Consider the following 288358-nt stretch of genomic DNA (forward strand, 5'->3'; position numbering starts at 1 on the left):
CGTAAGCTCTTTTTAATAAATACTATCAATTAAATATTGCCCATAAAGCAATTTATAATAATTGTTGGCATAATTAAATATAATTAAAATGCAGGCGACTTAAATAATTGTTCTGGCCTGAAAATGATTGAACAAGTTGCAGCTGCCACATGAGTTTGGTGCAATAGGCGCAACTCTCACTTGACAGCCCCAGCCCCCCACACACAGACACACACACGCACACTCACACACTGACAAGACACACGCACATTGCATAACTGTTCCAATGCTCCAATGCTCCACTCTTTGAGTCCAAGTCACGACTTGGGCAACGCATAAAGTGCGCATAAATTGTGCGACCCACAAAATCGAAAGCCAGCTACAATTTAACCAGCTCGCGACAAATACAAAAAAAAAAATACAAAAATCACAAATCAAACCACTTGCAAAAAGGCCTCAACCCAACCCAACCCTCTCTGCCTGCCTCCCCCCTCCCTCCACACACCTTTCTCATTGCCTCACCCTCCATTGTTGCACAGACATTTGAAAGCGAAAAGCGAAGGCTGCCTTGCCACAGACTTGGGGCAACGCATGGATACGCCAAATGGCCCTGGTTTGCTGCCCAATTTCCGCGCCCGGTTGACGGCTGCTGCGTGAGAACCAAAGACAGAAAACAAAGAAAAAAAAAACAGACTTAATCCCCAACTGGGACAAAAATGTCGGTGCACTTTTGGCAACATTTGCAAGCAGCAAACTGAGAAAAGACTGAGCCCCAAATGATACGAGTGCCCATTACAATAAAAAAATTTATAAACTAAAAAGCGACACACATTAAAAATAATATACAATAATAAATACAAATTTGTAAAGGGAAATACTTGCAATTAACAACAAATATAAATAAATTTGAATATTAATAATTATAATTGTTGGACTTATATGTATAATACTAGTTATATGTCCTCATTATTAGCATAAGTTTATCAACTTGTATAATAGATCTCACTGAACACTGTGACTAGCGCGATAATATAAAATTAGCAATACTATAGCGTTGGGAATTTCTGAAATAAATAAAAAAAAGTACGAGTGAATAGCGAATGTGGTGCGAATAATTTCCAAGTGAACCGAATTGCAACACAAATAATAATTGAAATTTATTTATTATTTTGCAATTTTAAAATAAAACTACTATAAGTATTAATTTAAGGGCCTTATAATAAAACTTTAAAATAATTGTAATGTCGAAATTTTAATTTTAAAACTTGTAACAGTTACGGGTGCTGCTTTAAAGCATTCTGTAAAGACGATTGGCAATTGACGAACTTTGACATTAAAGCTTGTACGCTGTTGGGTTGAAGGTTGATTCAAAAAAATAAAATAAAATGAAATAAAAATGTTTGGAAAATAAAATAAAATATAGCAAATGCATTCAGTGAAGCGAGTACTCGCATGCTGACCTTCTGCTGCAATGAGTATGTGAATTAAAGTGTGGATGAGAGGATGCCGTGTGCTACTAAAGAATGACGCCATATTGCGTGGCATGGATATCGCCTGTGGCGCCTCAATGAGCTACTCGTGCTGCTGTTGAAGTTGCCATGGCAAATGGCAATTGCACAGTTTCATCTTCGCGTGCACTTCTCATGCTTTCTCCATGATGATACACTGCTCGATATTGTTGCCAATATGTTTATCAGTGCCTCTCTTTCTTCCTCCCTCTCTCCCTCTCTCTCACTCTCTTATTGTCTTATTGACTGTCAGTTTGATATTTCATTTCGGCTTCGTTGAAGAACAATTGTTTGTCAGGCCTGTGAAAAACAATCTGCACTCTTTTGTCTCGAAATTAATTTGTATAATTGCAGCGTCAATACCATAATATACACAATACACAACAGCAACAACAACAACAACAGAGACAACAACAACAAACATCAGTCAAATGTGCAAGCAAGCATGTCGACGTCGATGTAAATGTCCCTTTGCCATCCATTGAACCACCCTCCTGTCAATGGCGTCCAGTCAGGCGCTACAATACGCGTCTATGTGGGTCAAAAAGCCATGGACAATGCCAAAAACAAACTAATACGAAGTGCGTATACCCTGAATAATGTTATAAGATTTTTCAAAAATTTACTTTAATTACATATCAATCTTACCTTAACAGAATTACAGCACTTCAAACCAAAAAATTAATAAGTTCAACTTTAATGAGCCTTCAAATAATTATTTTAAGCTGATTAAAATAACATGGAAGTGTTTTAATAACTCTTTTGAAACTTTAAAGAACTTTTAACACTTTATTTTATAGTAAGATGATTCAAATATTCAATCATATTTGTAAAAATGCTTATACATAACTACATGTATGTTTCTACTGAAAATTGAAGATTATTCACATTTTTTGGAAATCAAAATGATTTAATTATATTTTGCATTAAAAAAATACCTTGACTTGATTAATTTTATTATAAATTATAAAAACCAATAATAATGAGATTCATAGTGTAACTATTAAAAAACTAGTGGGCCGGTGCTACAGTCGAGCATACTCGACTGTCGGAGACCCCGTACTTACTATGGCAAAAACTAATAATGGAAAAAATTTAAAAATATTTTGTTAACTTAAATGCATGTTCTATCATATTGGTTACAATGTCTCATAAAACATAAAAGATTTTCATACTAAGACTTGATTTTCGACCGATATAGTGGACCGATTTGAACCAACTTCTGTAAGAATGTTCAAGACTAACTTAAATGCATATTCTATAAGTTTGGTTACGATATCTCATAAAACTAAAAAGTGGTTCATACTAAGACTTGAATTTCCCCCGATCGGTCCTATGACAGCTATATGATATAGTGGTCCGACTTGAACCAACTTTGAACAGGATATATAAAACCAAGTTTATTGTATATTCTATCCGTTTGGTTACGATATCTCAAAAAACAAAAGTTGCTCATACTAAGACTTGATTTTCGACCGATCGGTCCTATGACAGCTATGTGATATAGTGGTCCGATTTGAACCAACTTTGGACAGGATAAAACCAAGTCATATGCCTATTGTATCAGTTTTCTTAAGATATCTCATTAAACAAAAAGTTTTTCATACTAAAACTTGATTTTCGACCGATTGTTCCTATGGGCGCTATATGATATAGTTGTCCGGCTCAAAAAAAAAACAAACAAAACAAAACCTGCCTGCAAGATAGAGGAATCTACATACCAAATTTGGTGTATCTAGCTTTTAAATTGTTCTTATAATTTGGATATGAATTTTTTTTTTTCGATTTGTGGGCGATAAAGGGGGCGTGGCCGAATTTTGAAACAAACTTGATCTGCTTGTAATATAGAGGAACCTACATACCAAGTTTGGTGTCTCAATCTCTTTTAGTCTCTGAGATCTAGGCGCTCATACAGACGGACAGACAGACGGACATTGCTATATCGACTCGGCTATTGATGCTGATCAAGAATATATTTACTTTATATAGGGTCTGCCACGTCTCCTTCTGCCTGTTACGCACATATTCGTTAAAACAAACCCAATAGACCCCTGTACTTTTTTTAAGTACGGGGTCTAAAAATAAATTTTTATTTTGTAAAAACAATTAATTGAATAACTGTTTGTATGTTACTATTACGATTCAATTACGATTCTAAGTTCAATTTTAACAGAATCTTGGTAAGCTTTTACCAATATTTAGGGTATCAAAAAGGACAATGCCTTCCACCGACCGCTGCTTGTCAGCCATTAGGCCAGGACGATAGCGTCGCAGTTGACGTCGCTGTTAGCGTCAGCGGCGCGACAACACTTGTTTCAATTGCGCCTATTGATGTCATTGTTGTTGCTGCTCCCGCTGTTCGTTTTGTTGTAGTTGTTGTTGGCGCCCATTGTTCTGGTCTATCTGTTCTGGTTCTGTCTATCATTGTGGTTATTGTTGTTGGCTGTTGGCTGTTGCCTGTTGGCTGGAACCACATTTGCCTAAATACTTGCCACTCGTCGAGAAGAGTGTGCGGGCATTTTTCTTTCTTTTTATATCCGGAGCCCATTGAAAATTGGCAAAAAAAGGGTTAGAGCTAGAGACTTCAAACTTGGTAAGTATATTCCTGGATACCGTACGCAGATCAATTTGGTATGTAGATTCCTCTATATTGCAGGCAGGTTAAGTTTGTTTCTTTTTTGGATCGGACCTCTAAATCATATAGCTGCCATAGGTACGATAGAACAAAAATGAAGTTTTAGTATGAAAAACTTCTTGGTTTTTTTAAATATCTTTACTAATCTGACACAATATACATCTGGACTGGTATTATACATCCTGCCCAAATTTGATTCAATTCGGATCACTATATCATATAGCTGCCATAGAGACGCTCAGTAAAAATAAAGTTTTAGTATGAAAAAGCATTTTGTTATTTGAGATATCTTGACCAAACTTATAGAATACATCCTGGCCTAATTTGGTTCAGATCGGTTTCCTATTGCATATAGCTACCATAAGAACAATCGGTCGAGAATCAACTTTCAGTACAGACTACCTGGGCACAGGGTATCCTACTGTCGAGCGTGCTCGACTGTAACCGCCCACTTGTTTTTTTTTTTGTTGCTATTTTACATGAAATTTCTACGTCATTGAAGATTAATGGCCGACGTTTGTCATTTTGTTTCAGCTCTCTCCTACTCGTAGCACCCCCGAATTAGGGCTCATAGAAAATGTGCATTGTGAGTTCCCTGCATGTCCAACATGACGTTCCTTGTCAGCTTTCTTGTGTGCAGGCACAAATTACACTTAATTTCTAACTCAGCCATGTCATTTTATAATTTTCTAATAAAATAAAAATTACATACAAGAGCTATACTTTGGCAATTAATTCAAAATGGAAATTTCTTTATCATATCATAAATTTACTTAGATACAAAATAAAATTTAAAAATATTTCTATGTAAAAAAAAATTAAAATATCAGTTTAATCTGCATCCAAAATATCGAATTATAAAAGAAGTATATCTGAAATTTTCATATTCATCCAGAGTCATTTTTCAAGTTTGACTTTTCTTAGGCTCATATCTCTCATTTACGGTCTCTGGTAGAATCTCTTCATCTAGCTCATAATTTTGTACAACGTACAATAACTATTTTATTTCCTTTAGTTTATCTAGTACATTATATTTATTAATATGTTATTATATTTATATATTTTATTTTCCTTTTCTCTTTCCCTTTCTTTATTTACTTTCTTTTCATTCTTCCTATTTGTGTATCAGTTCTTATATCAAATTTAAACAAGCTTTTCGTAATTTTTCCGTCATTTAATTACATCGACTCTTAACTTAACTTTTTAAATTAAGTTTAGCTTGACCGTCTGACCGGCAGGTGGCGCCACAGCACAACACAATTATAAGTTAAACAATTGAGTTTAGTTTGGCAAGGACTTTCAATTGTGAGTCGCTCTGAGTGTCACAATCTGAGACGATGCTGCACACGTAACGCGCCATTAACTAGGACAGGCCATATATAGTATATACTATATATACTCGTAGGTATATTGATAAGTGCTGGCAAATATTAAGCTGGGGCACATTAAAACTCACCTTCAAATTCAAAATCAATAAGCAAAAGTGTCCACACCTCCAAGCATCAACAATGACAACAACAACAACAACAACAATGGAACACGCCTCAAAAAGACAACGTTCAGATTTTTTTGGGGCAGATTTTATTCATTTTTTTTTCTCTACTATGCTATTTTTTGCTCATTGCTTTTTATTCATACCCTATGTTATGAAATTAAAACTAGGAATGTATACGGGACGCGTTTATAGTAAGTTGTAATTTCCCTCCTGTACTTGTATTTTGTCAGTCGAAGATTCTTGTATTTTATTATATTTAAGAATAAATACATTTCGGAACTATCCTGTACACAGGGTATCTGCTAGTTGTGCCAGTATTTCCCTCATTTTATTTCTCTATTATTTCAAAGAATTTCGTGCTCGTGTTGATGCCGCAGCTGCGATAGAAACGTTTGGGCGTCGGCCACGCCCATTCTTATCGTAACGAACCAAAAGAACCTGCCTGCCTGCCTACCAACAATGCCCGCCCACATTTCTGTGTTAATTTGTTGTGAAATTTGTGCATTTATTATTGTTATTGTATTACTCTACACACACAGGTAGATTCCAAACAAGATTTTTTTATATTTCTTTTTTGTTTGACGTGGCAAAGTAGGAGGAAGCGCGGGGTGGGGGTATACACAGCTTTTATAGATAACAAGATTAACTATAGATAAACAGGCAAACGAGGGACGAATAGCTTTTTTGTTGGTTTATTGTAAATCGAGTTCACAAAAAATTCGATTAAATGGCATAAAAGTCAAACATAAAATCAAATCAGTGTGACCAGCCGAATGAAATGCAACTGGTCACACAATCCTCTTCTATTCTCACATAAATTATTTAATACAAATGCAGCTTTAATATAAATTAGACCCTAGTCTGTCTTATGTTTTTTAGAAAGTTGGCAAAGTCAATTTGACAGTGGGTTTAGCTAGAGCTTTTCCTTGTCCATCTTATCGCTTTTTCATTCAACTTTTCAATCTTAGTTCGAGTCTTATTTACAACTTTGGAATTGCAGCTCATTCAAAGTGTCGCACATCACAAACTTTTCTTTGTGTATCAACTTAAGACAACAGTCACAGATATTTTATAGAACCATTTAAATTTTGGCTTGTTTTCCTTTTTTATACATACATTCATACTAAACGAACTAGTCATTCTTGATAAATACAAAAAAAAATTCTAATAATGGCAAATAAAATAGCATAATTATAATAATTGTTCAGACATTTTGCAATCAATTTTTCTTCTGCCTCTCACTTTGAATGTCTGGTCGATTTTATAATTGAGCCTGGACTTTGAGACTTTTAAAGGGTCAAAGAACTTTTGAATATTAATCTAAGTTGATAACAAAAATTAATGATATTATTACTTTTATTAAATAGTAAGATGGGAAGCTTTTAATTGTCAAAATCTACACAAGTACTTTCAGTAAATGACACTTAAGTCTATTCCTATTAGTAGTATTAAAAAAGTCTTGATAGATGCTGAATATTTTAAATACTTTTGCAAGGGAATCAAATTTTCGACGACTTTTCTATTATGTTTTTCTTTCTTTTGGCTTTTTAAATGTTCATTAAATTTTTTAAGCTTGGGCAATGCGTCGTATACGCAATATTGCCGAAGGCGCAGCTTTGGCTCCATGAATTGCAAGTGCCTGTTTTCCAGCAAGTGCCAATGCTTATCTCTAGACTTATCGGGTCTCCGACCACGACTCAGGCTAAGAGTCGTAAGATTCCTAGCAATCAAATGGCAAATTGCAGCACACAGCTGTTGGCGGCTTATGTAAAATGCGTTGCAAATTAAGCGACAGATCAAACGACGCATAAATAATTGTGCAAACCACGCCCCCAATGCCCCCATTGCACCTTCAAACGAGACGGACTTGTCAACGTCAGATTATATTAATATGACTTCAGCGCAGCGAATATTGTATATTCTTTTTTAAAGAGAAACACACCATAAAATTTCAGGAGAATAATCATGTTAAAGTTTAAACATTGGTTTAACAAATCTTCTGTTAAATACTTCAAATGAGAGCTGTTATGAACTATGTTAATATGTTATAGTTCTATTAACAGCTTAGTTCCCCTCATCATTTGATATTTCATAGGCTATTTTCACGACAGCACATTCGGCACATTCGACGCCATTTTCATCATTCAGACCGAATGTTCAGTTCATTCCAATACAAAATCCGAATGATCATTTTTCCCAAATTTAAATAAAATGTTTACATTCGTTGCCCAGTCGAATCTCAGTATTTTTATATCGAGAACCCGTTGTTTATCGATAAACTCATGAAAAAATTCAATAAAAAAGTACGCATAAAATTTGCACCAATTATAATTTCAAAACAAATATGAAATTGTTCTTATTTTCAGCTTTTTATAGTTTTTGCAAAGAAACCGAACTGCTGATTTATTTCGGGTGAATGTCAAATATTTTAACAGTTTCACATTTAGTCGTGGAAAGCCAAAAATCTGACACATTTAAATGTGAGCGAATGTGGCAAATGTTAGTGGACGTGGAAATAGCCAATTCAACAGTTTTCCGCTAACATCTTAACAGTGACTTAACATAACAAAGACTTTTCAGAACGAGTGCCTTAAGATAGCTGACGATTATGTATTCCAGTGGAAAGAGTATGCGTAAAACCGGTGACAGGCCATTAAAACACTTTTCAATCGCAAGTGATTTCTAGTTACCTGATTTCTGATCAGGCTTTGAGCTCTTCGCTCTCTCTTTTTCTCTCTTTTCCTCTCTCTCTTTCTTTAGCAGTATTTGAGGTCTGTTTTGGGCCTTAGGCTTTTAATGTAGTAGACAATTCTCTATTTTTGCGTGGCGACTGCCTTAATTAAATTAGTTTCTTTTTATTTATTTTCGCATTTATAGTCAGTATAATTTTTTGGCCCCCACTTTCCGTCGATCCGACTGGGCAGCCATACAAATAAGGAAACAAAAAACCCCTAGAAACGATTTTGATTCGAAATATTTTTGGCCAACGGCGGCAGCTGCTTAATTGAGTTGGTTTATTAGTTTTGCCCGCCCACAAAACTGGTTCGAGGAGGCTGTCGACCAAGCGAAGCCCAGGACATGCAACCACAATGCGAGGCTCTTCAACCGACGCACAACGATTGCGAGAATCGCGATGTGTAGCTGAAGCTCCGATTTGACTTTCTGCTACAGTCGAACAGCGCTACGACGAATTTCGCAATAGAAATGTTTAAAAATTATGATTTATAATTAATTTTATATATATAATATTAACAGGTAATACAGAATAATAATAAATAATTTTCAAAATATTTATTTTATACTGTTGTAACTACGTGTAGTGTCACTAGGGAATTTCGATAGTCCTTAGGCTAAAAAACATAAAATGACAAAAGCAAGTGTGAAAACTAGTTTTCTAAGCGTCTTAAGAATGTTACAGTGTGTTACAATGTTCTATGTCCGTCTCCTTAAACCCATTTTCGTTCCTTAGTTCCATTTTCCTTAGCCTCGAATTATTAATTATTATTTTTTGTAGCATAAGAAAAATTATTATACAATAATTAAAAAATTTAAATCCATAAAACTTACAACGTTCTCCTTATTAGTAGATTAACTAATTTTATTCAGATGAATGGTTGATTTTGTTAAATCTTTTAGTGTGACCAGATTTTTCTTCTTTTTTTTTGCGACACATAAAGCAGCTATGGAGCAGCTGATCAACGATTCCAAAATCGATTCTTAATCTGTTTCGGGAATATCACCAAATTCAATTTTTAGCCTAATTATTAATAATTAAACTATCAATAATGATGTTGATAGTTTTCAGCACGTTTCTGTAACTTTTTAGAGAGGTTCGACTGTACTTAGAGAGTTTCTATCGAAATTAATGAGCCTAGGCTCTTGACTACACTATCAGAAAAATTCGTGGCATCATTAGGCTCAAGCATATTAGAAGGCAATTCTAATGCGCATATCATGGCTAATTTCAGTCAATATTTTAGAACCACACCTGAATTATTCGCAAGCATACAAGTACGTGCCACGCCCAAACACCTAATCGGCTTGCGAATATTGGCCCAAAAAAACCAAAAACAAAAACAAAGACAAAGACATTGACAACAAGAACGACAAAAACAAGTTGCACCTCCCACTGATACACAGTTACAAGATAGATACATAAACAGATAAATATACATAGGTGAGTATAGCGTCATATTGTATAATTTATGAATCGATTTTGCTGTGGATTTCCGCTCCGTGAGGCCCCAACAGGACGAAGGGACAAGGGAATAGGGAAAAGGGAAGTGGGTAAATAGGGAATGTCCCGTTGTGAATGATAGCCTTCTTAGGTATTCAATGAGTTTACCTAAACACTTGAGTGTCCCCGGCTACAGTCAAGGGTCGTCCCCCTCCACCCCGCTTACCAAGAATCGCCTATATTTCAACTCATTGATATGTATACGACGTGGTTTATGGTAGATGGTCGACACGATTGTTGCTCTAGTCTCATGGCCCAAACAGTTCCATATGTGGCTCCCAGGAGGCCATGAATGTTGTTGTTGTTGTTGTTGTTTCTATACCTAAAGCCAGCTTACTGTGATTTTTGCTTTGTTAATTAAGTATACGCACAGTGGCTCACTCATTAAAGTTACAACCAAAAAAGTACAGCGAAAAAGAAAAAAAAGGTTAACATGAATTGAAAAACCCAGCCCAGACACGGGCACATGAAATGCAATTAAAGTACGACCTGTAACAATTTTGACCAAATTCGCGGGGCCACAAGCACCAACAACAACAACAACATAAATTCCAGCAACAACAAGTGCAACTAAAGGCAACAATCAACATGGCCAACTAGTTTACGTGCGGTCTACACCCTTACATCATAAAGGTACATAAGTTTTTAAAGAGACCGATATGAGTACAAGGCTGCAAAGGTCCGAATCATAGGGTAATATTTCGTTGTGCGGGTTTCAAGAAATCATTTTGTTCTGAAAAATACAAATTATCAAGACTTTAAGTGGATTAATCAAACAATAAGTTGAAACTATGAGATATCGTTAAGAGATTACAGTTCCAATTAATTGAAATTCTTTTTCTCCATTAAAGTTAAATTAAAGAAACTCTAAAGTTCGTATTGTTGTGAAGTTTCATTTAATTCAGGGATCATAAGTTTTATGAGGAATAAGCCAAGAAAAATTGCTTTTAATGGTTATTTAAAGACTTAAATTTTATAAATCAATATTAATACATATCGAATGTACCAAGTTTTTTGTATTTTTTTTTCGATATCTCTGCAAACAGCAAATAAACTTATATTTAATGGTTATTTAAAGACTTTAACTTTATAATTCCAATTTAATAGTTACTTGTGATTAAAAAAATTAAAAATAATTATAATTATTAAGTTTTATTTTATTAGTCTTTTAAAATAAAAGACTTTATTTAAAAGACTTTTATTATTTGAAAACGTTTCGATAAAAGTATTTGTGAATATTTTCGCTAATACTTAAGATAGACAATTGATATAAGTTAGTACACTTTAATTTGAAGACTTTATTAACTTTTATTTTATTTCTCACAAAAAATAGTCTCTTGGGACTTTTAAATTTTAAAATCAAAAATGTCTTGAAAGACTTATAAAATAAAAATCAAAATAATATTTATTTTTAATTATTTTTGTTTTTAATCACAAGTGACTATGTGTTTTGTTCAATAACGATTATTTACAGTCCCTGATTTATTTACAAATTCTTTTATGTTACTTAACAAGTACACTTGAAGCATAAATGTGCTTTCAAACCTCTTTGTTGGATGTATTTAATTAATAGAGCGAAGAGGCCAATAGTGTTCACCTGTAATTAAAACTTGTAAAGCTCGCTGGTTAACTTTAATGTGATTTGAACGCTCCTTTTGCTGGGCCAATAATCATTACTCTACTTAAATCCCTTGCAACAATTCTTATTTATGATTGATTAATATGTTTTGGACCATTCAACTGCTTTGAAAGTGTATTAAAGCATTGGTAGTTTTTGCAGATTTTTTTCTTTAGTTACTACATTCATTTTTGTTGCCGGTAGCCAAAAACTTGCACTAACTAAACAGGCGACCAAGTTGGCAAGAGGGCAAGTGTTTTGGTCAGCACGTTGGTTGGCCATTGTAAATGTTGTTATTGCAGCGGTTGTTGTTGTTGTTGTTGTTGCTGCTGCTGCTGCTGCTCTTACTGCAGATGGTTGTTGATGGCGTTAGTGGCTTGCAGGTCGTTGTTAGCCGGATCGCTTCCAGACCACTTCACTTTATTTACCGTTCGCCTCAACATTAAGTGCGAAAACAGCGCCAAGAGCGGCAACAACGACAACGACAACAACTCCATAGCCGGCGCATCGAACTGCTCCCGTTTTTTATAGCCAGTTTATTGAAAAGCCCGACAACCCGACAACCCACAGAGCCAAATCCAAATCCAGCCAACAGGGCGGTTTCAGGTGATAAAACTTAAACGTTGCGTAAGGCGATGCCCGTCAAATGGCCAAATGGCCAAATGGTCATTGTCCGCGCCACTTGCACTTGCCTTTTTCTGCTTCGTATTTCCAACTTGTTTTCTTTTCCCCATTTCTTTCGCTCACAACTGGCGAATGCGTCTCTCTGTGTTTGGACCCGGACTTTATGCCTTTTATGAGCGTGGTAAGCGCAGCCAAAGGAAGTGGCCACAAGTGCAAGGAAGTGCCTCGTCAGTCGAAGCACGCGGAAATTTATCAGTTGCCTTTCTCACGCTCTTCCTCCCGGCGAGAGATGAGCGCGTGTCACGAACGTGACACTTTGCAACGCGTGCACTTGCAACAACTTGAGATGCGACACAATCAGCACACAACTTTCAAATCAAATAATACTGAAATCGTTTTTTACTTAGTAACAGATTGCTTAATTAATAACTAGCGACTTAACTTTTCACTACGTAAAATTATAAAAATTATTTAATATTTTTATTATATTTCTTCCTTTTGTTATCGACACTACACATCTCTAGTTCAGCTAAGATCATATTATATGTAGTGTGCAATTTCATTGCAAAGTTTCAGTTTAAGTGTCTCATGCACAGACTATTGGGGAAATCTTAAATGGTACTTAAAACGCCTTATGCCTAATTATTTTAACGCTTAATGGATCAGCTACATAAAGCAAGAAGAGTGCTCAAAGGACATTAATAATGAACTCGCGCTGTTTTAAGGCTCGATATAAGCTGTTGATTCTCAATTTGAGTTGAGTGTTGCAGCTCAGTACATTGTGGTAGTAAATAACAAGGCTGCAAACCTGTTCTGAACCGCAGCAGCCTAAGCCGGATCATGAACCCAACCCTTGTAAATATTTACTTTGCAAACCCAAACGTAAACCCAACAGCTTTCTAAAATAAAAGGTTCGGATCGAAAAAAAAAATAATTACATAAATTTCATGGTTTTCTAATACTACGCAATTATTTGAGACTTCGGATTAAAAAAAGTCATATTTAAATCTTCAAATAAATTTGATTTTTCATCAAAATTTGATTTCTTTTAAAAAGAAATTAAATTATTTCAAAATGTAGAGAAAAATGTATAACAATAAAAATATTTTTTTTGTATAATAGTGATCCAAGGCTCGAACCCAAACCTTGGGTTCAGGGGGTATATTAACAAATTCGCGAACCGAACCGATGTCTTGCTCTATGGTTCGATCCGCCGAACCGAACCTTTAACAAAATTTTGGAGGTTTGCAGCCTTGGTAAATAATGGATCATTGTAGTACAGCGATTATGTGATAAGGCTTTCGCGGGAAACTATACACATAAACCCTCACTATGTGCATACATTAGTCGTGCGCATTTCTTTCTTCCTTTTAACCTCTTTCTTCATAAGTAGAAGTAAAGAAGCAACAGTATAATGTAATTTTCTATTCTCTGATACATTTCTTTGATAGCCCTTAACATATTTTTTGTAAAGAGACCAACATTTTAACTTATAAAATATTGATTGTATTTAATATTTATTTTCTACCTTCGTTGAGCTTTTACCACTTTTAAATACACCAATCAAGGTCAATTGCAGCTTTTCAGCTGACTTACATATGTAATATATTATAATTCAAAATAACAATAAATAACACAAGGTAACAAGGTATTTGTTGATTAAGAATTGATAGTTGTTCTTAAGGTAATTTGGGGCGCGATGTACTGTTATTTCCAAAAATAAGGAACTGCCACTACTACTAAAACGGCTTACCATATTCAGCTTTAAAAAAATCTCCAAAAATCGTCAACAATATTATCTTTAACATGTTTCGAATAAAAGGAGCTTTATTTCAAGGCAATAGGTTCAAAAATTCAAAAGTTATTAACATTTCAATGAATTTACTAAAAGTTTCTTTTATATGATTTTCTTAAATTATCTTGTTTGGAGGGCTCAGAAATTTTAATGCAATCTCATGGTTTTGGGTTGGTGATTGAAATAAATTCAATGTACATGGAAAGCTACCATAATATGAATGAAATAAATAACAAAAGTAAAAAAAGAAAGCATGGCTTTACTCCTCATTGGTCGATTTTCAAAAATTTGATTTTTTTCAAAGGTAACAATTACATCTCTAGAAAAAAATATAATTTTGAAAATCGCCCAGTGAGGAGTAAAGCTGTGATTTTTTTAACTTTTATTAATGGAAAAAGTAAAAAATTCGATAAGTACCTGTAACTCAAAAACGCCCAAATTAGTAAAAAAAAAAAAAACTTCTATACATTTCAAAACAACACACAAAAATTTTAATTTTGTTCCTTTGTGTAAGGAATTAAGTTTAAGCTTCTTTAGCACATTCATTTTAAAGTATTTTTATCTAGCGATTCAAATTCTTGGCGCCAAAATTCTGGGAGACCGCCAAGTACGGCAACAGCACTGCCAGCCGTCTGGGAAGTTGGGCAAAGCTCTCGCTTTGTTTACAAACAAGAAAAAAGCTTGGGCCGGCATTGCAGTTGCTCTCTTGCACAGCAACTCTCTTTGGTTCTCTTTTATCGTGAAGAGCGCGTGCGCTTCAAATGTCAAAATTGCAATCCAAAATGTAAACGAAAGAAAAATTGTGAGGAGCAAGCGACGAGTTACAGGCAAACACAAAAAGTGAAAAAGCAAATAAAATATAAAACGAACATCAAGAAGAAACTGAACAGAGAAACAAGAGACACAACCGACCATATGATAAATTCGAGTCCATTGAATTTTTCGACAGACGTCACAGAAAATTTCACATACGCATTTCGTTCTGCCGCATAAACAGAAAGTTGAAAACGTTTTTGGCTTGGTTAATAGCATTTTTTGGAAATTGTTGTGTTATGAAATCGAGTTTGTCGTGTGTGCAAAACTATTAACATATACAATTTGAATTATTGAAAGACAATCGTGCAATTACGTGTATATTCGATATTCTCTACGAATTTTAACTCAGGTACATGTCCAGTTAAAACTAGTGTTCAAATAATTACAAATCATACAAATGTTCATTCAAATTCAAATGCCTAATTGAATGGTGTGAAAATTAACAGCGTCTACTCTTGATGACTCATAGATTGTCCGAGTTGTTTGTGTTGTTTCTGCTGATGTTGTTGCTATTGCTTTGCTGAGGCCTCTGGAGGCCTATTTTTAGACCCTCGTCAAATTGTACTCATCGCTTGTGTTTTGTACTTGATAGATCGATATATTACACGGTCCGTCATTTTATTTTAAAACTGGTTTTTTTTGCCATTACACGACGACGACTTTATGGGCAACAGCAACAACAATAACAAACAAAAATTACAAGCAACAACTGTTGGACATGTGATAAATTAACTGTTCATTAAGCTCTCGAGTGACAGTGAAATTTTCATAGCATACTTTTAGGTGGCGCATGTAAATCGCTTTTGCTTTCACTTGTGTTTTGTTTTATTTTACTTTTGTTACTATACCCTGTGCTTAAAAAGTAAACACGCACTGCAAAACTATTTCTCGAATAACTTCCCTAACAGAACTTTTCAGAACAGATCCGAAATATCATACATACATATATCCAAAGTGACAAAACTGGGCTCAAACGAGGGCATCACAATATTCTAAGAGAAACTTGATCAGCTTTGGATTTTTTTTAATTTGTCCGATTTTTGTAATTTGGTCATGGGTGCAACAATACTTTTTTAAAATGTAATATCATTTAATTTTAATTTCTTAAACTTTTATTTAACTATAAATTTTAATATTGTTTTTTGTTTTAATTATCAAAATATCTTGCTAAAATTGCATAAATTTTGCAGTAAGTACAGGGTCTTTCACAGTCGACATCGCGACTGTAGCTTTTCCTACTAGTTTAATTTTTCTTTTGTGTTTGTTAATAACGACTTCATAATGAAGACGTTCAGCAGGTTTTTCAATCAGTAATCGGTCCTTTACCTGTACTGGATCAGTAATCAGTATTAGGTATCACACAACATTTTGTTATAGAAATATCAAAATGCAAAAAGTAGTCATCAGTTATCATGATGTTGATTGATGATCAAAGCTACCTGCTGAATGTCTCCAATGTTTACACGTCAAGTGTGAAAGTCAACGACTTTCGTGGTGAAAATAATTCACAGAGCTTTTGGCAACAATTAAACATTTAGTTTATTATATTTATTGTATTTATTTTTGTTTTCATGTCTTGGATAAATCTCAATTGTAAATGCAATCGCAGCTAAATACACACAGACATACACATACACATACATATGTATACATATGTAGAATTGCTATAGTTTTTTCGCTTTCACATGCGTTCGATGGCTTTTGTTAACTTGTCGCAAATGTTAAAGAACTTACGCAATGGTCCAAACACTTTGCAGTTTACTCGTAGCCAAACAGCAACAAGAACAACCAATTCCAAATCCAAATCCACAACATTAACAAGAAATAGAGCAGAAACAGACAAAGCAAACTCAAGAATAACAACAACAAGAAGCCAAGCACAAATTACAAATTACGCCGCCCAGCTGCGCCAACTGAGCAACTGCAGCAGCAGCAGCAGCAGCGACAGCGGGAGAAGCAACAACAGCAACAACAACAACAAAGGCAACAGCCAAAAGCAGAAGCACAAAGGAAAAAGCTGCAGCTGCGGCAGCACCTATGCTAGCTTAGGCAAAATGACAACAATGTCTCAAGAGGCTGCGGCCAGCATGACAGAAGCTCAGGCTCAGGCTCAAGCTCAGTTCGCGAGAGAGTATGATGACATGCCCTACCAAGTAAGTACGAAAGAGAATGAGGGAGCGAGACGGACACATATACATATGTTATGCATGTACGTATGAATATATGAATGTATAAGCGTGACACATACAGACTAACAGACATACAGACATCAATCAGCTGCAGCAAAGCTCATTAGCAAGCTGTGCCAATTGTGTCACTCATGCATACGCACACACACGCACACACACACATATATATATATATATATATATACATGCATGTATGTAAGAGCGTAAAAGATTTGCTCTGCCGATGTTCTTTTATGCACTTAATTGCTTTTACTGCACCGCCTTCTACTTAGCATCCACTTACAATCCAATCTCTGTCACATGCAATTTAAAGATGCTCCTTTTTTGTACTTACATAGACTTCTGCATCTTTGCATGTGTGTATGGCAGTATCTGTGTTTTCTTTATAATACTGCAATAATTCCATTTACATCCTCTCTCTCTCTCTCTCTGTATTTCTCCATCACTCCTATACGGGATAATGCAGTGTGAAATGAGCGACTCAGCGCCCAACACTCCCGGTCCCTGTTCGGTACCCAAAAAGTATTATCGCCATGCAGCCCACAGGTAAGTGCAAGTCAAAATTAACACACACAGACCCTCAGGTGTGTGTATGTGGGTGTGTAAGCATTATAAATACATATGGATATGAGTCGACTAAAAGACTCTTTTAAATTTGTTCAGTTTCTCATAACATACTTTTCAAAATTGGGAACTGTCCCGTATATATATTATAATTATAAAAAAGTCGAAAAGGCTATAGTCGAGATCCCGACCATAGAATACCCGTTACTTATTTCAATATATATAAAAGTACTTTATAGAAATTACTATCTAATAAAAACTACTTGTACCTTTGGTTAGCTATTACTACCGTTCTACTTGTCCGATCTTGCTGCGAATGAGTGGGATAGTCAATAATATTAATAGATAACGTAAATTGCCACAAAAACCGAATTATCTTCAAAACTCTATTCGTGGCGTTCTTTCGCGATTTGCGTGGGCGGGGGGCGGAAGGGGGCGTGGCAAAGTTAAAAAAAAACGACCTGTTCCAACGCCAATTTAGTCTGCGTGCCTTCTCCTTCTTACATACATACAAACAAACACAATATACCATTTTACTATTGTTTTAAGTAACGGGTATAATAATAATTTAAAATATATATAATATATTATATTATATATGTAAAACTATAAATAATAAAATATAAAAACAAAATTAAAATGTCTATAATTATTATTTTTCCGAAACGGTAGTCAGCCTTATTGATAAATTTTTGCATCTATTTCTATTTCTGCATTTATTTCTAATTCAATTTGAACTTCTTAAGAAAATAAATCTCTAATTGAAACTAGTTCCTTAATTTTACATGTAACTACTTTTAATTATCTGCCTTCTTTAATAGAACTTAGGATTTGTAAATTATATTATAAAATTCAACTTTGATGGTATCTCAATATTCGCATTTTCCTTACTTATCGTTACCTTGTCAACAGTATTGAGAATATGTGACGTCACGCAAGTAAAGGCGCAGACATTCGGCTGTTGGGTAAAGGGAAAGGGAGACCTTAGATGAAACTACGATTACTGCAAATAAACTCGACGTGGGGCTGACATTGAGAGACTTCTACATTGCTCATTAGGCTTTCAAGATTGACCCCACCTAGTTCTTATCATTAGCATTACTTATGTAAAACCTTGTTGTTGTTGTTGCTCATGTTGTGACTGTTACTTTGATTTTCTGTAACCTTTTCATATATACATAGGTGACATAGGTTAGCTTCTTTTGTGAAAAGTTCTGAGCAAATTTAACTATTGTCAAGGTTAAATAAACTTAAACTTTTCTAAACAATTTGCTAAGATACAAAGCTAATAATAATAACAAACTGTGATTATTGAATATTGATATCTTTGAAGAAACAAATTATCAGTTGAAGATAAAGTAAACATTTCAATAGATAATGATTTTAAATTTTTTAATGGAAAATTTAAATGACATTATAATAATGATACTTACGCGTAAGCTTGTAAAGCTAAAGCTAATTGTAATGGCTATTCGAATACTAATGATAATATAATACTTATGCTAATATTATGGTTAAATCTATATAATAAACAAACTCTAATGTTTAAGACAGTTCTGATGCTGATGTTAATGCCAATGCATAATGTTGACAATGATGAGCCAATTAATAAAGCTTATCAACATTTCTTCCAATTTTCATATTTAATTAGTAAATTTTCCACACCTCGAAATTCTCTCAGTGCCGTATCACATGCTTACTTAATGCTCTAGAATTCTAGAATTCTACATAGAGTAAGAGAGTCGCTGCTTTCGGGCCGTTCACGGCCAATGTCGAATGCAAAACACTGCTGCTACCTTATCGCCTTATCTCTGAGCACAGACGCTGAGAACAACAACAGCAACTACAACTACAACTACAGCTACAACTAAGTAAGCACATATGTATACGTACGAGTACATTCATATATACCAGGGACACAACAAAATAACAACGTGCAAGTATTTCTGATATACCATAGTTAAAAAAAAGCATGTTGATTTTATCATGTGGTTTATAACGCAGATAATAATACAAATTAAATATGTATTTGTAAACTCAACTTATTGTCATTAAATTTTTTCAATATTCTTTAGTTAATATCAATATCCTCGAATTATAGATTATAATCTATACAAATAAATTATTATTATTATATGTATTTAAACATGTATCACTATTTTAATCTCAAAGTCAACAATATTTATTTAAACAGCCATAAAGCGTACCAAAGATAGATTTGATAACAATTATAACTGTAAGTAAGAGTATTTGCACGTCGACTTGACTTGAAACTTATGATTTTTGTTATTTCGTTTGTTTAATTATAAATACACGTCTGTGAGAGAGTGTATATTTGTAAGTAAGTCACATATGTAAGTATGTAAGTATGAACTTATTTTTGTTGGTTCCATATTATCAACCAGTTTTCTGGGCGGCTTGTTTGCCGATTTTTGAGTGGGCACTTTGCCGAGTGTCAACTGCATTTTCCACCGAGTGACAGGTTGTAAACACACACACACACACAGGCATATACTCAACTAATATACATAGATAGATGACTATCTGTGAGTCCATCTGTCAGACTGTCTACTCTTTTGCTTTGGCGAGTAAGGCGTCTAACATTGACACACTACAGACAATCGGTTACTCTTTGTGGATGCCCAATTGAGTTTATCCCAATATTTGTCCTTTTTTACATTTTTTTATGAAATTCTTTTCAATTTATCGACAATTATGAGAGTAAACAAACAGATGAGCAGAAAATCAGATGCTTTCAATAAAAACTCTATTGATTTTTAAAATGGTTTTCCATGAAATACTCGTTTCCATACACAAAAATAAGTACGAGTATGTAAACAAAAAACTGTATGAGTACAGTGTGGAATGCGGGCGAATTCTGAATAATGAGCTCTAATTTTAGACATGTTTGTTATAAAAGTTGTCACTTTGAGGCTTAAGTACATATAACACTCGTGATAAGTCGGCGACTATTATGATCTAAAAGATAGTGACTCATAAGTCAAAAGCTACAACAATAAAGATACTAATTTCCGATGAAATATCTTCCAAAATATGTATTGGTTTATTTCCTGAAATACTCGCATTTTACTTTACCTGCTGAAAATTTATATCACTGCTGACGGCAGCTCGCGCTAGTGACGAAAGCAGCACGAAGGGTGCGAAAGGCGACTAGCAATATATACAGCTAATTTGGAAAATTTGCTACGACTGTCCGATCAGATCAAGCTATATACCGATCGAAAGGTTAAGTCCTAACTTACAAAATGGCATACTTATTCTTACTCACCTGGGTCATGAGATACGGGGGTGAAAGTGGGAGGGGCAATATTTAAATGATTGCAGCTAATGGGGCTGTTGGGGTCTTTTGGTAAACTTTTTTATTTTTTAAAAATTAGAATTAAAAAAATACGCGTCGATATATGATACCTCGATCACACAAATCCGATAACTGGTTCAAAAGATAAAAAAATTTTAAATTTTAAGTGGACTTCTTAAAATGAAATGAAAAGTCAGTTTGCTTGTTTGTCTGTTTGTATCAAAGTGCTAAAAAAGCTTAGATGTAGTGATGGGGATTTATTCCTTTTCGAGAATCTAGAAATGTTTGTTCTACGACTTAAAAAAAAAACGCTAGTTTAGCTTGAAAACGCTATTTCCCGCTAAAATTAAAACCCAAACAGTTTTCAAACCATAGAAGCTACAGATTGTCCTATATATCGTTGGAAAGGTAGTTTTGAGGACTTTTAGGCGTACCTTTAAACTTTTAGTCTAAAGTATTCAGGAAACATTTTACAGGTGAAATAAGGTTTTTTAGCTTACATTTTGGCGACAAAATGGCTCTAACGATTTTTGTTAAATTGCAATATGTTGTAAAACGTAAAATTTCGTTAAATTGGCATTCGGCACTGCTCAAAAAGTCTTTATCATGTTCGTGATAGCGCACCCATTTTGCGCACAACTTTCGTGTTTTTTTTTTTAAATTTATATTTTTATTTAAAAATTGTATATTAAACTTTATTTTGTTCGTCACAAAATTGGATATCAGTAATTTTGAGGCTGGAATATGTTTTCGTTACTAGACTTTTACCTTTTGTCGAGTTTTTTTTGTGTGATTTATATATTGGTAGTAAAACAAATCGATAAACAGATGGCAATCCGATATGGTACGAGTATAGCATTTTCATGTTAATACCTACATAGGTTAACATATGTATATATATGTACATATGTATGTCTATATGTAGGTAGATAGATAGACAAGCTGACTAGGCTTATAGAATATTTTTTGAGTCCACGCACAAAACAAATCAATCTTATAATTGGAAGTACAGTGGTTGCAGTATGTTTGGTCATTGTCAAGATACATACTCGTATATTTAACTTATTTCGAATTCCAATACATAAAGTTATTATTTAATTTGTGAATAAAACATCATGTTTTTGTGGTATTAAACTCTAAATTATAAGATGAGGGAAAACAGTTCGAAGGCACTGTCCTATAATTAATGTGGCCCCAATAACCAAAAATCAAAGCAATTTGACAGTCAAAGGTGTCAAAGCATTCAATATGATTTGCATATTCAAATAAAAATCTGAATGAATCCATGTGAATACATATGAATACATTAACTATTGTATAATCATACTCATAGATCTGTCATAAATACGTTACACGTTTCACATTTTAAAACGATAAAAAGAAACCCAAAAATGAAATACTAATAAAAAAAAAATATGTACAATAAATTCCGTTGTCTGTTTAGCGAAGTCACAAACCCACACTTGTGCATACGCCTAAAAAAACGATCCATGTTTGAATAGTCTTCAACATGGACTTGTTTTTGTTGGAGTTGTTGGCGTTGTTGTTATGTTGTGATGTTGCTTTTGTGCTATTTATAATTTCTCATTTGCTTTCAAACGCGTCTTTCCGACTGACACACTGAAATTTCCATTGGTCGCAGCTATTTTCGAGTGTACTCGTCTGTTCACTTTATGGCGTGAAGATAAAACGGGTAAAAGCAACACTCACCAGCTCACCGAAGATTGTATGCCCTACATTAAGTGGATCGTATTTATGTGTATGTATTAATGAATAGCTACGTACATACAAATATACATATATAGATACATGTAAGAATTTAAGCGGATTAAATTTATAACCTGACCCTCACTAATGTCAAAGTCAAAATGCCCTCAAGGCAAGAAGAAGAGAGGCAAGAGAAATAAAGCCCACAACACTTAATATTTATTGCATAAAAGGCATTAAAAACAACAACGACTCGAATCGTCTACGGCAAACAAGAACAACAACAGCACGAACAACTACAACAAATAGCACACAGCTGTGCTTTGTAAGTGCGCCTACTCTTTGACACGCAAATACAGAGACGAAGAGCTTTCGAGGAGAGCATGCGCGCGTCGCTCAACTGCGTTTATTCTCTCAGTTTTGCTTATTTGCCGTTTTGTAATTGTTGTCGTTGCCTCTGCTGTTATTGCTGCTGCTGTTGCTGCTGCTGCTGCTGCTGCTGCTTCTGCTTCCTTCCCATTTCTACAACGTTGCATTCGATGAGCGTCGCCGTCGACGTCGCCGTCAGTTGAAATTCGAACGTTGACCGAAATTGTTGTTCTCGTCATAAACTCTCTACACCGCAAAAGGCAAACCAAAATCCAATTGTTATTCTTGTTGTACTACTACGTACACTTGTATTTGTTATATTTTTTTTTTCGTGTGAATGTGCGTGTTCTCTTTCTCTTTCTGTTTTTGTTTCGGTTTCTGTGATAAGCTTTCAATGCTCTCAGCATAAATTGTCAAAAAGAGAGAATTACACAACAATAACAAAAACAATAATAACAATAGTAGTAGTAGTAGTTGTAGTAATTGTAGTAAGAAGCAGCAGAACTAAGCTTTTAGCTGAAGAGAAGATCATTCCACTCTGTGAACGCTGCTGCTGCGCTGTCATCGCATAGATTCGTTACGTTTCTGCCAACAGCTGATAAGACGCCACATTGCTTGTACTTGTTTTTGTTTTGTTTGCTGCTTCGGATTCTTTCCCTTTCTTCACATTTTGCACGCGTGCGCTCACTCGCTCTCTCTCAGCCTGAGCTGTGCTTTTTTAAAGAGCTCTGAACTCTCGTTTATCGGCAGCGACGCGACGTCGCAACTTAGCTGGCATTGCTCTTTGGCGCTTTTGGCTAACCAGTCGCAGTCGCAGTTACAGTAGCAGTAGCAGAGGCAACACCAACAGCAGCAGCAGCAGCAGCCAGCAGACGAAAATGTCGCTAACACAAGCAAAACAAAAACAAAATCAACAACAACAACAACAGCAGCAGCAGCAGCAACAACAACAAGAAGTGCAACCATCACATTCCAAAACCAAGAACAACAACAACAACATAAATTCCGGTGCACGCGAACGCGAACGTTCACAAACCATTGGCGAAACGGACATTGATCAGTCGGTGCTCAATGGCCTTAACCTGGCCGTCGATGGCACAAGCAACTATCACGGCCATAAGCGTGAGTTGGGACACAGGTGAGCAACAGCAACAGCAACAGCAACAGCAACTACGCTCTCTTATCAGCTATCAGCTGAGTTTGCAATCACGATCTCTGCAAATGCAATCGTTTCCATTGTGAACAGCTGCACTGCACGACGAAAACAATAAGCTTTTGTCTACATCACTCATTAGAGTGACCATCTTTCGGGCTGTCTTTGTTTTTGTCGGTCTGGCTGGCTCACAACAGCAAATTGCGTGTAATAATTAGATTGATATATAAATATTTATATTCATCTGTCTCTTTATATTAATGTTATGCACCTGTACTTCCTGTTAAGTCTTTAAACAAGAATATTGACTGATCTTTTGTTTATAAGAACTCAATATCTGATAAATACTTGAGATAAACGATCTTAATATTTCTATTTTTTTTAATTACAACAACGATAGAAACTTAATTAAAGAAAAGCTATTCAAAAGCGATTTTTAATATTTTATTAACGACTACTATTATTATCAGTGTTGCTAAACGTCACTAGTTACAGCATTGTCATCTATCGATTTAAGTCAAATGTAACAATTGGTTTGTGGCTTATTCATTCATACTCTAATCTTTAAGTTGCTTATCAAGCACTCATCAGCTATCTATCGAGCTTTAGCTTATATATTGCTTTATCTAATCTCTTTTTCATGCTTATTATAAACGCTCTATCCCAATTTTATGCGTCTGCCATCGTGCTACACTCTATCTGGAGATAGTTATTATTTCATTTTTTAGAAACTTCTGCAACTGTAATTGTCACTTTCACTTGGTTAGACGAAAGTCGTTGCATATTTTACGGCGCGTGTGTGTGTGTGTGGGGAGGGGTGTGAGACGAAGGGGGCTGGGGAGGTTGACAGCTCAGGTAACGAAGGTTTATGCGATTATTAAGGTGCCCTTGGCCATACGCGTATCTCAGCATCTTTCCCCTTCCACCATTCCTCACCCCTCACCACCCCACCCCACACCACACCACACCCCCCTTTGCCTGTTTTTAGTCTTAATTAATAGTAAGGCGCATGCTGGCATTTTGCCTAATTGCTGTCGTCGTTTAGTTTGCCGGCAACACGCGACGTATGCGCAATTTCGATAATTTTTCTTCTTTTTTTTACGTTTCTGTTTTTATTCTTGTCTCTTCCGACTTGTTTTGAATTTAGGCAATTAATGTAATTTTGCTTTGCCAGCAGCTAACTCATCTTCTCTGCTTATCAATTTTGATTAGCAGCAACCCTACTTCCTCCATTTCTGAATGCAGCCCCACTTTTAAACCATGTAAAATTAACATTTATGTTATGTTTTCGATTGTGAATTGGATTTTCACTTGGTCTCCCTGTCGCTACTCGCTTCCCCTATAAATAGAGATATGTGTATTTAGCATTCCTCCTTTCCTGCTCTCCAAACGGGTCCATTTTGTCGTTGAGTTGAGTCTTAAGACGTGACCTGTTCACCTGTTCAGGCAGAACACACACAATTGCAAACAACGTCCGGGAAAGTTGTCTTAAATCAAAAGGCTATATGCATAACATAATTCTCCCTGCCCCTGCCACCTTTGTGCAACCCTTTCGCCTACAAATGGCCAAAACAAGCGAAGCGATGCGACGTGACATTCGCTGTGGGTCACGTAGCCGAAGCTTTGCAACTTTTCGCCACACCGGAAACGGAAGAGCCCGCAATTGGAACTGCAGCAGCAGCGGCAACTGCTACTGCAACAAAATGCGGCAAGCTGCATCAGCAGAAAAAGTTTAATACAATTTGCATTTCCCTGAAATTTACATGTGAAATGTATTTTATAGTTTTAAAATTTTAATTTCCATTTTGATTTCTTTATTTTATTTGTTTTCGGCATTGTTAATTTATTTTATGCACATATAACAAAAAAGCTCCTTTCGAGCAACGTAATTATTTATTTTGTTATTATTATTATTGTTATTGCTTTTGCGGTGCTTGATTAAAGTGTTTTTTTTCAGTTCTCCGCACATAATATTATAAAGTGGCATTTAATTTATTTTAAATGGGCATTGTATTACTGTAAAATAAATATAAATGTAAAATAAATGTGTTGTAAATCTTTAACAGAGGTTACAAAATCTTTACTTTTAGAAGATAATTCTTCAAGCATAATATGATTTGAAAAATAATATATGACAGATACTTTATAATTAAGGAGTAAGAGAATTTAAAGAACTAGACCATTTTTTATAAGCCTTCAACTATTTGACTATTTTGTTTTTTATCAATCAATAGCATTGGTATGCCCTTGCTTTTAAATTTAATTTGTAGATTCTCAACTCAGCTACTAAGGTAATTTTTAGCTTCAGTGAAAAAAAGTGCATTTTAAAAATTAATTTAATTATTAAGGTCACATATCTGTTAAATATGCCATTAGACTGCAATAATTAACGAATTATGGACACCCCATTTGTTTGCATTGTCCTTAAACTGTTTTCATTTCCACAGATACTTCAATTCAGTTATTATTCGATTTGATTGTGTTGATTAGTTACAGATAAGCTAATCGTATGATTAAAGGCAAAATTCAAATTAATGTCGCAAAAAAGAAATTTCGATTTGCATAATTTCATTCAATATTTTATTTTTCCATTTAAATTGAACAAATAACTAGAGAAAATGCAAAAACAAACTAAAACAAATATCGAAATGTCACTTGTAATTAATTGCAGTCAAATTTATATTAGACACTTATGCAAATCGACAAGCCTAACAATAATACTACTACGAAATAATATTATTACAAATCCAATTTATTAAGAGTATAAAATAGGGACAGAAAGAGAGAGAGAGCGAATTTCTGTTTTATTTTTTAATGCACAAATTACATTTGAATGTGTATGTCATTTAAATGCAAATAACATTTGATGTAGCCACTATTTGCCACGCCTCCTCCGCCCACGCTAACCGTTATCCCAATGTCACGTTTACGACTATGTAAAGGGCGGAAACGAGAGAAGTAAAAGATGGTCGTAAAATCGGGATGCCAAAAAAACACCTCCAAAAAACTTGGCATTCAAAACCTTCAGCATTTACGTGCTCGTCGCGATTTGCATCCTGAATTTATATCGACCCAAGACAGAACAATGTTAACCGTGACAATAATTAAACACTCTGTAGATTGTCTTTTGAATAGTTTAATTTACCCTTGGCAAAATTAGATTAGTTAAAGGATGTTTTCGACTTGCTTAAAATATTTGCATAAATGTGTTTTGTGAATTAGATTAACTATATTGAATTGTTCTTGTCGCATTATTATCTATTAAATTGTTATAATTTTATTTTTTTCTGAAATTCTTTTTTTAGAGTGTAACTTATCTTATCATTAAGAAATTTCTCTTTCGAGTATTATCTGTAGAAATTACAAAGTTTCTATTCTTCTTTTATTAATTGCTTTTAAATGTTGAGAAATTCTTTGTTGTTCTTGATAAAGATGTTTCGTGTTTTTATTAAATTTGATTCATTAGAATGATAGAAGTTTAGTGAGGGCTGAATCTTTGTCTAATCATTTTATTAGTAAGTCAACAAATATTTTTAAGCAAACTTGATGAGACGAACAATTGATAAGCTGAGATAAATATTGCCGAAAATTTAAAAAATTGTCTGTCTTAATAGCATTTATTATATTGGCATTGACTGTATTTGATAAAGTATATTTAAATTTTTCATCAAATTTCAATGCTAAAAAATTCTTTAATTATGTTGATTTTTTTCAATTAAAATTTCACTCTATTATACTATAATTATAGTATAGTATATAGTCATCTAATCTTTAAAATAATTTTTTTTTTTTTCAAACATATTAAGTTTGTTGTTCATAATCTGCTTTTGCGTTAAAACGAATCTCAACTGTACTTGTTAATTTGCAAAAATCCATTTCTTGGAGCATTTCCGGTGCGCTTCTTCTGAATTATAATATTAATCATATTAAATGATTCTCACGCTGTTTGGAAAGCCACAGATATACAATAAATAATGAGATAGTTTGGCGCTGCTTTCCCCCAAAAAAAAGCAACAATTTAATTTACCATTATTTATTTATTTGATTAATCAGAGCTATGTCGCTCACTTGCTTGCTTTTGTCCAAAACGCAAAATCAAACGAATCCGACAGCATCCAGTGAATACTAAAAACAACAACAACAAGAACAACAAGATGACGCTTGACCTCGCTGGGGTGCCGTACCGTTACCGTTACGTTCATTGAGGGTTGGCAGCCCTTGCTGTCTAATTAACCCCGCCATTCACATTCTATGCCGCCCTCAATCAATTGACAAGCCGCACAATGCGCCGGTTAGATATTAACCCTCCCCCTTTCGTTCCTTTTCACCACCCTCCCCCCCCCTGTGACCCAAGGTCACACGCAATGGGCCGCCATTTGAAATTTGAAAGTGCGAGTAGCTCTATTTTTTGTTTTATTTTTGTTGATACTCACTTTTTTATTCACAAAACAAATGTCACACGCACCGAAGTACGCAAACTACCCGACCATCGAACTGTGAGCACAACCCACGTAGCTCTCGACCAACTATACTGATCTCTGGACAGGGGCTAAACAAGTTCTACATAGATAGAACAGGTCGTCGTCGTCGTCGTCGTCGTCGTCATCATCTACGATTACCTCGTTGTCGCCTCTTTTTTCAACAAATTTCGACTCAGTTTGGTTTCGCTTGGACGACGAGACACGACGCGAATTTCGAAAAATCATACAACCTGCTAATAATAATAAAAATTATATCCAAAAAGGACTCTACCATTTGGTGTGTGTGTGTTTGTGTGTGTGCTTAATTGTACATTGTTGTGTATTGCTTGCATTGTGTTGTGCATTTGATAATTTGCCCTAAGGATTAAAGCACAGCTTGTAGTTGTCCCTTACTTTGTTTTGAGATTAAAACATTAAAACAATAATAAGTGCTTCAAACACTCTCATCCAAATTCATTTCAGACATTTTTCTAGACAAAAAATTACGGCATTAAGGTTTATTTACACTGGAAGCGAAACGACCGCGGAAGGAAAAATTCCTTATAAAAAAAACAGCGAAAGATTTTTATATGAAGTTTTTCATTCTGCGGTCGTTTTGCTTCCAGTCTAACTTGCCCTTTAGAAATAAAACGAATTCAATGTAAATTATTTGTTATTATAACCAAATAATTATGTATCTATAGAAGTTTTAGAGAGTATAGAAAGTCTTACAAATACGCTTATAAATATTTATGCAATAGTAAAGAAAAATAACTAAATTCAATTCAGTCTTTTACCAGCTTTCAATTTCTTTTGACCTTCTTTGAAGTATTTTAGTATTTTTAGTTTTTATTTTTATTTTCCATTCCTCGCTAAGGATTCCAATTCTTTTCAGAAAGCTTCATATTTATGAACTTTACTTTTTTCATTGTTATTTTAGTTTTCTATTCCTCTCTGAAATACTTTATCTCTTTATTCTCTCCATTTTAGATGGTCATATTGCTTCAAGTTCTCCTTTGACCATCACTTACTCTTTAATCTTATTCGTTTATCCTTCAGGGCCTTAATCCAAATTGGCTTTCTCACTTGTCGAGCACAAAATTAAACCAGTTGTATTCACTTCACAATTTTTGTTGGCCAGAGTTAATGTTTTCCTGTGGTTCTTACTACCACATGTTTCCATGTATGCATGCGACTGTGTGTGCGTGCGTGTGCATGTTAAAATGTGTGTGTGTGTGTGTGTGTGTGTGTGTGTGTGTGTGTGTGTGTGTGTGTGTGTGTGTGTGTGTGTGTGTGTGTGTGTGTGTATATGTGTGTGTGTGTGTGTATATGTGTGTGTGTTTATATTTGTTTTGCTATTTAATTTTGTGGTTATGCTTATTAAGTCAATTATCGCCCAATTGTGCCGCCACTGATGCACATGTGGCGAGTAAGTGGTCCCAGATCCCAGGTCTATTTCCCCTCCTCCCACTACCGCTCTGGTTTCCCCTTCTCTCCTCGAGACAGAGACCTTCAGCTATGTGACCACAATACGACGGTGTGTTTGTTTGTAATTTGGATTTTAATTGGAGCATATACACATTCCCTGAAAATTACCCAAACGTCAAAACTCCTGTCAGCTCCCTTTTCCCTTTTCTCTTCTCCCTCCTCCTCCCCCCGCTTAAGCTGAAGTTGCCTTTGCCCCTGACCTTGTTCGAGAATTCAATTTGCTTGAGCCTTGGGGCTTAAATGGTATTTGAATGGGGTTTCCTGGGCTCTAATTGAATGAAGCTCTTGCCTACCTTGAATAATCATACATGCCGCAAATTGCAATGTACTTCAGTTGAATGAGTTTTGCCGAATGTGCGAAGTTTGCAATAAACCAAAAAAACAACAGTTAAGTCCTTGACTAGAGTGTCATCTACTAGATGATAGATGATAAAATGGCTTAATAAAAGGTACATTAACATCTTAATTTAAAGGATCTACGCCTTCTTCAAACCATTATTAGGTTAATGGCTGATAAGATGATTAATTAAAATATTATTTAACAATATGGCCTTCCAAATAGTCAAAATTTAAGTAAAATAATCTTTCGGATTATAAAATCTTTTGAGCTCTTATGAGCTCAATGAATCCCCGTGACATATGTATAAGGTAGAAGCCTTTCTTAAGGACTGTCGATTTTTAAATACAAATATTTCTATCCTAATCGATATACTATAGGTTATTAAATAGATATTGAATGAGTATTAAAACTATACAACTGGGACTTCATTTTATATTTGTTACCTTTCTTTTGAACTTTTGGATTTTACAAAAAAATACTTTCTGCTCCTTGCAAATATTTGATTTGTTAAAAAAAAAACAGTTTTAAATACCCAAGGTCTTGAACTACATACATAGAACACTGAATAATTTAACTAAATAATTCTGAAGCTGGCTATTTAAATCAGTGTTTATTTATAGTTTCCTGTATTTCCATTTGTCTTAATCAATATATTTGTTAGTTGGAATACTTGCAGAAGTCTTTATATCCGCCACTTTCTTTCTCTCTCTTCGCTTTCTGTTTTCTATTTTCAACACAGCTCTCAAGTACTTGAGACTGAAATAGTTTCTAGAATATCACTTTGCCAAGTCCAGCATAACTTGGAATTTTGCTGAAAATTGCTTATGAATTTCACAGAATTTATATTTATCTCAAGCCATTTCCCTATAAGAGTCTACTCGATTCTCTTGGATCAATGAAAATACTTCCGCCCCGGGCAACTGGGCACTTCTGCAGATGATGCTTCCTTTGACAAGTTGCGGCTCAAATTGCTTGCTGTGTTGCGTGTTTGTGCAAGTGACAAGCACAGGTAAACGAAAGGCAGTCAACCCAAGATACGTCCAGCTCACACGTGTCCAACAACAGCAACAACAACAATTCTCCAAGGCAGCTTTGAATGTCAGAATTGAAAACTGCATTTAATGACACTGTCATTGACAAAGGGAAACATAAACTTCAAACTGAAACTCAGCGCAATTTAAGAACAATGCGATTTATGACGCATACGCAGCGTTGACCACCATATCATCCACGTGACTCTCGTTGAATAGGAATTCTCTGTTGACATACGAGAACAGAACAATTATTCGTTTCCTTGCTTTAAAACAAATGTAATGAAACGGGATAGTTTTTTTTTGTGATATCACCATATTAAGCAGACTTTAAATCTAGGCTGCAAACTGGTTCGTAACCAAGCCGGTTCGTTTCGGGTTTTTCAGCAGTCCGAACCGGATCATGAACCGAACCCTTGCAATTATTTACTCCACTAACCGATGAAATTCATCTCTTTAAAAGCAGAAAATTCAATTAATTGCATTCGATTTAACAATTTATTGATTTGCAAAAAAGATTTTCGCATCGCTAGGTTTTTTTTTTAATTTTAAAAATTGAAAGCACATGCAATGAACCAAATGATTAAATTTAAATTCTTTAAAAGCTAAAATCAACATTTAGTACTCATATTTTTATATCTTAATTGAAAACTAGATTCCTTTTTCACTTAAAGACCCATCAAAGTTTTAAAGTACATTTGCTGTAATGAAAAATGTCACTTCAATTGAAGTTTTGTATTACCCGTTTTAATTATTTTAATGCAAATGTTTTATCGCTTAGTTAACGGTGAAATGTGGCTTTCAGCTTATGTTGAAATTGTTAATGTTGGGAGGTCTGTTGTTAGGGTGACCATATTTGATGTTTTACAAGCATTTCGTCCCTGGCAGTTGGACAATTGCGCAATTGAAAGGATATGTACATATGTGAAGTGTTGTGCTATGAATATGTGCTATTGTTCTGTAGTGACCATTTCCTACCCATGTTCATGGTAAATGTAATTGGCAACTGTGGCGTAGATTGTCATTATCCTGGATCAAATCAGACACCGCTGCAGAAACAGCAACAGCATTTGAAATCGCAGGCAACAGGATATGAAGCTATGAAAATACAAGCTTATTTTTTGCCAAGCTGTCGCCATTTCATGCAGATCAATTCACAGTTCGATGCAAGGATAACAGCAAAAACAGCTACTAGACATCCTTGCTACTCGTTTATCGAACTGCCCTTCAGGCTAAATATGAATGATGGAGACGGCGACATTTTTCTAAGCGTTCAGCTTTAAATTTTTGTTTACACTCGCTTTCGACCAAAGTCAATTCAAAAACAAAAACAATAACTGCCAGGCAAAACTAGCTGATGCTAAAAGTTCAAATTGTATAAGTTTTTTTATCTGTTTTAGTATTGTTTTTAAGTATTTACAATTTTCATTTTACTGTTACTGCATAAAGAAACCTTCTTAGATCTACGCACATAAGAAAATGATCCAAAAACCCAAATTTTCTTAGATTATCAAAAATGTTTAAACGAAAATATCATGTAAGACCATTTCTTATAAAACATTTCTCTAAAAGTTGTCATATTTTCAAAATAAATTATTAATTACGATTATTCATGTTCATATCCAGAAATCTATCTATTTTTTAAAACGCTCAAACTCAGTCCCATTTTGAATAGAAACTAAAGTAAAGTTAGTTTGATATCATAAAAAAAAGAAAACCTACTTTTAGCAATCATTTCCTGCTTCAGTCGTGTCCTGCTTCAGTTGCCAAGCAATTAAGCCTAAACAACTGCCAGGATCCTTCTTAAAAACAATCAAGGCCAACAATGCACCACAACAACAACAACAACAACAACAGCAATAATAATTACAAAACAAGCATAAATTGTTACAAAGGCAATTTTAAAGAGAAATTGCATAGTCCACTAACAACGTTAGCAACAACAACAACAGCAACAAGTCAGCAATCTCAAGTGGCAGCAAATGCTGCTTTGTTGTTGCAACTGTCAAGCAACAACAGCAACAACATCAACTGTAACATCAATAATAACAACAAAGAGAGAATAAAAATGCAACAACCGCTTAATTCGTAAGTGTGAAAACTAGAAACAAAATGAGAAATAAGACTTCAATAAGTGTGCCAAACTGAATTCAGCTTATTAGTTATATTAATTGATTAAGCAAATTCTTTAGATTTTCTGTCTGTTCTTCTCATCTCGACTAAGAGATACCCTGTGATCAGATCTATTAAAAGTCCTCGTATCTAAAGCTTTTGGATGATATTCCTAATTTTAAATTTATTTATTCGTATTTTTAAAAAATTGTTTTACAAAAATCTACTTAATAATTAAATTATTGATATTCATATTGTATTATATAATTATATTTAATCGATATTTAAATCTATATGCCTGCTACACATCCAAGGTATAGAAATCATATTTGTACCTTTCATACATTTATTGAACAAATCACAATTTGTTGCTTACTAAAAAATTCTGAATATCTCTTTAAAGATCTATCAGTAGTTGAAGAGCTAAGATCTCATCCTTAAACATTATCTTGTAAGAGAGAAACAATGGCAATGCACTTGACAATGAATTCGTGTCAAAATATGTTAATCTATTGAAAAACAAGAGCAACAACATGAAAAACGAAATAAATGAAAAGAAAAGCAGCAAGAACAATTACAAATGAAAATATTCAATGCAAATGTCAACAGCCCAATTAAAATACCAATCTGCGGCAACAACAAATGGTATGAGAAACATGCAATCATAGACCTCTTCTACTACATATATAGAGAATATATAGAATGTCTATAAGTATAGACTCGTATGCTCAACATATATAAATATATGTATACACTTATATTTGTTATCTTTTTAAACAGTTGCACGCTTCGCGATTTGTTCTCTGATGCAATTGAATAATGAGTTGAGATTTCAGCCTTATCAGGCAGCATAACAATAATATAAATATGCATGTTTTCGTATATTGAACTATACATATATATTGAAATTGGAATAACAAGGTTGAAAATCGATTGCGCACTTTCTCACACGATCGCTGATCAACAATTTGAATAACAAAGTTTTGACTTTACAATTGACGCATCCATAAAACGACGCCAATTGCACTTCTTTGATGGCCTGTAACTTCCAGCACTGAGCTATAAACATTGCTCATACGCAATGTTGTTGCCAATTCAAAGTACATACATACATATAGTTAGATATATGTATCTGTGTGTATGTGCTAGTGCGTAGTTGCCACGTTTTTCACATTTCAGGCGCTTGTGAAATTTGACAATAAGTCAAGGTCCATAAAAAATCGAAATAGTCAGGAAATGTCAACAACAACATTATAAAAAATTATGGCCAAAAACAATAGAGCGTATTGTCTATATGTGGATATATGGATATACACATATATTATTGATCATTCAATTTCTGAGGGTATAACCTTGCATTGATTCAATATGCTTAATTGATTGTAGCTTATGTCAAATTTTTAGGAGTAATGATAAGCTTTAATGACATTAACCCCTGAAACTAATAATTTCAGTAACTCTTAAATTTGAAAATCGCGTTCAATTTGTATTATTCTGTATTCTAAATAAACACTAACAAATAAATAGAGCGAAACGCGTATGCAAAACCATGTAAGAATCATAAAACCAATAATTAACAAGTACTCTTGTTATTGTTTACAAATCGGTAAAATGTTTTCAAATCATGTTTTGTGCGAAACTTTTAACTCTGCATATTTGCAATCTCATTTATATATCCCTTTAACTAATTATTGCAAACGCGCAACGTGTACAAAAATAAATCCAATAATTTATGGCGTTGCAATTTGTTGAGTATATTTATAAATATATATGTATATATACATATATATATGTATGTAAATTTATACATATTTTCCTTTATTTTTATTAATTGACGCGCAGACTGTGGTAAAAAAATAATAAGCAATCAACAAAATCAGCAAAATTAAATCGTAAGATTAGCGACAATTTATTCACATTGATTGCTATTTTTAGAGGATCTTTCGACAGGGTCAACAGGCGCTATTCGATGTCAGATTAACATAAATATATGCAATATATAATTTTATATTGACGTAGTAAAAGGGGAAAATTGCAGCAAAGTGTAAGTTGAAAATTGGCAACGTCGACTGAGCGTACAATTAATAATTACCGTTTTTTTTTTTTTTTTGGGGAGATTTCGGAAATATTTCAAATTTGCAGCCGTCTCTCGTATTCGTTGACCCCCTTCACTTGGTATGGGAGTGTGTGGATGTGTGTGTGTGTGTGCATGAGATTTATGCACTTTGTTCAATTTGGGTTAAACAACAAGCTTTCTCAGCAGCAGCAACAGCAACAACAACTACAAAAATTGTTGTAGCAGCGGCAGCAGTGACAAGGATGCAACTTTTCGCTTATTTGGCAAATTTTCAAGTGAAGCAAATTGAAAAAGGGACAACAAAATAAATAAACGCACACAAACAAAAATACTAGTATGTCTGCCAGTAAAAACAACGAGATTTCGAAAATGTCCAAGCATAAAAAAGAAAACAGCAAGGGAAAACCGAAGTACAAATATCCTAGCTAGAATGACTTTAATTATATACGTAGTAGTAAAGCGCCTTGAAAGCATATGCAAGATGAAAGAAATGCTAAACAATAACTTTACGCCGAAAAGACAGCTTACACCTGTTCGAAACATATGAACGTATACTTAATTTACGTATACTTGAGCAGGCTGTTAATTTTTAAAGCTGCTTGATAAAGCTGACAAGCTCGTTACATGTGTTGTGAAAGCAACCATAGCCTCAAAACAGCAAGTGAGCCGCCGTCTCTAGCAACTCGATTGCTAATGACTTTTGCCGCAAATGGGCGACATCGCCAGTGGGCGTGTCTCCGCCACAGAGCTGTCAGTGGAGAGGGGGGCAGGGCGGGATGCACAACAAGCTTTTTTTTGAACACTAATTGCTGGTCACAGAGCAGACAGCGGGCAACCGCATCGAGTACTCGATTTAAGCATCGACCAACGGACAATTTTAAATAATATTCTCAGCTATTCATTTTTTGTGCATTAAGTTTAGTTTTCGCATCGAATGTCACTTTGATATGAATTGATTTGATTTCGTTTGCATTTTATTTAATTCCATTTAGCACTGCACTTTTAAAGCGCTTTGATAAACTTTTGACCCGCCCCTGGAGCAGTCAAAAGAGAATGAGTTGCGTATTGCAATTTGCGATTTGCGATAACAAAACTCAATCGACACGAGTCAATGGCTGTTCAATAATGCACTTACTATATGTACTTTATTTAAGAAATGGTCGTCATTGAAATCTATTTATATAATTAACACGTTTATCGAACCAGCTTTTAACTAAAGCTTTTATAGTTTCCTTAATTTGACTTCATAGAAGCTCAACGAGGACATTTACTTATTGTTTTTTTGTGTCGGTTGAATGCTAACTAGATTGACGCATTTTTATGTGAAATCGGTTAAGAAAAAACCAATCTTTTTTCTATACTCCAGTATACTGCTTGAACTAATATTGGCTTCTCAAATAAGTTTAAATGAAAGAAAGAAAAATGCAGAAAGTGATGAATTCAAAAATTAAAAACAATAAATATGTATTCAAAATCTCAGATTAAATATATTTAAAAAATGTTAGCCATAAATTATGCTTTCATGTAACACTTATTTTGAACTTTTGTATTTAAAACTTTAATGCAATTGTAATTAAAGCTAAAGTTATAGTTCTATATTCAATAAGTAATCTTCTGAGTTTCTTATCATAAATTCCATTTATAATTATCTTCCAAAAACACCTCTTTACGAGAGTGACGACAGTCATTTCATGCTTCAAAATTTCTGATATAAAATTTTGTGACGAGCAATATTCAATTTAATAAATAAATTTAAAACAAAATTAAATAAATAATAAATAATAAAAATTGCATGTATTGCAATATATTGCAATTGATCGAGGTATCAATCGACGCGTATTTTTGCATAATATTAAAATATAAAACATTTTTCCAAATGGCCCCAACGGCTCCACCACCTTATCTCATGAACCACTTGAGTTAGCAAAAGTTTTACCATTTTGTTAGTTAGGACTAAACCTTTCAATCGGTATATAACTCGATCTGATCGGACAGTCGTAGAATATTTTCCATATTAGCTGTATATACCCTGCAGTAATGGAGGTGGCGATTGGCCATGCTTGAACTACCTACCCCACTACTTCCCACATGGGTACTTACTTTACTGACCCTATGGTAAGCGAACGCCGAACCACCGAGTGCATGGGTACTTACTTTACTGACCCTATGGTAAGCGAACGCCGAACCACCGAGTGCATGGGTACTTACTTTACTGACCCTATGGTAAGCGAACGCCGAACCACCGAGTAAAAAATATGTGCGCTCGAAAGCGAAAACGAAACGTAACGGATTAGCATCACATTTGTTTTTGTTAATTTGCGAATAGGACATAGATGACCGAAAAAAACATAACTTCGATTATGCTTTCTGTCGCTGTTTGTTTATGAATTTACAAAAACAATTGTGATGCTAGTACCGTTTGTTTTCGTTTTGCTTTCTGCTCTTTTGCAATGATCGAACGCTGTTGCGTTTGCCGGTTGACCAATTTTGTGAGAGCATTGAAGTTGTTGGAGTGCAGCAGAAGTGTTGGAGTGCAGCAAATACGAATAAAGTGTAAATTTAATTAAAAAAAATAAAACAAAAGTGACTTATATAAATTAACAACAAAGGTACGACAATAAAATAACACTCTAATTAAGAACACAATATGTATAGTGAACGGCATATAAGAAGACTTAAACAGCAACAGAAAAAAAAATATATAGACAAGTTAAATAGTGTCGCAGCAGAAGAAAATGCGCTTGAAAAGGAACAACAAGGCAACAATGACGGTGAAATCGAAATGGAAGTGGTCGAGGAAATAATAAATTCAAATAATATTGACAGTGAAAAAAATAACGAAAGTGACAATAATAATAACTTAAATGACGACTTAAAAAGATGGTTCTTAAAGCATAGGCCGACCCGTGACTGTGCAATCGACTTAGTTCGTATATTGAAAAAAAATAATTTAGATGTCGCCCCATTTTACACATACACTTCGCCAAAAAAAGCAGAAATAACAAAAATCGATGGAGGTCTTTATTTACACATTGGCATTCAAAATCAAATTAATAAACTTTTGACTTCAATTATTTGTAATGACAACATAATTATTGACATTAACGTTGATGGCATTCAATCAATCAATTTGGTAGAAGGGACTGGATCAGCTGAGGACAATCTACGAAAGGCCTTGCAGCTGCAAAAAAAACGCTATTTTAAGAACTCCAGTTGCAACAAAAACAAAATTGAACATGAAAACAACAACAACGTATAAATAATAACAAGAATATATATATATTAAAATAATTAGTAGTTTTATTTATTTTAGCTATTGGATATTGAAGAAAATAAATGGAATTTTAGATAATAAAAAAATTGAATTATAAATTATTTAAATTTTTACTTTTGGGGACCTATTTCAGCACCCTTGGGTACCCATGTAAGTACCCTTCTCATGGGTTCCCATATCACCACCCCTAGCATGGGTACCCTTTTCATGGGTACCCATGTAAGTACCCTTTTCAGGGGTACCCATGTAAGTACCCTTTTCATGGGTACCCATGTAAGTACCCCTTTCATGGGTACTCATTTCACTAGTTCGTGGTAAACGATGTGGTGGCGATTGACCCTTTTTGCGGACATTTCATACAAAAAACGAAATGATGAAACGCATTGCTTAGGGTTAGCAAAGTAAGTAGAGGTGGCTCCCTAGTAAGTACTTATTTCACCAGTTTCGAACTAGTGCCCATTACTGAAGGGTATTGCTAGTCGCCTTTTGCACCCTTCGTGCTGCTTTCGTCACTAGCGTCATTGATAATTAATCTTCTGAGTTTCTTATCATGAATTCCATTTATAATTATATTATTTATAATGCTGATCAATTGTTGTTAAAGCATAAATGATACCTATTAAATAAATCTCTTTTTTTGTTACAGAGTATTTGTGAACCGCTCGCTGCATTTGGAGAACATTAAGTACTATGGCTTTGATATGGACTATACACTGGCAGGTGAGACTTATCTTTAGCCTAGAAATAGTATTTATAAAAATTAATAATCTCATTTTATTTTTAGAATACAAATCTCCGCAATATGAACAGCTGGGATTCAATTTGGTCAAGGAGCGACTGGTGTCCATGGGTTATCCAAAGGAGATCTTGCAGTTTGAGTATGATCCAACATTTCCAGTGCGTGGTCTCTGGTTCGATACTCTTTATGGCAATCTCTTGAAGGTTGATGCTTATGGCAACATTCTGGTCTGTGTGCATGGCTTTGAGTTCATCAAGCAGTAAGTTCAGTAATCTATCCCAAATTTGACTATTATGCTACAATTGCTCTCCCCTTTAGTCACCAGGTGTATGAACTGTATCCGAATAAGTTTCTCAAGCTAGACGAGTCGAGAGTTTATGTACTGAATACTCTATTCAATTTACCGGAAACCTATTTGTTGGCCTGTCTCACCGATTTCTTTACCAATAGCAGTGACTTTGTCCGGTGAGTTGATTGTCGAATCGATGCAATATTCGACGCGCTGTAATCCTTACTTTCAGTCTGTCTGATTGTATAATATTTATATATTTATAACTTTAATTATCCACCCTATCGATCGATCTCTTTCTCTATACTCTACAGCGTTGAACGCGGCATCAAAGCCGGTGATTTTTTATTTACCTATAAGTCGATTTTCCAAGACGTGCGACGCGCCGTCGACTGGGTGCATTCCGATGGCGACCTAAAGCGTCGAACCACACAGGTAAGTGTCCCAGTCTTTTCCGGGTCTGAACCGAACCTTGTAAAGCCGGTTCGGTTCGGGTACTTAAGCAGCCTGAACCGGATCATGAACCGAACCCTTCAAATTTTTTACTTTGCGAACCCGAACCTAAACCGAACCGCTTTCCAAAATTAAAGGTTCGGTTCGAAAACAAATAATTACATAAATTTTGTGGTTTTCTAATATTACGCAATTATTTGAGACTTCTGATTAAAATAAGTCATATTAAAATTTTCAAATAAATTTCAATTATCATCAACATTTTATTTCTTAAAAAAATAAAAATTAAATTGGTTCAAAATTTAGAGAAAAATGTATAGCAATACAATTTTTGTATAATAGTGAACCAAGGTTCGAATCTAAACCTTGGGTTCAGGGGGTGTATAAACCAATTCCGAACCAATGTCTTGCTCTATGGTTCGAACCGCCGAACCGAACCTTTAACAAAATATTGGAGGTTTGCAGTCGTGGTTCTTTTATGTTTAACATATTGAAATAAGTAATTGGGTTCTATAGCCTTTCTGACTAGTTTATACTAAAACTTGATTTTCGACCTATCGTTTCTATGGCAACAATATTATATAGTGGACTGATTTAAACCAAATTTGGTTGGGATGTATAGGACCAGCCCAAAGGCATGTTCTGTCAGATTTGTTGAGATATCTCAAAGAAATTTTTCATACTAAAACTTGACTTTCGACTTATCTTTCCTATAGCAGCTATGTAACAAAGCGATTCGATTAAAAAATTAAAACAAACTTGAACTGTACACGGCATCCAGGAAACTACATACCAAGTTTGAAGTCTCTTGCTCTTATACACACAGTCTTTGAGATCAATAATATATATACGTTATGGGAACTGCCACGCCTCCTTCCGCCGGTTACATATTTTTAATGGGCACAGGGTAGAAAAAATGTGCAAACTTGCAACTGGTTTACTCATCTTGATAAAGAAAATCCATTTAAAAGATAATTTCGGAAATTTATGGAAATGCTCACATACTTCTTTGGGAATTTAAAGCAGCAGGGTATCTCGTAGTCATGAACTGCGACATGGGCGTTTTATTTTCGGCTATTGTGAAAATTGCAAATAAGAGTTGATTTCAATGAACATGCAAGTAACAATTAGTGATCCTTTTGTCGTTCCATCCTCAGAATATGGCGTACTATGTTAAGAAGGACAAGCGCCTACCCACGGTCCTGTCCCGTATCCGTGAATCGGGAGCGAAGCTCTTCATGCTGACGAACAGCGATTACACGTATACGAATGAGATAATGAGCTACCTGTTTGATTTTCCGCATGGAGCTGATGCAGATGAGCCGCATCGGGATTGGAAGAGTTACTTCGACGTGATCGTAGTGGATGCCAGGAAGCCGCTGTTCTTCGATGAGGGAACCGTGCTGCGACAGGTGGACACGAAAACGGGAGGATTGAAGATTGGAACACACATTGGGCCATTGCAGCCGGGTCAGGTTTACTCCGGTGGATCGTGTGAACTGTTTACCAAGTTCATCAATGCCAAAGGCAAGGATGTGCTCTATGTGGGCGATCACATCTTTGGCGATATTCTCAAATCGAAGAAGATTCGGGGCTGGCGCACGTTCCTCATTGTGCCGGAGTTGGTGCGGGAGCTGCATGTGTGGACGGATGAGTGTCAACTGTTTGCGGAGCTGCAGAATCTGGACATTAAGCTGGGCGATCTTTATCGTGATCTGGACTCGAGTGCAAAGGTCAAGCCGGACATATCGCAGCTGCGCACCTGCATTAGAGATGTGACCCACAAGATGGACATGTCCTATGGCATGATGGGCTCCCTATTCCGTTCGGGCTCACGCCAGACCTTCTTCTCCAGCCAGGTGGTCCGATATGCCGATGTCTATGCCGCCACCTTGCTCAATCTCATCTATTACCCATTCTCCTACATGTTCCGTGCTCCGGCCATGTTGCTGCCCCACGAGTCGACAGTGGCCCACGATCAGGCCCATCAGCCTCCTCCACCGGGGGCATCTTCCTCGTCGTCGACAGTCATGGAAGAGGCCAGCTCCAGCAGCTTCAGCATCAGCAGCACCGCATTCAAGCTCAACTCAGCTGTGAAAGCGATCGAGGAGCCGCTGCCCGTCAGCAGCAATTCTGCAACGGTTACTCCCGTCAAGGATGGCAAGGATCTGCATCGTGCTGTAAGTGATTGAAAGCATCTCTCTATTTCCACAATCAGTTTCTTTAATCCTGCTTCATTAACAGAGTTCCATTGTCCACACACGGCCATCAACGCCCACAGTGGTAACTCACACACACGACGAGGATTACTCCGAGGAGGAGGAAACCGGCAGCGGTGCCGAGTCCGCAACGGAGCAACAACAGCGTGATGCCTCAGACTAAGCATCGCTCCGTCTCCGCCTCCGCCTCCGTTAGCGCCTCCTCTTCACCTCTCCACCTCATCCATCCCGTTTGGATCAACGAATTTTCAACGCTGTTTCTATCGCTCTGCCCCGCGGTGTGGCAGGTCTACCTAAAGGATCGTTGCAGTCTCCTTTTCAAACGCGCTGTAATATGTGAGAAACGTGCGATTTCTTTTTTTTTCGATTTTACACATACAAATATATAAACCTATATACATACATACATACATATATATTTGTGTAACTTATATATATACGTAAAGCTATATACACTAGCGAATTGGTTCCATTTGCTTAACAAATAAATAGAAAGTGTATTTTTTTTTTAATAAAAATATAAAAAGAACAAAGATATTATAGAACTAATTATTTCGATCTTTGGAATTTCAATGGCCAGCTTTATTGAACTTCCAACTTCAGGAATTCCAGGCATTCCATAAGCAGAAAAACAGGAAGAAAGAATCTTGGACTACTTCTAATGAAATTAAAAGGATTAACTGAAGAAACTCGGAGCTTTCCGAGCTTCAATTATCACACAGATTATTTCAGACTATTTTCCACAGGTAGGGTCATTATCCCATCTTGCCACGGACATCACAGGGTTTTCAAAAACTTACTAAGCCCTCATCCGCACACGCAAATAGTCAAAAGCTCTTTTTCGTGTTTTATGTTCTCTTTGTTTTACGATTTCAAGCAACGCAAACTCCTAAAAGTATGCACCAAATTTTTGTAACTTTGAAAAAAGACAACTAATTTTGTTAGCATATGTTAGCAATGCGACTATATGCATTTTGTAGAGTAATTAATTCTGAATTTGTACTATTAAGCTGAAGTTGCGCATTTCTGCGCATTTTTCACAATTCTACTTAATTGCAGTTAACCTTACGTTGAAAAAGGAGAAGCTCTTCGAAGTGTGGCGACAACATATAAGTAAAAAGAACGAAAAAGAATACTTTTTGAAATTCTTTATTGCGCGAATTCATAAAAATTACAACAGCTTATGTTTACTAAATGAATATATATTAATTATTTACCATTAGCAAATAATACAAATTTTCTGTTTCATATAAAATGTTAGTTAACAACCTATTTTTTCTATGTGATCAATAAAATATTGTATATTATAGTATTCCGGTCTGATATATGTTGGCCAGAATGTCAGGAGCATAATATCACTTATATACGTTTAGTTTGGTCAGATATTTTGGGAGAAAAAATAGCGTTTTTATACAAAAAGGGACTTACAACCGATAACTCCTATTCTTTCTATATGATATAGTTGTCCGATTTGGATGCAATTTCACCAACTAGTTATTGGCATAGTAACACGCTTATAATGTAAGTTTGGTACTGATAGATAGAAAAAAAAAATAGAAAAAAAAACTAGAACAAAAAACTAGAACAAAAAACCGTCATTTGTTCTCGAGTTATTAATTTATTCCAAAAAATCGTCATCCGGACCATAGTGCTTTGCAGGTTAAAATTTGTAAATTAATATAGATCTTAAGTTAGATTCTAAACTGTGCATCTCATTGTCGCGCTTTTGGCCAAAGAGCTCTCACTATTGATGTAAGGATGCATCGATAAATCGAAAACTCGATTTTCAACTACATTAACTCGATTATTTTTTTTTAGGGACAGCAAAGAATAGATATAAATTAAAAAAAATTCACAACGTAAAAATTTTTATTAAAAAAATGGAATAATAAATATTATTTTTTTTGTCAATCTATATATGGGACGCTCTTTGACAAACGGAACAAGCCTCTGCCCAAAATTGACGTAATGGATTTGAATGATCTTGGTCTTAAAATTTTCGTTATTGATCGCTCTTTCGAAAGCCGATGGGCACTTTTTAAAATTTCAAAATGGCTGCCCAAAATGGCGTCTTTTTTTCTACTTATTGCATTCAGCATGAAATTTCCACCGACAAAAAACTTCAACTTTTTTTCAAAACGTATGATAACTGATAATAATTGGTTCGTATGCACAGTGAAAAAACGTAGTAGTCTGATTTGTATAAGATGGTAACATGTCATTAAGCAGGTACTGATTACTGGTCGATCAGAAGTAAAGAAGGGATTACTGATAAAAAAAAACCTGCCGAATAAGCCCAATGTTATAAATAATGTCCATTTTCTCTTAAATGACAGAAACTGCAGTTGAAAAGCCGTCTCTTGCACATATGCACACGTTATTGTATCGGATTTCAGAGTCAACAAAGTTGTGTGGTGCCCGGGTTACAGAATATTTTATAGATAAAAATTTTTTAAATAAAAATTGAAATTAATAGATATTTTTCAACTTTTTTATAAAAATCAGCAAATAATTTGTGTTTCATCATTTTTATTTTAAAAATTAAAGCTTATACTGTCCTCGATTTTTTTGACGATCGCTCGTGTTAATTTAATTGATTTTCATGAAAAATCGACAACTCAATTTTATCCATAATTTTCCCTTAACACTTTTTCAAAAATTTTTAACAGTCATAACTTATTCAAAACTTTGCTTCTCTTGCTATCAAAAAGTAAGTGGAATAGGTATATCTCAACATTTCAATTATATTTTTTTCGATATTTACATTTCGATTCTAAACTCGATTCAAAATTGGAGGTTTGCAGCCAGGATTAGGATGTTATCTGGGAAAATGAAGTTTGTGTCAGAAAATGTTGGATATTTTGATTAACGGGCTTTGTGGTTAATTTATTTTTCGACATTTCAAAGATCAGCTGTATAGTCATAATCAGAAAAATACGCAGAAGACATTTATGAAGGTCAGGTTAGGTTAAGGCGGCTGTCAGATCGAAGATCTGACACACAAAGGCCCTTCTGGGACCATTGTGATAAAAAAAACCACAAATTGTATATAATTTTCTCGTATGTATATTCAGAAGAAAAAAAAAAATGAGTATGCATATCCATAACTATAGTTATTAGTGAGGGCGTTGCTGCCACGCCTCCTACGGCTTACTGCTTGGAAATCTTGTTGCCATCGCACTTGAGCTCGTTGTAGATGTGCTCGTTCTGGAAGTCGCTCTTCAGCTGTGTGACCAGCTCGGCGGCATCATCCTGCGCAGGGGATAAGGATGACAGAGATCAGAGATTAGCAAGGAGGTGGACAGGAATGGGCATTGTAATGGATACTTACGCTGAAGATGACATCCTTCTCGCCCTTTTGGAATTCATGGAATAGCGCAAAGACATCGACGAACTTGCCGTGGTCACCAAATCTCTCCGAGATGAGCGAGAACAGATGCTTGATGGTCTCCTGTTCGACGGAGGTGGCATCGTCGCGGGTAAAGATGGCATGTGGCAACTGCACCTCAACGTTGCAACTGGCGAAATCGGTGACCGGACGACGCTCCAAAGTGGGACAGACCAATTGCCAGTCCTTGTGCTTCTCCAGCTCATCAGCGGGCACAATCAGCAGCTGCTCCTCCTTGCTGGACACGGTGTTGCAATAGTCCAAGTTGCGGCGCTTGTTCAAGAGGGCGGCACTGAGACGAGCACGTTCACAGTTCGCCTCGTATTTGCTGTAATGGGAAGGGAAAAAAGTTAAGAGGTTGCTGACTAAGAGATTCCATGGGTGGACTTACATGGGCGCCTTTTGCAGTGCATCCTTGCTGAGGGTAGGCGGAGCAACGGCCACCAGGAGCTTCTCAGCCGGCAACTGCTCATATACCAGAGGGATCAACTTGCTCGACCGTGCATCGGCATAGTTGGCAGCTGGAACAACCGTAACATCGGCCTTGTGGCTGGCCAGGGCTTCAACGCAGTCGGTGGACTGGACGCACTCGAGTTCTGGGCGAGCATCGCGGGCGTAGGCGGCACGATGGAGAGCCTCGCACTTAGCCAGCTCTGTGTCCCGTTGGACGCAAAGACGCATCTTACGGATGGCGCTGCCGTCACGTTCAATCACATCCTTGTAGCCGGCACGTTCCAGATAGACCTTGGGATCAACGGGCTCCGGTTTGCTGTGATAGAATGCATTCGGCTGGATGAGCAAATGGGCGGCGGCATCTTTGTTCTCAGCATGGAGACCATTCGAGAAGAATCGCTCCAGACGCGCCTGCAGCTGGTGCAGCTTCTCGGCACCGTGCACAGCTTGCTCGTTGGAGATGTAGCCGATCCAGGGACGTTGGGCCCAGGAGCATGCCTGTCCAGTAACGGGACGACGCGAGCCATCCTCACACAGATACTCAAAGTCCTCGGGTTTGCCCTCTGCCGCCGGGGCCGTCGCATCGCCCGTCAAGCCGAAGTACTTCTTGATGTACTGCACCTTGGTGAAGGCCACCTCACCTTGTCCCTTGTCCAGACAGCGTATGGCGCCGTCGTAGCCACTGAACTTGTCCGGATAGTTGCACTGTGTGGGATTCTCGCAGAGTGCGCACAGATTCGGATACTTCTTCTTCAGCAGACGGTCCGTATCCGGATGCGCCGAATAGGTTCCCACCAAGCACGACTGCGAAAAGAACTCGGACAACGCCTTCAACTCACGCTCAGTGGCCGAGATCTCCGGATCAGCAGACACCTTCAGGACGTGCGTGTTCTTCAGCTTGGTAATCGGAATCCTGTAGCCGACGTTGCGGCCGAATCCAGTGTGGCACGACTTGGCGCCTCGCAGCTCCTTCAGCGACTTGATGGGGGATGTCTTCTTCACCAGGATAATGCCCTCATAACGGAAGTTGGCTGCAAAAAAACAAAACCTCCTTTAGTTATTACCGGGATGTTAAGCGATGAAAAATGCATTGGTGAATATTTTTACGAGGGTAGACTAATAAGTCAGTGGCCTAAGTAGGCAAATGCCACTTTTTTAAATTAATTATAATTTTGTTGCATAGTGTAATTCTTTAAGGAATTCTTAAAAGGAACATTATAATTAGGTAGCAATCGCTCACCTTTCAATTTATTCTGAATTCTATATTAATACGGATAGGCATATTGCATTTATGGAATCTATTGTTTTAAAACAGAAAGATATATCTCATTCTAATTTATTTACATATATTCAAATATTGGTCATCAACACTATTTTAACATATTTACTTCATTAAAATGGAACTACTAATACGAAATCATTTATTCAGGTTTATTTAAGTCTAGATAAGTAACAAAGATAACTTGTCGATACTGAAAAATATTCGTTTCAAAAACGCGAAAGTGATTAAGAACAAACAAAAGTTTTTGATTAGTTTGCTAGAAATTTAAAATAAGCACTTATTATCGGTTTGACTACTATATATGTTTAACAGTCTAAAGCATTTTTGAAATGAATTCTTCCAAAAATAAAAGCAAATCTCTCAAATCTCGAACGTAAGTAAACATTTTTTTTAACTTGTTACTATTTTATATTCTACAATTCACACATTTAATCTTCCTTTTTATTTAAGAGCCAATTTGATGATTCGAATAATTGGAAAAAAAAAAATAGTACACAGCTCTTTAATTCTATTAAAATTACTATATTACACTATACCCAAAGTTTTCGAAAGTATCTTTTCCACTTTTTTCGGATAAATATCGTAAAATAAATAGAATTATTTTTCAAAAACTCACCATCTTTACCCTCCTGAGTACGTATCTCGGAGATGACGCGATAATCCTCATTCTTGCGATGATAGGCCATGTACATGTCCTCCGGTTCGCTGGCTAGCACATCCGCTTTGCGCTGTTCGATCAGCTCGAGGCAATCGACACGATCTCGTCCAGCAACGCACTCCATGCGTATTCCCGCTTCCGAGGGATCGGCGAGCAATTTTTGGCAATCACTCAAATAGATTTGAGGCACACACAATCGATCTGTGCGATATGCAAATGAATGGAATTAAAATCGAGAAACTCCAATGTACGAGTATGTATGTATGTATGCGCATTGGCTTACAGATGGGCTCCTCGGCGGAGCTGCAGTGCAGCATGAGCAGCAGCAGTGCTGCGGGTAGAAACAAAGTCATCGTCACTGACACCATCGTTGCTTTGACTCAACTGTGGAGCTCAGCTCGCTGGCCGGCGCCTTTTATAGCCAAGCCCCCAAGGGTTGTTGTTGCGATGTGCGACGATGAGCGAACCGACGTCTTGCCTTTTTGCTCCATTTGCAATTTTTTGTTATTTGTGTGCGCGTTTTTATTTTTGTTTTTGTTTTTATTTTTGTTTTCTTCGTTTTGTTTTGCTTTGCCTTCTTCTATTCTGTTTTCTTTTTTTTACCCTCCTCTTTTTCACCGCCCGCCAACGTTTTGATTGCCGGTGATCTTTTCATTAAGCGACAAACATAAAGAAAACAAGCAAAATGAGCATGCTCGACTAGCAGATGCCATAAATAGCCAAATATTGTTTGAGTTTTGATTGACTTGTTTGTTTTAAAAATATTAACATTTTCCATAGGATATTGAATATAATGAGTTTTCCAAACTCGGAAACAGTTTGTTATTTTTAAAAAAAATATAAATTCAATCTCAAAAGTTTTTATTTTGAATTAAGCACTGTTTGCGCATTTAAGAAATCTTATGACAGGGTATGAAAGAATGATTTGAATACAAATATGTCTCGAGTACTTTTGCTCGATCGTTGGGTTCTTCCCGGCGCGACTTTGGCCTGCACTACGAGACAATCGTTGGGCGTGTATGTAGAATGTTTATGCAACTTCACCAACTTATGGCTATATTGATTATACAAAGCCATTAAATAGAAGGTACAGTAAGTTAAGTCAACTTGTAAATAAAATTTAAAAAAAAAATCAAAGTCGAAAAGATTCCTGCTTATCGCTCAAAGAGGGGAAAGAACCTATTGTGTGATCCCCAAACACAGAATATATTTAAAGAGACATTTATTCATTTTCCACTATCAAAAGACCCTCATTTAAAAGGACTATAATATTTTCTGCCAACGTACCCCGATCTCAAGTAAAAGGCGACATTGTCACATTAATTTAAAAAAACGAGAGTGATGAGCCAAATAAGTCACTGCTTTAATTAAATTATAGATATTGGGACGGAAACAATCGATTCAAAATCTTTGTAAATAAGAAAGCAATTCAAGTTAATTCGATAATCGATCTATAGATCAGCTGATCCGTTTTTAATGGAAAAATTATGAATGCAATTTGAATTTGTATATCGAATAACTGACTTAATTATTGTGCGCTTCTCCCAATTGCATATTTAATCATATTATAATATATTTCACTATAAATCGTAGTTCTATAATGCATAATTCAAAGCAACTGCTTTTTTTTAATTATTGATCGCTGTAAGTCGAGTATACAGATATATAAACTGCAGACCTATTGTAATTACAGATTATTTCTAAAAAACAGGTTATCGCTAAGCAGATTCGCTTAGACCGCATCAGCACTTTTATTATTATTTGTCTGGCTAATTCGCTTAATGCGATTCCCCCTCTGTTTGTGCCTACCTCCCGCTAGTCGATCGTCCCTACGATGACCAGTCATTATTATTTATTTTGTTAGGCGAGCAATTGATTTAGTTGCACTTTAGAGCCAGTTTCATAGACAGAAACTAACAACGAGTACTCACGACTCACCCCATGTCAGTCCCCTTTTTTTCGACCATAAATATGCGATCTATTTAAAATGCAAGTCGAGTGACGGCGATGGCGGAAGAGGGGTTCAAGGCGGGGGCGGCTACTGAACAAATTGTCAGGTTTTGTGGTGGGCGGTGAGCTTATAAACGAAGCTTAATGAAATTCACTAGAATATTCTGGTAAACAAGATCACAAAAGTTATCTACTTATATGTACGTGGGTGTATAAGTGTACTTTTTTTTTTGCTAAAGCAATAATTATGTATTTTATTTATTGCTGTTGTCGTTGCATTGCTGTTGCTGTTGTTGTTGTTGTTGCTGCTGCTGTTGGGGAGGGCCCCGACTTGAACCAATTAAGTGGCACTAGTGGCGTAAAGGCAGCTTATTTTTAATGTCCAATAGTTTTCTCTATTTGCAGCAGAGACACATGCATACATATTTAGATGCATTACATACGTAATCATAGGTCAATTTAAAGACACGGGTCGTCCCAACGTCCCATAGCGACGAGATTTGTCAAGTGACGTTCTGGGGATTTCTAAATTCCAAGTGCAGTCGCAGCAAATTACATTGTTATGCATAATATAAGTACTTATACTCAAATGGAAAGTCAGAAAAAGCGATTATTTAATTGACATGCAATAAAACCTTAAGTCGCGAACTCACTTAAATTTAGATTAGACCTAATATAATGTAAATTTGCATTGATGTATTAATAAAAATCTGTACTTTTCCCCCTCCTTATGTAACAATAAGTATTTATTGACAGTTTAGATTAATCAATAGATAACCATTTCATTTGTTACAAACAAATAAACATTATTCAAATTGTTCGCTTAGGCGCCAAATGACAGCGCCCCGTCAAGTGGCAACGCTGAAGCTGAAAGCGCTATCTGACCTGCCAGCCCGTTTTTATAAATCACCTGTGCCGTCTCGGTCTCGGCCGGTGTTAACAAAGTTGCCTAGTATTTTAGCGGTTGTGCATCGCAATTTCATCTATTTTTAAGACGCATTCCCCCCAGAAAGAGCTATTTTTTCCCTGAAAAGTTGGCAGCACTGATGCCGTGTGTCAAAATTTCGAGAACTGGTCCACTGCTGCCAACTGTTTCTGGCTGTAAAGCATTGGTAAAAAAGCTGAAATTACAATGCGAAGTAGCTAAAATACTAGCCAACTTTTTTAGCACCGGTCTCTTAGCAAATTATTGCTGGAAAAAAAAATAAATTGCGAGCGTTTGCAGAAGTGAAGTGAGGAGTTGCTGATGAGCAGTCGTTAAATTGTATTCCTCAAATATACCAGAACATCTGGTAATTAATAAATACTGAATCAGTTTTAAATAGAACGCGTTATTGGTCGCGTGCGGCCACACTTGTAAATATAAATTTATGTTAATTTAAATTTCAAAATGAAATAACTTTGCAAAAAATTAATAATTGTAGGAAAATTTAAAATTCCAAATAAGATAAAATTAAGAAAAACATTTAATGAAGGTTTGTAGTTCGTCACACCCAAGGGGAGAGAAGTTTAGAATTTAATTCTACAAAAAAAATTTTTTATCGACAAAATTCTAACAAAAATTCTGTAAAAGTTTTTAAAATCCTATCTACAATATTAAGATAAATTTAAAAAAATATCAAAAATTTTTTAATTGCAACTGTTTTAGCAATTTGACTAAAATGGTACGAGCTGCCAGATCGGAAATTTGAGGAGGGTGGCAACCTTAGGACCGTTTGGCAACCTTTAATGACACGTCAAGTGAATTGCATGTTGGTAAGGCAAAGAGAGAAATAAATTGACTGTAAATTAAACAAGTAACCAATTAATTAAACTGTTAAATCGTGGCAAGCATTGCTGGTTAGTTAATAGCCAAGATGAGTCAAGTGCCGTGTTACACGATCATCAACTCGCCGGATCTCGAGGTGCCGAACGAGATGCAACTGAAGCAAGACCTCGAGAAAGGCGACACGAATGTCAAAATTGAGACGCTCAAGAAGGTTATCAAGCTGCTGCTGAATGGTGAGCGTTATCCGGGTCTCATAATGACTATCATACGGTTCGTGCTGCCCGTGCAGAATCACACGATCAAGAAGCTGCTGCTCATCTTCTGGGAGATTGTGCCGAAGACTTCCTCCGATGGCAAGCTGCTCCAGGAGATGATTCTCGTGTGCGACGCCTATCGCAAGGTGAGTTCCATCGACTCCAATGCAATCGACTCCAATCTGAAACTGACACTTTCCCACATTTCCCATTTAGGACTTGCAACATCCCAATGAGTTCCTGCGCGGCTCCACGCTCCGTTTTCTGTGCAAGCTGAAGGAGCCGGAGCTGCTGGAGCCTTTGATGCCAGCTATACGCGCCTGCCTGGATCATCGTCACTCGTATGTGCGACGCAATGCGGTCCTGGCCATATTCACCATATACAAGAACTTTGATTGGCTGGTGCCCGATGGTCCCGAGCTGATTGCCACGTTCCTGGACACGCAGCAGGACATGTCGTGCAAGCGCAACGCCTTCCTCATGCTGCTGCATGCCGACCAGGAGCGTGCTCTCAACTATCTCGCCTCCTGCATTGATCAGGTGCAGAGCTTTGGCGACATACTGCAGCTGGTTATTGTCGAGCTGATCTACAAGGTGTGCCACGCCAATCCCGCCGAGCGTTCACGTTTCATTCGCTGCATCTACAATCTGCTTAACTCATCCTCGAATGCCGTGCGCTATGAATCCGCCGGCACTCTCATCACTCTCTCGCTGGCGCCCACGGCAATCAAGGCAGCTGCCGGATGCTACATTGAGTTGATTGTCAAGGAGAGCGACAACAATGTGAAGCTCATTGTTCTGGATCGCTTGATTGCCATGAAGGAGAACGAGAACATGGAGAAGGTTATGCAGGATCTGGTGATGGATGTGCTCCGTGTCCTTGCCGCACCCGACATTGAGGTGCGTCGCAAGACTCTTGCCCTGGCCATGGACCTGGTCTACTCGCGCAACATCAACGAGATGGTCCAGGTGCTCCAGAAGGAGGTGGCCAAGACGCACAACGTCGAGCACGAGGACACGGGCAAATACCGTCAACTGCTGGTGCGTACACTGCACACGTGCTCCATTAAGTTCCCGGATGTGGCCAGCAATGTGATCCCAGTGCTGGTCGAGTTCCTATCCGATACCAACGAACTGGCCGCTGTTGATGTCCTCATCTTTATACGCGAGGCTATTCAAAAGTTCCCAGCGTTGCGGGCGCTCATCATAAAGCATCTGATTGAGGCATTTCCACAAATCAAGTCCTCAAAGATTCATCGCGCCGCCGTTTGGATTCTGGGCGAGTACGTGGAAGGCGCACAGATTCTCGAGGTCATTGCGGCCATACAGCAAACCCTCGGCGAAATACCCATGGTGGATGCCGAGCAACGTCGCCTCGCCGGCGACCAGACAGAGGAACAACTGCAGCAACAGCAGCAACAAGGCTCTGCCGCTGGCGGCGATGCAACCACAGCCACCACCGGCAGCGGGACCGGCACTGGCATCACCAACAGCATCAGCAGCAATAAGGTCACATCAGACGGTACTTATGCCACACAAAGCGCCTACAGCTTGGCACCGTAAGTACTCCGAAATGAGAACGCGATAATCTTATGCTTAATCTCTTAATCTAATCTCTTTTGTTCTGTTCTCGTGTTCTCGCAGTGTTGCCAAGAAGGAGAAGCGTCCTCCATTGCGCCAGTATCTGATGGATGGCGATTTCTTCATTGGAGCCGCCCTCTCAGCCACATTGACCAAGTTGGCACTGCGCTATGCTGAGCTGCAGCCGGATGCACGAACACAGAATCGTTTAACCACACAGGTGATGCTCATCATGAGCTCCATCTTGCATCTGGGCAAATCGGGCTTCCCCACCAAGCCCATTACCTATGATGACTCCGATCGCATCATGATTTGCCTTCGCACGCTCAGCGAACGCACACCGGAAGCAGTTGCCGTATTCATGCATGATTGCCGTGATGCACTTGGCAAGATGTTGGATGCCCAGCATGAGGAGGATCAGCGCATGCTGAAGGAGAAGCAGCGTGCCACCGCCAAGGTGCAGCCAGATTCGCCAGTATTGTTTGCCCAGCTCTCAAACGGACGCGACAATCAGCTGGGCGAGAACGTGTTCGAGTCGAGTCTGAATCAAGCCTTGGCCGGCACAAAGAGCGCCCAGCTCAGCGACATGTCATCGCCCAACAACAAGCTCAACAAGGTCACCCAACTGACGGGCTTCTCCGATCCCGTGTACGCCGAGGCCTATGTCAATGTCAATCAATATGACATTGTCCTGGACGTGCTGATTGTGAACCAGACAAGTAAGCGATTCATTTAATTTATCCCCATCTAGACAAGCTGAGAATTGACACGTTTCCGTTTCCCTTTACAGATGACACACTGCAGAACTGCACATTGGAGCTGGCCACTTTGGGCGATCTGAAGCTGGTGGAGCGTCCACATCCCGTTGTGCTGGCGCCCCACGATTTCTGCAACATTAAGGCCAACGTGAAGGTCTCCTCCACAGAGAATGGCATCATCTTTGGCAACATAGGTGAGTTGATAACTAAATTACATTGTTTTCATCTCTAGTCTCAAATCTCTCCTGTCTCCCGTCCCCTATCTCGCCTGCAGTTTATGATACAGCGCTGAATACAAACGTTGTCGTACTCAATACCATACACATCGACATCATGGACTACATCATCCCGGCCAGCTGCACAGACACCGAATTCCGTCAAATGTGGCAGGACTTTGAGTGGGAGAACAAGGTGACGGTTAACACGAGCTTCACAGATCTGCACGAGTATCTCAAGCATCTGCTGAAGAGCACCAACATGAAGTGCCTGACGCCGGAGAAGGCGCTCTCCGGCCAATGCGGCTTTATGGCCGCCAACATGTATGCCAAGTGAGTTCATTTCATCATACCTCTGTCTGAATGAATACCCATTAATTGTGCGTTTACCTTGCAGATCCATTTTCGGAGAGAACGCATTAGCCAATCTAAGCATTGAGAAGCCCGTCGATGATCCCGACTCAAAGGTGACTGGACACATACGTATACGCGCCAAGAGTCAGGTAAGTGTTATTCATTATGTTTTGTTAATGCATTCATTTATCGTGTTGTCTATAACAGGGTATGGCACTAAGTCTTGGCGATAAGATCAGCTCCTCGCAGAAGCAATCGGTGCAGGCCGCCTAGTTGACCAACAGCAATAATTACAACAACAATAAAAACGAAAATAACAACAACAACAGCAGAAACAAATGCAAATGCAAAAGAAACTGCAGCAGCCAGCACAAGAAATTTAAGCATATTTAAAACGGTGGCCAAACGGAGCCAACGGCCTGCTCTGCATTCCGCCTGATTTTGAAAAAAAAAGCAGACCACAACAGCCTATATTACATACATATAATAATTATGAATGCAATTATATACTTATTTAATAAAGTTAACCGCCCCAATCTTAACTATTGTTTCCATTTTCTTTCACCTACATAAATATCTCATTGTGTAAAAGTACTGGCAAATCCACGTCATAACGTTTTAGAGCGAGAAACAACTATGTCGCAATATCAAATGCAACCGAAATAGAAAGAGAAAGGGACTGGAAGCATGACTAACAGCTGAAAACATTGTACACGCGTAAGAACTTATTGAATTCCAAGACAATTTTTTAATTCAATAGCTGTTCTTTATATTAGAGTTTTGTTTTGAGCCACACGCACAACATTTAATATTTAGCAGATTGCTTAAAAATCAAGTACATTTTCATCATGAAATTGCAAATTGAAAAGTATTTCATCATAATTTTTAAACGTATCGTAATAGTTTGAAATTACCGATTTTTATTGCTTAATCGCGCGCTTACGAACTATCGATATATCCCTTACATTGTGAATCGATGCTAAGGTAGATAAATAAAAGCCAGGCGCACAATAAAAAAAAATAATGTAATAATAATTTACAGTAAGATTATAAGTAATTAAACCACTTAAATTATAAATTATATAGCATAAAGATGATAATTTTTACATATATTTGTTCCCCTCGGCAAAACATAAATACGCCATCTATGGCTTGGTTTTAAAAGTAGATTTCGACTTAACGGCCAGTGCTGACAACTCTTTAGAGGAAAAAATAGCTGTTTCTAGCTGGAAAGCATCTGAAAAATAGCTCAAATGACAATGTTGCAACTGTTTAAAAACTATTAGCCAACTTTTTACATCAATTGTGTTTATTTATTTATAAAAAATAATTATTTTATCTTTTTCATCAAAATCCTCATCGATGCTCATATCTACATCTAATGTACCAACTTTGCTTAGGCTATTTTCAGGCTCATCATAATTGTGGCAGTATTTATCATGCCACGGATCCCGACATTTTTGCTAAGCTCAATTTCCATTAGCAAACGATCGACGCGTAGTGTTGACACTTTGCCGTCAATTTGCGATGGTAAAATAAAGGAGTATCCATTTTGATTATATTATCCCGAACAGAGCCGCCAAATTTTATTTTGCGTGAAAATTTTCCACCCAGCTTAAGAACAAAATGAATAGCAAGAAATAGTAGCAATTTTTACATATATTTTAGCAATCGAACTTTGAAAATAGCCAGAAGTAGCTATAAATTAGCTAAGTTGGCAACAGTGACTCTACCGCTGACGTGTTTCCAGCAACACAAAAACACGAATCAGTTTCGCTCACACAACATAATTTCGTATATTTAACTGGCGATGTATGTGAGCGAACTTAACGAATTATAAAATAATAATTACTTAAATAAAGCTAAAAACGTGAGAGGACACGAATGCGACGCTGTAATATATCGTTAATTAACGATTACAACAAAATTGCAGGTATTGAATGAAAGTTGGCAATCGCAGGAGAAGCAACGACGGAGATAGCGGTTAAACCATCACTGGGGGAGTAGCGGCAGCGGCAACGGCAACAACAAACCAAGTTGAAAGAGAGCCGCCGCATTAAACTGTAGCCGTGGCCACAGTTACAGTTGCAACAGTAACAGCAACAAACGCACACACATCGAGTCCGTCACACTTTGAAGCTGTCCAAGTGTCAGAGCCGTAAACACAGACGTAAACATGGCGTTGCTGACGATGATTGCCCGTGTTATTGATGGCCTGCCCTTGGTTGGCACAATGCAGGACGATGAACAGGTGAGAGCAACACACACACACACAAAACATTGGCAGACTTAAGAGAATTACTTATGAATACACTTTCTCTTTCGTTGGCACTTTAGAGCGGTCGCAGTATCTTGGACTATCAAAATCAGGCGAAAATGTTGTTTCGAAAGCTAGGCACACATTCGCCGGCAAGGAGCAGCATTGAGACAGGACCATATCTATTCCAGTGAGTACAAAAAGTGATGATGAAAGATATGACATAGTAGAATAATAATGAATAATATTGAACTTGAATTCGACTTCGACTTCGCACCCACACAGCTATCTAATCGAGAATGATGTTTGCTATTTGGTAATGGTTGATAAAATGTATTCAAAACGTTTGGCATTCAATTATCTGGAGGATCTGGCACAGGAGTTTCATACCAACTACGGAAGGCGTGTGAATTCGGTGACACGCCCCTATGCCTTCATTGAATTCGATGTCTACATACAAAAGGCGAAAAAGCAATTGACTGATCGCAGACGCAACATCAGCAACATCAACACACAACTGCAGGATGTGCAACGCATCATGGTACAGAATATCGATGATGTGCTGCAACGTGGCACGGTCTTAGCGGGTGCGTCAACAACTCCCCAACTCCATACTTAATTTATACATTGACTCATTAATTGACTGCTTACAGAGTTGGATACAAAAACGCAAAACCTCTCGATGATGTCCCAAAAGTATAAAAAGGATGCCAAATTACTGAATCGCAAATCGATGTATGTGAAAGCGGCGGCTGTGGGCACCATATTTCTAGTGTTAATACTATACTTTTGGGTTTTGTAATATATATACATGTACATGTGTGTATATGCATATGTATATATATCTAGATATATATGTGTGTATGTTTAGGTTGTTAATTGTAATTGGCGTTGTTGCTGGTTGAATGATGATATGCTGTGGTTGTTGTCGTTGTCGTTGTTACTGCCCCGAACGTCATAGACATTAAGTGCAGAGCAGAGACCAGAGCGGCACTAAGTCTGCCGCTCATTATAAAGGCCAAAAGACATTTAAATATTTTATAAAGTAAATTGTATAACAACAGCTACAACAACAACAAGTACAACAACAATAGCAGCAGCAACAGCTAGTTAATAACAAACACTAAATTCGGGGCAAGCAATTTTTGATGTGCGCCACGCTTGCTTTCATTTAACTTGAGTTTTGGGTTTTAATTTCATTTACACACAAGTACACACACACACACATAGACAGAGAGATATTAGATACAACGACAAAGCCAATTCCAGAAACCAGCGAGAATTTTGATAGAGCACACATACCCACAGTCCCATTGACTTTTTGTTTATGCATTTATTTTGTTGTTCTTCGATTCGATTTGATTTGATAAAATTAATTGCAGCCTTAGTTTGATACTTATGTTGTCCCAAGCGAATTGAAATTTGTAAATTATGAAAAATCCAAGCAAATGTGTGTATAAATAGATTGTATATGATATGATATGCTGATCATGATAATGACTAATGATGGATGCTATGTAACATCAATAAAATACAATTTTAGGCAATTTATTATAAATTATTAAGAAATTAAATCAATTTACATTGTTTAAATAAAATATGGCATATTATTGATTGTCTTATTAGTCCCGAGGCTTAACAATGAAATGTTTTGATTATACTTTTACACTCGTCGTATATTGTTCCCATTCCAACCCATTAAAAATGCATTAGATATGTTTTTATTTTTTTTTTAATGATTAATTTTCCTTTATATATTTCGTTTTCATTTGAGTGATGATATATTCGCCTACTCCTTGCCATATCCGTACATATATATTTTTTTATATATATAGACATGCTATATAGTTTTGTGGTTCTGCATATATAAATTTTTAATATCAAATTTTTACAATTAGGAAAAAAATGCGCCGTTACCATTTACACAGTTATATAATTTTTGTATAATTTCCATTTTGTTAAATATATATACCATATATTTATGTGTATGTGTGTATGTATGTATATACTATAATATAATATAAATGTATGTGTGTTTAAGTGGCTTCAACAAAAGTAAAAATATTCGAAAGCGAAACATTTCCAGAAAATACTCAGTAAAAATGGCCAATCGACAGGGAGCATCTATTTGTTTTATTTTGAAATATCGAAAAGTAAAAGTTAATAAGGAAAATTAGTTAAGTATGTGTGATTGTTTTTGGTAATTTTTTGTTTTGTTTTGCAGTTAGCACTTAGTTCTTGAAGAAATTGTTTGTTATTCCTATAAAGTTAAATATATATTTTTATTTTTGTTTTGTAGAAATCACAAATAAAATTGTTTGTTTCTTTTTCTATGTATATCAATTGCAATTGCTATATTCGATTAAATTTGTTATCTTTTACTAGAGGCTCTGGCTGTGTTCGGTTGGCTATTACTTTTACACACAATTATTATTATTATTATCGGTTTAAACATTTGTAAAATAAACCAAGATCTGCTATAAAATGAGAATAAACGACTTGAGACAGTTAAATATTTAAAAAAAATTATGTATAAATATATATTTATATATAATTTAAATACTTGCTTACGAAAACTTTTATCTTGATCTTGTGCTCTCTATGTGAAATTATAGAAGCAGAAACCATAATTAATCGCTCTATAACTCAATATATGCATATATTTATGTAGTACTAGTTACTCATAGAATATGTTTTGCTTTTGTCTTCTAAATATTTTAACATTACAAAAAAATGTAAAAAAAAATTCATATTGCCATGACATGAAAATTGTTGTACAAAATATGTTGTTATTCATCTCATGAGTAACCCTAATGTTATTAAGCATGTTTTTTGTTTTAGTTTGGCTTCTTGGTTTCAATTTCGTTATCTTGGTTTGTCTTCTACATTCAAAAGGCAGTTTTTGAGCATGGAGGGACAATGTGAGATTCATGACGAAGCAGTAAGTATCAAGAATATAGACAGATAGATCTATAAAAAGCTGTGATATCAGAAAGTGCAAGAAAAAGTTTGTACAAAAAAAGAACAGAGAAGATAAAATATATATATATATCTGTATATATATGTCTGTCTATATATGTATATCTATAGGAAAATACACACACACTGAGAAATTTATGTACCTAACGCGGGGGTACGTCTTAGAACTATTAAAAAAAAGTGTATACAATACAATATATGTATATCTGTTTTAGAGTACGAGTACCGTAATTAGCTTAGCTTAGGAAAGAACGTTATAGTGTTGAGTAGCGCGTAAAGTACAATCCCTAACATACTTTACGGCGATGCTTAGACTATATGCTATAAGTGCTTCATGTATATGTATGGGTCTCATCTATATATGTATTATGTGTGTATGTATCGCATGTATTCCTCCTGTACAAGACCCGCCCTCGGCTCCGGTTTCAGCTCCAGCTTCAGCTCCAGTTGCATTTACTTTTTCCAGCTCACTTGATCCGCTGATGATCGGGTGTGCTCTTGAGTATGTCTGGCTGATGTGGATGCGCCACCTGATGATGGTGATGATGATGATGGAGACCGGCATTCTGTGAATTGAGCGTACCCTGATGACTGCCACCACCGCCACCACCACCACCACCGGCACCACCGCCATGATGTGAGCTGCTCAGCGTGTGCGAGTGTGTTGAATTCAACGTGTGGGTGGCATGCGAGTTGAGTGTGTTGTGAGCCGTCGTGGTGGCATTTGTGGAGAAGCCGGTGATGCTGCTGGCAGCGCCGACAGCCGTGAGTCCCCCGACTCCACCACCAGCTGGTCGCTGCGAGGTGCGCAGCGAACGATGTGATCCATTCCGGGTGAGGGAGTTCATCTGTGGTGTACCCGGCACCGTGTGACCCAACGCATTCATGTAGTCCGCGATGAGCAGGGTTATCTCCAAGATCTTGGGCTTGCTCATGGCAAACAGAAGTTTCTGCTCGCAGCCACCGGCTAAGGTGCCATCATCATGGGAGACAACCAACATAAAGTCGTCCTGGCAGCCGCCAAAGGTCATCACCGTGCTGTAGGGATAACGAGCCACCGGCGCCATTGTGGACAGCTCGAGCACGTTGAGCGCATCCTCGGCGACGGCCAGCCAGGCGACGGGTGTGCCGGTAGCTGCATGTGGCTCACACTGGCGTGGCTTGGCCTGGAAGAGGCAGGCGCCGAAGTAGGGCCACTTGCGACAGCAGGTCAGATAGATGCGTACGCAGTCCAGCGTGGAGCGTCCCTTGAGCAGCGTCCACTTGGAGATGAGCAGCTCCTGGACGTCCTTAAGCTGCTCAGCACCCAAGGCATCCCGATAGCGATACGGATAGAACTTGTCCAACGCCTTGAGGCCCACATCTCGGGACTTCTCATGCGAATAATCGCCCATGTCGATCTGGGACATCAACGAGGCCAACTCCAGAGCCAACTCACGGGAGAGTGGGAAGCGTCCCTGGACAATCTGTGCATTCGTCTGATAGCACAGTAACAATCGCTCCTTGTCTGTCTCGCATTTGATGGTGTGCTTCCAGTAAAGACGATTCTTGTAGCTCAGCTGGATGACGCGTGAGTTCTCAAACTTTCCGGAACCCTTCTCCCGCAGTGCCGTCTCCCACTTGCTAATCACATCACAGAGCTTGGCCAATGGTTCTAAATAGTGCTCCAGATCCTTTTCAATCGGATCATCGCTAAATAGACAAAATCCATTGGTGGCATCACGTGTGCCCAGTTCCTGGGCCAGCGTAGTCTGAAATTCCTCGATGGTCGTGGAGCCGTCGAAGGAAACCACCTGAAAATTGAGTAACAAATGTGTTAAATACTTTAAATAGCTATTTAAACTTGGATTAGTTCATTCTATCAACTTAATGAAATTATTTGCTAGTACCTTCTTATTTCATAAGGTCTAAAATTAATATTTTGATCTTAAAACTAACTTTCGTCTAGAAACTGTTGAGAGTCTAAAATTCATACAACGGGGAAAATATTTTTGTTGTAAAATTATTTTATATTGTTTTTCTTTTTTCACCCAATGCTGTCTAATTAAACATAACTCTTAGGCCAATATTCTTTATTTTTTTATCAACGTAGGTTCGATCAATTCTTCTTTTCTGAAATAAGTAACATTTGAAAAAATAATCTAAGGAGTACACCACCACTATTTTAATACAAAATTTACATTATCGATAAAAGCGTAATTTTTCAGTTTTCATATAAAAAAGAGTAAAGGGAACCAATTTTGGTTTTAAGTTTTATGTACTAAAGCGACTCAAGAAATACATAATTTAACACCTTGAGTATAAATGATCCAAATTTAAATCGGCCGACACAATAATTTTAATTTATATCGGCGAAGCTGTAAAAATTTTTAGGTTTTATTTAACCCGAATAGTGCTGAACCAATTTTTTTTCTAGTCTCTTCATGAAACTGACGAATTTGAGGTCGTTGAATCCGAAAAAAAAATTATTTCTGTTCGCCCTTGTCAGGATAACCGACAGGAGCATTTTTTCGACTGTTTGCATATGGTAACGCTGGGACGTACAGGGTACAGGTTTACTTAATACTACAAAATAAAAATTTTTAAGAAAAAAAATCAAATAAACACAGCTTTATCCAACAGGGGTGCTCCTCCTTGATTTATATGACCAAATTTGGTTCAAATCGGTGCACTATATCATATAGCTGTCACAGGAACAATCGGGGTCAAATTCAACTTAAGTATGAAAAACTTTTTTGTTTTCTGAGATATCTCAACCAAACTCACAACTTCATATTGGCTAACTATATCATAAAGCTGCCATAGGAACAATCATATTTTATGAACAAAATATTACCGAAACACGATTAAAATGTATAGAAAAAACCTGTACCCTGTACGTCCCAGCGTTACCATATGTTAACACGAAAATAAAAAGCGTAAATTTACCGAAAAATGTGTTTTTTTTCCGAATTTTTTTTATAAATTAAAAGAGCACTTCTTTACCTTTCAAATGATGTGTACATTGCATATAGTTTATAAATTTAAACGATTAAAATTTACTTGCGACGAATTGCCAAATGCCGTTTTTTTGCACTGCTAAATATTGTGAGCAAATTAATTCGAATTTTTCGATCAGCTAACTTCAAGAGATCGTTTCAATCAACTTTTTATCGGCTAGAGACAACAAATTACTCTTAAGATATCGTAAAAAATATCATACCATAAAAGTTAATTTAATGTCAATATATCGTCTAAAAAAAAGTCTTAGTAAATGCCTATTGCTTGTGACCATCTGGTAGCGCGAGGACTATTCGGGTTAAACATACTATATATATTTTTATTTCAGTTTTAAAATTTATGACTCGGAGTTAAATGAACTTTTAAGTTTTATATTTAAGAGGATATACCTAAAAATTTTTTGAAATTCAATCTTTTGTCTGCCAAACATTTTTTTGTTAAGAAATCTCTATAAAAATCTCTATTATTCAAAATTGTATTTTTTTTATTCGTTTGTTTGTCTACAAAAACACTCTGCTTTAAGTTGATGTTGAATAAAATAAAAAAAATTAAATAAATGAACCAGTTGACTTACTTGGTAGGTGGTGTTCATCATGTGCACGGGTATTGCATGCGGTAGGGAGTGATGATATGGATTCTTCAGTAATATCGATAGCACCTCCATGCGCGACGGCTTCGTTTCACGTCCCCCATTCTTCAGAGTTCGCTCCAGGGCACGCTCACAGTATGCCGCGTATTTGCCAGTCTCTGTTTTAGTGTCCGCATTGCGGGACAAATGAAGCTTGAGATACCAAAGGAGTCGACTCGATTTGGGTACAAAGAGGGAGACGGCCAGGGCGAGGAGTTGCCAGCCCTGGACAAAGCTGTAAGCGGGCGGATTTGACTTGCAATCGATAATGGGCGTGGTCACAGGCGCCTGTTATCGAACAAGAGAATATATATATATATATTTTGAGAGAGAGAGAGAGAGAGAGAGAGAGAAAGAGAGGGTAAGGCAGACAGTGTTAGTTAACGAACTTCAAATGAAAGCTAGATAAAACGATTGTTTGGATTAGGCAACTCTACAATAGACTACAACAACTGAAAGCAACTGTACAAAACTCTGGACACAGGACATTGACAAAAGAGCTTATATGTATATCGGTTATGGTTATCAGTTATCAGCTATCGATTATTGAATGACAATTAAAATTTCCCCTCATACCTGTATCGATGTGGGCGAACTGCCGTTGGCTTGAGCTTGTCCAGCCTGTTGGGTATCACAGGTGAACAGGCTTTGGGTGGCGCACAATAGTAGTTGCTGTAAATTTCATGATCGTTGTTGTTGTTGTTGTTGGTTGTCGTCAAAATGGTACGGTACAGTGTTGCAAAACGGTTAACGGTTACGGTTTGCGGGATTTGGTTATCGGTTTTGGTTATCAGTAATCGGTATTGGATTTTTTTTCGATACACATACAAACGAAACGGAAAACGTTTCAAAACGGTAACGCAAAAATGTAAAGAAACAGAATAGAAGAAGAAAAGCCAAAAAACATTTGCTGATCAATTTGAGCTCTCGTTGAGTTTATATTTCTATATATTTGGGTTTCTTTTGTTACATCTATACAAAAGTTGTTTTCTTTTGTTCAAGAAGAAGCGCAAACGGCAAAGAAATCGAGTTAAATTTTAAGTATAATGCGAAACATTCAAAGCCATTGAAAAAACAAAATGAAACGTGAAAGCAGCAAACTATGCGCAAAATGAACATCAAAATTGGGCAAACCATAAACAAGTTAGAAAATTCTAGAGTTTAACAGAGACTAACGAGACATTTGACAACGTTTATGCGAAGAACACAAAACGTGATTAACAATTGTAAACTTTTATAAATTCTTAAGTACAAATTTCTGTAAAATCAGAACTAAAGTTATCGCGTTAAGTGCGCTGCGCATAAACGTAGCTCTGTTGTGTACGTGAGTGAGAAAAATAGAGAGATAGTTGTATACCTAAATATACACTGAGCGTAAAAGTATACTTTGAACTTTGCAAATGCATTTGTTATGGTTGTTTTTCTTGTTGTTGTTGTGTGAGTTGTGGATGGTTGTGAATCTGTGATTACGTTGGACCCCTAACACTCTTTCAACACATTTTATCTTACGGGTTTTTATAATAATTTCGGATACTAAAGGGTGTACCCTTTGCTTGAATTAAAATTTAACTCAAACTAGGTCGACTGTCATATAAATAATTGGCCTATAATTTAGTTTATATTTCTCTGTCTTTAAAATAAATAATACTATATACTTCTTAGTAATTAAATAATACAAATACCTGGTCCCACTAATATCAATTTATGTCTTTTCAAAGGGGACCATATTAGTTGGTTTTCAATATATTCTAGGAATAGATGCTATTCTATTTCAATTTTGACTAGTCTAGCATATTATACAGTTATCGGCTTACTGTTGTCTGTAGTAACATTGAATAGAGGAAAGGGGTCCAATAGTTTTTGTTCCTTGTGATGATCGATGAATGTGTCTAGACAAGTTTTGTACGAGAGTATGTAGAAAAGTATGTATGTGAGTTCCTTGTGATGTAGTATTGTATGTAGTACTACAGTTATGTAAGTGTTGTGTGTGAAATTTACAGCAAATACTTTATACAATGATAACGCATCAACAATAAGATCAGATCAAAAAAAAAAGGAATACATATATATGTACATATGTATGAATGTAAATTATGTACACATAGAATTACGAGTAGTTTAATTAGATTTAGCTGGTGTTTTTTTTTGTTTCATCATTGATAGCTAGTGTATGTATGTGAATACGAATATTAGGGACATATGTGAATACATAATTGTATAAATATACATATATACGATTATAGATTAAGTATGACAGTTATGGGGGAAATTCATTGTCTGTTCCAACTATTGAATTACTTTAAGGATAACTCAAAAGCAATTTACAAATATATAATCGAATAGTTAGGATTAGTAGACAACGAACACATGCAAAACTAAATGAGAACATGAATTATTACATATGGATAATATAATATATTAATAATCGTTAAATATTATTATATAAGGTATAATACATAATATCTTAGTAATTATTTTGTGATTATAAAGCGTTCGTAAGATTTTAATTTGAAGCAAAGCTTTTTTTTTAAGCTGATCGTTTTGATAATAGCACTGCACTTGATAAGCAATAAATTTAATTAGTCCAAAAATAAACAAAATACGATACCTATGTTTTTGTATTCAGATATAGAAAACATAGGGAGTTGTTTTGGTTAAAAGCTGTATTGAAGTAAGGCTCTTAAAAAGCTAACGCTTTTTTGAGCGAGCTTTTGCTTGTCATTTGAATGAATGTTAAATGATATATGAATTTTAGGTGTTTCCAAAGACTTTCCTGTTAGGAAAGAGCTTTTGGGAAAGCTTTGATCAGGATTCAGGTAGAACCCAATTGCTAGACATGTACACAACTGATTAGTTAATAACTGGGTTAGTTTTGGGAACAAAAGTTATACAAAATGATACGGAAATGAAAAGGTTTAACAACTATATTGGGATTCGATGGGTTTCTTGGGGGAACAACTAAAAGAGCTTTTAATGATAAGAAGCTTTGCAACTGAAAAACTTACGCGCGTTTGCTTGCCCAGTTTCTTGTTTACCTGGACACCGACACTTAGTTTCTGGCCCATATGTCGGGAGGTTTGCTTGATCAATATACAGATCATTTCGGTCTGTAGTTCCGGCATGTCCAGACAGTGTTGCAAAGCGTTCTGAGCGAGAACCACATGGTAATCGATTCCTGGTTGATTAACCGCAACCGACATGAACAGCTGAATGCTCTGTGGAAAGATTGGGTAATATAGTACATTCTGCGAATCGAAAATCAGGAAAAGTAATGGGAACTTTAGCGATCTTACCTTGAATAGCTTAATGGCCTCCGGCTGCATGGACTCCGTATGCATGGAGGATAAGGGCGATGCGATCGTATCTTTGGTGTGTAGTAATATGGGATGGCGCCAGAGTACACAGTCTAAAAGAATACAAATAGAGGATTGGTCAGTGGATCAGTTGGTTAGTTGATCTCCGAATGTTGATTGACTCACTTGGATCTCCGTCGGTTTCCATAAGCTTCTGCACCAGTTGCTCATACTGTGTGCCCGCACTTGGTCCCCCTCCCGACACAACAGTCAGATGATAGAGCCAATTATCGCGCTCTGGTTTACCGGATAGAATCAGATATGTGGGACCCTGATGTGCCGGATAGATGGCCACTGTTAGACGGGCTTGATCCTGAGCAGCATCTTCACGTTCCTCTGAGTCGGAATCGGAAACATGCTCCACTTCCTCCACACGAGCATCTCGCATGTTGATCTGTCCCAGTGGATTCTAAAAACGATTCTCAAGGATTTAGACATTGATTGGATTATTGTTTGATCTGTCACTTACTGTCTCGGCGGGCGCCTTGAAGTAGAGGAACATTTTTCCTAGGAGCACACACCAACACTTCTTGGCATGTCCATTTTTCACCTTGGTCACCCATCCCTGCACCGTGGGCTTCTGATCATCTCGACTGAGCAACAATTTGGTTGCATTGCGACGTTGCACGTTTTGAAGGACACGTATCCAATCATCCATGGTGGCATGCGAGTCGGCGGTTAAGTAGTAGACCTTCTTTCCGGTGTCTATCTCAAAGGTGGAGGCACCTTCCGCCCGACTAATGCGACAGGCCTCGTCCAACTGGATCTGACCCTGCGGCTTGCGTTGCACATCATGCTGACTCTTCCAATAGTTGAGGCTGCCGTTCTTCAGGACAAACCACCGCTTACGCCAGGTCTTTAGTTTGCCACCAAGCTTGGCCAGGTGACCCATCTAAGAAAAGAGAGAAGGAGGACGTTACGAAACAGTTAATATATCCATATTGATCAGGGCACGAAATGACTGTAACATTAATAATAATAAATTCGAAATAAATTTTTAATTTTAATCAAGAGTAAAAAAAAATCAACTATATTTTAAATCAAATAAAAATTTGAATATTTGGAATTCATAATATTCTTTGGTAACTTTTTGGCATATTAATTTATTTTTTTTATAACAAAAACAAAGTAATATATTTAAAAAAAAACTGTTAAAAAAATTATGAAATATTGAATATTATTTTTTAATATTTTTTAATAAGATCAAAGAGAACAAAATGCACTTTTATAATAATATATTTAAAAAAAAAAATTGATCCTGATGCATCCAAATCTAAATATTTTCAATTTCACCAAATAATTTCATTCACTACAATTTCTCACCTTTTCGAGCGACTCGAGCTTCTTGCTCGGAGAATCTACGTAGGATTGACGCATTAAAAGCGATGGCATCGAGGCGTCCATGCATGTCGATTCGGAGACTGCGTCGGGGGGCAGGGCGTAATCGTCGGAGAGGCCTGATTCAAAGGAAAGATCTGAAATTACTGTGCCACGCATGTGGGAGCTCACGCGCAGTTGCGTCAGCTGCGCGCCAGAGGGCGTTGTATGTAGGCGTGGTAGCGTGCTCTGTACGTGTTGCACGGACACCAACGGTGGCGCAAGTGCGTGTGGCAACGTATGATGATGCTGATAGTGATGTGCTTGTCGTTGTTGTTGTAAGGTTGTTGTGCGAGTTGTGTGTACTGTTATTTGAATGTGGTTAATGTTGGTGTTGGTTAAAAATGGTGATTGGAGCAGGATTCAAATGAAAGAGTTACAGAACAAAGTTGAAAGTGGACGAGACGAGACGAGACGAGGGCGTGGACGAAGGAAATGCAACCCGTTTGTATTAGAATCATTGTTAGAATAAACATTGAAATTAGTTTAGTTTTTCATCAAGTTTGGGATTCTATAGACCAAATGTCCAAGCAATTACGGTTTGCTAAGAAAGGAAGGCCAATTGTGATTGAACCAAACAAAGAACTAGAGGAGTGAAAAACGTTCGACATACACAACAGATCATGGGACAAATCTATGGGAATGATAATAGATGAATAGAATGCAACTAAGTAAAGATAATTATTGCAATATATATTTAAATAAAATACTCAGCTTATAAAGCAACTGAAAAATAGGCTAAGAATACTCTGTAAATTAAAGGGAAGTAATGTTAGATTGGGATTAGATACTTGAGGAGAAGCTATGGAAACTGGGAAAACTGATTGAAGTAGAGCTCAAGAGGGAAAAGAATAGGAAAGTTTATATTTTAATATGTACCAGAACTGGATTAGGTAAAGAGTTTCTACACTGATAAAAAGAGACCCGTTTTGAAAATCAAGAATATTCATTGTAAATATATTATTTTTAAAATATCACAATTTCAAGAGAAAATTAAAAAATTAAAAAAGATTAGTTTTAAACCAAATTTGTATAGCAATTATATAAGTTTTAATCCATTTTTTTTATCAGTGTAATATTAAACAGGAGGAATAGAAAGAGGAGAAATATCAGGCAGTCAAAGAGTTAGTTGTACTTTGGGTTTGGATGGTTTTCTAATTAGTTTCGAGTAGTAACGAGTGGTTTTCTGGTTAGTAGTTAGTAAGTGGTGGTTTAGTGATTCGTGCTGTTTGCTTTGTGGTGCTGTGGTTCTTGCAGGAGCTATCGCTACCACTACGCTTATCTGGTTTTAATTGGGCGCGGTTGGAGTTGACTAACTATATACAGATAAGAGTGAGTGAGGTGAGGGAAAAGTTTACATACCACGCGCTTTGGCATTTTTGGGGCTCTCGGAGCCACTGCGCTTGGCGGGGCTCAAACTCGATGAGGTCTTGAGACTTTTTGAGGGACTCGAGGCGCTGCCAGATGTCGAGGTCTCCGTGTTGTCCGTGCTGGATGAATTGTGCGAGTTGTGGGTCAGCATGACGGCATGATCCTCGCCATCGCTGGAATCATCACTGGAGTCGCCCGTGAAGGGCATCGAGCGTATTTGGGAGGCACGCCCCTTGACCGTGGCATAGACGGGCACGGATATATCACAGAAGCCGCCGCTGGCGGTTTGTTGCTGACGCGTCGGCGGCTGAGGAGTTCCCGGAGTACCGATGCTGCCCAGCGTGCCATTGCCATCATGCGGATGTCGTGACCTGCCATTTGACAAGGTCAAACTGTGCTCCTGCACATCCGGCGTGGGTTCATTGCTCCCAGTGCTCTCAGCGGTGCTTGTGCCGGTACCAGTTCCGGTACCAGCTCCGGTTCCAGTACCCGTTCCAGTTCCGGCGAGTCCATCATTGGCCACCTGATAGATCTTGGCCTCCCAACTGGGGAAACGATGCAGCGGCGGTGTGGGCGGTCTGGGCACTCCCAATTCACTTGTGGTGGTTGTGGTGGTGCTGGAATTTCCACCGCTGGCCATCAATGCCGGATTATTCTTCATCCAGGCGGGCAACTTCTCGCAAGACGGCGTATAGATTTCGGCATAATCATGGGCCGTATCCGTATCGGAGCTATCCGGACGTGTGACACCCGCTGACGCCGCCGACTGCGATGCCTTGCTGGAGATGCTCGAGAGTGGAGCGAGTGTTAGGCCATCGACAGCGGCAACGAGATTGCGTTCCAGCTCCTGCGGCTCCATTGAGAGATTGCGTCGATGCTGATGATGCGGATATGAACTGGTCAACGGTCGACTGATAATCTCCTGCGGATCAAGACTCTCACTACGTCGTCGTGTCTCCGGCGTACTTGCAAAATCCTGCACATCCAAGCTCAAACTGTTCCTCACCGGACCAACAATGCTGTGTCGTTGCGATTGATTGGCAATGTGATTCTTGAGCAGCTCCAGCTGCTGATTACACTTGATATTCTGTTCACGCAGCAATTGATTCTGCTCCTCGAGATCCCTGAGCTTATTATTGACCCACTCCTTGATCTTGGCCGCCTTTGCTTCGATCTGTCGAGCGTCGTGTAAGCGCAGCTGACGTTGCTCCTCCACCTGAATCTCCAACGAGGTAATTGTCTTCTCCGTTGTCTCGTTGCCTGCCCCAACGCCAGTTGCAACGCTGCTGCCGCTGCTTGTGGCAAGTACACTCTGCTGACAGGCTGCCGCCAATGCAGCTGCGGCAACTGCTTGTTGTTGTTGTTGATGTATGGGAGAACTGGTCGCAGTGCTCTGCTGCGAGTGCTGACTATGTTGTAGTTGTTGCTGTTGTTGTTGTGCTTGGGGCTTTGGCCATTCACTCAGCCGCTGCTCCATAGCACGCACCTGTAAATAGAAAACAAAGAGAGAGAGAGAGAAAAATTAGTTTACAAACTTTTACTTTTCTCTTTTGATTTTCTCAGTTGCCTCCCCAATTTACCCCGATTTTCCTCCCTCTTTATTTATCCTCCCACGTGCAACTTTCTTTGCACAACAACTTTTCTGAAATTCAATTAAATTTGCACTAAGCTGCAGTTGTAAAATGTCAGCCCTAATGGTTACACATAGCCCAGCCCTGGGGATTAAAGAGATGTCCAACCCTTCATACGCATCCGTTACCACAACTAATCTAGTTAAACACTAAGCACTTAGTTCATTTGAAATAATGGCAAAACTACAGTTTCTTAGTTACTACAAAAAGATACAAGCAACTGAAAGAGATTTTCAAAGGTCGCAGTTGAAATACTCTTGCAGACTGTTCAATTACCGGAACAGAGTATTCTCAAATTTTTGTATTAATGTTGTCTTTATATCCTTTGGAAAAAATGTTCATAAAAGTCAAAGCTTTTTATATAAACAAAACTATCTTTGACAATGGTTTTTCTCCATAAATATAATGCAATTGTAATTCTAAACCATTATACCATTTTATAGTTATATAATATAGCAAATTTTCGGAGCGATTTATTTCCAATTTCTGTTTAAATTTAACTGAGTTCACAAATTCAGTTAAACTATTGAATTTGAAGTACAACTAAAAGATATTCTATCTTTAGAAAATATAGCATTGTCTAAGCATACAGACAAAGATTTCTATAAGAAAATAATACAAAAAGGACATGTACAAAATACAAAAATAGCAAGTGGTAAGTGGCGAGTGTTGAATTATGAGGCGCAATGGCGTAAAAACTTGTGTAATTAAACGCAACCATTTGGGGCAGAGACTGTGGCGACCAATTAACACTCAGCTGTGTCGCTGCATTTGGAGGCGAAGAAGGAAGTGGGCAATGGAGAAGGACACATATAAAGATACGGATACGGATATGGGATATAGGCGAATGGCATGCGAGGAATGTCCGACGACTTGCACAGGATTCTAAGTACATATTTTTATGGGCACACAACAATTTGCAAGTAATGCAAGAAACAGACAAACAGACAAACAGACAGACAGACAGACAGAGGTAGAGATAGCTGAAAACATGAGGAAGACAATGAGGAGGGATAAAGTGGTGCAGAATATGGCACGCCAAGTTGTCAAGTTACCCTCGAGTCTGGTCACAGGAAACCAAACTGACAACTAAACCAGACCCGGAAGCATTGTGAGCGCCACTCCAATATGGTGGCATTGTGGCAACTGCAACTACCCTTGCCCCTGCCACATCTCTGACACTTTCTCTCTCTCTCTCTCTCTTTTGCTGTCTACACCTATTGAAAGATTAGTTTGCCACTCTGGATTGTCTGACAATGCAAATGGGTCAATTGTCCAATGTTCGATGTACTTTGTGTGTGTTTTAAAGATTGCAGGTCGTGGAACTCGACGCCCAACTCGACTCCAGGCTGTCATGCAACATCATGTTGCCACAACTCAGGCTCAGCTGGTGGCGCGTACACATACATGAATGTTAAAAATAAATAGACTGCCAAAAATAACAACGAGAACGTCAGGTTATTGGACGCGACGCATATGAAATGCCAAAGTTTATGCTTGCTCCTGTCACGAACTGCAGTTCGTCCTCTATAAAGACACACACACAACCTCCCATAACCACCAACAGTTATAAGCCCGAAAATAAACAGAGTTATGGACATGCAAAACAGAAAAGTTGATGGCATCGTTGTCGGTTGATGACACCACACTAAATGTGTTTAAATCAAACAAAGAAAGAATCTTGTCTCTAAAGAACCTTGTCTACTTTTCGGCTCTTAGACGATCCCTCTGAGGTACTTCCTGAAATATTGCAATTGAAGGATAACAGATAACAGGGAAAAAATACCATAACCGGTACCAGAACCGTTAACCGAAACTAACCGTAACCGAAATGAACTCTTTTTTAAGAACCGGATGCCTAAACCTTTGCACCGCTTTCGCTAAATTTTTCCAAAAATAATTCGTTGTTTTTACATCTTAAGTTACTCAACTAAATATCTTAATTTAATACCTGTTAAATGAAAAGTTTTTAGTACTTAATTCTCTCGAGTTATTGAAAGAATTTACTAGGGTTTTTCAATTAGTTATCTCTAAGCTCTCTTGCTAAAATATTCTAGCCTATAAGATTATGTAGAATACCTCGTAGAATTTCAGATAAACGCATTTATTTCTTCGGATTCTAACATTCAAACGGTTTTCTTAACTTGTTCAAGCAATACCGAATTATTAGGATTATCATTAATAAATTTGGAAATAATTCTCCTCCGACTTCAATAAAAATTCTATACGTGTATGCGTATAAATAAGTTTCAGCTCCATTCAATAACTTTTTGGATGATCTTTAAGAAAACTTTTTAAAAGATGATTACATAATTTCATGTCTAACATTTAACCTTAATCTGGACTTAAAAATGCTACGACTCAGTGTCGCAATTTCTACAAAACCATTTTTTTTGTTGGGGGTAAGAAAAGTCGGAAAAAAGTCAAAGCATTTACAGCGACACTTTGCAACGGCAAAAAGCATGCAACTTTGTGTGGCATGCGGCTGCTAAGCTGGGCAGCGTGAATCAAGGCATTAAATACACCCAAGTAGTTTTGGTTTCAAGTTTCTGGCCAAAAACTTAAGCCATAAAATTTGATGTCCTCCCAAAAGAAAAAAAAAGAAAAAATTAGATAGAGGAAAAGAAATGAAGGCAACATTTAAGTGGTAGCATTCGGTGCGCTTGGGAAACTTGTGCAACGTTTTTTCAGATGCCAACAAATAGGATATCTAATGCCTGGGAACTTTAAAGTAGAAGTTGGGTTTAATTTACGAGAAGTGTGTTTACCATATGCCAGTCTAAAATAGGGAGGGGATGAAGTTAAGCATTTGTTTGGAATCCTTTTGGATATAGAATGCATTTAGGCGTATGCGAAAAGTTGTTTGTTCTCTGTGACAAAGTACAAATAGGAATAGAAACTTGAAGGAACTTTGAGAGAAACAGGGAAAGGGAAGGTTCAAGTTGACTTTATCTACAATGGCAAAAAACAAATGTTAGATATTAGTATTAGTATAAATCTGCGACCTGCCAGCAAAGTAAATCCGGCAATTTTCGCCATTGTGATTGGATTGGATAAGTCTTGTGGAGGCTCAAACAGTGCCAAGAACTGAGCCTGGCTTTAGTTAATGGTCTCATATTTAGTGCTTCTCATGGAACTGTCAAATGCATTGGCATACAAAAGAGAAAAAAAAGTAGGGAGAGGAGGAAGGGAGGGAGGTAGGTTCGCTTTACGGCTGAACGCAGCTGCAACTGTCAAGCGAAAAAGGAAACAATTCGATTTTTATTGCAGAACGACATTTTTATTGCTGAGTGCACCAAAGGCAGCAGCAGCAGTAGCAGCAGCAGCTTGAGGAAAATTGTAAATGGTAAAATGGGAAAATTGCAAAGTGGAAAACCGAGTCCGCATCCCAGACTAGCCCCACTGTCTGCCACTTAACATAAATCTAGAATACTGCTGCATTAACTCTAAATCCAACAATCCTACACAATAATTTGCCCCAACGCACAATCCGATTATGTTCAGGAAACGGAAAAGGGATAGAAGAAGGCAAATAAACTAAAGGAAAAACTGAATTTTCAAGAATTTTGTTAAAAAGATGAATGAGTTATGTATGAATACACTCACTCAGTTGACTCCCCTGATGGCAGGAAGGCAGGGGAGGGGGAGGGAGAGGGGGAAAAGGGGCATTTAAATAAAAATTTGATTTGAATTTTTAATGCGCCGTTGCGATGGGACACAAAGTTAGACGTTCGCATTTCAAGAATGGATATAATCATTTTCTAGTCAAAAGACATAAAGCGAGGGAATCATAAAAATTGTTGAAAAACTATTCAGCTATGCACTCAGTTAGTCAGACTTTTCCTGACTTTCCACCTACTTCTATCCCACCAACACACAGCATTCCATCTTTCGGCTCGTGCTCTTGCGAAGCATGAATCCTGTTTTTATTACTAAATGAGCAGACGCAATTAAGTGGCGTTGTTTGGTGCCAGCTCTGAAGGGTTGAATGGACTTGGAGGACGGAGCGAGGGGAAAGTGGCAGCCAGAACCACACAGCACCACCCACCCACAAAACCACCCAGCAGCAGAACTCGACCAGGCAGATGACTAACGACAATGAGTTGGAATATTGCTCGGACCGAGCGCCCACCAAGTGACTTGTTATTGAAAATGTATGTAAGCTATAAGCCAGTAGAGAGTGGGAGAGAGGCATGGAGAAGAGGGGGGAAATAGGGAAGGCATATCAAGAGAGAGAGAGAGAGGGTAATAGAATGGCCATTTGTGGTGACTCAGTTGCTGTGTGGCAACTGTGTGTGTGTGTTTGTGGCTGCTACATTAAAGTTGCTGTCACAGATGATTAATAAGTCTGTAATGGCTGCTAATGCGACCGATAGATGGCGCTACGCCCAACACTTGGCAATTGAGTAAATGAATTAAAAGAAAAACTTTCAAAGAATTATGAATGAGAGCATAAATAATCTTATTACACTGATTGGGCCAAGAACTAAACGCCAGGTGGCGTTTTGTTACAATCACTAATTATATTCTTCGGCAGCAAAAGTTTCAATCTGTTACTTTTCCAATACAAAAAATATTCCACTCCAATAAATTTCAAGAGTTATTTTAAGTAATTTTGTTAATCATCGTAGCCATATAAAAAATAATCTCAAAGGGTCGGAGTGCAAAAATGTTGGCAATTTGTGTTTTGTTCCTATTGTTTGTATACAGCATTATTGTTAATATTTCTTTTTAAATAAATAAATATTATTAAAAATATCTAAAAATATCTATTGTATCTCCTTCCTTGGTTTATAATAATATTTTTGTAATTTTGAATAGTTTAATTGACTTTTGGATTAATATCAAGTTATAAAGGAAATGTTGTGGTTAAAATGTTTTCATTGTCTTGAATTATTATAAGATTATCTTGGTTGATCTTTAGAAGCTACTATATAAGAACTATGACATTCCTCTCTTAAATTTATCTGAGTTTACCATATCTCACATTGTTCTGTTCCATTCCATTCCATATACCAGAAAGTTTATTTTCGCGCTTAAAATCTATTTAAATTCTGGCAAAAGCGTTGCCATATATGTATATTATCAAGTAGCAAATCCCTTTCTTCCCCATCTTCTCCAAATCTACTCTCATTTGCTTATTTTCGCTCTATTCCCTTTCGACCACCTGGCAATTTATTGACTCTGATTGACAGCTCTTAAGTTGAAATCTTGGCTTGCTCATTTTTCTAGGCAGTCGCTTTGAGGAGTGTGGGCATAGTGAGTGGTGTGTGTGTGTGTGTGAAAGAAGGGGAAGTGTTCGCTTGCTTTTACTCTATTTGTACAAATTGATGGACCGCTTTGGCAATTTGTTAATATATATTACACAAATGTGCCGCAACATTGCAACGAGCAAACAAATGTGGATATCCAACACTTTGTGCTCCCATTTTCTCCCTTTCCCCATCTCTTTATCTCTCTTTTTCGCTTACTTGCTCTGCTTCTCCCTCTTCCTGTCACTCGACATTAACTCCGCTGCCCACATCATATTTGGCGTCATTCACATGTGCTTTTGCTTTTATTTGCGTTTCTTGTGTTCCTATGACTTCTTGAGCAAATAGCCCCCTACCTCCTTGCCACTTCTTTGCCCATTGTGTAAGCACTCACCCTACACTTTCCAGCAGCTCCAACAGCTTCTCTCCCCACTGTCATGCTACATTTTCGACGTTTAATTTCGAGTCATGATTCCATTGTTATTTATAGTCAACAAAGCGGCAGCAACAGCAGCCACTCTAGACAACACTCCATAAAATATTGTTGCCTCACCCCCCACCTCCCGCACCAACCCCCCCTTTTTCTCCATCACTCGGCCGCCCCTCAGCTGCAGCATTTCTGCCTCTTTCCACGAGCTGGCACGCGTCGCGTCGCATCGCGTCGTTTTGTGTTGTGTCGTCTCGCCTCGCATATCTTCGTGTCGTCGTTTAGTCTAGGAAAGCTGCCACTGCCACTTCGACTTATCTGGCTGCTGTTGTTGCCTCATCCTGTGGCTGAGCTTTTCGTTTGTGGCTTTAAATGTTGGCAACACTATAAGAAATTTTAATTTAATCTAAGTAGCGGAAGCTTTGTTCCCCAAACTATTGTCACATAAAGTCGCATCATCTTATTTGCCTGCCAACAGCATGCAGCATGGTGTTGCAACTTCTTGCAACTCCCCTTCTCCCTCGATCCCTCCTGTCTGCTTGATGATTTTTCCATTAGAGTCAATGTCAATATTTGCTGCATGTTTTGGCAGCTTTGAAATTGAAAATGTGCTTGTTGCAAATTATGCTCGACGTGGCTGCCACAACCTTTTCCACTCTCCATCTCCATCTCCCTTCTTCTTTTTCTTTTTCTCTCGCGCTGTCTCTGTCTTGCTTTTACCCCTCTTCTTGCCGTTGTCTTTGTCGTCAGCTCGTCTCCAGCTCAACAACAATTAAAAATCTCGCGGACATTGCCACGTTCTCTGTAATTGTGGTTGTCGCTGATGTTGTTGTTGGTTGGTGGTGGTGGTGCTGCTTCTGCTGCTGCTGCTTTTGCATTACAAGTGGCACTCGTCTGTCGAGTGCTACGCCCGCTTGCAACGTCTCGAGTCGCCACGCAACGTTGACGTGTGTCATTTTGAAGAAGAACGTGTTGCATACTTTGCGGCGTCTTTCAAGTTAAATTATGCCTTAAATGCATTTTACAACCATAACAACTTTAATTTTAAACCAAATTTAAATAATAATTAATTTGTTATTTTTCTCAAAAAATTTAAAAATATCTCCCATACTTGATCTGAATAAAAATCTATGAAATTATACACTTTATTTTATGTTGAAATTTCTATTCTAAAATTGAATGTAATAGTTACCTTTAAATTTTGTGATAAAATTTAAATGCACATGCCAAATATGTAAACCAAAAAATTTCTTTTGGAATTTTGGAACATTTATTACATTTAATCAGTTATTTTGTTGGTGTTATTACTTTTTTTTTTTTGATATTTTTAGCATGTGCATTAAATTTTTATTTTCAATGTTTTCTATTAAAATAAAATACAGCATTTATTATTATTATTCAATTAAAATGCTTTTTAAATTTCAATTTAAATGCTTTTTCAGTTAAAATTTAAATGTTTTTTTTTTTCTCATAATATCAATTAGTATAATACAAAAGTAAAATAAAATACACGACTTTCATGTGCAATTCCTGATTTTAAAGCACATTTGCTCCTTAACGGAATTTTCCTTTTTAATTCTTTTAGTGGAAAACTGAAATGTTTATGTTTTAATTCTTTTAGTGGAAAACTGAAAGGTTTACGATGGCGCGACGATGCAACTCGAGTAATTTGCCTGCAAGCTGTGGCCGACAGTTGAAAACTTAAAGGCTGCCACGCCCAACTCAGCCCCTCAACGCAAGCTTAACTTAATCAGTTTTCAGAAAGCGACATAGAGAAATGGATGGGGCTGGGCGGGAAGTTTGAAAAAAAAAAACTTTGCTGCGCCTTTTGCCAGACAATAAACTAAAACAAAAGTTTAACGTTGCTGATAAAAGTTTTTGGAAGGCGACGAACTTGGCTTTAAAGCGAAAACCAGTGTTGGGTTACGTCTTCTTGTATCGACTGGTAAGCATTCTCAGCAGATTTAGCATCTTGAAAGTCTATCCAAGGAGTCGCAGCTCAAGCATCCTTTTGGCCACATTGTCGTGCCACTCGAGAAGCAGCATCAGCATCAAAAGGCAAACAATGTGCCAGGACAATGTGTCTGGCCGAAACAGGGAGAAGTAAAAATACCGACTTTGGAGGGAGGGAGAGAGAGAGAGAGAGAGAGAGTGGGAGTGGAAAGTGGACAAAGTGGAAAATGGTTATCGCTATGGAAAAGCGCCAGCGATATTTTTCTGCGCTTTTCAATAAAAATTTTTGCGACGAGACTACAACCTTATTCCCCTCCTCATGGCTGCGCCAACAACTGTAACTGACAGCGGGGCGTATGCGCCACGCGTCATTCGTGTTCCCCCCTCCTCATTCGCTTCACCCCATCTACTTCTTCTTCTTCTCATTTGTATTTTTTGGCCGTAGTGCAAATGATGTTTTTACGCCTGAATGGAGCCAGGCAACTGCAATGAGCTGAGTTAAAGTAACTCCAACTCCACTGATCGAGACATTCCACTAGCTAACAGCAACAACAACAACAACAGCAACAACTGAGAGGGAAAAGGGGATGTTTGCCGGTTCTCTGACTACGCTGCTCCCCTTTGTTAATTATGCGGGGAAACCCCACAAGCAGCACAAAGCGTTGCGTCTGCTTGCCACCTCTGCTTCCAGTTGCACTTTGTTTTCCCTTTTTCACTTCATTCCAATCTGTTTTTTTTTTTGTTTATCTTTTTAATTTAGAAAAAGGCCTTTGTTTAAATGCTGCCTGGGCAATGACAAAAAGTGCATTCAAGTGTAAGTGCAAGAGAGCATCGGGTAGAGAGTTGGAGAAAGAGAGAGCATTTGTTTCGGTTTGTCAGTCTCATTAGCTACTAAGTCGAGGACACAGTTTAAAATAACAAATTTCAGTGTAGCCATCTATTAACTGTTTTTTATAAAATATGTTTCTAGCATTTAAGTCTATCGGCTGTGTTCTTTTATTGCAATTGTCAATATATTATTGCTTAATCAGTAAAATATATAATCGTTGTTTAGCACACAAACAACTAATCTTATATGATTTCATCTAATAGTTGTCTTTTTAAAGTCAATTTTAAACTGCAATTGCAAAGGCAGCGACAACTTTTTGATCACAACTCATAAACGTGACCTTTTTCGATGTTGCTAACCAATTAAGCGTAAAGCCCCCATAACAATTACAACAACAACAACAACAATCTCAGAAACAACAAAGACAACTTTGTCCATGTCGCCTTGGATGAAACTCAGTGATGCGTTGAAGTCGTGGAACAAATACAACACAAGAGACAAGAAAATAGACGAAACTTGTAAGCAATTAAAATCATTTTTTCTTTTATTCCCTTTCTTCCTTACTGTCACTTAACTTTTTAAATCATTGTCAATGTGGCTTACAAATATTAGAGTTTTTGCACTCCCTACAAGATAAAAAATTATATATATATATATATTCAAATATATAGTCTATACTAAGAAAATAATATATTTCTATATACTTATGTATATGGAGTATTTTAATAAAAAATTTAGTGATTTGATCCTTTTAAATTTAAATATTAAATAGAAGAGTTCTAGATGTACACTGTACCTAATACTAGCTAATAAAGCCGACACAGTCTGTATGCGTCTTTCGACTAAACAACCATGTAGTAATCTTTCTTTCAATTTAAATACTAATATTTGTTAGGAAATGATACGAACACTTTGTATGCACAACACGGGACTATAAATACCAAGAAACCAAGATATATTTTAAATTAATATAAATATATTATTAGAAAATCAAGAAGAATTTTGTTTATGATTTTAAGATTATGTTAAAAATATTTAGATACAATTTCGTGCCCACCGATGTTTTATAGAATAAATAATATTATTGAAATTGTATTGTGTGTATTTTTTAATTCAATGCAAAAATTAAGATTAATCAATAAAGTTAAAGTTTTATAAATATCTCAATAAATATATTCGATTGCTGTGCATTTGGATTTTTAGAGAGTTGTCAAGCATGCTTGTTAAATAAATTTTATAGATTCGATAATATAATTTACTGGTCCACATTTCAAAATGGATAACAAATAAATAAATCACACACTTGGATTAAACGAGAATTGAATTAATAACACATGTTAAGATATATGTACTATATACCATTTTCTTAAAAAGAAATAGATTCATATTGAATAAATTCATATTTCGAATGAATATTTGGATAGGTAATACATACATTTTGGGCATAATGTGCGGCTGCCTTTTTCCATTAATAGAGTTGCCATTTCGCATTAATTTTCAGTTTCACTTTAGTATGGTTCTAGTTACAATTTGTTTGTTCGAAAAACTCGCACACATAAGGGGAGAATGATGAACGATTCTTATAAGATCAGACGTTCATTGGCATGATGTGCCAGGGCTGTTGTCTGCTGATAAGGGTTGGGGGTTGTTTTTGAACAATCGCACACAACGTAACGTTTAATAATAATAATTTCGCGTGGCCAAACTATTTTAAGAGAATACGTATGTAAGAACCGGTTTTGCTCGCGGTGGTGGGCGGAGAAGGGTAGGCCTAGAAGTAGCGGGCGCTGATCGTGAGCACGTTCTGAGGGTTGATTTTTAGGCACCCCATTAAAGAAATAAACTCCTCCATCCTGTTATTTCCAACAAACAACAAAAAGTAAAAAAAATATCAATTAAGAAAAACCGTATAACATTTTAAGAAACGTTTCAACAACTCAGGTAAATCCCGCAGAACGATGAAGATGCTACAAATTTGAGACACCGTCAACGCGACGCGCACGAGTCGAGCAACTATGAAGCACTGAAACGGTTGCCACCAAGCGGCAAGCAGCAAGCCACAAGGCAGCTTGCGGCAAATGGCAAGTACCAAGTGCGAGGGAAATTTAATGCGCGTGTAGGAGGGAAATTTGAGTATATATGTGTGTGTGTGTGTTGTCAGCGTATGGACTGCTGAGCGAGGGAAGTTTTAGCGAAGCGAAGCGTTTGCATTGTTTGTCTTAGTTGTTGTTGGTTTTATTTTTGGGGTGGCAGGTAATTCGTCTTGCAATATATGTCATATATCACACACTCACACATACACTCTCTTAATCTTACCCACAAAATGCATATAACTAAGTACGAGCATGTAAATAAATAATAAGTATATTAAAAATCACTATCTGATATATCGCACGTACATAGGCAAATTTACAAATTTACAAAAATCACTTAGCGGTTTTATCAATTGACAAAATTCAGATGGCTCATGAATAATATGGACTCTTGGTTCTTGGATCTGTTTAGGACTATAATGAATCTGCTGAAATTGTAATGGCTTTAGTTGCCAATTCTTTTCCTCCTTGCCACATGGAAAGTCTGTTTTTAAATAGATGACTCACATGAGGATGACAAAGCTAACGGTTCTTGGGTGCAACTGGTTTTAATACTAATACATATACTCTATACTTTTGGACAATATAAGTACACTGATGAAAACGTCGGATACCAATATCAAATACATTTTCCTTTATTATTATTTTTTTAAAATAAGACAACTTTAAGAGAAAAATACAAAAACTAATTCTAGACGAAACCTCTAAGGTTTCAGACAAATATTTTTATTTTTGATCCTTTTTTAACAGTATATATAAATAGTTCTGCAGAACAATAATTTTATCTTTAAAATTATTGTAAGTAAAATGTAATTATTTTGCTAATCAAACATTAAATTTATTATAATTATTTAAGTAAATTAACCACTTAAAATTCTTAGACGATGTGCAGTTTTTATTCAAAAGTTCAAATAATATTATTTGTTCTAAAAAGCAGGTCGTTTAACAGTCAAACCATACTAAAAAAACATAACTATTTTTCTTACTATAAAAAAATGTTGAAAAAATTGGAAAACATTTCTAAAAACTAGAAATTATAACTTTAATTGAAAAACTATCACAATAACTAAAATAACTTTAATTTTTTTATAAATATGAGATATATTTCTTAAAAAGTGAATATTCCAAATAATGTCTGAAATAAACTTTATTTTATAGAATATCTAATTGTCGAGCATCTTGCTTTCGACACTAGTGTCAATGACTTTTGCTAAGTTTGTGAGCTTTAGTCAGCATAGGAGGAAGGAGAATGAGAAGAAGCAGCATCAGACCAAACATCAGTCACTTTGGACTCCTTCCGGCCAAAAGTGCGTGTCATGTGAAGAAGAGCAATAGAACAAAGTGCTGAAGGGGGGAGGCAAGGACTCGAGCAGGACTTAGATGCATGTCAGTTGTCAGATTATATGTCGGAGGAACAGTATTGAGAACAGGAGCAACATCACAGCAACGCCGCACAATTTATCTCAGCTGGAAGGGAGAACTTTTCGCCGTTAGCCAAAATATTCGACTTTAGTTGATGCAACAGCTGCCCCCAAAACATCTAAACAACCAAAACAACCGACAGACAAGCAAACTCAGGGCCCGGAGCGTATAATAAATGTACATACTATACATCGCAAAAATGGTAACATGTAACATGTTGCTTGGGATCTCGCCCCAAACTTTGAGTTGGGCTCTTTAGCTGATTGTTTGTGGTTGGTGTCAACAATTTGTCTGATTAAAAAACAACAACCAAGCGTAGAAATCGCACTTCCCATCCCACTGACATTTGGACGGCGAGATGAGTCAGTTTCATTGTCGTCCTTGTCATCTATCAGAGCGCCAGCCAGCATGAAGATTATTGGCTAGACGCAACAAACCAAAAACATCCTCATATGACTAGACTGGCTGGCAGCCAAAAAGAGAAGAAATTTCCCCTAATCGTCAGTTTTCTGTTCACCAACTACCATTTTGCAACTTAAATCTTCCATCGAACAGCTGCTAAAGTGCAGTTAGTTTCATGAGAATCGAGTAATTGAATAAAGTTCCATATGTACATACTGTATATGTAAAAGCCTGGGCAGGTCGAGTCGAAAAGTGTAAATACAACAAAGTATCTGTATTAAATATGATGGCACTTATGTGGCACACATCATTCACATGCAACAACTGCAAATGCAACTGCAACTGTTGCATGGAGTCGCCAACTTGCGACTTCTTAGTGCTTGGCTATTTATAAATGCATATTAATGTTGGAGCCAAGACACGTTGTCGAGACCGCCAAATGATGTCGTCGACTTGCTGATGACTTTAAAATATAAAGAAAGCAACAACAACAACAACAACAACGACAACAACAAAAAGACCACTTAAATCAAGAGAAAAATGCAACGCATAAAACACATTAGATTTTTCAAAAGTGCAACACACAGCGTCGAGCGTCGCCTCGTGCGTCGACAGCGACGCCAACTGCGAGTGGGCGGTCGGCATCAAGCGAAAGTGGCGCCGTCGTCATCGTCGTCGCCGTCATCAGCAGCAGCAGCAGCGCCAACGTCAACGTCAGCGTCTACGTTGCCTTCTGATGACGGATGCATGCATCATTAATTCAACTGAAGCAGCGCACAGTAACAACAACAAAAACAACAACTACAATATAAACAACAACAAAGAGAGGCAACGCCAACGCGCATTGCTTTTCTCTTTACTCTCTGATCTTTTATGCATAATCATTGTGGAAAATGTATGGAATTGGAAATAGATGGGTTGAGTTCGACCCATAGATGTGCTATACAATTGTGCTTGACTTTGGCCAATATTGATGATAACAAAAATATTAATTTAGTTGCTATCGCTAATACTAATGACAATAACATTGCAATTCTAATGCTGCTAAGCCCAGTGTTATTGCTAATGCTATTGTTAATATCATTGATAATGACAATGATAGCGCTAATGAAAATGCGAACCCTTATGCAAATGTTAATGCTTACAACATTGCATTTGCTAATGGAATTTTAATGCCAATGCTAATGCTAATGACAATTTTAATGCTAACACCATTGCTATTGCAATGATAATAACAGTCCTTAAGATTTTTTTAATGACAATGTTAAGTAAATCAGTAAAATAAAAAAGTAATTCAAATAATTGTCGTAATACAAATAATTATAGTAATACAAATAAGATGATCGAAAAAGAGGGATTTCAAAATTTTTGTATGGGAATTGCTGAGCGTATCAATATTGTACTTATTTACATTATCTACATGATTATAATTATAATTATAATCGATGAGAACTGCAATGCAATTGCTAGACTGAGAAGTGCAATAATTATATTATTCATTAATAATGTTTAACATCAATAAAATTAATATAATAATGTCTAGCGTCATTATCCTATCTTTATAAAGCTAAAACTACTTTTTATTAACTTGAAGACTTTTAATTAAATTGCACATTTCACAAGACTTAGATGTAGGGTATTATTTTTAGGCCAGGTCCAGTTGCTTGGCAAAATGCATTAAGAGTGAGCTTGACTGGCGAATGCAATCAACGTTGGCCCACATAGAAGTACGGGTCTTTACGAGTAGACGTCTAACTGTAACTATTTCCCTGTCTTTTTTTCTTTTTTTTTTTTTTGTTATCTCTGTATCAAATCATCTCTGTGCTTTGTTTACAAAGAAATAAATGGCCATAATAAATGTTGGAGGAGCGGGAGAAGAAGAGTGAATAAGGAAGTGTTTGCAGAGATGGGAAATATGTAGAAGACGGGGGTCTTTCATGACGATGCATTTCTCTTGAGACATAGAGCAGGGAGAAAAAGAGAGAGAGAAAGAGCGAGATTGGCACGTGTCCAAGCAACGAATGCAGCTCAAATTGTTGTTGCTGCTGCTGCTGCTGCTGTGTCTGTCGTCAGCTGGTTTGGGGCATGCAACGGTAGAAGCAATCAATCAACTGGCGGCAAAGCGCTGCAACTGATGCAACTATCTGTGGCGAGTGCGAGTGTATTCGATGTTTGCAATGCTCACGTTGCACGTTAATTGATTTTGCAGTATTTGTGCTTAATGTGTTGAATGCCACAGGCGCCACACAGAGGGGAACAAACAGAGAAAGGGGTTCAAATGAAAAACACAAACAAACAAACAATCGGCAACAACAAAGAGATGACGACAAACAGATAAAGTGGATAAATAATTGAAAAATCCCATCATCAGAGTGACCCAATTATTATATACTGTAAAGATGCCACGAAAAGGTTAAAAGTTCAAATACATAATGCGAAATTTTTAATTGAATTCCGGTAACAAAAATCTATAGAAGCAAGAAGTGGAGGATTGGGGGCGTGGTGGGGGGAGTACGACTCTGGTTGTGGCTCATGCTCAACATAATTTATGGGACGTACATTTCAGAGATTTTGAAATGCGACATAAATTTCATTTTTTGAGTGTTATGAGTTGATTTTAGATATGTTGTTGGGGAATGGGGTTTGGGGGAAATGGGGATTGAATGGAAGTGGGCCCCCTCCTATATTTAGCTTCGGTAGACATGCATATAAAATTAATATAAATTTGTTATGCGGTTAGATTGGGGTGCTGCTTGTTGATCGGATCATGGCATAGACAGCTACATACAACGTCATATATAGTCAACCAGGTGGGCGTCCAATCGGATCGCCCAATCAAATTCTAGACATACTCAACGTAAAATTTTAAAATTGTTTTGAAAATCATTTGGATTTAGGATCTTAGCTAATTATAGTTGAATGTGAACTGACAGTTGAGATGGGTTATTCCTAAAGCGGTGTATAAAGCTAAGGAAATAACCTGAATAATTTTTTGATTTATATAAATTGAAGCATTTGAATTAAAGTTGAATGACGACTACCATTCGGATAGATTAAAATATTAAAAGTATAAATAACTTCCATGTAGAAATGTGTTAAAATCCAAACTCTAATTGGTTCTTAGTTGGAAAAGTAACCCAAATCAACATTTATGCTTTCAACCACACTTTGACAAAATCATTCAATTATATATATACATACATATAATATACCATATATCATATATGATGAATTCCAAAGATAACACATATCATTAGGTTTTCTTGATTTCAGAACTCAAATAGAACTTGTTTTTAGTTTTCAGCTAAGAATTGAATAATTTTTAGTTTGATTTTATGGATTGTCATGTGCTTTATATTGGATCCTGTATTTATAAATCACTGGATCTCTTTGTCTTGCTTGATTCTCGATGGAAATCATCGCTTACCTTTTTTCTATAGTTATCCATTCATAAAACTGGTTCGTTGCTCGTGTTTAATATAGAATTCGTTGTTGTTGCTTTAGTTGTTGTTGTTGTCGTTGTTTTATGTTTTAGTTGTATGTCTGCTTTTGGGGCGGAGGGAGATTTGGCTCATTTTACCGTTAGTGCAGCAGCCGCTGTTGGCATTTTCTTTGTTTGTGTCGACAGCAAACGCAACAGCGGCGACGTTTCGCACTCACGCGGCGACAGAGCAACATTCTTTGTTTATTAACAAATTGTTGTTCTTAAAAAATCCTTATTCGCTTTTACTTCTACTTTTTGTAGCGGCATTTGCGTCTGGCAATGCCCGAAGCGATGAAAGCTGCTGGCAATGCTTAAGAGCAACAGCAGCCAGCGCAGTCGGCAGCGCAGTTAGCAGCACAGTAGACAGAACGCTTCTATGCTTAGACTTATGTGTGTTGTTGTCGTTCCTGTTATTTTGTATAACTCTCCAAATATATACAGTGGCTTAGTTGTTGGTGTTGTAAATGGACGTTTCTTGATGTTGTTGTTGTTGCTGCTGTTGTTATGCCTCTGCGATGATATGTTTTTTTGTTTTTAATTTACTTTGTTGCTCACATTTTTATACATGTAAATAGTTTATGCACAAATCATACACCACACACACGCTTTTTGTTGTCTACTTTGTTATGTGCTTTCTTTCTTCCTTTTTGCCTTTCGCCTTTTGGTCTTTGGCTTCGCAAGTCAGCTGTCTGTCATTGACATGTGCGCGCGCTCTCACGCTGTGCTCTCTCTGCTTGAATTCGATTTGCCTTGCTCTCTCTTACTCTCGTTCGCTCTCTCGCGCGCGCCAATACACAGCGTAGGGTGTCCACTCATACACACACACACACACACACACACATGCACGTTGTAAATGTGAATGGCCGCTGCGTGTGTGTTTGTAGGTTTGTGTATATTTTTGCGCAATCCAATGCGAAATTTGGCCTATAATTTACTACGTTTAGTACTTTTGGCTGACATCATTAAATAGACAATCCTAAACACACACACACACTAACACACACTTGCACACATACAAACAAAAACTAGGTGCTTTCCACAAATTTTTTCACGCACTTGAGCAAAACGTAACATTTGATACTATTTCTTGTTTTTTTCGTCAAGTCTTTGCACATATTGTTTTTTTTTTTGTTTTTTATTTATTTCCAGTTATGCATATACATATTGGGCATCCGGCGCGCCTTTTAATAAAGTATTAAATAATGTTATTTATTTTTTTACTACGCTCCAAATTTACAACACTAAAGTCGCAGTCGCTGTCGACGTCGTCAACGCTGCCTTGAACTTTGTGAGCTTGTTATATGATTTGTTGTTGTTTATTTTGTTTCCGTTGTTGTTCTTCTTGTTATTGTTATTGTGCAGTTTGTAGATGTAGCTTGTAAAATTGTTTAAACAAATCAAACGGAAAATAAAACTCAGCGTCGAAGCAGCTACAAGTCTTCTTTGCACAACTTTTGCGCTCTGCACTTTGTTACGCTGCTTTCGTTTCGTTTCGTTCCTTTTCTTCGTCATTCGTTCGTTCTCTCAGTCAGTCAGCTTTTTTTTCGGTGGTTGTTTCAGTTTTTTTTTTATTTTCTTTTGATTGCTGACGACGCTGTCGCCGTCCTTCGTACCCCCTCTCTTCTCTTCTTCGCACACCTCTTCTCGTCTTTATTCTTGAATGTCCTGCATACAGCTGGCAACTACAAAGTTACAGCTCAGGACGAAACTGTCGCTGCAGTTGTCCGATAAATGCAGTCATAAAAAACAATTACAGACACACACACTCTCTCTCGTGTATTGCGTTCGCTCTCTCGGTCTTGTTCTTTGCCACTCTTTGGCAGTTGCTTGCAAGCTTGAATCAAAACAACCCTTGAATAATGCGCTTACAGTTTGGGCTTCACTCTGCAGTTTGAAATGCACTTTTCTGTTTGTTTGTTTGTTTGTTTTGTTTTCCCATTTGGTGCGCACGCACGCGCGTTTCTTTCATTGTGTTTTGGTCTGCTTGCCGGCGTTTTGCAACACTGTGCTATGTGTGCCATGTGCGCCAAAGCATATGCAACATAAATTTGCACGACTTTAAAGGCATTTTTAGGTTGACTGCCTGCCTGCTCTGCTTGCCCCGGAGGGATAATCAGCTCCCCAGACAATGTCGAGCTGCCGCACTTCCTGGGGGAGCCCGTGCACTTAATTGCCGGCGTTGAGGCATAGTTAAGAGTCCTTATGTTTATGTTTTTGCATTTTAATGATTAATTAATTTGATTGGCATACGTCAACAAAAAAGGGTGGAATACAATGGCATAGATTACGGATATGGCAACGGAATTGCCAGTATTGCTAGATTTTCTAAACGAATAAGACGAATTTTCAAGATGAGGAAACACAGCAATGTGCGACGTAGACAATGTTTCATTTTGACAAAACCAGTAAAGCTATTCCAATTTTAAAAAAATATCAGGTGTGTTCTACAAATCACTAACAGCGGTGAAGCGACCCAATAGCAATTGTTGGTGTTCCTGAAAACAAGAACCCATTGCTTTCAAATGAAAACATTCTTGAGAGATTTGACAAAATTAAATATTTATTAAATTGAATTGAAATATCTTTAAATTAAATAAAAATGCAAAAAAAATTTGTTCGAAAATATTAAATTTGTAACTTTTTAGGAACACCAAGATTTTGAACGGTTGTTTTTAAAAAAACATTTATCTTTAAAATCTCTAGAGATTTCTGTAACACCATTTCATATTGATCTTAATTTGTATCTTATAATAACATTATTATTGGTTTTTAAATTTGTTATTTTGTTTTTTTGCATTCTAAACAAATTTACAGGTGTGTTCCAGAAATCTCTATTTTATATTTAATGATCAAACGTGAAAGTCAAAAATAAATATAACGTAGTGCCGTCATTATCATAGACTTCTCACTTTCTTAACTTTGAAACAAACGGCACAATTTTCCATGCGATAAGCTTCAGTTTTTGAAAATTAAAATAATAACATTAATATAAAAATCCATATCTATTGTAAATTATTCTTAGGATCTATAACTTGCTTAACTTTGTTAATATTCAACTGATTTGAATAATGAAAGCGACAGGCGGATTTGAAATGATATTGGAGTGAGATTTGGTCTATAGTTTTCAAATAAAAACTGAATTTTATTTGTAATTCAACTGGGTTACACCATTAAATACAATCATTTTTACTATTTTATTATTAAATTTCTAAAAATTCTAATCGTTATGGTCCTAGCTTCAACATTAATGGACATCTTGTTAGTAAAGCACAGTCTGGTAAATCTCCAATGCTCACGGTTAATAGTTTTAATGAGCGAATTAATTTTAAAGAGCCAACGAAGAGTGACTAATTGAAGCGTTAGTAATAAGCCTGTTAGCAAGTTGTGTTCGCCTGAAATGTGAAATGCGTTTCCAACAGTTGAGAGGTCTTTCAAGGGGTTGTTTGGAACGGTCTCCCAAAGACTATGGGTTGGGCTAAGCTAGAAGCTAGGCTAACCCCTTGGCATGGTTTGGTAGCTAGTTAACAACCCACGTGTTTGTACAAGATTTTAATCTCGGCGCAAACAAAGTAACAAGAATTCAATTTGTCACAGTGGTTGGCAACGGCAACGGTAAAGCCTACGTGTATGTACATTCAATATGCCAAGTCTAAAGGGATCTCAGCCAGGACAACGGTAGTCATAGCCATAGTCATAGACGTAGCCGAGAGATAAACCTGGTCGCAAAATATTTGCATTTCGCCTGTTTTCAGGGTGTTGCGTAGGTAAAGCCAACAGCCCCCGGGGACTTGTTAATGCAAACAATGCGCATTTGATATTGAAAACGCGAGTCGAGTGCCTGGAGTAAGTGGTGTGGGTGGTTTGGGTGGTGTGATTGTTGTGTGGGTGATTTTGGTCCTTGTTCTCGCATTCGGGGTAGTTTTATAAGGTCTAATTCGGGTCGAAGGGAAAAAGTATGGACTAAAGCTGAGCATCACTTGCAACCACACGAACTTTCTATGTAGAACGGGGAAAAAGGGAAATTGGTACGGGGGAGGCAGAGGCTGGAGTTGAATGGGGCGTGGATTTGTCCGCTACGCAGCATTGCATTAATGTGTATTTCCGGTGGTTCTGGAACGGAAGTCGATTTATGTATTGTGTACTGTATCTGGGGACAGTTGGCGACAACATTTTGGCCGCTCTGTTGGACATTTCAGCCTGTTTTCCCGCATGTGCCAACAGTTGTTGTCGCCAAAGCCAGACGAACAATCCAAAAAAAAAAAAACCCCACTCTAAGTCCATCTATGACCCTGACTTTAGTATTGTCATGTAAATGCCACAAATGCTTAAATGCTTTAAACTGACTTCTAATGAGGCGATTCAATCTGCCCAGACGGGGCTTTTGCTGTCTGCCAAGGATAATTCTACCCCTGTTTTAATATACCACGGACTCTACATATAGTATGCATGTACATATGTACTCAACATAGAGTCCGGGATAAAGGGGCAATTCGCTGTCAGTCATTTAATGACTTACCTTATCTTCAGCTTCCTCGGCGCGTTCTTCCGCTTCGATGACGCGCTGCTCGAGTTCCGTTAACTGCAAGTAAAATAAAAGAAAACCGCCTTTAGATATGTGTGTGTAAGAAAAACTGAGATACGCGCTGCACGAAAAAGGGAGAAATACAAATAGAGGTCGGGGCTATTCAAGTTACTTAAACGACGCAAATCATGTGAAAATAATCGAGTGGCCAGCTTTATCACAACATGCCACATTACCATCAACTTTATGGTTATAGGTTTTCTCAAATTAAGAGGGTGGGCGAGTAAGAAAATTGAGATGGGAATTATACTGCTTAACTTCCAAGCAATAGAGTTATTTTTCAGTTACAAATAAGTTTAGAAGAGTACTGGCAAATTTTTAAAGTTTAAAATTCAAGTTCGCTCTTTCTGCTTAGGATATTTATTTTTTTTTTAATTATTTTTGTTTGATTTTTATGTTTTGCTTAAACCTAGTTAATTTAAAGCTCAGTTGAAAACACTGTTTGGGTAAAAAAAATGTAGGAAGTGACTAGTAGTATTAAAAGTCTTTCGATAAATGTAATATCATACAATGAATGCACTTGTGATGTTTGTAAATGAAATGTAAACAACTTTATAAATTTAGCTGCTTAATCAAAGGCTCATCTACATACAACATATGGATGCATTTTTAGTTTTTAGATATAAAACTTATTTCATCTATTAAAAGCTTCTAGTGAATGTGCTTTACCCTATCATGATCAACAAGTACTATACTAACTTAAAAAATGATTTAGTTTCAACAGTTAGCAACATTTCAAGGATTCGCACTTTTACTTAACTAAAGCTTTGCTTACAAGCTTTTAGTGTAGACAGAAACCCTTGCTAGCTTTTAATTATAAAAATTCCCGTTATTTGGTGTGGTAAAGCTCAAAAGCTTGCCTTGCTGCAAGTGTGTTGAGTTGCGTTAGTCGAGTGACAGGTGGCGCCACGTGTGCAGTGTATGCTCAATACTATAAGCGCAATTCCGTTCTCCCACTCTACGCCCCAAGACCGCAGGTAAGGGCCACCATTTACCACCTCGTGCTCCATCAACATCAATCAATCAATCATAGAAAATGACGGACGATTTGCGGTTGGTAAAGATAATGCGCTCGCAAATACAATTCATAGCCTACGCTTAGGCGCACCTGCCACCTGAGCAATAGAAGAGTGTGGGAAAAGGGAAGGAAAGAAGGTGGGGGTATTCACATTCTAACGGCGCCAAAATGTCTGGCGAAATTGAACCGTTTGCCTTAGCGTAACGATGGACAGTTGCAAGTTGCCCCTTATCCTTGTTCCCATTTCTACTGTTGGTTAGAGATGGGTATCGACACGGTGATATCGATATTGTATCGATAAAGAAAACAGATATAACAAAAAAAATTATTGCGTCTCTGTTCGAGTCGATGTGTTAACGAGGTTTGCTTTAAAATGTATATTTTGTTTATAGTTTTTAAATTTTTTTTCGTTTTTTAACAAAATGATTTCTGTGCTAAAATTGTTGATTCTATTATTGTTTAGCTCGGCAAATGGAGCAAGTTGATTGATTTCTATTAATGAACTAATTAATATTGATCTTATTGACATTTAAAGCAACTTACCTGCAATTTATTACGATATGATATAATATTTTCTACGATATATATTTCGATACCCATCCCTAATGTGCGTCGCCTTTTTTTTTCTGTGACACGGGCTATGAGTGTGTCAAAGCAGCTCGGCTCGATTCTGCTTCGGGTCATGCCTTTGACTGGGCGGAAATGCTAATCTCGCGCTTTTAACTGCTCAATGGTTTGCCATTAACAGGCCCATAACGGATATAAAGTGCCAAGCAACCCCTCTCAATCTCTCAATCCCTCCCACCTTCACCTCCAACCCCTTATCCCTTAATATGGGTGTGTTCTTTGCTGTGGGTCTCTTGGAATTCCATCAATTAATCACTAGAGTGGCCCGCGAGCTTCATCGACCATCGACGTTAAAGACTTGATTCCGTTGCACAGTAAAAGCTAAAGCTTTACCCTCCCTCCTACACACTGTTAAGCCAGGTCTATTTGAATGCTTTCAGTGCATTAATTTCCGCTTTTTATGGCGTTTAAGTGGCCATTCAAAGCGGCAACTTGAAGAGCCTTCTCCATTGATTGATGGATGCCAAAATATGAGTGCTCTCTCATCTCAGCTCGTAATATATATAAACAGCGGATGCTGACGAGAATGTATGCAGAGAGGGAGAGAGCGGAGGGGGAATCGGAAGTCAAAGAATCGTCAGCTTGACTTGGCATGCGGATAAACTTGCAACCCCATTGGGAAGGAGGAAATTACCCAGGATAATGGTTCGAGTTGTTTTCAAGTGCTGCCGCTGATTAGATTACATTGTAACAGGACCTTTCGCAAACCCAATACAGATCCCAATAAATATGATTTGTATTGTGATAGCAGTCATAATGTCCTCCAGCTGAAAATAGGATAAGTCATTAGTTCAGAAAGAACTCTTTCAGTGAAAGGGACAAAGGATTAGGTTTCTGGGAATCTCCGCCACAAACTTATCATTTATTAAATATGCTAGACATTTTTTACGAAATTGCTCCGTTTTAATAAAGTTTTCAATCAATTTACTAGACATTTAACCAACGTTGAATTTAGGGACAAACTTAAATCTTTTTTGTCAAATAATTAAATTAAGTTGATAAAATCAAAAAATTTTTCGTTTCTTTTCTTTTTTGTTAAATTAAAATTATTTTTCATGTTTGAAGGAAAAATTTATATGTTAGGTTAAGTAGGCTAATAAAATATGTATTTATATAATTTATGTTTGTGACTTGTGCACTAATTTATAAGAATACCCTTGTAGCACTAGGAATTTAGAAGCGAATGTATACTAAAAATACTAACTCTATCCAGGAATATCCTGTAAAAATCCTTTATTTAATCAGTGTCTTTAAGAAATAAATTTTATTAGTATATTTCCTATACATTTTATAGAAAATTGACAGATGAGCAAGATGTACCGGTTTCAGAGGTTTTGTTTAAATTGTAAGCAATCAATTAACTTATTTTCTCAACTTTTTTCTAACTTTTTAAGCCTCTAAAATGTTGTAATAAAAATAAAATGTTTGCAGCCTTGACTCAATTAGATTAAAATTTGCTGTTTTATTCAATTTTTTTTTTGTATCCATAAAATTTATAAGAAATTCAGTGGTCCTTCAGTAGAAAAAGTCTTTACTTGGGTTTAAAATAACATTACTAATAAAGTGTGATTTGCTATATTTTTTTTTAGAAAACCATTAGATCTGGCCAAGTTGCCACACGATTCAGTTCCACATTGCTAACGATTGGACTTGCCAAGTCTTCATCGACGATGACAATCTCCAGGGTTAGAGTCGAGACTGCTTTCCTTGTTAATTCCGCCTCCGAATTGTGTCCGATGCAGCAGAAGAAAATGCCGCTAACAATATTTCTCCACATGACGTTGTCGTTGTGGTTGCCACGCGCTCAAAGAGTCCAACTGCTGAGACACAAGCGGCTGCACATAAAGATTGTGAGTGTGCAGCATGATGCAGCATGCCACAAAAACAGCTGTCAATCATGCAACTGATTTGCTATCATTTGCCAGAAATACAGCAGCTAAATGAAGTTGGTTTCAGAGATATCAAAACAGTTGCAAGCTATAAAGCTGCCACATTGCGTTGCACCTCATGTCAGTTGCATTGAGAATGTGCACGAGTCTGGGAAAGTTTTTTAGCTGCACGCGTCCCTCGGAGGAAGATTGGGAGAGCAACAAGGAGCGTCGACAGGATCAGCAACAGCAACAGCATCAGTATCAGCCACGGCAACGGCAACAATTTGTGGCATTGAATGGGGGTGAGGCAATAGTGCAACGTCGTCGTGGCCGGCGAACCAAACAGCCGCCGCCGTCGCTGCCAGTTGCAGTTGCACTTCCACTGCCTGTTGCAACAACAAGGGAACGCAACAGTTGCAACTCCTATGAAGCGATGGAACGACATGATCAAATACTTGAGGACAACACGCTCAGGGATTACGATGAGCAGCTTTAAGTAGAGAACCAGAGCAGTGTCGCCACTTTAGCAATTTTAAAGCTACTCTCTAGTTACCTATTACCTAACAATTCGAATAATTTCTAAAATCTTTGACAGACTACTTTAATATTTGTGGGAAATTCGAAAGTATAAATTTTATTGGGTAAACAAAAAAGCGGTATTGAGGTATTCGAATATTTTAATCTAGAAAATATTGAGGAAATAAGATTTCTACTATCAATTAGGAAAATCTTAAAGATGCATTCAATTTGGAAGGTGTGAAAATTCAGAATTTTCGTAGATATAAACTCACTAAGGACAACACAGTTTGTGTTAAAAATAATGTTTTTTTTTTAAATGCAGAGGTTAGGACCAAATAGAAAATAAACTGCATTTAGAAAAGATAAGTGATATTTTACCAAAAAGGTTTATAAATCAGTTTACCCGACATATACTGATATTGGCGAGATATCGTGTTTGTTAGCACAGAATAAGATTCGAGAAAATATATGCTGATTACCTAACTTATAATTACTCATCTTATAATGAGCTTATTATAACACTGATTAAAAAAAATACAATTTTTAGCATTTTAGATAATTATTTTAATATAATGCTATTTCTAGCTACTTATATTTTAAATCAAATTTAAGTTTTTTAGCCCTTAAAATTTTGGCAACACTGTATCAGAGTGTGCCCCATCTCCATTTGCTGCATGTGGCAGGGTGGCATTTAAAGAGCAACATTATGTTGATAAACAAATGCCAAAATGCTCATCAATATTATGAACAGGGCCAAGTTTAGCCAAAAGTTAATGGATTATACTAAAGTCCAAAGGAACTACAGGTCGAGGGGTAAACGGGGTCAAGGGACAAGGGGCAAGGGTCAGCGAGGAGAGAAGGAAATGAAAAGGAGTCGACGGGATCGAAAGTTATGAGTGCGTTGCGTGCGTGTGGCAAGCACAGAGCATGAATTCAGCAACTTGCCACTTCATGATACGAGGGTGGATTAATAAATCATTGGTATAAGTAGAAATATCCAATTTATTAAATCAAATCGTTAAACTATAATTATAAAATTGTAATTCATCAACAGTTTCATGACTTACGGCAAAATTTTATAGTGAACAATTTTAAAAATAATTTTAATTTAGTCTTTTCCAAAATATCCTGAAAAACAGATTTTAGTATACTAAAAAGGTTATCTAGAGAATTGTTCATAAAAAGGTAATGTTGGATATCAAATTTATTTCGATCAAACAAACTTACTTTTTCTTACGTAGGCCAATGACTTAACAGACAACCCTCGTAATTTGCTGGGACAGGGTTGTTGTTGAGTCAAGGTGTGTTCTACCTGCGTGCGGCACACACACATACACACGCACATACACACACACACACACACACACTAACACGCACCGGAAATGTGGCTTTTGGCTGTTTAATTATAGGCACTTTTGGCCAGACTCGGCTGCCAATTGGCAAGTTAATTAGAAGTTTTGACCAGGCCAACAACAGCTTTTGGCTTTAAGCAGCTACATTTCGTCTTAATTGCAGGGGCGTTTACAACTTGTCCGACATGTTGTTGTTGCCAAGAATTATGAGTGGCGCCTCAAAGACATGCGGTGGCCATCTCACCTTTGAAACGAGACAAAGAGCCTAAAACATTTTGTACACAAATCTAATTTGCCAGAAGCGAATGCAATTTCGGACAAACAAATGACCACAACAAGCGGACAGACAGACACACAGACAGTCTGACAGAGTCACAAAGAGAGGTTGAGAGAGGTAGACAGACATTTGAACAGTAATGTCTGACTGAGAAGTAGACTGACAGACAGATTCACTTTGCCTGCTACACTATTGTCACCATCGTTATTTGAATAGATGTTGCCTCAAAAGTTCAGCATTTCCCACACATGCCACAATAGACGCAGAGCAAAGGTTGCAACTGGACGTTTATTCAAGTTTTTGATACTGTAATGTCTTACATAATTGTAAGCAGTTAAAATAGTGTTTCCAAAGTTATGTTCTAAAATAAAAAAACAATTTCTATGATTTAAGATCAGTGTCTATAAACAAAAACCTACATCTAAAATAAAACTACATTAAGTGCAAAATTTAAGAATATGCTGGTCTTACAGTTAAGTTATTTTAACTATTTTTAACAATTTTAAATTTTCAACACATTGTTTTATGCATTTTAAGAAAAAATATTTGTTTAGCCTTATTAAAACATAAATAAATAATTAAATGGATATTATTAAAATATGATTGTCCCAAAAAATATGCTATATATATTTGTTTAAGATTTATATGTAAGAACACGGGAACTCGGAAAATGGCTGCCATATTATACAAATAATTTTCCAATGCCAGATAAAAACACAAAAGAATTCCGTATACTGTCAGTTCCACAAGAACTAACTTCTCGTTTTTTATATAAAATTCTCTCTACTGTAATTACATCTCCAAAAAAGTATTGAAATTCCGAAAAATAATAATAATAGACAAGAAAAAACCCAACAATACAATTTTGTTAAATACAGGTACTTCCAATACTTCTAAAATTGTAACCCATAACAAGCTTGAATATAAGTATTTTTTCGAATTTTAGCCGCTGCTTAATCTTAAATAAATATTTGTGAAATATGTGATAAGATACAATGACAAAATTTAAAAGTAACTTCAATTAAATATATAATCTTAAGATTGTTTAAATTTATATTAACACACAGAAAAGTGATATGGGAACAGGTTCTTGTGAAAAAGGAAAATTTCATTGTTATTATTACAGCTGAAATTATACGAAAGATAATCATATTATATTTATCCTGAACTTGTCTTATTGTAAAGTTCTCAGAATCATCCTGCGGTATGAGATGCAATTTGGTATCACTGCACAATTGGAGAATATTAGCAAATAAAGGTTACGGCTTGAATCCCTGATTGTAGCAATCTTTCGCTTTATCTTTTGGTGCTTTAAAATTTTTAATTTTTTTTGAAAATTTTATCGGCAGTTATTTTCATACATCTTTTTAAGAATTTAAGTCTAGTCGCTCAACTGTATACAAATTCTAGTGACTTGATGCGAAATTGTATCCCTTCCTGAAAGATAATTCTATTTATTTATAAAGCCACTGTTATTTGAATCTCTTTCTAACAATTGACTTGTTTATTAAATAATATATTTAATATGAACTTATTGTTATTATTGCTGTTGTTATTGCTATTTGTGTTTATGTGTTGCAAGTTACAAGTTGCCACAATGCTAGTCACAAACAATTGCACATTTAGGTAAACCCTTTATAGTCAATTGACATGTGGATTAATTTGTCATACTATTAAATTTCTAGTTCTAATTCATGTTTATTTACTTTTTTTTTGCAGCTGCTGTCTGCTGCATTTTTTTTCTATTGGTTTTTTAAAATTTGATACCCTGTATTTACGTTCCTAGGCACGGTATATGTAATTCTAAAAATATATTTATCAAGCTAATCTTTAAAATAAATATAAATAAATGTAGATATTAATATATCTGTGAATATTAAGTATACTTAAGTATTTTCTACAGGACATCTGTTCGCCAAGCAGACTACACTAATACTTAAATGTTAATTGCAAAAAGTTAATTAAAAACTGTTGTAATTGAATTTTATTGCATTATTGTTGTCATTGTTGCTATTATATTAGTTGACTTTGTTGCTATTATTCCTGCATTTGTTTTTGTTGCCTAGCCATTATGTCATTTTAAGCTTTGATTAATTTTTGGGCTATTTGCTGTTTGTAAATAATACAAAATTGGATAATGAGCACCTTAATTGCATGCATAACTAAAAATGCAATTAAATAAATAAATGCGAAAGCATGCAGACATACACACACACACACACACACACACACACATTTGCTGTACATTACACATACACGCCGACATACACTGATGTATGTACATATATACATTTTAAATAATCATCTCAGGCAGGCGTGGATCATCAAAGCCAAAGTCATCGACATCGGCATTGGCATCTGCAACAACTTCAATTTCAGTATCTTGATGGTTATCACTTTGATTTTGGTTATCAGTATTGTTATCATTATCAGCGTCATCGTCATCGTCCGGCTCTGTGTTTACTTGCAGCTCTAAATTCCGCACCGAGTCATAATCAGATTCGCAAGAGTCGACAACATGTCGCACGTTGCATGTTGCTTCCTCCATGTGAACCTTCAATTCCGGAGACTGCTGCTGGAGCCTTCCCTCTGCCATTGTCTTTCCCATTGCGTACTGAATTGGATATAGATTCAGATCCAATTCTAATGCCAATTCCAGATTCAGATTCGAATTTGTGTCTGCTCGTTTGATCGTTGGTCGATGCCACAACGATTTGCGACATCTGAAGAAGTCCAGGAATAAAGAGAGCAACATTCTGGCTGTCATTGCGATTTAAGACGTACTGAGAAATTGTATTTGGGTGTCGTTGCTTTTTATTTGTTATTTGTACGCTGTAGCACTTTTGTTTATCCAAAGTTGTGTTGTAGTTGCTTTTCAAATGTTTTGTTATTTTAGGCTTTAAGTTATTGTTGCTGTGCTATCGTCTGATTTCAACACAAAGCACGAGTCAACTGAATTGGCAGCTGTTTTAAAATCAAATGTTCGACTCAAACTTACAGCAAATGACACTAGCCGAAAGTGTCACTCGGTTAATCAAATTTTTTACAGTATTGCTCAGTTACTAATTTGATAAAGAAATAAAAAAAAATAAATAAATAAAAATAAAATAAAAAAAAGCTATTGAAACACACATGAAAGCTGATTGAATATGATTGAGAGTATCAAAAGCTTAAAGCTTTTGTGAATACACATAAAATCGTTAAATTAAATATTGTGACTGGGAGTAACAATAACATTAAGATTGAGTAAAAGCACATTAAAGTCAAAAATAAGATTAATTCCAATGATATTCCTGCTTTATTTATCTTATGTGTTTTTTAATAAAATGGGAAAGCACATACCTTTTTCTTACACGTTTTACTCTGTAACAACATATTGGTTCTTGACGCATCTTTTAAGTGAAAACTTTTTGTTTTAGCCAGTTTCATTGAAATGCATTGAAAATGAAATATTTTTTTTATAGAAAAAATAAAATAGATTGTGGTACCAATTATTTTTGTGAGATTTTTGCAGTTTTAATTAAGAAAATTATCAAAATGATCAGGGTTGAAAATCAGAAAGCACATGTTAATGTTGAGTTAAATGTTGAGTGGAATGAAATTGCAAAAGAATGTAAACTTATATGATAAATCTAAGCATATATATGTTTTCTGTTGAAATGATATTACTTCATTCACTTTCTTGCGCTCTTTCTCATTTTCTCTCTCGCTGTCTCTCTGTCTCCAATTGCTGTATTTTTTAGCTAGTCTCATCGGGTGATTTAGTTTTATTGAAAATGGAATCAAAACCATATGGGATCAAAGTAATTAGCACTGCAAATGGCAAGTAAAGCCCATAATTATTATGTCGTATCGTCACGCGTTGTGTGTGGGTGTGTGTGCGCGTGTGTGTGTGTATTTGTAATGAATAGTTAAATAAATGGCAAAATTAATTAAAATTACAATTAAAATTGAAATTAAACGCAGCTCGTTGATTTCAAATGCGGTGTGTACTACTTTTAACATATTTGTAATATGTAACGGGCCATTATGAATAATACATAATAAAGAATTATGTAAATCTTTTTATGCATTTATATATATATGCACAATTTATGTGCATATATCAAATGCATAAAGTGCATTATATAATTACAGTTATGCGCGATGGGCGCGCCATCAATTTCAATGGGCAAACGCATTTGCATAATGCAACGACCCTACACCCCCTCTCTGTATCGTACTCTCTTTCTCACACTCACTCTCTCTCTTGCTCTATCTCTCTATCTCTCTTTTTATCCATGTGCCATTCACAACAGCTGGCTTTTATTTTAAAATTATAGTAAAGAGTTGAGCAGCGAAATGATAATAAATTGGATTGGAAAGGGGGTGGAAAGTTGAACTGAGAAGTTGTCGCTGCAAATGGCGCATATCACGTTTGTTGCTTTTTTTTTTTTTTAATTTTTGTTGATATTTCCCTCCGTCATGCTGTCCAATTGACGACCATTTTAATTAAGCGGTGGCGACCTGCGAGTGGCATGAGGAGCTTGTTCACTTGGTAGAACAACTATTGCTCATACGCCATGTGCATTCCACTGAAGACAACGGAAAAGTCATGTAAATTTCTTGATTTATATCTATGTATTTATATTATATAAGTGAAGAAAACTATTAAATACGTTTCTCATTTCCTCAATTTATTTTTATTACAATTTATTTTATTAAATATTCCAATGAAATATTGTATTCTATGCGCAATTCTTGCTACCACATTTATGTATTTTTTAGCTGTTTTTTTGGGCCACGTAAAACCAGGCCAACAGTGTCGCGTTGGCAATCGGTGTCAATTGCATGAAGGCCAACACACACACACACACATGCTCACACACACACACACACATACATTTATTTCGTTTTGGTTTTGATATATTTAACTGCCGCATGCGTCAACGTGCCACGTTGAAGTGTTGTTGGCTATGGGTCAAGTGTATGAAGGAATGCCAAAAAAAAATGTAGGCTAACATGGGTTAAGGTGCCTCATTAACCTATGCCTGCCACCACAGTTTTGCACCGAGTGGCAAAGTTGCACAAACAAGGCTCCTCACGCCGCACTCATTTTGCAACTGTGGCAAGGTTGCGCGTTGCGTTACGCGTTGCACGTTGCCAGGTGCCACTTGATTGGCAAGCTGGAAGCTAATTAGATGCACCGCTTGCCGCATGCCGTTGCAAGTTGCAAGTTGCCACCGGAAGCGGTTAATGGCAGCGCATAAAACGCTTAGAGCAAACTTTGAGGCAACCTTTAAAGTTGCCACCGAGCTTCTTGAAACGTTGCTCAGTGCAGCGCAAAAGCTCTAGCAAATTGACACAAATTGGTATGAGGCAAGTACAAGTACATCACGGCAATCAGATTAGTAGCAGCAGCAAGAAAAGAAGAAAAAAATCAACTAAAGACAACAACTAGAATGAAAATCGTCTTTGTCAATGTGCTCATCATGTGCGACGTTGCCTCTCATCGTTTCTACTTTCAGCTAACATCACTAACCACTCCAATTCTTGCCACATCTCTCTCTCTCTCTCTCTTTCTCTCTCTCTGTCTCTATGTGCCACAGGCACAGGCAATGCTTTTACGCTTCAGCTCCAATTGGAGGCAGGACACGCAACGTTGTGCAGCTGCTTTCAATCATGACGCACGGATTAGGACTCAGGTTAAAGATTAACAACAGCAGCCAGACGACAGACGACAGACGAAGCACAATAGACAGCTTGAATAATGGGGAGGATGGGGCATGCTGCTGGATTATAACGGTTTCTTCTAGTTAGTCAGTAGCTACTGTCACGCCCACCATTAGTTTGTGCCCAGAGTCATGGTAAAAGCTAAGTCGATTCAATGCATTGAAATGGAACAAAGTGGGAATGGAAATGCAACCAGAATATCATATTTGTCTGTGGAATGTATGGAATGCAGGGAAGTGAAACAAAACTTAGAAGGATTGAACAGTGTAGAAATCCTTCAAATATTAAATTAACTCTTAATCTTATTTAAATGCCACTTTAACCTGCAGATTATATGGAAATGGATCAAACCAGAAGAGTCCTAAATTACAATGAGTTTAGTATGAACATGGAACGTATTTGAGTGAAACGACAATGGTGCAAATTTAAACAATTGTAATGGTAATAAATTAAAACAATACAAACTTGATGTATTCAGAGGTTGAACATTTTCATGAAATGAATTTAAAATACTTGTACTGATACTGAGATAGATTGAAATTTAACAAAATAAAGTATTTTTAAATAAATAAATAAAAACTTATAGCAGTAATAATAAAAGGTTGCAAGTGTCGTTATTATATCTTAATAATTTATTAAAAAAAATAAAAGAGAACTATTGTTATTTGAAAATTATAATCTTAAAAGTAGGACTGGAAAAAAAGCACAGGAGAAAGAGAGAGAGGGAGAGATAGAAAAAGCTTTAGAAAATGTAAAAAAAATGGAAATGGAAGAATAATGTATTTGCATACATAAAATGAAAAGAATGAAAAATCTTAAGCTTGATAAATACAAACAGCGAGCCACTTAAGAGTGGTACAACTGAAACAATAGGAAAGATACATAAATGAGTGAATGAATAAACAACTGCATAAATAAATGAACGAACGAATGAATGACAAAAAGAGTCGACTGTCGACTATTAGCAGTTGATAGCGATCCCAAGGACTTGCGTCGTTCAAAGTGTTCAAAGGCAAAAGTCCCTTTTTGGGCAGAAGGCGCAATCAGACGGCAAGAATAGCAATTAGTGCATACTTTTAGGCTTACGAAGCGTCATGCAAAGCACAAGAAAAAGTAAAGAGAAGAACGAACATAAAGAGAGAGAGAGAGAGACAGAGAGAGGGAGAGAAAAGGCAAGAAGACAGCACAAAAGGCAAATAAAAAGACGCGCGTGCAATAATCACAGCCAAGTGCTGCATATTTATAGGCGCAATCAAGTTAATTGCGCACAGAAAACTGAGAAAAACAGAGCAAGACAGAGAAACAGAAACAGACACAGATAACAGACAACAGACAACAGAGAGACGGACGACAGAGAGGGAAACAAGCAAGACAGCTACTGTTAATGGACTGCGTGGCAGGAGGCAGCAATCGGAATGTGTAGGAGGGAGAAGCTAGAAGATTCACTCTTCTTCAGGTGAAACAGCCACAATTGTAGCAGCGTCTTAGGTATTTAATGTGCCTGTTTTTTTACTCTATTCTCTTTGTTATATAATTTTTTTTTTTTTGCTTGTTTTTGTATACTAATTAACTTAATTGTGGGCAGTTAGTTTGCTTTAGATTTTCGGCTTGCTTTGTGTTTGTTTAAGTGGCATCAACGCGTAATTGTCACTCAAAGTTCAATGCATGCAGCAAAGCGTTCTTAAGTATGCAATAATAAATATTTGGTCCCGCCCTTTAACGACTGCAAAACACCCATTTGAACTTGTCCACTTCAGATTGTACGGCAAGAATTATTATGTCCAAAGTTTCCAGCTCAAAAAATAAAAAAACTGAGAAGCCGCTATGAAGGACTAATTTTAGCTTTAGTGTATCAAAAATGGAATGCTCTTGTTGAAAATTTAAGCAATAAGTAGTTTATGGCAAATGCATATATAAATATATATATATGTACATATATGTATGTAGTATATAGCTTCTTCGATGAAGAATATACAACTGCATACTAAAGTTGTTGTTTATTAATATAGTATATGATCCCGTGTAATCCGTAAACTGCTAAACTAATTTTGCATAAGACAAGATTGATATATTTTTCGACTCACTTCATCAAAGTATACTATATATATATATATATATATAAGTTTCACTGTCACGCCACCTTAAATACAGACAATTTATGATAAGCATGGCGTACTTAAAGTCAGTGCTTTAGTGTATTTGATGGGCAACATAATGCAGCGCATTATAAAATTATGAAATTAGAAGGACATAATAGGGGAATTCACCACAACATAAGAAAACAGGCAGCTTTTGTTGTTCGCCTAAAAATATGCTATAGTTTTTTGCTTTGTAGTTTTATCCATTATGTGGCACAGTCAAATTGCATGCCACGGGCAAAACTTGTGTTGGCAACTGCGTGCCCCAACCCAATTGAGTCTCAGTTTCACTCTGCGGTGAATTTCAATTATCCCTGATGGGTCGCTTCATCTATTGCCCTGGCTCTACACATTTCACATTTTCATTTTGGTGGTCGGTTTTTTTTTTTTTTTCTGTGTTGGACTTTGCGCCTTGTATTTCATTTTCAGTTTTATGCATGAGACGCCGCCTAGTTTTTCATGCTCATTCTGCAAACTCGATTCTCATTCATTTCATTTCATTTTTTTTTTTTGGCTCGCCCTTCACTGTGTCTACATATTTATTTTGCCTTCTTCCTTGCTTCCACCCACTTCTGCCGTCCATTTTTCGCTGTAAATTGTTTGCGTACAATAGAGCAACGCCCAGTGCCAGTTTCAGCTACTGTTCCTGTTCCTGTTCCTGTTCCCGCTTTAGCTCCATTTTCAGTTCAACGTCCAAGTCATTTGTTGGCCAGCTCAGGTCTTAACTTTTGGCGCGGCTTATTTGTGCGGCAAGATTAAGTTTCAAATTGATGGGCATTCTGGATTCCCGCAGCTCCAGCTGGGCAGAGCATTACATAGTTTTCTTGGCTTTTTTTTTTTTATTTTGGTTGCCATGGTTCTGGCGCCGGATTCTTGTTGTAAGCCCCATTGATGGCCAAACTTAAATTTGATCATGTTTTGCTGCTCAGTTTGCACCTTGCATAAGCAAACCAAACACAGGGCAGTTTAGAAACCAAATCGAGGTAACGCACAAAGCCCACAAAAAAAAAAAAAAAAACTTTTCGTAATTGCAAAATAAGATTTTTGAAACTTCTCAAATTTCCCAATAATTTTCCACCTCAAACTAATCTTCAAACTCACTTGGGGAGAGAAAATGAGAAATTTCATTTTGAGTTTACTTCTTGGATCCTGATAAGGCAACAACAGAGCTAATACTTAAAACTGGAATGCATTGGAGTGGGACACAGGGGAAAATTAAACATGATTTTGTGAATGTTGCATCTGGTGAATATCACAAATCTAAACTAAGTGAATTTGCAGACTATAACAGTTTAGTAAATCTTATCGTAATGCCAAATTTGTTTGTTAAATGCATGGAAGTGGAACAAGCAATGAAATTGAATTTAATTTAAATTGTAGAACGCATTAGAATGGAACTATGAAGCCACAGAACGTCATTTTAATTGCTGAAACGATTTGGAATGCAACAGTATAGTTCAAATGAGAAACGCAGTGAAATGAAACTAAAATGGAATTTCTTCGACTGAAGAAGTAATTAAAATGTTGTTGGTATGTTTTCTACTTTGTTCAGAGAAAAACTTGAGAATGCATTAACAATGGAATGCTGGAATGATACAATTTGCCAATAAATGTCAGGAAACAACGGAAATGACACAAAAAATGTTGCTGCATTTGTTGTGTGTGCCACGCCCGGTGAATGGAGTTTTTGCCACTCCACTTGACAGTGGAACAGAGCCAGATAGTCATAGAGGAAAGTGAGAAAGGAAGATGGTGAAGGCTAGTAGACTTTAGCTGCTGTAGCTGCCACTTTTGCCATGCACTTCCGGCAACCATTTCCGGCATCTTGACAGCCGAGGGAAGGCAATTTATGCGTCGCTTGTGTTGTCTCGGACTATGCGACTATGCAACTAACTGAAATGCCACGCAGTTGCCACTCTGAATAGTCGTGTTAAATACCAAGGACACTTCTGCCACAAACTGTGGCAGCAGCAACTCACCTGCAAAGAATGAGGCGCCAAGACCTACCTCGACAACTTTCCCTCTCACTCCCACTCCCACTCCCACTCCCACACTCTTTCTTTTTCTCTCTTTGTGTAAGGCGTGAAAAACTTTCGCATAAAATTTCCATATCAGCAATTTTATTTGCAACAATTTGGCAACACTTTTGTGCAAAGTACGACTCCCACGAAGATACCCCCTCAAATATATTCCTCTTCCTTCTGCCAATGTGGCCTGGCGGTGACGTATCAATTTCCAGTTGATTGCATTAAAATAAGAGGAAAGAAAAGGGAACACAGTGGATGGGAAGGGGAAGGAGGAGGGGGAGGTAAAAGCAGAGAGCGCAGCAAAACTTTTTGGCGCAAATTAAGTTTTAGCACTCTTCCTCCGTTACCTGCCACGCCCACCAGCCCCCCATCCACCTTTGCCTACAACATTTTCGCCAACGATTCGTCGCCGCAACAAATACAATTTTTGCGGCAAACGAAAATCGAAAATAAAGTTAAAAATTTTACGTTTTTACGTTTCGCCAATGCGAGCGTGTATGTGTGTGCATGAGAGTGCGACACTGACTGCTACAACTTTGTGCACCTCCTTCTTTGTACAGAAACTTTGGCGAGTGCAAAAGTTTACAATTTTTGTGTCGAACTCGCTCGCTTGCTCGCTTACGTCCAAGTTTAAAGGTTAATGATACCGCAAAGTAACACCAAATAAGTTAAGGACAACACAAAGAAAGGGAAGGAAAAGGAAAAACGCTTCTGATTGGATTTGCTACGTGCACGCAACCAGACGAAAGTCCAGACAGACGGGCCGACCAGAAAAACAGTTAGACATACAGTAAGTTCTTTACATATGTGACAGTGTGACCATGCACAGTGACGGAATTGTGGAACACAACAATTGGAATGGGCACACTTCCCACAGACTTTATGGGATTAACTGTAAACCAGCATTGCTTGCGGAGGAATGGAAATAGAAATGGAATAGAAAGTATCCCTAAGTCCCTGAATCCAAGGTTTTGGTTCGAACCTTGGTTCAGTGTAATACGAAACAATAATTCAATTTTCTTCATAATTAATAATGATAATTTTTGATGTAAAATGAGTTTTGGAAAAATGTAACGAGTTTCCGGTTTCCGATGTTTGGAAAAGAATTTATCTTGGTTCCGGTTCTAAAATTGAAACAACTACTTTTAAATATCGTTTTCGGTATTTTTCTAATCTAATTAAAGATAATGATTTTATAATTACTTTTTCACTGTTTCAAACTCAAGCAGAAACTCAAATATATGTACTATATTGTATATAGTAAAATATAAAAAAAAATTGAAAAGTTAAAAGTTAAGTTAAGTTAAAAGTTAATTCAAAATTTTGAAGCTTTGTGGTACATTTTATTATCAATAACAATGACATTCATACTCAATAACAATAGGATAGTTGGATATCTAGTAAGCATTAGGGCATAATTGCACACTGAAGCGAACATCGTAGGGATTAAAGTCTAGACTCATGTCCAAGGCAGATCTCAGATCGTCCATGGAGCCAATGGACTCCAGATGAGTTTTGGGTTGCTTCGTCAGCGGCACAATTGGTGTGACAACATCTGTTTCGGCTCTTACAATTGTTAGTTTATTCGGTTCCAGCTCCAGTTGCTTGGTTGGCCGTGGTCCAAAACAGAAGCCAACATCATTCCACAGGCAGCAAAATAGCAAAAGTGTGAGCATGGTCTTTGCGAGAATAAATTTTGGCCTTCGCCTTACAAGTGCAACCAACTAACTGATGGATTAGACCTGGCCCTGACTTTAATTCTAACTCTAGCTCTAACTCTAACTCTAACTCTAACGTGATTCAGGTGTCAGCTTCAGCTCTGGTCCCTAATCGAATCTTCGTTTGGACAATTGACAGCTGGTTTTGGCCAAACATTCACATCAATTATGCGTCCACTCAAAACACGTGTGATTCTAAGCTCGTACTATGTGGTGCTAGCATCTACGAATAAAACTATATTTAAACTCTACTCTAAGCTTATGAAGTATTTTTGAATTTGCTTAGTTGAATTGTCAAATAATGGCGCAAAATATTAAATTTGTATATTGTTTATTGGGTTCGGGTTTCTGGTTTAAGTTTTGAATCGTATTTAATTTCGTTATTTGCGACGAATGCTGTTAACTTGATTTCACTTTGTTGCTTCTGTGATAAAGAAATTCAAAAGAAATAGAAATAAATACAGAGGAACTTAATTGCATGTGGATGGCTCATTAATTATTTTGATAATCATTAAATTTCATGTTGTACGTCGCTCTGCCCAGCGAGTAAGTAAACAGCTGTTAACGCCTCCAGCTACCGCATTCAACATTCCTCCTGCCACATTCAGCATTCCACGTGCTTGTATTCATGCCACTCGCTGTGTCCTAAGCTAGAAGTAGAAGCAGAAGCACAAAGTGGCACAAGGTGGGGACACTCTGTTTGCTTAGTGAACATTTAATTGTTGTTTACATTTGTACTTTGGTTTGGTTTATTTTCAAGTACTTTGTTGACGCTCTCTTCTTACGCTCTCGTCCCAGTATGATGGTTGGTTTTCTTTTTTTTTTAATAAGACTCCAACATATAAACAACAAACACACACCTAGAAATGTTGAGCGAAAATTTACATTTTAATTTCTTTTAATTAAAAAGGTAGCAAAAAAACAGACAGAACAAGCGTGGATGATAGAAAGAGAGTGAGAAAGATAAACAACAAAAAGAGAAAAATGCAATGCAAAATAATACATTGAAATGTTTTTCTTTTATTGGCATTAGCATTTGGCGTGCCAACGGGGCGGATAAGTAATGGAAATAAGGCCAAGACGACGACAGGACGACGCGATGGGGGAACGACACAGCGACAACAGCTGTCAATACAACTTGAAAGGATTTCAGTCTTTAAATTCCTAAATGCCGCAACACAGCACCTGACACAGGGATGGGCGACAGGATTGTCGAGCCTTGCCACGAGTCAAGTGTGGCAAGCAAACAACAAGCAGCGTGTCCCTTGACGCGAGTCATCTTCAATTTGAATTTCGAACTGAAATTGTCTTTGATGCTGCTGCTTTCAAGAGTCATTTAATGTCTTTGAGAAAAGCTTACGTTTAATTTTTGAAGCTTCCTAAAAATGTGTGCCACATGACAGATTAATCTAATCTAATTTAATTTGATACAAGGGGAATTAAAAGGGGTATAAATAGTTACATTTTCTTTATAAACGAGCTGTGGAATGCTAAAATTTATTAATTATATAAATGATGAGTTAAAAATTAGTAAAAACTATCGTATGATTCAATTTAAAGTTTATTCAATGCATATTTAAAGTTAGGTAATCATTCTAATATTCAAGTTTAAAATTCTTGATTTAAGCATTTATTTTTAGCTCGGTACCCAAGAATGGGTACAAGAGCCTATTAGATTCGTGACAAATTATGGTACACCACTTTGAACACCTTTTTCTCCGAGACTGTACTGTTCTTTGGTTTTGGTTTAGAAAAATACTGGACTACTGCTTTTTTGACACCACATTGGTTTGATTTTATCCCGAAAAATTGCATTAAAATAATCAGTTTCGACGTTGTGGTTACAAAAGTATGCATAGCTTTTTTTATGGCATAACAACAAGCTGCAGCAATTTATCAACCGACAACACACATAGAGATATGTATATGTGTGTGTGTGTGTGGATGTGTTATCATCTTCATCAGTTTGGCAAGTTTGTTTGGCTCTTTGACGTTTAGGCCTGGCCCACCTTTTTTTTTTTTTCCTTTTGGGAGAGGGGATGTAATGTGATATTTGAGTGCAGCAAGCATTGCACTAACCAAACATATGAGACTATGAGGCCACAGCTTAAAGCACAGAAATGGACCAAAGTCCAACAACGATGCAAAAGACCAGAAAGGAAGAACATCAACCACAACAACAACAACAACAACAATAACCGCAAACAGACAGCTTCATTAAGGGGGTGTGCATATACATATACATATACATATACATACGTGTACATATGCGTGTGTATATGGGTGGGTAAACTTTTCAATTTCTTTTGCAATTTTCCATTTCACTTTGTATGGCTCCGACTCTGGATGTGACTCGGGTCTTGGTCCTGGTTCTGGCTCTATGGCAATGTCTGTGGCAAATACACAAAATGGGGTATATTTATCTTACATTTTTCAACTGACCCAAACAGCGAACTCAGCTGCCGATCCACCACTAACATACTATATACCAACCTCTCTTTACCCCACCTGACAACATTTTGCGCAAATTGAAGTATTTACCTTTTTGGCTAAGGTAAATGCAGCAAACTGCGTGCCACACATATATTATACATGGCAAACTATAAATATATATATCAAACTGTTTAGAAGTCTTACTGTCTACTCTATGTAAATGATTAAGTGCATGAGTATGATTAAATGGCTGTTTAAATATCTACTTATTTGCTGAGAGACAAGTATTTTTATTATCTTAAGCATATTCTGCACAGCTTTGATATTAATATTTGAATATGTGTAATATTCAGTTCAGTCTATCAGACTATTGGAAAAATTTCTGCAATGTACTTTTCTAATATATTTTAATTTATAGAAATTATATATATATGTACATAAACAAATATAGATATATATTATCCATTTTTAGTATGATAAGTGTATATACAAATCGTAAAAATGTCTTTAAAAAACACAAAAAAAAAAATAACAATAATTATAATCTTGGCTCCTCGGCTATTCCAATATTTTTAGAGTTGTGTCGCCTTATTCTTTGCAAATATCACAACAAATTGAATTTTTATTTCAGGTATTTTAGAAGAAATTATTTGAAAAGAGTGTTCTCCGCATAACATACATTTATTGGTCCATATTAATCTAATTAATAGTATTAAATTTGGGGCGAAAATTATCAAGTCTTTATTTTTAAGTGTATTAAAAATTCGGTAACTATCTTACTGAACTTCACTTTATATATGTGTATGTGTATTTTTTTTTTACCGTTTTCCGAGCTGGAGTCGTCCGTCTTATATTTCAGGTTCATTTGCTTTATGTAAATTTGAGTAAAAAAGAGAGAGAGAATAATATAATAATATGCAAGCTCTCAGTGTTATTTCCCAGTGCTTTTAGTGACTTGCAGGTTGCAAGCTGCGAGTTGGAGGTTGCCTCTTTCTGTTGTTTGCTCCGTTAGCTATGGGTGGTGCACCTGTCAGGCAGTTGCCAGTTTGGGGCTCAGCCATTTGTCTCGTGCAACGTGCAACGTGCAACGTACAGCACGTGCTACACGCTCGCCCGCGTTGCACAAACAAAACGTTGCGTAAGCTTTTGCCAAAGTTAAACCAAACCGATGCGACCTGAACCAGCGCAGTGGCCCAGTGGTGACGGTGGCACCACCACCACTTAGATCCAACCCACCACTAACTGACTATCGTTTACTGTCCCCCGACAAGTCTGTGCATTCTTCTTATTTTTATACACTTGGAGACAGTATTATAGTTTTGTCACCATGTATATATCGTAAAAGATAAATGAGCAATATAACCATATCATTATCGTCTTTAACATTGCCATAGAAAAAATCGAAAATATGTCAACCTTTGAAAACCCTTTTTTGATTTTCGAGATATCTGAACCAATCTCACAGAATATGCATTTTGTAGTTTCTTATACATGCTGAAGAATTTTCGCTAAAATTTGACAACTATATCTACCATATCATATGATCTGTCGAAAACTAAGATTTAGTATGTTCATGAACCGAACGTTTGATGTTTTATACGCCGTGAACCCGAACCTGAACCAAACCCATGTCTTAAAAAAAAAAGGTTCGCTTCGAAAAATAAAAATTATATTCTATTCATTTCAAGTTCACTTATGTTAAATTGTACTATAACATAAGAATCATAAAATCATAAGTCATTTTAAAACTAATTTTAAATACTACATGAATTATATATTTTTTATAAGTTTACTTCTTTATAAAAATAAAAAAAAATTATATATAATAAAAATATTTTGTTTGCACATAATTAAACCAAGGTTTGAACCCATACCTTGGGTTTAGGTGGTATATTAATCGGTTTGCGAACCGAACCTAAGTCTTGCTCTATGGTTTGAACCATCGAAACGAACCTTTACCAAAATTTTGGTGGTTTGCAGCCTTGGTATTTTCTTTTATATATATATATTATTTCGCTTAGGCTTAAACATTAATCAACAAATCTGCGTTATATATTTCCTTTCCATTAATACATAAATTTATATTAAATTTGCAATATGTAAGAGTTGTAGATCAAATAGGCTGGGAGCCATTGTTGCTGTCACAGGAACCTTAACTCAAAAATTGAATACACTGTAAGTGTATAAAATCTTCGGCGTGCGGAATTTAACCTATTTTGATTGTATTTATTTTTTGTCTTTTGCCCGGCGAACTCCTGCAGCTAGAAATTGCATAGCTATGGTAAATTCTCGAGCTTGGGTTTGCTTCCGGCTTTTACTTCAGTTTCCAGCTTTGGTATTGGCATTGGGATCGACATCCATTTGTTTCTTAAATTGCGGCGTGCTACGTTTCATTTTCAATTTTCGTGCCATTTACTTTATCGAATTGTTGTTGTTGCTGTTGCAATTGTTGCTTGTTGCCTTTTAAGCGACTGATTCCTAAAGACCTGCTGTAGCAATGACAGGAGCATATCTAAGTCTAGGAGCGGTTTAACCAGTTGAATACAATAACGAGCGCTATATTAGAGAGACCACCCCGATAACCGTAACTCAATTTAAAGATAAATAAAAAAAATTGATTTATTTTAAATTGAAGAACTTACGTCATTTAAAGTTAAGCTAAGCTAAGCTAAAAGTTACAACTGATTGAAGCAAATTATTAAGCTAAATATAATCACAAATAAATTTTTCTTTATTTATTTAACTATACTTTAATGAAATTACCTCTTACAGAATTGACACCTTTGTCATTATATTAAGTTTATATTTTCCTAATATTAGTTATATTAAGTTTTTACTATCCCAATATTAGTTTACTTGAAAATTAGTTTATTTTATTCCTTCTGATTTTAATATCAATTGCTGAGGCGTCACCAGAAGTGGTTCAAGCCATTGATAAACGCTTAGGAAATATACAAAAAAATAAGAAAATGTAAAGTAAATAATTTAAAGTTAAAAGTTTTTATTAAGTAATTTTCGTTAGTGGCAATGAGAGCGAGAAAGCCCAAGGAGAAAAAATGGGACGAAAAACACGCTGAAAATATAATCATAATAAAACAGAAATTAAATAAAATGAAATGCCATGAAAAACATTTGCACTTGTTCAAAAAGTAAGCAACAACAACAACAATAAGAACAACAACAACAATAAGAACAACAACAACAATAAGAAGAACAACAGTAACAGTTTACAGTGAGTGAGTCCATTAGCTACGCTCGGTCCAGAGCCGGATGAGGAGAATCAGGGGAGAGGGAGAGTGGAGTAGGATGAAGGCAGGAGGAAGCGGAAAGCTGGGCATAGGCGTTGAAGGGAGTGGCATATCACCATTAAATATTTACTTCGCGCACTCATTTCTTTTACTTAGGCTATACTCAACAAAAAAAAGCCTGATTCAAAGAGGTGGGGGGTGTGAGTGGGAGGTGTAGGGTAGGGGTAGGGGTATGGGTATGGGGTAAGGTGTCCTTTGGGCGCAAGCCAGATAAACATAACCGTTTCGTTTTATGAGCAACAATCATTGCTTTTGATTGCCGCACTGATGGCCAAGAGTTTGGAACTGCGAACTGAAACTGGCAGCTGAAATGAACGGAAGAGGTTCAGGTATCCTTCGTATCCTTCGTATCCTTGGCAAAGGTGTAAAATGCCGCATTGCTTAAATTTTTTATGGCTCCTACTGCTGTTGCTTCTCCCTCCTTCCTATATGTGTGGGCGTGTTTGTTGTTATTGTGTCGTTCTCATGATTGAAACTCATTTTGCTGCGCAGCTTTTGGCAGCTCTTGGCTAGTTGCCAAGCAGCAGACGCGGTCTGTTGCCTGCCACATGGCTGCCTGTCAAATTGATTGTGGCAGCAACTCATTGGGGCAATTGTTGCTGCCGAGAGCTGAGCAGAAACCCTTTTGGCTCTGATATGCCCATTAGTTTTGCTTCAATACCCGCCTCAAAGTAGCCAGCACTTCTTGAAAGCCCATTGCGAGCAAGCTGCATATCAATTGTCTATGCTAGTCTATAAGCGTTTGACTGTCTGTCCGGTCTGTCTGTCTGTCTGTCTGTCTGTCCGGTCTGTCTGTCTGTCTGTCTGTCTATCGATCTATTGTTGTATAGTTGTCTGCTCAATTTTAGCATAAGCTGTTACGCTATGAGCTACGTAACATAAGCTTTCTATTAACCTAATCTGTAAATTATCAAAAATATTTCTATGACTACGTAAGCCGTTACGCTACTTAAGCTACATAATGAAGATTATCCGCAGGTAACTTACGATTTTACGTTACGTAAAAATTTGTTTACTTAAAAAAAAAATTAATTGAAATCTGGTTCGCATCTAATACGTATGTATTAATGATTCAAGAATCACAAAAAAATATTTTATTTATTTATTTAAGTATAAAAATAAAATTATGAATTAAAAACAAAATTAATATTAAATTTAAATTATGAACTGTAAATATATAAGCGCCAGTCTCTGAGACTTAAACAAATTAAATACCATAATCACATCGTAATAATAAATTATAATTTTTTAAATTATCCTATTTAATTAATAAACCATTTTATCGGCTTAAAAATCATGGAAAAGATATATGGATAAAAAATATCATTATTAGGCGCATTTTACCTTAAATTTGAAAAATGAAATGATTAACGGAGAGTCCGCACAAATGTATGCATTCTGAAGTTTATCTAAATTTAATTGAGAGCCGATTTAAACCAGTTTTTGGGAGAATACATTTTTTAAACGACACTTTTTATTTAAATTTGCATAGCCGTAAATAGTTGCATGAACGCTAATTGGTTGCAAGTTGAACGGCAACAGCTGACACGCTGCCCAAGGTGGCGCCCAGATTGATGAGCATAAAAATAACAGCAATCGAGTGACAAGACACCAACCGTGCATCTCCTGCTTCGTCATCCGCATCCCTGGGCAAGTTGTAGCAACTTTAATGAAATTTCCTGCATATTAAGCGAAAACTTCCGCTCGAAAGCGAAAAAAAAGAGCAAATACAAAAGCAAAGCAAAAGTCAAAGACAAGGTTTCAAGACACAAATCCAAGTGCAAGTCCAAGACGAAGCCACGTCCAGGAGCAGGACCAAGCCAGGAGAACTGTTATCGGGTGTCTTGCTGTGAGTTTGCTGCGTTGGCTTCCCTTTTAATTTCCGTTTTTATGTGTTCGCCCGCTGGCTTTGGCTCCATCAGTGAGAGGAGAAATGAAGGAAGAACGTTACGTTTGTTTTTGTATTCGCTGGGCGTTTTTGCAAAAAGCACACCTGAAGGTGGAAGGCGAGGAGTTGGTCTCATGACAAAGCGCTGATGTTGCAAATTAGAAGCCGCCAGTTCGCTTGCTGATGATAAGCATAAAATTATCGACACTAAAGCAAAATATTCGTAATAAAAATTTTAATTAAGTGTCTTTCTTTTTCTCTCATTTTCATTTTCATTCTCCGACTCTCTCTCTGTCTCTGGCACTTTTGGGTGCCATCATCTTCGTTTCACGGCGTGGACAGCGCCCGCGGGCGACTGCGTCTCATCGCACAGACAGACAGACAGACACTCAATGGGAGGGATGGGGGAAAAAGAGAGGGGTTATATCTGACTATCATAGCGCGTAAATTTATGCAAATCGGTTTTTCTCCCTCGAGTTACGTCTGTCTCTCTTTCTCTCTTTCTCTCTCTCCCTCCCTCGCTGGCATTGAATTAAAAGTAAAGTCCTCCAAGTGCAAACACATAAAAGCGACACCGATTAACGATTTTAATGAGTACTAACTCGCCTACGCAATTATGAGATAGCAGAGCAAAAGAAAGAGATAAAAAGCAAGGAGCGAGACTGAGAGAGGAGGATAAAGCACAGTTTGGCGCGTGATTGCCAGCGGTGACTATGGAATTAAATGAAATGCAATGTATACATAGAAAGAGAAAGCAACAGAGAAAGAGAGAGAGAGGAAGAGAAGCAAAGCGAAAAATTGGGAAAATGCTTTGCATTTGATTGATTATTAATACGTAAGCAATATTATTAAGGAAGTTGATAGAAGAAAAATCTAAGTATATAAAACTCTTTGTCCTGACTCACTGAGTCATTGACTGATCATTGCACAGCCCAAACCATAAGTCATAGGATGCCGACATCTTCACACAACGTAGCTGAGACGATTTTAACGTGCAATAAGACGGCGTTTTTCGAAATTTGAATTGCAAGTGGGTCAAATTCTGAGTTAAATTGTATATAGTAAATTATTACTTTTGAATCGTTTTTTTTTGTTACCCTCAATGTTTTACTCATTCACCTTAAGACATTGTGAGGTCTTTTGCTCTCTAGTTAAAGTCGCCGATCTATCACATAAAGAAAACCTCAGTTTCAAAAATAATTGTGTTCGGTTTCCAGTTATGTTATTTTAATATGTGTTTTTGAGTTTCACAGAAATGAAATGCAATTCACAATAAGTGAAATTAAAAAAGGTTTACAAGCTAAGTAGAAATAAAAAAAAAAATGATTTTACATATGGGCAGTTCTCCAGAAATGTCAACCGCAGCCAAAAACGTAAGATTCATCTTAAACTCACCTCTTGTTAAATTTTCTTGCAGAAACATTTTCAAGTTACTTGTTTAAACATTTTACACATAAATAAGTTCATTAGTTTGAGCATACCGACTGCATTTTAAATAAATTAAGTTTCAAAATGGAATGTTTGTATGTTTGTTTGACGATTTCATTTTTTTAGGATCAAAAAATTAATGAAAATACAAAGAAAACACTTTAATTCTGGTAATAAAGCTTCTTGGTGACTTAGAAAGTTAAAATGTAGTTCATACAAAGTAAACAAAAAACATGATGCAACATAATGTCGCGTGCGACAGTGATTCAAATTTAATTTAAAAAAAAACTGCTTAATATTTTTAAATCAAACAAAAAACATTATCAAGAAATATCAATATATAAAATTTTAAAAATAGTAACATCAAAATATTCGTTCACGTTTCGCTGAAATCAGTATTTGAACTGGTCACCGAAAAAACTACTCCTGATTCTGCATGCGAAGGCCTTGGTTTTTTGAAATTTTTTTGAAAACGAACAATTGCCCATAGCACCAATAATAGTGCTAATCAAGACCTTCAAGTTTCGCCTTTTGTCACATTACAATAATGTTTTGGAATAGGTTTTTTTTTCACTTTGAATGCGTACGAATTCTTTGTTTACTTCTTGTGAAATATATTTGAATTTTTTTAGTCATTAAGAAGCTTTATTATACTATCTGAAGTGTTTTATTTGCATTTTCACAAACTTTTTGACCATAGGAGAAGAATTTTGGCAAATAATCATTATGATACATACACTTCATTTTAAAAGTAAATTTTTAAGAAAATGTGAATACATTTTAAAATATGTGAGTTTTTGATTAAATTTACATTTTTTGACTGCGGTTGACAGTTCTGTGGAATTGCCGCTATTTACATTTGTCAGTATACATTATATATATATATATTTCTTTTGACAAATTTTATATTGTATAAAAAAGTGTTACTTTTTGTCAAGTGCTAATGTAATGTAATCAATTTAAGTGCTTAGATTCGTGAATCGTGTAGCAGCTTAAGTCCTGGAAATCTCAACTCGTCTGGACAACTGTCGGAGACTTGAGCTGCAAATCTACAGCACATTGCCACTTGGACATGGCTGAATGAGAGAAGACAGAGGGAGAATGAGGTAGAGGAAGACACAGAGTTGCAGTTAATTTATACAGAGAGACAGGTGGACTCGCTGTTCTTGCCTCGACACGCTGTGCCAGCAAAGAAAGCAAAGTAGCAGCTGGAAAATTTATGCGCGGCCGTTTCAAGTCAATAAGCGCATTTGTCTTGCCAACGGGAATTCAACAAAATTTATTTAATTCACTTACACACACGTTACCAGTCCGGCAATGAAAGAGACTTCGTCTCTTTTCTGTCTGGTGAAAGAAGCAGGCAGAATGCAGCACATGCCCAAAAGGTAGATGACTGAATGGACAGAGGAGACGGATAGACGGATAGATGGAGGAGGCAGACAGGAACTTTGAAAATCAGTTGAAAGTGTTTGTCAGTTGTCTTTACATTGTTTTTTTTTTTTTTGCAGCTTGCTTCTCTAGTTTCTCCCTCTCTCTGAGTATCCTACGCTTTCCGCCTTAAACCTAGTGTACGTTTCAATACCATTTCCGTTTCCGTTCGCTTGCATTTCTCAAAGCTACGGCATGTGGCCGATGGAATCTGTTGCAGTATCAGCTAGACACCACACTACAGTCACTTTCCATGCCACAAGTTGAATCGTCTTGGGGCGTTATTTAAAATTCAATCAAATGGCATTTTGCAACACGGCTAACCACTGAGTGGGTGTGGCAAGAGTGGGAAGAGTGAAGGAAAGTGAAGCACAGGGAAATTCTGGTAACAAAGGCAAATTTGATTTTTAGCTGCTACATCCCTCTGCCCCTTCTTCACTCCATTGTGCAGGGGCATAAAAAGCAACGATTATTAAAGGACCTGTCCAAGGAGCAAGAAGGCAGCCCCTTCGTTTTGGCGCTTATGATGATTATGATGATGATTATTACAAACTATGCATACACTCCACAAGAGTGCATTACATTTATTGTTATGTTTATGCACTGGCTAACAAAAAAGCAACCCCAACAGCAGCAGACAGTGAAAACTACTTACAGAATATTTAAATTTACGCAGTTCGGATATTGTTTCAAAGTCAATTGCAAATGATGAACATACATATGCAGAAAATAGATTCAAATGCAGCCGTTTTTTTTTTTTAGAGTGTAAGTATATTCTGTACGTTTCGATTACTTTTTTACTGATATTCCTAAAAGGCATTTAAAAAAAAACAGTTTTCTTTTAGTGATTTTGTTTGGGTACGCTGATGAATAGGACTCATTTTACATTCAACTGAAATCATATAAAATGAATTTTACTTAGATGTCACAATTAAATAATATATTTAATATTTTCAAAATGCGGTCTTCTTATTTCAATAATTTAAATCAGCTCGAATTTTCACTTCATTAAACGCTTTTCGGTGCATTTGTGTTATTTGCTAGGTGTTGAGCGATAACACAAAAGTGTCTGTAACCACTTAGTTTATCACTTTTAAATGTTCTCAATAAAGAATGCTTGAAATGTAAGTGGTATGTTTAAAATAAAAATGCCTTATATGTTCAATAAAGTTTATTTCTTTTGCTGAGCACTCTAGACATTTTTAAATAATTAAATATATATTTAAATAGATATAATTGTAATAAGAGCCTAAGCTCTTACGATATTTCAAGTATTAGGACATGATAATAAAGCTTGAAGTCAAAGGCCCTAGTAGCTAGTGCTCGTTAAACAATTATAAAGTTTAGTATTGTTAATGTTTTAGAATTAATTTTATAATATTAAAAAATGTTTAACTCTTAAAATCAAGTATACAGTCGTGTAATTTTGGTTGAGAATGACACTATAAGCTTAACATTTCTGTAGTTTATTCCACAGCCAATTGTGTAAAAAACAGAGGGAGGAAGGGCAGGCGTAGCATCAACAGCAACAACAACAATAACATCAGCGAAGCTCGCTCAACTGTTTTTGTTATCTTACGCTTCGATTATTTTGCTTTAGTCGTTGTAGAAAATTAGCTAAATTGCTTATGGCAACGCACGTAGCGAATGCGAGCAAATGCCAAGGCCCCCTAAACAGACCCCTCCAGCCGCCATGGTAGTACCAAGCTCGTCTCCATCCCTAGCAAAAAGGCTGGCATATTGTTTGCTGGTTTTGGGATACTGCAAAACGGTTGTGAGGTTTCGTTTCTCTTTCTGTTTCTATTTCGGTTTTTGCTGCTCTTTTGTAATTGTTAATCACAGAAACGCTAAGTGTGTGTGTGTGTGTGTGTGTGTGTGTTTGTGTTGGTGTGTATTAGAGGGGACCAGAACAGAGCTGGACTTTGTTGTTGTTGTCAGCACACAAAAAATTTACATAGCGCATTTTGCTTTCTCCCCCTGCACGTTCCTGAATTCTCTTCTCATTTCGAAATTTTTGCGCCATTTTGTGCGCTATTGTTTCGACTTTTTTGTGGTCCATTGACTTGTGCAAAGGGGGAGGAGAAAGAGCGGGTCGAGTAAGAGAATCGTGCGTAGTGCATGCTATTTGCAAATCTGTTCCGCCCCAGGCCAACTGCCAGAGAGTGAGGGAGAGAAAGAAAAATCTCTCATTCTCCAGGCGCTGTACGTGCAGGTAACGCATAATTAGGAAAATTTTCAGACAACGTTTCATTGTTGCCGGAATTAGAAAAGCCACTAAAAACAACAGTAACAACAACGACTAAAGCAAAAGAAGGAAATTATTTAGTTTTGTTGTTGTTCTTCTATTTTAGCTGACTTTTGGTGGTCTACGACTAATTTGGCTAATGATCTAAAGTTGCACTTGTAGCAAATCAGGAGAGTGCTCTCATTAGTTATGGTCTAAATAAAAGGAAAAACCGAAAAAAGGTAGTAAATTAAAGCAAGATCATTGGGTTATTTTATTTGGATTTTCAATTCTAAAGTCATTTCGATTGTAAGAATCAATTTAATTTTTTAACAGTATTAAACAAGCTTTCCTTTCAATCCTTAAATTATATTTTTAAATTTGGATTTCCCACCAGTTCCATAAAATAAAGCCCATCATTAAATGCATTTTTTTTTAACATACTGTTAAATAAATACATTTGAAAGTAGGCAGAAATATACAAATAGTAATATACCTATAAAGCACAACGCATTATTCATACGCTCTCTTTTGTTATGAGAATCAAGAGCAAATAAAATGTAACTCTCAAGTAAATCAAACCCTTATCCACAAGTTTTTCCCATCTGGCGGGCAATCCAACAATTCCAATTTGTTGCTCAAATTTGTTATTTGATGCCAAACATCGAAGAAAACTCACCTGTAAGAAAAGAAGGAAAAGAAAATTGCATAAGTAAAAGAGGCAAAAGTAATGAATGTTATATAAGAAACGGTTAACAGGTCGTATGAGTGATTTTATTGCACGGGCATCAAATGAAACTTTTTTATGCGTGCTCTGCCTAAAAGTATGCAATACATTTATTTGCGCACACATAAAATGCCATTTCTAATTTACGAGACTCAACGAAGCGTTGCGTCGCTTTGCTGTGATGTTTTGGGTGGTGCAGGTGGTGCTTCTCTTCTTTTTGTTTCTTTTAGCTTTTCCATCTCCGTTTATTGTCTTTGTTTATTCTTGTTGTTTTCTTTTGACTCTTGAGCATGCTTCGATTTTGTTTCGCTACTAAAATTATGCCATAAAAAGATTCCAGCGCGCGCTGCGTTTTCTAATTAAATCAACATAAAAGCTAAAACAACAACAACAACAACAGCATCAACAACATCAACAAATTCCAATTTCACATGTGTTTTGTGAGCTCTTTTAATGTGTTTCTGCTGCGGCAGCAGCAACAAAAGGTGTGAGGCAGGTGGCTGGTTGAGGGTGAGTCGAGTTAGAAGGGAAAACAGTTGCCGTTCTGCAATTGCTTTCTGCTGCGTTTTGTTAGCCAAATGAAAAAAATTAATGATGTGGAAATTGCGCAAACGCATTGCATACTTTCAGGCGTTCGCTCGTTAATTTTATGTGCTCTCTGTTCCTTTTGGGAGCCAAAAACTGTGTGGAAACACACACAGTCCAACTTTTGTGCGTTGCCCGCGTTGATTTGATTAGTTTTACATCAAAAAGCAACTGAAATCAAATTGCAATCCCCACATTTCCCACATTCCATGTTTAAGTACTTCTTTTTGGCTAAGCGAGAGTTTGTAATTTGTATGAAATTTTGTAAAGCAAACGAACATTTATTCAGATTTTATTTCAACAAATTTAAAATTTCTTAATGATTTTAAATTAACTACGAGATATTCTCAAGTCACATTACAGCATCTACACATCCTACGACACCCTAAACATATCCAAAATTTCATTTTAGATGAGTCCATCTAGTTATTAGTTTAATTTACACAAATATATCCCGTTTTCCAAGTAATAAACGAATAAAATTGTAATCACACTTCAAAAATTAAAACCTATTATCCTGCAAAGCTGAGATTATGCAATTTATTATCGGTATTCTGCCCCTTTCTAATTAATTAACTCTTTTTTTTTTTTTGATTAATCAGATTTAAGCAACTTGCTGCAAATCTGTGGCAACAGCTAACCCGGAATCTATTTTGCCTAATCAATTTAATGAATCCACAAATTTTTCATGCTTCAATTTGCCGCAAATTTTTGTGAGTTGTGCCGAGCCAATGGCGACGCTGGGGACACCAAAAACAACTTGCCGCAAATTTCACGCAACATATTTTTCCAAAAGGGGGGACGCAACCGTAAAAAGCGGGGATCGAGGGGTTAGAAGATGGAAGCGTACGCGCACAGCATACATAAATCAATTTCAATTAACGTTAATTAAATACGCATCAAGTGGGCATGACCACAGAAGCAACAACAGACTTTCAGGGAGGACAGATGGACAGATGGACCGATGGACAGACGGACAGACGGACAGGGAGGGAGAGGGACAAACCGCAAAATAAAAAAAAAATGAAGAAACGGATGGGTTCTCAATTTGGGGTTGAATCAAGTGCGGACTACGAAATTGGGATACGGATACAACAACAACAACAACAACAAAGCGAATAAAGAATGCAACAACAACAACAACAAAGTGAACAAATGAGATTTGCAGTTGCCGATTTGCAGTTTTGTTGTAGTTTTTGGGCGACGCTTGAAAGTATGCTACACAAATTGAAAATAGCTGCATGGCAAACCCAAAACGTACTCTTGCCGTTACTTGATAGATCGCTTCCCCCTTTACTCCTTACCTTCCTACCACACCACTGTCTCACCCTATATAATCCCCGTACTCAAACAGCCACAAAAAGGGTCTATTAAACTTTCCAAAAGCATTCAATGTCAATTTCTTGTTATAAAGAATTGCTTTATATTTATAGTTTTCATATAACAAATAATTATAACCGCATGCGTTATAATTAGGAATGTAAAAATACATCGAAACATCGAAGTCTCGATTTTGGCGGATGCGATATTCAATTTTAACTCAATTAATTTCTTCGACGACCAAGCGAGTTAATTAAATCGATTTTCATTAAAATTAGCCAACTCAACTTTAATGTTATTCAGCATCAAAATTGGAAAATTAAATTCTTTTTCCTCAGTGTCCATTTTTTCCCCTTTACGCTTTTTAGGAAACTGCAACTTGTCATAACTTTGTCATAATCATAATCGAATTTCTTGCGAAATGTTAATTTTATGATTATTTGGCGTCTATTTTGATTCTGCATCAAAACTGGAACTTTCAATTTTCTTCTATCGCTGTCCATTTTCTTTCCCATAATTTTCCCCTGACACTTGAAAAATGAAAGGCGACTTGGAAATTCTCGATATATGTTGCTAGATGTATTATTTGACAATCAATCGACAACTATGTACATTCGTTTTTTTTTATTATTTCTACATTTAAACTCGTTTCACAGTTTGGAATATTTGTAGCAGTGAGAAGAAAGCAACTCCGATATGGTTGATCAGCAACAAGAACCGAATCTGTCTGTGATTTATGTTATCTTTTATTATCATCTATTATCTCACTAAATTTAATTGAGAACGAGTAAAGGTAAGCGCCTTAAAGTATATAACGGGTATATCAGGGGTCGGGGTCTCGAATATCACCGCTTACTTTGTTTTTCTTCAGAACTAGTACAGGATCTCTCACAGTCGAAATTGCTCTTTTCTTTTAGTATTAGAACTAAATTTGCTTTTTTCTCCAAGTTCTTTCAGTCTGTTTCTGTTTCAGCTTCAGCTTCCGTCTGTTTGCTGTGTGCGTTTGTGTTCTGCGGTTATGCGCTTGGTTTGACAGCCATGAGACTAAAGCCAAATAAACAAGCACACAGCAACAACAACAACAACAACAACAACAAGAAAATGAACCTGAAAAAACATACACACAGAGCACAGTAGGGAAAATCGCCGAGGCAGGCCAAGTGAAACCGCAATGATGTGGTCCACCAGCAACAACAGCGCACGCACCAGACTAACAGACATCTAACATTACATAACATACATAGCTACAACTACAACAACAATGGCCAAAATCCAACTGACAAAAAGCAACCCTCAAATATACCCGAAGGTCTGTAAATGACATTGATATTTTTCTAGTTTACCAACAACAAAACAGCAACAACAAAAACATCACAGACAGAACTTCACGTCGAAACCAAAATACTCTCCATTGAAAGTAAAACTACAAATATTCATTTAGTTTTCATTTGTATAATAGCAAAATATTTCCTTAAAATTGATTATTATATTACAAAAAATAAAGTGACAGCAAAAAAATCATTATTGATTATTAGGCCAAAGGATAAACTACACGGTGAAACTCAGAATGAAATAAGGTTTTATATTTAAATACATACAACAACATTGGCTTCAATTGAACCCAGCTCTTTCTTTATTTTTAAATGTATTTTCAAGTAATGTTTGATGTATTAAATTTTTACTTTTATCATTTTAAAGTCTGCAGCCTCAATTATAATTTCATAATAATTAATTACAAAATACGAAAAAGACCCATTCCTATTTCACTTTTGCTTTATAATAAATGTTGCCATCTGTTTGGCAAGATTGTTGGACAATTGTTTGCAAGTCACATTCATCTTAACTTCGAAGTGTTTATGTCAGTTTCATTTGTGTTTTGCATTTTGTATTTTCATTTAGCTTATCATTTTTTTTTTTTTGGTTAATTTAATATCTTTTTCTTTTTATAATTTGGCGCTTTCAGCTGACTGTAATTATAGTCAAGTTTGCATAATTACGAAACTCATTAGAGGCAAAAGTTTTGGGTTTGAGTTTGGGATTCTGACGCACAAAAGTAGGCAACAAAAAGTGTGCAAATTTTAATTTGTGAGTTTTGGCTAATTGAAAATGAAATTGTAATTGAAACTGTTGCAAGTTGTAGGGAGGTAAATTGTTTTGTTGTTGCCGGGCATAAAACATGGTAAGAGTCAGCTGCTTCGACCTCGATCGATAAGCAAACAGCTGACAAATTATCAACATATTTTTAATACAAAAAAAAAAAAAATGCAATTTGAATTTTAATTAGGTGACCAACTGGTCAACTATATAATTGCGACACTTGGCCAGTTCTGGCCCGGCAGCCAAACGATGCGCATCTTTGCCGAGTGCCTGCTCTTTGCATTCTGCTTTAAGCAGCATCAGGATGATGAGCAAACCTTTGCCGATCAGTTGGAGCAGCAGGCATCAAGTCAGGGCATTGCTGTCATCCAAATCGAACAGCCCGAACCGGAAGAACATATGCATCCCGAACTGAAAATGCAACTGGAATTGGAACTTGATCGAGAGCTGACAAAAGGAACGCTGCGAAAGGAGAACAGAGAACAGACAAATTCAACAGCGGTTATTATGCGCGGTTCTCATTCACCAGCCCGTCTTGAGGAGATTAGCATCTGTGCGGATGTGCATCCAAGCAAACTGACTGTTGATATACCACGGCACGAGTCTATGGCCAAAAATGTGGCCAATGAGCGTTATTCGGGCGTGACCATTAAAGATGAAATTGAAATTTTTACAGATGTTGAACTGGGCAACGGTGCGCATTATTTTATATTCTAAAAAGTGAACATGAACCTAAGGTTTGAGTTGAAGTTGAAAGCTAAAGAAGTAGCAAGTGAAAAATGAGTTGCAGTAGCAGGTGATGGATAAACTCAACAAATCATGGGTAACTCAATCGTTTTTTGCTCACACACAAAAAAAAAATAAAACACGCAGTTCAAAGTTCAAAGTTGACTTTGATATGGTCTTACATTTCACAGATATTTCTATTCGCCATCAATCTGCCAGCTACCAACCATTCAACCATCCATCTATCCAGGCAACTGGGCAAACCGGGCAACCAGTCAACCTTTTGGCCAACTGTCAGCATTTAGCCACGTTACGTTTTGTGTGTGTGCTTGTGTGAAATATCAGCAACGTATTGCCTGTCATCGCATTTGCATTTGCAAATTGGTAACACAATACGTTGACATCAGCTTCCGCCCACAACCTGTCTCAGTACATATCCATCATCATGATAATCAACAACAACAACAACAATAACAACAACATCAGCAGCAGGTTTAGCTTCATTTTCTGATTGAATGACAATCAGCCGCAGTATTAAGCATAATTATAATAATAACAATTTTAATACTAATAATAATAGTATATAATCATAATAATAATAATTATTGGTTCGTCTGCACCTGAATTAACATAAGCGCATCGTTTTACATCAAATTATAAAATTAATTATTTGTGAAGCACTCACACAGCTGTTGCCATAAGTACTCGTACTCGATATCCATTTGAGCTCTTTAATCTGGCAAAACAGTTGCCAGACAAAATTCCAGAAAAAAAAATAAAAGTTTAACAAAATCGGTAAACAGATTTTGCATTGGAAGGAGGGGAATTATCAGAGAAGGGGTAGCTTTTATATACAGTGAGTGCGTCTTTATAAAATGTGGCAGTGCAACGGCCTTGCCACAGTCGCAACTTGCATTTGCCACACGTTGGTGAAATTTGTTGAGCAGTTAAGCGAATAGTCGAAAGTAACTTTTATTGAATATCAACTTGATTTGCATACATTTTCTTGAAGTGTTCGCTGTGTGACTAAATGACTTGAATGTTTAATTGACTAAGTAAGTTTATTAGATATACTATTTTATCTTAGATACCAGAGTCGACGTTTCAAGTAGGATATAGAGAATAATGAATTTTATATACCCTTTCTTATTTTACTAGTCCTATTTTCTGATTTACTTAGAAACGTAGTCTTTCTCAATCATATCAGATATTTATTTCAGAGCTGCTTCATGTGTCTAAAGATCTGTTGCTGTTGCACAAACTTATCAATGGATAACCGTCAAATACAGTCCCCGGACATACAGCTGGAGGAATTGCATACAGAGAAGAGTATTACAATCACTCAACAACCGGTCGACAGAAACTGCAATAGGATATACAATCCCTGCTTAAGACTTAGTTTAGCTGAGCGACCTTATAGCTGGAACTGCGAAGACGACGACCAGTATAATGTAGATGACCATGAGACACGTACTCCCACCCTGTGGCGTGCCTGGTGGTTGACAAGTGGCAGCGAATAAAGTGGTAAAAAAAAATATTTAACAAAATTATTTTTAAAACAATTAAGTATTCTTTTTTACAGAAATAAATTCGGATACAGATATGTATAGGAAACATATATGTTGAGATACAGATATAGTTCAAAGTAGATTTTGAAAAAGGTTCGGTTCTTTTATTATTTTTCCTTAATTTCTTATTATATTTTTTTTATTTGCCAATTAAAAAATGTGTACTTTTAAAAAAATCTTTTTTACGAAAATTGTATTTTTTTATAATTTTTTTCTGCTGTTTCAAAATCAAAATGGCATAACACAATAAAGATACTTATAATTTTTATTAATAAATGTAAAAATCCAACGGTATAAAAGTGCTTTAAGCAATTTGTGACATAATTATAATACCCCATGCAGGGGTATAAAAAAAAAGGGACCGAGATAAAGGTACAGATACATTTCGTTATTTGAGCACAATTTAATGTAGCTGCACCCCGAGGCTTGCAAAATTAAATTTCATTAAAAAATTGTCAAAAACTGCGAGTGCTTTCATGAGAGATACCCTGTAAATAGATATTTAAACATAAAAAATAAGCAAATCAATTCACACTTTTGAAACTGATTGTAGAATCGCAAGCAAAAGAGCTTTAAAGAAGGCTGTCATCAGAAGTAACATCATACCATTTAAGTGCACACTTTACGGGGTATACAAAATGGGTGAAAAAACCCACAGCAAACAAATATTTTGCAACTGACTTTGTGTCTGCTTTTGCGTCTGCCGTTCCACCCAAAATAGTTTTGTATAAGTTGCCAGCGAAAAGCAGACACCACACCGCATACACACACAGACACACAGACACACTCACACACACACACACTACTCGCACAGACACGTGGCTGTGGAGCATGCATTTTTAAAATGAAATTACGCCACGTTTAGTTAACTGTCTGGCTGGTTGGTTGCCTGGCAGCCTCAGGACTGGGAATGGGACTCTGGAATGCGCTTGGTTAAGACTATGTAATAAAAATTTGATTAGCTGCTTGTTTAACTTTAATTAAGTTGATTTCATTGCGCACAAAACTGTGCAACATTCTTCAACCAAAAAATACGTACGTATATTTGTACATATGTATATAGAACAGAGTACAGAGTAGAAAAATATAAAAAATAAGAAAAAACAAACATGTCGAAAAGGATGACGCCTGGCAGCCAATGCTAATCAAATATTTAGCCACTGGGCCTGGTTGTTGTACACCGCAAGCTTTGGGGACAAAGCTGCCTCAGCATATTAACATTTTGTTGAGCAAACAGTGTGGCAAACTGTTTGCCCGTAGCTCCTAAAACACCCAAACAAGCAGCATAATATTCATGATTATCATTACACACACACACACACACACACACACACACACACACACACACAAACAGACATACACAAAAACACACTCTCATATGTAGTGGACAGGCTGCATTGTGATTTTATGAGATTTGCACGGGCGGTCAACAAGTATCCTGCAGGACTATTGCTGCTGACATTGCCGCTAACATTTGACGCCTGTGCATATCACATATGCAAGCTGAAAGGCATGGCAACAGGCAAACCCATAAAACAGAGAGAGAAGGCCAGAGAAAGTGAAAGAGAGTAGGAGAAAAACAGAGACCGAGTAAATCACTGCAGTATACTTAATGTTTGGGATTTAAATTCTATTTAAGTCCCTCGCATTTTGAGTGTCATTCGTAAACGTTAAAAAAGACTGGCTGCTTAAATATTCCCAATATCTATAGTTAAAATGTTATTATAAAAAAGATTTTGGAAATAAATGTACATTTTTAATTCGCTCAGTTTCACCAGTTACTCAGTCTGCTTTGTGTGACATTCGTAAACGATTTTGTTTGCTGCTTGTATTATGAAGTAATAACTTGCCAATCGATAGCGTTGCAACATAATTCAATTTTTATGAATACCTCGGATAATTCCGTTACTGATATGCTTTCTGTTGCTTTCGTAAACGTTGCACTGGCTGCTCAACGTTTTTTGAGCTCATCAGCGTTTAAGTTTGGGCAATATGATGAGTAATAAAGAGCATAATTTAATACACACACGCGTATAGCTTTCCTGCCTCTCGCTCAATCTCCTTGGGAGTTGGCAACATCTTGAGTGCGCTGTGTGGCATGCCATTAAAGGACGATGATGCCTTGATGCTTGTCACTTAGCCAAACGCTGCGCGTATTATCGATGTGGCCATAATGCGAGACAACTTGCGGCGCCGAAGCTAAAGTCACTTGTTCTTCAAGTTGTTGTTGTTGCTGCTGCGTTAGCCATTAAAAACTTTCCGGCAATGCCATTAAAATAAAAATCGAGAGCGTGTTAAATGATTTACAAAAGCAGCGCAAAAGCATCGAAACCAAAAACAATTTCAATGCTTGCGGGTTTATCGCATTGGCATAATGTGTTTCAGGCTATCCCCCATAATATTTCCCTACCCTCTCTGTTCTTCTCTTCTTCATCATCGTTGTATTTTATTTTATGCGGCTTTTGCGACAAGCTAAAGCTTTCGCTGCACACAGTTACAGCCCCGCCTCCTGCCCCAAAAGACATTTTTTTTATACAATACTTTATGGCCTTTATGACTTTTCAATAAGTTTTTCCACGTTGTGCTGAAAGTCTGTTCCAGTTTCTCAGCTTCGAGACTTGCCCATCAATTCAATTGATGATGTCTATGTATGCTAGATTCCATATGCCCATAATTTTATATCAATTACTTGAGCTTTGCTCATATCATATTACGTGGGATATTGTTACCAATAAAAAGTCAAGAGTTCAGCAAACTAATGGAATATTTTAAGAAAAAACCAAAGACATTTTTAACAGTTTAACCATCAAAGAGTGGAAATAGATACACTTGAATCAATGGAAAAAATAAAAAAAAACAATATTTTATGATATTCGTATTGCTGGGCGTGGGCACGAACTCTTTCCGTTATTTTTGGCAAATTGACACCTTTGAAGAGACCTTCATTTCTTAGATATTGTGATGATACTGCTGAACTGTTCGTTATAAGCAAAATATTAGTTTAAAAACACAAGTATTTGTTTCAAACAACTAGCTTAATAGATTAACGTGAATACAAGTAAAATATAGATTCTTTACTTAATAAAGCCAAATAAAAAACATATTTTTCTTGATATTTATGTATAATTTTGGTATGTGCATTCAGTTAATATAATATTATTAAAAAAACTATAAAAAATCTTTTATTTTCAATAAAGAAATATTATTTAAAATCATCAACTACAAACAGAATTTCATAAATACTTCACAGGGTTAGGAATAATTGTAGACATAATGAGATATTTTATCATATTAGATTTTCTGTATTAGATTTTCTATCAAGGTTTTTGAATTTGACACTTCAATTGATAAGAAGAATGAATTTCCCCTTACGCTGCAATTCAATTACGCACTCACTCAATGAGAAGAGGGTCGAACGAACGAGCGTGAGAGAGAGTGAGAGGGGAGAGAAAGAAAATTAAGGAGAGTGAGTGAGAGAGAGAGAGCAGTCTTGGGGGTTTTGCTGGTCAACTTAATGCAACTAATCGCCTATCATTAACCGCCAATGACACTTTTATGCCACTTTAATAAACTTGAGATACACACAAGTGACACTGAGGGGTGGCTAAAGCGTGTGTATGTGTGTGTGCGTGTGTGTATATTTAGTGGTTGTTTGTGGTTGGAGGATACGTGTGACAGACGCTTGTCCAAGCATCACAAAACTTTCGGCACGTTGTGGCAATGTCTTAAGCGACAACATTCTCCCCCCAACCCATTTGAATGTGAATTGTCTCCCTGGAGGTGGGACAAGTTGTTCCTTGTTGTTGTTTCAGCTGTGGCGCACTTCATGTCATCCACAGAGAAAAAGAGAGAGAGAGAGAAAAGCAGGAGCGAATGGGATCACTTATATCAATAATAATTCCCATTTGTAATAAAGCCAGCTAAAGGACGGCCTTTTGAGGCGACTCTCAGACATCGAGGAGGATTAGCTGTATGAAGACGGGGGAAAAAGGAGTTGCATGCAATAAGCATCAAGTGAAATGCATAAATAAACATCAATTCGAATTGAACACAACACAACACAACACAAAGGGGGACGCGGGTGGTGCTATGTGGTGAGTGGTGCGTGGTGCCACGCTCTTTCTCTCTGTGTGCCCCATATCCATATCCAAAGTAAATTGATACAAATTGTTCAATAATCACGCCATTGCATTTTATTTTTGTGCCATGCCAATGGCAGCGACAACAAAAATAGCTGAAACAATGGCACGTGTGGTTTAATGGCAACAACAACCCCAACAACCCCAACAACCCCAACAAGCCCAACAACAACAAAAACAACAGCAAACAACCACAACAAGAGCAACAATATTGCGTTGTGGACAACTTACCAAAGTGCTGTGCATTAGCCTGGCGGCAATTTCATTTGTTATTAATAGCACATGGTCACACTGAAACAACAGAACGACAAAGTTTTACGACAGCAAAACAGACAGAATTGCAGAGCGAGATAGCGATATGCTGCATAAGAGAGAAGGGGAGTAATAAGTGGTCAAGCGTAATGCATTTAATTGCACTCGGTAAGTCCTTGTAATGTTTTTAAACAATTTTAATGTTTTTATACAAACAAAATTAAAACACAACAATGTAAAATTATAGTATCTTATGTTGATTTTTAAATTTAATTTTTTTATTTCAAATGCATTTATATTAAGATCAGCTTGTTTTCAAAGTTTAAAGTACATAGGTAATTGGAAATTGGCTAGAAAAACTATAAACGAGTATTTTAAAGTTAAAGCAATACATACTTCGTATTTTAAGGCAGAAAAGATATGTGTTAAGATACACATATAGTATGATGAATCAAAATGTTGTAGACATAAAATTAAAATGATGTTCGGAACTCAGATAAATTGATGTACAGATTCCGATGCAAAAAAAAACTCTTAAAATCACATTTCGTCAGAAAAATAACAAACGGATGTATACAAAATTAATCCAGGGATGGAAAATCGATTAGAATATTATTCAGAATATTTCTTTTTTCTTCGAATCTATATATTGGAACAAACTTAGTCTTTTAATCAACATACTCGTCTAGATTAAGATATAATTTTTAAGATATAAATGTACACTGCTGTTACCATAGAAAAATACAATTGATATATCAAATAACTCAGCAATTCAATACAACAATATATATAAAAATAATTCCTTTTATATTATTATATAAACATTTTTGTATTCAATAATCACCCATAAACATATGTGTACTCTAAGCGGATGTATTGGCTTAATTTTTATTATATTTATTCAATATTTTCTAAATATTTAATCAATATTTCTTAGTTAAGTTAAAGTAATTTATTTATTCTAGCATTTGTTCCATTTATAATCAATATAAGAACACTTGATAAATGACCGTTTGAGGGAAGAAAAATTTGGCATGTGGTTCATCTGAGACTCATTGTTTCAATCCATTTGAAGTATTTGCCTGTCATGAGACGCTTTGCTTAGACCGCCCTCCGATCCACCCATTCGATGTTATTTATCATGTGGCAATGTTGTAATGCATTTTGTAATCGATACAAAGCAATCACACCGAATTGAAGGCCAGCCCCCTGTCTCTTTCCCCTCGTCAACATTTCCCTGACTTCGACCGTGTGCGAGGCACGTGACCAATCAGTATTGGGTGTGAGGTAAGGGCTTAACCACGCCTTACTGCCATGTTCTGTGTATTGTGCCGCAAATCAATGGAGCTGAGGAAGAAGAACAGGAATCGTCAACTCCGGCAACCACGTACCACAAGAAGACAACGCGAATGCGAATGCGAATGTGAACGCGAACGCATAAATGCAATCACAAAATAATTCAAAGTTAATTTCGATTCCTTAGATTAGAACGCGACCAAATGAGCATTGCCATATATCGGGTCATAAAGTTGGCTTATTGCAAAAAGGCTAAAAAATGATTAAATATAATGTATTTAGTGCTCACAAAAGGCAATATTGTCCACTAGAAAGTTAGTTATTCGAAAAAAAACCACTGCTCAAATGATGATCATTAAAATAGTAATTTAAGAAGACACGCCCAAGAAAGCGAAAGTTGCCAAGAAATTGTTATTCTGTTGATTAGAGAAGCTGAATAAAAATAAGTTCTAAGTTGATAATGATCCCAATAGAGAACAATTTTTGTGCATTTAAAAACTTTACATAAATAAAGTCATATTATTGTTTACAAATTTACCCACAAGAAAAAATTTTATAAAACAAAATAATATAAATATATTTTTCTATTGACAAGTTCCATTTTAAAGCTCAACATATTAAGATAATTGAAGAATATTGCACAATTTAAGAAAAAATCAATTCCATTAAGAAACCTCGAGTTCCTCGATTTACTTCACCATATCAAACGATTGATATTTGTTCAGCAACCAACTTGAAAATCAAATAAAGTGTTTTTCTGCTGACTTTTAAGTATTTTTTCCCGTGATGTGGGAAGGAAGAGGAGAAAAGCTGCGAGTTGTCAATGTGACAAACTGAATGGCCCAATAAAATGCGTATTCAAATGCCAAAAAGTAGGCTACAATTTTTGGTCTGCACTCCATTGGTAGAGGGGGGGGGGGAGGTTGTTTAAAGAGGGACAGAGCGCGCGCGTGTTTTTGACTGATAACAAGTGACAGGCCGCCCCACTGAACCACTGCCCCACCGAGATACCCGGCCCCATTTCCATTGAGTTTCGTGCTGCGGATTTGTGCTGAGTTTTCACTTGCTGCGACTAATCAGCGGCGTAAATAATGCATAAGGGAATTGTAAGTGGTGAGAAGGTGGACGAGGAAAATGGGGTATGTAATGTATGCTACATAAATTGGAGCAGCAGTTGATGCTTAATTATTTTGTACATTTTCCTTTAGTTTCCAATTTAATAACATTTGGCCCAAGCACTTGGGCAACTTTTAGGGCAACAGCTACAACTGTATTAATTTGTTGGCATTAGCGAGAGACAAGTCGAACGGGAGAATGGTGAAAAGCGCCAGAGAAAAAGGGAAAAGAGAAGGGATTGCAATCGTATTGAAACTTTAATGACTTTATGCGCCAGTTGCAACTTGCAACTTGCAACTTACAACTTGGCAACGGAAAAAACTTGACCAAAGCCAAGTTTGTAACTAGTTTCCTCATTTCCTGTTGCCCAGACAATTAAGTGTGCAACTTTTTGCACAATTGTACTTTAAACTTTCGACCTGCCACGCCCACTTGCAACATAACTGATGAAGCTACCGATGGTGATAATGATGATGATAATGATGCTGCTGTTGATGATGACGATGCTCTTGCTGCTGCTGCTGCTGCTGCAACACGTTGAGCAGATTCAATTAATTAACTGTCAATATTCTAGCAAGCACAAGCGCGTGCCACGCCCACATTGCCACATTTCGCCTACATTTGCCGGCACTTCGCTTCGCTTTGCTTGCTAAATAATTAATGAAAAGACAAATTGCTGTTGGCACAGCAGCATGACGCCGTCTCCCTTTCATTCACTCTGCCACACAGTGAGGCAAGCTCAATTCCCATTCTCATTCTCATCGTCTTCTCTTCTATCTCTTCAATCCTAGTTCAATCTTGATTCCACCCATATCTCCACCCATATGCTTTCCAGATCTTAGCTATCATTTGCCATTGCATACTTCTGTGCGCTGCTTTGATTTTCTTTTATCCTGCATTTTCATTATATTTTTGTATTTCCTGCACTATTCTTCTTCTGCTTTTTTCGGTTTTCATTTCTTCACAGATTTCGCTTTGGTAATTACATTACTAATTGGTTTCACATAAGCGGAATGTGCTGTAATGATTAGTCAATGTTTGCTGGAAATGCATTGCTAAATATCTGTAGTATCAATGGGCTTAAATGATTGTTGCATGTACATTGTACATATAATATGTATGTAGTACTATGTACTTGATTGTACACATTGTGCCAACATTTTGTGATTGGGACAGTATGTTAAATAAAAAAAAGGGAAACTACATTAATATTTTTAAATTTGGTTAACGTAAAGATGTTTTTTTAAAAAAAAAAATGCCAACAAGGCTCTGGAGGCAGTGTTGCTTACATTTGAGAACCTTTATAAAAAAATCACTTTGAATTTCATCACATAAAATATTATAAGCCCGTTCAATATTGGCTTTATAATTATATTATCACTGCGTATGGCAGTCCACGCTAGTGACGAAAGCAGCTCGAATGGTGCGAATGGCGACTGCAATATATACAGCTAATATGGAAAATTTGCTATGACTGTCCGATCAGATCAAGTTATATACCGATCGAAACGTTTAGTCCAAACTTACAAAATGGCATACTAAAACTTTTGCTAACTGACCTGGTTTATGAGATAAGGGAGTGAAAGTGGGAGGGGCAAAATTTAAATGACTGCAGCTAATGGGGCAGTTGAAGCATTTTGGTAAAATTTTTAAATTAAAAATTAAATTTAATTATTTAAAAATTCTTATAAAAATACCCGTCGATTGATACCTTGGACACCCAAATCCGACAAATAATTTAATTTAATTTGAAAATTTTAGTGGACTTCTCAAAATGAAATGAAAAGTCAGTTTGTTTGTTTGTCAGTTTGTTTGATTTTCAGTTTGTTTGTCTGTTTTTCTGTTTGTATCAAAGCGCTAAATAAGCTTGGAGCTAATGATGGCGATTTATTCCCCTTTAAAAATCTAGAAATGTTTGCTTAGCCACTTTTTGAATTTCCCGCTAGTTTAGCCGGAAAACGCTTAATATAGCAAAAATTTAAAATTTATTTCCTATACGGCACTGCGCAAAAAGAAATTCTTATTTTAGCGGTAGCTCATGTATGTTTATTTTGTATTCACTTATATTTTTATTTAAAATTTGTATCTTAAACTTTATTTTGTTCGTCACAAAATTGGATGTCAGATATTTTGGGGCTGAAATATGCTCTCGTCACTATACTTTTACCTCGTGTAGAGGTTTTTTTGTGTGATACATTTTTCAATAAATCTTAATATTCAATATTTAACATTTGTCTTTCTGCTCTTTTGGCTTCCATTTCATAAAGCATTTCCCGCTAATTTGATTTGTTATTTAAAAGATATTTAAGCAGATTTGATATTAGAAGAAAATTATTAAATAAACCTTCAGTTAAAGCATATTTTTGGAATATTAAAGACAGAAGTATCTCTTTTGCGTTGTATTGTTAACAGAGTAGCAACTTATTTAACTTTTTTTTTTTATTATGATGATAAAGTGTAAGATTTTGCACACAGTCGCCGCACGATCATTGGCAGATCAATTCGTGGCATTAGGCCAATCTTAAATGCAAATCTCCGTAAGGACTCGCACCTTCCTTCGACTCAATTCGACTGGGCTCGCCAGAATCATGTCCTGTGTTGATTTAGAATGCAAATGTGGTAGAGCTTTCACAGCTTTGGGCCAAGACCCAATGCATAAATCATTGAGAGCCTGCCAAGGAACACACACACACTGAGAAAACAAAAAGAAAATAAAAGAAAATATAATAATAAAAGGGTTGCACAAGTGGCAGCTTTCGCTTTCGCATTTCTTTTCTGGCCTGGCCAAAAGAGCTGCTTTGATGGGATTTTCGGTTGCGCAGATTTGCGCGCCTGCTGCCAGTTTTTGTTGTTGTTGTTGTTGCAATCGATAGGCGGCGTTTTTATGCCGTCACTTTTGGCTTTAGCACGTTCAGCATTTGCGCGCCACAAAGTATGCTAAGCTTATTTATTATTTACACGAGTGAAACGTGTATGAAACCAAAAGAGCTGCTAAAAACCTGAACTGCCACTGGGAGAACTCTGTCCAACAACAACAACAACACCAACAGCAACGGGAGCAACAACAACAACTACTACTACATACTACAGCAACTCGTGTGTGTTTGTGGTTGATTTGATTGCTTTATGCACCCAGTGAGTGGCCGCATGAATTTCAAATGAGCCGCTTCAGCTTAAGTTTCTTCTATGCCACACGCTACTGCCCCCTGTCCCGCCTCCCCCATCCCATCACACAACACAGTGGGCCAAACGATAGTTGTAGCAAGTTTTATTTATGTTTTAAAGAGGTCCAAATTCATAAACTTATTTTTCTTATCGTTTAACAATGCTTTACAAATATTAATATGGCTTTTTAAAACAATCCCATATATTTTTTCACAGATATGAGCTATCAAACTTAACAAACATGTGTTTTTTGTGGAAAGAAAACTCAAAAATCTTACACATGTTTAATATGAGCTACCCCTTAATTAATCTGTAAGACTCTACGCGACTTTGTGCTTGTGTATTAACCATAACAAAGAAAATTAAATTGTTCAATGAAAAATAATAATAAAATGAAATATTTAGCTAGCGTTTCTATTGAGTAACATTTCTAGTTATGTTATTATATTGAGGGTAGCTTAATTATATTTCATGTTGTTTAGTTTGTTTGGATAGATCAGCGATTTGGGCCACTGTGCGGCTGTAACTGTTGCCTGAACGTCCATTTGTGGACTTCACTTGTTCAGCTTGTGCGATGGCAACAAAAAGGTGCCAAATAATACCAAAAGGCATATGAAAAAAGGTTTAAAAATGTTAAGATACGGCCACAGCGCAGTCATTAGAGGTATTCCCTTTTCCTTTGACTCCCCCTTCTCAGTCCCAGTGTACTATATCTAACGTGTTGCACACGTTTCGCCTGCCAGTCAAGTTGTGTGTGAATGGAAATGGAAATGGAAATGCGAATAAACATGAGAATGGCACTGGAGTTGCCGCAGTTAGAGAGAGGAAGAAAGGTGAAAAGAAAGAAAGGGGCAAAAGGTGAGAGGGAATGGGGGAGAGTAGGAGAATCAGGCGGATTGACTTTTTATTCTCCTTCTCTATCAGTTTCTTTCTCTCTATATGTATGTATATCTCTCTCTCTCTCTCTATCTCTGTTTCTCTACCTTTCTCTCTTTTTCTCTATGTGCCGGGTCAGCGTTCACACGTCTTTGTGCAAGTCCTTGGACAATCCTGTCTACTAGGGATAAGGAAAGGGATAAGCAAGAAGGGAAACGAAAAAGGAGGTAAAATAAAGCGAGAATGCTGGAAAGGGGGAAGTAGGTGGTACGCCTGGTTCTGTTTTGTCTGTGGTGTTGTTCCCACAGTAATTTGAAATTCATGCGCTTCGTATGTGGAATAAATTCAAGATTTTGATTTGCTGCTACGTGTAGCATCTTATTCCATGTCTGCTTTTTGCCTCTCGCTGTGTGTGTGCAATTCAAGGTGTGAAATCGTACATAAAGGATAATAAAAGTGAAAAGCATGAGAGACTTCAAATTGCCCTATTCGCCTTGCCCTTCTTTAAAGCTTTAGCAAACCCAAAAAACCCTAACAAAATATTTAATAATTTTTTGTAGCATGTGGTAAAGGCAGTAATTATGGCCATAATGACCATCAATGTCTCATTGAAAACTGTAATAGAAACTTATGGCTTCGATCAAGGAAAAATGGACATCGTATACAATAAAAAAATGAAAATAAAAAGCATCATCAATTCTATTTTAAACTTATAAATTCAACTGTAAATAGCAGTCTAATAAGTGCTAAATTAAATTAGCGAGTGAAATTTTGTTATAAAAATAATGAAAAAAATAAAAACGATTCGAACGCGACAAGAATAGAGAATATTTTTGAAAACAATTATTAATAGGCTATTTCCACGACCACTCACATTTGCCACATTTGCTCACATTTGAATATGCCTCATATTTGGCTTTCCACGACCAAATGTGAAACTGTTAAGACACTTAAAGCAAAGCAGCTGTTCGTCTTCTGTGCACAAATTATAAGAAGCAGACGATAACAACATTTTATTATTTATTTTGATATTAAAATTGGCCAAATTTAATGCCTACCGTTTTTATTGAAGAAAACAGCTTGTTAAGGTGATAATTGCTTTTTTTCACGAGTTTATCGATAAACATCGCGTGTTCGATAAAAAAATACTGAAATTCACAGGGTCGAATGACAAAAAATTGGCTCATTCATTATGAATGAGCCACAATGATCATTCGGATTTTGTACTGAAATGAAGTCCACATTTCGGCCAAATGATGAAAATGGCGCCGAATGAGCCAAATGTGCTGTCGTGGAAATAGGCTATAAAAGCCGAATTCAGCTAAAAATTGCACTATTCTATAGCTCAAATATTTTTGAAATCCTAAGCATGAATGGAACTTTAAAATTTAATGAAGATCGTAGCAAATAACACTATTACTTATTGATTTGATCAAGTTTTCTCACACAAATATTTTCACACTTTTTACCTTTGTATCGCATCAGCTTAAAATTTAAAATTATAAAATAATTTTCATATTTATTAATTACTTGTAGGAATTCTGAAGCAAATATTAGGCAAACATGCACATATATATATAAATTGAAACTCACACACACTGTCATACAAGTGTGCGTATATTTCAATGGCTTTGTTCCTATTTCAGCTATTCGAAAAGTAATTTATAGAATTTTACGCCCAACAGCACACTAGCGATTTCAACAATTTGCCTCAATGTCGCGTCGTTAGCGTGTTTATATGTCCCCCCGCCCCCTTTTCTCCCGCTTCCCAATCGACACTCCCCTTTTCTCGTTTCCTACCACATTTTTCTTGCCTTAAGTTCATTTCGATCCAAGGGCGTACGCAGGTATAAGCAGCTGACCCCCTCCCCAGATTCTTCAAAATAAAGAAATTATAAAGAAAATTTTTATATATTGTATTCCAAAAAGGAAAATTTAAAACAATGTACTTTAAAAGATGCTAACACAGCTCAAAATTATCAAAATCATTGCAATAATACAATCAGTTGAAATAAACTATTTATGAACGATGCAAGAAATGAAAAGATTTTGCTTATGCTTGCGTAGACCCAAATGTTCCTGGAGCACAAGTTGTCACCACAATTTAAAAAATTTTTCTTTAATCAAACTTTTTTAATTTGTAATATCTAGCATTTTTAAAAGCTTATCTCTAGAGGTGAGCGTGCGTTATTCAACATTACTTAAAAACCACTCAGCCGATCTTAAAGAGCATTATACTTTCACAAACTTAGAGGAATTTTTAAAATAAAAAAATTTATATTTTTTTTCTCCTTCGTGTGCTTGCATAATTGGATTGATAAGGCTCCAATAAGATATTAGACATTCAAATCTATGGTGGAGAATCGGCTGGGCATATTTCCAAACCTGCCCAACGTGAATTGAGGGGTTTGTTTGGAACTATTAAAATAAGGCTTCATTAAATATTCAAAAATATTTCGAGGTAGGCAAAATGCATCTTGCTATAAGCCAAAATAAAACCACTGCTGTTTGAGTAATGTTTTGTGAATTTTATTTTAAGTGATCTAAAAACATGTCTTTACTTGGAAAACAAAATTAAATTTTGCCAGTTAAATTATACTATTATAGAATGCAAATAAAGGAAGTTTTTTTTATTCCAGTAGGGAACTCCGCGCCCTGCTCAATTCGATCGCGGTAATGTAGTTGAGCCCAGGTGAACAAAGAAGCTTTTTTTTACGTATAGCAGCTATATGATATAGTGGGCCGATTTGAATAAAATTTGTTTAGGATGTATAAGACATAGACAGACACTTGCCAGTATTCACATATCACCACCATGTATTATTAATAGTCTCGGTTTTTTGCGAACTACGCCCCCTACAGTGGGCGTGGAAAAATTTTAATGCTTACTTGATCTGCCTGAAATTATAGGGAGGCTATATTCCAAATGTACGCCCAACTCTTACCATCTCTAAGATCTTTTATTCATACGAACAGACGGACAAAAGTATATCGACTCGGCTGTTGTTGCTGATGAAGAATATATATACTTTGGGGGTCTGGCACGCCTCCTTCCCGCACAGGGCATTAAAATACATACTCAAAAAATTGTTCTGCCTCCCCCTAATTTCATCCTGCGTACGCCCTTGTTTCCATCCTGCAAAGCTTCATGACGCAGTTGTTTGCAATGGGCTTTTGTCGATGTCAGAGCGACTCTTGTTTTCAGATTTTTCAAATGATGCCGAAAAGTAGGCAACAAAACACATATACACAAACACACACAACAAGCAAATAAACACGCGCGAATATTACGAGCAGCTTGACTGTTGACATCGCTCTTTCCTTCTCTCTCTTTATTTTAGTCTCTCTGTCTTGCATTCTTTTTGCTCTTATCTGTATCTTGTGCTGTCTTCGCACGGCAGATGTGCGTTTATTTTTGGCATCGCGGCATGCAGCAGTTGTGGCAACAGCGAATGCGGCAGTCAGCAGGAGGAATACATGTCAATGACTTTACAGAAAGCGGAAACTCATAAAGATAAGTGTTGACATGGCTGCCAAGTTGGCTAGGCTCCGTTGCCATACCTCTATCTCCCTCTCTCTCGCCCCCTCTCTTTCTCTCACTTGCCCCTACTCTACAGCTCCTCCCTGTCTTCCCTCCTTTCTAAGTGGCAACTGTCGTCTCGTATTTGTGTCACTCCACTGTGCGACTTACACTACTAACTTAAGTGTGTGTGTATTTGTGTATGTGTATGTTCATGTGTGTGAGTGTGTGTCGCGCATCTCACACTTTCTCAATGTACTTTCACAACAACCGAGAAACAGTTATTTGAGCATACAGAAATTCGTTGAATATTAAGCGACGCCTTTAAGGACCTTTTAGCAAAGTTGAATCAGGCAAAAGAATAAAACAAGAAAATATGAATAATGAATAAGGGTCTTCGACACCGAAATTCTGTAGTTTCTTAATAAGTGGCTCTTAATTTAAAGATAACTAAATCTAGTTTATTGCAAAATTGTTAATGCAACTACGCTAATCAAATCACTACAGAAATCCTTTCGGCTCGGTTTGATTAGTTTTGTACAATAACATGATTTTATTTGCTACTTTTTAGAAATCTTATTTTAGAAGATACTTCTATATTTTTATTCGATAGCTGATAATTCGTCGGAATATTTTTTTGCTCTAAAACAATTATTAACATAATTACAAGCTACTAGTCGGCCAGTGCTACAGTCGAGCATACTCGACTAATAATGGAAACAATTAAAAAATATTTAGTTAACGTAAATGCATATTCTATCATATTGGTTACAATATCTCATAAAACATAAAAGTTTTTCATACTAAGACTTAATTTTTACCCGATCGGTCGTATGACAGCTATATGATATAGTGGACCGATTTAAACTTCGATAAGGATGTATAACACTAACTTAAATGAATATTCTATAAGTTTGGTTACGATATCTCAAAAAACAAAAAAGTTGTTCATACTAAGACTTGATTTTCACTCGATCGGTCCTATGACAGCTATATGATATAGTGGTTCGATTCAAAAAAGAAACAAACTTGACCTTCCTGCAAGATAGAGGAATCTTCATACATAATTTGGTGTCACTAGCTTTCAAATTGCTCTTATAATTTGGATATGAAATTTTTTTTTCGATTTGTGGGCGATAAAGGGGGCGCGGCCGAATTTTTAAGCAAACTTGATCTGCTTGCAATATAGAGGAACCTACATACCAAGTTTGGTGTCTCTATCTCTTTAGTCTCTGAGATCTAGGCGCTCATACAGACGGACAGACAGACGGACAGACAGACATTTTGACTCGGCTGTTGATGCTGATCAAGAATATATATATACTTTATAGGGTCTGCCACGCCTGTTACGCACATATTCGTTAAAACAAACCCAATAGACGCCTGTACTTTTTTTAAGTACGGGGTCTAAAAACGCAAACGGAGAATGCAAAAACATGTATAAGAATATGTTTTCTAATCTCGCATTATATTGTTTCAAATTTAATGTAATACAGTTAGCTTAGCTTAGTTCCCAGCATAACAGAGTTTCAGTTAAAAAATTTTCTTTTAATCTGTTTGAAAAATATCGATTTTATTGGATGGCAATTTGCATAATGCTTAAGAGCAGGCAACACTTAAATTTTCTACAAAATCTATATGAATTATGACGGCAGAAGAAAGCCATGCAACAATTAATGGCAATAATGCTACACACACGCACACACGCAGACACAGATGGGTATTATTATTATTGGCAAGGCTATGCAATTAAGCCCGTATATACTTGATATGCATGGCCCAATCGAAACCACAAGGCGCCAATTGGCATGGGACTCTATTGTTGGTGGTGCGTACGAGCCAGAGTCTAAGCCATGGCCAAAGTGAGAGAGTCAGATTCTAATTAATGTTATCACATTTCATGCATCACCGCTAATTGTTATCGATAAATAATGCAATGACAGGCGGAAACAATTCTGGTTCTTGTTGTTATTTCTTTAGCTCTCTGTTCTTGTCACATTTGCTATCATTTAATTTATCAGCGTGCAACAAAACTGTGGCAATGAGGCAGTCAGTTTGCGTGTAAGCATGAATCTCTAAAGGCCATCAAAGGCATATTAGCCACATGCGAGCGGAAACAATAAAAATAAAACGGAAACGCATGTGGAAATTGAAACTGTTTTTGTTTTTATAGCTAAATACCTTTAGTTCCCATTTCTTTGGAAGGGGTAACCATTTTAACTAGCTGTAAATTCCTTGAGTTGGATCAATTTATGGGACACAAACGTGTCAAAGTGACAATTTGATTGATTAACGGTTCTAATGCAGGTAAAAAAGTAGATAAAAATACAGTCAAGTAGACAATTTACTTCAAATTTATTACTATTATCAACTCAAGAAAAGTCTAAAGGACTTCAGGTAATTTAACATAAATTGAATGAAATAATAAAAGAGCTTTTCTATAAAGTTTCTAACTTTAAACCTCCATAACTTTGTCATTTTGATCATGGTTTAGCCTTTAAATTCATTCTGTGTTCAAATTTACGTAATTTCGCTAAAAATACATATTTTTTTCTGGTACATTTTAATGCAAAGACTCCCAAATTTCTCAAGCTTTCACATTTTATAAAAATCTTAATTTAATTGAATTATTTATTTAGATTTGTATTAATTTGTTTTTGTAAAAATTCATGAAAAATTGGACAACAGTTATGAATTGTTAGTGAAAGAAGACCAACTGCAAACTTACCTAACTCTGTCAAACCAGAGCTGATTATCAAAAAAAAATGTCATTTTGATCATGGTTTGACCTCTAAATTGATCCTGCATTTAAATTTATGCAAAGGGTAACCTTTTGTGTTTTCAAAACACTTAAAATAATTAATCTTAAGCCTTAAAATTTAAATGTTTAAATAATTTTAATTAATTAATTAACTGAAGTAAAACCTTTGACCGAATTAGTTTTATTTGGGATGTACCGGAACCGGAACCGAAATCGATATTTCGGTTGGATTTTCTGCTTATAATTCATCACAAGTCATTAAATGTCCAATGTCAAGGATCCAAATATTTTATATTACTACTTATATTCTCTTTTTTTTTTCTTTAGTACCTATTGCAAAGTTTGTTTGAAAACAGAATACCTAAATATACTTATATATAAAAAATACAAAAGGCACAAAAGATACCAATATATTTTTATATCAGATACAGGGTTAAACGTATGCGTGGAGCAATGATTAATATGCTATGGCACGAACCTTACCGCATGCATCAAATGCCACGAGGCTATTAAAACTCATTATAAAGTCATGTTAAATGAGGGTTTTGGCAGCACGGAAGCATTAATTAAAACTGAAAAATAAAATGCACATCATAAGCTGACCCAAGCTATGCCTAAGACCCAACGCCAAAATTATTAAATTTAAAAAAAAAAAAAACACAACACACAACAGAAAGAATACTGTAAAACACAAAAAAAAAAATCAGGAAAAAAATAAAAACAAAAACAATAACTGAAAGGAAATTGTCCAAAATAATTACGAGAGTCGAAAAAGCTGCTGTGATTTTGTTGCTGTCCGAGGCAAACAAAGCAAAAGGCATAACAAAGATTTATGCCTTGTCTAAAGGTGGAAGCATAAATTTAATGCGCCCAAAATGTAGGCAATGCTTCTAGCCAAAAGGAAGCCATAACAACAACAGCAAAAACAATTGGCAAAGCCACAGCGAAAGTATTAAAGCAAAAAGTTTATCCCCGAGAAAAACTCTCGCCGTTGCTTTTTTGGCTAAAACTTTTCAATGTTGTTGCGATTGTTGTTGTTTTTGTTGTTGTTGCGGTTGCATGATACGGAAATTTTTGTGGCTCACAAACTTTTTGTGGCCAGCATACATAGATTCAAACTGGGGATATAAAGAAACACAAATACACACACACACACACACACACACATACTCACACATACATATGCAGCTTCAATGGAGGTCGCTTTTAACTCGAAAAGAGTATTTAGCCGTAAGTGGTAATAATTACGAATCTGACTGAATTTTAGCTGGATTCTCAGTTGTTTGGTAACAGCGCTGCCGCCAACTGTGCGACTGGTTTACAGTTACTCACACACACACACACGTATAAGTTAATTTAGTTTAATTGGATTAAAATTATACGCACGCGGTCAAGAGAAAATATCGCATTCAAATTTAAAAGCAACTTTAAATTTTACTAATTTAAAAGGATACAAATACTATTAACAAATATATTCGTATTCTTATTACGATTAAATTAAGTACATACAGACATGTGAACTTAAATATTAATTAATATATTTTCATTTTCAACATTTAAAAGCATTAAAAAAAAAATAACAACCTCCTAAGCAACACGACAATATAAGAATTAATAAAAAATGGAATAAAATAATATTGCTGTTTTTAGTGTATCTCAAAGTCAAAAGGGGCTTTACACAATTTATTATAATCCAACAATCTATAAATCCGTAAGAAGTCGCAAGAAATAACTTTGCTTTTTTTCGCTCTGTTATTTCCTTTACAGGGTTTTCCTCAATCGATTTTCAACAGATGTATATCAAATTGAAATTAATGAGGACATCATCCTAACAAAATTTTTTTGTTTTAATAAACCGTTTAAATTAATTTAAAAATTCACAGACCAAAAACTTGACCTTGATCAAAATTAAAACTTTCGTCTTTAAAATTTTATAAAGTAGAGTTAACCAAAAAAATATATATCTTGTTTGTAAGGCTATTTATGATTTGGGGGTGTCCCAAAAAACACTTACAATTTAATTTAATTTATTTTCTTATTTTAATTTATTTTTATGCTTAGATTTTCATTTTAATTTATATTCTTGTGATGGCTGCTTATAGTCTGACAGTAAAAAAACACTTTGAAAACCCTAATTTTATTTTTCGGTCACTTGACTTGGAAAAAAAAGGAGTAGGCTGTTTGTGGACCATGTTTGATGACTATTTTTGGATTTCAGAACTCAAAACAACTTGATTTTCAAGGAAAACTTGGTCGAAAGCGATTTCTGTAACACCCCAGATTGTATTTTATTTGTTCTTGTTTTTTTATTATGTCTATTCTAGCCACGCAGATCATCTGCCTGACTTGCTGCAGCTTATCGATCACATTCTTTAATACTAAACTCAATCTCAGTCTGTTTTTGAAATGTGTTGCATATTTTTCTGCGCGTTGTGGGCCAAGTTGCCAGACCAAAAAAATGTCTCTCTCTCCCTGCCTCTCTCGATTTCTCTGTTGCGCTTAATGGAAAATTCTATTAGGCCATCGTCAATGTGTACATCAAGTTTTCATTAACAAGCCAACTAATTTGACCGGCGTCTTGCAGCTTAGAAAATGTCGCCAAGGGAAAGACTCCTTCGCCTACTTTTCTTTTATTTAATTTTTTTTTTCTTTCTTGGTTGCATAAAAGCTAAAACACTCCCTGGTGCACTATTGTACGGTGGGAGCAGGAGGTATGCTTTAATTTGATGACACTAGGCGATTGTCAACTCGCTCGCACCGCTTTTGGGCCTTTATTTAAATATTATGCAACAAAGTTGATGAATTTTTAGCTCGACAAACTTCAGCGCAGCATGGGGACTGCGCATTAAGCAAAACTTGCCTCTTACAGGGCGACCCTTTGCCACATGCCGCATGCCCCATCCCATTGTATCAGGTGTTTACCAAACCCAACAGGGCCAACGACAACGGCCAACAACGAACAACGAAAAGCAAAAAATATTATAATAGCAATTGAGAATTGCTGATGAGCTTTGCCTGCCAACGTTGACGACGACGACGACGACGACGACGAAGACGGGGACGAGAACGAGCACGAGGACAGGAAGAAGGCTCGTCAAGACATAGCAGGTAAGCCCCCTATTCCCTGCCCCCTCCTAGCCCTCTATAAACTGTCAAGTCGCTGGCACAACAATGCAACAACAGCATGGAGCATAGTCAGTCAGTCGGGCTCGAAGCTGAGGCAAAGACACGCTCTAGTCTTTGCACAGACTTGTTGTCGAGGGAGCATTTTAATTATTCAACATTGTTGACAAAGTTTCAGCTGTGACTGAGCCAGCTAAAAAGAGACAGCTCATAAAAGTGTGAGAGAGAGAGAGGGAGTGAGATAAAGCAATATGATTTGCTGCTTGAACAGTCAAAAGTTTTGGGGCACAAAAATTGGTCTACAACAAGAGGAATCTGCGGCTGTTGACAGTGCAAAAAGCCAAGGGCTCCAGAGTTGACAGAGCTACGACCTGACTTTCAGTTGTTTTGGGGTAGAATAACGAAGAGGTTATAGGGAGTTATACCATGATATGTTCTACAGCGCTGTACCTATCCAATTTTTATGACTAACAGTTAGTTTATTATTAACTTTTAGCTTGAAATAATAATGCAATGTGTAGATATAAGTACATTTCAATTCGGTGTATTAACAAATCTCTACAAATTTTGATGACAATTGCATTATTTATTTTATTTTATTCAGCATCCTAGCACTACGAGTCAAACTTTTTTTTAAATTAAAGCTGCATTTAATCTATTTCAAATTTCAGCAAAATTATTAATTATAACTATTGTTATCATTTATGGTATATTATATTTGACAAACAAATTAATTTGCAAGTATTTAAATTTTGTATTTTCATAAATTCATTTCCTAGCGTTTCGTTTGATTCATAGAGAATATCTGATCTTTCACTTTGATCCATTAAAAATCCATTTTCATCGTTATCAGCATCAGCTGTAAATAGTTTATGCAGTTCACAAAAAACGGAGATGAGTCGCTGTCATCATTTTTTTTTTGCCTTTTGGAATTTTGCCTCACAGTTAACTGTTCAATATTCCATTTATTGACCTGACGCGCCTCACTGAAAGTCCTGACGAGTCCTTTGCCATATCGTCCTGTAATTTAATTCTTTTACAGTGACCCAAAGCCACAGCAATGGCCGCAACCGATGTCGATGTGAATGTGGATGCTGATGCCAATGCCAATGCCAATGTCGATGCTGTTGCTGTTGCAGCTGCAGCAAACTGTGGCAGCAACATTGCAAACGATGACGACGTTGAGCTAAGTGAAGCGGACGGCCTCACAGTGGGTTGACGGAAGCACGGTGGGTTGAATGTTGGTTCGTTTGGTGGTTGGATGCTCACATGGCTACAATTTTTTTGATCAGCGCGCTTCAATAATTCTGTTTGCAGTCACACACCCACACACCCACACACGCACACACATGTAAACACAGTCAGCCACACACACACATGTAACCGCACACCAATACGGGTGCAGCAAGCATATTTCGAGTGGCTTTTGTGGCATTGACGTCGACTGTTTGCAAAAGACAAAAATGCCAGCAAACTGCACTCCAAGTCGACAACGGCAACAACAACAACAACAACAACAACAATACTGCTTGTATGTGTTGCTAAAAAATTACAATGCAATTGTTTGCCATTGGCACCCAGTAAAAGAAGAGCCAATGTCTGGGAACTGCAAGCCAAACGAAGCCAAGCCAAAAGTCGACCAGAACCGGAAGCGGATCCGGACCACACAGAGCAGACATTGGCCAAGCACATTCCCTTTACCACTTACACACACTACTATCAGGGCAGGGACAAAAGCCGGGGGTCGACGGGGTCATTATCGATTTAAAGTCCTGCACTTTTATTATCAACTAATTGAAACTGTATTCCATGCCAAAGGCTGCCTTGTTAGTGGACATTGCAAATGCTTTGTGTGACTTGAGGCGTCTTTAAACTTTACTCTCTCTTGCCAAAGGCCTTGAATATGTTCGGTTTGCAACAAAAAAAATAATTACATTTATTTTATACAATTTCATATTTTACTATCTACAATTTTATTTTTGCTTGTGTTATTTTATTTTATATGCTTTATAAAAATAAAAAAAAATAAAAAATAAGAACATTTGTTGTATAAAATAGAACCATGGTTTGAACCCAGATTTCTTAAAGGGGTCCGCGAACAAAATTAATATCGAACCGAACCTTCTTTAAAATTTTGCAGATTTGCAGCCTTCTTTTTTGATATACTTTACTTCGACTATTATACATATACCTTACATATACTGTGTATAACTTGTTATCCTAAACACCCATTATTTCGAAATTCGTCTTATTATTATTTATATACAAGGTTCTTAAAAAGTTAACTTGGAATTCTTATCTATAAATACAACTACAATTTAAAATTTTGATTTGTACGTTCCGTTTCAATAGAAAATATTTCAAAGAAGTCGTAAAATAAAATAAAAGTAAGATTATATCAATATGCTAACGAGGATGGTTAGTTCAATTGTGTCTTAAAATAAGAATAATAACGTACATATTTATATCGAATTATAAGCGATAGATTACTTAATAAATTGTTTTAATTATATTATTTGACTTATGTTAGTTTATGTAACAATAATTTTAAACTGCTTTCTTGTTCATTTCATTACTTAGCTAATTTATTATTTATCTCTTAGATTATCATGCATTTTCGTGTCACGCCACGTGTCCATTGGACACTGCACTATGGTCCGGATGACGATTCTTTTGGAATAAAGTCATTTTTTTCAACATGTGCAAAGTAACGAGTTTTTGATGGCGATGCATTTAAAATACATCCAGCTCTCATTTTTAAAGTTAATTTGAATTGTCTTATAGCACTAATTTAAATGCTTTTTTAACAAAATTTAGCATAGATTATATTTATTGTGGCTTGAACTTTGTGTTTGTTTAAAATCAACGTGCTATATGTTGTTATTTGTAATTTAAAAACTTGATTCGACAAAAAATTGTTCAATGAAATTTGATCTTTGAAAAGATATAACTAATTTTGTCAGCACTTGTCAGCAATGTGACTATATGCATTTTGAAGATTGATCAATTCTAAAAATGTACCGTTTAGCTTAATTTGCGCATTTTTGCGCAATTCTAAAAATTTCACTTTATTGCAGGTGTGGCGAATACACATGAGACGAAATGACGAATATTATAAATTTATAGCATATTTTATTGTGCGCATTGGCGAAAATTGCAAAAATATGTGTTTACGTATTGAATAAATGTTAAATTTTTACAATCGACAAAAAATAGAAATTTCTTGTTTCATACAAAAAGTCAGTTAACGACCGATTTTTATAATTTAAACAATATGATATTATAAATGATCTTGATATATGTTAGCTCGAATGTGAGGAGCCTAATATCACATATATACGTTCAGTTTGGTCAGATATTTCGGAAAAGCATGGTTTATGTACAAAAAGTGACTTTTCAACCTATTATTTCTATATGATATAGTTGTCCGATTTGGATCACGTTAGGGGCATAGAAGCACGCCTATTCTGCAAATTGTGTGCAGTTAGCTTAAAAAACAAAATATTTGCTTATAGCAGAATCCAAAAAAAAGGACCACGCCCACTTTTCTAGGACTTTTGCGTATTTATATCAAAAAAACTAGACCAAATGCAAAAAAACTAGACCAAAAAAACTTAATTCGTTCGCAAGTTATAAATTTATTCCTAAATATCGTCATCCGGACCATAGTGAACTGTTACACTGTCCAACTTCACTTTGCACGCAGTTACTTAAAAAGGTGCGTATGTGCATGTGTGAGTGTTATTGTATGGTTGTGTGAAAAAATGGCACACACATACGCAGACACGCACTCAGTGTACGCATATTTAAGCACATGAGCCGCAACACTTACATGTGTGCGCTATTCCCCCTACCACACTCCCTTTCTACTCCCCGAACAACCCAAACCACCCTCCATTATCATCTCTCCTGCCCTTAGCAACGTCATCTTGCTCCAACTGCTTGGCAGCGGACCAAACAATGAGGCTTTTGTATGTGACAGCGTGTTTGCCTTTTTGTGGCTGCGACATTCACACACACACACACACACACACACACACACACACATCTGGCCATTGTTTTGTATTGAACCACAGACTTTACTTGGGGAGGGGGAAGAAAGGGAGCTGCTGTCTTGACTGTTTGCCCCCTTTCATTTGGCGGCGTTTTCATTTGCGCTTCAAATCTAAGAATAATAGCTGCCTTGATTACATTCACGCCGCTTTATGACAAACGAAAAAAAAAAACAACAACAACAATGGCAACAATGAAATGTTGCACAGTGTTAGTAAAAGTTTTGTAAACAACTTAAATTGGCAAATGCTTACAAAAATGCAGCAAACCAGATCACATAACTATACCATTTGGATTAATTTCTATAAAAAAGTAAAAAAAAATTTTAATAAATTTTATTTAAAATCATATACATATTCGTTTTGATAAAGAAACATAAAAGTTATTTTCGGTGTTTTTTTGGTACTTTCGAGTATAAAAATATTTGTTATAAACTTTGTTGAAATATAAGATTTAATGAATTTAAATCAGTTCATACTTAAAATGATTAAAATCACATAATATACATTTTAAATCTATTTATGTATTTATGTAATCAAATATTTCAATAATGAATAACTAATATACATTATATTTGGAAATAATTATTGAAAATGAAATTTGCTTTTACCTATAAATATATAAAATTATATTTTTAATAACATTATTACTATGTCATTGTACCACTGTGCAATATATGGCTGCCAAAATGAAAATAAAACAAATTAAGTGGCATGTTATTCTTTGTGTGTGTAGGTGAGCGGAACGTGGCATGCGGCATGTAGCATGTAGCACATATTATACATACATATACAATGTATATTATACATGGTCAGGCATCAACTTAAGCCCACTGTTAAGGCCTGTTTAACATTTCAAGTGTTAATTGTGTGCGAACAACAAAACCAACAGCTGACAGACAATTGAACAGACAGCAAAGACAGCCTCCCACTTTTGTGGCAAGGGGCAACGATGTGATTTGTTCAAGAGTCACTTGCCACAGAACTTTAAGTCGATCAGGTCAGAGACGAGCAAGTGTAACTAGGTTGTTGAATGGTTGGAGTAAAGTTGAGTTTGAGTCTGAGTTTGAATTGGAATTCAATTATGCAACAAGCGACAGCAACAAAGGGCAACAATTGTTACATATATAAAAGGCAACGGCAACTTTTTTGGTTGCATGGAAAATTTTAATAATTTCTTATGGTTGCTTCCGCTTGCCTCGCTGCCATTTTGCCAATGCCACCGCTGCTCCCAATGGCAAATCAATTTGCGCTTTACATAAAAATCAACAAAAGACTAAGTTGTTGTGTGCGAGTGTGTATGTGCGTGTGTGTGTGTGTGTGTGTGTGTGTGGGATGTGGCATGAACGCAAAGCAGGGGACAGAGGGTAAAGCTCTTCAAAAATCACAGCACATAACCCATTAACCCTACGTTGCCCAACTACTTACAATATGCATGAATTGGTTTAAAGGGCTGTGCGGTAGGACGGGGGTGGTTTGAAAATGGAAATGGAGCAAGCGGCAACAAAAGGCGATTTTCATACAATATTCTTTGACTGTCGTTGTCATCATCCTTGTTGACGTTGTCGCATTTACATAATGAATTCATATGTTTAATAAAATCTACACGTGAGCATGAATACTCGTATACGCGAATGGAAGCTGAACACACAGCACAAAAAGGCAGCACAGCCAGAAACTGGCAACTGCAATTCTCGCATATCTCTCGGAATCTCGGATCTGAATCGCAAAAGAAACAAGTGGGAAAGGCTATAGTCGGGATCCCGACCATTGGATACCCGTTACTTATTTCAATAAATATAAAAATATTTAAAAAAAATTATTACCTGATAAAAACTACTGCATACTTTTAGGTGGTTGTATTGAAATAATAACTTTATTAAGAACTTTGGTTAGCTATTACTTCCGTTCTACTTGTCCGATCTGGCTGCGGTTAAGTGAGATGATAGATAATATTGATAGATAACGTTAGTTGACAATAAAATAAAATTTGGTTGCTCCAGCTCTAATAGAAACAAAGCTTGAACTTTATTTATATAGGGTGTGAGAAGTCTCTTTCTCCATGCTAAAGACATTGCAACAAATTCAATATACTCTTGTACTCTACAAGTAACGGGTATTAAAACTCAAATTGTATGCAGCAGCGCACAAAAGTATGCTAAAGAAAGCGAAATGTTTACTTCAACTCTGCTTCTTATCCCTCTCCTTCTCCATCTTCATCTTCATCGCCATTTTTTTTCATTTTTTTTTTTGTCTTTCATCATTTCAATAGTTTGGATGATGACAATGACGATGCTGAAGACTGCAGCTTTGCAAATGATAAAAGTGCTTCCCTGTACAGATGTGCGTGTGTGTGTGTGTATATATGAGGGTGTATGAATATATCGACCCCTTTTTGCAAAAGAATTGTATATTACAAAAAGAAAATTGTTTAAGAGACGTTTTTTTTTTTTTGTTTTCTCGGGCTGGAGTGAAGACATCGCTTGCAAATTTGAATTGCACATTAATGTTAAGCTTCTTTAATTGTTACCAAAAAGAAATGTTGTAAAAAATTTATACTATTTAAATAATATAGAAATTTCTACACATACGATACTTTTGTGCTCATAGTTTTGATAGCTTTGTCACAAAATGTATAACATACGATAAGTATTATACAAAATTACTTATAAAGAAAATATATATAACGTTTAAAATAAACAAAATTAAACAATTATTTTAAGTAGTTAATTAATTTATTTTCTTTTAAACCAATATTTGGCTGAATTCAACTATCTTCGACAGTTTCGACCAAGTCCTCTTTGATATTGCTTAAATGCTTAAGACTTAGGTATTCCACATGAAATTTTGAGGGAACAAAATTTTAAAATTTCAAAATTGTAAAATCCTTTTATTTTTTAGTATAAATGTTCAACTAAAATGGATATGGAGGCCTTGGTTTCTGGTTAAAGTCTAAATTGCATAAAGTGGTGGGACTAAGTTAAAAAAATATTTTTTACATTTTAATATCAGTATAATTTAATTCAATGCAATTGCTGCGCGGTGAAAATAAAGAATAAAATTGGCTTCAAATTAAATAAAGATGTTAGATAAAATGAGGCGAAATAATTTACATTCACCGTTGGTCTTCAAAATAAATTTTTTGTAAATTTTGTATGGAGCATACGATAATTTCCTACTTATTCGAAAATACACTTTCACATAAATAAAATGGATAGTAAGATTGTGTCAAAATAATAGAGATTTCCGCTATAATATTTTACCAGGAGATGCATTAGCAATTTTAGAACAGTATTGCATCAAAAAGTGAATTTCGGAAAATAACTTTTGCTAACAGGGGTCGATATGTATGTGTGAGTATAGACAACGTAAGCTGCTGCTTTGGGGGTTGACGTATTTGCAGTCAACAAATTAAAGTATTATTTTTTATTTTTCAATGAAAAAGGTATAAAATTTGTCATGTAAATTTCAAAAATTATATTCATTTCAACTAAATGTCAAATTTGTAAATCATATTATTGTTTATTAGCATAAGCAAAAGCTATCGATAAATATTCAAAGAAATTGCCTCGATTAATTGTCTCAATTGTTATCAATAAAGCCCAATCAATAGAAATGACTGCCTCTCCCTCTCTCTCTCTATATATATTTCTGTTTCAAGAGTGAACAAAGTCTCATAATTTAATTGCTGATTTTTGGCAAATTATCGATACTTTTTAGCATCTATGGAAAAAGAGTGGAAGACCTTGGTAAGGGGAGACAGAGAACAGTTCCAAGAGTCAAATAAATTTTGCGCATTAACCAAGAAAAAGTTTTCAACAAATTTTCCACCACAACACTGTCTGGGAAAAAAGTTTAAATGACCCAATCTCTAAAAATACACGCCAATTGTGTGTGTATGTGTTAAGAAAAAGATGGGACCGTTTGGTTGGAAGAGAGGGAAACGAAATGATAACAACAATGCATTTGTACATGAAAAGGCCAAGCTATGTTGCCATGTGAAAACTCATTTGGACACTGCGGTCAGAGATGGGCCAGTAACTGGGCTTGTTGTGCAGAATCTATTTCGAAACTTGGTCAAGTTGTTGCCAGGCCGCACACACACACACAATAGCAGCCAATTGCCAATTGTGATAAATTGTACTTTTAAGCAATTTAAACCTAAAAACGAACAACAACAAAAAGTAAAGAAAAGTTAAGGCAAAGCAAACCGAAACAGAGTCGGCCCTTATCAAAGTCAGCGTCGAGCTACCAAAAAGGTTAACTCTCAGCTCGGCATGCCATAGCTTCAGAATACCCTGTTATGTGGAAAACATCTACGGCAGTCTATTGAAAAGTTCTTAATGAAAGTTTAATTATTTAAGAAAATAATTCTAATAATTAGGCATAAGAACATTTTACTATTCTCTTTATTGGCAAATTATTATCTTTGGTATTGACAAACTATCGATTACATTAATATACTTCATTTTAGCAACAGTCGCTAAAACAGTCGTTTAGAAAAAAATCAAAAACGCATACTTGAAACTATAGAAAAATCTGTTGTAATGAACAAAAAGTTGGCGATCATTTCAAAGTTTTGCTCACTTTTGCAGGGCATCTGCTAGGCGAGCAGACCAGCAACTTCTCGTTTGTTTTGGGTATGTAAAACTACTTTACTAATAATGCCTCAATTGTGCAACATTTTGAGGGCTGAGCTCGTCTCCGGCTTATTGCATAGGGTCCGTCGGCATTTCCGAGGGGTTGTTAGGTGATTTCGGGTTTAGGTCGCCGTTTCGGTTGCTTTTATTTTTCTCTTTTTTTTTTTTTGACTTCACATATGTATGTTTGGCATTACCCTAGTTAAGCGTACACAACACTCGTCCAAGAGCATTTTTCCCAATTTTTCTTCTCTTTTTTTTTTGCTTGTTGTTTTTGGTATCTTGAGTATTAATCCTAATTGAAGGGAAATCCCTTGATGGACACGCACACAGCAAAAGGGAGTGACACAGTGTGTGGAGAGCTGGAGCGGTTAAGCGGTAACCCTTTTTTCTTTTTATACCCTGAGCCCATTGAAAATGGCCAAAAAAGGGTATAATGTGTTTGGCAAAATGTAGGCAACAGTATATATATTCTTGATCAGGATCAACTGCCGAGTCGATTGATCCATGTCCGTCTGTCTGTCCGTCTGTCCGTCTGTTTGATAGCGTCGATCTCAGAAACTAGAGCTAGAGACTTCAACCTTGGTATGTAGGTTGCTAGATACCATACGCAGATCAAGTTTGTTTTTAATTTTGGATCGGACCGCTTTATCATATAGCTGCCATAGCACCGATCGGACAAAAATCAAGTTTTAGTATGAAAAACCAAACTGATATAATATATACCTCTGGGCTGGTATTATACATCCTAACCAAATTTGGTAAAAATCGGTCCACTATATCATATGGTTGCAATAGAGACGCTTAATCGAAAATTAAGTCTTAATGTTTTTTGAGATATCTTAACCAAACTCTTAGAAAATCAATTTAAGTTGGTTTTATACTGTCTGACTAAATTTGGTTTAATTTGGATCCATATATCATATAGTTGCCAAAGGAACAATTGGTCAAAAATCAACCTCACAACCGAGTACCTGGGCACAGGGTATCCTACTGTCGAGCGTGCTCGACAGTAACCGCCCACTTGTTTTTTTTTTTTTTTGTTTTTTCTTACTTTTGGGGGCTGCCCGAGTTCGTTAGTTTTGCTATTTTATGACGCTTTGTGTTTTCTTTTCTATTTTTTATGTTTTCGTTTTCTCGTTTTTTTCTTTTTTGGATTTTAGCCATTTCAGAGAAGTAGCGCTTTAGGAAATTTGCTGTAAAGGGTGGCCACATGTGTGTGTATGAGTGTATTGCAAGAATTGCCAACATGTGGCGCAAGATAAATGCGTGGCGTCTCAAAATTAGCTGCGTCTATCAGTTTGTCTCGCACTTCTCTCTAATATTTTTGCAGCTTTGCTCATAGATATACACGATATGCGAAACGAAAATAATTCCCAATTGTTTTAAGCATCTTTCTTAAAGCTTTAAAGTTCACACAGCGAAAGAGTATAAATGAGAAAGCGAAGTAATAGAAAGATAAGAAAAAAGATAGAAAGTTCCCTTTGAAAATCTTCAATATTTAGTACTGAAGGTGATAGTTACACAAACTTGCAAACGAACGCAGGCTGACAAAAGCTCAGTGTAATACAAAGATTAAATTAAGGAAATTAAAGCAAAAAGATGGTGAAAGACAAGTGGACGGTATTCTTATAAATTCTAACAATTATATGAACTTGCACTTGAATGCAGGCTGACATAAGCTTTCTGCTATATGTGCACAGAAATGCCACAGAAATTACATGTAAACCGTAAAAGAAAAAGTGAAAGGCAACACACAAAAACTCGTACACAAACAACTACGTGTGACAAAAATCGACTAGCAAATATCCTGTAAGTTGCGGAAATTGTAGCTTCTCTGTAATGTGAATTCTTTGAATAAAAGGATTTATAAAAACAATTTGTGGTTCCATCTATGTGTTTCTTAAATAAATGATTATTAATTAAATGGAATTTAAAACTATTTGCTATGTCTATTTCATATATTTGTCTAAGTTGTCTATATCCATTTTGATATATATTTCTGTTTATAGGGTATAACAATGCGCAAATAGACATTTAATGATTCCCCATTGTCATTACATAAAGGTGGCTTATAAAAACATTATTTCACAATGGAGGTGTTGAAGGTATATGTGTCTGTATGTTTGTGTTGTATTGTTGTATTGTTGTGTGATATGTGTATTGTATACATGTTGCAGACCATGCGGGCTACTGCTCATTTGTTGGCTGCTACAGATCCCAGAACGAAGGCATTTCATGGCGACTAACGAGCAACAGGGGTATACCATAGCTAACTTCTCAAACCCGCCCATCCCCAAGCCCACCCCTCAAAAAATAAAACCCACCTTTTGCTCCATTTTACTCCAACTCCTTTCGCTATGCAGACATTCAGGCAAGTAAACAGACTGCCTTCCCTCCTCTTTTCATACATGTATTTATGCTTAGGTGTGCATCATTTTTACACCGGCATTTTTCCAGTTGTGGTATATACATTAAATAATTGTCAGCTGCTGGTTCTGCGTTGCCTGCCATAAAAATGCCATTGATAAGGCCAACAAACAAAGCCAAAAAAACATTCATATACTAAGGGACATTTAAGAGATGCTACTAGTAAGTGTAATTAAGACTTTTAAAAACCAAATAAAGATGTTTCATATTAAGATAAAATCAATTCCAAACGCTGCCTAAAGTTGGGTGTTTCCGGACTTTCCTAAACAAAGTTAATTCTTGAAATACTTGATTCAAGAAATCGTTTTCATTTTGCTTTCAGTAAATATTTTGATCATATGGTACTTTTGATTATGATACGAATTTCAGTTAACAGGCATATTTACCTATTCAAACCGTTTAAAATCAATTCTTGCAATTAAACAATTCAGCAACCTGCATAAAAAAAACATTTTTTTTCTGTATACAGGTGTACTTGTATGCCCAATATCTATTTAGTATATTTAAACATATTTAAATTTGTGACTTTATCGACTTTCACAAATTTAAAAATATATATTTTCAATGAAATCATCAACTGTAATTATAATTATTTTAAAACAATAATTATTGTCATGTTTTAAATAGTAAAAAAAATTGTTTTATATAATTTTATTTAATTTTAAAACAAAATAAATTTTCACAAATTATTCTCCTGACATTTGAAAGTATTTGCAGTTAGTTTTAAAGACACTGGCCATTTAAAAGTATAAGTTTACTATATACTCTTGGTTCATCTGAAACGCAGCTGGTCATACTTTCAGCAAGTTAAGTATTTCAAAGTTTGACTTTCTTGACTTTTCTATAGTCAAAAGTCAGCTAACATTCTTAAAGCAAAGCTGCTCTCACTGCGTATACGTAAAGTAATAAAAAGCTACTTGATTTCTTAGTACAACTGAAAGTCAAACAGCTTTGCTTTGACTGAAAATGCTGTTTCTGCTAAAAGATGGTTTTATATAAGCCGATGACCGCCTCTACTTCAATTGCAGCTTTTTAAAATCAAAACTCAATAAGTATTAAATATTGCCTTGCACTTAAGAAACGCTGCCACAAAGTTCGTTGATAATTCTGAGAATGCTTTAAACTTGGCCCACAACTTGATAACAACTTTTGACTTGTTCTCGTTGTTGTTGTCGACCAAATTCGATTTAAGTTCGGATTCTTTTGGGTCGCCTTTTTACATTTTCCAGTTTTTGTCTCTGTTTTGCCATTTTGCCTTTGACCTCGTCATTCGTTTATTGCGGCAAAGTTTGTGCCCATTTCTTACAGTTCATCTAATTTGTGGGGCGCGTTTTTGACAAACGTTCGGCAAATCGAAGCAAAACTTTGATTGGCTGCCACACAGACATGGCTACCGTTTTGAAATGTATGTATGAAATGTGTGTGCAAACAATGAAATGTCTGCATATTTTGGCACATTATTTAAATTGCCATTATGCACGCGTCTCGTTCGGAAAGTATGCCACAAGCAAATTGCAATGGCAAATGGCAATAGGAACAACCGCATTCCGGACTTAACAGTCCACGGCCCGCGATCCGCAGTCGGTAGTCGGTCGTCCTCGCTGTGTGCTGTGGCACATTATGGCGGCCACAAATGCAATGCAGCAGCGGCAGAAACGGTCGCACCACCATTGATACCAAATACGAGGGCAGGCTTTTAAGTTATTGGTCTATGTAGAAAGACGTACATTTTTTAATCAAATTTAAATTTATTTGGACAGTGTTATTAACTTTTTAACTTGCATCAAATGCGGTCACACCATTTCATTTTGATAGTGAAGTATTTTTAACACACAACTTATAAACAACAAACAAGAGTAGAGCAGTCAATGATTTTCACAAATTGAATTTTGTGATGATTGATTTTTCAAGAAGCCCAAGCGATGACTGTTTAAGTGGAAAATTAATAAATTGTTTTCTAAGACCCAAACACCAAAATTCAGAACAAACGATTAGTAACAAATAAAGACAACCACTAAATAACAAATTATTTTTATGAAATGTCCAAAAAATAAAGTTTCTATAGCAAATTTTTATATTGGCGCCGATAGCAACTAATTTCCTTAAAGTTAACTTTAAAATAAATGGGATAAAGTAGCCTACTTTAGAATTTTCTTATTAAATCAAGTAGAGAACAAGTGCAGCACATTTTTTTATATCTTGCAAAAACATCGATGTTTGTGTTGAAATAAAAACAATATAATAATTAAGAGGTTATCTGTGAACAATGGCTATTTTACGGATATTTCCCAATTTAATTATTTGGAGAGTTTACAAATAATTAGAGAAATATCAAATAAAGTAATTGGGTGTAAAAAGTTTTCTGTTTCGCCCTTAGTTGAACGACTTATCAGCCTACCCTCGTACATACCTATAGGAATAGCGATACCCCAACAACATCGACCCACTTGCAGTGTTTGCAAAGTCAGCGGCAATGCGACACTGCAACAAAAGGTGGCGCCCCGCCAATGTATGCAACGCTTTTCGTTTCGTTTAGTTTCGCATCGTTTCGTTGTGTGCCACACGTGTAACGTGGAGAGTTCATTATCGCTAATAAAATGCAACCGGCCAAAAAGCCCTAACGATGCCGTGCAACAAATACGGGAATGCCTTTTTCTCTCTCTTTCCCTTTCTATTTCTCCATGTGTTTATAGTGCAAATAGGGTACACATAACCTCAAAACCCGTTACGCTGCGTGCGTAGAGTTGCCAGGTTTGCTGTGACCAGCCTGAGTTGCTGTTGCTGCTTTCCTGCCACAGGCCATCAGTCATTAAGCCCGTTTGCTGGGCGCATTACAAATTTAAATTGTATGCATGCCGTTGCATGCCCCACAAAAAAAAATACTACATATATACCATAAACTCGAGAAAAAAATTAAAGAATAAACTTGTCACATATTATTTATGAGTCGGTTTTTGTGTGCGTCGCGACGCGACGATTAAAAATGTTAAACACGTAAAAAGCGTTGCATATATATGTATATATATTTTTGTCTTTTCGGGGGCGCAAGTTTGCGTCTTGCAACAGTTCGCAGTGCCACACGCTGTGAAACCGGACTAGGCTCAAGATTTATGACTACGAACATTGGCGGACAAGCAGACAGACAAACAAGCAGACTGAGAGACGAGCAGACAGACAGGATATAAGTCTTAAACTGAATTCTGACGTTGATCAGAAGAGCATTCTGAGATTGTGTACATGTCACAGAAACTATGTATACTAGCTTAAGAAAGAATGGATTACTCTTTATCAGCTGAAGAACCTTCGATTTTAGCTCGGTACCCAAAAAATTCGAGCTAGAGCCTATTAGATTCGTGAAAATTGAACACCTTTATCTCCGAGACTATAAAAGTTAGAGCAACCAAATTTGGTAACAAAACTCCGAGGATGTTGACCTACACCACGTAAATGATGTAAAACCTAATAACAAGAGCAATTTTAAAGCTATAGCCTTGGCACACAGGATTGGGGGAGGTGTCCTGAGGTGTGCTAAAAATTTCATCGAGATCGGTTAATAAACAGAGAAGATATTTGAGGGTATATGATATATGGAGGACATATAATCACCTGGATCTCAGAGACTATAAGAGCTAGAGCTACCGAATTCAATGACAATACTGCTATGTTGCGCACGCAGATCAAGTTTGCTTTATAATTTTGCCACGCCCTCCAATTTTCCTGTAATCGACAAAAACCTAAGATATCCAATTTCAAGGCCAATTTAATATGTAGAGACTCAAACTCAGCACACGTATAGATTCCCATCTTTATGATGTATGTTAAAAATTTCAATGTGATCGGATAATAAACAACGAATATATTAAGCAAATAAGTTTCGCTTTTCACGCCGTGGTACAGTCTGGAGGGGTGGGGGTAACAGCAGGTAAACATGTTATGTTAATGTTATAATAACATAATAGAAATTTAGTTATACATGTTACATAAATGTTATATTATCATAGTATAATTTATTTTAGACATGCTCTATGAATGTTATGTTAATTAATTTTATGTTAATGTACATTTCTTCTGTTAATTCAATTGCTCATTAAATTAGGCTAATCTACAAATGTTAAATTTGCATATATATATGTATGTTTGATGGTTAGTATGTTGAATTTTCTTTTATTTTAACATTTTTAAAGTTAAAAGTGTCAGTTAAATTAAGCCTCTGTACGAATTGAAGTTTTTTAAGTATTTATTTATCTAATTAATGGTCATTAAATCTAACTATCGCGAAGATGTGGGTAGCGAGCATATAACTGTAGAGTGGGGTCGACTGTAATTATTTTATACATCACCGCGAGCGTAGTGAGCAGGGGGCAGCGCCCCCTTGCTTACAGTAGCTTTCAATTAAAAAGAAGTTCCAAAAATAACTCATTTATCTCACTCACTCATTCTATCTGGGGTAGTTTAGAATTGGAAACCAACTAAAAGCTAATACATGTTCGGTTGGTTTACATTTCCTTTTGTACAGGTCATGTTAAAATTATTTTACATTGCTTTGATGGAAGGTTTAAGGGTTCAATGGCGATACAACCGAAAAGACTTTTAAAAGTTGAGCCGAAAAGTTTATCAAATATTGTTTTAACGACTTTGAGGAACACTTCACAGGCTAAAACCTGGTGGAAAACTCTTCCTTGTTTTGCAATGTTAAAATACAAATTGAAAGGCAACCCTGTATGTAATGTGCCATATAATATATAAAGACAATGTAATAAGGTAATGAAAAAATAAACAATTCAAGTCGTACACTTTTGTTGTTGTCTCGTCGTCGACAAACAAGGCGACATATGTAAAAAACTTTAAAAAATGTATTAAAATCGATAAGCTGTTTGAAATTTGTTTTTCAATAGAGCGGCAGATTATTAAAATGCCTAAAATGTATACATAATTGCAGGTTCAACATTTCTGAAATTATTGCTAAAGCTGCACACACCAATACATAGTTATATACGGAAAAAAAGAAAAACCATTCTTAATTTCAAGTATAAAATTCTTGATTTTTTAAGTATGTGTTCAGGATATTATTGTTAAATTAAGACAATATGCAGATAAAATGACAACGACTCAACATTAAAAAGTCACAGAAGCCTGAAATATTTGAACTAACGAATAAAATCTTACAGAACTCAAAAAATCTAAGTATTCTGGAGAAAAATGGTGCTTGATTCAAGTATTTTGTACTTGGTTTATTTTTATCCTGGAATTTCGGATTTTTTTCACAGTATAATACATTTCAATTTTAGTTCGTATTGCCTATCAGAAAAACTGCAATAAGAGTTATCTCTCCTGTAAGTTGATTCAAAGGGAAAGCGAGTTTTACTTTTGGTTCGTTGCTTTTAATTGCAAGAAGATTTGTTTTGAACCTTACCTTACGCAGCATATCATCTAGGGAATCCACGTCGAGTCCGGCATAGTTGTTGTTGAATTGACTGGAGCAATTGGACGAGGTGCTGGTGTAGCGTTTGCGTCTGCCCAAAGCGGGTGAATTGACCAGCGAGCTGGGGCCACTGGAGCTCACATAGCCCAGCTGTGCGGCGGCCATTAATGGATACAGCGAATGATGGGCCGGCAGATGTGGCACATGCCCCATGGCCACTTGATGATGATGCGGGGATGCAGCAGCAGCAACAGCAGCAGGCGATGTGCAACAAACGGATAGACAAGCATTTGGCGGAGTTGAAGGTGCTGAAAGTTGGTGTTGCTGTTGTTGCTGCTGTTGCTGTTGCTGTTGTTGCTGCTGCTGGTGACGCACTGTGGCAAGTGGGGAGGGTGGCGCTGTGTGATGCAATTGCAGCGTATGATGATGATGATGATGATGCAGTCCATGCGCGCCATGATGCAAATGATGATGATGATGCAAATAACTGGCCTTTGCTGGCGAACTGTTGCCCGAGGAGCTCGTCGAGGTGCCAGCGGTCACCGACTCGGCAACATTGCCAATACTTGAACCGGAGCCGGGTCCAGCTGCTGGAGGATTTGCCGAGGTGGCGACACTTAAATCGTTGCTTGGTGATGTTGTTGTTGTTGCTGTTGCTGTTGAGCTGCTTGTGACGGCATTTGAATCATGCGACATTTGACTATTTAGATCGCCGCTTTGGCGTTGCAAGTGACGCTGATGATGTTGCAACTGATGTTGCTGCTGATGATGCTGATGATGATGCTTGTCGGTTGTCGACGCATCCACCAGCATCAGCGTCGTTCCGGCCGCATCCATTTGAGACTCCACTTTTAAGTAATTCTCCTCTATTCTATTTTTTTTTTATTTAGCTTTTGTTCTTTTTATGAATTGTGTTGAGCTTTCACTTTACGCACTGCATTTTCTTTTCATTTTATTTCTTATTTTAATTGTTTTGATTTTGTGAGTTGTTTTGACGCTCATTTAACACTCAACGTTCAAAATTATGCAATGCAATTTTGGCACTCGACTCTACAGAATGCAAAATAAGAATTGTTGCACACTTCACAGCTGCTGTTGCCAGTTGCCCCACCCCCTCCATCTCTTCATCTCTCCCACTCTCTTCTTCCCTCGCACATTCCACCTCAACTCTGTTGCTGTCGTCTGTGCGTCTGGCGTTGCAAATTTATGTTGCAGTTGCGATTGTTTGCTTTTTAATTGCATGCCGCATGCTGCATACATTTAGGCGTCACCCACATGATTAATGGCTCCCCGGGGAGTCTGCCAGGGGGCAACGGAAAGGGGCTGGGTCGGGTGTTAACCGCAAATGCGCTGCAGTAACTGAAACAGCTAAAAGCAACTTCAGATGCAACTGCAACTGCAACTGATTGTTGTCATTTTCCACTTGATGGGCTCAAATCGAATCGAAATGACAAGCGCCATAAACCAAACAACAAATAATACTATAAATAAATGCAATGTGATGGCAACAACATGCTAAAATGAATGCATAATAAATAAATTAATGCATGAAATGTCAATAGCGGGATTAAAAAAAATCATTATAATAAATGAAATAAAGTGAACAATAATTCAGTAATCACTACAAAAGCATATCTCGATAAAAAAAACAATTTCAATACTCAGGTATATTCGATTGAAATATTTTATTTATAAAATAAAACAACTTTATGAAAACTGATACAAAAATAAGTGTAATTTTTTCTATATATTTTTCTTTTGTCTAAAATTTAGATTTTTAATTCGAAACTATTAATCTTTGTCTAAAAAATATCCATATTACTGTAGACCGTAAACAAATCAAATTTAATTCAATTAAAAAAAATATGTTAAGCTTAAATGCTCTTTGTCATTGCTTTTAACAAATCAATGAGTCCAATCCCATAGCCACAATCATTCACTTTAAAGTTTAATTGTTTTGTCTCTCTTTACGCTCAATTTTCTCCATATCATATTAACCTTAAAAATAATTGCTGCAGGGTATACAACTATAATTATGTAATGAGTGTGTAATTCATTGGCTAAACAGATTTATTGTAATTGCACCTGATACACAAGCCAAAAATTGATTGCAACTAATCATTAAAGTTTAACAAAACAAATTTGATTGCATTGACAAATAATAAAAAAATAAAATATGCAAATAATACACAATAACGTTAATTAGGATTTTGAGGTCTGTTGATTATTTGCCATCCGCATTTGTACACTTACGGATCACGATACAGATCTCAATTAAAATATTTGTAGTGTTAAAAGATTAAAAGCTGATTATTGATTTGCTTAGCCCTGAGCTCTGATTGTCTGCTTAAGGTAACTTCATTATTCTGGAAAGAATCATTTGATTGAGATAATTCGTCATATCATTATTCCTTTTTTTTAATATTAATCAAAAGCAAATAGTATTTAAAAATTAAATTTGACTAACATTTAATCAACAGAAAAGAATTTAATAACTTCATATTTGGAAAATAGTTTATAAATTTTCTTTATGAATTTTTAGGTTGGTTCGAATTTGCCATGCAATTTTTGCAAAGGACTTAAATAAAATGGCATTCAATTCAACTTTCATGTTTATGATTTTTACTTGTGCTTAGCTGAAGATGTTCAACAAGCAAATAATTATATACGAGTAGTTCCCAATTAGTTGCCAGGCAGATTAATCGAATGAGTTCAAAATTGCAGAAAAGTATAGCATAAATTGCAGCACAAAGTGTCGCAATATCCTTGAATGTAAGTGTAAGTGTTTGTGTGTAAGCACGTTCTATATTGTTATCGCTGTTGGTTGTTGTTGTTGTTGTTGTTGGTGATGCTGCTGCTGCTGCTGTTTACCATGCTGCCACACGCTTGACTTGCTTGACCAGACTCGAGCTGACTGGCTGAACGTAACGCGATGGCAATTTACAACAAAGAGCAATCAATTCTGAAGCATAAATAACTCAATTTCTAGCATTAGCCATTGACTGGACCCGCTTCACCCGCTTCACCCGCTTCACCTCCTTCTTCTCCTTGTCCACTTGCTGCTGCTTCTGCTGCTGCCTGGAATCAATAAATAACCGAAGGATTGAAGTCAAGAGTGAAGAGCAGCTGTCTGTTCAACTGGACACTGGACACTTTCGAGTTTGAATATGGCAATGGATAATACGGATAGCATGGCTAAAATGCTGCGGCGTTCGTGCCAATTAGTGACTGGAGCAGTCTCCTTTCCTATCACTGCGTTTAGCCTGCTTTAAAATGAAAAACAGATATAAAAAAACAGCAAACAAATAGTTCAGGAATAAGAGAAGGTAGTTTATCGAGATCTAATTTCAAGTTGCAGCACAGCAAGAGTCGAGTAATTCGACACAGCAGCAGCTGCGGCAACAGACGGAGGCGACACCAAAGTGCCAGGCGACATGTTTGGCAGGCGGCAGGATATGTCTACGTTTTCACGCCCTGTACCTCTAAGCTGCAAAGGATCTACTAAGTTTGCCCAAAAAGAGGCCGCCATCTCTAACTCCTAAATGTTTTTGTTCTTGATCAACGTTAACTGATCTTAAACGTAAAATAGCTAGAAGCATCAAAGTAAACAATTAAAATTTAAAGGATATAGATTTCAAATTCTACACACATAAATCTTGTTACTTTGGTGATCTGTTATATTAAACATGACATTGTCTTTACTTAAGGATGAAAGGACGAATTGCAGTACCGCAAAAAAAAACTTAAATTTCGCAGTCAGCTAATTGGCTTGGTGGATAGCGAACATGTGACTTGTTGTATTTGCATTATTTTTTTGAATAATAATACTCATATCATAATTACTTCAATTTTTAATTATTTTTTTTCCTACCGAGTAAGTACAGGGTCTTTGGCGGTCAAGTTGCCTCGACTCTACGCTTTCCTACTAGTTCTTGTTATGTGAGTTGAAGTTTTGTATCGTCCATTTAACAATGTGTGCCACAATGTACGATGATGATACACACACACACACTCACACGCGCAGAGGGCCATGTTTAGCATGTGTGTGTGAGTATGTGTGTGTGTGTGTGTGTGACAGACAGTCAATTGTTGTTGCTGTTGCTGTTTGTTGTAAGGACAAGCCGTTTTGGAATCTATACGGCCAGGCCATAATTCACCAGAGATAATATACATATGTCTGGCTGGCAGGAGCTAAAGGAGCTAAAGGACGTAGACCAAGACCAAGGCATAAGCAGCGTCATGCAATTGCCCTGCACGCACGCACAACAACAACACACAAACACACACACACACACACACACACACACACAGACAGTTGGGCATATTAATGACACGCTGCCTGACTTGCAACTTTAAGTGGCAAGTTTAAAGCTACGCGCTGCACTTGGAAAATGACAAAAAAGAAGCAAAGTATGCTAAATATTTTTTATATACAAACATTTCTTGTTGTTTCTTTGCAGCTCATCAAATATTTATGGCCAGGCACAAAGACACACACGCATATTCTTTTGGTTTTCGAAAATACATCAAATATGCTCGTGTATTTGCTTCACTGCGCCAAAAATTATGCTACAAAAAAAAACACGCGCACAAAACGAAAGCGAAAAAATAAACAAAAAAAAAAAAACAGAAACGAAATTGAAAATGAAAAGCAAACAAAACTGACGGCTGGCAAGCCATACACGTCACATACAGTATATAATGGCTATAAGAAATGTGTGAAGCAAAGGAAATGGCGCCAGGCTGTCTGCCATTGTTTTGACCCTGTCAAAACGATTGTCAAGTTGAGTTATGGCTTCGATTTGCAGTCAGTGAATGAGCAACAATTGATTTCAAAAATCACACTATAGTAATTATTTAAATATATACTTTAACTATGCATTAATACACATGCTGCAAACGGTAAATACACACATTTAAATACACTAGGAAAAAAATAAATAAATGGAATAAATGTCGCTATTCACTTTCTCGCGCACATCACACACAAAATGTCGCGATATTGAAGTTCCTATTTGTAAATATTTTTTTTTTTTTTGTTATTTTTCTGTTCTAAATTCGACAAGTTGCGACGAGTTTCAAGTATCACGTTTATTCGTTCTCGAAACCGGGCTAATGCCGAGCGATGCCGTCAAGCACGCAACGCGTTACACAGCCAAACACAAACTGATTGCCGTGTGCCATGCAATGGTTGTGATTTACCGACAACCGACAACCGACAACCAACAACCGACAACCGACAAGCAGCTCCAGTCAGTGCCGGAGTCAGTAGCACACACAACAAGGAAACGAAACACACACACACACATATACACTTGTTTGTGTACACACGAGTCAGCACAGCTGTGGATTGTGCGCATGTGTGTGTGTATGTGTGCGAGTGTTGAGTTGAAAGAGCATCGCAATCGCATCGTGGTGAGTCGAATTTCCCTATTTTCAACTTTCCTACAATAAAATGTGAAATACAGGTTCAAGTCCTTGTATACCCTAGGAGAATATTCACAGATTGGCTTAATTTGTAGTAAACATAAAAATATCACTATAAAACTATAAAAAATGGAAACAGTTAAGAAAAAAAAACAAGAAAATATTCCCTTAAATTTAAACTTAACTCTAAATTATGTTTCCATAAATTGATAATATAAATAATATGGTATAGAAAATAGGTTAGAAAGCAAATAAAAGATTTAAATATTTATTTATTTCCCAACTTTGGTGTTCAAATGAAAAAATTACCTTGAAAGCATAAAAAAAACTTTTACGGCAACACAGAAACAAAAAAAAATTTGTTTTTAATTCAAGTTTAACGCTTCTCATCTTAACATGTAATTTTAGGACTTATTGTCATATTAATGTTCAGGATAATTAGGACAATATGCATCTATGTTATAATGGCAACGACTCAACATCTTTGATCCAACTAAAAATAAATATTTCATGGAAAATTAAAATATTAAAATCATGTATTGTGTACTTGGCTTAAGAAAATTACCGTACTTCTGATACTGTATTGAACTAATTTCAGCCCGAAGTCCCGATATTTTTGTCTTTCAGTGCTCTAAACTAATTAAATAAACTTTAATCCGACGCATTTGAATATACAGTAAGATTTCTCCTGACTATATTACGTTTAGCGGGAAAAAATTCAATGAAAATGACATATTAAAATACAAACAGATCACAGTGCGATGCTGTAAATGAGAAAAGTCCAGCAAACTGTTTGGGAAAGCATCGGCAAAGTGATTTCCCTTTATTTCCCTTGGAGCTAAGAGTAAAGGATATTTTTTGTGCCATGGCGTGGTGAACATAGTTGCGAGGCGAGAGGCGAGTTCGTGAATCGGTTTTCCTGCTGATTTCAACCTGTCCTCCCACTACACACACACACATACACACACTACCGTGATGAGAGGGTATTAGTGTAGCATACTTTTGTGCGCTGATTGTGTGTGTGTGGTTGTGTGTTTGCATTAAAGCCAAATTTCGTTAGCCTTAAAGACGTATCATAATACAAAGCAACGCGGCCGCATTTGTTTTTGGCCGCTTGCGAATTTTAATGACTTTGCTGGCAGTTCGACCTGTTTGCCAAAAACATGTTTGCATTTGAATTTTAAATTAAACGTAGCGCACGACAATGCTAATGGCATAAGGATGCGAAACAATTTGCTGATGAGGATGAGAATGAGAAAGATGTGAATATGGTTCTGGATGCGGATGATGGGGACAATATGTCAGGCGATTTTGATCAGCTTATCAGCGGATTGATATTGATTTGCAGTTGACCTTTTCTAGCTGAAATGCGGCCAATTAGCGTATGCCATCATGTGACAATGGAGGACGAACTTAAGTCATGTCAAGCTGGCATCGGTGGCGGCCATTTTAATTGTGGTACCAAATCCAAATCCGCAACTGCGGCCATTTCAACTCTGGCACTGAGCGCTGCCGTAGCTGTCAACAGCCAGGCATTAGATGTTGCCACACACACACACACACACCTACACACACCCATGCCGTGCCACATGTCACATGGCCTGGCAGGTGGCCTTTCATACAATGCGAAAAATTGCTTAAATTGAATGCTACCCAGCGTGTATGTGTATGTGGCATGTTATATTCCACATACGAGTATATATTTTATTTTCTTATTCCTCTTTTGGACTCCGGCAAACGCCACACGACGCCAACTTGTTGAGCAATTAAGCCAACGCTTAAAGCGCCAAACAACCAACTCTATGAATTTATGTAAAACTCCAAATGAATACAATTACAAATAAACACACACACACACACACGCACACACACAGACAGATGTCATAAGCAGACCACCACATAAATTTACATGTCGCATTCACAAAACATGCACTAAATATTTTAGCAAATCAATTTGATTGTCTGTCAACTTTAATCAAATTTGCAAAGCTTTCAGTTTAATCATTTGAACAACACATTCAAAAGCATTAAATACATTTTAATATTGAATATTTGCTTTAAATATATAGACTCATGACAACTTTAATTATTACACTTACATAGATAAAGTAGTTATTTGGCCTGGTTTACAGTTTAAATTTGGTATAAACTAAAAAAAACAAAATATTGTACATCTATTGCACTTACATTAACTACTTTTAACTAATGTTAATTAACAGTACAAGATTCTTACAGATATTTAGCATTGTAAGTTAACTGAGGATATGAAAACAAATATAAATAAAATCACTTCATTGTAGTAATATTCAGCACACATATGCATAAGTAAATAGTATGTAAGTTTGTATTATATTGTAAATAGTATTATGTATTAACTTGAATAGCCCTGAGCAACTTTTTTTCTTCATGAAACTTTCAGGACTGATAAATTTGAGGTCGCTGAATCCGAAAAAAACAATATTTTTGTTCGTCCTTTTCAGTAAAATTGACAGGACCATTTTTTTGGACTGGTACCATATGGTAACGCTAGTACCAACAGGGAACTGGTGTTTATAATACTACTTTAGCTTTATCCAACAGGGGGGCTCCTCCTTGGTATATCTGACCAAATTTGGTTCAAATCTTCGTACTATATCATATAGCTGTCATAGGAACAATCGGGGTCAAATTCAACTTCAGTATGGAAAACTTTTTTGTTTTCGGAGATATCTCAACCAAACTCACATAATATGCATATAAGTTGGTTTTGTACATCCTGACCAAATTTGGATTAAATCGGTTTACTTTATCATATAGCTGCCATGGGAACAATCATATTTTATGGACAAAACAATACCGAAGTGCAAATAAAATGTATGGAAAAAACCTTTACCCTGTCGGTACTAGCGTTACCATATCGTACACTGAAAAAAAAGACCAAGTTCTAAAATCAAGAACATTCATCTTAAATATTTTGTTCTTAAAATAAGATTATTTTAAGACCAAATTACTAAAAATAAGATTATTAATCTAAAAAATCTTATAATCTTAGTATAAGAATAAAAATCTTAAATTGTTAGGAAAGTATAAATAGGTACTATTTCGTATCAAAAAAATGATGGCAGCGTGGCGCTCTGGTTAGAGAGGCCGCTTCAGTTGTGAAACAGTAGGCGGCGGTTCGAATCCCCCTCGTAACAAATTAAAATAACATTTATAAAATTACTAAAACAGTATAAAATATATATAAATCAAAATTTAAAAATTAAAAAAAAATAAATATAAAAAATAATTTTCATTTATTTTATTTTTTGATTTTAATTTTAAGAACATTTATTCTTAAAATAAGAACTTGGTCTTATTTAAAATGTTCTTAAAATCAAGATGTGTTCTCTTAATTCAAGAATTTGATGTTCTCGACGCATTTTTTAGACCAAAAATCTTAGTTCTGAGACCAAAATCTTGATTTTAGAACATTTTTTTTATCAGTGTAACAAGAAAAAGAGAAGCGTAAATTTACCGTGAAAAAGTGTTTTTTATTCCGAATTCTTATCATAATTAAAAAGAGCATTCTTTTACCATTCTTTTACCATTCTTTTACCATTCTTTTACCATATAAATCAGTACTTAAATTAGTTGAATGATATAAACTTACTTGCGACGAATTGCCAACTGCCGTTTATTTGCACTGCAGAATATAGTGATCAACTTAATGCTCATTTTTCAATAAGTTATCTTCAAGAGATGGTTTCAACTTATCGGTTAGAGACAACAAATTACTCTTAGAATATCATATTTTAGTTAGTCTAATTTTAATATGTTGGCTTAAAAAAATTTTTTTAGTAAATGCCAATCGCTTGTTACCATATGGTAAAGCTAGGGCTATTCGGGTTAATTATATTTATCGCACTGTAAATATAATTATTAATTTATCGATTGTTATAAAGCGCCCTCTGCCGTGAATAATAATTAGCTTAAGAATGCATGGTTGTGTTGGAGAATGAGGCAAGCGTCACTTTTGCAAGCGACGCCGATCGAAATGGACATAAGTGAATAAATTATCCAAAGAACCGCAAATCTATGAGTGTTTAATTACAAAAGGTTACCCAGACTATATCATTAAATGGACTTTAAATAGTTGTTAAGTGTAATTTATAACCCACAAAAAAACCCCTACACGAGGTAAAAGTCTAGTGACGAAATATCCAGTATCCAATATCCAATTTTGTGACGAACAAAATTCAGTTTAACATAAAAATTTAAATATAAAAATATAAATTAATAAAAAAAAAAACGAAAATTGGCATTGGCATTTTCCCCTCCCACAGTATGTTATTTTGTAAGTTAGGACTAAGCCTTTCGATCGGTATATAACTCGATCTGATCGGACAGTCGTAGCAAATTTTCCAAACTAGCTGTATATATTTCTAGTCGCCTTTCGCACCCTTCGTGCTGCTTTCGTCACTAGCGCGAATTGCCGTCATCAGTGATCGATAGCTGCTGTTAAGCTTAAGGTTACTTAACAATTATGCTATTAAAATTATAATGGTTTAAATCTTAATTTCCCAAAGAACTGAATTTGTTATCAAGCTAAGAAGTTTGAAAACTTTTAATTGTATTTGACAGTCATTTGACAGCGATAGTTGCTGCTCAGCTTAGCAAACAATTGTATATTTGCCAATACGATTCCTAACGATAACGTAAGGTATATTTTAGTCGCCTGTCAACTGTGTGGCATCTGTAAGTGTTATTGCCACCACTTGTTCAAACGACAACTGGCTAATATCCTTTTTAATCCCGTTGCCATAAATATACATTCTAGTGTCTAACGAAACATTGAAACTACCAACACAAGAGTCACAGTTGTTCCTCACTCTCTTGCCACAGCGTGAGAGTGTGTATGTGTGTGTGGGGCGGTAGGGGGCACGAAGGTGTAATGTATATGTATTTGGGAAAGCATGTGTGTGCACATTGGTCATAAGTATTATTGGTGTTTTGTGTTTTGTGTTTGGCATCCAGTTTTGTTTGTTGCTCGGTTTTACTTTCGCATAGTTTTCATAAATTTGAGACTCTGGCTGAGGCGACTCTGGACTTCTACCTCTCTCTCTCTCTTTCTATCTCTCTCGCTTTCTTTGTTCTCCGAGTGTCGTCTGGGGCAATCCGCTTAATATAATTTTTCGGCATTACTTTGAGTATCCCGTTAACAAGTCTACACAACAACACCCGATCCTGGAGCAGCTGACATACGGCTCGCCATTGGTGTCAAGTGCCGTTATGTGTGTGTGTGTGTGCGTGTGTGTGTGTGTATGGGAGTGTGTGCTTGTTGTTGAGTCGTGTGTATTTCGCAGTTACACGTAACAACATAAACGGCTTAAATACGCAGCCAAAAGCCGATTAACACACAACTTTAGTGCGGTTTTGCAGTGCGGATCCAAGCAGCGGGCCAAATGGAATTCGCGGCTTTAATTGCAGGCAAAAAGTTTTACGACTCTTGGCCATTCAGACAGTCAGACTGTCAGTCCGCCTTTTAGCCTGTTCATAATCATGTTTTATGCTCGACGACCGCACCAAAAAGTAGTCAACGAATTCCGCTTTCAGCTTCTGCAAAACTAAGCTACCGCTCTTCTCCCCTTCTCTCTCTGTCTCTCATTCCCTCCTCCTACATCCTGTTAAACACAAACACACACACTTAAAAGCGACCGCAGTCTCTTTGCCCTTTTGTATTTATTAGCTTTATTTTTTTTTGGTCAGGCATTTGAAATATGCCCACAACGCATGCAACTTGTTTAAGCCATGCGCCTAAAAGCTTACAACAAACGGAAAGTTAAGGTACAGTGGAGCATATTATCACAAACAGTTAAGATTATAACAAAAAATTTCGATCATCTTATCCATTCAAGTGCCTCCTTACACTGAAAATATATTACAACAGAAATTTATTATTTCAACTATAAATAATATCAATTTCAGAACCCCTAATGACTTTTAAAAACGAAGAGCTTAACAGAGTCGATAAACGGTGATTAAATTATCGAAACTTTTGATAGCTTTCGCAAGCTACTGAAGTAGCCCCTTTTTTATCAGATTCAAACTATTAAAAAACTATATATTTATTTAACATTTTATAGATTTAATAAAATAATTAATTACTGACCTGTTGAACAAATTAATACATACCAAAATAAGTTATCTTATTTTAAATGGACTAACATAATGACTAGCAATACATTTTCATTGCCATTGTAGCATTGCTTTTTGTTGCTTCTTCAAGATATTTTAGCCTCAGTTGCTGTCCCACATTCAAATGCTGTCGTCAACAGAGGCAGCCACGAGTCAAGCATTTGCCCACAACCCTCCCAGCTAGAGACCCTCCTCAGCCCTAAATCAACTCACTTTCAGTTCAGCTCAGAATAAAGCTGAAGCAAAAAACAGAAATAAAATAAGATATAAAGAATAAAAATGCAAAACAAGACAACAGAAAGAAATGTGAGAAAAAAAACCGGCAACAAATATTTTTGTCTTGAAATATTTATTTGATTTTTATACTTTTTAACAGTAAAAAAGTGATCAAAGTGTAGATAGGGATCAAAAATTTATATACTTATCTAGATTTATATTTTTATCTATATCTGAATATATGTATATTTCTACATATCTACATCATTTGTTTCAGTTTTATATAAGAAAAAGTTCATTTTCTCAATTGTTTTTTAATTTTTCTTCATTTAAGGTATATTCATTTTTGTAAACAAACTTTTAAACTTTTAAGAAATCGAACTTAAAATAATAATTTCGTTATTATTTTTCCACTGCTTAAAAATCGATCAAAAAATATTTCCAAATATTTGTAATACCTTTTTTTGAAACCTTGATTTTATATTATTTTATTTAATGTTTATTTTGAGCTCTATTAATACATTCGTTTATACTGAGGGTATCAGTTAGTCATGATTTCTTTACAATTGAATTTGGTATTCATTCTTTTTTTCTCGACTTGTCACTTTTGTTTTACTGTTTTATGATTTCATTGTGGCGTTTTTGTTGTCCTGAATATTCTTATTGTTTACTGTTCTCGTTATTGTTGTTGTGCTATATTTTCAGTTCTTTTTTTTAGAAATATATTTCACTTATAATATCAAGTAATTTATTTCAGACTTTAAAATGCTTCCAAGTCCCTCTTTATATGATTTGAACTAAGTTTCAATGTTCAAAAAATAGAGATATATTTAGATGATAGATATTTATATATATATTAAGTTTAAGATCAGCTCAGATTAGTTATCAGTTATGGTTGTTAATTTGCTAAAAACTTGATAAAATCAAAAGTGACGGCCCCTGGTGAGACATATTTTCCGAGAATATAGAAACTCCCTCCGGTTAGGGTGAGGGTATTAAAAGGAGATTAAAAACTGACTTGCCCCGAGAGCTGGCACAAAAAGGACCTGCTGTTCATATTTAGTTAGATGAGTGCAATCCCAGCGAAAGTACTCGAGAATGTCAACTGACTAGTCTTTAATCTTGCCAGCAATGGGAGCGTATAATGCCTGAGCCCAAAAAGGACAATGAGAGAATGGACTGAGATGACAGGGGCTAGAAGATGGTTGGGGCCAAAAGCATTTTGTATGAGGCATTGTCACGCATAATTAAAATTAAATGCGCTTTTGGGAATAATTCAAATGAATAAACGAGCGTGGCCAACATGTGTGCGCTGCATACACAAAATGAGTTGTCGTTGTCTTCTTTACAGAGTATACGACACACACACACACACACATACACCCATTACCACTATCCCCCCTTGCACTATGGGGAATTTTGCCATTTTTTTGAAATTAATTAATAACTCGAGAACCAATAAATTTTTTTTGGTTTAGTTTTTTGCATTGGATATATAATATCAATGCACAAATGTCCTAAAAAAGTAGGCGGGGTGCCACCTTTATTCTGGATTCTGCGATATGCAAAATGTTTTTTTTTCAAGCTATCCGCTCCCAAATTGCAGGTTAGGCGTGTTACTATGCTCCTAACGTGTTGCTAAAATTTCATCCAAATTTTCGGAACATACTATATCATTTAAAGAAATAAATGTAATGAAAAATTATCGTAAAGTAAGTGAAAAGCAAATCCTGCATTTTGAAATTTGAGGTTACATGCTTAAAGTTAATTTTCATAAAATATCCCAAAACATCGCAAAATGTATTTACATGGACAAAACAAGAACTAATTTATCTACAATACATCTAAATAATATGGGGGTATTTTGATGCCTTTTTTTTAATTTCCAATTAAAGTTAAGATTTCATTTTCATTTTTAACGAGTGAGATGGCTCTCTTTTTCATACAATTACGAGGACAATACGACTAAATTCTACAATCCAAGCTTTTAAACACAAAGTACAAACCTCTCTGAACAGACTGCAAATCTAAGCTTTTCAATTTGTTAACAATATCTATTAGTTTTCTGTACTTAAAGTTTGATAAAAAATGCAACAATTTTGACAGCACGTGCTTTTCAATTGCATAACCTGTCTTTGCACTGTTATAACTTAACAGTGGCGAGTTCTGTTAAAATGTCTGGTATGTAACATTACGGTTTGGACATTTCCTGGTCGATTGCTGTTATTAAGAACGTATTTTAATAACTTTCAAAAATTTAATTTATTCCAAAAAATCGGAAAAATTCCCCATAGTGCCTTGCTCTTGACAGTGCGAAGGCCACACGCGAATCTGTTTTCCAGTACAAAATTCTCTCTCTCGTTTCCTCTCACTGTTGAAAGAGGCCTTAGACAGAAAACTTTAGAACTTTTTGTCTTGTAGAAAATACTGCCCCTTCCCACTCAAAAGCTAGTGGGCGTGGCATTTGGAGAGCAAGAGCAACAAAGACATCGCTTCATTTATTATGCGACTGATGGCCATTAATTTTGCAGGCCACAGTCGCTTGGCAGTTAGTTGCTGCTGCCAATGTTGTTGGCCAGGCTCGCAAGTTGCCAGACAGACGACGCCAAAAACTAGGCAGCACATGTTGCTCCACTCGATGTGTGTGTGTGTGTGAGTGTCTCTCTCTCTCTGTGTGTGCGTGTGTTTGCATGTGCATATTTAAAACTTGTCATAAACAAAAACCCCATATCAACACACACTTATACACACACTTGAATGGACATGAGAATATGCCAAGCAGTCAGTAGAGAGAAGGCTGCAAAAGTGAGAAGGGAGGGTGAAGCAGCAGCTTAACCCGTTGAGCACAAAAGTATGCAATGCATTTTGGGATACTAATTAATTATACGCAAAATTCTGGCCCTGGAATGAAAAGTGCGGCCCTTATCTAATTGCTCAAATAGTTGAGCAATTTTTGGGTTCCCTTTGCCAGCATCGACGACGACAACAACGACAGCAGCGATGCGCAATTTATGCCCAGACACGAAACTGTCCAACATTTTTAATTAAAGATTCTGGCCGAAAGTGTCGTTTGATGACCTTTTATTCGAGCCCTTTTTTAGCTACTTGCTAAGATTTCTAGGCATATCATCAACAAAGTGTGAAAATCGATTGAAAGCAGATTAATAGTCTTATTGAAAATGAAATTTCACTAAAATACAATTGCTTGAAGGGAGTAAAATAAGTTAAATAATCCGTAAGCGATTTACAACTACTTTAACTCGATAATATTTTTGATGGTCAATCAAGCTAATTAAAAAAAATGCTCATTAAAAATTGTCAGTTCAACTCCAGTTATCATTGTTTGAGCTTTAATTAAAATTGAAAAATTCAATTTATTCCATCACTGTCCATTTTTCCATACATTTTCCTTGACACTTTTTCAAAAACTTCAAGCTGTCATAACTTTGTCAAATTCTAACCGATTTCCTTGCGGAATGTCAATTTTAACATTACTTGCATCGAATTTGGAAAATTCAATTTTTCTCCATTACTCCATTTTTTCCATACTTTTCCCCTTGACGATTTTTCAAAAGTTTCAAAGTGTCATAACGTTTTTGAAAATTAACCGCTTTCCTTGCCAAATGCCAATTTTATCATTATTTGGCATCTATTTTGGTTCAGAATTAAAAGTGGAAAATGCAATTTTTTTTCCATCACTGTCCGTTTTATCCATACTTTTTCCTCAATGATGAAGAAATCGGTCAATGCTCTATCGATAACAACGCACATTGCATTATCGTCGTGTTTGCGATAAACCGTAACGAACACAGAAGTCCAGGAAACGTATTTCCGACTCAACGGCGAAATACGTCAACATTTTCAATTTCCCATTGCAAAACACCCATAAACAAAGGCAACGCCTTCTGCTCTGTAATAATAGAACATGCAAAGTGAACGTTTCATGTCAGACGTGAACTGTGTGCTTTTGCAATTGTATAACTGTGTGTGTCTGTGTGTAAAATCAGCGCATAAGTGCAATGCACGCTTTTAGGCGCCTATCTTGCACTGTCGGATGTGGCATTGTTAAACACATGCGTTACCTACTTGCAACGGACAAAGCGGATCCAAATGACAGTCCTGACAGCTGCAACAGATGCGGCTGTTGCAACGTGGCTATCGTTTTTGTTTGCATTGCTATTATACCATGTACCGCAGAAATGTCAGCAAAGGGCATCTACAACTCGATTTAGAGTAGAGACAATAAAAATGACTAAAATTCGACGTTAGTTCATTGCTATTTCTAATATTTGATTATGCGGGGTAGGCCATTTTAAGCTGACCCATGTGATTTTGAAAAAAAAACATAAATAAAACAAAAATTTTTGTTCTCCGTTTGAAAATTTATTTATTTATTTGGGTCAAGGAAATTTTTTGCAGCTAATATTTTAAATGGATATCGCGTAAATGAATTTTCCATGACATTGGCCAATATTTCAGACGATATGACGGCTATTTCAAATCGAATTTTGACTTTCAGTTGAGCGGAGGTCTTTGTCTTACTATCGTATACCCTGGATTTCAAATAATCCCACAAATAAAAGTGTGGTAATGTCAAATCTGTTTATTCCGGTGGCCAGTCAAAATCACCACTTTTCGATATCAGCCGCCCGGGGAACAATTATGTCAATAAAATGATTGTTTCTTTAGCTGAATGGCATGTCCTGTTGATCCAAGAAGTTATCCATGTCATTTTAGCTAGGACTTATGTGTCGGAGAGATGTGCGAGCTATGCCTAATTGCTGAAAGTGGCGATAACTGGCTATAGTTGGAGTCTTCTCAACACTGGCTTGCGTATAAATCCTTAATTGTGCTCTTAACTGAAGCACTTTTCACTCTATTTTTTTAGCTAAACGGATGTCGAATAAACAAAATTTTTTTTTTATACAGCTGAATAATTTCGGCGCGTATTTTTGGAGTGTAATGTTCCATGCCATAAAATGCCTTCGAAAGACGCTTTCAACAGTTGTCGATCGGTCAGCGCAGTCAAAATTGATAGCGTTTTCACATGGGTCAGCTTTAAATGGCCTACCCTGTATTAGATATTCAAATCAATTTAGCAAACGTAAGCAAATTCTCTTGGATGACAAGACAGGTGTTGCATTATCGTGATGAAGCAACGATCCATAAGAGAGTCTGCATTTTAACGATAGTCTGACAATAGTTTAACAATATTATATGATTATATTTAATCGCTTATGCAAAATATCTTAATATTCTTTAAATATTTCTAAAGAGATCTACTTTTATGAAGCAGCGATATTCAAGAGATTCAACGTGTTTTTTGTGACTATGCTATCAATTTCTCCCATTAATGTGATAAAGAAAAGAAAAAGTAATACAGGAAAAAACTCTATATGTATATCGATTGTCATAGGGTATCTAGAATTCTAACAGCCATTAGAAGAGTAAGATTTACATGTTATTTCATGTCAGGCATTTTAAATATATCCCGTTTTAATCGACGATGGACGCGAACTTTTGTCATCGTTTCGCCTTTTTTTTTTAGTTTTTCCGACCAATGGGGAAATTGAAATTGTTGATGACGATGCTGATGCCTCTAAGCGCAGCTTTCAACGCGTTAACGCGTTGCAGACACACACACACACACACACACCCACTAATAAACACACACACAGAAATAGACATACGTCGCATTGCTTATGGCTTATAGCTTATGGCACTAATGTGGCCACTTTTGGTGCTTTGCTGTTTGACTGTGTCCAATGTGCAATCACTAGCAACTGGGCCGTTGGCATTGCAGATTTATGAGGCCCATTTATGGCCATGGCGGTCACATAAAGCACAACCTAAAGCCAACAGAGAGAGAGAGAGAGAGTAACATAGAGCGAGAAAGAAGCTGGGAATAGATGAAACCATTGCCAATTGACAAACAAAATTTCATAACAATGTGCGCAGAAATTGAAGGACGACCAATGCCACTTGAGTGGCAAAGTGTCGCTGGCATTGCCACTGCCACAATAGCAACGTCTACAAAGTAGCCTTAACACCAGAAAGCCGTTGGAAACAAACATTCTTAACACTCCAGAAAAAAATTGGGACCAAAAAAAAAAGGCGTGCCATGGAAAAGGGCGTAACGTTCAAACGCAAAATTTTGTGTTTTTCAACATTTAAAATGCAATAACAAATATTAAAAATAATTTCAGTTAAAGTTGTTAAAAAAAAAGTATGTAAAAAAATATTTTTTTGCAATTTCTTAGGTCAATAAGACCCTTTTATCGTTAATTTGTGCCCTTTCTCATGACACGCAGACTTTTATTTTGTGGTTGGAATTTTTCTAAAGTGTTCTAAATATATATTTCAAATTTCAGAGCGATATCTCACCCAGTTCAATAGCTACAGCTTTTTCCCATTAACTTCAGCCAAACCTGCCTTAGTAAAGCCTTTGAACGTTTAAAATTTTTTGCTCCTGAGCATAGGCTATCTCTAGCATGGAAAAATGTCGTGGGTTGTGTTACTTATAGTCAAAAATCAACAGCCGAGTCGATTGAGCCATGTCCGTGTGTCTGTCCGTCTGTCTGTCTGTCCGTCTGTCTGTCCGTCTGTCTGTCCGTCTGTCTGTCCGTCTGTCTGTCCGTCCGTCCGCCTGGATACCATACGCAGATCAAGTTTGTTTCCAATTTTGGCTGCCACGCCCCCTTCGCCTACAAATCGCTCTGAAGGATTTACAGGCGCAATTTGTAAGGTAGCACTCCTTACTAAACAATCAGTTAGCCTGTTGAACTACCCTGAAATTTTCAAAGCGATTGACCCATAAATAGAGAAGATATTTCGGAATTAGTAAGCGCAAAGTAAGCGCACAAAGAGAGTACGGAGTAGTACCCATTTTTTTGGGTACCTACTAAAAATCGAGCGATAAACATAAATGTTATTGTTATCATATAATGAAAATGTTGATGTGTAATTAATGTACATACAAATATACAATTAGATTAATATATATTTTTGTTAATATACAATTAAGTATTTTTGAATGAGAAAGTTCGATATGAAGTCACATTTTTCAATAAAATCTTCTGTCCGACTGATTGCTTTGCATGAAATTGCATGAGAGGACAAGCGATCATCTAATATGTTTCAAGAAAAAGTGTGAGAGAGGTAAATTTTTAGTAGACTAAAACTGTAGTTTGTGGCTACTCTTGACATGTAAGTCTACATCGATTCCGAGCGATTACGATTACGATTTGCAACTTATCAATTTGAATTTAGTTATACCCTGAGCTCCATGTATTTTGTTTTTTGAGATATCTTAACCAAACTGATAGAATATGCATTTAACTTAGTTTTGTACATCCTGACCGAAGTAAGTTTAAGTCGGTCCACTATATCATAAGGCTGTCGAGCTCTCTTCTTGAATATCCACAGAATCAAAAACAAATGTAAAATTTGGTGGACTCGAGTAGACTCGGTTTTGAAAATCAACCTATAGTTGAAAAAGTCCCCAAAATTATAGGTTCATAGGAAAAAAAAAAATATTTAAATAAATTAAATAAATTTTTTTTTAAATAAATTTTTTTTTTTTTCTATCAACTTACTATAAGTCAACTTAAAGAAAAAAATAAGTTTGATACCAAACATCACCACGATTTAAGGATATACTGATCAAAAGTTGCAGTTAAAACGCCTATTTTCTCTCCTTCAAAAATTTTTCGAAAATTATCCCAACTTTAAAATTCACCACACGCTACAAAAATTGTACTAAAAATAGAAGACTTCCTGTTTCAATTTCTAATCATTTAAACAGAAAGTCTTCTATTTTTCCCAATTCTCAATCGAACCACATTCAAATTTTTGCTAAAATGTGGAATTAAGCTTTTGAAACTTAGAAACGCCAAACTGGTAAGTATTTAAATATTAAAATCGAGATTCAGGAGGCCTATCATTCATCGAAACGAACGGATTTTTAAAATAGTTATCAAAGGAAACTGGTGACCAATCCAAAACTACATGCACAAGTTTCTAAAGTGACTGAGGAGAGCAATGATTTTGGTTTATCAAATGATTAATATTGAAACACATTGAATTTACATGATTTTTCAATTTTTTTCAGTCAGCATGGTGTTAATACTGAAGTTTGGCAACGTCGCAGCCGTAAACACTATGGTATACGCTCTTGGTCCATGAAACTTTATTCATTCGGTATTCTTTTCGGCACAATTCTTTGCCTGCTTGGCCAGCTCTTTGGCTTGTCCTGGCTTGGCTTGGGTTCAGTTTTGGTTTGGTTTTGTTGTTTGCTGGCTGCTTGGTAATAAACTTGAATTTTATTGTCGTACAAGAATGTTGCAATATGCTTGGCCATAATTTTACGTCTTTCACATTGTTGCCAAAACATTCAGTAGCCAGCCGATTTTGTGGTTTTAGCTTAACGCCTCTTTTGATTGCTGTTGTAACGTTTTTGCTTCTACGGACCACTTTTAACTTTGACATTATAAAAAAAAGTGACCCCTAAAAGGAGCAAGAAATAAATAAATAGGAGTGATCGAATATCAGATGTCCTGTGTTCAAAAATAAAAAAAATATCACAGTAATATCTACACAAGCTAAACTGAAAATAGATTTATTGATACAAAGGTTCGACTACTAGATACCCTGTACCTCGAACTGAAATACTGCTACCACAATATCAACTTTCGCTGGTGCTCCCGTCTACTATTTATTGCTAAAATATTGTTAAATAAGAAAGCCAACACCCTGTACTCATATTAAAAAAAAAACACCCTAATAGGATTTTTTTAAAAGTGATAGTTTCTATCATTTTTGCTTCTCTGCGAAGCAACTCTGACAAATTTTTTCAAATTATAATATTTTATGTATAGAGAATTGGTAACACTGGCTGTAGCAGGCAGTCTCAAGTTTAATGCAACTAATTTAAAATTTATGATGACAAAAATGTGTTGCACTTGAGCGGCTGCTACTGCAAAAAGTTGCAAGTTAAAAGGCAACGGAAAACAAAAATATAGAAGCACTCATAAAAAGGGCAGGAGCGACAAAAGGCAAACAGCAAACAACAAAACGGCAAATGGCAAAATTGCAAAATTTGAAATGCATAAAACACAAATGAAATATTCATTGCATACTTTTAGTCATTGAGTTGTTATATATTTCGTTGCAGCTTGGCCTCATTCTGATATTTTGATACCCTGCATTCTAAAAGAAGGGCAAAATGGGTGGCATAATCCGCAGAACACGAAGGCAGTCTTTGGAAAGCAGGAGCATTTCTTGAGAATTAAGAAAAAAGCTTTGTAAACATGAAAGAGATAAAAAAAAGCTAGTATTAACTATATTTGTACTACCCTAAAAATCTATGAGATATCTGCAAAAGTATCTAAACAACTTATAATTTGAAATTCAATTTATTTTTTAAGTTGATTTATCCAACTATCAATAGGGTAACAAGCTAGTCGAATCCATTTATACATCTCCTTGTTTATCTGCACACATATGGAATTTTTTCATCTTCAGCTGCTTTGCACACAAAAATTTGCTGCCAATTAAATATTGAAACTGAGTGCAGCAGCAAAATAAGGTTATGTTTTCTGTTTTCTGCTTTTCTTTGTAAACGAATTTCAGTTTTCGCAATTTTCCATTAAATTTTTTTTTTCATTAAAAACGTCACGCGGCAATGCACAAAGGAAACGAAACAAATGCATTCATACTCAACTCTGCCCACTCGAAATAAGTAAGGCAGAAATCAACAATGGCTCGCAAACTTTGCATTGCATAGCAATAGGTGCCACACACACACACACACACACACACACACATACACAATCACATCGCCACCTAACATAATGAATGCAGTGCAGCATTTCGAAATGAGCAACTTTTGATGAGGTCATTGAGGGTTATTCGTTACCATCTGGAGCTAGAAAAATAAATAATAGCGAGCGTCTTTCAGAAGGGACTGTAAACTTACTGCAAACATTTTAAGGTGTTATTTTCCAAACAAAATTCGTCCACCGACTATTTTAAATTAAGACAGCAGAAAAAATTGTCAAAAACGAGGGGTCCCATGTAATAATTATTTTAATTATTGCATATAATTCCAACTCTCTTTTTCGATAAAAAAAAAAAAACAAGTGGGAAAGGCTATAGTCGAGATCTCAACCAAAGGATACCCGCTACTTATTTCAATATATATAAAAGTACTTTAAAAAAATAACTTGTATTACTTTGAAAACATTAAATCGCCATAACTACCGTTCTACTTGTCCGATCTTGATGCGATTCAGTAGGACAAGCGATAATACTAATAGATAACGTTAAATACCATAAAAAAACGTATACTCTTAAAAACTATGTGAATGGAGGTTTTTTCGCGATTTGCGGGGTTTCCATTAGAATGGCCTCAGCACAATTGTGTGGATTATAAAACGAATTGTGTTTATCCAATTTCTTAACAAGTCCCTCTATTAGCTTTGCCTGTCGTTTCTGCTCAACTTAAAAAAATTTGATCATTCAATTGCTTAAGGATGTTAATTCTCAATTCTTTATCAACTCAGTCTTTCTTCTGTAGTTCCAATTCCGCTTTTAGACTTTGAATATCCGTTGCTTAATCAGGTCGTCTACCAACTTTCTTGACAATTCTGATTATCGCCTCGCCTTGCCCAGTTCATCTATGAGTTTTTCCTTTCGCTCCTGTTCCACTTTCAGTATTTCAAAATCCATTGCCTTGCAAAGTCCATCAATCAAATTAGCGTGATGTTTCTGCTCCGCTCTAAGATATCAATTTTTTTTACTTTAGTTTTACTTTGTGTATGCTTTTGAGGTCTGCTTTCGTCACTAGCGGGAACCTGTGATAAGGATCTCACCTCAACTCAGATATTTGGGAATTCATTGAAAGAAATTTATTCGTCTCATTACGTTCAGGAATTAGAGTTGTATTTGAGAATGAAACTTATAAATTTACTACACAGATTATATAAATTATTTTTTGCAACATTTTACCACTGAATTTCACTGAACGACGGATGTACAGCTGATTTATCAACCGTTTCACATTTTAAAGGTTCAAGTATTAAACAAGCGACTCGCTGATGGTAGAAAAGGTAGAAAAAATATACCTATCTTTAGTTAGTTTCAGCACCAGTGAGTATATCAGCTATCATCTATTTCTAAACTTAAAAGTAAATTAAGTATTTGGGAAAGTCACCAGAAAACCCGTCGATAAATCAATTATTCTTGTAGAAACGAGACTAATGATTTAACCTGTGCCACTAGAAACTGTATTCAACGTTTTTGATAATTAAATGTTAATAAACTTGCTGAGTTATGGATTCTAGTAAATTTTTCTAGTAATTACAATAGAGTGTTCAAAGCTCTTGTAAATTAATTAACGAATATTAACAGATAATAAGTAGAAAGTCAACAAAGGCGATTGCAAACAAATACTTATAAATGCCAAACTATCACATTATTATTTACATTCTGGGCGCATATTAAACAAATTATTTTATGATTATGATGCAATGCGACAGGCATAGAGGAGATCAGGATGTGCTATACAGAACATGCAGGACTAAAATTGGCTATGAGGTCGCAACTCATGCATTATTCATGCAGCAAAAATCATTGAAGTGTAATTAATTTATGTCATGACTCATGACTATACAATGTGTACCATGTGAAGAGAGATGAAAGTAATCCTCATACGAGTATAAATATATAAAAACACACAAACACACACACACACAGAGACAGAGCGACATGCATATGTGTACATATGTGTTCTCTCAGTAGTGTAACATTTTAATAATTCATATAGTTTTTGCATTAAAGTGCCGCTAGATGGCGATGCCAATAAGCCTAATGACAATGCCGTAGGCCAACAAGGCTTTATGCGCTCGCGACTGACAAGAAAGATACGGAGAAAGGAAGAGAGAGTGAGAAAAATAGAGGGAGATAGGAGGAAGGAGGTTGAGGGTATGCTGATATTTTGGCCAAATGCCTAATGACTTAATTAGCCTAATCATAAAAGGACTTACACATACACATAGAGACGTGAATGTATTGGACTCATAGAGAATGTCAACAGCCATGTGCACTATTTCCGCTACAAATTAACCGTAAGTTGCGGTACAGGGATGGAGAATTAAGCCTGCGGGGTGAGGGATGAAGCGGTTGGCACTTCCGGGTGCTGTCTCCGCGCAAGTAGAATACTTTTTGGTCTGATAATTGTAAGGGGCCGTCGTAAAAATGTTTTAACCATGGGTCCCATAAATCATCATTAAGCACAAGATGTACATTAGTCTTTCTATTTCAGTGTGTGTGTGCGTTTGTGTGTGTGTGTAGTGGTGTGTGTATAATTAATGTGTCTGTGCGTCAGTTTGTTGTATTTTTTTCTCATCTTCATTCTCACTTATTAACTCATTTACGCTAATCAACAAGTCCCAAAGCGTCACCAAACGGGAGAAAACCAAAAAAGACCCCATTGGTTCCTTTATGAATTGAACCGATCTGGTTCACGAATGAACATCTTTATTACAGGTTGATTATGTTATAAACTGGCATTATGATATATATTTATATATGACATATGATATAATTATGATATAAGTATAAGTAAAGCGAACGTCAGCAACGAATCGGTTCAAAGTGCCAAATGGATTCAATAAATCCAGCTTTTATGGAATCTTAATGATAGCCTCTACTGTCGGTTACATATTTAAGGAGCCTAAACTATTCTTATAAGATTTTGATTATTTAGTTTATGTTCACATAAGCTACTGACTCACCTTTTCACGCAGCATATCACGTATACGACCTGCCTGATTCTTGGAACGATGCAATTCCAACTGCAGCTCCAGGCAACGCTCCTGCCAGTTGACCTGTAATTGAAGGAAAACGTATTTAATATTAATTAGCGATCTAAACCCGATCTGAAGATAGATTTAGTTAATAAATAAATCTATGCATCCGAATAATGGACAGCGATACACCGATTTTTTGCATAAGCATTTAAAATTGATCCTTAAAGATCTTATTATAGATAATTGACTTTAAAATTTGTACTTTAATGCTTCATGTATTTAATCTAATATATTATAATATTTAATTGGAAAAGTATGACCTTTGACTGAGTTTCTAGGTTTAAGTTAGGTGCGATTACTTTGACATAGTTCTGCACAAAAAGTGTATATATATTTTTTTTTCAATTTTCAAAAGGTAATAAGTATTTTACAACTATATTTGATGGATTTTCCTTGGATATCCAAGAGATTGTTGCTTTCATGGCAACTGGAAAATGTCTTATAATCGGAAAAAATCGACAAAAAAATTACAAAAATTGATAAATCGATGAATCGATGTTATTTTTGATTCTACTAATCATAAATGGGACTCTAAGATACTGCAAGAGCAGCTGTGGTCTTACTTCTGGCAGTGCCTGTCCGTAGTTGTTCAACTGATGTACATCCAAGTGCTCGGTGAGGGTGGAGAAATGTGGCCAGGGTGCATCGGGTGCATCCAATGCGGCCAAGACGGGATTGAGAGTCGTCTGCATCTGCGAAGAATCAGCTAATGTAGTTTGCTGTGGATTTTGCAGCTCCTTCGACGGCTTAGCCGGTATGGGAGGTGGGCGTGGCACGCGACGTGGCATTAGACGTGGACTATTTGGAGTCGAGGCGGCCACCAGACGCACCTCATGCAACTGTGCGGCACGTGACAACGGCATCTGACCGCTGAACGATGTGGCTCGCTTCGCCAGCAACGGCGAGGCATGCAACGATTGTGTGCCCGATCCGGGACCGGACGCTGAACCCGAGCCGGACCCAGAACCAGACAGACGACCGGGCAAATGTATCGGCAATGAGGGCGGCTGTTGCAATTGCTGATGTTGATGTTGCAGTTGCAACTGATGATGTTGCTGCTGATAATAGTGTGAGGCATGTTGAGCGGTGGCCGCTGGAAATGTGTGCAGGTAACTGGCGCCATCTTGTGGTCGTAGAAAGTAGTTGTGCGTGTGTGTGTAGTAGAGTGTCTGTGTGGCAGCCACACCCAGCGTTGCAGCGGGCGTGGCACGACCCGATGTGGAGGCTGAGGCACTCGCCGACGGCGATGGCGATGATGAAGCTGAACGACGACGCTGCTCTGCCGCCGTCGACGCAGCCTGTTGCAGCTGCTGTTGCTGCTGCTGCAGATGTTGTTGTTGTTGCTGATGTTGTTGTTGTTGCTGTATGTTGGTAAGCGTATCAAAAATTTGCGATAAACGACCCAAAGGCACTTCGTCAGACATTTAGGCGGGCGACAGCAGCTGCAAAAATATAAATATGTATATATTATATTAAATATAAGAATTTTCGCCTCCCTTTTCTTTCTTTAAAGTCTCATTAGAAATGTGTTGATATTCACAAGCGAAAATGTTAGAAAATGTTAAAACACAGCTTCATCGTGTAAGCCACATCTTTAACAAGTTTTCAGGCTGACCAGATGTAAAACAAGTCAAATGATTACTTATAATAACACTGTTACAAAAAAAAATCAAAACAATACTCCGAGGATGTTGACCTATAGCAAGTTTATTTTAAAATTTGGCTACGCCCACTTCCGCCCACGTAAATGATATAAACTCTAATAAAAAGAACAATTTTAAAGCTACAGTCTTGAGACTTGACACACAGGATAAGGGGACAAGTCCTGAGATGTGCTAAAAATATAATCACCTGGATCTCAGAGACTATAAGAGCTAGATCTACCGAATTCGGTGACAATACAGCAATGTTGAGCACGCACATTAAGTTTGCTTTACAATTTTGCCACGCCCCCCCCCCCCAATTTTCCTGTAATCGACAAAAAACTAAAATATTTAATTACAAGGCCAATTTAATAGGTAGAGATTTCAAACCGTTCACCTTGTTCGTCGCTGAACTGGGAAAATGGGAATGCAAAAAATTGATTTTTATAGATATGTCCTTGTACGCCCTTTAAAATTTGTTTACAAGTGTAACATGGTCGGCGCCACTGTTATTGCCCACAAAATTATCACATAGCGCAAAATGCATAAATTTCCCAAGCTCGTTTCTCAATAATGTTCAATTTGGACTTTTTACTTTTCAAAAGCTTTCGGATCTGCGGTCCAATAAAATTTGTAGACGTAGCAAAACAGAATTAAAAACGATCAAATATTGTCAGCACTTTGATGGCTTTTTTTCTTGAAAGTTGAATAGCTCAGTAAAATATTACTCGAATTTAGTTAACTAAAATGCAGAAGATGCAATATTAAATGTTTTTTGAAACTGCGTACCAAAATAATTAGTTTTATACCAACATGACTTAGTAATTTTCGTTCAAAGAACGGAAAAGATGCAAAAATAAAAAAAAAATCCATATATTTTTACACTTAGGTCCATCAACTTTTATCCGAGTTTGTAGTGTAATACACAGTCTTTTCAACGACGTATTACAGTATATTGTAGGATGCACAGCTTAAGACATAAGATTGTTTAACTCTATCAGCCTCGAAAAAACGGTTTTTCTACCCGTTACTTAAAAAATAATTAAAAGGGTATATTGTGTTCGTTGGAATTTATGTAACACGGAGAAGGAGGCATCTCCGACCCCATAAAGTATACTTGATTAGCATCAACGGCCCAGTCGATATAGCTGTGTGTGTCTGTCCGTCTGTCTGTCTGTCCGTCCGTGTGAGCGCCTAGATCTCAGGGACTATAAGAGATAGAGATACCAAATTTGACACACAGATTTCTATAGGCCACACGCAGGTCAAGTTTGTTTTAAATTTTTGACACACCCCCTTCCGCCCCCGTAAATCGGGAAAAACCGTCTGTTCGTCTGCATAAACAAAAGGATCTCAGGGACTATTAGAGATAGAGTAACCAAATTTCGCACATAGATTTCTATAGACCCAGAGCAGATCAAGTTTGTTTCAAATTTAAGCCACGCCTTTTTCCGCCCCCGTAAATCGCGTTTTCACTATCAGCATGATTTAGCGGAAGTGAAAATTTTTGACCTGTTCTAAAAATATTTCATAAACATTTGTAGTATTGAATTTACTTTTAGCTGAATTTAATTTAAGTCTGATAAAGTGAAGAAGGGACATTTTTAAATACTTAGCCTAAATGCAACGTAAAAAAATAAATTTGCTGAAATCCTATAAAATCGGAAGTGAAAATAGGAACAGACCTGATTATTGAATCTATACATTTTAAACTCAAAAGGAATTCGAAATACAATTGGAAGAGTTGTCAGACTGAGATATAACAAACTAACCGACTAACTAAATAAATATATTTAGAAAATTCTGACGATGTATTATCACGATAATCAAATACTAATGCTAGATCGTGTAAACACAGATTGCTGCAAGTAAACAGTTGTAATTATTCCTAAGTTATATAAATGTACATTCTATTTATATAAACATACTCGATTGAAACTTTTTTTTATCTAAAATAAACAATACATTTTCAAATAGAGAAGTATCTATTACCATATACTACAATGCCTCAATGTACGTAGATCTATTAGATCTATACAAGTCTAGACCAGGGCTAATTTATAGCTATCAGCAGTCGCTTGCACTGAATACGTGCCCCAACAACAAAGTGGAAACCAAAGGGGGCAAATCGAAATCAATGCGAATGACCGAATGTTATCCAGTAAACGGTTAACTACAACTAGTGTGTGTTTATGTATATATATATATGTATATATGTATGTGAACTTTTCGGCGGTAAGACGTGAAACAACAGGTGCGCGAATCTGGGCCGTCAATTGGCATTACGTGTGCGCAATGTTTAATGAACAGCTGCCCAGTTGCGAGTACCATATATATGAGATTGGGTTAAGGGTTTACAATCGGACTGAGACTGAGCCTCTTGGCAGCAATTATGGCTAAAGTGCAGGGCCAACTTTTGCAGTAAATTGAATGTGCCACGAAATTGACTAAAACTTGACATTTTATGTGGCACTGGCCAAAATGGCAGTACAGTTTGCAGAGCAATCCTGGCTGCTTCAAAGCGAACGAAGTCTTTCATCTTTTGTGCGGTTTGCCATTTTGTCCCAAAACGACCAAAATATTTGTCTGAACTAAAACAGACTGCCATTTACAACAACAACTTCGACTGGCTGATGGCTTTTCAAGTGGTACGAGTACATGCAGGTTACAACAACTAAACTAAACCATGATAGCAACAACAACATACGAGTACTCGTACAACATACAACATTCATTCAATGCATTTGTCGACTTTCTTTGCTATGAAATTTTTGTGGTTAAAAGCCTGCAGCTTCAGCTTGAACTCTAGCATCCTTCAGTCCAAGAAGGATACCCATTTTGCCGAAAACCAAGTCTGTGGTCAAAGGGTGCACCCAAGACCCAAGAATCCAAGACCAACCCATAGCACAACTCTCGGGGCAGTCATGAGAATTATATTCAAATTTTGTGCTGATTACGAAGACGATGACGACAAGACAAGACAGACAAGAACGACAACTGTCAGCTGCCCATGAAATTGGAATTGAAGTTGAGAGTTTTAGTTTAACTCATCGAGTGCCTCTCAAATGACTGTGCGTATGTCCTGCCTCTGAGTGTGTATGTGTATTTGTGCCTCTCTACACTTCATTTTACAAATTTTGATTAAATTTAAGTTGATTGAAATTCAAATTCCGTTTTGGATTTGACAAAATGTGCACTTCAGGGTACCGCTTCTATTTCTCCTTGTCCTAAGTGCACTTTATAGCAAATTGCTTCTAATTGAAGTTTGGCAACACCGCCGTCCACAAAAGGATATTAAGAGCAGCTGAACAGCAATAATCTAGTTGTTTAACTAACAAATGTGGACACTCTTTCGCAGGGAGACGGCAAGGAAAGCAACTCCCTTTCTTCAAGTATCCCAACAATGTTAGCTGAATTAAGTTTGGAAAATTGGCAACAATGACATGGAAATTGCTTGCTACTTTCAAGTCAAAGATGGGGATATTCTATTGAGTACCGGGTCACTTTAGTGCTCTTTACAGCAAGTATTATCGAAAAAGTACTCCCTGCAGCAATCATTCTGGAAAAAATGCACACACTTTAGTAAATAATTGCGAACTTCCAATCCTTGCAACCTTGTAATGATCATGAAGTTTGGCAACAAGCCAGTGACAACACTGACTGGTCAAACTTCTTTGTAATTTGACAGCAATTTTAGTAGAGTTTGGAAATTCAACAACAATGGCATATTAAATAGATATGAGACAGTGAAGTTAGGCAACCATGCAATTGACATGATATTTGGGAACCAATCGACGAAATTTTACAGTAAATACGCAGTCTATCTTCTAGAAAGTTTGTCAAGATGATATTACCGTGAAATTTGGCAACAATACACTGAAACTTGACAATAGTGAATACCAACATTTTGCATATTTATTTGCTTATTGTTTGCTAGTAAGTTGAATGAACTCATTAGCTGTGACAGCACTTTGAAGCTTTCAAATCATAAGCCGCTTAGCAATATGTAACTTACAGATACAGATACTTATTTGTAGTAACTACAAGAACGAGGATGAGTACATAGATACATGTATCTGTGCTTGCGGCTCGGCTTAATATGGAGTTACACACATGTGGAGATACATATATAGTCAGCTGGATAAGTGCAGTTCCTATTTCAGACTTCATTGTCTTGTGTTTGCTCTTTGGTTTGCTTAGCTTTACGTTTTTGCGTGGCAGCAACAATTCGCTAATGCACACATAAATGAACAACACACACACACACACACACACACATTACACACTCACATGAGAAGAAAATAAACTAAATAAGTATAAGAATGGCGGCGGCAACGACGCATGAAAACTCACTCAAATACTTAGCAGACTTGTATAGTTGCAATGAAGTGTTGCATGTTGCTACAAAAGAGCAAAAGTAAATTTGAAACCCCACTAGACGACAGTTAAGCTGCTCCGAGCTCTACCCAAAGCTTCAACAAATATTAGACAACGTATTTATGTATTATCAAGCCCTACGTATATATAGGTTAGTGTGAGTGTCTACGGCAGAGACCGAATTTCACAACAATCGTACATACCGTACTCGTATTCCAACTGAAAATATCAATTTAAAAACTTTCGGATTAATAAAAATAACTAAAAAGACCTGGAATAAATAAAAGTTAAATAAGCAATCAAATTTAAATATTCAAATTTGTATTTTTCTCAAATTTAATAATAATAACAATAGGATAAACACTTAGTATATCACGTTTAAAGTAAATTTCAAAATAAGAAGACATTCCCAAGCGAATCAAATGAGTTTTTATCAAGGCTGCAAACCGGTTCTGAGCCGAACCTCGAAAAAACGGTTCGGTTTGGGTTTTTAAACCTTGGGTTCAGGGGTATATAAACCAATTCGCTAACCGAATCGATGTCTTGTTCTATAGTTCGAACCGCCGAACCGAACCTTTGACAAAATTTTGGGTGCTTGCAGCCTTATCCTTAAATAATCCCGAAATTAAACTAGTCGGCCGGTGCTACAGTCGAGCATACTCGACTGTCGGAGACCCCGTACTTACTATGGCAAAAACTAATAATGGAAAAAAGTTTTTCTTACTAAGACTTGATTTTCGTCCGATAGGTCCTATGACAGCTGTATGATATAGTGGTCCGATTTAAACCAACTTCGGCAAGGATGTATAAAACCAAGTTTAATGCATATTCTATTAGTTTGGTTACGATATCCCATAAAACAAAAAATTTGTCTACTAAGACTTGACTTACGTCCAATCGGTCCTATGACAGCTATATGATATAGTGGTTCGATTCGAACCAACTTTGGACAGGATATATAAAAAAAAGTTTTATGCTTATTGCATTAGTTTGGTTACAATATCTCATTAACCAAAAATGTTTTTCATACTAAAACTTGATTTTCGACCGATTGTTCCTATGGGCGCTATATGATATAGCGGTCCGATTAAAAAAAGAAACAAACTGGATCTGCCTGAAATATTGAGGAATCTACATACCAAATTTGGTGTCACTAGCTTTTAAATTGTTCTTATAATTTGGATATGTTTTTTTCGATTTGTGGGCGATAAAGAGGGCGTGGCCGAATTTTGAAACAAACTTGATCTGCTTGCAATATAGAGGAACCTACATACCAAGTTTGGTGTCTCTAGCTCTTATAGTCTTTGAGATCTAGGTGTTCATACAGACAGACAGACAGACAGATAGACAGACAGACAGACAGACAGACAGACAGACAGACAGACAGACAGACAGACAGACAGACAGACAGACATACAGACGGACAGACGGACATTGCTATATCGACTTGGCTATTGATGCTGATCAAGCATATATACACTTTATAGGGTTTGCCACGCCTCCTCCTGCCTGTTACGCACATATTCGTTAAAACAAAACCAATAGGCCCCTGTACTTTTTTTAAGTATGGGGTCTAAAATTAAACTACTAGGAATGTCGAGCTCGTTTTTTTTGTTTTGTGTGCAACAGCGTCAATATTATTTGCTTTTTTCTTTGTGCTTAAACTGTGTAAAATGATGTCTTCTATAACTTCCAAGTTTATTATGCAAACGTGCTGAAATTTTCAGGACAATCCAGACTCAAGGCCTTACTCTTAATTGTAGTTTCAGTTTTTTTCATTTGTTTAGCATATGGGGAGACCTACAGACGACGTTTAGTATCTCTAGTTCTACGAGTGTCTTGACTCGGCTGTTGATGCTGATCAACTATAAAGGGTCTTCAATTTAATTTGAAAAACCGATAAGCTAAAATATCCAAAAACACAAGATCGTCTTAAAAGCATATATGTAATTGTAATCGATGGCTGCATTGCACATCGTCATCGACAAATTTAATAATTTAATAATAAGTAAATTTAAAATTAGTTGTTAAATACGAGTAACACCATTTCGATATCAGATTATCGTACTTGCAACTTGTAAATGATAGCCTGCTACACTACTTTTAACCTCTGACCCAAACACTATTTGCCAACAACTCATCCAACTATTGCCTCATGCAAAGAGAAAAGAGAAAAATAAATGAAGCATGCATTTGATACTCATGTTGCAAGTTACAAAATGTAAGTTGTAAAATTAATACAACATAAAATTTTACATACACATACATTCATTGCAATTTGCAGCATGCATGCCAAGCGCACTCCTTCCCCTCTGGCCTTGCCTGCTTCCTACCACCAGCCCCCTTTTCACTAGGTTTATCCCCATGAGCAGCTCTTGATATCCCCAAACACTAGCTCTCCACGCCGTGCTGTGGCACTTCAAAAATTTAATAAACGTTGCAGCATCGTTCGCATGCCAATAATTTCGCAATGCCACTTGCCTCTGTCACCCCCCCTCGTCCCGCACCCGTTTGGCAAGCCCCTCAGCACTTTAAACCTGCCACAAAAACATACCCTGTCGCTGTCTCATTTTTACCATAGCGTCCTTTCTCTATCTCTCTCTCACACTCTTTCCCTTTCTCTTCTGCTCTGCATCTATAACTCTCTCCTTCACTCATTCTCTGTCTTCTTCAAATTTTTTTGCTCTCTCTCCCTATCACTCTCTGTCTCACTCTCGTGTAATGCGTCGTCAATTTGAAAAACATTGTCAATGCATATTTTGTCTAGTTGAATATATGTGAGTGTGTGTGTTAGGTGTCTGTGTGTGTGAGACAACTACTAAGCGTCATATTAACAACATTGTAACATGCACGAATTATACACTTGAAAAAAATCAAATATATCGCACTTTAAACTTCATATTTTTAACTCAATACCTCATTTAAATTGAAATCATCAAAGTCAATGATACCGATCTTATTTAAAGCTCATTAATCTATTTCAATTCTGAGTCATTGCCAAATTCTGAATTAATACCAGGAACTTTAAAAATTATAAGTTTTACTATAAAATTATAATCGGGGGTGTCACTGCAAAATCACTTTCAAAATCCCAATTAAATATATAAAGTAGGAATTACATTTTTCACTTGACTGGTTAAAAGAAATCCTCCTGTCAGAAGTTAAAGCCATTTGGTTTTCAAGAGAAACTCGGTTGGAAGAGATTTCTGTGACTCAGTGAATTTATAATTATTTTTAAAAGTTTTATTTTTTTGCGCAAAATGTTTTTAAAGTTTTATTTTTTTGCGCAAAATGATGATGATAATGATTCTTGTTCAATTTGTAAAGTTAAGCTCAAAATTAATCATTATTAAGTAAGTAAGTTAATAAATAAAAATCGTAGTTTTGTTAATCATGCTGAAAATGCATAGTTTACCCTTTAAGAAGAGTATTATTATATTTCATATTATATTATATTTATTAAAGAACAATATAATCATTGTTTACATACCCCTTAAAATATAAAATCTTAAAATGTTAACTTGCATTTTGCGATGACTTTTTACTGTGTAGATGCGGGGCAAGCAACTAACCAGACAATGTTGGTAACACCCCCGCCGACTGCCTTCTTACTCCACCGCTTTACTCCACACTCCCAACTCTGTGTAGTCTATCTTGTTCTTTATGTTCTTGTATTCTTTCAGTTTATTTTTTCTTTATTTTTGTTGTTGCTTTTTATCAACTATTTTTCAGTCAATTCCAACGAAAAATTTATAATAAATGCTCGCGCACATGTGATGTCGCGCATTTTAATTGGTAACACACCCCCCACCCCCTCCCCCATTCCCCTCCATGAACCACACACACTTCCTTTAAAAATAGCGGTTTGGGGAGTTGAGGTGGGCGTAGAGGGCGTGACTGTTAGAGGAAGAGAGAAGGGTAGATTCTCAACTTTAAAAGCGCGGGTGCGTTGTGGTTTAGCTGTAAAACGATTGTCATTGCAGTTCTTGCAGTTGTTGTTGTTATTATTGTTGTTGTTTATGCTAGTTGTTAAGCACTTCTGGGACAGAAGACAAAAAAAAGGATAGGTGGGGCCCACAGTGGGGTGGAGGGAGGGTAGGAGAGGGGCTGGCTCTATGACCTACGTGACAGCCAAAAGACTGCAACTTGCCCGCTGGATCAAGTAAATATATGCAACACACACAGACCCAGACACACACATATATACTGCATGTCTGTGTGTGTGTGTGTGTGCTGTGGTTGGTTTATGGTTTTTAATAGCCACTGCATAATGCATGGCAAATGCAATCGCTGAGCTCATCGAAATGCAACACAACTATGCATGTAGCCTGTAGTGCTGCTGGAAAAGCTTTGGAAAATTGCAGTTTTCCATCAAAATCCACTCGCCAAAAGTTGGCTTAAATTGAAACTGTCAATAAAATGCGAATGAATGGCCACGAAAAGGAAGAGGTAATCAAAACAAAAACGGAAACGGAACCAAAAGACACTGGAAAACTCAAAACAAACTTAAAACTTGATCAAAAAAAAAAAAAAAACTTGCTTTATTATTTTTAAACCTCATTGAGATTGATGATGATTGAAGAGATTGTGCAGTCAAGCAAGAATTATTTAGCTTTGTTTGCTCTTACCTCCAGTTTTTAACTCCTTAAGACAATCTTGGGCTAAAAATTAAATTGGACTATCTCTCGCATTTTAAATTTTCGACATTTTGGAATGAGAACGATACCAACTAAGATTTAAAATATGTTTCTCTCGTCTTAAGTTTTCTATATATTGAAACTAAAACGAAATCAAGTAAAGTTTAAAATATGTTCTTTTTTGGCTAGTTCTTAAGTTTTCTAATGGCGAATTAATGTTTTCAGAGCTTTACTAGTAATTTCTTTAAAGTACTTTTATATATATTGAAATAAGTATCGGGTATCCTATGGTCGGGATCTCGACTATAGACTTTCCGACTAGCTTTTATTTTAAATCATGCCAAATAGTACAAAAATTTCGACTTGTAAAGTTCCTAGATGATGGGTCCGACCAAATTCAAACTGTCATAACTTTGTCAAAACTTAACCGATTTTCTCTAAAATAATTTTGCATTATGTTTTTCGAAAATTGAATATTTAAAATCTAAACATCTCATGTCATAATTAGTATAAAACAACACTTAAACAATTTAAGATATTTCAAAATTGATTTGTTGTACCGGTACCTACCGATACAGATATCGGAACCGCAAGGATAAAACCAAAATTAAATCTTTTACCGAAATGTTTGATATTGGACGTAGCGAAACCGATATCTGTTTCAGTTTGATTTCTTGGCTTTTTTAATTTTGAACTTATTTCAAATGAAATTTGGGTAACTAATCTTAGTATTGTATTAAAAGTGAAGGAAAGATTTGGACTAAATATATCTTAAACGTTCTATCGTATTATCAACTTAGTTTGGCGAGTTCATAGAAAAGTCATATCAAGTTTTGGCTTGCAAGAACAACAAAAACTAAAGAAACCGGTTGATATTTGTTGTTGCTGCAGATATTTTTGTTGTTTGGTTACTTGGCCACCCGCTTAAAACTTAAAACTTCAAACGAGCAACAAAAGCGTCGCGACGCGTCGCCTCTAATGAGACAACAACAGCAACAACAAGGTGTCAGAAAAATAAGCAACTAATTAAGAGGCATGATGTCGTTGTTGTTGATGTTGTTGATGTTGTCGCTGTTTTTGTTGTTGGCCCAAACTCACAATCCAAATCCAAAGCAACCCAACTGAGCGCCAAAGCTTAAGCTCAAACCCAAACCCAAAATACAACCCAACAAACGACCTTCACTTGGACCAGTTTGCTGCTTAAAGCAGTGACAAGTGTTGGCAATGCACCATATATATTTTTATACACAAGTTTGGTGCATTACATTTATCATCAAGAACGGTGAAATATGTATTGATAATAACCAAGGCTGCAAATCTCAAAAATTTTGTTAAAGGTTCGGTTCGGCGGCTCGAACCATAGAGCAAGACATCGGTTCGGTTCGCGAATTGGCTTATCGGCTATTTCCACGACCACTCGCATTTGCCACATTTGAATGTGGCTCATATTTGGCTTTCCACGACCAAATGTGAAACTGTTAACATTCATTATGAATGAGCCAAAATGATCATTCGGATTTTGTACTAAAATGAAGTCCACATTCGGGCCAAATGATGAAAATGGCGTCGAATGAGCCAAATGTGCTGTCGTGGAAAAAGGCTATTAAATACCCCCTGAACCCAAGGTTTGGGTTCGAACCTTGGTTAAATTTCATACAAAAAATATTTGTATTGTTGTACATTTTTGTCTACATTTTGAACTAATTTAATTTTTTTTTTTTAGAATTAAAATTTTTATGATAATTTAAATTTGTTTGAAAAATTAAATATGACTTATTTTAATCCGATGTCTCAAATAATTGCGTAGTATTAGAAAGCCATAAAATTTTATTTTAGAATGCAGTTTGGTTTAGGTTCGGGTTCGCAAAGTAAATAATTTGAAGGGTTCGGTTCATGATCCGGCTTAGGCTGCTTAAGAACCCGAACCGAACCGGTTGTACGAGGCTCGGTTTGGAAACGGTTTGCAGCCTTGAAAATAACACTTATTGAACCAACTAGTAGTGATGTGCCACGTAGACTACACCATGTAGATTACACGATTGTCTACGTCTAAGCAATTAAGTGTCAACTAAAAAGTGTAAACGTGTAAGCAATGTAAACAATTTCAACAATGTAGACAGTGCCGACAGTGTGAGAAGAGTGAGCTGGCGCACTTAAGGGAAAACATTTATATAAAATTCAATTTATTATAATAATTTATTCATTAATATTATAGTTACCAAGTTATTTGTATTTATAAATTAGTTCAATTAGTCGAATGACAGAAGTGATACACTGATTAATGTTCTTCAAGATTTTGGTTCAGAACTTTTTGGTCTAAAAAATGCGTCGAGAACTTCAAATTCTTGAATTAAGAGAACACTTAAGAACATTTAAAATAAGACCAAGTATTTTGAATTCTTAAAATTATCATAAAATTAAATAAAATTATTTTTTATTTTAAATTTTTTTTATTTAAGTTTTGATTATTTATATTTATTCTGTTTTAGTAATTTTATAAATGTTATTTTAATTTGTTACGAGGTGGATTCGATACAGCTTCACAACTGAAGCGGCCTCTCTAGACGGTGCCATCATTTGTTTGATACGAAAAGTACCTATTTATACTTTCCTAACAATTTAAGATTTTTATTTTTATATTGAGATTTTAAGATTTTTTAGATTAATAATCTTAGTTTTAGTAATTTGGTCTTAAAATAATCTTATTTTAAGAACAAAATATTTAAGATGAATGTTCTTGATTTTAGAGCTTGGTCTTTTTTTTCAGTGTGGAAGGGGGTAATTTAGTTCGTTCAGTTGATGTATGGAGTTATAGGCGATTTTCGGTTTGTTTTGCTTTCTGTGTCAGACCTGATTATAGTGCATTTGAAACACATTGTGGAGCGCAATAAGTATCAATCGACATAATTCACGGCGACATTATTAAGAAATATATAATTTTACATAAATATAAGTTATTTTAACGCTGTAAATAAATAAAAAAATAAATTTAAAAAAAAGATGATTGCATTTGGGTGACATATTGCATTTATCTTTTTGTTATTTATTTTTTTAGCTGGAGATTCAGGCCATATTAAAAAAGAGATAACAACAACAAAAATCTACCAGCAGCGTAGCCAAACCTATGAAGGAAACTATTGTAGACATTGTTTACGCATTGTTTACATTGTTTACGGATTGTTTACATTATTTACGCATTGTCGTCACCAAAGTGTAGACATTCAAAAATTACGCGTGATGGCACAACACTGCCAACTACTAGTAATTTAAATAATACTAGAAAACATGTTACTGTTGGATTAAACCAAAGATCCGAAAAACTGTTATTTATAACATAAAAAATAGTTTTGAAATACCTCAAATTAATAATTTTTACAAGTTTTTATAAATATCTTTTTTATATTTTTTAGTATTATTATTATTATGAATATGAGTTTATAAGGGGTGCAACTTTTCTACTCAGCGGGAGTATTTTTTCCAAAACGAAGAGTTGGCAATTTAAACAGTATGGTCAGCAAAGGTTTCAAGATTTCCCATCACGAAAAAGAAAATTAGGCCCCGGTGAGTCTTACTGTGCCACTTTTTTGGCCTAAGAGTTGGAGCTAAAGTGGATGCTTAAATTTGTAGGCAAAGTCAATGCCCGTACCCGTTATATGACAATTGCCCAAGTTTGCACGCTTGCTGCTTGGCTTTTACAGCTGCTCTGGTATTACAATATTTATGAGTCGCATTCGCTTTAATTAAATTGTAAAGCCAGCGCCCGAGAATGCGACTGTGCGGCGGCCATGCCACACATTTGACTTTACGACTTGCATTTAATTAAAGTCAATTAAAGTTGTTGCAAGACAAAGACAGAGAGACAGACAGAGAAAGAGTAAGAATAAGCTGCTGCATTAAGGCTTGACTTGACCTAAAGCTCCAGTCGAGAGTGTACTACTACAATATACCCTACGCCCTACTTTACCCCACTTCTGTACGTATTTGTACCCCTACATACCTCTTGTAATTAGTTCCATTATAATTTAGAAATTGAAATCAGCAAACCAAAATTAGAATTTCCTTTATAAGTTAATTAAAATAACGAAAAAAATATTGGGAAGACACAATTTAGAAAATAGCAAAGTCATAAATATTTCATTAAAGATCGTGCGATTTTTACTATATTTTTCTTATTTTGTCTTTTGAACTTCTTGCTATTAGCAAAAAGACATAACATTTTTCGAAACAGTAATCATAAAATCAATAGGGACTTCATAAAAATATTGTGTGGTGCCACACATATTTAAAAATTCCATTAAATCTTCATATTTGTGTGTAACGAATGAGTTGAGTTGCGATTTTAGATATAATAACATTATTCCTAACTTTGACTTTTTCTAATTTTTGTCTTCCCAATTGTGTTTTCCTAATAGTAATTTCCTAATACATTTTTTCCTTATTCTTGTAATCAGAATATATTTTTTTGTTGAATTTCCAAATTTATAATTTCATTATTTTCTTTAAGTTTTTTTTTTTTTTGTAATTTTATATATAAAAATATTAATTACAGTCGAACTTTTCTAACTTGAATTTTGTCTAACTCGAACAAAATTGAGTGGCAATAGCATTTACTGAGCAAATTACAAACAATTCTGCTTCTCCATAACTCGAAAAAAATATTGACATGTGCTTCTATAGATCGAACTTTTCAGCGAAATCACCAATAAACAAACAAAAAGCCCTTTTTTAGAAAAAAAAAAGAATATGATCAAATTTAAAAGTTATAGTATAGTATAGTAAAGCAAGAGTAAAAGCAATTTGAAGTGTTTAAATTTAGGTAACTAATTTATAACTTTTTAAGTTTTGTTTAACTTTAGCGATAAACAAAGTTTAACAGCTCGCAATTTGAATTTATGATTTTGTAGTCACGAGTATCAGATTTTTTATTTAAAAATTAATAAGATCACAATTTAACATGAATTTCTTTTAATAAACTTAAAAAAAATTCCATGAGTCGAAGTCTTAATAATTCTTTGGATAATAGTTATTCGAGTTAGGAAAGTTCGGCTGTATTACATTTCCAACAATAGAAAACTACCTCACTTGATGAATGAATTCATGTCGCCAAACTAGCTCAGTTTTAGATATTCATAACCAAATTGGCGTTGATGAAACCTATTATATTGTAGTATAATTTGATTACCATGTAATATCAAATTAGACTTGAACCCGTACATGGTTTCCATTTGGGTTCTATTCTGTAAGAAACCTTGTTCAGCTACATATTTACAGTTACGTGCTTGTGTTATAATAGCTTGAAAGTAATCGCCCATTATAGTATGTAGCTGAAGTATGTGTTCAGTGACTTTTCAAACAAAATTCACGCCCACTCCTTAACTTCAATTTATTTATAAAATGCCCACAATGAACTCTGGACAACAACTGATATGCATACATAAATATGCATGTGTGTTGTGTTGTGTATGACTGTCATAAAGTGAAGTTATCTTAATTAAAACGCAACAACAATATAAACAAATATACAGATATTTCGATACGATATACATATGCTTGGCTTTGAAATACTCTTTTTGATTTGAGTAACTGTTAAGTTTGTCTGTCGATTAGTATGACACTGTTATTTTATTTAGATAATATCTCTCTAAAGTGTATCTACAAGTTTTCATCTCTCTAACATGGTTATTTTGGCGGTAAATCACATTATTAATGTTTGGGTATATAAAGAAAGGTAAATGCTAAAAGTTTGTATGCAGTTAATGGCGTACCCAATTTAGCCAATTTTTTACAGGGTATTAATAAAAAAAGGCAATATTGATATGTGTGTCTGCATATGCATATTCACGTAAGTTTCTATATGTGTGTGTGTGTGTGTGTGCGTGTTTTAAGCCTTGCTCAGTTCACAGATTGAAGTTTTATCGTTAATAAACAAAACGGGCGCATGCTTATGCATGCATATGAATAAAATACAAGTAAACATGATAAAAGTGAGAAAAAATCTATACAATAAATGGCAATAACAATAACAGCAACAACAACAACAGCGTCAGTCACAGCAACTGTGACAACTGCGCATAGCGCCATCAACAGTAACAACAAAAACAACATCAACAGTAACAACAACAACAACAGTAACAACAAAAACAGCAGTAGCAGTAGCAGCAAAAGAAACTGAGCAAACTGTAAAAGTCAATGGACTGCAGTAACAACAACAATAACACCCAACTGACTGACTGCAGTTGCAGTCGAGTCGCAGTCGCAGCAACAACAACAACAATAACAACAGCAGCAGCTGCAGTCAAAACGTCAACGTCAACTGCTCATTTACAATGCAACTAAAATAACAACAACCGCACATTACAAGCAACGGACTACGTTGCTCCCCCACTCGCTGAGTATAAGCTCTCACTCTCTTTCTCTCTCTCTGCTGCTACTGCTCTCTGCGCTGCCGCTGTTAAACGTAAATACGTGTTGTAGTTATATTAAAGCTCGCTGTTGCGCCGCTGTTAACACTTAACAGACTACTGTTGTTTCACAGCAAACAATGCAGGCGGCTCGCTGGCTGCCTGTGCAAAGAAAAAAAAAAAAACAAAAAACTATGTATTGTTGGTTTTACGAGTATATATATGTATTTTGATTTCTTTTCTTTTTTATTTATTTTAGCATAATGCCAACAATAGTATGGGCGTGTGCCGTCCAACGGCAGGTAGAGTGTTGTGTTGTTGTGCGGCAGCAAAAAGCGCACGCTCCCTTTATGGGCCAGTCAAGAGACTCGCAAGCACAAAAGGACGGCCCAAGTTGTTTGTTTACGTTAAGTGGACTGCGTTGTTATTTCGTTTTATTCATATTATTCTTATTCCGTATTTGCTTATATGCTCACTGAATGATATTTTTTCATAAATTAGATATTAAACAAAATAAACAATTAGAAGAGGGACAACAATTTCGAACTAAAGGTTTATATTACACAAAAATCAATTCAAAAAACAAAAATAAGCACATTCGACGCTTTCAGAAATAAAGAGGTGGTCAAAAGTATTTACACAAAACTAAAATTGAATCTCCTCGCTATTTAAAGTTACTTCATTTTGGTATTAATGGAAAGGTCTTCGAAATGCCGTTTGAATGATACAAAACTTTCCTTAACCCATTAGGTAACCATTAAAAATTTTTGAATTTCTGTAAAAATCTATTTTATTTTTAAATCGTTTCCTGGTTTGTGCAGTTTTCTATATTTTCATCAAATTTAACAAATATACGAAAGTTACAAAATTCTTTAAAAATTAGAACTCTCGCCAGCCCAAGATACCCGCTATTGGGATTAGTTCGAGATAAACAAAAGTGATTTTTCAGCATTTCTTGGCCGTCAAATCAAATGTTTATCGTATTGTTTATAAAATTGTTGCCACCCAACAGCAACATATACTATACATATTCTCATTTATAGTTAAATACTTATTGTGATGAAAGCTATAAAAAAAATCCAAAGTCTTGAGGCTCAAGTTGAGTGCAATTGACGCCATCGATTAAACAAAGAAATAGGCGATGGCGCCACTGGAAGAATTTTTTCCATTTTTTTGTTTTGTTTTTTGTTTGAATTCTAATTGGCAGCCAAGTGGAGAAGCACCAAGTTGGCCAAGTCAAGAGGGTAAAATGGTCCTAAATATATAAGTAACTTGGATGATGATGACAACGACCTTGACCTTGATATAAACCCGGTTGGCACTCAAAAGGCGACGCGTGCTGAACTTGCACTTCACAGCAGGAAATTTGATATTCGCTACTAAAAAGTGTAATTGATCTTAACTGCAATTGTTGATAAAATTGTTTATAATTAAATTATTAAAAATAAATTGGAATACATTGATACTATATAGATACTTTAAATAAAAAATAGATCCCATAAAATTAGAAACTAGCATTTGATTTGTATACTTGGGCGATGTGAAATTCTTATTATAAAATTAATTCCTTTTAATGTATGTAAATAATTTTATCTTTAAGGCCTGACTCCAGCAGGCCCGGGAATAAAAATTCCTGTCAAACTTCATGTAAAAAAAACTTCCTAGGAATTTTTTTCGTTTTTTATATGAAGTCTGACAGGAATTTTTTTTCCGGGCCTGCTGGAATCAGGCCTTCAACTAATTATTTTGCGTAAGCACAGGGCCAAATTTTTTTGAACAAAGAAATTCTATTTATAATTTTCAGTTGAATAATTTTTTTAAAAGGGTAAGCATTTTGTTGATAGTAGAAATTAGGTCAGCCATTGGTAAAATATTATTTCGAAGGATTCTATGTATTGAAACTTTTCTTTTAATTTTAACTCAAACTTAAACTTTAATCTTGAATGCAGTACAGTTTTTCCATCTATATCTAACAATTTCAAAGCATTTAATGACTTAAAGTGGTATCTTTATTCATAATCAACAACTGTGAATAACGTAAAAATGTGAAGCAATCATAATTTCTTGTTTTTGTCAAGACTCTAAAGACGGAAAAACAAGAAAATGCAAAAGGGAAATGCTCATTAAACGAGAAATGACACCAAAACAAAAGCAGAAGAGTCAAAAATAGATGAAGAACTTGTTAAAGGGAATGAAGGGAAAGCAGTAGAAAAGACATTGCTTATGGGCCAAAAAGGGACTGAGACAAAAAAAAAAAAGAAAAATAAATAATAATAAAAAGAAACGAAATGAAAAACAAGGCCGAAGTGCAGGAAATGTCAGCGTTGACAAGAAAATGCACTCGCTTTGCCAAAAGGATATACACTTGACACACCAACTCACGCATTACACACACACACACACACACACACACACACATAGACACATATATGGCCATTAGCATATACATAGCTTTAAGTATGTGAGTAAGTGTGTGGAGGATGAGGGGGAACGTCATCAGAGTGCTCGGTTTTTGCCATTCAACAACAACACATAGTCGCAGTGAATGTGCGTGTGTATGTGTGTGTTTGCTCGTTTTGGACCTGCATAGGCAAAGTGGAGCCACAAGAACTTGCCCCAATGCAAGCCAAAAGTTCAAAGTTCAAGCTACAAACAGGGCCAACACAAACAAACTCTTAGAAAAAAAACCATATCTTGACAAATAAAATAAAATGATATGCAATTTTTAAAGAATATTCAAAACAAGACAGCAAGCCAGTTCTTAACTTTAATGTAAATTATACATCTAGAGATTTTGTAAAGCAAGAATTAGCCCAAAATAAAGCTCATCATATATTATTATTATTAAAGTGGAGAAACATGCACTGCGACCCCCTGGATCTATTGTACCCCTTCTGAGCCTATAGCTCATTCGTCAATCCTATTTCTCGCACGAAGTCGAGAATTTTGACTGGATTGAGATCTGCAATGTCCTCTAACGGTAGGACATATTTCCCAAGAAATCTACACCTACGTCTAGATAGAGCAGTGCATTCTGCTAGATTATGCATTGAGGATTCCTCCTCGAAGTTGCAGAAACGGCAGGCTCCACAACTTACGATTCCTAGCTTAGATAGGTGACTTCTTAGTCTACAATGCCCTGTCAGTAGACCGGTGAGTATTCAGAGTCTATTCTTTCCCAGTGTGATTACTTGTTTGAACCTTTTTTGATTGTAGTTGCCTAGGAGGTGCTTGGCTTGTCTGAGACCTGTGGTCTTCGCCCAGTGCGACTGTTGTAGTCGTCTCTCTCCATTACGTAGATACTCCCGGATTGTGAGTCTTCCTATTCCACAGAACGGTTCAGGACCTTTTAGAGGCTTGCTTGCGCCCATTCTGGCTAGTTTGTCAGCTGCTTCGTTGCCTGCTATATCCGGTAATACTTTACTTTACCGGCCTGTCGTCTGTTATTCGCGAAAAAATTATCCTCCATGGACCGTGAATTCTAAAGAATTGGCGGTCGGCCATGGTTCTCTTGTAATTTAATTTCAAAGTTGCGTGTTTTGCTATAAAAAACAAGTAGGCTTTTCAATATTTTCCTATAAAGCTGAGGTAGGCCATTTAATTTTTGACAAAAAAAAAGCGATGTGCCTTGGTCTGTAAGAGATCCATCGGTGTACCATTTTATGGTGTGTTCTCTCATGGGCTGGACCTCATTGACTCGACATATAACATGCAATAATATTATTTAATTTCATCTACATTATCCTAGCATTTCTATTCTTATTAGAGTTAGAGTGAAGCTTGAAGAATTTAAAAATATAATCACTAGCAACCATGAATGAATTCAAAATGACATGAAGCTAAAGAGCTTCAAATGTTGTGTATTGTAAGTTTGATAAAAATAAGGGAAATAAGTGAAACAAGTGAGAAAGGCTATAGTCGAGATATTATTTCAATATATATAAAAGTACTTTAAAGACATTACTACCTAATAAAAACTACTGCATACTTTTTGGTGATTGTATTGAAAAAATATCATTATTAAGAACTTTGGTTAGCTATAACTCCCGTTTTACTTGTCCGATCTTGCTGCGGTTAGTATTAATAGATAACGGTAATTACCATGAAATCTGTATTATCTTAAAAACTGTGGGTGTGGTAGTTTTTCGCGATTTGCGGGGGCGGGAGGGGCGTGTCAAAAATTTAAAACAAACTTGACCTGCTCCAACGCATTTGAAGTCAGTGGGTGAAAGTTTGGTATCTCTATCTCTTATGATCTCTGAGATCTAGGCGCTCACACAGACGGACAGACAAGCAGACGAACAGACACACATGGCTATATCGACTCGGCTGTTGATGCTGATCAAGAATATATACACTTTATGGGGTCAGGAGAAGGAGGCATTTCTCCTTGTTACATACATTCCAACGAACACAATTTACCCTTTTACGTATTTTTTCAGCAACGGGTATAAAAATTAATAAAAACATTAAAATCAATGTATTTATTTTTTTTTTTATTTGATTGTAAAGTAGAATGAATTCTAGAAAAACAGTGGTACAGCCAGAGCAACTGAGGCCTTCAGGCTGTTTTTATATAATTTTTTTTTTAGCTTGATTAAAGTCTAGTCTCTAATTGGTTGAAATTGATAATATTGCTAGGAGTAACTTGTGTTAGGAGTTGGTAAAATCATATATAAAATAATATTATAATGAAAAGTACAACATATATTCGTGTGCTCCTGCTCTATTTAATAAGCTAAGAAGTAGACAAAACTGTTTAAAATCTTCTCGATATCTTGATTAAAAAGTTCATTACTTGTCAAAAACATGGGAAACAGTTGCCTTCGAGTATATCAAAAATAGAAAATACTCATTCAAATTCAGTTTCAAGAAACCAAGTTGACCAGCAGCACAACTTTACTTAAATTCATATAAGCTCAATTCGTTCTCTCTTACGCATTCAACTCAACTCACTAGAACTCATTCAATGAATGAATTCATGCTGCTCTTTAACACGAGAATTATTATGTTAAATCAACTTTAGCTAAGAAAAACAAAACATAAAATTTCTGATAAAAAAACTTCCTCGAAATGAAATTTTAAAAAAAATGTGTATAGATCGATATCTAAACATAAGCGCTATGAAATGCTAAAATAATTGAGCAATAACTAGACGCAATACATAATGCAATAGGGCAACCCTAGAGGCAACCCTAATGAAACACGCTCTTAAGTATGCAATAAATTTGTATACGCATACTCATCTAGACAATATGACACATGTGTGTGTGTGTGTGTGTATAGTATATGTATGTGTGATCGTATCTATTATGGCCTCAATGTCAAGGACAAAGTTGAGGGGGCGTCCCTTACTGGAGCCCTGTTTGTGGCGAAATAGCAAATGGCAAAAAGCAGACATGAATTTGCCAATTGCCATTTTGCCGTTCTTTGCATTTTTCATTTAGCCAATAATCACAACACTTGCCAGACGCCATAACTAACATGCAACTTACAACATACAAGCACACATACACATTCCACACACACACACACATCCCGCACACACACACACACACACACACACACACACACACACACACACAGGTATAGAAAGGTCTGACGTAGGTTCCATGCTTGATTTTTCTTCATCGTAAATTCCCATTTTAGGGCTGCTGCAAGGGCTGTGTGTGTGTGCATGTGTGTAGGGCATGCGGCATGTGGCAAGTGGCAAGCTAGCTAGTGTAGCAAACAATTTGAGCGCCGTTGCTCGTTATATAGCCAGTCATTTAATCAATTATGCAAAAAACGACGTCGACGATGTATCCGTAAAATGTTTGCCACGGTTACGGTTACAGTTACGGGGCATTTCTTCTCTTACACACCGCCTCCCTGCTGCCCTTCACCCTCTTTCACTGTTGCCTCTTCTCGTGTCAGCTCTTTGCAACATTCGGTTGTAGCTTTGGTTCTTTCTAGCGTGTTTCGGGCATAGGACGCTGGCACGTTTACCTTTTCTTGTATAAATAATTAATTAAATGTACAAGACTTTTGGCCCCCATGTCGACAGACAACCTACAGGTGAGGGGTGAGTGGGAGAGTGGGAGAGAAGGAGGGCAGGAGTTAGAGAGGGAGCTGGTTGAGGCAATCGCAGTTATACGCTCCAAGGAGTCATTGGGCAGTTAACAAACCACTTCGTTTAGGTGAATGGCGATTTGAATGGCGATGCATGTGCCGAATGAATGAATGGCAAGTGAATCGAAATGAATCGAAATCACCCATTCAACTATTCAAGCAACAAACGAAGGTGACAAGTGCAAATAAAAGTGAGTCTACAAATCAATAACAAACAATACATTCATATGCACAGTGACAAGTGCAAAAGAAAGTGAATATATACAAATAAAACCTTACTTTAATTCACCAATGATCTACAGAATAACTTGTAATTAAATAGGAATGCATGTGATTCACTTATTCCAATTGACAATAAAGGTGCACAGTGCAAGTAAAAATGAAAATGTATATCAGAAAAAAATACGATTCTCAAATTTATCAACAATGCTTTTAAAATGATTCAACGCACCATTATGAACTTGAATTTAATGGAATTGTACCCGATACTCAGAGTCATAATGACGTTCTTTTGTTTCAAATATGAATCAAAATAAATAAAACAATTATTAACCATCGAACGAAATAAACTATTTCCGACTGAATGATTCATTTTTGAATGAACTATAAGCGCGAATGAACTCTAACTCAATGAAATGAATCTAAATTACTCTGGAACGAACCAGTAGTTGCCTTTTTACATCCATGTGGCAGACATCTAGTGGCTGAATCACAAAGCGCCAGTATAACACATCACTACACATGAATTCAAAGTGATTTCTCAAATTATCTCTCTGAAAGAATATTTGCAAAGAATTTGCACATTTAATAGAAAATCAATAAAATAGTTCGTAAGATTTAATACGAGTATATTCATAAAATAAATTAAAATACTCATGCATTAACAAATTATTTTAGTTAAGGCTCAAATTGTAGAATTCTCAAGCAGTTATAGCAGTAATTTATTTAAACAAAGAGAAATGTAGGTATCAAAATTAGTCCAGGCAGCAACTGATTTACTCTCTGGAAAGTTGTATCTTGTACTTGTTGTTTGGCTCTGTGTCTGTGTCTGTGTGAAAACCAACTGGAAATGCAAATTGTTTGCATTTAGTTAGCCCAATTACCTTCAGTCCTTCTGTGAGAGTATCTAACCCCGCGCACTTGACACTAAAATGCAACTGAATTTGCATAGAGATTACCATTGCATTTTGGGTTTGAAGCAGCAGTTGTTGGCTCCACTTGCAACACTTGGCCTACTTGTGTGTGGCACACTTGACAACACTGTGCGGCACTCACGCATGAGGCAGCAGCGTCTTCAAGTGCCGGCTCGTGTCCAAAATTGGGCAAGTCGAGCAACATCACGTAGCAAATGGAGCCAAAGGCAACGCGGATTGAGGTGTGGTTATGTCAAAGCGGGTGACGAAACAAGGAGGAGGAGTGATGGGGGAGTCAACTTATTCGCTAGCTATTTTAAGTCTGATTGCAGTGGGTGTCAAATCTGTGCAGCAAAATTCGTTGACGCCTTTGCCATGTCGCCAGCACCAAAATAATCTATGGCAATTGCATATGGCAGGCAGGCAATAAACTTGGTCAAGTCCAAAACAACAACAACAACAACATACATAGAACGACGTAGAGTTAGGTAACAAAATGGAGGGGGGTGGGGAGGGGAGGGGTACATTGCAGACGTTGTTGGAGTCGTTGGCGTGGGCGTCTTCAGTTTTTGCTCTGCTGCAGTTACTTCAACGAAAAGTGCTCTTGACATGTTTTTATTAAAGTTTCCTCCTCAAATATTTTTTCTATTTCTAAACCCTGTTTTTTCAAATGTTTAAAGGGTCTATTAGGTTTGTCACAAGTGAAATACGTGTATAAGTTGAGTTAAGTCTGTATAAATTCGCCAAACCGGTTCGGTTCGGGTTTTAAAGCAATCCGAACCGGATCATGAACCGAACCTTCGACATTATATACTCCGTGAACCCAAACCTGAACCAAACCAATTTATTAAATAAAAGATTCGGCTCGAAAAAGAAGTGAAATTAATTCAGGAGTTTAGGGGTTTAGGATGTATATTAACCGGTTTGCAAAACAAACCTTAGACTTGGTTCTATGGTTCGAGCCATCGAATCGAACCTTTAACAAAAATTTTGGTGGTACAAACAACTAGATGTCGGAAAAACACCAATCTTGGTATATAAATACCTGAATATCCTCAACAGATTAAGTTCTTTTAAAAAGTTTGTCACATTTTAAAAAGTACAGCCTTTCACGCATAATATTTAGTAGCATAGTCGCAATGTATAATCCAAATTTCATCACAATCGGTGATTAGACTCGGAAATTATTCAAGAACCAATATTATGTAATGTTTTGTGAGATGTTTTTTTTACAGAATAAGTACAGGGTCTTTAATAGTCGTGCTCTCTTGACTGTTGCGTTACCTACTTGCTTTTTTTCTACATTTATGCTTTGGGTATTTTCTGCTGTTTTTCTTGGCCGACTTGTTTGGCCATATGTTGATGGTTCGGACCAAAACTGCACCAGAAACGAAAATAAAATGTTCTAGCTCTGTGTGCGTGCGTATGTATGTGTGTGTATTTTGTGGCAAAGTTATGTTTATGTTGTGTGCGTGTACAGTTCATGGAATTGCTATTTGAGACTTGCATTTTGCACCGCCAGCTGATGCCACAAATGACGCAAAAGTACTATAATCAGATGGTGCAACTAACGGATGCAATCTGCACAATCCGCAGCTGCATTATTACCAGATTCAACTACTTCCATTTCTGTTACTTTCGTAAGGGAAAAACAAATGTGTTTACAATCGAATCTCTACTCAAATTTAAGCAGCTTATGTACTCGAATCTTAAGTTTTGATTTTAAGTCAACAAAAGCTTTGGTTCGTTTGGGAACATTTATTGAACATAAGCTGAGCTTACAAACAGCAAAAGCTCCTTGCACTTAAAGTCTATAACAACTTTGCTGAAGCAGCTTTAAGTACAAATGACTAAATAATCTACTTTCAAATCTTTTTACTCCAGTTCATAATATCAAGCTTTAATGTAATGCTTACAAATAATTAAAAGTTTTGATACAGAAGCTTTAGTTTAATAAGATTAAACAATAAGTACAATAAGCTTACAAACAGCAAAGCTTTTATGACATATTTAAGGCTACAAGCTTTCACTGATTAATCCTTATTAAGATAAACTTAAGGAGCTTATAAGGTATAACAGTATGATTTGTCAATTAACTATTCAAGGATTTACATTAGCTTTAAGGCTTACGGCATCAAAATCGTCTTTACTGGTTTAAATCAATATTTATTAAATAAATAAATTAGGTTTTACAATTTTTAAACATTTTAGAAGCTCAAATATTAGTTTAGTTTTTCAATTCACATAGTGCTTTCAACCATAAACTGAAATTCCCTAAGTACTGCCAAGCTGTAAAAAGCTGATCTAACAAACACTTGAACTCATTAGAAAAAAACAAAAGTTTAAGCTCAATTGAAGAAAGTGTTCGATTAACCCTCGCTGACAACCCCTCAACTTGACCCAAATTGACGAAATCACAAGAAAATGTTAGAAAAGTGGAAAAATGCTAAAATATAGCAAAAAAAAAAAAACGAAAATCAATTAGACAGAATAAATTTCCAATTGGCAACAGCTTTAAAAGTCTGGAAGTGCTTTTCAAAGAGACAAAAAAAGAAGAAGGAGAACAGCGTTGAGGAGAATTGAGAGCTAGAATTTTTAAAAAGGATAGTACAAAAATAGCACAATGTAAATGACAACGAGTCGCAGTGGAAAAAAGGTTAAAGGTCTGACAGCTGAGGTCTAAGGTGAGGCAGGTGAATTCACCAGGAGCTGTCGAATGATTTTCCAGTCGCTAATACTGAATGCACTTTGAACCGAGCCGAGGAAATCACTGCATTTGAGATCTGACCCCGGTTAATTGCACAAGGGACAGTCAAAGCGTTTGTGGGAAAAGAGGAAGCTTTGTATAAATTACCAATTTTCCCCACCACCGTCCCTGATAACACAATTTGCGGTCAATATGATATTTGAAATATTTCCACACCAGAACATTCCATTAAATAGTTATGCAAAGCATTCGACAAATACGCTTGATACAAACATAAATATCTCAATGGAAAAACTTAGAACGAGTCAGAGCAAGGGTTATAGGTTATAGGTAATGGGGAATTACGAGGGGGGAAATGGGGTTAACAGTAAACGGTAACTATTACATACATACAAAAAGAAATCGAATAGAGCTTTTCAGCAAGGAAAGCAAAACCAAAACAAAGTCATTGCTAAACAAATAAGACAAAGGATATGGTTCCAGGAATGTAGCACCAAATTAACATAAATTCTGTTCCGAAGCCAAGATCAAAGAGAGGGCATTAGGAGGACAACAGGAACGAAGAAGTATATGTAAGGTAAAAGGTACAAAATAAAACAAGAAAATAAATACGAGTACTCGCCGTAGCTACTCAGAAGGACGCCAGAAGAAGCATGTTGCAAAAAGTTCAACGACGCGAACAAGCAGCCGCAGAAGGGTGCACAGAACAGGGGGGCAGGGAATGGCGTAGGAAAAGGGTAGTGTAGGGAGTGGGGAGTAGTGTGTATTGTGTCTATGTCTATGTCTATGTCTATTTTCTATGGCCTGCTCCTTTGGCTGCAACAACAACAACAGCTACAACTGCTCGCACTTACATTCGTATTCCCACAAGAAAAATCAATGGAATTGTTTGGTATATTGCGCTATGTTGGGCCCCGAACTCCCCACATATCTGCCCCGCCTTGTTGAATGCCTTTTCTCTTGATTTGTCTTTCGTTTCACAGGATTTTTTTTATATTTTCCTTCTGCTTCTTATTTCGCAAGTCGCTTTCGGTTTTTGGCCAAATGAGCAACGACATCGACGACAAATGCTGCAAGTCCATTCGCCCCTCTCTCCCGCTAAAGTGTCCATCTCCTGTGCTAATACTGTTGACATACTTATTGATGGCACTGTGCACTGCACCACAGTCTCGTGGGTGTGCTGGGTGTGGAAATGTCTGTGTTGCATGGCAAGCGAAAAGAGAATATTGCAAAATGCAACCAGGACAAATAGCAGCTGTTCAACTGAAGGCACTCTACAAAATATGACCATGAAATCCATCTATGTAGCTCCCAATACTAATTCACTCTTAGAACACTCTGCTCTAGACATTGCCAAACTTTAATCAGCTTTCATCCAGTTAAAACCAAGATTTCAGAATTTTAAACGAGATTTCTTACCGAAATTAGTGAAACGCATTCATCATTTTACAACAGTTCGTTGTGCACATTATTTTGAACAGGGGTGCATCAGAGAGCGAAACCAACCGAAAATCTCCCAAAACTCCATACCTTTTTGGGAAATTTTCGATTGATTTCGATTTCTGTGACACCCCTGTGTGTAAAGTAATTTTCGAAAGCAGGGATCTGGACGTACTTCTTTTCTTGGCTCAGCGAACTCTTTTCGTTAATTTTGACAAATTGGCGTCTGCATATCGAGTTCTTAATCGTCCACCAGCAATTATTCCAGTTCATTTACATATGTAATGAACAAGTTTTGACAAAGTGAAAAATTAACATATGCTATGACGAGAAAAAATCTTTTGTTGACTTCAGAGATTAAAACCGTAATCGAAAGCGTAAACTTTAACCGGTATTAACCGATTGAAATCGGTAACCGTAGCTGAAACGCAAACTAAAATTAAACACTATTTTATTATACCCAAACAGAAAAACCGAATTTATTTAAACCGGTTAGTCACAGTTCAATATAGAATTAAAATCAACTACATATGTTGTTAAGGTGTAATCATCGTTTTTCAAACTAATTTTGATTTAAAATTTATATGTATATTGATCAAAGAAGTTTTGTTTATATATAAAGTTTTTTTTGAAAATTTCTTCCAATTTTTTTTATGAACCTAAGTCATACCGGTATTTCGAAAACGAAACATACAAAAATCGGTAACCGTTACGAAACCGATATACAAAGATTTTTCGTAACCGATATAACCGAAAACATAACCGAAACCCTAACTGAAACCGATAATCAATCAAGTTAAAAAAACAACTTTTTTTTAATTCTCCCTCTATTTTTCTCCTTCGGCAAAAGAAGTTTATTGCATTTTGCGCAGAAGTGTGCGGTAAATCAAAATCTTGTTCCAATGTACATACATATGTAAGTATGTATGGTTATACTGATATCCAGCAGTGTAAATCATACTTTGTATTCAGTGTAAACAATTCGTTAATTTTGTTTCCCCATTGATTTAAAACGATCGAGAATCTTTAACAGATATCAGCAGAGCATGACCAAAGAATTACTCACCTCTCTTTTTTCAGCGTCCAATTTAACAGAGCTGCTGCGTTTATCACAGCAAGTGGCGACGACGACGACGTCGACAGAGACCAAGTAAATGGATGGCCCAGTGAAGCAGCTACATGGCCGCATCAACAGTAGCTGCAGGAGCACTTGTAGTAAGTATACTAAGCAGCAGTAGAGCTTGCTGTAACAGTAGCAGCAGCAGTAATGTAACAAATGTAACAGTAGGCTGCACAAACAAAATAAGCTGTAGAAAATGTACTAAACGGCCGCATGGGAATTTTTTTGCATTTATCAAACGGCGACGCGTCGCGACGCGGCTGACGTCGCAGTCGGCGCAAACACGTGAGAGCGCCAAACTGCGCAGGCAAACAACAACAACGAAAAACAAAAAGCAAAAAAAAAAAATTGGATTGAAAACACTTTTTGCTGCTGCTTTTACTACCGTTATTGTTGTTGTTGAGCTTTTGTTGTTTCCTTTTTTTTTTTGTTATTGCGGTACTCGCAGTCGGGAGGTGTCTCTCTCTCCTTTGCTCTCCACCCGCAAAAAACAAACGTAAAGTATTTTCACGATAAGCGCATTGTTGTAAATTTGTTGACTGCTTTTACATTAATTTTCGATTTTGTCAACTGGCAAACAGCTGTCAATGTAATTGTAGTTGTTGTTATTGCAATTGGTGTAACTGCTGCTACTGTTGTTATTGTTGCTGTTGTTGTTGGTTTTGATGCTGCTGCTGCGCCCCCGCCTTGCACTTGTTGTTGCTGGCGACGCGTGCTGTTAATTTCTTTTCGTTGAATTTCACAAGTCACCACAAGAACAAAACAAAAAAAAACACACAAGATGGATACTATTAACAAAAGCCGTTATATCTGCTGCATTAATAACAATAATTTTAACAAATAGTCAAAGCGATGGCAACAACAAACACTGAACGACGCGACCGCGACACGGACACAACTTGACGGCTGGTGAAAAACTGCTCTTTCCCAATAAGAAAGAGAGTACAACACGACGAAATAGCAGCGCCAGCTCTGTCGACGTCGCAGCTGTCACGCGCGCTGCTCTTGTTGTTGTAAGTTGCGTTCTATGCTTTTGTTGTCGTTGTACAACCTTTTTTTGTTTTTTTTTTTTTGCAAAACACAAACTGTGTGAGAGAGCGTGAGCGCCGTCGCTCTCAGGTTTGCTCAACAGTTGTTTGTGTTAACAGTGCGCTGTTAACCAACAGCTGGAGCAGATAGACAGTAACAGAACACAAATAAATACAAACTGTTAAAGGTTTAATGTTATGCAGTTAGCGGTTAAATTTCGTATGCAAAAAATTGAAAAAGTTACAAAATGTAGAAGTCAACTATATTGGGAATGAGCGACTAGAAGATGCCACTTAAATAGAAACGAGTAAATGTCAATTTTAAATGATCGCTGATGTCTTTATTTGTTAATTATTATACCATTAATATTAAGTTTGTATTAATGTATGAAGAAACAGATCTCAGAGATGGTTAGAACTAGAAGCACCAAATTTGGTATGTAGACTCCTTAATTATGCAGGCAGATCAAAATTATTTTGAATTTTTACTCCTCCACCAATCGAAAATGTAAATTATTAGATTAATTTTACAGGTATAGCCCTTAGTTGTAGCACATTTCCCAACATCCTTACATAGTATGTATGTATAATATTACATATAAGGCAGCTCAGAAATAAACAGTTAAAAAATAAAAACTTTTTGGTTTTATTTTAATTGTTTTAAGAGCGAAAATGGAGTCAAGATCTGAACTATTCAATTTCTAAACTCTGCAAACAAATTAAACTCTGGGAATTGGTGGGTGAGGGGGTGGTCAGCTAGCATTGCAACCTTACCTCTTCACACTCCTGGCAATGTCGTCTGCCTGGCACGACAACAACAATTAACGGCATTCCGATGTGTCTGGCCGGTTGCAGACTGACGGGAAATTTCAAAAATTTCAATTCACAAAAATTGAGAGGAATGCGCCCATTCACATGTACTAGATATGTACATATGTATGTGTACTCGTATGTCCTTTTGTCGGCATTTCGCCGTCTGTTTGTCTGTCTGTCTATGCAGGTGTGCAACTGTGCATGTCCTGCCTTCCGGCCAACTGTCTACTTGGTGGCAGTAGGAGACCCTGACACCTTCCCAGTTACCAACAAGTGTCAAGCCATACATACAGTTGATCCATTTCAAACAATTAAATTGTCTTGTGTCTGGAGATAACTGGAAGATCAACTCTTGGGAGAGCCTTTGTCATAGCGAATAGAGTCTACTGATTAGTCTGTACTTAATTATTTGAAAAAATAATTTGAAAAATACAGAATATAAAAGTGTATACCATAATAAGCTATAGAATAAGGTAATAAACGGTATTCTAGTTAAAAAAAATCAAGTCATAGATACTGTCTTAATGTTCCTCAAATAATCTGTTAAGAAATACATTGTTTCTGATATTACTTTTATTGTGTCATGTGCCATGTTTTATTATTATTATTTTTAAAGATAAAGTACTAGGAGACATCAATTTCATAAGCCCGGCTACGAACAGCAGGTACCCCAAAATTTATAATACAAATTTGTTGTAATTTTATCGTAATAAATAAATTTAATAAATATCACAATTTTTTTTAAACATGCAAGTTCAATTGGTTGAACTTTACGAAATCTCAGTACCATACAGCAATTTAGTTTTATCTTATTCAATATATTTCGTATCGAGCAGGCACGAAATTTTAGCTTTATTTACCAAATAAAATCTCAATGAACCAATGAGAGACCTTTAAACACCATCAAGAGTTTCAGTGGCGTTGATTTGATTTATAAAATATTTTTGAAAAAGTTAAAAAATACTATATAATCTCGTGCAATTAAAAATCTTTAGCATGTTTTTTTTTTCTAAATTTCGGTAATCCAGTTACTTGAAAGTTCTAATTCGATATTCATGTAAAACTAGTTCATACAGCTGGATTTGCAATGCGAAGAGATTCATTGTAAAGAATACTTGAAAACAACATCTGACTGTGATACATCAAATGAAGAGAGAAAGAGAGCACCGGATACTCAACGGGAGTGTTTTCAATTCTCATTGTCATCCACATCGTACACATGCTGGAACACCTTGGTGAAGCACCTTCGCATGGCTTTCATGATTTAAGAGTAAAGCACTTGATGCATCAACATCCATCAGCACTTTCGGATCATCAACGAGGACACATCAGCTACAGGAGTAACAACAACAACAACAACAACAACAATAGCATGATGGCCGATGCCAAAATCATGGAGAGAGCATTGCAATTACAATAATGCATGTAGAGGACAACATAGTAATCCAGGCTGAAGTACCCAAGTGTCGGTGACGTGGCCATTGCCGTTGCCAACACATCACATGCAATGAAACAATAAATGAAGCGAGCGTCATTGACGTTGACTGACCAGACGGAATAGCCAGGACACACAGGATACACAGGACACCCAGGACAGACTTTATAGCATACAGAAAGGGGGAGACTCGCAATGTTGCACTCGAAAAAACCTAAAAAAAAAATAAATAAATACACTACATCCTAAGTAACTTAGTTAAAAATTGTAATGCTGAACAATTTCACAGTACAATTTCGATGTAATGAAAGTTGTCATGAAAAAACTTTTTTATGTCATATTATTTTTTAAGTTGAGCATTTTACGAGAGAAACGAACCACATTACATTTTTGTTTTCTTTTATATATAAATGTATAAAATGTTGTCGTGTAATTCAGTACACCCTTACAATGCTTAAAGAATTATTGTATAAAACAGGCCCACTGCCGATTTGTGGGCAAATTCAAACTCTGGAATGAATCTTAGAAAATAATGAAGAAAACCTTGGGCTTATTTCAATTAGCACCATCAATAAAAAATTTTAATGTTATAGGTTATACAAATAAAATAGAGATATATGTTTGTAAAAAAAAGAAGAAGAATCGATATCGAAGGCAGTACAGACAAAAAAATATTAATAAAGCGAGTGATAGATTCAAAGTGATAGACAGATAGAGAGAGCGAGATATTATGATGTAGACTCTACAATGTAGAGCAATGGAAACAGATAGATGGCAAAATATAAAATAGCAAAAGATCAGTGTCCGAGAGACATAGACTATACAAGAAATATAACTTAGTTTTTGTTAAATAATAATGTAGTCCATTTTTATACCGAGTCCATTAAAAATGGGAAAAAAAAGGTATAACGTGTTTTTAGTTAATTATGATATTCATTTTACATTGAAATTTATTTCGAAATAATTAGTTAACTTGTTATTAATCAATGGGTATATCCAATATCTAAAAACAGACCAACTTCTAAAATTAAGAACATTATTTTAAGACCAAATTACTAAAACTAAGATTATTAATCCAAAAAATCTTAAAATCTTAATATAAGAATCAAAATCTTGAGTTTTTAGGAAAGTATAGATATGTACTATTTCGTATCAAACAAATGGTTGCCCCGTGGTGCTATGGTTAGAGAGACCGGTTAGTTGTGAAGCAGTAGGTGGCGGTTCGAATCACAAATTAAAATAACATTTATAAGATAACTAAGGCAGAATCAAATGTACATAAATCAAAATTTAAAAAAAAAAAAATTTTTATTGTTTTTATTTTTTGATTTTAATTTTAAGAACATTTATTCTTAAAATAAGAGCTTGGTCTTATTTGAAATGTTCTTAAAACCAAGATGTGCTCTCTTAATTTAAGAATTTTATGTTCTCGACGCACTTTTTAGACCAAAAATCTTAGCTCTGACCCCAAAATCTTTATTTCAGAACATTTTTTTTATCAGTGTATGTTAATAATGCAAAGTTGAAAAGTTTATATTACAAAAAGAAGTGGGAAAGGCTATAGTCGAGATCCCGACCATAGGATACCCGTAACTACTACTACCTTATAAAAACTACTGCATACTTTTAGGTGATTTTAGGTGATCAAAATAATAACTTTATTAATAACTTTGGTTAGCTATTTCTTCCGTTCTACTTGTCCGATCTTGCTGCGGTTAGGTGATATTATAGACAATATTAATAGATAACGGTAATTACCATAAAAACTATATTGTCTTAAAAACTGTGGGTGAGGTGGTTTTTCGCGATTTGCGGGGCCGAAAGGGGGCGTGTCAAAAATTTAAAACAAACTTGACCTGCTCCAACGCATTTGGAGTCTGTGGGTGAAAGTTTGGTACCTCTATCTCTTATAGTCTCTGAGATCTAGGCGATCACACAGACGGACAGACGGACATGGCTATATCGACTTGGCTGCTGATGCTGATCAAGAATTTATACTTTATGGCGTCGGCGATGCCACCTTCTCCCTGTTACATAAACTCCAACGAACCCAATATACCCTTTTACTTATTTTTTAAGAAACGGGTATACGATACTTAAGCAATAAGTATTAAAGTTAGTTATTGTAATTATCCAACTATGTTAAAAACAATTAACAATATGTAAAGAACAATTTCTCAAAGTGCACATAATTTTTGCTCAGTGCAGAATGCATAATGCAGTCGTCAGGTGCCCAGGACGGCAGTTGGCAATGAAGTGGGCCATGGACCGTGTCTTTTGGTCAGTGATTACACGTCATCATAAACAACAACATAAATGCCAGTACTGGCTAAGTTATAAATGCCAGGCTAAGGTGATATATGGTCCAACTACCAACAACAACCGGAGTAATAACGGTTAGATCAGGATGTGTAAATATCTGGACTGAAGATGTGGCTCATCATGTGGCCTGCGGCAGATTTATGTGGCAGGACTTTAGTTTTAATTTAGCAAAGAAGCCAAATTATTAAGACAGGCTCGTAAGCGCTTTTCCTGCTGTGCAAACAAATACACAAATACACACTTACACACACACACACACACACGCACACACACCTGCAATCCTGTGCTGTGCTTTGTCGTAACTGTACGGAGACAGCTACAAGAACAACGTGCAATGTGCAACATGCAACGTAGGACGACATCCAAGGACGTCGAGGACGACAAAGTCAATAAATTTTGTGGCACTGGATTGGCCAACGAGCTGCACTTATTTAGCCAGGCTATATCCACTCTGTGAACCACTCCATCTCCATCTCAGATCTGCCTCCGCTGCTGTTGCACCTGCATCTGCCTCCCCTTTCCACCCACTCCATTCTCAATTCTCAGTCTCGAGTAGCTACTTCCCTCATTGTCCCAGGTGTCTATTTTAGTTGCTTTTAACTTTGTTATGGCCAGGACGTCTTACAAGCTTTTAAGCATAATGTCCTGCTTCTGCTGCTGATGCCTTGCCCCGGACAACTAGTCCAAGATGTGGTTAGGTTAGATAAGTTACATCAGTCTGTATCCCGAGACACTGCTCAGATTTTGTGACCCACAAAGAATACTTAAATATAGCATGACTTAAATAAGGTAAATATAATTTTACAGAATGGCAGATTCGAAGATACGAAAATAAAGGTATTATAGTATTCCACATAAAAAAACGTCTACACGAGGTAAAAGTCTAGTGACGAAAGCATATTCCAGTCCCAAAAATTATGATATCCAATTTTGTGACGAAAAAAATAAAGTTTAACATAAAAATTTTAAATAATAATTTAAATTAATAAAAAAAAAAAAACACGAAAATTGGCATTCTGCACTGTCCTCAAAAAGGGTGAGCTACCACGAACATAATAATTACTTTTTGCGCAGTGCCGAATGTCAATTATCGTGTTTTTTTTTATTTTTTTTTGTTGTTTGTTTATTTGTTTACATTTATTTGTTGAAAAAATTTTTTTCTTTAATAATAAAGAGAAAAAGGGGGCTCCACCCCCTGATGGCTTCGCTCGCGGTGAGGTGCGGCTACAGTCGAGCAAGCTTGACAGTAGGATACCCTGACCCTAGGTACTCTTTTATTAAAGTTTATTTTCGACCAATTGTTCCAATGGCAGCCATATTATATATAGAACCGATTTGAACCAAATCTAGTCAGAATGTACAAAACCAACATAAATGCATATTCTATCAGTTTGGTTAAGATATCTCAAAAAACAAAAACTTTTCATACTAAGACTTAATTTTCGATTGAGCGTCTCTATTGCAGCTATATGATATAGTAAACCGATCTTAACCAAATTTGGTCAGGATGTATAATACAGATGCATATTCTATCAGTTTGGTTCCGATATCTCAACAAACTAAAAAAATTGTCCATATTAAAAACAAATCTTGATCTGCCTATGCTATCCAGAAAAATCAAGATTTCTGTTCTTAAACAGGACATTTTCAAGTACAAACGATCTCAAAAGCTGTCTAAGTTCGGAATTTCTAAAGTTGAGAACAAAAATCTTATTTCATGTTCGGGTTTCTCAAGTACGGAAATCTTCAAATAAGATTTTTCGGGGATACTTTTAGTAAGTTTTGGGTTTAATTCAAGTCTGTTAAAATTGAAAACATACTACTTTAAGTACACAAAAATCTTGAACTTAACCCAAAATGTACTTTTTTCTAGTATAAAAAATTGTCATAATTAATTAATTTTAATCTTAAAACATACACTAGTATGTATAGTACATTTAATAATGGTGTATTTTCTTGATTCGCGACCTTTCGGAATAGTTGCTGATTTTACCAGCGATCCAAGCATAACGTCGTCTTTGCGTCGCTAGAACCACTTGAGAATTCTAAGGTACGACAATGTAAAAGAAATATCCCAAAATGTACTTGTTTTTAGTACGAAACGTTCTTATTTTTAGCTTCCTTTTAATCTTTAAAAAAAAATTATTAAATTATTAAATTATTAAAAATTACAAGAGTTTTTTTGAAAGATTAGATAATACTTTATTAAATAAATTCCTTAATTTCCAATGCTTATATGAGTTTTTTTTTGTTTTGAAGTTGAAAATGAGCAGGACAAGGATAGGGACTTTCGAGGATGACCTAGTCAGCAGAAGTGAGAAATCATTAAATGTATGAGAAGTTCGAGTTCAAATATGTATGTGAGGGGAAGCAATCACAAATTTCTTAGACTCTGATGATTGAGGGGGATGCATAACCTTCAGATTCAACAACAACAACAACATTATGCAATACGGCAAGCAGCACCTTGATACTAAATGTGATCACGCAGTGCGCATAAACAACGACTGCCGCGTAACAGTTATAAAAACAACAACAACAGATGTGTCGTTTAGGTGGGTCTGAAGTTCAAGACGTCAGGTGGGTGGGTAGGCGTAGGAAGGGGAGAAGAGCGTTGCCGCAGTGGCGCAACTGAACTATAAACCATAAGAATAAGACGTGCGAAGTGATAATCATAAAATAGGCAAAAGGTTCGGCCAACACAAATTATGTGATGCTCTGCAATATGCTAAGCTACATGTGGAACAATTGTAGATGGAACAGTTAAAAGGTCACCAATCTAGGAATCAATGTTGCAAATGTTTAAAGATCAAATGTAATATGGCAGATAAGAGCAATAAGAATCAGTAGAAAAGAACATACAATACAGAATACAGAAAAAAAGGAATTTAAAATTGATATATGTATGTGGAAGGATGGAGTGTACTCTTTACTCCCAAGAATCTTTCTTAAACAAACTCAACTGTCTATCTAATTTAACCCAAGATAGCTTAAGAATTTATATAAATATTAATCCAAATTTAGGATGCATGGACTTCAACTCTTTCTCTTGTCATGCCAAACCTATTTAAATTTTATAGGATCTACTGGGAAAAAGATCAACTTCTAAAATCAAGATCATTCTTCTTACATATTTTGTTCTTAAAATAAGACCATTATTAGACCAAATATCTAATACGAAGAATATTTATCTGAAAAATCACAGTTATCAATAAAATAAATATAATAAACATTTAAAACTTTCGGATTTTTTTGTTTGTTGTGGTCTTGAATATACATATTTTTTGTCGTCTATATAAAAATGTTTGAACTCATAAATTAGAACAAAGTCTTATTTGAAATGTTCTTTTGATGTGTGTTTCCAACTTTAACTCTAACTTTTATGCTGTCGACGCATTTTTTAGTTCAATATTCTTAGTTCTGAGACTAAAGTCTTAATTTTAGAACCTTTTTTTTTATCAATGTATAGAACAGGCTCTATCCAGACCGATGTACGCAGCGAAAGTCAATGTAGGGCTTGCTTAGAGCAGATGACAGATTATTTCAAACATACGTTGAATAGAACGGGCAACGATTCCACGTTTCCAGTGTCGTGTGTGCTATGTACTGGCACTATGTCCTGTGACCTATGAGTGTGGGTGTGTGCGTGTATGGGATTTGGGTGCAAATGTTGTGCACACACTCGTGTAACCAATGCGCGGTACGTGGACTCGGCGCGATACTCATTACACGTGAAAACCAAGCGAATGAGGCACCTGTGCCAAGGTGTTGACAACAACAACGACCACATCCGTAACAACGAAAACAACAACAAGAAGAATAAGAGGAAGAAGTAAAAGCTGAGGCAAAGATGGAGCTGGCAAAACGATGTATTGTTGTGCCATTACACTATGGGGCATTTGACCAGTTTTTGTGGCATTAATTCATAAATCGCAAACTACGCATGATATTCTGATGCGGTTTTTTTCTAGTGTAATGGTTTACCCCAGAAGTATTTTGGATAAGTGGGCGTGGCACCAGGCCCGACAAATTTTTTTCTTTTTTATTTATATGTTATTTTGGTAAAAATAAGTGGATATATTGAGCTATTACCATTGTAAATAACAATTTCTTATATTGTATATTATTATTATTTGCATTAAAAATAATCTTAATTTTTTGATACAGAAAGATGTGGGCCCTCTCAGATAACTGTTTGCTTAACTTTAGAAAAAGCAAAAATGGCGGGCGGGGCTAGTGCCACGCCAACTTATCTAAAATACTTCAAGGGTTGTCAGTGACACTAAAAAAAAAACCGCATCTAAATATCATGCGTAGTCTACGAGTTATTAAATAATTTCATTAAAACTTCTCAAATTCCGCACACCAAGAATCTCTAGAGATTTTTTAAAGAACTGATTCTAAGAATAGCCCTTTGAAAATTTCGGAGTTTACAAAATGTCAGTGATTTTATATTTTTGATACACAATATGTACTTCCGAAGTGACTGAAGTCGACGACCATAAAATTATTTCAAATTTCAATTGAATAAAATAAAATAATTTAATTGAATGCAAAAAAATTTTAAACTTTACCAAATTTCCACAATCTTTTTTATGAAATTTCTTGGTTTTAGGAATATAAAAACTTTTGGATTGCTTTTACAGGTTTGTATGGAACACGTGAATATTCGAACTAGCAATACAACCTCTTGATAATATTAGTAGTCGTGAATTTTTTGCAAATCTATATAAGTTAAGACTTTTTCGAAGAGTAGTTTTATGTGCGCACTCACCATACATAATCTTAAAAGAGCATTCAGGCATTCAGGCCCCACCCTGCACCCCTCTGCCTACGCCCTTGTTTGTAGCTCTTTGCAAAGTTGAACTTTCGTTTCAAAAAGCATCTATAGACATCACTTGCTAAATACACAAATTATTAATAAGACACGCACAAAACAACAAAATATTAGTTGCAACATAAAGAACAAGCCCGAACTGTTAATATCTATTGCCAATTTTGACTTTTTAAAGTGGTTTTCTTTACAAATGAAATATTTTAAAATACACTGCAAGCACGTGGCCTCTGGCTGCAACTTTTGACTTTAACAGCTGTTATTTTAACATTGTACTGTTATGTTAACATATTTAATATGTAACATAACAGTTTGATGTATTTATGATGTATTGGCATCAAAAATTCATAGATTTGAATACATGTGAAAAATGAGATAATGCCAAAAAAAACCGGCAAACGCCCCATAGTGCGCTAGCGTAACTTTTGCAGCCGTCGAGAATTGGGCAATGGAACGTGAGAAGCCGCACTTGGCCATGTTGCAAGTAAGGCAGGCAACCATAAATGATGTGGACATTGCCACTGTGCCTGCTAAAATTAATCAGAGTTTCAATCAAACATAAAATAAACGCCCAGATTTCATATGACAGAATTGTGTGCATTTGGATGCGGGATGTGAAAACGGAAATGTGTTTAATGTCACCTGACAATTGGACAAAGAGACAGACAGACAGACAGACGGGAAGCAACAAGGCGACAACTGACAACAGTTTTCAGTTGTCATATGTGTGTATTATATTGGATAACAAAATGGCCAATGCATTGCATTTTGTGGCCCGTTTTTTATTGCTTTTCATTTGATTGCTAAAACTCGTATGGTGGTTTATTTTATTTTGCACAGGCTCTGATTTAATATTGATTGAATATCACTTTAAATCGCAGTGACGAAAACCCAAATGAATTAGTTGGAAGTGGTACATTTCGAAGCGGTGTAATTTGAAACAGAATTAATACAAAACATTGCAGAACAAAATATATAAAATTTTTAGTATTGATATACACCCAAAGGGAAAACAAATATTTAATTCAGAATTCTCAATCGGTTCTAGATTGTATGCAATTACAAGCAGTTCGATGGATAATGATAAATAAGTTTTACAAATTGAAAACTCCAATTGTAGACAATAAAACATTTGAATACAAATCTGGAATACAATTTGAATGGAATGTAATAAAAAACAACAATGAAAATGCAAAAAAAGAATATTAAACATAGAAAAATATTGCTGTAAATATTGTGATAATAGTAAATGAAAAGAGGAATCACTTAACCCCGGCATCCTTGCAGATGGCACATGTGCCCATTTTCAAAACGTGAATAGCGCTTTACGTTGCAATCACAATAAGATTTGTTCAAAGAATTTTTAAAATAGACAATAGCCCAAATGTGTACAAAAAAAATTGACTGGACAGAGTTGCAACGTAGGTTGCTATTCACATTTTAAAAATGGGCACATCTGCCATCTGCAAGGATGCCAGGGTTAAGTGAACACCCCAAATGTGAAGCTCAATATAACAGAGTGAAACTATGAAAACTGAAAATAAAAGTAGTTTACTATAAAACTTAAGCTTACGAAATACTAAAATGATAACCAATGAGAAATTTTATATATGCATATAAGCTTCATATGAATATAGAAAAGTTTAAAAACGTTATAATTGAAATTAGTTGGGTGTATTTAAAACGAAATCAGATTCGGATTCTCTGAAACAAAAGAATAGACAAATTAAAAAGAAATAAATATATAATTGAATAAGAATAATTAGAGAACAGTTTGATCATGATATGGGCAATATGGGCAAAAGCATTTACAGTTCTAATCAATAGCTATGAGCTTCGCATTTTTTCAAAATGAATGAAAAATAGCAGAAAAAATCTGGTAAGACGATGGTATATGTAACGGGTGGAAAATTGAATAAGACGAGTAAAACTTAGAGTAGCAAAGACATTTAATAGTTATATTTTTATTGATTCATAAGAAACTAGTCGGCCGGTGCTACAGTCGAGCATACTCGACTGTCGGAGACCCCGTACTTACTATCCAAAATCAGTCACTTCTTAAAACTAAATAATATTTAAGATTACCATAAACTCTTATATATTAAATTTGTCGCCGCTCGAATTTGCTTCCGATATAATTAAAAATTTTATCGGCACCCAGGGAACACCACGTGGAGGCCATTACACTTGTAATGGGGTCCTTTTTTCCAAAAGAAACTTTTGGGGACCTTCGAATCGACTTGAGTTGCGTAAAGCAACCCCAAAGATTAAATATAGTTAAAATAAAAATGGTAATAAAACAAAATATCAGATAATAATACAAAATAAAAAATATTTTCAAAGGATAAAAAATAATAAAATTGAAACGCCAAAAATCCATCATCTAAATCTCACTACTTCGGACACTAACTAAAATTCCACTATGGTGACTATATATAGTCTCAAAGGTACGTGCGTTGGCCCTGTTATCTAAAATATTTGTCATCGCCCAATCAATGTGTGTATCATAATTGGTTGTAGACGAATTCAAATCTAAGAGGGACTCATATCCTAATCTACATAAAAATTCATAAATTCTATCACTAGATCCTCTGAGAGAGCGTAAGCACAGATTAAAATCTCCTAAAACTATTAAATTGCTATTTAAAAATTAAAACCTCTTAAATAAGTCCTCAATTTCTGCTTTAAATTTAGGCAATGGATAGGTTGGGGTTTTGTACAATATTAAAATTCCTAAAGACTTGTATTTAAACACGGCAAACTCAAACACTGCAGAAGAAACATTACATCCATATGTGCAATTCAAAGATCTGTTAAGTGCACACATACATACATATGTTGGCACGCGCCAAAACAAAAGAAGTTTCTAGCTAAGCATTCATATATATAAACATGCGTTTATGCATATTTGGCTATGTTAAGCATTAGTGAAACCTTAACAGAAATAAATTAAAACTGCATGTTAAACATGTAAATTTAAATCAAATAAACATGTATAAATTAATTGTAAAACCAAAAAAAACTTAAATTCAGCTAAAACAAAATAAATTTTTCAAATTTTTGGTGCTCAATTAAAAGTAAAAGAAATAATTTATATTTTAACATTTAATATTACATTTTAAATAAGCACTGAGTTTGTTTTAATATAAAATGAAATTGAATTCGAACATAAATAAATTAAAAATCTTTCGCCCACGGCAGGACTCGAACCCACGAGCACTGTCCGACTTCGCGACTCAGTACACTGCGCCACCGAAGCTCACGTCTGAACGGACGCCAATTTGTTATATAATATGTTAATATAAATTTTTTGTTTTATCAAGATATTCAAGTTTTAATTACTGCCAACGCGCCATCAACGAATTTAACAGCAAAGTTTATTATTTGAATATCTTCGCTATTTACTGTGCGATCAGAATGAAATTTTCAGCAAAAGTTTAGGACAATTATATCTTCATCTGTGAAAAATCTGGAATTTCTGGCTTTCAAAATGCTCTTATAATTTGGATATGAAATTTTCAATGTCGATTTGCAGGCGGTTAAGGGGGCGTGGCTGATTTTTGAAACAAACTTGATCTGCCTGCAGTATAGAGGAACCTACATACCAAGTTTGGTGTCTCTAGCTCTTATAGTCTCCGAGATCTAGGTGTTCATACAGACAGACAGACAGACGGACAGACAGACAGACAGACAGACGGACATTGCTATATCGACTCGACTATTGATGCTGATCAAGAATATATATACTTTATAGGGTCTGCCACGCCTCCTTCTACCTGTTACGCACATATTCGGTAAAACAAACCCAATAGACCCCTGTACTTTTTTTAAGTACGGGGTCTAAAAAAGTCGAGTCTAAATTGCAAGGAATCGCTTATATCTTTTCGCTTCAAGAACTTAAAACCTGCTTTGTTTTGAAGACTATGTCTATGAAAAGTATCTGCTGAGAAGCCATTTTTGTGTCTATGTCTGGCATCTGTCGACTCTCTGCCATCCAATTACACACCTTGGAAATTTGATTTAATGCCAAGGCGTGCGTATGCTCGTGTCATGTAGACACGGTAATTTTTCAGACAATTACACCAAAAGGAGGGAAGGCAACCCCAAACAAACACGCACACTCTCACTCACACATGATACATTTCACCTGCAAGTGAAATATTATTCAAAAATCAGTTACGCCCCCGCCTTGAAAATGGCGACGCCTTAGCATTGTGAAAATTTATTAGACCAGGCATTAAAAAGGGCAACTCATGCATTACCCCCATTTTCCCGCTACTCACACAGCATCAGCAGAGCACTTAAGAAATGTGGATAACAAAAAATAAAAGAAAAGAAAAGAAAACCCTTTCCCACTCCATTGGCAGTTGCTTTGGCTTTGAACTACATTAAGAAAATCACTCGAAACTCAGCTCAACTGCAGCTGCTGGTCGAATTGAATTGAATTTATGGTTCCCCCTGTGTGTGTGTGTGTGTGTGTGTGTGTGTGTCTATAGGTGTGCGACGCGTGGGCGTGTCATTAGCAGTATTGAAGAGGGCAAAAAATAAAAGAGAAGAACCAAAAATGATGAAAAAAGTAAACTGAAATGTTTTATTGCATGTGTTTGCTGTGAGTTATGTGTGGGCTCCAACATGAGATTTACATTATGCGAACGTCTTGCTTGAGAAATTAGTGACCCCTTTACCACCTTAACCCAACGAACACTCATATAGGGATATAGGCAAACAGCTCTGATGCAAACTTCCTCAGCTTTTGACAGCTTTCGACTCAGTTAAGCTTAGATCTGTAGAGCTTTTAATGGATATTAATATTCCTGAATAGATCGTAATATAGTTGATATAAGAATCATTTTAATAAAAGGCAAATCCCGCTCATCCATTGTCATCTGTTCATTCATCGCATATATGGCGATTCTCATAAAAGCTCATTAAATTCGTATTCCTTAATAAATTCTTTTTTTATTTGGTATACACAAATAAAAATATTGTCTTTAAATATTCCAAAAGTTTCAGAAAAATAGTTTAAAAGACATTGAAGTTATCAAGCTGTTTCTGAAATGAAATTTTAATTGTAATAATTCACTTTGGACTTACCTAGTTCTCTATGCTCCTCAATCATTCTTACTTGTTAATTTCTAAACAGCGATGAATTCTTTTCCTTTCTTCCTAAATTTTCCTTTTTATTTAGCCCCCTTCCTTTGTCTTCTTGGGCAAATGAAAAAAAAAACTTTTCCTTTCGTTTTTTAATAAGCTGCCTCACTTCAAAAATCAAGCCAATTTTTGTTTGGTATGCTCGCTGTTCGCCTTTAGGCGTATTCAAAATTAAATTTCCACTGACAGGGATGGGCAGCTACAGGTCCTGATGCCGTTGGTACCCCATTGTCTTGGCCAGTTTCCCCCATAGAATGTACGTTTTTTATGCTGACTGACTTTAATGAAATTAGATTGATTTTTATACTGACGTCCGGCTTCAGTTTCCTCATTTCTTTGCGTCTCTGATCGTCGTCTTTGCTGTCTGCTGCTCGTCTTGTTGGACTTCACATTTTTATGGCTACTTATTCATCAAGTTGAGCGACTGACTATATAATTTAATTTTTGTGTGTAGTAAAAATAAATTTTTGATAGACGCGTTGCGTTTGGGCAGCTGCTGCTGCCAAGCTTTCAGTTTTACGACTCGAACGCCAGGTGGAGCTCGAGTCGCATCGCTTGATATTTACGACATATTTTCGTTTTGCGGCATACGCTGCAAGGTATGCTACAATTTTATGGCCAACAGCTGGGAATCGCGGCCAGAGCGTTGCATACACTTAGGCGCTCTCGCAGTGCAAATTAAAGTCAGGCACAGTTAACACTTGACAAAATTATTAAACTTTATTAACCTCTTACGCTGTCTGCATGGCCAGGACCATAAATTTGCCAGCCATTGCAAAGACAAAGAACAACGCACATATGAGAGGGGCAAAAATATGTACGAGTATGTGTTGTGTATGTGTATGTGTAGGGGGCACTACAGCCAATTGGTATATGCGACAGCCACTTGTAAATTATGGCCACAGTCGGCAACGGCAACGGCAACGACAACGACGTTGACTTTGACTTGGGGCAGGAGCTCAAGTCTGTTCAGGATCAGGGACAACTACAGTTTTTTGGTTGGTAGGAGGAGGAGTTGACCCTTGCCATTGGGGTACAATCGCTTGTGGCTTTAAGATGCAATGTATTTGCACTTGGATTCAGATTGCGAGTCCTCCGTGTGCTTTTGCTCGGCAATTGCAGCTGAGAGAGAAAGTTCAATAAGAAAAAAAGTCAGCAAAATTGGTGCTGAATATCGTTAAATGACTATCTATGATATTTCGATAAATTTGGGGATTGTCAAAGTGTTAATACTCAAGGTATTTATCGTACTTTCATATGAAATTATTATCCACTTTGCACTCGTGTTTTATTTTTTAATTTTCAAGTGAATTTTAAAAGTTCTCAAATCAATTTTTATATTAATTTTATATTATATTATATTATATTATATTATATTATATTATATTATATTATATTATATTATATTATATTATATTATATTATATTATATTTATCTGTAGTATTATATTTATATTATATTAAATTATATTAAGTAAATTTATAATAAATCATTGGGGTTCTCTGCAGATAATTTTGATAAGTAATCAGGATACCTGATTACGTGTTTCAACAGTCAGCTTAAAATGTTTAAAATTCAAAAGCATCAAAGTTTTAATGGGTATCTGTACTTTTTAATGAGTTTTATAAAAAGTACTTATCTAGTCGAATAATTTTTATTTTATTTAGGCTATATAGTAATTACTAATCAAAATTACCCACTGAATGAAATTAACCATGATAATATACGTATATATTTTATTTTTAAAGTTCATTTCACGCACAATTCTATTTTTAGTCATGTCTATGCGATATGTAATTTAAAAGGTGAGCTAAAAAAAGCTTATGCTTCTTTTTAAGATGCCGATAACTGCAGATACATGCAATCTATCGACAGTATTAAGCCAAAGTAATTTTCATGCAACTTTCACATATTTGTCACCGGCATTGCTCTTAAATTCACAAAATTTATGGTCATTCAATACACAGCAGACGTTCCCTTTTATTTTCTTTCTCTCTCGCCCTCTTAGTGTCTATCTCAGTCCTTCTTTGTCTGTGTCCCCGACTTTTTGTGCTCGACCCCGTGCTGCACAATTGTAATTTTTGCGCACTTACAACAGTAATTCGTGTTAACTTTTCGTGTAATGTGCAAATTTATGGCACAAATTTTACACAGCCAACGCAGCAAGACAAAATAAAACGCATGTGTGTCTGTCTATCTGTGTGTGTGTGTGTGAGTGCAACAACAAAATTTAAGTGAGTATGGAGGGAATATAGCAGAAGACAGTGGTATTGTCAACCCTGGTAAAAGTCTCTCTTCAATTCAATTGAATAATCGACATATATTCTTAAAGTTCAAGTGATATCTGCATCGTAATCAAAATAAAAATATTATGGAAATTAGCAGAAAATCAACTATATATGGAAGTATGTTGACAACCTGGCAAAATTTCATTTCAGAACTGCACAGATAATAGAAAATATCGAAAGCAATCAAATTTAATTGATAATTTCCGTAAACTAAACGAAGGATTAAAATAATTATCAATTATAGATAAAAGATTAAAGACTCGACTCAGACATTTTAAATATCATTAAATTTTATATTTTAAGAATAAATTATGTATTAATATTTGGATATCAGTAGTTTTGGTGCATAGGCTTTCAAAATTCCCTCACAATCGATTGACGAACAAAGTGGTTTGGCGTCCACTTTCGTGCAAAGCATGGTATCAAACCGAAACGCTTATAATCGATAATAATCGGATTCAGTTATTGGGTATTGTTCTTTATTGGATTTTTGTTACGCATAATCTTTAAATATCGGTTTCGTAAAGGTTACCGTTTTTTCTAGATTTCGGTCTCGAAATACCAGAACAGGTTGTAAAAGTTAAAAAAAAAAAAAAAAAACGTTAATAAGTAAACAAAAATTGTATGATTTAAAAAAATCAATCTTATAAGATCGATATTCAAATTTTAGTAAACGAAATCGAACTCACCATTATAATTAAATCGGTTACTAATAGGCCAATACGGTTTATATTATTTCAGTTTTTTAGTTTTGGTATTTTTATTTCGGTTAGGGTTTCAGATACGGTTACAAATTTACGATTTCAGTTAAGGTTTTAATCCCTGGTGCAAAATTTGCAATATGATTTTTCTGTGATTTTCTGCCTTCTTTAATATATTGTGCAACTTGCGGCTCTCGTTTTTATTCAATTATCCGGCATGTTGAAAATAAACAAGTTCTGGGGAATGAGCCTGACTAATGGCCTAATCGAAATTAACATACAGAATATTGTTAGTTCACGATGGGTCCGGAATAAAGGGAGGTGGAGGAATGGAGTGTGGTGAGTAAATCTCTTTTTGTACATGAAAGTGAATGCATTTGTCATTTTGTGGTCACTTTGTGGCACACAAAATGCATTTAGCCCGATTGCAAATCGCTTTTGGTGCCTGAGTGTGTGCGATTTGTACACCATATTCTTCTCTTACTCTCTCTCCCTACATCTCTTCCACCTCCTCTCTTTATCTTTCAATGCAGCGCATATCCATGCACAATCAAATTGATTGCGATTGGTTAGACAGCAATTTTTTGGCTATATACTGTGGCTAAAAGCCGCACAATGCAGTACCAAAAATGGTTCCGCATTATTTGTACACGTCGCATTCTCCTAATCAATTATCTCCAATCTCAGTTCACTACTGACCAGGCTGCTGATTTTCCTGACATACCTGTTAGTCCAAACTCAACATTGAGTTAAAAATCTGATTTAAAATTTTATAGTATAACGACTACATAAATATGAACGATTTTGCTTACATTGTATTTATTAAATTAGCGTTTTCAGAATTTCTGTGTATTGTCAACAAAATGGCAAAATAATAAATAAATAGATCAACAAAATATTAATTAATGGATGGCAATATACCTTCTTGACTTTGGTAAAGGAAAAAAACACTTTGAACATTTTTCCATGGTATAACTTTTTTTAATTTATTAAGATTTATTTGTAAGCTGTTTTTTCAAGGGTTTTGCTTTCTGTGGCACTCCTGATATTTTTTTAAGTAAGAAAATTATTTAGAGGTGTCATAGAAATCATTTCTAACCAAGATTGCCTTGAAATCGAATTAAGTCAAAAATCAACAGGATCCTTTGCCTGTACTTTATCTATGTCTCGGGATATTTAACTTTGGAAATTTAGGAAATTTGGGGAAAAGTAATTTTGTTGCGACACCCTCCATTATAATAATAATATTTATTTGTATTTATTAGGTATTTTAAGATAACTTTGAATTATAAATTCTATTTTAAAAAGTGATGTGTTGAAAGCAGCGCTTATTTAAATATTTTTATTTATATGTATCCTCTCTGTGTTCTCTCTGTTATGAATTGCCGAATAAAACACTATTACTTAAATTTTAAATTAGTTTTGATTAATTTTGCTGGGGACTTTAAAAGCCAACACATATAAAACTTTAGCGGCGCCACAGCTGTAGCTGGATGGGACTATGGTATGGGTGGGTAGCTAAAGCAAACTTTTCAATCACCGCCAGAGCCGGCGAGTCAACGTCATTGCCAAGGAATTAAATGAGAAATGTAGCAAAGTAAACATTCAGCAAATGCAGTAGGAGGCGGAGTACTTGCATGCAGCATGCCACATGCTGTAGCCCGGATTGGGTGGCTTCTGCAACGGCAGTCAATCAGCGAGCAGTCAGCTCAACAAAAAAAAAAAAAAAAAGAAACAGCAAGAAAAATAAATAAAATGCGACAGCGTTTAAAAACAGACGAAGCATGCAGCAAAAGTTGGAGTCGGAATCGCAAATGGAGTCAGAGTTGGAGTCGCTTTGGCGGTGGCTGTAGCTGGATATGTTGCAGACATGTTGGCAACACTAGCCCCACAGCAACAACAACAACAAAAAGGGGTATGCAACACAGCAGCTGAAAACTGTGTGACAAATACAAATCACTTTAGATTTATTTGATGAAATTGTTTGATGATGTAGAAAAGGATTAACGCCAATGATATTTGTGTAAGGGCATAACAAACGGTAGCTGTTGCAGCAGCTGTAATGCCTGACAACCCTGACAACCCTGGCCAGCTACAAAATTGATTTTAAATTAAGACGAAGACGAAGCATGACAGTAATCAATGATGAATGACCCAACGCGGTGCTGTGCCAGGGGGCAAAATATCAACTGACTTGCCATTGACTTTATGAAAAGGTCGCACCAAAGTTAACCTTTAAGCGGATAGGGCTGTTGCATACCAAGGGCATAACTAAAGCTTTAAATAACAACTAGTTTGCCAAGGATATCCAACTTATTGTTATCCAACATAAGACAATTGTGAGTTTTTTTCCGATTTCTGTAGACTATTGTTTCTGGAATTACTTTTTTGTATGTAGCCCAATTTGTATATTTATTAAATGTGTAAGTGCAGAGTTCGACTTTGCAATAAAATACTGTACGAATTTATTTTGTGTATTTAATGAATAATAATATGCAAGGCTGCAAACCTCCAAAATTTTGTTAATGGTTCGGTTCGGCGGTTCGAACCATAGAGCAAGACACCGGTTCGGTTCGCGAATTGGTTTTTATACTCTCGGAACCCAAGGTTTGGGTTCGAACCTTGGTTTACTTTAACACAAAAAAAATATTATTATTGCTATAGATTTTTGTTTACACTTTGAACTTATTAAATTTTTTTTGAAAAGAAATCAAATTTTGATGATAAATTAAATTTATTTGGAGATTTAAATATGACTTATTTTAATCCGAAGTTTTAAATAATTGCGTAATATTAGAAAACCATTAAATATCTGTAATTATTTTTTTTCGAGCCGAACCTTTTATTTTAGAAAGCGGTTCGGCTTAGGTTCGGGCTCCCAAAGTAAATAATATCAAGAGTTCGATTCATGATCCGGTTCAGGCTGCTTAAAAACCCGAACCGAACCGGTTCTACGAGTTTTAATATCGTGTTTTCCATACGATCAGCTTTTTCATGACACTGAGTGACCAAATTTTGTTTTCATACAAAATACATACATTTATCGAAATTTTGAAACAATCATTAAAGCAAATAATAATTATCGAAACATTTCATTAATTTATTGATTACAAACAAATCTTCATAATATTTAAATTAAAGCAGAAATCTTTACAGTAAAATTGTTAAGACTTTATTATTTTATTCATTATATAAATTGAGAATAACTACATTCATCTTTTGATATTTTAAAATTTTAGAAATGGTGAACAACATGGTAATCAGGAGACCTTTTTTCAAACATTTAAATTAATAATAATTTTTATACTACACTATTTTACAGGGTACTTAAAGCTAATTTATCTCGTTGACAAAAGTAAGCTTTGGTTTTGACAGATGACAGTAGCACCACTTAATGGGGAAACAAATTATATTTAAGGAACATTTTTAGGTTTAATACAAAAATCTTAAAAATGTGACGAAACCCCAAAAAAAAGCTTTAAGGAACATTTATTTTTATAAATAAGTAGACATCTTAATTCTTAGAAAACCATTGTACTTTTGTTTGTAGTTATTTCTTACAGTTGTCTTATTTCATAATTAAATTTTTTAAACGAGTATACTAAAATATGTAAACCAATCTTTTTAAACAGAGAGATTGTGTGTTCTGTTTTAAACAGTTTTTCAGGGTATGCGAAAAGTATAAATTTCAAAGAGCAAACTGAACTACAGTTTTACTTAGTAAAAACGTCAATCAAAGCGTTGTTAATGCTGAGGGCAGATAGATAAGTCTGTGAACAGTTTTGAGTTTTCAGTTTTAATAATAATATTTTCATGTGACAGCTGCTTGAAGTGGAGAGTATGCCGTTTGCTTAACCCTATCTAAATTGGGTCACATCTTCAACTACCCCACACCCAATGAGTTGACCCGACTCAAGCTCCTTTTGCAGACATCTCTTGAGCGCGTCTTGTTTTATGCAACGACTTTTGAATTATGTGAGAAATCGCTGTTGAACGATAAGCAATGAACGGGTTGCCAGGCGAAGGGAGGCGCAGGGTGAGGGGGTGTGGATTGTGCTAAGGGGGTTCCCTTTTTGATATAATCGGCGAGGCATAAATCTCAAGACCTGCCCGGCGGCTGCAATTTACGGCACGGCCGTAAATTTTTATAAATGTCCTTGTAAATAAACTCGCAAATATGCTGATTTAGCATATTTGTGATATATGAATGCGCATGGCCTTGTGGGCGTGGCACCACGTCTGTGGTTTATGCGTGTACATGCATGTGTGTGTGTTTGTGTGTGCGTGTGTGTGTGTGTGTGTGAGCGTGTGTGTTTGTTTGCCATGTGGCATGTGTGTGGCAGTTTTATTGTGCGCTTTGTGTCCTTGTTCTGTTTCACATATTTTATTTTATTTCCCTTTGATTTTATTCAACTTGTTTTTTTTTTTACTTTTCAGCCTGCCCTCAAGGGACAAGTGTATCCGGAAAAACAACAACAACAATGCGTGATAAATAAAAAACGAAAATTTTATGTTGCATTTGCTTTTGTTGAATTTGTTGTCCTTGTTGTTGTTGTTGTTGTCGCGTCTCATAAACAAAAGCACATGTGTAATAAAATGTATGCATATAAACAACTAAAACAGCAACAGCAACCACAACAACATAAAAAATCAAAAAAGAAGACAATGAAAAGCGCATTAAATATTTCATAAAACAGCCGTGAAGTATGCAATGGATTTTTTTCATATGTTTCCATTTTTTAGTCTCGTTTTCTTTTGTTTCGCTGTCCCTAAAAATAATAATATCATTATGTGACCTCTGCGAACGCGCATACAAAATGCTTATAAATAAGAGTTGTTCAAGTCCTAAGTCAGCCATAAAGTGTGCTTCAGAAATTCATAACAAAAGAGAACGGGTATATGGGAATCACTGATGTCCTTACAGTTTACAATTGCTTATATTTTAATGCTATTAAAGTTTTGATTACTTACAGTTTGCTTCAGTTATATAACTAATCATTCTGGGATCGAAGTTTTCAATGTAAAGTTGAATAATTAAACATACATTTTAAAAGTTTTATTTAGGTAATGAAGATTTACATTCAACATTTAATCAGTACAGTATTCAGATTTTTTTAAAAACTATTTAACCCTCCATTAACTCAATATTTTATTTTTTATTTTTTGGCATATTTAACACAGTTTTTTCTACGTAAATGTATAAGGAAAAAATATATCTACACATGTTTATATTGGAAGAATTTTGACAAATTTTGCATAAACTTAATAGTCGTGGTTGTAATTGTATCAACAACTTTTGGCTTTATTTCGCAAAGAATTTAATCACAAAATGTTGCCAAAAATGCTTGAGCAACTGGCAGTCAAAACACAGTTTTTTAGCGATGTTTATTTATAATTTAATGTTACATTATCTGGCCAAAGTTGCATTATGAGCACAAAAAACTTGCACAACTCAATATAAGGTAAGGTCAGACAAAATGACTAAAATTTTTCAAAATTAATTATTTTTTATATATTGATCAAAATCCGCTGCAGTCATTCGCAAAAAATTTTTATATATAAGTGGACTTTCCAGGCGTATTTAAGAGTTTAACGCAAAATTCAATGAGTTGTCATTTTGTTACAAAATTAAGTTAGTGTCAAATGTGTGAACACTTCACAAATTGTTTGCATGCTAACCGAGTCTTGATATAAATCAGCATTGCCAACTATTTCGATGATTTTGCCTAATATAGTATATGACCGGCGACCAAAATTTAGGATACATTTTTTTATTTTGTACAAATATCTGACGTTTGATTTTCTGTTAAATATTTTGCCTGTCTGACCTTACCTTTATTCTTTTCATAAAGCGCAGGCAACTGTTTTTTCACATGCACAGCTGTGTAATTGTGTGTGTTTGTGTTTGCTTGTGTGCACTTGACATTTTCAATTTGCTGGCAATCAAGCGGCAACTATAGATTGCACTATGGCGAATTTTCACTATTTTTTTTTTTAAAATTCAATTTTTAAAACGTAATTAAAATACGTTCTTAATAACAGCAAACGACCAGGAAATGTCCAAACTGTAATGTTACAAACCAGAACTCGCCACTGTTAAGTTGGGTTGTAGACTTTTGTCTTATTTTCTTTGTAATTGTATAAAAAAGAAAGCCATTTCAATCGATAAAAATTGAAATTAAATCACAACTTTAAATGAAAATATAAAGAAAAGTCCTCCTAAGTCCACCATAATATTTATGACGTATTGTAAATAAATTAGTTCTTGTTATGTCCATGTAATAACATTTTGCGATATTTTATGCAAATTAACTTTTGAGCATGCAACCTCAAATTTACGAAGGTAAAAAAAACAAATGAGGTTGCTTTTTTGAGCTACTTTAGTGCGATAATTGTTAGCATTTTTTTAACTATAAAATGAGTTTTATGAGATAAAAGTTGGAGGTTTTCTTTAGTTTTTACATATTCGAATTAAATAGAGAAAAACATATTTGTTCATTACACTGAAAATTGTCGTTTTACAGCCGATTTTTCTATATGATATGGTCGTCTAACATTGACTACAATTCGTGAAACTTACAATCATTTTAAACTAGTGAGTTTGGCCTGAAAATTTAAAAAAAATAACAAGGTTTTCACAAAAATGTGTTTTTCTTACCGATAATTTATATTATTCTGTGGTCCGATTTAAATGGAATTTTACAAACACGTTAGGAGCATAGTAACACGCCTAACCTGCAACTTGAGTGCGGATAGCTTAAAAATACAAAAAAAATTTGAATATCGCAGAATCCAGAATAAAGGCGGAAGCCCTCCCACTTTTTTAGGACATTTGCTCATTGATATTATATGCCCAATGCAGGAAACTAAACCATAAAAGCTGCATTGGTTCTCGAGTTAATAATTAACTCCAAAAAAAATGGCTAAATTCCCCATAGTGGATTGCAACATTAATGCTTCCAAAAGTATGTAGTGACTTTTGAAATGCTTACAAGACTTAAGTAATTTTTATGCTCCCTGCAGAGTAAAGGTTCAAAACGTTCTCAGTTTCACTTTAGCTGCAGTTTTTTTTAAATTATAAAAGTATTAAGGAAGTGTTTTTGTTATTAATAATTTCGCCAGAAGGTAGACCACTTAACATTTTGATGTTTGTTTGCTAAGAGCAAATTTAAAAATTTTGTAAAGGAATTTATCTATTATCCAGATGCAAAGTTGTCCCAGTTATATGTATGTATGTATTACCTTAATCAATAGTTATTTATTGAACATCAACTAAAAGCATAATTAATTTTATAATTTTAAATTAACTATTGCATTTAATTTAATTTAACATTTAAAGTAAATTTTGTTTTCAAAAAAACCCAGAAAAACTCAGAATAAAATTTCTCGCTCGTTCTGGACCTCGCTCCATCTGTCTTTCTCTCTCATTCTTTCTCTTTCTCTTGCACTTTCCTTCAACTCATTTGTCAGTTTGCAGCAGCAAAGTGTCAGCTTGACAGGGTGAACCGAGTTCAGAGGTCAAGCGTTATAATTAATGTCGTAATTATGTACTTATATGTATGTTTGTTAACTGTATTAAAGGTCAGTTTTAAATTGTTGTTGTGGCCGACGGAGGCTGTTTGCCTGTTTGGCTTAAAGAGCGCTGCGTCATTTGTGGCATGCACAATTGAGCTTGCAACAAAAGTCAAAAATTACCGCAGGGCAGCAGCGAATAAACCAATACAAACAAATAAACAGTTGCTGACATTGTTGGACATTGTTATTGTTATTGCCATAGCTGTTGTTGTTGTTGCCGTTGTTGCCGTTGTTGCATATTCAAGCGCGCTAAAAAGACTGCAGCATTTGTGCATTCATATTTTGTGCTGCAGCAACACTACATATATTCGTACACTGATAAAAATTGTATTATCAATTTGAACGCCATTTATCATGATTTTAGGACTGTGTTTCTTGTATTTATATTTTATCTTAAAGTGTTCTTACTTAAAACATGAATATTTTTAAGATAATGTTCTTGATTTCAGAAACCCGTTCTTTTTAACAATGTACATAAAGTATAAATAAATAAACATATGCCGCATGCGACCGACAAACAAAAATGTCATTTGCTGCGGATTTAACTGGGCGTATGCGTACTTTTTTGCCCAGCTTCCCTGTTGCCCGGTGGCGGCAGCCAAAAACTTTTACAGCCACAACATGTGGCAAACTTGGAGTCGGTTCTCCGTGTGCCACAAAGTACCTCCCTTCGCCGAGGCCTGCCCCTTAGGTGCCTGGAAACTTTATAGTTGTTGTGTGCCTAGAACATATCCTATGGCCATTTATTGTACTTGATGTTGTTGTTGCTGCTGCCTACGCAGCTAAAACTGCATTTGAATGTTGCAATTGCAGCATTACCTACTCATGTTGTTGTCGGACTTATTGTTGTCGTTGCCAGTCACGCTTATTGCAGGCTAAAGCGGAAGACGTGCTAGCTCTCAAAAAGCAGACAACACAAATTCCCATTAGCGCTTTGCCATTTGACTGCCGCATCCAACTCCACCCAGCCCACCCCAATCTACTTGCAACGCACACACACACAACCACACTCACCAGCTGCACCAGAACAAACATTCGAGCTTGAAACTAGTATGCCCCACACCAACGTCTGCTTTGTGGGATAAAGTTAAGACGAACATATGGCCGACTTCGACTTTGACTATTCATATTTCCGCAACTATCTTTATGTATGTGTGTGTGTGTGTGTGTGTGTGTTCCATAAGTCTGCATGTGTACGTGTTTGCATAACAAAACTAGCATTTAACAATAACATTTCCTACGCAACGATGTAGACGCCAAAGCTGAAAGGATAAACATTTTGCTCTCATCGCTAGTTATACCCTAACTTAAACTAGTAGAGCATCTTTGTTTGGAAACATCACAAATATATTCGAATGTTTTTCTAAGAGGTACAAAAAAAAAGAAAACAAGTGGGAAAGGCTATAGTCGAGATCCCGACCATAGGATACCCGTTACTTATTTCAATATATATAAAAGTTTTTTTAAGAAATTACTTCGTAATAAAAACTACTGCATACTTTTAGGTAATTATATTGAAATAATAACTTTATTAATAACTTTGGTTAGCTATTACTCCCGTTCTACTTGTCCGGTTTTGCTGCTGTTAAGTGAGATTATAGATTATATTAATAGTTAACGTTATTTACCACAAAAATTGTATTATCTTAGAAACTTGGGGTGTGGTGTTTTTCGCGATTTGTGGGGACGGAAAGAAGTGTGGCTTAAATTTGAAACAAACTTGATCTGCGTGGGGTCTATAGAAATCTGTGTGCCAAATTTGGTAACTCTATCTCTTTAGGTATCTGAGATCCAATTGTTTATACAGACGAACAGACGGTTTTTCGCGATTTGCGGGGACGGAAGGGGCCGTGTCAAAAATTCAAAACAAACTTGACCTGCTCCAACGCCTTTGGAGTCTGTGGGTGAAAGGTTGGTATCTCTATCTCTTATAGTCTCTGAGATCTAGGTGCTCACACAGACGGACATGGCTATATCAACTTGGCTGTTGATGCTGATCAAGAATATATACTTTTTGCGGTCGGAGATGCCTCCATCTCCCTGTTACATACATTCCAGAGAAAACACTATATACCCTTTTACTTATTTTTTAAGTAACGGGTATTAAAATAGAGCAAAATATAATGAATCCAAAACAAAAATTGAACAAAAAGGGAGCATAAATTAGGAAATTCAAAATAAGTAATAGTTTTAAATACTTGGTGCAATAAAATCTTGTGTTTTTTGTTGCTTTCACTGTGAAGAGTAATTTCGATACCAAAATATTAAACAAAAATAGGAAAAAGTGTCTTATTTTCGGCTTCTCCACTAATTTTTGTGTTTATTTATTTATTTATTATATTTATTTTATTTTCTTGTTTTGTATATTCTAAATATTTGCCCTAACTTCTTTTTTAAATTGTTTCTTAAGTTTTTTCTTTATAACATTATTTATATTTACGATTTCTTATTTGTATTTTCAATATGAAAGTATCCTAGTTTGGTTTTCCAACTTTTGGTATTCTTAGTATTGATTATCAACAATCTTATACGGAAACGTATTACTGAAAACCAAAAGGCGTCCATTACCAAAACTAATAAAAACAAGGCATTTGTTATAGTTATACTTTACTGTACACGTTTATTTTTTATATGCATTTACAGAGTATTTACACGTTGGTGCTCATCAATTACATTTCGAATTTCTGTTTTTTACTCTTTGTGTGCGCTTTGATTATCATATTTCTTTCCACGCTTTTGCATTCTGTTTGGAACACAAATACTTTCCAACCGTGACCATCTCCTCCTCTCTTTCGTTGTCACTACCTCTCTATCTCTCTCGCGCTGTTCACTTTTCATTCTCTGCCTTTTCGTGATGTAACCCTCACTGCTGTCTGTCAGACATTTTCTTTGGAGTTTTGCGCTACTTGAAATGCATTTTCTATATTTTTTATATTTCAATGCCCGCGGCTGTGACAGCCTGTGAATAAAGTTTAGCGCAACATTTTGATGCGTTTTGATATCCCTGCAACTTTCAGTGTCTCTCTCACGCTCTCTCTCTTTCTCTCTTGCTTTGCCTCAGTCTCTTTCTTGCTTTATCTCTGTGCCTTTCGGAGCGTATGCGTAATATGATTTTTATTGGCTTGAAATAGTGTAAATCGTTTGTGTGGTGAATGCAGAAGGCAAGGGGAAGAAAGAAGTCGGGGAATGGTAGCTCCTATGAATAGCAAAAGCTGAAAGCTTATTTGCCAATTTACTTACGAAACGCCTTCAAAATACCATCAAATCAGCCAGTCTTAGCTTTGGCTTTTCGTTGCCGCCCGTTGCACTAGCTGTACAGCGTCCCGCGAGGCATTGCAACTTGCCACTTGGGGCTACCAGAGAACAAATAGATGGAAATAAAGAAAATATAAGCAAATACTTGGGATTAAATAATTATATCGTTATTCTGCTGTTATTACAGTTCATTATCCTTTAATTAAGGAGCTAAATAACGATGCAGTCAAAAGTTCTCGACTAAAATGGTCCCTGTGAGATCGAAATCGCTTAAACTTTGCTCAAAACTCTAGAGCATTAAATAAACATTTAACAAAGTGCAAGTTGAATATAAATATATTATTAATCAGTTGGATTTTAAATTAAAGTGACTTTTTCAAATATCATATATTTACATATAAAAATAATATTCAATGAAATACAAATAAATGCCAAAATACTTCACAATGACAAAGTTTAAGATGATAATTCTCTGAAAGTAAGTTATTCGAATTCCTATGCGCCTGGCATAAGTATGTAATGAAATTAATTGTAATTTCTTCACTTCGATTTAGAATACTTTTTTTTTCAAAAGTATTTAAAGAAATTTAGAAAGAAGTAGCTTCCTCTATTTAGTTGCTTGACTTCTTTAGTGCATCAAACAAGTCATTATTATTCTCGGACGAATCACGACGCTCCCGCTTGTGTAGAGCAACCTGTTAAAGCATACATAAAACAGAATTTCAATTTGATTAAACATCACTTTGATAATACACACATATTTTTTTTGTGGTGGTTGCCATTCTGTCTGTTGGTCGTTATCATCTGTATCAGTGTTAAAGTCAGAATTGTTCACCCGATAAACGGGTCGCTTAACTAGTTTGCGTCTGTTAACCGCAGGATTTGCTGCTGCTACTGCTCTTGGTGCTACAGATGTCGATGCTGATGGTGCTATGGCAGCTGATATTTTTGTAACACTTTTGCCAGAGGTTTCAGCTGCATTAACTGAAGCAACAGACTGCGATCGGTGCGCAGTTTTATTGGCAGTTATCTGACCTTTGTTCTGGTCTTTAATTACAGGCTCAGCGGTGGCGACAGACTGGGAAAAGACGATCCCAATTTGGTTCATCTTGTAGTTAAGCTGCGTTATTTCAGACTGTGGTGAAGATTTAATAAATGCAACTTTAATTGTAAATATAAATATCGCAGATTACTCACATTCTTTTCGCGCTCAAGATCGGCATACTTTTTTTTTAACGCAATAAGGTCGGCTTCCTTTTGATCAAGCATCTCTTGGAACTCAGACATATTCTTCTGCAATGAAATTTAGTTTATACTAATTCAAAGTTGTACAAAATGTAATGATATTAACAACCTCTTGGGTTTCCCTAAAATCTTCAAGCTGTTGGTTCAACACAGTCTTTTCAACTGTTAATTCCTTGGTGATATTCAAGTGCTGTTGCTCCAATTCATTATACAGCTTTTTCTGCTCGGTCATTTGATTTTCGAACTCATTCAGCGCCTGTCGAGCGTTAGCATCTTGTTTAGCTCTATCTGTTACCAGTTGCTTGTTGGTTTCCTTAAGCGCTTCGAGTTCAGACAGGAAATTATTCTCACTAGTTTTAATTGATTTAATGTGAATATTGAGCTCATCTATTTTTGACTGTTTCTTCTTCATTTCACCGTCAAATCGTTGCACTGTGGTTATTGCTTCATTTGACAATTGAATATTTTGCTGTTGTAGCGTCTCACAACGCTTCTCAGTTTCCCCCAGCTTCGTTAGAGTTGACTGCAGTTCACTCTCCTGATGTATATTCTCCTCAAAGTGCTTTGCAATGGTAGCAGTCTTTTGCAACAGCTCCACTTTAACCTCGGACAGTTCTTTCTGAAATTTGCAGGAATGATCATTATAATTAACATGTACCTTGAAACGTACGCACCTCTTTCAACTGTAAACTATCCTCAAATTTCTGTTTAAGTTGCATTTTTTCCTGCTCAAAATTCGTATTCATCTGCTCCTGAATCTGTGTATATTTCATTTGCAGATCGACTATTAGCTCCTCTTTTTCTTGAAGCACGGCTTCCAATTGAGAAGTGAGTTGGCGAGATTGCTCCTCGCGTCGGAAATTCTCCTCGATATGATGAGCACAAGCAGCAATCTGTTGCTGCAATTCGATTTGAACCTTTAATAGTTCCGCCTGAAAGGCAAAAGAAAGAAACAAAGTTATTATTATAACTAGTAGAAATGTACTTCAAAATATACACACCTCTTTTTGTTCAAGCAGTCCTTCAAATTTATATTCAAGCTGCAACTTTTCCTGCTCAAAAGCCGCTCCCATCTGACCGCTATGCTGCTGAAGCTGTGTGTGCTCCAGTTGCAGTTTATCTAGCTGAACACTTTTTTCCTGCACCTCGGATTGCAATTGAGTAATCATTTGCTGAAAATGCTCATCTGTTGTCTTCAGCTATGAACAATACAAATAATTATTATTATGTTTACTTATACACATTATAAAGCAATTGTTGTGACAAACAAAATTAATAAATTTTTTTTTTATTATAAAATAAAGTTACTTGTTTTAAGATATATTAATAACTATAATAATATATATAAGCATAAAACAAAGAAAACGTTTTTTCCTTTGCAAAAAAAAAATATTCTAATTCTGTAATTTGTCAAATATGTTACTTGATCAACTGTATATTTACCTTTTGTTGTAAGTCCTCTATTTGTTTATTGTTGGCACTTTGAAGTTTGCTCTTCTCGACTTGAAGATTAGTTAATTTCTCGTCGTAGCCAGTCTCCAATTGGGTATACTTAAGATTTGCAGTTACACACTTATTCTTGAACACATCAACTTCTTGCTGTAACTTCTTAATCTGATCTTTTAAATCTTCCCCTTGCTGCTCCATCTCAGAAAGTCTGAACACACAATTAAATTAAAATTATTATAATTGAATTACTTGCACACATTTAAAACCAGGGTAAAGGTCTATTAGAATGGACGAGCTCAAAACATAAAATTTAAAAAACCCAAATAGAGTGCGATTTATCATGAATTTAGACGTGAAAATTAGTTTGGCGACTCATTTTGTTTATTTTAAATTGAATTTTAAAGTTTCCAAACAAAATTAAATTTTTTATTGTTGTTTCGGGCAACTTGTCACTATTATGGACCGTTTACCAACACTAATTTGGTCACACGGTCACAAGTAGCTTCTCAAACATCTGCATAAACTACATCCTAGGGGTTGGGGGATATAAATAGTGGGCCGTAGAAAAAAATTTATATTTTTAAAATCGCGCGATTTTTTATAGACCTTTACCAATTTTAATTTTAATTATTGTTATTTTATAGAAAAATAATATTAAAAATAACTTTTATTTAACATTCAACTTTACCGTTTCTTTAATTGTGAAGTCTCCTGCTTACTCTCAACGGCGGCCATCTTGGTTTTCTGCATCTTCTCTGAAATCTCCAACGATGCTTTTTTAGTTGCCTCAGATTTAGACTTGAAGCATTTCATAAAACATTTTACTACATTATCTGCACTGACTGGATTTTGATTGAGTTTATTCTGATTTTTATTGTTGACACTTCGCTGCGGCTTAGCAAAGAGCTCATTGCTCTGCGGATAAGGCTGAGCCTGTTTACATGTTAATGAATTCCGTTCGTGGTGCATTTTCACTTTAGGCATGGTAATCGATCGCTGCTTGTTGTGCAACGAAAATATAGCATAAGAAAAATTGTTATGCTAACATACACGTATAATATATTAAGAAATAAACTTACTGAAATCGCAAATATTATTTTTATGATATATTTTCAAGAGATTGCTGATGCTTATGTGGAGACCAAAAAACAACGGTTAAATACTGCGTCGGCAGGGTTGTTGAATAACTCTTAATCGATAATTCGATTAATGATTTTCACAAAATTCAATTAGTACGCATTGAAAGGAAATATTTTGCATGAGAGATGGCGCCACTGCAAACGTCATTGTGCTATTTAACGATAGAAAACGCTAAAAATATTCGGTAACGATACTTAGAACGAATTTAATTAAATTGAAAACGATAAATAAATGATAAATAAAATACAATGTGAAATGTATAGCTGACCTTTTATGACCAATTCCAGCAGATTTTCTTGAATGCATTACCCCCTCAACAATCTTAAGTCCAACTTATAAATGTTTCATTAAAATTACCAAATATTTTATGTGTAACTCAAACAACTGAAAATGAAAAGTAGCCAACGCAGATTGTTGGAGAGCACCGATGAGGGAAGTGGGACGATGAAGCTACTCAAAAGTCAGCAGCTGGCGAATTATGACCAAGGGATGCTGAGAATGGAGGATGGAGGAGCTGGAGGTCAGCATCATCATAAAAAACATATTGTTTTGGGATCCAAAACTGACGACGCTTCGCCTGTCACGCCCATTGCCCTCTTGCCGTCAAATGCTGGCGCTGCCGCTGTCGTTGTTGTTGTTGCTACTGCTGCTTGTCAATAATGTCAACAATGTTGTTTGTTGGTCCATAAATTACAATCGCTTTATTTCTCTCTTTTTCTTTGTCTCTTTGTCACTCCGTCCCTTACATGCCAGCGTGCTTGGATAGCGGGTCCAACGTTTTATGAGTGCAGCTGGTGCCGCCGCTGGAGCACAAATAACAACAACAATGGGAAATGTCAAACTTTTTCGCTACGCAATCACAATGAGTTGGCAACACTACATTAATGAGTTTAAGCAGGGCTGCCATACTAATGACAGTCATATGCACATCAAATATCAGAAAGGTGACAGTGCTGCGATTTTAACTATTCTTAAAAAATCAAGATAAAATTTTGATTCAACTTTCGATGCAGATTCTAATTCATAACAAAGTCATAATAAAGTTTACCACCTGTTAAGTTAGATACGGTGCTTAGTGATGCAGTGTAGTGCATATGATTTCCTTTTAAAACGTAATATGTAAGTTTTTTAATTTGTCCAAACAGATCCTTAACTAACTATGTATGTATGTATGTATGTATATTTATGCACATAAGTGTGTATACGTATGTACTACATATGCATAATTTTCAAAACTTTGACACCCATGACAATTTTACGATGCTTGTCTGACACTCAAAGTTTATTATCCGTCTAATTAGAAAAGACGCAACTCATAAAAAGAATACCCAAGCAAATGATCGCGCGACATATTGAATTAAATATTCAATCATAAGAACAAAAGACAAAAACTTTCTACGCAGCTGAAATGTTTTCGATTTCCATCCCTCCCCATACCCTCCATCAACTTGTTTCAAGTGACATTTTATGACTCTTATTTCTGGCAGCGACGCGTCGAGGCAGCTTTAGCTGAACTTGATAGACAATTTTGAGTACGTCATAAACATTTACCGTTCTACGTGAGCTCTCCTACCCAACTTGTAAGCATGTATGCAAGTGTATGTGTGTACGTAGGCTAATGCGACATGTCCTTGACAAGCCAGATGGCAAGAGACATGAGGTATACGCATATCGATATATAGCAATTGTTAAAGTATTATTCTAAAAAGTATGCTAACAAAATTTTCGTAAAATTGATTCAACAGTGCACCAACCAAAGTTTTGACAGTTTCCAACACCCTTTAGCAAACCGCTGTAAAACAGCGTTGCTTTCAACAAAGAGCACATGAAACTGTTATTTTAATTTTTAAGGTTACATTTAATTACTTTACAGCCCTAATTCAGAAACTTTTTTAACAAGTTTTTTTGTGGATTATATTCATTGTTAAAATCAACGTGCAATGTTTTGTTTTTTGTAATTTAAAAACTTGCCTCGTTCAAAAATTTTTTGATTAAATGTTATTTTTGGAAAGAGGTAACTAATTTTTCTAGCATATGCTAGACATGCGACTATATGCATTTTGTAGAGTAATCAATTCTGAATTTGTACTATTAAGCTGAAGAAGCGCATTTTTGCGCATTTCTCTAAATTTCACTTTATTGCAGCTAACCTCTCGTTGAAAAATGCGTAGTTTTTTAAGGTGTAGCGACAACACATGAGACAAAATGACGAATATTATAATTTTTTGGCTTATTTTAAAAATTACAAACTCTTGTGTTTACGTACTGAATAAATGTTAAATATTTACAATCGACAAAAAATATAAATTTCTAGTTGTATACAAAAGTCAGTTCACGACCGATTTTTATAATTTAAACAATATGATATTATAAATGATAGTATTCCGATCTTGATATATGTTAGCCCCAATGTGAGAAGCCTAATATCACATGCATATATACGTTCAGTTTGGTCAGATATTTCGGAAAAAGCATGGTTTTTGTACAAAAAGTGACTTTTCAACCTATTATTCCTATTATTTATATATATTATATAGTTGTTCGATTTGGATCAAATTTTACTAACACGTTAGGTTCATTGTAACACGCCTAACCTGCAAATTTGGTGCTAATAGCTTAAAAAACAAAAAATTCGCATATCGCAGAATTTAAAATAAAGGCGGCACCACGCCCAGATTTGTTGGTCTAGTTTTTTGCTTTCGGCTTATAATATCAACACGCAAATGGCCTAGATTTGCGTGTTGATCTTCACTCGTTCTCGAGTAATTTATACCAAAAAATCGTCATCCAGACTATATAGTAGTGCAGTGGAATTGGGAATCTTTCTTATAGAGCCACTCATACGAGTACATATGTGAGTCGAGGTGACATCACACAAGTAATAAAATACGGCCAAAGTAAAAGCAATTGACGATGTTTCGGAATCCAAGCCACCAACGCCTTTAAAGGTCAAAATATATTTTAAGAAACTTATCAAATTCAAAATTTATTGTATTTAAGTAAATCTATACTCAAATTTAATAAATGAATGAATTTATTTAAAACATGACAAAATTTAATAAATTGTTTCAAAAGTTCAGTTGCTCGACAGACACTATGTATATCAAATACAACTGAAAGGTATCTAATGACGCTAAGAAATAGACTTGTTCTTTCGGTAAAATTTACACAGCGTTTTTTACGGATCAATTGTCTATTACACGTATGTTAATTATGTAAATTGAATAAATTGTTAATTAAAGTAAGTTTTATGATCTTATGATTTAGATACTATACGTGTTGACCTCTTTAATTGTTTATTAATTTCAGAAGTCAAGTCGCACTGTTCCTTTTTTTTTTTTTTAACAGCAACTGAAGTTAAAGAACGCGATGGTTTCAAAGTAAAAACATTATTATTTCATTTAGATATGTTGGAATTTTACATTTAAAATGTAATCTAAATAAATTTACTTTATTTGTATATATTTTAAGTTTAAAGTGTTAAGACTCTAAAGTTTAGATTGATCAATTTCATATTTCACACCAACTCATGGGGAAAAATATTTATATTTTCGTACATTTATGAATAACGTACATATATGTATAGGCTGGAATTGATTGCACCTTGGTTTCGGCAATGCAATTTGATAGTGTGAACCGCACTCCTAGTTTAGTGAAACGGAAATCTTTGGCGCACTCTCGACGTCCTTCTGCAAGGAGCATGGAGATGGCTTGTAATTATTATTTTATGGCATACAATTAGGCGCAAGGCGGAAATGCTATGCAAGTTGGCCACGTAGCCAAGCCACTTACGTGTGTGTGATTTTCGATAGAAGCTCCCGCTCCTCTCCCCACTCCCATTTACCCCACGCAACTGCTATTCAGTGAGTGGCTTTGTGGGCTTTGCTCCTGCTTTTGCAGTTGTTATTAGTTATGTCAGAGGCAATTAGCCAAAATAATTTGTAATCTTATTAGGCACACGCACACACACTCCGAAAGAGTCAGGGCGTGAAAGAGCGATAGAGAAAGCGAGAGAGAGAGAGAGAGAGATAGAGAGGACAAGTGAAATGTCTATCAAATGTTAGTGGCATTCACTTGAACAGTTTGCACTTCACTCCATACCTTATGGCTCACGGCGTGTATGCGTGGGTGTTTCATAGAGCTGCAACGGGTATGTTTGAGTATGATCGATCATGTGTGCGTAAAATGCAATCATATCAACTCATCGACTCGATAGCAACGTGTTCGATCGGGTTCCGAGCCTCTCTGTTTACGATAGAGTATCGAGCGTGATTGTTTGTTTACGAACTACTCAACTCGATTGAGGCTCGTTTATGATCAAACGCTGAGCTCGAACGATCTGCTCCGATCACTCATCCAAAGTGAAAAAATCCCAACGAGTACGAGTCAGCGTTCGAGCCTGATCGAACATCTCTAACCCGTTGCAGTTCTCTGGTATGGGTATGCAAACATTTGTCGGTTTTGGGTATCTAAATGGGTATGGGTATGAGTATGCGAACGAGTGTCGGGTTTTGAGTATAAGTATGGATATAGCCTGCCGGCTCGATCAATACTCGAAAAATCATAACGAGTTCGAGTCAATGTTCGAGTCTGATCGAACATTTCATACCCGTTGCAGTACTCTGGTGTGTATGTGTGTGATAATTACATGCATGCAAATTGTGGTCATATTTAGGGCTTTAGTGTGTGTTTCCCTTCGTGCATGTGCCATTCAGTTGAGCAAAAGAAACTATTGCATAGTTTCGGGCGTAAAATCCCTTCCCCAATTTCCAACTTGAAATTAACATTGCCCCGTGGCCATAAGGACAGTTATATTTGATAGCTTAATATTGTTAACTTCAAATCAATCAACAAAGAACCCACACTGGAAATGTGCTTAAGTAAATATTTATGCTATTTACAATTGACATGCATAAACATGCAATTCATGTACGTGTAATCACACACACAAACAATAGCATTTCATTAATCGGATTTAATTTGAGTACATATTTTGCATTTACACAACACTTCATTTAATTCAATTTAAAGTTCATTCTATTGTGAACTGTAATTTCTAAGGCAATTATATTATGTGCTATTTAAAAAAAAAAGTGCAACAGAGGATAAACATACATATATAAAAAATGCAATAAAATGTTTATTATGAAGATATATATTAGCGTGGAGTGAAAATTAATTTTTAGCTCGGTACCCAAAAAAATGGGTACTAGAGCTTATTAGATTCTGGACAATTATGGTACACTATTTTGAACACCTTTATTTCCGAGACTATAAATCTAGATCTACTGAATTCAGTGACAATATGCGTTGCGCACGCAGATGAAGTTTGCTTCAGAATTTCGCCACGCCCCCAATTTTCCTGTTATTGACAATAAACTAAGCGAGCAGGGGGCGGAGCCTCCTTGTTTTAACATTGTATCATCCATTCTTGATACAACGTATTCGAAAAAAAAAACAAGGGGGCTCCGACCCCTGCTCGCTACGCTCGCCTACCCCCGGATCGCTTTGCTCGCGGTAGTGTATGAAAGAACTACAGTCGAGCCCACTCGACGGTTATATGCTCGCTACCCACATCTTCGCAGCTGTTAGATTTAATGACCATTAATTAAATAAATAAATACTTAAAAAACTTCAATTCGTACAGAGGTTTAATTTAATTGACACTTTTAACTTTAACATAATTTAATGAGCAATTGAATTAACAGAAGAAATGTATATTAACATTAAATTAATTAACATAACATTCATAGAGCATGTCTAAAATAAATTATACTATGCAGCATAACATAACATGTTTACCTGCTGTTACCCCCACCCCTCCAGAGTGTGCGTACCACGAAGTGCAAAGCGAAACTTATTTGCTGTTTATTAACTGATCTCGATTAAATTTTCAGCACACCTCAGGACACCTCCCTCAATCCTGTGTGCCAGGGCTATAGCTTTAAAATTGCTCTTGTTATTAGATTTTATATCATTTACGTGGGCGGAAGTGGGCGTTGCCAAATTTTAAAATAAACTTGATATAGGTCAACATCCTCGGAGTATTGTCACCAAATTTGGTTGCTCTAACTTTTATAGTCTTAGAGATAAAGGTGTTCAAAGTAGTGTACCATTATTGTCACGAATCTAATAGGCACGAGTACCCATTTTGTTTTGGTACCGAGCTATAAACAATTTTTTTTGGTTATCCTGAGGTAGCGCATCGGCGATCTATTTTGAGAAATCAGTCAAAACCCCGAAAAATCCGACATAATTGTGATTTAACCCCAAAAGTTAATAATTTAAAAAATATTTACTATTTTTCTTAGTTAGCCCTAACTTTTTGATTTTCAATACGATATCAACTGTTAAGATCGGTTGAAAAACGTCGAACTTTTGAAGAACACCAAAAAAAAATTTTTTTAATAATTATTGTACATAAGTTTCTTCTAACATAATAACTACGATTAGAGATTAGAGCTATGTCCCCATCAAGCTTGTACCAATGGTGGTAGGGCTGCCAATCTTCCATTCCGATGGCCTTGAGTACGTTTAATAAATTTTATAGTGCATTATATACAGAGGACATCTTCCATTATTTATTAAATATCCGACTTAAAAAAATTATTGTTTTTTATATAGCTGGTGTATGAAAGATCAATCGGTGTGCAACCGCATAGATATTTGTTAAGTATACGGTTAGTTACAAATACACATCTATTACTTAGCTCAACAAAAAAGAATTGTGTTTAGTTTTGTTTTAGCACCGAAGACCGATACGTTTGTACCTGTACGGTTTCGGTAAAGTTGCTAGGTTAATGGTTTGACCAACTTTAAACTCTCATTTCAATTTAATAAAATCCAATTTTCAAGCGAAATGTCCTTCTGCTCATGAGCTAAACTTTTTTAATATATAAAATACAAAAATGGGCATTTCCAGGATATCAAACCAGGACCCCTGCATTTGTTAAAAAATTTTTTACTGCAACAAAGTTTCCGTGATATAAAAGTTCTAACGCATCATATCTTTAAACAAGCAAATGTTGACTGAAAACAAGCAAGAATTGGGAATATCTTCTTTTGTGTCAATATGCAGTCCTCCTGTTCGTCATGTAAATAAGTTCATGCAGCAATTCTTAAAATGAGGAACATGAATAGCTTAATTTTAGCTAATTTCACAAGTAAATAAGTCTTTTCCATTAATTTTAATATTTGGTCCCGGTTGACCTTTCTCTAAAACTGCCCATATGTAAATTTTATTCTCAATCAAAACAATTTCTTCATGTACTGAATATGATAACATTACTACTGCATGTACTAGAAAATTCATTATGATCGCTAAACAAACAATAAATTTATTCCACGTATTTAATTTGTTAGGAGAAAAGTGCTTGCATGTTGTTTATATATGTATAATATATATATATATGCCTGTGAGTAAAAATGTGTGTTTAAGTACTTGAAAGCTACCTACTTGGTGGTAAAAGGGGTACTACAGCTCGAGAGCTCTACTTATTAGCAGATGTATCTCTCGGTGTGTGAGTGTGTACACTGTATGTACATCTATTTAGGTAACGTGCTGAAAAGCAAATTCGTGTTTGCTGTTGGCGGGGAACTTCATGCTCTGAATATGCCACGCCATGCCGAATCAACTGAGCCCCTGAGCAGGCAATCATTTGGTCCATAAAGCACACGATGCGCCCAAATGCCATGTGCCAAACGGATTTCGTGTTACATCACGTGAGGAACTACAGGAAAAAGTGAAGTGGAGAGTAGGGTAGGGTAGGGTTGGGTGGTTTAGGGACTCATATAAAAGTTAAACGGCAGTAAAGGAAGCGTTGACGTCGCGACAGGAAATCAGTTGAGGCACAGGACACGAAAACTGACATTTCTTTCCATTCCCATTAAGCAGAAACAATTAAGTTCCCGACTATATGATACTCGTTATTCAATTTAAATACACATATATTAAATTTATCTATGAATTTTAAGCAAAAAACTTAAAAAAATACTGTAGAATTGTGGGCTACCGGGTTGCTTAACTAATTAAAACCCTGATTGTTTTTAATGGTATGACTGACTAATACGTAGAAGGGAGTGCTCACAATCAAAACAACATTCGATCTTAAAAACTGTAGGTTCATAAACTACATAGAAGTCTGTCTGCCAAATTTGGTTGCTCTAGCTCTTACCGTATAAATGCTAAACGTTTTTGTTAAACTGCGGGAGTAGAAGGGGGCATGGTAAAAATTACAAACATAGTATATATTTACATATGTATATATTTTATGGGGTTTGTCACGTCTGCTTTCCCCTGCTACATGCTTGGGAACGAAAACAATATACCCTTCTGCTTGACGATTAACGGATATAATGACATGACTTGGAAAAATGCTTATGTGTGGGTAATACTCGTATAACAGGCACATGCATTGAACTTCAACCTTTTTACACACAGATAGAGAGAGAATTCCAAATACTGGATAAAAATGCCATAAAGTAAATGAAAACTATCGCTGGCCATAAAGTTGATAAGAGCGGGTCTCAATAACAATCCCCATATCCCATTCGTAATTCCCACAGTCAGGCCGCCCTTTCGTTGCACATCAAAATGTCCTTCAGTGAATGTCACAAGTATGTCAGGGCGGGCACTGAGGGGGCGTGTCACGTGCCAAGTTTTGTGAAAGAAACAGCATTTACTTAACCTGCAAATGAGCTTTTAAATGTTTTTGCGCTGACTGTACTTAAGTCATGTCATAACCCTTGGCACTTGCTGCAACTGTACCCGATACACCGGCTACCGGTTAGCGGGTAGCGGGTGCGGATAACCGTTTCGGTTAAGCATTGCCGTGCAGCAGGCAAACGTAATTACTTTATATTGCATTTCGCTCTGTCTGCCCAATTAAACTTCAATTGCCAGGTGTTGTTTTAATACCCGCTTACTGTTATTATGCACTTGGGTATATCACCTAGTTGCCAACTTTAGGAACCCCATTCAAGATGACAGATTTTTATAGTTCATTTGGGAACATGTTTTCAACAGCAATTTAAGCTTAATTTATATAGTAGTTTTAAATTTTGCATGTTTTTATCCAGCTGTATTTTATTCAACGATAACTGCTAATAAATGTACAGACTATTCATCAACTGTACTCGAAGATAGATTTATTATTTCTAATTTCTTATTCAAATTTAGGTGTATAAAAGTTTTTCGGTATTAAATAGCTCTTGTAAACAACATTTCTTGGTTAATTAAATTACTTAGGCATAGATTTAATTTTATAAGGGGTACTTGAGTTTTTTCTAGGGTCTGCTTTCGTCACTTGTATGGACTAAGCAACTTCAGATATCGTTATACACAAAATACAAACTAACCAAAAACCCTTACATTATTAGTTGTTCAACTAAAAACTAAAGTTCAACTACGAAGTTCAAAGAACATTTTATGTTCATTTGTTTTTTGTACATTCTCCGAAAAACATAACATTTTCATTATAATTTACGTAAGTTTGATAATAAAAGTAAAATATTTCTGAAAATTTCTAAAATTCCGATGTGATCAAATATTATATCCACAAAATTCAAGTATAGGGTATTTAATAATTAAACACTCGCAAAAATATATATTGAACAGGTGTCGGTGCTTGGGGCGCAGTTTTTTAATTAAACTTCTCTATGGATATGCAATGGCAAATGGGGAGAATTGAGTTGTTCATCGGAATGGGAACAAAATTGATGCCTTTAATCAGACAGCCCCTTTAATGACAGTTTATATGTATGTATATATATATATATATATATATACATATATAGAGAGAGAGAGAAAGTTGGAAACAATTGTGTGGGAAAAGAGGGTTTAGAGGAACAGCGCAAATCCTTAACCCTATAAATTAATCGAAGTTGGTCAGTGGGAAAATTGGGAATCGTTTGGTAAAACTTTGAAAAATGCCACAAGTCAATTTGAGGAAAGTTCTCGCTGTCGCATCCGCATCCATTACAAGTTAACCCTTTTTGTCAGCAGAGGGGTTAAGTTAAGTAGATGGGGTTAAGAAAGGAAGGGGGATGGTTTTTTCCCCATTGTTGTTGTTCCTTTTGGCGTGCTTCAATTGCCATGAAATTTATGTGTTGGCGCTCAGCGTGAACTTGAACGCATAAATCCACATGAAACGGATATTAAAAAGCATCATGAAACAAGCCGAACATCCCAAAACTCTCAAAAGCCCCGTTCCCATCCCACGCCTGCGTTATATTTCCTCATTTCTCTCTAGTTCATAAATAGAGGCGTATACATATTATATAGCTGATTGACTTCGATCGCTTTGGCTTTGTTAGCTTAAATTATGAACTTATAAACTGACAGGCGGCAAAGGAATTTATTTCCTCATTTTTTCTTTCTTCTTCTTCTTATTTTTTTTATTTTTGTATGGGTCAAGTGAAAGTAAGGGTAATGTCCAGAAGCGGAAATAAATAAAAAAAAAAATGATACTGGCAGGGAATTAGATAAATAATTTATTTATTTATTTATTTATGCGCGACTAAAAGCAGTCGGCAAAGAAAAAATTACCAAGTATAAAAATTAAGTTAAAGATTACAAATACAAATAAAATGAAATATAAATTATGAACTGTAAAGAAAAAAATTAAAGTTAAGTCTGGGGTAAGCAAAAATTATAAATTATCCAACATTTGTTGCAAGGATTGGGGAAAACCCAATCAAATCAATAAAGATTAGTGTTGTTAATAGTAATATAATGAATGTTGACTATTATAAAGTAACATAACAAGTTATTAGTATTAGTAAGGTCAGGGATTCAACGATAGGTATTGGAAAACTTCGGATTTTAGGGAAGGAAAAGAGAGAGAAAGTTCTGAGGAGAAAACGTGAAAGAGGCTATTATAGTTGGTGCATAAAAACCCGAAACGAACTATGTGAAGCGTAGTCAGTTGTGCACGTAGATAAAAATAAAGGCTTGTAATTCCTAGTAGACCTGCGGGGGACTGAAAAGGTGAGGCGGGACAGAAGGGAACTAAAATCAATCTCGCCAATAATCAATTTGTAAAGAAAAACAACACCAAGAGTTTTCCTACGATTAATTAATGACGGAAGATTGAGAAGACGAAGCCTATGGGAGTACGGAGGTAAACAAAGGTTGGGATCCCAGTTAAAACCTTGTAAGGCGAAAAGCAAGAAATGCTTTTGAACTGATTCAATTCAATTCTGGTTTATTTAATACTGCGGGCTCAACCGTAACAAATAATAACCATTTTAAACTGGCCGCATCATTGATGATATCGCATCATTTCGAAGGTGCGAGAATTTTCCCATATGAATGCTGTGGATAGAAGAGTCACATTTGTCAAGATGCGACGAATGTTTCGAAAGTGTGACCGCATTCGACTAGTATTTCATAGCAATGTAGTAGTTTTTCGCGACAAAAATCGAAAATGTGTGAAGAAAATAAAAAAGTTTATCGTTATTTGTGCCAATAATTGCCAAAAGGTATAAAAAAAAGGCCAAAAATGCTGAAGAAAAATAAAAAATTAAAGTTTTGTAATGAAATTGCTAAAAAAAATTTGAAAATTGATAGACTTGTGGCTAATAGCATTTTTAAAAAATAAGTTTGATAATTTTTTAAAAGTTGCTAGATGTAACAACCAAATTGCTAAACTGGCAGCACTGGTGCGGATATAAAAAGGGTTTAAGGGCGCACTCATACCGATATTGGAGTAATTGGACTTGACTAACTTCAAAAGACAATATTAATATTTTATTTTACTTTATTTATTAAGAAAACATTCGATTACTTAGCAATTTTTACTCGATAAAATAACAAGAAGCCGATAGAGACACACAGAAATAAATATTGAGGCAAAACTCTGACGAAATTGTCACATGTCAACTGACAATTTTGAATATAGTGCTTTCATGTGCTTTCCAAATGATACTTATGTAGATACAAATTCAGTTAGAAGCAATGCATTTAGTCCCTCTCATACTCAAATCTACCCCGAGGGCACACAATTCATATGATAGTTTTCAAATAATTTAATATGTTTCCAATGCCAATAAATTGAATTGTCTCTGTAGGCACTCCAAGCGTGCAGTTGTGTATCTCTATATTCATTTCTATCAGTAGATTCATCTGTATGGGTGTGTAGAGCATCTGTATCTTCTATCTAGCTATGGAATGTACCAGCATGTATCTGTGAGTTTGACAGTCACAAGGCCAACGACAGTGTTGACAATTTAGCATTTTTATTTAGCCTTTAATCTTTTAAATTCTTCTATAAATTGTTTATTTATTATTATTTTAAATTAGGTTTTTCTACAGGAATTTAATTTTTTCGGCTGTGACATTCTGAAGAAATGATAAAAATGCAAGCTAGCCTCTAAAAAACTGCTTAAATTCCAAATTTTTTATACAAGTTTTTCTCATATGGGTCCCCATGAGTTAAAAAAAATATGTAGGATTGGTAAAAATTATTTTCCCTATAAATGTAGCCTCTTTTTTTTATAATTTTCAGTAGTTTCACAAAATTTGACTACACTGTCTGCTGTTGCCTACTCATACTCCAGTATTGCAAACTGTTGCCAAAAACGCTGACTGCTGCCTGTTTTCTGGCTGCCTGCTCATTGCCTGAGGGGAAGCAAACTCTCTGGTCTTGGCATATTTGATTTTGTAATTTGCATTTGATAAGCAAGAGCTGCCGAGGCGACATAGCTCAACTCGATTTGGCTTTGTCCTTGGCAGCCTTTTGTTTTGTTTTAATTCCATTGAGCTGTGCTATCTATATTATCCATCGCTCTCTTCGCCCCACCATCTCTTGATTCTCCTGTTCCGTTTGTTTGTCTACAATTTTATTAGGTATTTGTATTTCTGAACTCATTCTTATTTTTGTTGCCTCTGTAACTTTTCCTCGGGCCATTGCCAACTTACATTAGCACATTCTTTTCCTGCGTCTGTGTGCTTGGGCGTTCTGCTATTTAAGTATCTTTAGGAAAATTGTACAGCTTTTCAACTGGCAGAAATTAAAAATACCCAAAGGCCCTCTTCGACAATTGTAGGAATATTAAGTATATTCCTTTGGGGATCCCATGCATCCCAAACTTCAATTCACTATTTACGATTCATCTCTTCCCAAAAATAACACAACAATTTCGTTTATTTCTCATACATTCAATTGTATATTTGACTTGCTTATTGTATATAATCTAAACTTAATAAATAATACTCATATATTTTTATCATCAAAATTGTTAAATGAGATGTAATGGAAAATGAGTTAAACATTGGTAGTTCAATCAAAAATCTAAATATATAAAGGGTTCACTAAATACCGGACAAAGTAATCAAAGAAAATCTAAGATATACTGAACTCATTTCGAAATAAACTGTAAAGCAATCCAATGATTTCAGATAAAATTTCAAAAGAAAATAAAAGAAAGACGTACAATAAATTGAAATTAAATTGATGTGAATATCGACGGTTTTATATTTTATTTTTTTTAAATAAGACACTAAAAATGCCAGTTTTGAAATAATTATGTATACATACAATAAACAACCAATTGGAAAAGTTAAATATCTTCCGTTTTTTCTTTTTAACTTCAATTAATGCAAACTAAGGTTCTTAGTCAATTAGTATTTTAGTAAAAATTTAGCTGAATATGATTAAAGCCTGGGAATGATAATTGTGTCAAGTGTCATGAAGAATGTATACGACTCTATGATGACGATATTAAATTTGTTGTTGTTTTATTGAATAAAAAGATGACAATTTTAGATTGAATGACACTGGACCTAACTTTACATATACATATGTATGTATGGTTACAAAATTTAAGCCAGTGAGAGATGATCTTAACTAACGACGAATAACTTATGAGCAGCTAAATAACATCAGAAAATTTCCAATGTTAAACTCTAATTATTAGTATTTATTTAATAATCTTAATACAATTGTCTTAATTAAATATTAAAAATGACTTTGAAATTTGTAAAAGAGCAAAACGAAATAAATACAAGAAAAATTCTACAAATATTGTAATATTGCTTATTAACGAATGTATTAAATCAATTTAAATTAATAATAATTTCAATTGCTAATACTATACACGTTACGTTTAAACAGAAACAGCTATCACAATTCTGTCCTAAAAAATCAATAAACTATTATCATTTATTTGGCAAGAAACAAGTTTAATATATCTCATTCTATATATAAATATAAAAAATGAAAAACAAGGTTATTCAATCGCTGCAATTGACGTTAAATTTGTTCAACTCGCTATAAATATTTGTGTTTTTATTTGTAAATCGTTAACTGTTTCTTTTCTGTGTTCTATTGCTCATTTCACTAACTGGAGGGGACTTTAATTAGGCAAATGGGTGTTTTTTTTTTATTATTAATTTCTTGGAAAACATGACTTTGGGGGGGCTTGCATAATTGTTAAGTACAGCAATTATGAACTTTTAAGAAAACAGTGTAATATTTTTTTATCGCTTGTTTCGTTTGTTTATGATTAATGTAAGCTTTGAGCTTGGACATTTAGTTAGAACTAGTTAAGTTATTGGTTAATCAAATTGCAGTGCCACAAGTACATACATACAATCAAAATTATAAATCATATGCCGAATATTCATGCGATAGAACATAAATTCTAGTTATACATACATATACATGTATATATGGTGAATATATAATATATAGAGCATAATAAGTATACTTTATTCAACTGTTTAATAACCATACTTTGCATAGAGTTAAAAAAATAAAACAATTATTTTATATGTTTTCATACCAATCAATCAATAATAATCTCTCTTCATTTCATGAACTTCACGATGTGCTATATGTAGAGCTCTGACCTGTAGAGTTCTGACTACATTTTAATCGTTTTATTTGAAAAAATTAAAGTGCAAGCAATTTTTTTTTGGAAAAAATTTATAAATCTCGACAGAGCTTAACAGAATTACAAACGGCTTTATGAGATTCAAATTGAGTCATTAGCTTGATCAATGTTAGCCTAACACAGTATATTTTATAATATCCGATTTACATTACTTTAAACTCATAAGATTACTAACAGGGTATTATCATTTAAAATTATATTATTGAAACTCTACAGGATCTGCTCTCAATGAAATCTGAGTTCAGTTACGCTCGGTTTACTGGAATATTTATCATTTCGATCTACGATCTGATATTATCTTCTTGAAATTCATGTCGAATCTTTCTAATGATCTTACACTTGTCACTCCAAACCTAAGTAGAATAAATGTATATGTCCAAGCGAATAGATTATGTCTTAGAGAATGCATGTAATTATATCATCCATCCATAACCATTACATTTAACGACTATTGACTAACCATTATCGTTTACTGACTACCATCTAATGGATTGTCTTATCCTACATTCTGTCTCTTGCTGTCTTGCTCATATTCGTGTTATCGCATTCTATCGCTTTGTCTCTTTCAGATACTGTCCCTATCATAATTGTTTCTTTGGATTGATGATTACAGTAAGTGTATTAATGTGTGTACTGCGCTTTACGATAACTTTATAAATTTGATTTAAAGCAATTTGTGTTTTTGACGAGGAAAGTTTAGGTTTTCGGGGTATAGGGATTAGAGGAGTCAATTATTACGCTATCAACCGCTACTGCGGCTCTACGTGCTACGTCCGATTTGCAACCAGGCGAGCAACAACTGCAAAGCCGGCTGTAGCAGCACTAGTTTTCAGATATCGGTATTAATATTGATGCGTGTCAGAAACTCGCTTTGCTTATCGGCCACAGCGCATATTATCTCCAGCAACAGTTCACGCGATAAGCCACCGATTTTGGGTAGCCTGGCGACCTTTGCAAAATCTTTCACAATTAATTTCAATGCATATTCTTTGATGTCGTAGATTTTCGTTATATCAGACGCCTCCAGCGTCTGCAATACATTCTCATAAGTAATATTATGCTCCAATGAATATTTGCAAAACGCATGCAAGCGATTGTTTGATAGTCCATAGAAACAAGGCGCCTGAAATAGATATAGTGCATCCTGTGGTGGCATCTTAGTCTCTCCATAATAGATGTAGCGTAGCAACGAATGAAATGCCTCCAGTGAGGGTGAAATCTCTCCAATTTGTATCTAGTTTATTAATATTTTAATATCAACAGCTGATAACGGATAACGGATGCAATTTAGTAGGCACTCACATTAACGGTATTATCCGGTGGCATGAACGAACGAAACATGCCCTGGAAATAGGTACAACGTGCTGATAACACAGATTTGTGGGCCGGTATCACATGATCCTCCAGTATGAGGCTTATATCGCAAAAGTCCTTGCCCGTTGTCTCCAAAAATGTAGACAAATCAATCTCCAAAGTGGTTCCTAAATAAATATATATGAATTTAAAAACTTAAGCGAATATTTTAGTATGAGGAACTCACCAATATTGGACTCAAAACTGGTTTCCATGACCAGCTTGCTGGGATGCAAACGTTTGCGTATTATCTCAACCAACAGCGGCTTATCCAGGTCACTGAACTCACTGGACATGACCACATCGGTAAAGTTCTCATCCTTAATGATGAACTGCATACAATGATCCTTGATGATTTTAATGCTAAAAATAAAAATAATAAATGAATTATTGTCACATATAACCCAACTAAAACCTTAATTACTAGTTATTACTAACTTGCTTTTATCCGCATTGTAGAGGGCCTCGAGAACATTCGCCTTGTTGATCTTATAGTCCAGATATTGTATGCAACCCTGCGCCAAGCGTGGCATTGTGAACAGTCCCGCCAATTGATAGATGTCCGTTATTAGTATAATTATGTTCTTGCTGTATGAATCCTTTAAATCAATGCGATCTGTATAGATGTAGTTAAGGATAATCTCGAATGCCTCAGGCGAGGCATGGGCCAGTCGCACCTCCAACATGGGTGCTCGATCTGCACCGACACCTGTATTTAATGCCTGCGCATCCACCTGACCAACACCATAAACCTTTTCTATCTGCTGCTGACGCGCCTCGCGTGCCGAAAGAATCTTGTTGCGCAAATACTTGGATCGTGCCGCAACAAAGGCAATGTGTGCCAGAATTCGTATCTCCTCCACGCCCACCATAAACTGAATGTCACAGAATTGCTTCTCGTGGAAGAATTTGCCAAAATCATCGCGCAGCGTACATTTCGGATAACTGGAGAACTGAAAGCGATAGGTATCGCCGCGACGAACACTGTTGTCGACGGTGCCACCAAAGATGTACATGGCATCGCCAATTACAGCCGAGGCATGAAACACCCGACCTGACGGCACATCCGAATTCTGCTCCGGCTGTATAATGGACCACACCTGCGAGTCCAGATCGTAATAATGCAAATCATTTGGCAGCGTTGAGTCTGCCGATCCGCCAAAGACATACAAAAAGCGATCATGATGAACCATTGTATGGCCATAGCGACGAGAAGGTGGCGCCGATGTGGCACCACGCAACACCGGCTCATTGGAAATGCGACGCCAAGTACGTGTCTTGAAGTGAAACTCAAATAATGAATTTGTTATCTGCAGTCCACTCTGGCCAGAGAACACATACATGGCATCTCGAGCAACGGCAACTGGGAAATTGCAACAGGTGGGCGGACGATCCCCACGCTGTTCCACCTCCTCCCATTGATGATTCTCGCCGGTTAAATTCAATGTCCACATATCATTTAAACGAGCATTACCATCGTAGCCAGCATAAATCCACATTTTATTGTCGTATACAGCGGCGCCATGTGCCGATCGTGGCACAGGTTGTCTACAACAGAAGGAAGAAGATTGTTTCAAAAACATATATTCTTTGTATTATTTCTAGTGTAGATTTGTTTACCTGCCGGAAAACTTCCACTCCACCCACATGGCGCTGAGGAATTTATACTCGAACAAATCATTCTTGTTGGTCAGATTTGAGTTGGAGTGTATGTCGCCCGTGTAACCGCCAAATATGAACATTGAACTGCCGGCCACAACAGCTGAATGATGATAGCGTGGTGCTGGTGGCGTTCCCGTGGCACAAGCCCTTCCCCAAGACTTGTCCTTCACGCCAAATCGTATCAGATCGTTGAGCATGTTCTTGCCATTATCGCCGCCAAATACGAACATGGCATCCTTATAGGCAACCACCGTATGTTTGCTTCGCCTGTTCAACAATGAAATTTTCATATTTAGCCAGATTTCTTTGGAAGAATTATTTACAAGGGTCGACTAATAATTCACTATAATTATAACTACTAGGTTTGCATAATGAATGAAATTCAACCAACCACCGTAAATTTGCATTACTTGAATGGACATGACTCAGCATACTTCTTATCTTAAGTTCTTACTATGCATATTGAAGAATGCCTAAATATTAATTCAAAGGCAGGGTTAAGGGTTTCGTAACAGTTAGTTGTTGGTATATTTTGGATCCAAAATACCTGTATAATTTTGGTTCAAAAAAAAAAAAACTAGTTGTAAAAATTAAAAAAAAAAACGTTATTTATAAACAAAACTAATTTGATTTCAAAAAAGTTTTATCTAATAAGATCGATATTCAAATTTAAAATCGAAAACCATGATTTTACCTTAACAATATAATTAAATAAAATTTATTATTGACTCGAAACTAACCGTTATACATAAACCGGTTTTTAACCGGTTATTTCGGTTCGAATAATTTCAGTTGCGGTACAATAAAAGAGTTTTCGTTTAGTTCAGCTACAATTACCAATTTCAATTGGTTAATACCGATTAAAGTCTACGGGGTCGATTACGTTTTTAAACCCCGTTCATAAGACAAAAAGTTGATCAAGTCGGATGTTACATTGAAAAGGATTTGTATTTATACAAATTCAAAAATAACTGGTATTTTTGATATTTATGAAACAAATTCGAAATAATCAAGAAATTTGAGTTATCGTTTAATTTTTAAATAAAAATTGAGATTTATTCAATTATGCATATTTTTTTTATTCAAAAAATAACAGCTGTTTTTTAATTTATTTTTAATAATAAACATTAACTGGTTTTTATTTTAAAAATTAAAATGTTTACGGTCCCTGCCTAATAGCTATGAACTTTTCAAGCACAGAATCAAAGATAAACATCAGTCTAGTTGGAGGGCAGCTAAATTGCGCTTTTAAAGAAGATTATGTTTGCAATTACATATCTTTTTTCCTACTTAGGCGAATGACTTATCAGTAAGTCCACCCTCGTATAGTCTTATAGTACTTACTTGGCGCCAACGAATTCGGCACACTCCAGCATGCGTGTCCATTGGTGTGTGGCCGTATAGGAGCTGAAGTCGACGTTGAGGGCATTGCAACTGTAGCTGCCGGGTGAATTGACCTTGCCATTGACACTGGTGCAGCTGCCATTAATGCTGCCATCGTAGGCCAGGCTGCTGCATCCGCTGGATGCAGCTCCACATGGAATGACAGCCGAGGCAGTGCTGCTGCTGCTGCTACTGCCAGCGCCGGCAGCGACAGCACCAGCGGCAGCGGCAGCACCAGAGCCACCACGAGTACTGCGCATTGAGCTGGATGTGGACTTTCTCAGATTGTTGCGTATGTGTTGAGCGTCTAGGCAGCCAACCGAAGATGCACTTTTGCGCGCCTTTGGTCTCTTGCCCGATTTGGAGTCACGTGTTAGCAATGCCTCAGCACCAGCCGCGAATGCCAGCTGCTGATGTTGCGACGAACTGTTGGCTGCGCATGCAGGGCAATAAACGGTTGCTGGTGTACTGCCTCCACTAGCACTAGCACTTGCACTGCCACTCCCACTGCCACTTGCAACACTCCCACTGCCACTTGCACCACTGCCACTTGAGACTAGGCCACAGACAGCACTTAAGCCACTAGATATCGAACTGGAACGCAGGCCACAACTGGTTCGGCTAAGTGCTCCAGTGCTGGTGGTGCTGCCACTGCCACTGGCACTGCCTCCACTACTGCCGCTGGCGACGCCGACGCCAACGCCTCCGCTTGGTAGATCTTCCGCAGAACCATTCGTGTCCGCGCCAAGTATGGACTTTAGCATTAAAGCATTACAGTTGTAGAATCTCCTTCGTTGGCTTATCTTGATAAGATTTACGTTGCAGGACTACGCCTGCCCTTCTTTATTTATTAACTTTATAGAGGAAAAAATACCAACAACCGAAGAGGGTTGCCCATCCAGTAAAAATTTCCGATCTGGCTCTGATTTTCACCTGCAAAAATACGTACATTTCCGAAAAAGGTATTTTACATTTTTGTACCTTATTTCAAATTTTTTTTTTAGCTGGAATTTTTTAAATTTTTGCAGAATTTTTGTAAGAACTTTCTTAATTTTTTCATATATTTTGTTTTTTGGTAATAATTTCGCTCCCCGAGAGCCGACGAGCTTGAAACCTTCCTAAAAATGTTTACCTTAATTTGATCCAATTTCGAATTTTAAATTTCAATCAAATTTTTTCATTTGTTATAAAGTTTTTAAAATTTTTAAACTAGCGATTTTTATCAGTGCTGGCAGTTTTGGCCGTCATTGTTGAGAGGCCACAGCTGATTTGGCAAGACGTTGCTATCTGGTGGAAGAAAGTTGCCGCTTATTTAAATGTCTGGCAGCCTTAAAAACTGATAAGCCGAAGTGGCAGCCTTACATCCCAGAAAAACATTACCGATAGTTTGAACGTCTGGCAATCTTATTAAGCGAACGATGAAGATGATTGTTGAAGAAATTCTTGTTAAGATTTTGTCGAATTTTGGATTTGTTTATTAGAATTAAATTATACTACTTTTTACTACAAGGGGTGACGGACTTCCAATCATCAATACTGTGATTAGGTATCGATTTCGAACTATCGTTACGTTTTCTGGAAACAATACGCTGCAACCCTGCTTGGACGCGGCATAGAAATCACAAACAAAAAACATAAATAAACGTAATAATACGCAAATTAAAATTGTACAACAGGTGAATGGTTAACTAAAATATGGCCGGCACCACAAGGATCACTACACTACCGCAGTCCAAGGAGGCGCTGCTCAAGTCGTATAATGCGCGCCTCAAAGACGACGTACGCAGCATGTTGGAGAATTTTGAAGGTAAATGATACACATGTACATTTATTGATTTCTCAATTGTGGGATCGTTTGATTAATGACGCTGTCGGATCATGCGATAGAGCTGCTCCATACCCTCGTGCACACCAAGTCCATTGCTGGCGCTAACACCGTGCACCTTCCAACGCTGTTGGAGCTCATGCAAACGGAGTCGCATAGCAAGGTCAGCGGGTGGAATGGCTTGCGGCAAATCCTGTTTGTTGGCAAACACCATTAGAACGCTATCCTTTAGCTCGTTCACATGCAGCACCGAATGCAGCTCGGACATGGCCTCCGGGAAACGTTCAGTATCAGCAGCGTCTACCACAAATATGATTCCGGCCGCATTGCTAAAATAATAGCGCCACATGGAGCGTACACGTTTCTGGCCACCAATGTCCCAGACAGTAAGACGCAGACGCTTATACTTCAATAGCTCGACATTAAAACCAATTGTTGGTATGTTGGTTAGTTTGGCGCCCAGCTTCAGCTGATACAATGTTGTTGTCTTGCCGGCCGCATCCAGTCCAATCATCAGAACTCGCACATCTTCCTTGGCAGCGAATCGATCAAAGAACAATGAAATTGTGGCACCCATGTCGTCGTAAAAAAAACTTCAACTGTTTAACTAATTACGATTACGAGTATGGTAATGGCAATGTTCAATCGCGTTCTGGCTCCATCTCTGCCAAATAGCAACCCAAGCCTTGCTATTGCTATTTGTTTATTTATACGAATTTAATGTTTGTGTTCTCTCTCACTCTTTCGCACAACCAATTTACTCACTGACTGAGTCGCTATTTTATTTATGCATTTGTTTACAGAGATACTCAAACTGGCACGTCGTGAGAGTCACAGTCAAATATCAAAGATAACACAGTGTGAGCAGGATGCCCTGGAGATGCAAGTGCGTGCCGCCAATATGGGTAAGTGACTGGTCCAATTTTATATTAATTTCCACAAGTTTGTCTAAGAATATTGAGAGCAATAGCGGATACAAACAACATCTTAAAGAACCAGTAAATTTTTTGTGCTAAAGATTGATGCTTAACTGATCCCCCAAAAAGATATAGCAGTTCAATTTTAGCCAATAACGGATTAAATTTATAATTTGTAAGATAGCTTGAGATATCTCAAAAAACATTATAAACATCAGGGTTTAAATGGTAACCTAAAATCGTAATCTAACATTCTAAGATATTTTCACCAAAAAAACATAGTTCTAAAATCAATTTATAGTCACCGCTTTTCGAGCTAAAAAATTTTTTGCTTTTAGTCCTTGCAGGTACGAAAATTGTGATTTAAAGACAACTCCTTCTTTGATTCTATAAAATTTTAAAAGTCCTGGTCCTAAGATACCAATCTTGTCAGGATCGAACTAAAAACACTTATAATAACGTGCTAAAAATTTAAAAAAATACATTTTTAAACTAAATAAGTGGGAACTGGGACTTGATTTTAGAACTAATGTTTCTTGGTGAAACATTTTAGAATTGACAGTAGATTAAGAATGTGTGTTACCATTTTAAATTTCTGTTTTTTTGGCCCATACAAATTATTTTTTCGTGATATGTAATTCAATAATTATTAGAAAATAGATTCTTCCAAAAATTAATGCATCTCTTCTTCTTTTAGTGCGAGCTGGGGAATCGCTTATGAAGCTGGTGGCCGATCTTAAACAATACCTCATACTCAACGACTTCCACTCGGTGAACGAGGCAATCACAAACAATTCTCAACTGTTTCGTGCCACACAAATTGAGTGCGATAAAAAGCTGATGAAGCTGCGCGATGAAATGGCAATGGATCTCTATGATCTGGAGGAGGAATACTATACAAGCATATTCAAATAGTTGTTAATTAGCATAGTTAAGACTACAATAAACGAATTAGACAAACAAAATGTTCGCATATTAATGAGAAATCTTAAAATTCTATTTAGGTTTGCAACTGCTGCTACTGGGATAATCCTTTGGTTCCCGTTCCCTACGGTTATCTTGGTCACCATGCGACCCGGAGGATATGGATGCCGATGTATTGTCCGCTGTGCACAGTTCGTCGTTGGCATTATCCACAATGTCGCCGGTATAAAAGAGTATGGCTTTGGGCACAATTTGTGTGCGCAGCAAATAGCCAACCTCGAAATCAGCTCCAAGCACCATTTTGGTCTTCTCATCGGCCAACGATAGATCCATTGCCTGAGGAGGGGAGAAGAACCGAAAGAAGGACTCGCGTGGCATCACCTTTGGCATATTGCGTGCTCCTTTGCGTGGACGTTTTTGCCGAACTGTTTGTAAGGTGAGATTGCAGCCATCACGCCAGTGGATGTGGCATCCCTCGCAGCGCACAATCTCTGGACCCTCGAACATAAATGGAAAATCCTTGTCCGCCTCATGGCGTAGAATATACTTCTTGGTGAGCAGCAGCGATGAGGTGTGCAGATATTCGTTGGGACGAAACTGAAAGTGTATGGTATAGCTGTCCGGATCGTAGCTTATCCTCACATCCACCAGGCACTCAAGCAATGGCTCGTCATGCTCCTGCACCAGATCCGAGATGAGTGCTACATTCCGAAACACTGTTAACCAAAATTGTGGCACGCCCACCGCATTAGCGGGCAACTGTTGCTGTAGCTGTTCGGTCATCTGTCGAAATTCCGCCGTCGCCTTAATCTCCTCGAGCAACTCATCGGGCTCCTCGTGCCAATAGCGCTCAATTGTTGGAGGTTCCACATTGCCGGCGACAATATCACGGCGGGCATCAAACAACGTGCAGCTCTGACCATAGAATCGTTTCTCCAGCTCATAGACCTCACGGAAAAACTGCTCCGATATTTTAATCTGTTGCAATTGATTGTGCTTTAAAGCCAGCACACGATTCTGAACCGTCTTGGGCAAACTATCCACCATATGCTGTAGAAATGCCCGGCGACTATTTGATGGCATCTCCGATGGATTTAATTTCATAATCTCCGAAATCGCACCAGGACTTTGACTCCTACTTCTACTCCGACTACGACTGTGGCTCCTACATGGACTCCGGCTGCGATGACGAATTTTGTTTTGGGTTTTTGTCGTCTTCATCGCACTGCCCACATTTACTATGGTGGCATTAGAACTCATTTCCGAACTGTTGCCAATGTTGTACATCTTTAAAAAAAAAAAACAAAAACTGCGAATTTTGATGGTGAATTTCGACTACGAACTTGACAAGTTTTTGTGGCTTTCTATTCTTTGATATTTATATTTCTTCAATCTGAAAGCATTATGAAAGCAATTGTATGTATAGTAATTGGGAATCTGAAAAAATCACAGGGCAATATTTTAGATGTAACTTCGGGCTTATATAATACTTGTATATGTACAATTTTAAACTGTCATCCAATTAAATATGTTACTGATATAACTAGAAATGTGACTATTTGTTGCTGTTACTTAGTTAAAGAGATAACCCACTGATTTTGACCAATATACCCCATTTGGACACATTTTATCAACAATTTATCGTAGCAATAGAAAGAAACTAATGTAAAAATTTAAGCCTTATAACTCAAACAGTTTTGGCTCTGCATTTATTTCAGTCCCCAGTCAGATAAACTAGTATTAATAGTATTATTATTCAAGAAAACATCGTATATCGCTTATTTTCAGATTTCAGCATTTATAAATAGTGTTATGAACACCCAACAAAAGAGTTAAGTTTCCGACCCACTTTAATTACTTAGGCCTTCAATAATTACGGACTTTGCTCGTCTATATTATCTCTTAAAAATATGTATGTATAGTGCTTGAGGAGATATCAACTTACATACACACATATGCGTTTTTTTTTAAAGTTATATTTTTTATATTCTCACCATAATCGGATCGACTTATCATAGCCGTAAATAGGAACTTGTCGCAGGTCAGTGACGCTCCCCTGCTAGCATAATATGAAAATTGTTATATTTATTCAATATTTTGGTAGATTTGGTAGCATGAATCTAGCTGTCTTCACGTATCATGCATATCATCATATTGGTACTTGAGTTTAACCTTATCAAACACGTCCACAGCTGAACTGGATCGTAATTAATCCAAGCAATTTGGCTCATGTGCTGCCTGCTTTGATAAGGCAAACGTTGTCTTTAACTTCATAAATTAAGTGGAATAAAATAGAAATACACAACGACCTCGGTCTTTCTTATTTATTGTTAGAAAATCCAAAATATTTGTCTAATCTTATCCCAGATTCTCTATGAAAACCTTACTCCAGTTGGACTCCTCAAGTGTTTTATTTTTAAATACTCGTATTTCAAGTATTTGCCAGAGGTTCATTTCATTAATTCTATTTTGGGCAGAGTTTTTTTTGTATCTATACAATTTAATTATTTAATTTAAATGGCAAATCAATAAGATAAAAAAACTTAATATAACGCATAAAGTTAGTTTTAAAAAAAAAGTTGTAAACTTAGGTAAATTTTAAACTTCAAATATATACTCGAACATAAAGAAAGGATTCAACGCAATGGACAGAGCTTTGTAAAATATGAAGAAAAGAAGGAGTATGTCTTGAGAATGCCAGCCAGAATAATAGTGCAGATAGGCTTAAGATATTGAATTAGATCTTAAAGATTTTTGGTTGAAATCATTTCTTAAGCCTGATGGCATAGTTCATATGATCTTAAACTTCTTGACATTTAAGGAACCTTATATCGTCAAGATCTTAATTTTGTACTGATTCTTAAATGATCATTATTTCTTATACATTCTGGAATGGATGTTTACTCCAAAAATTCAAGATCGTTACTATAAATAGATTCATGCATCTTTTAACTGAATATATCTTATAGATACACAGATGTTATAGGTCCCCCTTGAAAACCTAGCTCAATCAGAGTTTTTAAAGCTTTTAATAAAGAAATATACTTGATATTTTGATATACGTTAACTAAATTTATTTATTGAACACTTAAGGAAAAAAAAAGGAAAATCGTGTATCACATATAAGTATGTTCTAAGATAGTTCTTATGAATTTGATTTTTCAAATTGTAGAATCTAGAAAATGAAATCTTCTTCGTTGACAAGATCCAGATTACTTAGACTCCGCTCGAAGCGTTTGATGCGCTGATACCACTGAGGATCCTGGGTGGACACCGTATCGGGTCTGCCAGTGTTGTTCCTGTAGAGATACTCGGCATGTCCCTGTCCCCCGATCCCATTGACGGTGCATGCAACAAACTGATTGAACACCTTGGACTCCCAATCGCCTCCTACATAGCGTACAGCGCTGTGCTCCACACGTATTTGGACCAAATACTTATGCTCCTCGGTGTGGACTATGAAGTTTTGATGCTGGGGCGGCGTACCCTTCTCACCATAGGAGTAGAGCTCAAAATTGCTGGCCGTTATGGGCTGATAGATGCCTTTCGGCGTACAAACATAGCCCATCTTAAGGGAGGACAGGAAGAATGATGGCTGACTGAGATTGCCAACGACCATGCTGCTGCCGTCGTCCAGGAGCAGAGCAAAGTAAACATAACGATTGATGGAGCTGAGGCAACGCTCTGTCCCGAAACTGTGATCCCGAAAGCCGCGCAAATGCAGCTCCAGACGACGTTCTCCCAGGACAATGCTCCCGTCCAGCTCTCCACTCTGTTCGTAGTGTGTGCGCTTCTCCACAATGTGACCGACACTCTTGAGCATGCTATAGAAGCTATCGTTCCACGCCTCACGTGCTATAGAGTCTGCAATCAGCGATGAGCTGAGATCACGATTATAATTGAAATGATCCGATGAGCTGTTGAAATTTAGATCGAGCTGAACGCTCAGCAACTGTTGCTCCTTTATCTCTGTTTCCTGTTCCGTCTCCATCTCCATTGTGTGACGCAGCTGTCCACTGTATTTGAGTCGCCAGCTGCGCATGGATTGCTCCGGATATATGTGAAAGCCGGCACCTTGAAATTCGCTGCTCTCCTCGTTTCCATCGGTCGTGAAGTGCACCATGTCGGGCAGCTTGGGGGAACAGTACAATCCCTCGCCGGGTAGCCAGAGATACAGTGCCACCTTGAGCACTCCCAGTCTGCGCCGCTCCAGCGTCACCATCAGTTTTTGTCCAGCTGCATTGGCAGCCAAAAAGCTAACCACATCATAGCTCTTGGGATCACTTGTCAACGGCTGCGGGCGATCCAATGTGGCCAAATGCTCCGGCGAGCTGAGCAGCTCCTCATTCCGCTTATAGATGCGATATCGCAGCTGGCGCAGCACAAGCAATGCAATGCCATATTTCAACCAGTAAAAGACTCCCTTGCAAGGATATTTGCCAAAGATTAGCATGGATTTGCGGCTTAAGAGCAACATGGCCAGGCTTAGGAGGGCCACCACAAAGCCCAGGCTAAGACAAATTACCGTTAGGATGAACATGTTCCGCGCACTTGACTTGTGTTTACGTGACTGACTGACTCAAATGCATTGGCCATATTGACTTGGCCATTGAGTAGTGATAACCGCAAGCAACTCTTCCCCCCCTCCCATACAGTCACCATTCTCCACTCTGCCCCTCCACGCAAACAAGCCACTTGGACGGCGCTTCAAAAGTTATCGGCTAGCGTCTTATCAGTCACACTCTATGCCTACGATCGCGATAATGATCGCGATACAATACGATTGCTGAATTGAGTAATGCTGCATTTACGGCTTGACCATAAATCTGTTGGCCAAGTTTATTTTAATATAACATAGGTACAAATTATTTATGACGTTATCATACGGAAGATTCCCTGAAAGAGTTTGAACAGATTATACTTGGAGCCGATTTTTCAATATCTCTTTTAGCTTTGTCCTTTATATATACAGTCGAACTTTCCTAACTCAAATTTTCTCTAACTAAAACAAAATTGAGTTGCAATAGCGTTTACTGAGCAAATTGCAAACAATTCTTCTTTCGTAACTCGAACTTCCATAAATCGAAATTCTGCATGGCTCGAACCAAAATATTGGCACTTGCTTCTGTGAGTCGAATTTTTCAAATTGCGTTTTATTAAAAAAATTTAAAATTATCAGAGCTTCGATTTTTTAAGAATAAAAAAAAATTCAAAGGTTTGAAGTGTACGAATTTTTGTAACCAATTTCTGATTCTTTAAGTTTGGCTTAACTTTAACGATAAAAAAAAATAACAGCTTGCAGTTTGAATGCATGAGTTTTTAGTCACTAGTTTCTGATTTTTTATTTCTTAAGTAAGCTTGTAAGCCCTACAAGATAAAAAAATTTAAAAATATAAAAATTTAACAAAATATGAATTTGTAGTTTCTTTTAATGAGCTTACAAATACAAATTCCATAACTTGAAGTCTTCACAAGTCGAACTTTTTCTTTGGATAATAGGGATTCGATTTAGGAAAGTTCGACTGTATTTATATTATAAGCTTGACACTAATTTCTATACATTTTAGGTCAAATCATCTGTGATATATATTAAACCCCTTATAAAGACATTGAAAAAACCGGCATTTACAATATCAAGTTGGGCTATTGTAGAATGTATACCCCACATATTGTAGTGTATCTAAGTAAATCAGACTTTGTGACACTATGTCGCAATATACATAAATATATATATATATATATAAAGCAACCACACATAAATACACAAACATTCCAGCGCACTCGAAATTCGATCAGCCACTTACATATAGTATGTGCAGACCGATAGAGACGCGTTAGAAACGCTGAGCATGCACTTTGCGGCCAACTCGCCATTTGTTTTTGCATTGCATACACTGAAAAAAAAGACCAACTTCTAAAATCAAGAACATTCATCTAAAATATTTTGTTCTTAACACACCAACATTTTAAGACCATATTACTAATACTAAGAATATAAATCTAAAAAATCAAAGTTCTTAATACAAGAATAAAAAACTTAAATTATTAGGAAAGTATAAATATGTACTATATCATATGGAATAAATGGTGGCGCTCTGGTTAGAGAAACCACTTCAGTTTTGTGAAGAGCGGATAGGCGACGGCTCGAATCCCACTCGTAACAAATTAAACTAACATTTATAAAATTACTAAGACAGAATAAAATGTACAAAAGTCAAAATTAAAATAAATAAAATTTTAAATTTAAAAAATAAAATAAATTATTTTTTTTTAGTTTGATTTATTTATTTATTTATTTTGAAGAACATTTACCTTTAAAATAAGAACTTGGTCAACTTTGAAATGTTCTTAAACCCACGATGTATTTTCTTTATTTAAGAATTTTATGTTCTCGACGCATTCTTCGACCAAAGTTCATAGTTTTGAGATTAAAATCTTGATTTTAGAATATTTTTTTTTATCAGTGTAAATCTTATGCTTATTTCTTCTACATAAACATACATATATACATCCAAACATACATGCACACATATATAGTATATCATGAACACTATGAATTTTAGCTTAAGTCCATTTATGTATAAATCTCAAGAACAGAATAAATCCAGTATCTAAACGGAGCAGACGCTCCGCTAAACCTATGCAAAACATTTTAATATAAAGGAACTATTTACATGTCGAACGTGACTACGGTTCAGTCAGAAATTATGTATATGTTATGTTCATAAATGAAATCAGTGCGTTAACAAAAAAAAAATCAGCGGACAATTTAGTGTGTGTCTACAACAGGGCAACAAAAACAACATGATTAATATAAGTGTTGTAAACGACAAAACAATTATGAAATTATAATTATATAATATAAAAAACAAAATAAATTAAATCACTACAACAACAACAAAACATGTTGACTTACATCTCCGCCTGATTTAACGCTAATAATAAAACAAAATTAAAAAATAAAAAAATTTAATTGAACTGAACTGAACTTATGACCTGTGCGATGACCGGCACCGGAATCGCCTGAGCTCATAGGCCCTAGACAACTGCAGCAGCAAACATTAAACAAGCAAAGTGGATACCTTCAAAATGGAAGATACTGCTCCTACTGAGCAAAGGGATTCACCGAGCCAGGAAGAGGCTTTAGAGGTGTATCCAAACTATGGACCCCGCCCCCTCACAATAGCTAAGTACAGGCCAAGGCAGGAGAAGAAACCAACCAAAAAGACAAAGCGTGGTGGCCGCATCAAGAGACTGCTACAACAAAGGCATTTGGAACGGGATCTTCAAAAGACGTACACAAATGAGGAAGACCGACAACGCTGTCAAGAGCGCATCAACGAGCTGAACAAACAGCTTCGCCAAAAAGAGCGAAGTAACGCAAAACGACTGCAGAAATGCGAATGCCCCACTTTGCCATAATTATAAGTTCTCTCCCTCAAGTTGAAGCACCCTCAAAGTGAAACTTGAAACTTACTAGCCACTGTTAGGCTTTGACTAACACATATGATTGGACGTTTAACTGTATGCATAAAAATTGTGATGAAAATGAACAACTAATCTTTCCACGTCTCTGGCGCTGAGTAATTCACACAGCAGAAACAGCTAAAACAAAAAAAAATTTACTCAAAAAACAAATTTTAATTATATTTGAAACTTCAATTAAATATTTTTTTTCGCAAAACAAATGCATTTTTTTATCTTTTTCAAAATTTTCCCAAAAAAATATATATAAAATTAAAAATTCAAGAAAATGTTCAAAAAAAAAGTATAATATTTCAACATGGGTTGGTTCAGTGATTCAATCACACAGATGACATTCAATCACTGTGGATCCTTCTGCACCTGTGTCTACAAGGAATGTTAGTTTTCTATGATACATAAATATTGAGATTAATGATCTTTTTTATTTAAGTCTCGTTGATTAAAGGGCTCTGGGCGTTTCCCGGTGTGTGCTTGCCACATATATATATATATATATATATATATAAATATTTCATATTTAAAGCATTAAATTTACTAAAGAAAACTTTGAAGTTTTCTTCATCATCTTCATTCGATATGAAATCCGAAGATTACAAGAATTTTGTAAGGAAACCTAAAAGGGTTTCTATATATATATATATAAATATATTTAAGAAATTAAAAAAAAATGCTTAAAATTGGATTTCCAAATTCATATTTTCATTTAAAAAAAAATATTTTTTAAATAGAGATAAGATTTAACGTCATACAACGGAGAGACATGTTAAAAAAAAATGTTATCACTTGTGTGAATTTACAATAATCCCTTCCTACTTGAATATATTAACCCGCAGTAGGCAACAGCTTTGGTTTTACATAGTGTTCTTAAAAATTCATTTTGTTTAATTTTATCATATTTTCTTTTAGTTGAATTTTCTAATTTATGCTTTCTTATTATCCTTAATCTGATTTCGAAATTTTGTCTTACTTTCTTTTTCTTAAAATTTGTACCTTTTGCAGTTAGATTTCTGTCTGCTGACCTAAAGCGCTAATATCACAATAACTTATCACGATAAAATTCCGACTTCAAATAAACCCTGAAAAAGTAAGCAGCATTTGACATCGCACCTAGTAACATTTTTGGCTTTATAGTAGCATATCCCAAATGATCCTTAATAATTACAGTACTTTTGCAATATCATAAAAGTGAAGATGAGCTTTTAAGCTTTTTTAAAGGCACACAGATAAGCTCATATTAAAGCCCTGCATTTGACGATAACTAAACTTCAAAAATTTTGGGCAATAAATTTAAATATCCAAGAAGAACACGATTTTACAGCATAAAATTTCCAAATTAAGCTCAAAATATTAGTTATATCACACTTTGGTGAATACCAATAAGCTTTTATCAGTACGCTTCATTCATTTAAAAAAAATGTCTTTATATTTATAAAATCGAATTAAATCAAAAATAATTTATAAGAGAAAGCTTTTAAACAAAATTATATTTTTATATATTTGCTCTATTTCTATATATGTATTTATCTAAATCCAATTATACAAAAAGATATACTCTAGTCAAAAAATTAATTCATCAAATAAACATTTAAATATAATTTTCGCATTTTCTAAATTTAAAAAAGGTTTCACCACACAAAAATTGTGTATTTACATATGTTGAGCTGACGCATGACATCTAGCATGCACTGTATGCCGTAAGCTATTGTGCAACACTGTCATTACATGTAGTAGTAACCGTTTTAAGGTGTTTTGCAGCACTGCGCATTATACGAATTGCGACTGCGCCAAAACTTTTAGTTTTTCGAGCTTGTTGGCTGCTCGTCTCTCCGATTGGCAAAACAACAACGCTTAATCAATAAAAATATAAAATTAGTGCGCGAGAAGCATGTATGTAGCAGCAGCTGCAACAGCAACAATAATAATAAGAATTGGCAAAACAACAAATGCGTTAAACGTAAAAGACATTTCCTAGAGCGTAAAAAAAAGTGGTAAAAGAAAAAATCCGAAAAAAAATCAGTAAAAAAAAAGAGCATAAAAAGTACATATAATAAATATATATATATATATAGATATAGAGGAAGAAAAGGAATCGGGTCAAAATGTACAAAACGATACGACACGGCGAGAACAGTTTGCAATATACGATATTACCGCAGAACGATGATTTTCGCATTGAGGGAAAGCTGTCAACTGCAAATCGTTTGGCTGGCAACACATCCTCGTCAGCATCCGGATCCGCATCCGCATCCGGGTCCGCTTCATCATCGTCGTCCGCCTCTTGCTCGTCCAATGGCCACAAGCGTAGCTCGGGAGCGACACGCAAACGTCGCACATTCTTTGCATATTTGGGTCTAATCTTCGTTTGTACCGTCATCATTGGTGCGGTGCTTATACCGTTTCTGGTGTCCGCCGAGTGTTTGCCCAGTCCCACAGAATGGTTCCTCAAAACGAAGGCAGCGTTCACGCACAGCGGCGACAGGCAGTCCCAGCAGCAGCAGCAGCAGCAGCAACAATTGCAGTTGCAACATATTGCAATAAAACCAGCAGCAACAACAAGCAATGTCGCTGCTCCTGTTGATCCTCCAGTGGCAGCAATGCTTGGCCAGAATGTGGGCAAAACTGTGCAGATTGTTAATCGCAATGGCATTGAGCAGTTTATACTGAAATTCAACAGGACAATGCCGATCAACAGCAGCAGCAGCACCACCACCACCACAACAACAACAACTACAAGCACAACAACAACAAGCACCACAGCAGCAACAACTATTGGCATACCAGCAACTGAACAGGCAGCTGTTGTGCCTGCAACACCAGCAACACCTGCAACAACAATATTGTCAACGATTGCAACTGTTGCTGCCACCGCCCCACCGCTGAGCAATGCTCGCCAATTGCCAGCAACAATTACCACACGCATCATACAAGTACCGCTACTCAAGTCGGCTGCCAAGAAGCCCATCATGCCGCCCGTCTTGGCCAAGACGCAGAGCAACTCCCAACAGGAACAACAGTCTACTAGCAACACGGATGGGCAACAGAATACGAGCAACAACAACGACGCTTGGATGAAGACACATTGGGCCTATATTGATCCATCGACATATGTCCAGTGGTCTGTAAGTATTCCGAAAGCCGAAGCTATTTTGACCTTGCCACAAATTGCCGCTTGCCACTTTAATTTGTGCCAACCCTTTTTCATTTATAGGGTTACAAGGAGGATAGCGTGCTGTTGCCCGCCCTGCTTGGATTTGCACTCATTGGCATGATTCTAATTATAACGGTCTGCTTGGTGGCACGCAACAAGCGCACCATCGTATCCTCCGTGCGCAAGCGAAATCGTAACGTGAGTAGAAATGCACTTAATTGTGGCGACTTAATTCCCTTCATCCTTGCATAACCTTGCACTCCATGTAGCTTCATGTATTAAACACAGCTGCATTATTTAAGGGGGCATTTTTTTACATTTTGAAACGATCGATCCATTTGCATTAAGCTAAGTACTATATATGCATTATGCATTTAGAAATTCGATTTAATGAGACATAAGCAACGAGTCTCTATTAGAATCTTGACAAATATTATGTAAATTTGCGGAGTAAAGAGTTGAAAACTCAAAACTTTATATTTTAGAATACCAAAATTAGGTAAATTTAAAAGTATTTCAACTACGGAATGAAGTTTAAAAAGACAAAAATTGGAAATCGCACGAATAAAACAAAATTACAGTAGAAAATAAGCCAACTGAAATGTCCCAAAACTGTATGTGGCTTGGTTGGTTTTCGTTAATTCAACCCTGAACATTTTTAATATCGGAATTCACACTTATTGCGACTTATGTTAAATATTTTGGGTTAAACTCCAAATCAAAATTTCGGTGCCATAAAGAGAAGAAGAATTTGACAACTATTCCATAGAAAACTTTCAGCCGGCGTAAATTACTTGTCTACTCGATACTGGCCTTAAGCTCCAAAAATGCTCTACAAATGGAACCACCCAAAATTAACATTTCCTTGTAGCGGAGTCAAAAAAAATCAAACGTTTTTTCTAATATTAATCAACTTTTTTGTTGTGCTCTAAATGATTTTTCCATTTTCCATACTTTCTCTTTGACACTTTGAAACTATAAATGCTCATAACTTTGTCAAATCTTAACCGATTTCGTTGCGGAAAATTTTATCATTGTTTGACCTCTAATATAATTCTGCATCGAAACTGGTAAACCCAACTTCCATACTTGACACATTTTCAAAAACTAAAAACTAGCATAACTTTTACCATTTTAATAGAGCAGCTAAACCTTATTTTAACTTAAGTCGTTTGTTCTTACAACACATTTTTCCAAGTGTTTATACGTGCGACTTTATTTTGTTATTATTGTGTATTAATAAAATATTTAGCATATCGTTGCATTTTCAATGGCACTTAGTAGTTGTATATGAGAAACAGTTGGTTTTGTAGTACAT

General features: G+C 36.0%; 13 protein-coding genes and 1 long non-coding RNA gene across 20 annotated transcripts in view; 7 read left to right on the plus strand and 7 right to left on the minus strand.

Moving 5' to 3' along the window:
• The first annotated feature begins 16723 nt into the window (after positions 1 to 16723).
• On the plus strand, positions 16724 to 43022 carry LOC117780273 (cytosolic purine 5'-nucleotidase). Of its 2 annotated transcripts, XM_034616732.1 has the most exons (8): positions 16724 to 16860; positions 17363 to 17442; positions 39437 to 39510; positions 39575 to 39788; positions 39848 to 39994; positions 40133 to 40253; positions 41429 to 42451; positions 42516 to 43019. In XM_034616732.1, exons 1-8 carry the CDS (start codon positions 16762 to 16764, stop codon positions 42651 to 42653), a joined length of 1896 nt encoding a protein of 631 aa, XP_034472623.1. In that variant the 5' UTR covers positions 16724 to 16761; the 3' UTR covers positions 42654 to 43019. The 2 variants fall into 2 exon arrangements, with proteins under 2 accessions (XP_034472623.1, XP_034472630.1); XM_034616739.1 differs by lacking the exons at positions 16724 to 16860; positions 17363 to 17442 and adding an exon at positions 23135 to 23993 and having other exon boundaries at positions 42516 to 43022.
• A 2516-nt stretch (positions 43023 to 45538) lies between these two features.
• On the minus strand, positions 45539 to 48655 carry LOC117780993 (transferrin). The gene is made up of 5 exons (XM_034617701.1): positions 48555 to 48655; positions 48230 to 48472; positions 46270 to 47362; positions 45822 to 46206; positions 45539 to 45742 (listed from the first exon to the last, which is right to left on the minus strand). Exons 1-5 carry the CDS (start codon positions 48637 to 48639, stop codon positions 45641 to 45643), a joined length of 1908 nt encoding a protein of 635 aa, XP_034473592.1. The 5' UTR covers positions 48640 to 48655; the 3' UTR covers positions 45539 to 45640.
• Positions 48656 to 51946: 3291 nt separating this feature from the next.
• Positions 51947 to 55459, plus strand: LOC117790208 (coatomer subunit beta). The gene is made up of 7 exons (XM_034629555.1): positions 51947 to 52389; positions 52460 to 53802; positions 53888 to 54543; positions 54615 to 54776; positions 54857 to 55130; positions 55195 to 55300; positions 55359 to 55459. The coding sequence occupies exons 1-7, from the start codon at positions 52078 to 52080 to the stop codon at positions 55422 to 55424; spliced, it is 2919 nt and encodes a 972-aa protein (XP_034485446.1). The 5' UTR covers positions 51947 to 52077; the 3' UTR covers positions 55425 to 55459.
• A 1398-nt stretch (positions 55460 to 56857) lies between these two features.
• On the plus strand, positions 56858 to 59124 carry LOC117794216 (vesicle-trafficking protein SEC22b-B). Of its 2 annotated transcripts, XM_034634773.1 has the most exons (5): positions 56858 to 57021; positions 57085 to 57402; positions 57489 to 57598; positions 57694 to 57995; positions 58062 to 59124. In XM_034634773.1, the coding sequence occupies exons 2-5, from the start codon at positions 57328 to 57330 to the stop codon at positions 58208 to 58210; spliced, it is 636 nt and encodes a 211-aa protein (XP_034490664.1). In that variant the 5' UTR covers positions 56858 to 57021; positions 57085 to 57327; the 3' UTR covers positions 58211 to 59124. The 2 variants fall into 2 exon arrangements, with proteins under 2 accessions (XP_034490664.1, XP_034490663.1); XM_034634772.1 differs by lacking the exon at positions 56858 to 57021 and having other exon boundaries at positions 57071 to 57402.
• A 1730-nt stretch (positions 59125 to 60854) lies between these two features.
• Positions 60855 to 192066, minus strand: LOC117794214 (uncharacterized protein CG43867). Of its 2 annotated transcripts, XM_034634770.1 has the most exons (12): positions 191206 to 192066; positions 190568 to 190660; positions 92126 to 92188; positions 70108 to 71602; positions 68692 to 68825; positions 67838 to 68260; positions 67495 to 67777; positions 67309 to 67421; positions 67021 to 67230; positions 64592 to 64687; positions 63962 to 64303; positions 60855 to 62180 (listed from the first exon to the last, which is right to left on the minus strand). In XM_034634770.1, exons 1-12 carry the CDS (start codon positions 192064 to 192066, stop codon positions 60855 to 60857), a joined length of 5439 nt encoding a protein of 1812 aa, XP_034490661.1. The 2 variants fall into 2 exon arrangements, with proteins under 2 accessions (XP_034490661.1, XP_034490662.1); XM_034634771.1 differs by lacking the exon at positions 64592 to 64687.
• LOC117794217 lies at positions 127121 to 128414 on the plus strand. Its single transcript, XM_034634774.1, has 2 exons — positions 127121 to 127711; positions 127806 to 128414. Exon 1 carries the CDS (start codon positions 127138 to 127140, stop codon positions 127603 to 127605), a length of 468 nt encoding a protein of 155 aa, XP_034490665.1. The 5' UTR covers positions 127121 to 127137; the 3' UTR covers positions 127606 to 127711; positions 127806 to 128414.
• On the plus strand, positions 128477 to 129265 carry LOC117794218. Of its 3 annotated transcripts, none has more exons than XR_004618396.1 (3): positions 128477 to 128669; positions 128822 to 129138; positions 129197 to 129265. It is a non-coding gene; the product is annotated as an uncharacterized LOC117794218 (long non-coding RNA). The 3 variants fall into 3 exon arrangements; XR_004618398.1 differs by having other exon boundaries at positions 128822 to 129135; XR_004618397.1 differs by having other exon boundaries at positions 128835 to 129138.
• A 57992-nt stretch (positions 192067 to 250058) lies between the features above and the next one.
• LOC117793446 (uncharacterized protein MCAP_0864) lies at positions 250059 to 251656 on the minus strand. The gene is made up of 5 exons (XM_034633759.1): positions 251534 to 251656; positions 250969 to 251478; positions 250812 to 250907; positions 250372 to 250749; positions 250059 to 250309 (listed from the first exon to the last, which is right to left on the minus strand). Exons 1-5 carry the CDS (start codon positions 251630 to 251632, stop codon positions 250226 to 250228), a joined length of 1167 nt encoding a protein of 388 aa, XP_034489650.1. The 5' UTR covers positions 251633 to 251656; the 3' UTR covers positions 250059 to 250225.
• A 189-nt stretch (positions 251657 to 251845) lies between these two features.
• On the minus strand, positions 251846 to 253292 carry LOC117793971 (mitotic spindle assembly checkpoint protein MAD1-like). Its single transcript, XM_034634437.1, has 3 exons — positions 252997 to 253292; positions 252303 to 252516; positions 251846 to 252058 (listed from the first exon to the last, which is right to left on the minus strand). Exons 1-3 carry the CDS (start codon positions 253290 to 253292, stop codon positions 251846 to 251848), a joined length of 723 nt encoding a protein of 240 aa, XP_034490328.1.
• A 15329-nt stretch (positions 253293 to 268621) lies between these two features.
• On the minus strand, positions 268622 to 273636 carry LOC117793439 (leucine-zipper-like transcriptional regulator 1 homolog). The gene is made up of 6 exons (XM_034633753.1): positions 272703 to 273636; positions 271317 to 271625; positions 270135 to 271244; positions 269884 to 270059; positions 269646 to 269824; positions 268622 to 269577 (listed from the first exon to the last, which is right to left on the minus strand). The coding sequence occupies exons 1-6, from the start codon at positions 273503 to 273505 to the stop codon at positions 269173 to 269175; spliced, it is 2982 nt and encodes a 993-aa protein (XP_034489644.1). The 5' UTR covers positions 273506 to 273636; the 3' UTR covers positions 268622 to 269172.
• A 635-nt stretch (positions 273637 to 274271) lies between these two features.
• LOC117793529 (mediator of RNA polymerase II transcription subunit 22) lies at positions 274272 to 276448 on the plus strand. Of its 2 annotated transcripts, XM_034633862.1 has the most exons (4): positions 274272 to 274287; positions 274418 to 274548; positions 275370 to 275471; positions 276181 to 276448. In XM_034633862.1, exons 2-4 carry the CDS (start codon positions 274437 to 274439, stop codon positions 276396 to 276398), a joined length of 432 nt encoding a protein of 143 aa, XP_034489753.1. In that variant the 5' UTR covers positions 274272 to 274287; positions 274418 to 274436; the 3' UTR covers positions 276399 to 276448. The 2 variants fall into 2 exon arrangements, with proteins under 2 accessions (XP_034489753.1, XP_034489752.1); XM_034633861.1 differs by lacking the exon at positions 274272 to 274287 and having other exon boundaries at positions 274333 to 274548.
• A 5-nt stretch (positions 276449 to 276453) lies between these two features.
• Positions 276454 to 277775, minus strand: LOC117793528 (nucleosome assembly protein 1-like 1-A). Its single transcript, XM_034633860.1, has one exon. The coding sequence runs from the start codon at positions 277692 to 277694 to the stop codon at positions 276480 to 276482; it is 1215 nt and encodes a 404-aa protein (XP_034489751.1). The 5' UTR covers positions 277695 to 277775; the 3' UTR covers positions 276454 to 276479.
• Positions 277776 to 279456: 1681 nt separating this feature from the next.
• On the minus strand, positions 279457 to 280990 carry LOC117793530. The gene has a single exon (XM_034633863.1). It carries the CDS (start codon positions 280945 to 280947, stop codon positions 279583 to 279585), a length of 1365 nt encoding a protein of 454 aa, XP_034489754.1. The 5' UTR covers positions 280948 to 280990; the 3' UTR covers positions 279457 to 279582.
• Positions 280991 to 285984: 4994 nt separating this feature from the next.
• LOC117787271 (cell wall protein DAN4) overlaps positions 285985 to 288358 on the plus strand; it is a 7082-nt gene continuing 4708 nt past the window's right edge. Inside the window, exons 1-2 of the mRNA XM_034625757.1 lie at positions 285985 to 287011; positions 287101 to 287238. Of these exons, the coding sequence (XP_034481648.1) occupies positions 285992 to 287011; positions 287101 to 287238 (1158 nt within the window). The 5' untranslated portion in view covers positions 285985 to 285991. The remainder of the gene's footprint in view (positions 287012 to 287100; positions 287239 to 288358) is intronic.

Source organism: Drosophila innubila, chromosome X (assembly GCF_004354385.1).
Source record: "Drosophila innubila isolate TH190305 chromosome X, UK_Dinn_1.0, whole genome shotgun sequence".
NCBI lineage: Eukaryota > Metazoa > Arthropoda > Insecta > Diptera > Drosophilidae > Drosophila > Drosophila innubila.

Excerpts from the sequence above, each read along its gene's own strand:
- LOC117780273 (XM_034616739.1), top strand. The coding sequence starts at position 23,734 with ATGTCGCTAACACAAGCAAAACAAAAACAAAATCAACAACAACAACAA. Across the intron at positions 23,994-39,436 it reads AAGCGTGAGTTGGGACACAG|AGTATTTGTGAACCGCTCGC; the intron begins GTGAGCAACAGC and ends TTTTTGTTACAG. Across the intron at positions 39,511-39,574 it reads TATGGACTATACACTGGCAG|AATACAAATCTCCGCAATAT; the intron begins GTGAGACTTATC and ends TTTTATTTTTAG.
- LOC117780993 (XM_034617701.1), bottom strand. The coding sequence starts at position 48,639 with ATGGTGTCAGTGACGATGACTTTGTTTCTACCCGCAGCACTGCTGCTG. Across the intron at positions 46,207-46,269 it reads GCACTGCAAAAGGCGCCCAT|CAAATACGAGGCGAACTGTG; the intron begins GTAAGTCCACCC and ends TTCCCATTACAG. Across the intron at positions 45,743-45,821 it reads AGAAGGATGTCATCTTCAGC|GATGATGCCGCCGAGCTGGT; the intron begins GTAAGTATCCAT and ends TCCCCTGCGCAG.
- LOC117790208 (XM_034629555.1), top strand. The coding sequence starts at position 52,078 with ATGAGTCAAGTGCCGTGTTACACGATCATCAACTCGCCGGATCTCGAG. Across the intron at positions 52,390-52,459 it reads TGTGCGACGCCTATCGCAAG|GACTTGCAACATCCCAATGA; the intron begins GTGAGTTCCATC and ends TTTCCCATTTAG. Across the intron at positions 54,544-54,614 it reads GCTGATTGTGAACCAGACAA|ATGACACACTGCAGAACTGC; the intron begins GTAAGCGATTCA and ends TTCCCTTTACAG.
- LOC117794216 (XM_034634773.1), top strand. The coding sequence starts at position 57,328 with ATGGCGTTGCTGACGATGATTGCCCGTGTTATTGATGGCCTGCCCTTG. Across the intron at positions 57,599-57,693 it reads ACAGGACCATATCTATTCCA|CTATCTAATCGAGAATGATG; the intron begins GTGAGTACAAAA and ends GCACCCACACAG. Across the intron at positions 57,996-58,061 it reads ACGTGGCACGGTCTTAGCGG|AGTTGGATACAAAAACGCAA; the intron begins GTGCGTCAACAA and ends GACTGCTTACAG.
- LOC117794217 (XM_034634774.1), top strand. The coding sequence starts at position 127,138 with ATGCGCATCTTTGCCGAGTGCCTGCTCTTTGCATTCTGCTTTAAGCAG.
- LOC117794214 (XM_034634770.1), bottom strand. The coding sequence starts at position 192,066 with ATGTCTGACGAAGTGCCTTTGGGTCGTTTATCGCAAATTTTTGATACG. Across the intron at positions 68,826-70,107 it reads CAAAAATGCCAAAGCGCGTG|GCCTCTCCGACGATTACGCC; the intron begins GTATGTAAACTT and ends CCTTTGAATCAG. Across the intron at positions 67,422-67,494 it reads GGAAACCGACGGAGATCCAA|ACTGTGTACTCTGGCGCCAT; the intron begins GTGAGTCAATCA and ends GTATTCTTTTAG.
- LOC117793446 (XM_034633759.1), bottom strand. The coding sequence starts at position 251,632 with ATGAAATATACACAGATTCAGGAGCAGATGAATACGAATTTTGAGCAG. Across the intron at positions 251,479-251,533 it reads ATAGTTTACAGTTGAAAGAG|AAAGAACTGTCCGAGGTTAA; the intron begins GTGCGTACGTTT and ends TGCAAATTTCAG. Across the intron at positions 250,310-250,371 it reads AACCACCACAAAAAAAATAT|GTTGCTCTACACAAGCGGGA; the intron begins GTGTGTATTATC and ends ATGCTTTAACAG.
- LOC117793971 (XM_034634437.1), bottom strand. The coding sequence starts at position 253,292 with ATGCCTAAAGTGAAAATGCACCACGAACGGAATTCATTAACATGTAAA. Across the intron at positions 252,517-252,996 it reads ACTTCACAATTAAAGAAACG|ACTTTCTGAGATGGAGCAGC; the intron begins GTAAAGTTGAAT and ends TTGTGTGTTCAG. Across the intron at positions 252,059-252,302 it reads TAGAGGACTTACAACAAAAG|CTGAAGACAACAGATGAGCA; the intron begins GTAAATATACAG and ends TATTGTTCATAG.
- LOC117793439 (XM_034633753.1), bottom strand. The coding sequence starts at position 273,505 with ATGCTAAAGTCCATACTTGGCGCGGACACGAATGGTTCTGCGGAAGAT. Across the intron at positions 271,245-271,316 it reads GAGTGGAAGTTTTCCGGCAG|ACAACCTGTGCCACGATCGG; the intron begins GTAAACAAATCT and ends CTTCTGTTGTAG. Across the intron at positions 269,825-269,883 it reads CAGTTTTGAGTCCAATATTG|GAACCACTTTGGAGATTGAT; the intron begins GTGAGTTCCTCA and ends ATATTTATTTAG.
- LOC117793529 (XM_034633862.1), top strand. The coding sequence starts at position 274,437 with ATGGCCGGCACCACAAGGATCACTACACTACCGCAGTCCAAGGAGGCG. Across the intron at positions 274,549-275,369 it reads CATGTTGGAGAATTTTGAAG|AGATACTCAAACTGGCACGT; the intron begins GTAAATGATACA and ends ATTTGTTTACAG. Across the intron at positions 275,472-276,180 it reads AGTGCGTGCCGCCAATATGG|TGCGAGCTGGGGAATCGCTT; the intron begins GTAAGTGACTGG and ends TTCTTCTTTTAG.
- LOC117793528 (XM_034633860.1), bottom strand. The coding sequence starts at position 277,694 with ATGTACAACATTGGCAACAGTTCGGAAATGAGTTCTAATGCCACCATA.
- LOC117793530 (XM_034633863.1), bottom strand. The coding sequence starts at position 280,947 with ATGTTCATCCTAACGGTAATTTGTCTTAGCCTGGGCTTTGTGGTGGCC.